The sequence below is a fragment of the Triturus cristatus genome, chromosome 12, assembly GCF_964204655.1.
Source record: "Triturus cristatus chromosome 12, aTriCri1.1, whole genome shotgun sequence".
NCBI lineage: Eukaryota > Metazoa > Chordata > Amphibia > Caudata > Salamandridae > Triturus > Triturus cristatus.
In genome coordinates this window covers 735,115,905-735,404,262 of record NC_140595.1, presented here as the reverse complement: position 1 = coordinate 735,404,262, position 288,358 = coordinate 735,115,905, and the positions used below count along the sequence as shown (strand labels likewise).

The window sequence follows — 288,358 nt, the reverse complement described above, 5'->3', positions numbered from 1 at the left end:
CTCGGTGAGGAGCCAAAATCACACAGCGGCAGGAAAGACAACTGTAAAGCAGTGTACAGAGCGACTTTTCAGCTCTTTTTTGGAGGCTGTAAGCGACCAATGCCCATTAAGCGATGTGAAATCACCACAGGACATCAGCAACAGCCTCAGCAACCCATTGTTATTTGGGGTGGGGAGGGAGTGTGGGAGGATTTGTATGAGACACGGTGCCTCTCAGGTAGCTCTAGACACAAGGCCCGCTCCTCCAATCCCCACCCCCCTCCTCACACCATGAATTTTTTTGTAGGTTGGTAAGTCTGCTGATGAAGTGAGGTTGGCTCTTCACAGTTAACTTTACGTTCCTGGAAAACAAAATTACATGTGAGTAGATTGTCTGTCCATCAAAGGCGAACCATGGATAGTGATGAACTAGATTAGTCAAAACCTGGGGCCACTATAAGATCAGGTAACACTTCAAACACGTAAATAGGAGTTTTCTGGCACTAATAGGTCTTTTTGATGGCGGTGACCAAGGCTCAGTCATTTAGTGAGTTTGCCACTCTCTTGCGCAGATAGGCAATATTGAAGATAAGCTGCCCTGATAATCATGCCCAAGGTTGGGGGAGTCATTGCTGATTTCCTCCTTTTACTCTAGCTATCAATGTGATAAAGATAAACACATTCAATCCTTAGATGTGAGAAAGGCGGTGTTAGAAGGTGGATTTTTAGTAGGATTAAGTATGAACCTACCACTAGCAATAAGGCAATCAACACAATATAAGGTCCAGACAAGGTCTCAATAAATTATACCTTTGCTCAACCCTTGGTAGCTGGCAATGAGCAGGCAGGCTTAGCATAGGAGACAGGCGTGTAAAGCATTTAAAAACACCAATAAATTAAATAAGTAAGACACAACACACAATAAAAAATTAACACCAATTTATAAAAATAGGAAATGTGTTTATCTTTAAAATGACACCAAAATGACAAAAATCCAATGTAGGGAACAGGAGATATTAATTTTTAAGAATAAATACTCTCAAGTGCTTAAAAACCAATAGGGCCAAATTGGGACATCTGGTCGCGCATGACTGGCACAAAGTCAAAGTTTGAGGCTGACCGCAATGGAGCCCTGGTCGGATACTCTAAGTGGGAGGCCTTGGTCTAAATTTGACCTTCCCACTTAGAAACGTTTCAGGAGTATTTTCTCTCAATGTGGATTGAACCTCTCCAGCAGGCTGGATTCCCGTCAGCTTGATTCCGCGGGAGCCCCTAGTCAACTCCTGGAAGTCTTGAGTCCTGGAGCTTCCAGTGGGACGAACCGGAGATCCAGGCTAAGTTGCGATAGTTGGCTTAACTCTCGACATCGGGTTGGTCACCTTATGGAGCTTTTTCTCAAAGTTGCTCCAAACTTCTGAAACTTCTTCCTGAAGTTCCTCTCGAGGGGTCAAAGTGTCCCAAACACAAATCCAAGGTTCCAGTGTCTCTGAGTTGCTCCTCAGAAGATGGTACTACAGTTCCCACAATGCACCTAGCCAAATCCTTTGGAGTCCATCTGTAGGCGGTCAGCTGGGTTCTGCTTGCTGGAGAGGATGCAGGTGGAGCTCTTTTAACCTGTTGCCTTCAGTTAGTCCACTCCTTTTTTTTTTTTAAACAAGGCAAAGTCTTTAGGGCTGTAGTTCCTTAGTGTGCAGCAGGCACAGTCATTCAGAGTGCAATCCTTTTGGTGCAGGCCAGGGATCCAACAGGGCAGTTCTTCTTCTTCTTGGAGTTTCAGGCAGCAGATGTGAGTTGCAATGCAGCTCTCACATATTTATCCAATGTACAGGGCGACACGTGGGGGGGGCACTCCTGTTCAATAGGTTGCAGGGTGTCACCCTAAAGCTAACAGCTTCCTCCAAAGTGTGGCATATTCTTGCCCTACTAAGCACTACACTTTAAAATTCAACATGGACAATGTTTCTCTGTGAAGTGAAGACCTGCCTAAGCCAAGCTACTGCTTTGGCTCATTTTCCCATAACACTCTCCCTTCCAGACCTTCGCAAATTCCATTCCTGGGGGTTCCATCTGGCTGGGGGGGTACATGACATGGGAGTAGGCCTGGCTTCCACTCTTACTGCCCTGCTCTCTTTGAAAATCAGTTTGATTGTCCAGTCCTGTTCCTGACCTATTCTATGCAGTTGCAGATCCCCCACCAGATAACCTCTGTCTCTATGCAGGCCACTTATCACCTCATCAATGCAGTTTGGCTAAGCTTGTTAAGGGCTGGCCAATCTGGAGAGGCTGCTAGAAAGTTGTATTGTGGCTCACAGAAAAGAAAGTTCTCGAACTTCTTTTCTGTACTAGTTATGATAAATTCAACAGTGACGAGTTGTTGGACTTATCATTATCAATAAATTAAGTCTTTGAAATATTATTTTAGCTCCCTCCTATCAATAGCTATTCTTTATTAAACTATTCCCAAGGTTGGCCTATGGGTCTAAAATTCTTCAATTTGGGGGAAAACAAAATTGGTAGTTTTTCCCTCACCATGACATAAAAAATATCTTTTAAAACGTACCTACTTATGTTTACATGGCATTCTGGCCACCTAGCGTATACATTAGAGGTGACTTAAATGCAAATATAAGGTCGTTTATTTCTTTGGGAGTGCCTATAAATCCAAAGCCGAATATGCATGGAATTTCAATTTAAAAGCAGCTTGCAAAGCAGGGCTGGCTTTTAAAATGACAACAGACAACACAACCGTGCACACTCCACTGCCTCAAAGCTGCTGGGCCTCTACACCTACATGCCCTACATGCCCTACCATAACCATATATCTTACAGGTAGGCTGTCAGTGCCAATTGTAATTATTGTCAGTGCCAATTGTAATTACACCGAATCACCATATACCTTTTTAATCAGTGCACTGGCCCTGGGCCAGGTGTGCAGTGCCCAGGGCATGGTCAGAGTCCATTACCACCAATAACAGTTAAAAATGGGGGGTGATCAGGGCAAAAAGGATGCCTTTCTCATAGGCAATGTTGACACAGTTGGAAATATCATCAACCTTTCTTGCATTGAATATTCTGATTTGAGTCATGATGGATGGGCCACCAAAACTCCAAACTGTTTCTCAGTATATGAATTCAAGCTACTACGTCTCTGGTGCCGTAGGTGGTGCACTTGCTGGTCCTAGAACGGATTAGGAGACAGGGGCATGCTGGGAAGAGTTGAAAAGTTTTGTAATAGTATGTTATTCAAGACTAAAAAGTGCTATATCTCGTACTTTTGGTCCAGATATACTGCAGGTGAGGGGGCAGCGCTTTCAGGTTTGTCCGTGGGCTCTGTGATCAGTGCTGAAGTGCATTCCTAGAAGGTTTGGCCAATACATTATTGGGTAAATTACAGTATGATGTGTTCCTTTGTGGAGATACTTTCTGCTTCAGTAACCCCACCATGTTTTCCCAGATTTCTGAAGCACTTTCACTGAATGTGCCCTGGGTCCCTGCTAATCAGGATCCCAGGACCGGTGTTCTTTCTCAAAACTGTACCTTTGTTTTCACAACTGGCACACCTCTGGCCCACATATAAGTAAGTCCCTTCTAAAAGGTGCCATTGGTACCAATCGCCTTGTGACCAGAGAGGGTCGCTAAGGTCTGCAGTATGTATTATGCCACCCTCAGAGACCCTTCACCAAGCACATGCCCACTGCCATTGCAGACTGTGTTTTAGTGCAGACAAAACTTAAGAGACGACATGTTGCACATCCCTGTGTTAATATGATATATTTCAAGTAAACATGTACCTGAATCCTAGTGCCCATAGAGAAATGTATTTAACTTACACATTTGACTTATGTTTACATTACATTTATTCAATAATACTGATATTTTGAGAAAACACAATTATTACTTGTTATATCATTCTTCTACTTTTCAGATGTATACCAAAAATTAATGCATTACAACAACAAAATAGTTCATCATAACATGAATTATTGTCCAAGTCATTTTTTAGCGGTGCATTCCATTACATAGTTATGTTGCCCTATGTATTTCGAGACATAAAAATCCCTTTCTCAGGGGCCTGTATAAAAAATCAAAACATCATCTCCAAGTGTGGTCAGTAGCCTGCTTCAGTGTTAAACGTGAGTATTTCCCCTATTTGATACATTTGTTAGTTTCACCAACGTGAACAACCCCGTAGGTGATATATCCATTTCTACCAACAACTCAAAAAGAGTTAAAAAGAATCAGTACCGTATTGGTAACTTCTAGAGTCAACCTATCCATACCTATGTCTAAAGCTGTTGAATATGCACATAATCTTAACATTCATTTTGATTACATGTATGAGCTTTTCTGCTTGTGTAAAAGGTTGTGTGGGGATTTCAGAGCCCTGTTTATAACCCCTCACATGCAACAGATATCCACTGCACAGAAAACCCTTCATGTGAGAGAAAAACAACAAATCTGTGTGTTTTAGACAGGGCTTCCCCAGATTCTACCTAGCTCATCTGTCCTCTAAGTGTGTGTGAGGTGACACAATTCATTTAAAGATGGTCTGCTGGCTGAGAGGCGCTGTGGGGCTTCCTCCTCTCTCTCCTACATGCATCTGTGGTTGCTTCTCTGTGGAGAGTGGACATGCTCACATGGAATGCAAAGGTGGCAGGGGTTAGCAGTTCAGGTAGTTTTAAAGGCAGCCAAGCAAGTGTGGATGCTGCTTCTGGCAGCATGTGTCTGATCTCTATATTGACCGTAATTCAAGAAGAGTTCATGTTCTGTTCATACTGCTTAACAGGGGTGCAGCTTCGGGGGAGGGATATTTAAGGTATTAACCCCCCCTTATAAATGATCAAAGAATTTTGTGATAAATAGTTGGGTACAGGTGCTTCCAGTCGGGTATAGTGAGGTGATTGTCGGATTTCACCTGGGACTTAAGCATGCACACACTAATAAAAAACACACGCTGTCTCTCATCTCTGTTTAAAAATTCCTACAAAATGGTGATTGGTACACATAATATTGTGTTTCTCTCTCATACTACTCATACCAATAAGCATTCCTGTCCTTTTCCCCTGCCCCTACGCCCCTCTCATGCACCCTGATAGTCGTATAATGTATTTTAACATTATATGCCAGCGTGATTGTCGGGAAATCTGGAGCTCACCCCCCTCCCAATCTTACTGACCAAGCTACACCCCTGCTGCTTGGTCTGTTTACCAAATATTGCCATGCAGAACCTCACAAATTCTCCATCACAGAGAGGATCCTGCCACTCCACAGCATCAAGATTGTTTCTAGGAGCATTTCACATTCACATGAGACGGAGGACAAGGAAGATCAAGACCTGGTACAATGCCTCAGTTGACATATTCCACCTATGAACACATCTGTGCATAACCTGAAGGTTTGAATTTCAGTCATTCCATTAAGAATATCACTCATCAGAGGTGAATAGGAGCAATACCTATGACTCGGGGATGAAACATGGTCCTGATATCCCCAAGAAGAATTTGCAGTTCTAATAAGGACACAGAGGCAAGAATTAGGCTGTGATATCTTTTTATTATAACAGCATTCATAAAATACCACCACCAATAAACGTCAGTATCTCATATTGTATTGTCTTTATTGTATAATTTCTTTAAAGACGTTTGTAAAATCCCTTTATGACAGTGTAAAGAAAGAGACATTTAAAACCAGAGGGAAGTTAGCCTAACCACATTAGCTGTTAATGTATTGCGAGAACATGCTATGTACAAAAATACAGTAGTGCACAAGATGTTGCAGAGCACAGCCAGCGATACAGCATTAAATGATAGAAAATAAATAATTTAAGATGTTATATTGTAAAACCAGACATCCAGAGGGGGCCAACCTGACCACATATGATGTTAATGAGCCTACAGAAACGTGTAGTGTTTGCCGAGAGCCATAGTGTGCAAGATTAGGCCATGCTCTATCACGCCAAGTATCGAGGAGTGAATGGTGTACTGAATCTTCGTGCGTAACTGGCCAAGCATGCGTGAGACCAGAAGGTGAAAGGTGGTCACCCGAGAAACCTGCAAGGCTGTGTCATGTTTGCATAAAGCCCTGGTGTGCAAGATTGGGCCATGCATCTATCGCACCGAATGTCGAGAAGGGAAAGGTATACTGTATTTTGATCATGCAACATGTTATAAGGCAAACTTCCCAAAAGAGGGCTTTGCCAATATTTTATCATTGTATGTGGAGTCGTCAAATGTTCATTCGACAAGAGTGCCTATAAGAAGCGTCATGCCCTCTTATTCTAATTTTACAGAATTAAATTCTTCGGCATCCGATCATGACCATAATCAGGCTTCACATTAAGTTCCTGTGGCTGTGCAAGATGTTTTTGCCCTCAGGTCATAAGTGGTGCTCAGGAGCTTTTCAGCTTCAGCATAGAACTTGAGGATCTGTACAAGTTCCATTGGAACTGCGGTGGTATAGATCAATGTTAGGGCCTCTTTGCAGATTCTCGTTCAATTTTGCAAGGAAAGCGTTCTGAGGTACAATCATCTTTGTTGTGACAAGGCAGGACAACAGCAGACAATGTGCGCAGCTGATTCTGTATGATATTGGCATAAGCTGCACTCTTTTTTACCTGAGGAGATGTTTTTCCAGTGCACCGTATAATCCCATATAGGAAGGGTTAAAAGCCTAGTCCGCAATATATTCTGGAGGGCTTGCCTTCCCAGTGTTGCATTCAGGTATGGTTGGCAAGTGGTAACTTCGTGTGATTGGACAAGTCCTTCTACCCTAGGAGTATCTCTAATCTGTTCAACGTCCTGCTCCCTTGAAGTAAATGTAAATGTACATGTACAGATATTTATATAGCGCAAATCACCAACCGGTCTCTAAGCGCTTGCTTAGGGAACCCGTCCTGGTATTCCCCTGTGAGATAACCCAGCAGGGCATCCACAAGGTGAAAGCCAGGCATCCCGCCGCGAGGGGCCATTGTGGAGATTAAGCAAGCTATGGCCCAGAGTCGCAGAGTGTGAACCCATGAATCGAGTATGCACTGGAGCGAGAATTATCAAGTCCATGGACAATTTATGGACTCAAGACCCAGCCGAGCAGGGAATTGAACCCTGGTCCCGGGCTGACCTCTGCTTCCAGGTCTGCCTACTCTAACCAGTGAGCCACACTTCTCTGCTTACTTTGTGCATTTAACAATCTTTTTAGGCTGTCCATTGTTAGTGATGAATCTGTTATGGTTTCTAAATGCAGGCTAAATGTTTCTCTGTCGCTAGTCAGGTACCTTGCCTAGCTACTTTCTGTATCTTGGAATGTCACCTTTAGTGCTTCCCTCATTGATTCTGATTCTGCTTTGGTCACACGATAGTAAAATTTGACCAGGTCTTTTTTACATTCGATGTCTATGGTTGTAATATTAAATTGAAGCCAGATCAATGTGCGCCTAGTTGCTTTTGGTATGTTGAATATCTTTCTAAAAGCAGCAGTGTGATGACACTCCAGAGTTTCAGTGAGCAGGCCAGAGAAAGCAAGATGTCCGTAGATTTATTATTGTTATTAATTTCGCCTTCAGAACTCGTCAGAGTCCTTCTGCAGAGTGACTTTGAAGCTTGTAATGTAACATATATATAGTGCATATGTGGTCTTAGCCGCCTTGACTGACAAAGCCTTGGCCTGCAGGGTTAGTTTGCCTGTGTCTGAAAATTGTATGCCCAGGTAATTGTATTGATTGGCAGTGCTTATCTTTAGTGAGCCAAGTTGCCATTCCAGCAGTTGCTTCTTAGGTTTATGGCCAAATACCAGGACCTTCGTTTTCATGGCGTTTGCCTGCAGAACGTTCTTTATGTTATACAGATGTAATGTATCCAGAGCCCTCTTCATGCCGATTCTGATTTGGTACAGTAGCACCAAGTCATCTGCATACTGCATAATGGGGAGTCAAAGAAGGCCTAGTTTAGGCGGGAAGATGTTTGCTTTTAGTAGTGCCTCTCCTAGATTAACGGTGTACAAGTCAAACAGAGTGGGAGCAATCATGCAACCCTGTTCTAGCCCCTTGTTCGTGTAGATCTTTGTGGTTGCATGCGTCTGCATAGGCTTGGTTCTGACCCATGTACCAGTGTACAGTGATCTGATGGCTGCGAGGAGTTTCCTCAGAACTCCCCACTATGCAAGTTTTGACTAGAGAGTGTTGGGGTCAATGTAATCAAAAGCAGCGCTATAGTCAATGAAACAAGCATAACGTGGCTGCGATGTAGCCTCTATGGCCTTAGTTGATCAGTAGAAAAAGGCAATAGCATTGTCGTGGTGAATGAATTGGGCCTATACCCTGTCTGATTTTGGGGTAAAATGTGGTTTTCATTTATCAAAGCATTAAGTTCCTTCAAGAGCACTTTCGCAAATGCCTTGCTGTCAACACCCAATAAGTTAATCAGCCTATAAATTTGCAGTCTAGGGGTGTCTCTCTTTTTATGTATGGGGTGCAGGATGGAGCCTTTCCATGAATCTGGTATGGCTGATGTGCTGTAGCATGAGTTGAACAGGCTGTGTATATGGGGGGCCCAAAACTCCTGATCTTTGTTGAAAATACTGCCCAGTAGGCCATTTGGTCCGGGGGATCTGTCATTCCGAATACCCTTCAGAATGCTTAGGGTTTCTTTTTTGGTTATAGTTGTTTGTAGCCCCTCCAGATCTTCAGGATAATTGCCCACTGCCTCCATGTTGGAACACAAGGTTTTATCTGAGTTGACGTAAAGCTTTGTTGCATAAGCCACCCATTTGTTAGCAGGTACAGCGTTCTTTTTATGGGTTCCACCATTGAGTCTATTAACATAGCCCCTAGATTTCCTTGCCTTATTGGGGGCTAGTAGGGAGTATATGTGTTTCCATTCATCCTCTATATGTTTTTGTTTCAGCTTCCATGGGGTTGTTTGTGTGATTTTCAGGTTGACCTTCTTCTTATGAGCCTGCTTTTGTGATTACCATGCTTGCATGCACATGAGGATTCAAATAGCTGTTCTATTATCACTGGCCAATTGGTCTTAATTCCTGATGTTTGTACAGTTAGCTTTCACCATAAATATTTGACCCAGCAAGCAGAACCCCATCTAATTCTTTTTACGGACGTGCCAGCATTTGTGGGCAGTGAGTTTATTCCTCACGCATTGCAGCACTTACATTCATCAGATATGATGATGGGTGGTGGTCACTCGCAGTGCTGTGTTGGACTTTGTAATTTACACACCTTCTTAGGAATTTCTTGCATAGGAAGATGTAGTCCAGTGTGAAGATGGTTTTAAAGGTGGGCTTTGTTTTACTCTTCACAGGTCCTATTTGATCAGCATATCCTAGTTCAAATTAATTAAAGCAGGTTTCCAGGATGTTCCGTCCGTGATTCCCGTGGCTTGGTTGGGGTGTTACAGATCTCTAATGTTGACCTCCCCGGGCACTATGCACTCATGCCCCGGAGGCTCGTGGATGTACTCTTTGATGAGGTCAGTGATTATCATGATGTTTGATGTTTTCGCCTTCCTATTTGGATTGACATAGAGATTTATCACTATGATTGCAGTTGGTGTTGCCTCTATTGCTATGCCTTTTATGCTATGGGTCTGTACATCATATGGGCAAGTGCGCCATTCCTTGACACGTACTTGCAGATTTAGAGCTTTGAAGATGGAAAGCCCACTCATAGGTCTTCCAAAACGATTCTTCTTATGGGTCAATGTGTGAACTGCCTGGAAGCCGGCGATGAAGCTGGGTGTTGTCAGCCATGTTTCCTTTAAACATAAGATGCTGCCTGTTTGTAAGAGTTCCATAGCTTCTTTATTGACTATTGCGGAGTTGAGCCCTGCCCTGTTCCAACTTATTATTCTGATCCTGGATCTTGCTGCCTTTTCCCATTTTTCCCCTTGTAAAAGGAGTTTGGCCTTCCCTTTAAATGCAAGACTGTGGGTATCCAGGCCCGATCAAGTTGTTACGGGAAAGCTTGAGTTAATAGTTCCTCCGTACAATGTCTTTCTCCGTAGCTCTTTGACATCTGGATTATGATCTTATTATCCTAAGGCTGGGGGATAACTGATTCAGTACCCCTTAGTTCCCTCTTTGAGGTTTGTTGCGGTCCTAAATGTTGTGATCTCTGTGATAATATATGGGGATATTTTTCCATTGCGCAGTTATCTATACGTATACCCCATTCCTTAAGTTGATCTTTCTCTGCAATGGTATTATGGGCATCTACCCTACTTGCCCACCCTTTTTGGCTAATCCAGGAAAAGTTCATGAAATGTATTTATGTTAGGTGCGCCGATGTTAGTGACGGTATACTCTTTAAAAGGAATAGAATGTTCGACTGGTTTAAAATATCACATGGGCCTCTTGTTTCGACTTCAGGGGTGAAAATCAGAGTGGCTGATATGCTTGCCTCCGGTTTTTCTTCATCTTTAGGTCTCGCACTTAGCGTTGCAGTGCGCAGCACTGGTCGCGCAGCGAGAGACCTCTTGTACGGGGTTCCGAAATCGAGCCAGGAATCGCACACGTTCGTGCGTGTGCTTTTCCTTTTGTGTCCCGCTATTGGCCTTTGCATGCGTCTTTTAAAGACAGCACGCAATTGGCCAAAGGCGGGCGCATTGCTCCACCCATGGACTATTGGTGTCTATTACGTGCACTAAAGGCCATGTGGTTTCAATTATCGTGCCCAGACACGGGCGCGATAATTGAAACCACATGTTTCATTGTGGCGCGCACCACTCGCAGGCGTGTTTTTTTTTACAATAGAGATCGCTTTCGCGATCGTTTTCACTGCCGCTTGTTTGAGTGTGAGGTCACTCTTTAGCGACTGGGTCATGCACCTTATGGTAGCGGTTTGAAGTATATTGCCAAGTCCGTGAGTTGGTTTGAATTGTTCATCAAGCCTTGTGTAGTTGCATGCACTTGACAAGGGTAAACGCACAGTTGAGTGTGCACAGGATTAAGGTGTGGGGAAGGGTTTATGCCGATGGTCCTGTTAATCTGTCATCGTTCTAGTTTTATGCATGTTGAAGTTTGCTATTAACAGGCAAAATATACCCTGAAAGTTAGCGCACCTTGCGGTTCAGACAAAGTTTAAGATAATCTCTGCACTCCGTTTCTACACGTTTCAACACAACTTCTTTTAGTGGAATAATTGAATCACGTGCTGTGTGTAGTCACCATTTTATGCAAAGAAAGGACCCGAGTGCCACATCTTCCACTACCAGAGGCTTTGCTGTGGGCGGGTTCTTATCAACCTCTTCTAACATCCCCCCTCCCGTCCCCCCCCCCCAACACCCCATAACCCCATTTCACTGGATTCCTCTTTTCTTCAGAATGTGGTGACTGGAACTGCAGGATGTTAAAGTGCGTCTACTTCATCCCTAACGCTCGACTAACACTCCGCTCTTATTGTACCAGGCCCTGTGTATCGATTGCTTGGAAGAATCGCAAACCATTGCGATTTCACCCCTGTGCGGTGAACGCTGGCCTGTGTGGGAACAGGTGTTCGCACCTCATTATTTGCCTTTGTAGCAGGGCCCGGAAAAGTTCCAGAACTTTATAGTACTTTACAACTCCACAGAATGTTTTGGGTTGGACTTGCGCTCTTTCTAGTGCACTAAAATGATTCAATCTTTTGTTAAAGGGCTGGGACTACACTCAGGCCTGTTTGGAAGCTGCCTCAAAATACCACTACAATCATTTGCACCAGAGGAACAGGTTGCAAAAATGGAGTAAAAGTTGGTCTTTATGATAGAGGAAAAGGAGCACATCATGTTGCCTGTGACTCCAAAATTATATACACCTGCAGCTGTTTTCTGTTTAGGGCCCGCCTGCTTTCTCGGAACGGTGGTGCAGAGAGGCGCGCGCTGTCAGCACGCGGACTTCCACCCGCACTCTGCCTGCAGCATGGAGAAAGGGCACACAGCTGAGCACTAACTCCTGCCCAGGTCCTGCCCTCAGAGGCTGCGCACCTTCAAAAACTAAACTGAAAAATACTTCAGACATGGGAGATGCCCCGGGCCCTTTGCCCTTTGTAAAGCCTCCAACAGTACATTCAGTTTTCTTAAAGGAAAAAAAGTGATGGAGTGTCGACGCAGGAATGACCGGAAGGACCCGGCAGCCACTTGCCAATCTGCGTGTAGGCCGGGCGACTGCAGGTGGGACGGAGGCGTGAATGGAAACCGGAGCAGAGGCTTAGTGACGCCACAGCGAGAGGGGGTGATCGGGGGTGGAGGCGACAACGAGATTCTCGAGATTTCTGTCCGAGTCCAGTTCGAATACAACGCGTTAAAATGTATAGATGTACTATTTGTTTTCTTTTATACAAACAGATATCAGCTGTGTCCCGGTGCTGCCTACCTTTCTCCCCTTCCGATAAATGTCTTTTATTTCTAACTTTCGAATTTCACTTTTCTGATACATGTATACCAAAACCACCCGACTTGTTCTTTTTATGTCTATATTTTCTTAAGAAATGTAATATTGTTCTATTTTTCCATGAAGTGAAGGGGCTTTGAAGGCTGATGGGAATCTTTAAGTACACAGGTGTGCAGATGTTTTAAACACTCTTTGAAGGCCATGTCTAATATATAAGATAATAGGTCTCGCATTATTAAGTTTGAGCTATTGGCATTGCTAAATAATGCAACACCAATAGCTCAAACTTTAATAATGCGAGACCTATTGCATTGCAAATGCTTGTTTCCATTGTCGTTATGGTGTGTGTACGCCATTCGTGGGTCCATGTCTGATGTTTTCTTGAGCATGGTACCGCTTGTGTTATCCCTGCTGTGCTTGTACTAATCCATTGAATGTTCCTCTGGTCAAGAGGTACTGTCTCCCTTGCTGTGATTGTTTGTTGGATATCTACATTATGCTTTTTGCGATATGCCTCCATTGGCGATGTTTGTTCCTTTGCTGCACCAGGGAGCAATTAATTTGCCAAAAGTTGATTGCCCGACTGCTCATACAATTGCGTTTCCGCCGGCCTGTTTATTTCAGCCTGTGCTGCCACTCCTCTGTTGGTCTGATGTGGCACTCTCATCCGTCCAGTGTGCTGCAAACCAACTTGCCCTTTGGAGAAACATTTACTGCTAGAGTTCAAACCTCTGAGTAAGATCTTTCCTGGGGGTTGTATGCTATGTGGGGTGTCTGGGTGGAGATTTGGGTGGAAAATTCCTTTTTTGAGCTTGTTGCTGGTTGCACACTCATGCTGGTGGGTCTGCTTTCAAGGTGGCAGATGAGGTTTTTTGTTTGCATTGCCTGGCTGGGAGGTCTTTGTTTTGCTTGAAAGATAGGATAGTTCCCCTATCCCTTTGGGCTGCTGTCTTTTCCAGGCTCTGCCTAGTTGTTCTCAATGTTTAATTCTGACGCTGTTATCACGGATTTTTTTGCATGGTATAGATCATTAGGGGTGGGCGGAATTTGTGCAATTCACTTTCGCAAATTATCGCACAAATGTTAAAAATCTCCGCAAACACGCGGAAATATCGCGAAGATGTGGAAGTTTTTTTCCCGCCCGTTTGCGGTATTTTCTACGTGGTCACGGCTCGCAAACTTACCCATGCGGTTGCTCGCGGGCGCGGCCATCTTGTTTTCACTTGTCTCGCGGTGCATGATCGCGAGAAGAAAGACGTGATCGCGCGACGCATGACGTTACTGCGGGCGCAAACTGTCGCGAGACAGCGCAAATGGCTACCAACAATCCAACATCTCGTGGAGAACGCGAACGGATCGGGAAAACTTGTCGGCGAACGCGGGGATTCAGGTAAGGCGATCGCGCGCACGCGAGAATGTATTATTTTACAGCGCGCGCAAGAAACAAATTATCGCTAAGCTGCGGAATGCGGAAATGTTGACATTTTCGCGCTTTCCGCGGAACGCAAAAATGCCACATTATCGCAATTTCCGCGAACGGAACGGAATTTTGGCCCAGGCCTATAGATCATGCTGTTTTTCGTTTTGGAGTTTTTTTCAGTGATTTCCATAGTTTTTTCTTCTGGCATCTGGGGAGATGCCCCACGACACTCGCTGTCATTTATTTTGGCTTCTTTGCTTGTCTTAGTTGCCCCTCTTCCATGCTTGTGACAGGGCTGCTATTTTTGTTGTTATTGCTGACCGTTTGAGTCCCTATGTTCTGGTGCTCTTGAGTTCTAGTGCCTGTTTGCTCTATAGTGCCTGTCATTTCTCCAGTTTTTTATTGTTGCTTCTTGTACGGGATTCATCCGTTTTGGGCATTTTCCTTATTTGTATATTACTTGTCCAAGCCTCCCTGCAGTGATCAATTGGGGTTGATAATAGTTGGGGTAATTTGGTTAATTTTTCGACGATACCTTCACTTGCGTTGCTTGCTTTGTTTGTGGTTGCTTCCACACCCTTGTCTTTATTTGGCCACTGATCTACCTTGGCAATGAGCCTTTCCAGCTTTTTTGTCAATTGTCAGGACACTCTGTGCCAGAATGTGAACTAACTTCACTTGTATTCCTAGTTTATAAGATTGCCATGTGAGTGCCTAAACAGTGACCAGCAGCGAAGAATATATCGTGTTTCAAACATAGTCAGGGTTCTCGCTATGAGGGGACATGACTTGGAGAGCGGTCTCTAAGATATGTGTCCATTGTTGCCCCATCCCAGAGTTCCTCTGACCTCAGCTGGATTTTACGGTCTGTTGCCGCTGACATAATTTCGAAGAGTTGTTGCCTGGAACCCTCCTAAGTTCCTGGTGTGTTAGGCTCTCTGTCTGGAGAGCAGAGTTCGCTAAGTTGTTCCCGTGGCGCCTTTCTGGTTTTATTCATGGGGGTAGAACAGTTCTCGCTAAACTTTAGGTCAGCTACATTTGTGGTGTCTTCAAGAGCGTCGTATTGCTGCTTGTTTGGAGATGTACAAGGGCCTCAATTTAATTCACACCTTTTTTGAGTAGTTCCTGATTTGGTCTTGCCCTGACCGTTATGCCCCTGCATCAGACAAGGCAATTCTTGTGTCATATTTTTGCCAAATATGTCACTTTCATTCGTTGTCGATGAGATCTCAATAACCTCGACTAGTTCCTTTGCTTCCTCTGGCATGCTGTCGATTGAGAAGTTGTAAAGACATTTTTAGAGGTTGCTGTTTTCCACTGCCGTGTCTGCAAGCTTCACCAGCTCTTCAATAATTGATTCCTCAAAGCTGGGGCGGGCTGTACAAACTTCAGTACCAATTGGCCTTAAGGAGAAACACATGGATACTAAAAACAATCCTTGAATAGAGTCTCTATATTTTGTAATTATCTTACCAAAGCAATCATTCTTATATGCTTGAAACATCAAAAGATGGAGGTTTCTGTTCAATCTCTACAATGAACAGCAAACAGTAATTCCATTAAAAACCAAGTAATCTACAAGCAACAATCGAGCAGAAAAAAAGAAAATTGAATGAACACAAGATGTGAAGACATAGCAAAAAATCCCAATTAACTACACATGTGAACCAGTGCAATGTCATATTATTTTCTTTTCTGGCTGGGCTAATCCTTACCTCTATGTCCTTAATGGAACAAAGCATTTGTATTGTAGGAAGTTGGCTTTGTATATACTATGACAAAGTAAGATTTAGTGCGCACAGAATCCAGTGGATCCTCAGAGGCTTACCGAGGCTTAAGTATATAAAACCAAAAGCTTTATTTGTGGTAGTGTGGTCGAGCAGTTAGGCTTCTCAGGGGGCTGTGTTAAGCATTTATTGTACACACATGGGCAAGAAATGATAGCACACACTCAAAGACTGAATCCAGGCCAATTGTTTTGTATAAAACATTATTATTTGTCTATTTTATTTTTAGATCCAGGCAATACTCAGTTGCAGGAAAATAACAGTTTTTAAAGTGGTAACACTTTTCAAAATGTAGTCGGAATAGTTTTGCAAGGCAGTAATAATTCGTTACAGTTTTGGAAATACTTTTGTATTGCCAATCAGAAACAGTACCACCAGGTACTTGAAAAAGATAGGCAGCTGTATGCAATAGATAGAATGCAATGCAATCCTAAGGAAGGACAACAGTGTTACGCATTAACAGGTAAGTACACCACTTACTTTTCCAGTCATTGGGCAAGGGTCAGTTTGAGGAAGGTACTGCACCATCAGCAGCACTTGGGCGGCAGGCTGCAGAGGTCACTGAGCCCAATGGTAGTCAATGGAGACTGGAGGTACCCAAAGAGGTGCAGGGTTCAGTATCTATGCTGCGGCAGTCGATAGTGGCAGTGATGTTTACCCTCTCAGTCAGCGGAGAGAAATGGAGATTAATGGTATTCAGTAGACTGTCAACACCGGTACCGTCAAGGTCATTGTCAGCAAGTCACTGTATATCAAAGGGAGGCACCGCGAGCCCAGCAGTCACTGTTGAGGTGATGGAGATGTGCAGGGGATGGAGGAGTTCCTCTGAAGATGGCCTGTCACAGGGCAGGAGAAGGCCAACAGGGCCACTTGCAGGACGCTACAGGCTCTCAGGAACAGACTGGGTAGCTGGGCCGAGAGATCCCTCTAGGTCGTGGAGGCTGTTCAGCTGCAGTGCCTTCTTCTTGCAGTGCAGAGTCGCATCAACAACTACAGCAGTTCTTGTACCAGTAGACACTGGGGACAAGAGTCTCTAGCACAAAGAGAGGTTCTTGGAAGTTGGGGGAAGACTGGAAGGTCATCAGGGTTTCTGGAAGGACAGCAGATCTAGCTGTCGAACCGGTTGCAGGTGGCGGGAGTTCTTGCCGAGTTCTGTCTGCAGCGGTTCAGATCCTGGTATAGTAGCAGTGTTCTCCCATCTTCTTCTTTGGTCTGTCAAATCTGAGGCTCAAGGTTCAGGGGACCACCTAAATACTGAATTTAGGGAGATTACAGGTACTAGCAGGTGGTATCCAATGGGCTACTTGACTTTAGGGTGACTATGCCCTTAGAATGTCCCTCCCTTTGGGTAGGAGGCATCCCCCTAACCCAGAGGTCTTCAATCTGTGGGGCGCGACCCCCAGGGGGGTCGTGGAGTCCTGGGAAGGGGGTCGCAGATTCCCAAGCTTCACTTGTCCCTGCAAAAAGACAGCTGTCCTGGGAAGGCTAATTTAGATTGTTATCAGCTGCTTGCCTGAATGAAAGGCAAATGTGCCTTTCAGTTAATCTGCAAGTGTAAACGATGTGTGGGAGCAGTTCTGGCTCTTTGTGATGAAAAAGATTAGTTTTTTTGAGTGGAAGTGCAAAGAGTTAACAACTGGGCTGGAAAGTTCTTGCTTTTAATTTTAACTGCATTTGCACAGCCCTTAGTGCCCCTAAAGAGGTGTTGAAGGGACAGTTATGTAAAAAATAAATTGCATTATATATGCTCTGGTATTATTAAAATCTATATTTTGAAAGCACCATTTTATGGTAAAACTATTTGTATGTTTTGCAGAATTCTTTTTTACCCTGTGTGTAATGCAAGTATAAAAAATTTACTTACATATTCGCAGTGCTTTCTGTCACAGGCTGTGACTTCGTAGTACTAAAAATGAACATCACTATTCTCCACTGCACCAATCAAGATTTAATTCTCTGGTTCTCTGGTTACACACAGACCTCTGCAGTGCATTAACTAATAGAGGTTTCATAATGTACTACAGTGTATTTCTCACTGAGCAATAACTTTTTGTATTTATTTTTCATTTACGCTGCCCATTATTTTATATGTTAATATCTGATGGTGAAAGGCCAAAAAACATACAGAATATTTTGGCCTTATTTATGAGAGGCTTGCGCCGCCAGAGCATCACTTTTTTTGATGCTCGGGCTGCGCAGGTGTACTATGAGGTGAAGCAAAGTCACCCTGCATGGCCTCATACATAAGGAGTAAGACATAGCAGCGCAAGTCACTGCGCTGCCTTACTCTGCGTCAAGGAGGTGTTCCATGGGCTTTGCGTGTGGTTCCCACGCAAAGCCCATGGATTTTGATGCTGCCCCATATTTACAACATCACGTAAACCTGGGGCAGCTCCAAAAACTGACGCCTCCGCAGTGGAGGTGTAACAGGGGAGAAATGTTTTCATGTCTCCTCGTTTTTTCCTCTTTCCATGTGTGCTGCATTCTGCAGCTCACATAGAAATAGGAAAACGCCCCTCAGGATTGTGTTGGTGAAGGAAGGTGTCCCTTCCCATACAAAAACAATCCTGCCTATGTTGGTGCTAGGCAGCAATTTGTGCGCCAACGCAAGGGAAAAGGACTGGAATGCACCATATTTCATAAATACAGTGCATTCCTGCCCTTTCACATTGGCATAGGGCAGCGCCACAAGAAGACTTGCGGCTCTGCCCTATGCCAATTCCTCATAAATGAGGCCCTTAGTTTTTAGCTACACCTTTGGCTACACCTGTACGCTCAATGACCTTTGGTTTGCTAAACACTGTTTAATATCATTTGGCCACCATAAAAATTATTTGCTGTGGTAATTGGGAGTTGTTAGAAATAGAAGTCTCTAGTTGGCAATGGTTTACACCTTTGTCCAAACAGGGACCCTTCCTTCTAGTCAGGATAAGAGGGATACACTACTGAAATAACCCCTCCTCACCCCTTTGGTAGCTTGGCAGGAGCAGTCAGGCTTATTTCAGAGGCAGTGTGTAAAGGATTTGCCTATAACCAACAGTAATACATTGAAAATACTACAAAAGGACACCACATCAGTGTAGAAAAATATCCAATACTTTATCTATTCAAAACAAGCCCAAAACGATAAAAATCCAAAATACAGTACTTAAAAATATGCATTATGCAAGAATAACGTTAAGAATGCAGTTTCTTGAAGTTGGTAGCTCTGTGCGGTGCTGAGAACAACAGATTCCAACAGTTCTACCTGACCACGTCAGTCGGGGTGTCCGCAGACTCGTAAACATTACCTTTTTGTTGCGGCCAATGACGTTGGTTTGAGCCGTTCGTGGCCACCATCATGGTTGTGGTGTGAAGTGGAGCGTTGCGGCGTGCAGTGCCCTCAAGTCACGGTGCAGGCAGCGGCTCCGTGATGGCCATCCAGCATCGGTGAGAACAGGGCTGCAGTGCGGAGTGAAGGCGGTGCTCGTTGCGGTGCTGAGAGATCACGGTGCAGGTGACAGTGCCGGTTGCGGGGAGCTGGCATTGGCCGGTCCGGACTGCATTATGGGACGGGACGGTGTGTCGCAAGACTTACGAGCAGTGCCCCCAAGCCACAGTGTGGTCACGTCGAAGTCAGCTACGGCGTCGGTGAGACCAGGGTGGGGAGTTCAAGCGAGGCGGTGCGGAGTGCGGTGCCCACAGGTCACGGTGCAAGCAGCAGCTCGCCGGCGGCGGTCGTCGTCAGTGAGACCAGGGTTGCGGTGCGAGATGCAGCGATGCCCTCTGCGGTGCCTTCAGGACAAGGAGCCAGTGACTGAGTCGTAGTTGGTTGCTTTCCCCCCTCTGTGGCAACTGAAACCACGGTTTCAGAGGTGGTACCAGACGTAGGTGAAGTCTTTGCGGTCCCTGAGACTTCAGAACAGGAGGCAAGCTCTACTTCAAGCCCTTGAAGATACTCAGCACAAGTAACGAAAGTTCAGGCCAGTTCTTTCACTGCCCAAGGCAGAAGCAGCAACTGCAGGCCAACCCAACAAAGCAACAACACAGCAAAGGGGCAGCACTCCTCTTGGCAGTTCTTCCAGCTCTTCTTCTTGGCAGGTTCCTTGAGTCCACCAAGTTCTAATGTTCTAGGGTTTGGGCCCCAATATTTATACTCCGTTTCTCTTTGTGCTTTTGGGCAGAATGCCTGTACCCAGCCCAAACCAGTTCCATCCTCTCTGGCCCAGCTTCCTGGCAGGAGATGGAGACAGCATTGTCCAAGGCAGACCAGCCCATTCAGGCACAGGGAAATCTTCTCCCATTACTCTAATTGCAGCCCAGGTCTATTCAGCTCATCCCTGACTCATCCAGGAAAGGCAGGGCACACCTCGACCCCCCAGTGGCTGTCCGATGAGAATACACATCACCAACCCCTGTCACTCCATGGTCAGACAGTCAATCGACAAACCCAGCAGAGGCACACAAGATGGCTAAGCAAGAAAATATCCTACTTTATGGTCTGTGGTATTTTCAAACACAGACCATAAAAATCATTTTTACTAAAAGATGCATTTTTATATTCTGAGTTCAGGCATACTAAACCCCATTTCTCCATCTTGTCCCAATGGGAAGATATACTTAAGAGAAGTTATAAGTAAACTTCCATGCTATCCTATGGGACAGATAGCCTTTCCATAGTGAAAAATGAAACACACTGTAATTCACAACCAGGACATGTCACACACACCAGTACATGTCCTACCTTTATTATACACGGCACCCTGCCCACAGGGGTACCTTGGGCCTACCTTAGGGGTGACTTACATGTAAAAAAAGTGAAGATTAGGGCCTGGCAAGTGAGTGCGCTTGCCAGGTCAACATGGTAGTTACAAACCGCATGCAGACACTGCAGTGGCAGGTCTGGTAACCCTTTTCAGGGCTGCTTGGGCGAGTGTCACATTCAGTACTGCAGGCCCGCCAGCAGCATTTGATTTACAGGCCCTGGCACCCTCAGTGCACTTTACTAGGGACTTACTAGTAAGTCAAACATGCCAATTATGGAAACACCCATCCATAATACAATTTACAATAGGAGCACTTGCACTTTAACACTGAACAGCAGTGAGATAGTGCGCAGAGACTCTAAACCAGAAAAAAAAAGAGTCAAAACTAGGAGCTCAGAAAGGAACAAAACAGGGAAAACTTGCCAAAAGATGCCAGGTCTAACGGACATTTATGGTTGTCGATAGATGTTGATGATGAGGAGTACCAGTTTCTAGAAAATTTTGTCAGAAGGGGGTCCTTATGCCTAAAAAGGTTTGGCAAGGGGGTCTCGGCATCAAAAAGTTTGAAGACCTCTTCCCTAACCTGACTGGGTCGGATCCTTCCATTCAAGATGGAGGATTTTATAAGGTCAGGGTCACCTCAGTACAGGGCACCTTAGGGATGGTCCTGGCAGAGGGGGGACACACCTCTCCTGACTACTAATCTTCCCGCTGTACTTGCTGCCAAAAGGGGGGCATGGTTAAGGGGGTGGGCATCTGCACTAGCTGGAGAGTCCCTGGAAAGCATATTAAAGGGCAGGAAGCCTTTGAGGCTCATCACCCTGAATGCTGTTCCTGCTTGGGGGTAGGTGTGAAGTATCTCCACCCCAAGCAGCCTTTATCTCTGACCCATGAGAGCACGAGGGCTCCCACCTCAGGGAGTCAGAAACATGTTTGTGTGTGGCAGGCTTGTGCAGACCAATTCGCTGGACACGAGCGAGTTGGTTGTTTTCCAGGGGGCATCTCTAATAAATCCAACACTGGCATCAGTGTGGGATTATTATGATGAGGAGTTTGATACCAAACTCCTCAGCATTCAGTAAAGCCATAATGGAGCTGTGGGGTTTGTAATGACAAACTCCCATGCTATGTACTCAATATGGCTCCACTGCACTTACAATGCCTGTGAATGGCACAGACACATTGCTCGTGCAGCTGTGGTCTCACCTGTGAGATAATGCACCCTGCCTTAGGGCAGTGAGGCCTGATAGAGCGGTGACTTATCTATGCCACAGACAGTGCTTGGTGGGCATGGCACACAGGGATGTGTGCCATGTTGACTCGTAAGTTTTTGTCTGCACCAAAACACAGCCGGCAATGGTAGTGTGTATGTGTTTGGTGAGGGGTCCTTCGGGGTGGCACAATACATGCTGCAGCCCTTGGAGAACCTCACTGGCTACAAGGTCCTTGGTACCACTTGTACCGTTTGAAAGGGTAAGTACATGGGAGCCAGAGGTATGCTAACTGTGGAAACAACGGTATTGGGAAAGAACACAGGTATTGGGAACCTGATTGGCAGGGATCAAGTGCACACTCAGTCAACGTGCATCAGATATCAGGCAAATATTGGGGGGTAACCATGTAAAAAGGGTCACTTTCCTACAGGCATTCTCAACAGCTGCACCATTTTTAAGTCTCGGCTAGACAGCACAAGTGCTGTCACATTGAGACATGTTGTTTTCAAACAATGGTCTTACAGCCTGACCATAAGTTGCCATTGATAAGCTTCAGCATCGCTCTCAATTGCGTTGTTGCCATTCGTCATGGCATACGGGGTTCATGTCCTCTTCTCGTGTTAGCCCTACTGTAGAGCACAGACCAAGTACTTGTCTCCTTCCACTGCTCCGTTTTTTTGGAGCTACTCTTTTATTTGTCTTCAAGCACTCCATACGAATGCTTGTGTTTTCAGGCTGTCTCCCCAACATGTGTTGCTTTCTCAAATTTGCCTCAAAATGCACCATTTGCCCATTCTTTTTTCAATTTCCCTGGTGCGGGAGGCCCCTCCTGAGCCACCCTTCTGATAGTCAGGCTTACGGGCCACAGGGCACTCATCCCAAACATTTACACCTCACTACTTTCAAATGTCACCAGTCGCCACTGCAATAATGATGCCCAAACAGGTACTTTTCAGGCGGGCTGCAGCACTGTAATGCATCAGGAGTCCTCTGCAGAGCTGCAGTAGTTTAAAGAGGGCTATGCCACACCTCTTTGCTGCTGGATCCCCTGTACTTTATGGAGTATTACTGAAGCTTCCACATTGGTAAAGCGTTGTACTTGTACTAGCTGTAAATATCTGCTCCTAGGGGGGCATGGCCAGCCAAGATGGCCGAACAGACATAATCCATGAGGGTTCTGCTGTAAAGGCGTCAAATGCGATGTAATAAGACTGTCTAGCACAATTTTTGGACTCTCTCCTCAGCGGTCCTGGGGCGGCCTCAAGTCAGACCAATGAAAGCCCCTAGAATTAGCTGGCTTGAGGAGGATGCAGCGAGATGCGGTGCGGGGGCCGACAAGCGGCCGGCGCCAAGTGTGATTGAGAGAAGCCCAGACTGAGCCGTTCCGGCTTCCCCAGGACCAAAAAAGTTAGCGCTGCAGGGAGAGAGGCAGCGATGTATAGGGACAGAGCAATGCCGGCGAGAGGAACCAAGTGATTAGATGAAGGATTCCGGGGCCTACGGGTTGCTGCCCTAAGTACCTCGGGAAGGGGACCGATGGACTGCTTGCCGGGCCATAAGTACGGAGGTGGGTGAAGCACTGATCTCGGATGTGGCACACACAGCTGGCGGACATGGTTGCCTGACCTTAAGATGGCGGCCCCGGGAAACAGCAATAAAGGGCTGGAGAAGACCCACTACCATTTCATGCACAGCGGCAGAGTATTAGATGCCCAAGTGAGCTGTAGGGCCTGTTTACATAGTGCAGCGCAGGCCAACAAATTGGAGAGGCAATAGTGAGCGCTCAAGCGTGTTTAGAGAACCAAGCCAGAGTTCTTTTTGTGTGTCACTGCTGCGCGGGAGACAGTTAGTCATGCACATACTCCACTGTTAGATGGCACTTATATGTCTCTTGGGGCAGTGCCCTACCACAGCTTCTGAAGAAACGGCGTCTATAGCGTCTAAGTGAACTGTTTAAGGACCAGCTTTCTCCATTTCTAACAGATAGCAATCTGAGTGTAGTGCAAGATCTTAGTGTCTACCATTGCTATATGCTGTTGTATCTTCCTCCCAAACTTTATGCCTCCCCACAAAAATCAAGTAAACAAAGTCTCGAACTACTTTACTCCCCCATGGGAAGTTCAGACAACAATATGGCCCTTACCAGGGAAAATCTCCTGATGCCCTTAAGGGAGTTTAAACGCGAACTGCGGGAAGATTTTAAGACAGACATGAACGCATCAGTGGAAAATCTGCGAACGGACCTCCAAAGCAAACTTACCTCCCGCAAACAGGATGCAAATGCAATGTACTAAGACAGTCTAGCACAATTTTATGAGTCTCTCCACAGCGGTCCTGGGGCGGCTCACATCCGGACCAACAAAAGTCCCAAGAATAAGTTGGCTTGAGGCAGATGCAGCGAGATGCGGCACGGGGGCCAACGAGCGGCCGGCGCCAGGTGTGATTGAGAGAAGCCCAGACTGAGCCGTTCCGGCCTCCCCTGCACCGAAGAAGTTAGCGCTGCAGGGCAAAAGGCAGCAATGTATAGGAGAGACAGAGCGAGGCAGCAAGAGGATCCGAGCAATTAGGTGAAGGATTCTGGGGCTGACAGAGTGCAAGTCCTCCTGCCGCTTGTGGCTACCGTCTGGGGTCCGAAACTGCTGCACGGACCTGAAGCGCCCAGAATCAAAGACACATCTGTGAGTACCTCTGGAAGGTGGCATATCTTTATAAACAAGGTACTATTGGTGGAGGTGACATTAGCATCGATTCGCCCAATTACGATTACGATTTCCAATCATGCCTCCGCCACTATTATATAATGGGACATTACGGACTTTTTCACCCTAAACTCAACCCTTGAGACTACTAATCCCCCAAACAATTGGAAAGCATTTGAGGCAGTCTTTAGGAGTCAATTTATAGTTAAAGTTACGGCTCTTAATAAGCAACAAACAAAAAATAGGTTAGAACTAGAAAAGGAGCTGGGAGAAGTAGACATAAGGCATATGAAACCCCAACACTAGCATTACAGAGGAAAGTAACAGAACTTAGAGGAAAGCTCAATGCCATTTATAGCAATAGGGCCTAGCTCACACTGTTGAAACTCAAACATACCACATACACACAAGGGAACAAAGTGGGATCACATCTGGCCAGGAAACTGAGGGTCAAATGACAGAAAGAATACATTGGAGAGATCCTCTCCAGTACGCGAGAGAGTCATCACAGACTCTAAAAAAGCTCAGGTGTTCGGCCACTTTTATAGACAGCTCTACACGAATGAGCCCACAAACGAAACTGCTCAACTTGATTACCAAGAAGGGGTTGATCTCCCACAAGCGGCCCAAGCTCAAAATGAACAACTGGGAGGGCCCATTATGGAAGATGAAATTCAGGAGGTGATAAAGGGGTTGTATCTTCACAAATCCCCAGGACCAGATGGTCGGACGGTCCAGTTCTATAAGACCTTTAGTTCGGAACTACTCCCACACCTAGTGCCCCTATTTAATTACATGACCAAAGGGGGAGGAATGTCCACTTCTATGAATGATCTCAGTTATTCCAAATCCAGGGAAGGATCTGCAGAGATGTGAATCTTATCGTCCGATAGCACTTCTCAACCTAGATGTTAAACTATATACAAAGATCACGTCTATGTCTATGTAGGGGTATTTGTAGAGCGCACTGTTACTCCCAAGAGTGTCCTGGCGCTATAGGCTGAAAGGAGAGCAGCAAGGAGGAGAAAATGAATAACAAGAATAAAGCCAGGTTTTCAGTTTCTTACGAAACAGAGCAGTCAATTCAATGTTTCTTAAGTGGAAGGGCATTTTGTTCCAGAGGACAGGACCTAGATAAGAGAGAGCCTTGCCCCCTGTCCTTGACTTTCTAAAACGGGGGATATATTTGCTAGCAGCAAGTCAGACGAACGGAGTGTTCTACGTGGGGTATAGAATGCGATTTTCCATTTGAGGTACTCTGGGCGGTCCTGTATGGGACCGCCCAGAGTACCTCAAATGGAACGAGTAAAGTCTTGAAAATTACTCTTTTGCTTACTAGGAGCCAATGAAGGCTCTTCAGAAGTTGGGACACATGTGCATTCCGGGGAAGCTCAAATATGGTACGGGCAGCTGCATTCTGGACAAGCTTAAGTCTATCCAGCAAATAGCTAGGCATGCCCAGATAAAGACCATTCCCGTAGTCCAACCGGGATATGATCAGGGCTTGGGCCATCTGTTGTTTGGCCACTCTAGATAAAAAAAAAAAACGCAAGAAACGTAACAAGAAAAAACAGGTGCTCACGACCACTTGGGTTCGGGAAAGCAGTTGGCTGTCCATTAAGAATCCCAGATGTTTCACCACCGCATTGTTCTTTGCCACGGGGGCTGGTGAGTCAGCTGGCCAAAAGACTTGCTGCGGTGTCTCAGCACCAATACCAAAGAAGAGTAGCTCTGTCTTCTCTGCGTTACATTTCAGCTGATTCGCAGTCAGCCACCCAAAAACTGCCGAAAGGCAGGCCCTGATAGACAACCCAGGACATGGATCGTTGTTCTTCCATGTAAACAACAGCTGAGTGTCATCGGGCATACAACACAATTTTAGCCCCCAGCGATTCCGCCAGCGTGGCAAGGGGTGTGAGGTAGATGTTAAACAGGGTCAGACTCAGAGCCGAACCCTGCGGGACCTCAATCTTCAGCCGGTGCGAGGCGGCCGAGTAAGGATGGCGCCAGACCTCTTGCCCCTCCCCTCAAGGAAGGAGGTCATCCATTTCCAGGCATGTTCCCTGATGCCAATCAAATAGAGCTGGGACAGAAGCATATGGTGTGAGACCGTGTCGAAAGCGGCTGATAGGTCTAACAAGACCAACAGCGCTCTTTCACCTGCCTCCAGGCTCAGTCGAATGGAGTCAGCCATCTCCAAACGGGCAGTTTCCGTACTATGGTTAGGTCGGAAACCATTCTGGCTTGAATGAAGTAGGCCATTTATTTCAAGAAAGGAGGATAGCTGCTGATTAACGTGTTTCTCCAAGATTTTAGAAAAGGCTGGGAGAAGGGAGATGGGTCTATAGTTGGCAGGATCCGAAGGATTAGCCTGCGGCTTTTTCAACAGTGGAATGACCTTTGCTTGTTTACATTTAAAAGGAACCGTGGCCGATGAAAGGGAGGAATTCATAACCCGGTGTCACAGCTGGATTTATGGGTTCTGCAACCAGGACTGGAATAGAAGCGGGGGCGGGGTCCACAGGAGAACCTGATTTATGGCCTTTTAAGGCCCCAAGAGAGTCTTCCAGGGCGATAGGATAAAAGAAGTTCAATAAGCAGGTCACTGGGATGGGGGTGTGCAGTAATAAGGAGTACCCTGATCATTGCCCCCTTCTGAAACAGGACCTGAAGTAATGTCTCCCAGCATAAGTGGAGGAAGGTTGGCCTAGATAGAAGCTATTTTTTCTTGGAAGAATGAGGCAAGCGTCTCGCACCATTGCTCAGAAGGTGGTAACTCGATGGAGCCCGCTTCGGGCGCGGAGAAAGATTTCACAATTTTAAACATTTCTTTCGAGTGACTACCTGCCTTTAGAATTTGGGCCTCAAAGTAGTTTTTTTAGCTAGCTCAATCTCTTTGCGGTAGCATCTAAGCACGGATTTATAATCAATTTTGGCCACTGGACAGAAGTTCATCCTTCATACTCTCTCTTTCTGTTTACATGCTAATTTAGATGCTTTCAGTGACGGAGGGGCCGATTCACAGAACTAACTTAAGACAAAATCCTAAACTTACTACTTTTGGTATTCACAGAAGTTAGGATTTTGTCTTAAGTTTGTCTTAAGACAAACTTAAGACAGACTTAAGACAGACTTAAGACAAACTTAAGACAGACTTAAGACGGACTTAAGACAGACTTAAGACAGAATTAAGACAGACTTAAGACAAAATCCTGACTTAAGTCTGTCTTAAGTCTGTCTTAAGTTTGTCTTAAGTCTGTCTTAAGTTTGTCTTAAGACAAACTTAAGACAAAATCCTAACTTCTGTGAATACCAAAAGTAGTAAGTTTAGGATTTTGTCTTAAGTTAGTTCTGTGAATCGGGCCTGATGTGAACCATGGGCTAGGCACTTTGGAACGCTGCTGTTTAATACTATTTTCCGGGGCCAACGCCAGACAGCTGGACTCAATCCAACCCTCAACCCGATCCACATCCTCGCTAATTGTGCCAGTTAAACAGGGTCTGGAGGCATTAAGCATGTCATTCAGTGCATTGGATTTGATTTTACTGAGGGCCCTAACTGTGCGGGGTAAGATGCACTACTTGATGGGGATGCTGCAAAGTTTAGGCCATCTAAACCTGAGCATGTATTGGTCAGACCAGACCAGAGGGAAAGGCGGGTCAGCATTGAGGGGGTCGAAGTAAAAATGTGGTCAAGTGTGTGCCGGGCCACATGTGTTGGGACCATGATGGTGGGTATAAGGCCCATGGCTGTGCAGCTCTCTGTGAGAGTATGGCTGCCCTTTAGCTTATCACAGTCCATGTGTAAGTTAAAATCCCCTAGAAGGATGCAGTGTTTGTACCTACGAGTCAGAGGGGAAATTGTTTCACAGAGTGCTGATACAAATCCTGCAGACGTGCCGGGGGGTCTGTATATAAGGCACCTGAAAATAAATTGTTTGGGGGATAGGGAGAGGAAAAACCCCAGAATCTCTGTCGCCTCCATAATCACTCGGGGCGATAGGGTCAAAATATATCTATCTTTAAAAATGATAGCTATCCCTCCACCTCTACCTCCAATCCTATCCTTTCGTACAATTGTTCGGACCCGAGGTATCGGTGAGACAGGTCTCGGTCAGAAACAGGGCGTCAAAGTCTTCTTCTCCTAACACGCCGTGGATATCCATTGCATGCATAGGGAGAGAGCGTGCATTAATCAATCCCTTTTTAAATGAAGGGAGCTTTTCACAGTGACCTCAGAGGACAAGTTCATTAATTTTAAGAGAGAAATTACAAGATGTACATAAGTCTCCCGAGGGACCACGAGTGTCCAGGTTCAAAGGAGTAGAACACGAGGAGGTGTTATAACTGAGGAGTTGTGCTGTGCTGTGCTGTACGTATAGCGAGACTTACCCACTGTGCTCAATTGGGTATAGAGGCAGGCACTGGGCACTTCCGGGACGCTGACAGGCGCAGACGGGCTTGCCTTTGGTGCGCGGGTGACATGTCCGCACAGCGGCCCGGTTTAAGTACATATGTTGTTTTGGAGAGCTAGAGCGCGCACTGACCCAGGATGGCCGCTCTAGCAGTCCCAGGAGGAAAAATGGCCACAGTCTCCACATAACACATGACGGGCGGTCAAAGCAACTCTGACTGCACCACACTGGCCGTCACGGCAGTCCCCCCATAAGGATTTTAGTCATAAAGGTTATTTAGCCATGCAATATGCAATCCCACATGTAATTTGGTAATTAGTATTATTGGTTTAATATACATGCAAACTCATTTAATAATATTATAATTAATAGATTATTCAATTAGTATTTTCATGCAGAATGGGGGAGGTATGTAACATTTTGTACTACCCGCTCCATCAATCCCCCCTTTGGTGATTTTATCACCACACCATTAAAATTTTGTATCAATTTGTCAAGAAAGTGAAATTAATTCTTTTAATTAGTTTACATCTGTTTCGCAAAATTTCTTCACTTCTTGCTGTTTTATACATCATCATCATCATAAATACTTTATTTCGGTTCTTTTATAGACCATAAAAGTACATATACAATTTAAAATACATATCACACATATGAACACATTTCAAGTAAAGTGCCATATAGTGAATACTTGCACGTTTTACCACAAAATACAACATTACTAAAGATAAAGGCATAGGATAGTGCAAATACGCGAAGAGTCATTACTGGTCCATACAAATTCTCAGTTTAACAGTTAGTTTTAAAAATTCCTTCATTTGGAGGATACAATCACTATGCAAGAGTTGTAGATACATTAGTGCCGGTCTGATTTGAATAAAATCAAGTTTTTTTAAAAGGGTCACCAGATAGCGCTTACGGGGGAACTCATAAAACTTACATACAAATATAAAATGCAGCATATCCTGTGGAGACTTTCCGTCGCAGCCGCAGGGTGCTGCCAATTTATTAAAAATGTCTGTTTTTGGTCTAATCAGCAGGTGATGAAAAAGGTTTAGCCTAAACCTTGTCAGCAAAAAATGTTCATGGGTGGTCAATGAGCCAGACAAGTACGGTTCTATTGTTTCACAAGTTTTCAACATGGCAAGTTTCCTCACACTTTGTTTCTCGAGCTCCACACCTTCCCTCCGGGACCTTCTATCCATAAGGAAGGCCCGTTTAATGAGCTCCAGATCCCCTTGTACAATTTTGCTCGGGTGTTTAAACAGTTCTAGTCGGCCTAACCTAGAAAAATTCGATTTCAGATATTTGATCCAAGGAGTACACAATATCTTGTCCCGGCCCAGAAAATCCCTCATGATCAAGTGCGTTAATGGTATATCCTGGTTTAACCATAGTTTAAGCTAACAGGTCAAGGGACGTAAGCAGAACAAGTTGCTTAAATATTGCGCCCCTAACTCTTCGTGCACAGCAAAATTAGATGTGCCTGTAGGGACACATAAAAGACGCTTCAAAAAAGAATTATCAGCAATCTGCAGCTGCTCACCATCAACAAAACCCCAAATTTCGCTGCCGTAAATTACAGTTGCCACTGACTTTGCGTTATACAGTTTAAGCATGGCACAAATGGGTTTTTTCCCAATTTTGCCAGCAAAGTTAAAAATTGAGGCATTAACCCTTGCAAATTCTTCTTTCTTTTTTACAAAATGAGGGGCCCAATTAAGTTTAGTATCGAAGACAAACCCAAGATAGGAGAATGTTTTTGTTAACGGAATTATAGCTTCATCAATTTTAAATGTAAAAGTCCTCCTTGATTGCTGCCCTACTTGCATTACAAATGATTTAGAGTTGTTAACCATAAGATCTCTATCTGTCATAAATGATTTAAAAGCATCTAAGAGAGATTAAAGGCCCTTCTCCGTTCTTGAAATTAGAACCGCATCATCTGCATACAGTAAAATGGGAATTCCCCGCCTGCCTACTCTAGGATAGTCAGCCTGAACATTCTGTAAAACGCTATCTAGCTCGTTAATATAAAAATTAAAAAGAAAGGGGGCCAAGATACATCCCTGGCGTACACCTTTTCTAATTTTAAAATTATTTGATACACACAATTCTTGAGAATATATCACATTAGCTCTGGTGTTGTTGCCAAAAGATCAACCACACCGCTATCCACCCCCTTCTCCCTCATGGACTGCCACAGCTTTCCCCTGTTTACACAGTCGAAAGCTGAGGACAGATCCATGAAGGCGAGGTGGATGGTGCCCTTCTGTGCTACAGTGTACTTGCTTAATATTAGAAAAAGATTAAGACACTGAGTTATTGTGGAACGACCTCTACAGAATCCATACTGTGAAATGGACATAATATTATTCTCCTCTGCCCAATCAGAAAGTCGCTGCAATAAGATTCTGCCCACAATTTTGACTCTATTAATGAAATAGGTCTATAACAGTGTGGGCTGCCTTTGTCCCCCTTCTTAAAAACCGGGACAATTGTAGAAACACCCCATGAATGTGGACACCCAGCTTTCACAGCAGCATTAGAAACAGATTCTAGTATGGGGGCCCAAAAATTAGGCTCAGACTTATACAGGTCCGGAGGGATCCCGTCTGGTCCTGGTGCCTTACCGGCTGTTAGCCCCACAATACCCTTGATAACTTCACCTCGATTAAAGGTAATTGTTTCACCCCTAACAGAGGTGACCGAACTAGGAGGCTCAAATACCGAGCTACAGTACAATTTCCCATAATGTGCCTCCCAGGCCTCCTTAGAAATATGACATTCCAGGCCATCACCTGGCTCCTGAGCCAAAAAAGGTTTCCTCATTGCTGCCCAGAATCTAGAGCTACATTGCAGAGTAAAAGGGTCAAGTAACTCACTCCATGCCTCTTCCCTAAGAAAGTCCTTATGTCGAGCAATAGCGGTTTTATATATCTTTCGACAAGCCTGGACTTCTACCGTTATCCTAGGTTTAGCTGCCAGCACTGTTTTAAAATTTCTAGCGGCTTTAGAACAGTCGTAATTAAACCATTTGGGTCCCTTGGTCTCCAGCTTCTTTGCTGGAGCTGACAACAGCTTTGAGACCTTGTCCGCTAAACTTTGGAAGGCATTAAGAACGTTATATGGCTGAGCACCATCTTGTATACAAGCCATGATTTCATCTGCACATGCAGCTTTAATCTCATTGGACAGTAAATCTGGGGTGATCTTAGACCATTTTAAACGACGTCTTCCATCTATCGTACTCACCCTACCTGAAGAGGTATTCATACCTTCTTTTACTAACCACGGACCCCTCATATGTATAGTGAGGGGGTTATGATCACTGAACTCGCTGGCTTCAATGGTAAAGGAATCCACAAATGACTGCATTAATGATGATATTAGTACAAAATCGATGAAAGTACCCCTCCCGTGCCCCTTAAAGGTCGGTATCTCAAAACACATAGTGGGGTCAGTCATAGCCATTGTCGCCATTAAGTCCAGGTCATGGAGTTACTTACAAAAACATTCAGTGCAGCTGTCTGACTATGAGCTAAGCAAGGATTAAAAGCATTATAAAAATTAACCAGACCGGCCAAACAATTTCCCCCCATTAAAGCTAAACCAATGAGACCAGTACTACTTGTTGAAATTCTACGTACTTTACAGGATAGTGCAACCGAGATGAATGTGACCATGCCCCCTTTAGGCCTGCCCCTTGCTGTTGCTAAGCGGGGACATAATAAGCCTTGTACCCTTCTAGAAAGTGATTACAATCAGTGGACCACGTCTCCTGCAAGCAAATGATTTGGTACTGCTTAATAAACCTAATCCAATTACTATCCTCCATCTTAGCACCCAAACCCGCAATGTTCCACGAAATAACATTGTTTTGACTACTTTTTGACCAAATTGGCTCAACACAGCTCATACTCCCATTTTCCTGACCCGCAAGTTCCTTGCGTCAATCACAAGATTCTAAACCTGAGAGGGTGTCAAATCTGTTATGTGTTACAATGTTGAACCCTGACCCACACTGTTTATCAGCATTGAGCAAGTATGCGCCATTAGTGAACGGTGGCTGAGTAGGAGTGGGGGGTCGAAAAGACCCAGAAAACGGCGGGGCTTTAATCAAATGGGTACACTTATACCATTCGCATTGTGGACTAAGGAAGCTGCTCTTAATAAAACTGTTGCAACATGCTGCGGATGCTTAAAATTGACTATAATACAGTCACCAGCTATTGATTTCCTGGATGTACCAATCCAGCTCACCCTCCTAGTTGACAGTATTTGGTCGGCAAATATAACTGGAAACCCACAATTTTTGTTCAACCATGATACAGTTCTATTTTTCAATGAATAATGGGATTCCTCAGTTGCCTGTTGAGAGAGACGCTCAATGGGGGGAACATTTATAAGAGCAGCCACATAAGGTGCGCAGTCTGGAGGAAGATTAACATGGCAATTTTTCTTTGCATGCATGAAAACTGGCGGGCCCTCAGAAGCTACTATGGCCTTTTTATGCTGAGTGGATATGGAAGTAGACGCTGGTGGGACTAACTCAATTACTTATATTGGTTGAGTAAGTTGCTGTGAATTTACTCTACCGGAGCCCTGTCCCTTAGCATCTAAACTCTTGTCCAGTACCTTAGATCTTTCTTCCACTGAGGCCTGGTATGTTACTAGAAGCCCACCCAGTCTCTCCACTTCTGATGCCACCGTGTCTAGTTTAGAAATCAGGGGTTTCATCAGCTCTGAAAATTTAGCCTCTATCTTAGCTTCTATGGAGCGAGTTAGAAAGGCAAATTGCTCCATATTTAAATTAAACTTTGTGCCTGCCATATTTATACTTTCCTGGCAATCTATAGTGGCCCCAGTACAGTTTGAGGCAGGGTGACTTTTGTCTACTCTTTTTTTACTAGTCTTCCCCCCGCGTTTAGTTTGTGCCTTTCTACATAGGCGCACTGGCCTGGGGGAAGTTGGTATCTCTTCTACAACTGAATCAATGCTTGTATCAGGTAGGGCATCATTAAAAACAGCGTGAACTTGTACTGCTGCCGCAAAAGTTCCCCTATCACCCCCCCCCCCCCCCAGAATATCAGATGCAGGCTGGGCCGGCAAAGGAAAAGGCACCTCCTCATGTATGACAGGATGATCGCCTTTACCTAGTGAAGCCCTGCGCTCATTATTAATTTGATTCACCTTTTTAACCAGGAAGTTATCCATAGATCCTAGCCCAGATACAGTTTTATCGATTTTAGATTTGGCCATGATCCAACTTGCCTATGTATCACAGAGCACAACTAATAACCAGCTTACATAAACACAGGCAAATTACTCTACTTACAAAAATAAGAAACTCACAGCACACATCAATTTGTCCACCAGTTCCAAAGTCTGTGGCCCAGCCCAGCCTCCTCTGGCCTCTGAGGGCCACAGAGGGCCCGCCCTTTGCCCGGGCTTAGCCCGGCGCGGCCCGCGCGCGGCCCGCGATGCGGGCCTCCCCCCTCCAATTTTTTTACACACGGTGGTGAGTTGAAGTGTCCTCAGCTGGTACTTATGCCCCGCGGACCTCTGGGGCATGTAGTTTGTCCTCTCCTCTGCCGACAATCCACGTAGCAGCCACAAACCGCAGGTGATGCGTCTCCCGCGATGCGGGTGGCGCGATGCATAGATATAGTCCCGGAGGTTAGTTGAAGTGTCCTCAGCTGGTACTTATGCCCCGCGGACCTCTGGGGCATGTAGTTTGTCCTCTCCTCTGCCGATAATCCACGTAGCAGCCACAAACCGCTGTTTTATACATACTTTCTTTCATTTCTTCTAATTCTATTTCTTCAAATTCCCTCTCTTGTCTCTTATTCTGTTTTCTTTTCAAATGTTCTCTTTTTAACTTTTTCTGTATTTTCTTCCTTTTATGACATAAACATCCTAGTCTTAAAATTAATACTATAAAAATCACACAAGTTAATGGAAATAAAATCCTACCTATAAAGGTACTACCTAAGTTTAACAGGAAATCTTTTATAGAAGAAAGTTTCTTCCCAATCTTTTCCCAAACACTTTCAACCTCTAGTGGTGTAATTTCTAGGCCTGGGCTAAAATTTCGTTCTGTTCGCAGAAATTGCGATAATTTGACATTTTCGCGTTCCGCGGAAAGCGCGAAAATTTCAAAATTTCTGCAATCCGCAGCTTGGCAATAATTTGTTTCTTGCTCGCGCTGTAAAATAATACATTCTCGCGTGCGCGCGATCGCCTTACCTGAATCCCTGCGTTCGCCGACAAGTTTTCTTGATCCGGTCGCGTTCTCCATGAGATGTATTGTTTTTAGCCATTTGCGCTGTCTCGCGACAGTTCGCGCCCGCAGTGACGTCATGCGTCGCGCGATCACGTCTTTCTTCTCGCGATCATGCACCGCGAACAACTGAAAACAAGATGGCCGCGCCCGCAAGCAACCACATGGGTAAGTTGGCAAGCCGCAACCATGCAGAAAATCTCGCGGACATGCGGGAAAAAAACTTCCGCATCTTCGCGATATTTCCGCGTGTTTGCAATAATTTTTAACATTTTCGCGATAATTTGCGAAAGTGGATTTCGCAAATTCCGCCCACCCCTAGTAATTTCCTCATGCAATTCAGTTATGTTTTTTATGTAGATTTTCAGATCTTTACTTTGTCAGGAATGTAAGTACAACAATGTTGAACTTTCAGCATTCCACAGACTCCACCCTCTTTTGCCAATAATATATCAAGGGCAAGTCGATTTTGCATTACCACAGCACACATGGCAACCATTTCAGTATTTACCAATAGAAATCCTCCAGCGGTGCTTGCTGACAAGCGATCCACTACTGTTGATAGTTTTCTAATTTTGTGTGCATTCAGAGATATTCCCACTGCTGGTATCAATGCTTCAAAAATGTCTCCTACAATTTCTGACCAAGATTCTCTCTTTCTACGTGCTATATGACTACCTAACTTATGTACACCATCTTCTCCGCTTCCCATGTGGAATATCTTTGGGAAAACCAGACCTACATAACATGAGCCATACCAATGGTCTGGCAACCGATAATATGCCTTGTTCCCGCAGATAAAATTTAACCCAGGAAAAACGGGATCATTTCCTCCTTTAAATCCCCATCCACCCATGATTCGGTATGTATCATGGCACTCACTGTTACCTACAAAGTAATTATCATATGCAGTTTGATCCCTTCTAATACACAACTTCCCTTTCTGCGGCCAATCTAAAGCCATAGTTGGACTAGCTTCTCCCTTCAAGTGTTTTTCCATTTCAACATCTCAGACTGTCTTTTCCTCCATTCTCTCAGATGCTTTCTTTTGGATTTTCAATCTCCTTTCTTCAACCATATCCAAAAACTTATTTTCTTCTTTCTTTAAACTACAAGTCAAATTATTCCTAAATATGTATTCTAATGTTAGTTCCTTAGTTTCTAAGAAAAATTCCACTAACACCTTTGCAGGCTTTACTTTATTCAACTTGTTAATTTCAGGTACTTGTGATCTGATAAATAATATTCTAATTTCCCTATTTGGTAAAACAGACTAGCTATTACACTACATGTTATTCTATATGTTACTGGGAGGTGATGGTAGGTCAGTCCCTCCGATACAGATGCAGGTAGCTGCATATAAACGTAGCAATCCCTCACATCCATTGTCTTTATATATTCGTATAAAAGTTTTGAAAACACATTGTTAGAGAAATCATTTATAGACCTGTCTTTATGTAGATAATTTCTATCTATTTTTGTCGGATATACTTTCTGAATCTTTTCTATATTAGTTTTATTTTCACTATTTCCTTCTATTGTGTCTATTGTAACCTTAAATGAAATCATCAAAGCTAACACACCCTATAAAAGCATTAGTAATCCTGTACAACAACAACACATTTTAAACCATTGTTTTAGAAATACACATTTAGCTTTTCTACTTTCTGTGTTTGCCATTTTCGCAAAATGATCAGTGTCTTTTGACTTAGCCTCTTCTACTTCACAACTAGTTTTGTCTAACCCAAGGCTCTAAGCACCTACTTGGTTCTATCGGTTATGTCTTTTCCAGTATTCTATTTTCTTTCCATTAGCAGCATTTTTGTCTTATTCAGTTTGGCATTTGATCGTCTTTTACTTTTCTCTCGTAATCTTGATACAGAACTTCCTGAACATCCGTTTCTTCTCCAATATCGGACAAGATAACTCTCAGGATTTCCGATTTTTCGTCTTCCTCAACCACTTCCGGTACAGTCACCTCTGGATTTTCTTGGCTATCCGCCTCTTCTTTTATTTCAGGCAGGGCCACATACGACCATTCTGGCGACTTATACTTCTGGTTGGGCTTTCTCGTTCTTTTCCTCTGCTGTAGTTATTTTCTCATTTTTCGACTTTTCTTGACTTGATACTTCATTCACCTGCTCTGCTCTTGGTGAATTCACTCTTGTCAGTCGATATCTTAATCTCTTTATCTTGTTTGGCCAGATTTCATCTCTTGCTGGTCTTTTCGATTTATTTCCTTTATCATTCTTTTCAGCTCTCCATGCTCTTTTTCTCAAGACTCGACCTTCTGGTATTTCTTCATCACTTTCCTCTGATTCTGTTTCAACTTGCTTTTTGCTTTCAGCTATTCTTTCCACCACTTCTTTTATTTTCCCTACTTCTGTCCCTCCTCGTGGTTCTTGCACACAATCTTCCTGCTGACTAATTGTCCCTTCCTCTAACTGGATGTTCGAATTCCCTACAACTCCTCGGGGGTCTTCCGCAAGAATCTTTCCCTCTCTTTCTGTATCTTGCACCTGTTCATCTACTTTTGTTATTTCAGGTGGAATTTCTCTCAGCTTTCCATCAGGAACTTCCTGATCAACAATTTCTTTAATTGTCTCTTCACTGCTTTTCTCTTTCCTCCAATGTACCTGTGCTTGTTCGGTCTCTGAGTCTGAGCTGGTATCTGAAATCTGTAATTTTCTTCTCTAGGGAATATTTTCTGGAGCAACGATCAAACTTGGTTCCGACTCCCCCCTTGCTGGATTTTCTCCTGTTCTTGTTTCTTCAGCATCCGATTCAGAACTAGTTTCTGACTCCTCAAAATATTCTCCTTCTTTGTTATCCACTGGATTTGGGATTCTCAGTGTGTGACTAGCATGAATCTAGTTCTTGATCCCAGCACACTTCACAGCTGTTGTTGTAGTCAAAATCACTTGTCGTGGTTTTCCCCAACGTGGGACCAGACAGTTCCTTTTTCTGTGTACTTTAATTCTCACCCAGTCTCCTGGGCTCAGATCATGAGCTTGCTTCTTTTCAAGGGTGGTGGCATCCGCTCCAACCTGATGAAATACAGAATGAACTGCGTCAGCCAGCCCCTTACAGTAATCCAACACCAAGTCATCAGATATAGGCAACAGCTTGTTGACTGGTATGAATATATGGCGCATTGCTCTTCCCATGATAATTTCATGAGGGCTCAAACCTGTGTTCCTATCTGGAATTGACCTAATAGTCATGAGTACCAGAGGCAAGACATCAGGCCATTTCAAACTTGTGGCTAAACACATTTTTCCCAATCGGTTTTTAATGGTGCCATTCATTTGTTCCACCACACCAGAAGCCTCTGGGCGATAGGCACAATGTAGTTTCTGTTGTACATTTAATGCTTCACAAATCAACTTCATGATCTCATTATGGAAATGCTTTCCTCTATCTGATTCAATTGTAACTGGGAACCCGAATCTAGGGATGAATTCCCTCAAAAGCAGTTTTGCTACTGTAATTCCATCACTTCTTCTTGTGGGATATGCTTCTACCCATCTGGAAAACAAGCAGACCATTACTAGAACATACCTCAACCTATTACAGGGTGGCATCTCAATGAAATCAATCTGCATTCTGTTCAAAGGCCCTCCTTCTCGACCTATCGTTCCTAGACTTACCACTGTTTTCCTTCCAGGATTGAACTGCTTACATATGAGGCATCTTTGACAAAGACTCTCAGCTACAAGTCTAAATTTAGCATTGTACCACGTTTGCTTGAAGGACCGAATCATCGCGTCCCTCCCATGCTATCAGGCATGACTGGTCTTCCATCTCGATAAACCCACACATGATCTGTTTCTCTTGGTGCACACCCTGCTTTTACCCACTGTCTCATCTCCTCATCTCCTGCTTCTTTCTGCAATTGCCTCACTTCTTCCCAAGTACCCATAATGTTAGTAAACAGTAGGGGGTACAAATTCATCTCTCTTTCTTTAGCCCTGTTGATCGAGTTCTGGTTTCGAGCACAATATTGGGCCATGCCGTTGGCATATCTGTTTCCAACCGCGATATAATCGGCGAGTTGCACATGAGCAGCACACTTCACAACGGCCAATTGCTTAGGCAGCTGTATCGCCTCAAGCAACTTCCCAACCACTTCAGCATTCTTTATCGGAGTTCCACTTGAAGTCAGATATCCTCTCTGCAGCCATATCTGGCTGAAATCATGCACAACACCAAAACCATACTGTCTATCAGTCATCACAGTCACTCTCACATTCTTTCCGATCTTGCATGCTCTAGTTAAGGCTACAAGTTCAGCAACCTGGCCTGATTTTACTCCCTTCAGGTAAGATGCTTCCATTACTGCTGCAACCGTACATACTGCATATGCAGCACTCAGATTTCCTTCCTCTGTTCTCAAGCATGACCTATCTACAAACATCACAAAGTCACTCTCAGACAAAGGTACATCTTTCATATCATTGGTTTGGTTTGGTACAAAAATCCTATACATCCAAACAATCATGATCCACTTCGTCCCTGACTTGAACATTCTCAGCATCAGGCAATAGTGTTGAAGGATTCACATTCAGGCATCTCACAAGGCTCACATTCGTTGCACCTAATATGACCTTCTCATACTTAGTCATCCGACTATGTGTCATGAATTGAGTGTGACTCCTTGAAAAAAGGATTGGCACATCATGAGGTACAAACACTCGCACAGGATATCCCATCACAATTCCCTCACTCTGTTCCAGACTCTTACAAGTAGCAGCTACTGCTTTCAAACAACCTGGCAGCGCTACAGCTACAGGGTCTAGCATTGCTGAAAAATATGCAATTGGTCTTCTCAATTTTCCATGTTTCTGTATTAATACAGAAAGTGCACATCCATTCCTCTCACTACAGTACAGCTCGAACTCCTTTTCATAGTCAGGCATTCCTAATGCTGGCGCTTCACACAAACTGTGTCTCAATTTCTTAAAAGCTGCTAGTTCTTCCCTACTTAAGTCAATGGGGTCTCTCACATCACTTCTCTTCAGGCGTACCAATGGTTTTGCGATCAGGGAAAAGTTACTTATCCACTGACGACAATATCCAACCATTCCAAGAAACATTCTCACTTCTCTTTGCGTCATTGGGGCTCTCATTCCTTTTATTATCTTGATCCTGTCTGTAGTTATCATTCTTAGTCCTTTTTCAATTTTATGACCTAAATATTGTACCTCTTTCTGCCAAAATTGCAATTTCGATGGGGATACCTTAAGTCCTCCATCTGCCAAATGATTTAACAATGCTATGGTGTCCATTACACAGGCTTCTCGAGTTTTCGACGCCACAAGCAGGTCGTCGATATATTGAACTAGCACTGAATTCTCGGGCATTTCTAAATCTTCCAAAGACTTTTTCAATATCTGATTAAATATCGAGGGGCTTTCCGTATACCCCTGTGGGATTCGGCACCAAGCCAAAATGCGTTCGCCAAAACGGAACGCAAAAATTTGCTGGCTATCATGGTGCAACGGGATGGAAAAGAAAGCGTGACATGAGTCAATTACTGTGTACCATTCTGCATCATGAGGAATATGATACAAAATCACAGATGGTTTTGGTACAATAGGACAGCACGACACAACAATTTTGTTTATCTTTCTCAAATCCTGCACTATCCTGAACTTTTTTGGTGAATTACAAGGACTACTCATTATTTCTCTAAAAATTCCTTGTTTAATCATTTTCTCAATTATTGGGGTAACTCCTTCAATTATCTCGGGTGTCAATTTATATTGAGGAACATTTGGGTAACTTACTCCTTCCTTCACTGTTACTTTTACGGGATCCCCATTTCTCATCAATCCTACATCTTCTCCTGTAAAATCCCAACCCTCTGCTTTCACTGTCAATTGCAATTCTTTTGGTAATTCATCAGGGTTAACTGCAGCATAGGCTTCAGTAATCTCAGTTTCCATATTAGCCACAGTCATTTTATACAGTACGTCTTCATCAGGGGTCTCAAATGCTATACCATCAGGGGTACAAAATATGGTGCAATTCATTTTGCACAACAGGTCTCTTCCTAAAAGGTTTACAGGACTTGAATTGCACACAACAAAGCGGTGCATTTCGAAACATTTCCCTATATTGACTTTTACTGGTTCTGTGAGATACGTTTTGATTTGTCTGTTGGATACTCCAACCACTTGGATTGTTTCATCCGAGAGAGGAAGATTTTTAACATCAGCTGACCTAACAGTTGATCGAGTAGCACCAGTATCTACCAGGAAAGTAATATTTTCGTCATTTACCTTTCCGTCTACAAAAGGTCCTGTCTGTCTGCGCCAAGTACGCACTCTTCTTCCTCCCTTCGGCACCGTCAATAACATTCTTCTGACTCACTCTCATCGCGTTGTAGCCAATACTGCGAAACAGCGCTAGCGCTCCGCAGCTTAGTTACCTGTTCTTCGTTGTAGAATCCTGTCTCATTACTGTATTTCTGTGAATTTATGCTCTGTGGAATAGGCGGTTTTGGCACCTGATTCTGTTGGGTAACAACCTGCTGCAGTCGCTGCGGTTGACCACTCACCTCTTTCTGCACCGGCGGATTCAATGATGCATTATCACCATTAGTATTCGGGGGAAATTTATACTCAGATTTCCAGGGCCCTATTCTTCTGCAATTATGACATGGCCATTTCTTTTTGGCTTCTTCAATATTGAATTGTCCCTTTCCTTTTCCAGTATTAAATCTAGGTTTTGGTCCTGCATTTTTTGCTTGTTCAATCTATTGTGCATCCTGTCTTTCTGCGACCTCTACTTGTGCCCACATTGCTTTTTCTTTAAATTTACGCTGTTTAGCTTCAATTTCATCACTAAATATTTTGCATGTCTTAGTACTTCATCTATTTTCTTGTTTTGCCAATCCACAGTATGCTGCTTAATCATTTCACTAATTTCTGGACGTAGGCCATAAACAAATCTATATACAAAATGACTCAAATCTTTCTCACAAAACTTCTCGTCACCACTAAACTGCTTAAAGGCAAGGATTAACCTTTCGTAGTATGCATGCACTGACTCCTTCGTTTCTTGATGAATTCGGTCAATTTTTACCCAATCAGTCTCTTTGGGAGGCACTTTGTTTTTCAAAAATGTGATTACTTGTTCATCTTTTCTCATCACCTCCGGATCAGGAGCACCTGTCTTTGGATCTCTAGGGTATTCTTTTGTAGGCCAGTCTATTACAATTTTGCACTCTGTCCATAAATCTGCTGGCACTATTATGTCAAATAGGCTATTCAAATCGATCCACAAGACTTTCGACAATTTTACAAATCTGTCCACTTGTCTATACCACTCGACTGGCTTTTCGCGTAGTCGAGGGAAATCATTTGTAGATGAGAAAATATCTTGCCTAGTCCAAGGAACATGTACATATCCTCCTCCTGGAATTTCCCTCATAGGGCATTCTGTCAGTATCTTTTCCTTTTCTCTTATGGGGAAAGCGGCAAATGTTTTCTCTGATGCATCATCTCGTTTTCTAAACCACCTACTTCTCCATTTATCCACATCTCCCCATTTTCTTAACAAAATGATTATGTCTTTAATCTGAATTATTCATCCTGTGGTGTTCAGATTTTCAATATCTTTCTCGGTAAAGTCTACTCGATATGGTTTTTGCAAAGCTTTTACCTTTTCCATGTCTATACCCATTTCATTTGCTATTTCCTCTAGTCTCTCGTGTAGACTTTTTGCTCTCCAAGTTATACTTTTGCACAAAAAGAGTAATTCTTCATCCTGATAGGTTTTTCATTTTTTTGTGGGGATAGTCCCTACTATTAATTCTTCCAAAACCATCCTTAGTTTGGCCACATCTATAGATTGAGATTCTCTGTCTTTTCTCTGTAAGCTCCTTAACCATTCACTTAATTCTTCTGAAGTAGGACCTACTGGTTTCTCCTCATTACCTCGTTCTGAGTCTCTTGGGGTTTCTGATATAGAATCTGTGGTCATTATCAGTCTCTCAACTAAACCTGGATTTGCTGTCAAATTTTTAGGCGTACTCTGTTCTAATGTACTTATTGTTTGTCTCCATGGTTTCTCTTCTGAATTTATCCTTGGCCTCTCTGTCTGTTTATTACTGTTATAAGGGACCGTTAAACAATGTTCATTATCCTTTTGTTTATCAAAAATAGGCATTACTGGACCTATGGTTACGGGAACAGTCACAGCTTCTAAGTTTTTAGTCAATTCCCTAATCTTTTCGGTTAACTCTAAAGTGGTTTTTGCTAATTCTGCTGAATTTTCACTACTTACCTTACTATCCCGTTTTCTCTCTACTTCTCTGAAATAATTATTTCTCCCTGACTCTTGGGGTACTGGTTCATTCTTAATGCTTCGCAAAGTCTCTCTCATTGGGCACTTGGTGTCAACATGTCAGAATCTGGTTGATACGGGGGTGGATTTTTATAAAACATGTTGTCAAGAACATCATCCTCCGATTCATTCACTCCATACCCTCCTGATTCTATATTATGTCTCTTCTCCGTACATTTTCTACCACTAACGTCTTCAACATGTCTCACAGGAAACAAACCATCAGTCATATTTGCACTTCGCCATCTTCTCATTCTGTCATCATGATTTTCTTGTCCATGTGATCTACCAAACATGTACCTGTACCTTCCGCCACTCCTCTGTCTTTCTCTGTCATGCATCTCATCTTCCCATTCCGTCAATGCTTCAAACTGTGTTGGTCTAGGTCTCGGTTCCAGATTCATCATTCTCTCTCTCAAATTTCTTAAAACCGCTAAATTAAATGAAACATGCTCTGGAAATGCCAAAACTCCATCATCTTTTGTATATTTTGCCCAATTGTCCAACCAAATACAAGTATGATATCCATATTTCAAAACCATAAAGGATGCGGGCGATTTTGGAGGAGGAAGCAACTGTCACTCTCTAGTCTTAATCGGTTTGTCCTTTTAAAATAAACTCTTGATTTTTCCAAACCAGGACTTTTTCTCTTTTTCTGGTTGATCGTAATACATCATTTTGTCTTCTGTGTATCGCTAGCTTTTCCCTACGACTATTCTGTTGTCTTAGCCAATCGTAGTGCAACTCACACTAACGCACCAATCCGGAGCGTCTACGTCACTTCTGCAACTCTCCAATCCCAGCACGACTCACACTTACATACCAATCCGGAGAGTCTATGTCACTCTGCAATTCTCCACTCCTAGCGCGGCGTTCACTAACGCACCAATCAGGAGCGTCTATGTTGCTTACTGATTAGCCAATCCCAGCGCAGTCTTTCTGACGTCAGCTTTTCTCGCTGTCGCAGCTCCTGCTGACCCCTCCTTTACAAAATTGTTATTGGTAAACTTTTCTTACGTTGCTTTTCACTTAAAATCTGTTAGTAACGACATAAAAACATCACCATTATCTGTTTCGCTAACCAAAGAACAGTAAATTACCTTTCTCACAAGAATTCCGTCTTTCCCGCGAGCAGCGCTTACCTCTGCCCTACTACGGAATCGTTACTTCCGTCGATAAAGTAGCACATCTCTCTACTTCACCCTATTAGCAAGCATCAGCTAACCGTTTCTCTAGAATGAAGACACCTAGTTGGAGACGTAATGCTCCTGAGAAATAAAACCAGAGTTTCCCAATGAACCTGAATGCCTTTTCATTCACGCACTTGTCACACAGAAAATGTAGTTCATTCACACAGAATTCTGTTTTTCCCCAGAACAGCGAACAGTCTGCCCTACTACAGAATTATTACACTCGTTAATAAAGTAGCGCTTCCCTCTACCTTATCCTTCTAGCAAGCTTAGGGAACACCTATTACCTTTCCAGTGATAAGCGTAATCAGAGTACCTTTTGGACTCCTGGTACCTAAGACCAAAATTTCACAGATGACCTTCGCTACCATACACTTCTCTCATACAGAAAATGTCCCTAATGGCAACACACGACGATGTTACCGAATCGAACCCAGACAATGCGTCATGCAACTCCAATCATCACACGTTTTTCCCCGTGTACCTACAGGGCAACAACAATTCTGTCTTTCCCGAGAGCAGCGCTTACCTCTGCTCTACTACGGAACCGTTACAAACTTCCGACTTCCTACATCCCAGAAGCCATCAAACAACATAGAACTCGACGTGACTCGGCATAGTGTTAATACATAAACCAATACAAATCAATAATCAATAAGCAATTTACAAGCAATAATCACCAAACCAAAACAATAAAAACCATAACTCTGCTACCAGAAAAACTGATGGAGCGCAAAAACCCTGGTAACGGGGAAAACAAACCCGTACCGGTATTCTCCCTGCGTCAGACCCGACGTCACACTAACTCATTCACACATGCAGTCATTGGTGGGGCCCATAACACCAACACTCACACTAACCATTCTCCGGTCTGCACGGAACGGGAGGGATGAGCGGTTCAAGCGCTCGACATGTGAGGGAAACACCTTATACCTATAGGGAAAGAAAAGTTATTTTACAACAATGTACATCAATACCACTTCCACCTACAGATCTCAATCCTAAACATCAAGGCACTCCTCCCACAATGATCAATGGATCATTTAGTTGGATTGGTTGATAGTGATTTAGAACCAGCTAAAACACATTCAAGATTTAGATCTTACCTTTCTCAATAAACCACAAACTCATTTCTTGTTAATCAATATCTGTTTATCTAAATTTCTTGAAGAGTTATGTTCACATTTGGAAAGTTTATATAAAATATAAGACGTGCAAGCATCTATCACTGCCCGTAGATCTAAGGAAAATTTGCAGTCATCGAGTAATTGGGCAGCATCTGGACTTTCTAGGATTCAGGAAAACGCAGCAATCATCGTTGATAAAATAGTAGTCGATGTTGGGAAACGGGGAAAAATAACGGCATCCCTCTCTATTCTACCGTGCACTTTTATAATAAAATCGAAACGAATAAGATACATTTTATAATTTAGCGCAGTCCTGATTGGCTGGTCGAGATCGTCCGATGCTAGGGTTTGGGTCCTTAGTACAGTTCAAGGGGTGAGGTAATCAAGTGAATGTAAAAGTCAGTCTGTTCCGGTTTTACTGTAAAATCAATTGTTTTCAGTCTTGGCCGTCTTCCCACAGTGTCCTTGCTTGTGTACATGGTGATCACAGTTCACGACGGGGTCTGGAAGTCTTTATCGCTTCTGCGCACTTCCCTCCACACCTCATGGGACAGTGGCCACTTCGTCGTGTAGCGTCAGCGGCCATTTTGAGTTTTAGGCCCAAACGCCAACTTAAGCGAAACAAACACAAAAGAGTAATTAATGCATAGAAATAATAAATCTAATGTTAACCTCTTACTAATCCCTCTATGTGCTTTTATTTATCTAGCGTATAGCGACATTTAAAGCAATTATATTCACCCTTTTGGTCCTCCTCCTGGGCAACATTACAAGACATTACAAAAGCAACATATATCATGCAGTATTCTATTTACTACATATACTACTGTTTGCATACGGATTTTAGTCATAAAGGTTATTTAGCCATGCAATATGCAATCCCACGTGTAATTTGGTAATTTGTATTTTTGGTTTAATATACATGCAAACTCATTTAATAATATTATAATTAATAGATTATTCAATTAGTATTTTCATGCAGAATGGGGCAGGTATACAAAATTTTCTACTACCCGCTCCATCACAGGTATAATGTGACACAGGGCTTTACAAGGTGACACAACTGCCTAGATGTGTCACATTGTAAATGGGCCGCACCGTGGCACATTGTTTACGCTGCCACAAAAAGTGACGCAACGGCAGTGAAAAGTGTTGAATGGGCATGTAAATCTGCCCCACAGTTTCTTGGCATTGTTTATAGCCACGCTGCTTCTCTCCTATCAGATTCATCGTTGGTAACCCACAGGTGAAAACCTTTGAAATGCATAAAATCACTTGCCACAGAATAATCCTCTTGTTAGGGGAGGTTCTGCTGAGGCTTGGCTGTTATGAGTGTGTTATGGGGTTAGAGTGAGAGGGGGACAGGGAAGTGTTATTTCTCCATGTTTACAATTTATTGCATTGCTGCAGAGCGAGCCAGCTGTTGCCACATATTATTGCGTGCTTTTCAGTTGCTGCCTGTTTGTGTTCATGTGTGTTATGTTGCAAAATAATCCTACTTAACTTGTCCTATATATACCATGGCGTTGTTAGATATTTTTCCTCTTGGTGGCATAGGGGCGCAGCTAAAACTGGTGAGGCCACCTACAACCGAACATTGTGAATAGTTTGTGCTCACACACAAACACAAGGGAGTGCACACTACCCTCTCCCCCACTTTGCCTTGTGGAACATGCAGTTTCAATGTTCACGTAACATCACGGAAGCTACAAGTCTCAGCAAGGAGCTAGATGTGGCCTTTGTCGTCCTTGTAACATTGGGGATGGCCTATTTGCAGCCAGGTAGTTATCATTTCCTAGATCTGAGCAAAACGTGCTGAATGCTCAAGCCAAAACGTTAGGCCTTTACTAGCCTAGCAGGTAAATCATTTTAATTGACCGAACAGCACAAGCACACCCCTCATTAATGTGACCAAATGAGTCCACACCACATAAGACTCAATGCTCCAGCCCTAGGTTTTTATTTTCAAAATATGAGACACATGTCATGCAAACCTCCGCAGCAACTTTGATGTGTGATGCTGTCATTATTTTTAGGTCTCGGCTAGACAACACATGCGCGGACTCTTCAAAACATGTTAGTTTCAATCAGTGGGCTTATAGCCCACCCATAAGCTTACCATTGGTAATCTTCAGCGTCACTCTTATTTGCTTTGTTTCCATTTATCATGGCATATGTGTGTTTAAAGAATAGTGCTAGGAAAGAGTAGCACTATGACGTGGCCAGCGCTGACTGTGTCACAGAGCTTTTTTCAATGACTTTCAGCCATGCTGCTATTCAACAGGGCTAAAGATATTGACACTAACGACAGCAATAGCTCTCAGATTGCAGAGATCTATGGGCTTTGCCAATGCTAGTTTATTCTGTGTTAGGGCTGTAGATGAGGGTTATGCTTGTTTAAAACATGTCAGTAACCAAAGAAGCCACACAAATTACAGGATTGAAACAACTCTTTGAATATTGATTTGTCCTACCAACCAGGGACTTCATATATATCTAATAAACTAGCTCCCAGATAGAAGGATTGCATGCCCTTGCATCACTTACTAAATGTGTGCCTAAATCAATGATGTCCATGCCCACCTCGGCCATTAACCACCAGATAAAACAGGATAATGTTAGCGTAGACAGGAGAAAAGCGTTTTCTAAAAGAATGTGGTTCTTTCATATATTTTTCACTTCTCTAGTGACTTCATACTTTTTCAAGTAACACATCACATAAAGCTGATGGCTGTGAGGGAAATGGAGGTAAACAACTGACCTTGTGCTGGACTTAGTTCTTCTAGCTAAAGTTAAAGAAACGCCTTCGGACCAAACAATGCCGGGAGCCTGGCAAAACATTGTGAATTAAAGATGCAAGCAATCCTTGGGGGTAGCCTTAGTAAAAGCTACTCAAACAATCACTGTCCTTAGGTCATTTTGATCAGTTTTCTCTCAAATTTCCAGTTTCTTGATGAGTTAGTTTCTCTTTTGGTGACTTGCTGCTCCTCTAAAGAGAACTGCTTAAGACAGATGGGTTTGATCAGAGTTCCATATACATTCTATATGAAAACCTTGACCTCTCTGCAGTATCCAGCATTAGGTGGCAATTGTGCAAGAAGTGGCTGTGTATGCCCCTAGATTTACTTAGAAAGAACTTTGTCAATCGTCAGGAGTTCCCACAGAAGTATTGCCACCCTGTTTAAGAGAAGGGTAGACAACACCAGTCCAGTCACCATGATTACATGAGCATTGGTATGTATTAGAACCTTGAAGTTGGAACTGACTGGTCCAGCACCCTGTGCCAGCCAGACCTGCCTAATTAAACACCAACATGAGAGATATAAGCCTTGTCCAGGGTAACAAATGTCCTTAATTCTTGTATGAAAGGATCCCCAAATATGGGACCCTCTCCTACCTGGCCTGCTTATGACATATAATATTGTATCTATTCTAAGTAAGGTAGATTGTCTCCTTTCTTTAGGAGATGATACAGTTAACATTTTCCATAAGTCAAATGCACAATTCCTGCCAAGATGCTCTGATCGATAGTCAAACTGTGAGGAGTACAGCGACGCGGTGGACCGTAAGTGGACAAAGGGTGGTGTTGGCCTGCAGTCCAAGCCGGAAACATCGAGCGGTCTAGTGCTAGACCAAAGAACCTGGGAGGGGCCCCTGATGTCATCGGGAGGAGATGGCCAAATAGGCATGGAGCCAGAGACCAGGAAGAACGAGAGGACGGAAGCAAAGAGATCGGGGACGAGTGGAGAGAGAAACCAAACGAGGACTGAAGAAGAAGACTAGCGAGAAGAGAGAACGAAGACCCAGGAAAGCGTAGTGTACACCGCCATCAAGCCCGGCGGTTCGCAGGAAGGAGAGGATGCCCCAGGTCCCAACGCCACGGCCCTGGACACGTGTCGTGGCTTAAGGTGAGTACCTCTAAGGGGTCGTTTTGGTGGGGTGGTGGAAAGGCACGGGGAGATAATGCACGCGTGTGTTGTTTTGCCTTTGCACTGCGTCCATTCCCTCATGCCTTTTTCCTCCCTCACATCCCGTCGTCCGGTGGTGGTTCACCTATCTAAAAGAATCCATAAAAAACCAGCGTTAATCCCTGGCATGTTATTTTTCCTTTCTTTTTCCTTCTCTTGATTCTCCCCTGCAACCTGGGCCGAGCAAGAAGCCACGTAAGAACAAAAGTTACTTACCTGTAAACTGTGGTTCTCCAGTATTGGTGTCTTTCATAGATTCACATGCTTGAATATTCCCCGTCGTCGAAGTGGGAGTCCCACGGTACATAACAAAGCAATGTAGTAATAACATAAGCCTATTAGGCCTACAGGAAAGAAAAAACCATAGAGTTTTCATGGATAGACAACTTGTCACCTTTGTAACATATCACTGTCGTTATGTTCTAGGTCAAATCCAGCCAATCAGGCGTCCGCACCCTCTAGAACCCTCTCCCCAGAGACTCAGGCTCTCAGATTTTCGTAGCACAAGAGTGACATAAAGTCAAATACAAGGAAGAGCCTCTGAGGGGAGGTGGGTGGGTCGCATGTGAATCTATGAAAGACACCAATACTGGAGAACCACAGTTTACAAGTAAGTAACTTTTGTTCTTCTCCAGTATTGGTGTGTCTTTCATAGATTCACATGCTTGAATAAGAGTAGTGAGCAGTAGTAGCAGAATAATACAAGGTACAGAAGAAGCCAGATAGTAGTATAGACAGTGCAAAGATTATATGCATAAAATCGATGTCTATCTATATATATTAGATATATATACATATATATATATTTATAACATCTTATACATAATTATATAAAGAAATAAAAGTACCTTGTATGCAGGAGGAGGGAAGCAACAGAGGCTCACCTTATTTAAAAAGATTACGAAGGACTGCCTGTCCCACAGCTGTATCCGTGTTGTCAGCAGCATCCAGACAGTAGTGTCTCGTAAAGGTGTGTCTGCTGGACCATGTCGCCGCTTTACAGATGGCTTGAAGAGGAACTCCAGCAAACAGCGCAGTGGAAGAAGAAACCTTCCTTGTGGAGTGCGCTTTCACAGCAGCAGCGAGAGGTTTTCCTGCTTGTTGATGGCAAAAGGCAAAAGCAGAGGATATCCAACGTGCTATAGATGGTTTGGTGACAGGATGACCTTGCCGCATGCGCCCGTAGGCGACAAAGAGTTGGTCAGTTTTTCGAATGGCGGCAGTTCTCTGCAGATAGAATTTGAGACATCTCTTGATATCTAAAGAATGAAGTGACTTTTCTGCAAACGTCTGAGGATTAGGAAAAAATGTTTTCAAAACAACCGGCTGATTGAGGTGGAAATCAGATGGCACCTTCGGGATATAGGCCGGATTGGTGCGAAGCAGAACAGAGTCTTTAGTAAATTGAAGAAAAGGAGGGCTAATGGTAAAGGCTTGCAAGTCACTGACCCGGCGAGAGGATGTAAGCGCCAGGAGAAGAGAAGTCTTCCAGGTGACATGTTTGAGGCTGGCCTTATGTATAGGCTCGAAAGGCGATTTCATCAGCTGCGCCAATACCATGTTTAGATGCCAAGGAGGAGGAGGCCGACGTATCGGAGGAAACATACGAAACAGTCCCTTGAAGAATTGTTTCATTACTCTTGACGAGTAAAGGGAGTTCGAGCCATCTTGGCGGAATCGTGAGATCGCTGCTAAAAAGACCTTAAGGGTAGCATATGACAGGCCTGATTTTGCGAGGTGCAAAAAGAAAGGTAGTAGTTGTTCAGGCTTGGAATGGATAGGATGAATTTTGACATCACTGCACCAGGAACAAAAGCGTTTCCATTTGAGTTTGTAAGTTTTTACAGTAGAGGGAGCTCTAGCCTTTGCTAATACTTCTCTGCATTCCACAGGGATGTCCATATTCACAAATTCAAAGTACTCAGGTTCCAAGCTGCTAAGTGTAGAGATGCAGGATCGGGATGGCAAATTTGACCGTGTTCCATGGTCAAGAGATTCGGAAGAGGACGAAGCATGATTGGGTCGCACTGAGACAGAAGCAGCAGCTCCGTGAACCATATTTGTCGAGGCCATCGGGGGGCTATTAAGATGAGCCGACAGGGTTCTCTCCTCATTTTCCGTAGGACCTTGGGGACTAGAGGTATCGGTGGAAAGGCGCAAGCATACATTTTGGACCAGTTCATCAAAAAGGCATTCCCGCATGACTTTGGTTGGGGAAGCCAACTTGCGTAGAACTGGCATTTCCGGTTCAGGTAGGTTGCGAAGAGATCCAGATTCGGGGGACCCCATAGCTGGAATATGCGATCCAGAATGGGTTGGTGTAATTCCCATTCGTGATTGGTCGTGGAGGATCTGCTTAGGGAATCCGCGAGTATGTTGGACGCTCCCGGAACATGGACTGCAGTGAGGGCGATGTGGTGTTGAATCGCCCAATTCCAAATCTTTTGGGTCTGAAGGGACAACAGAACGGACCTCGTGCCTCCTTGTTTGTTGATATAATGCATGCACGTTGTGTTGTCCGTTCTGATCAATACCGTGCTTCCATAAATTATGCTTCGGAAAGCTTTCAGAGCCAGAAAGATGGCCAGTAATTCTAACAGGTTGATGTGTCTTGTCTTTTGATGAACAGACCACCTGCCTTTCACAGTAAGACCCTGCAGGTGAGCGCCCCAACCTTCGAGAGAGGCGTCGGTGGTGAGGGTGAATTGTGGCGAGTCCGCCAGAAAAGGACGCCCCGAGGAGACATGTTCTTCGTGAGTCCACCATAGAAGAGCCTTTCTGAGGCGAGGAGTGATTCTGACTAGGTCGTTGAAACTGCCGGAGACCTGAGCCCATTGCTTGTCCAGTTCTTCTTGGACAGGTCTCATCTTCAGGCGACAGTGAGGGACTAGAGGAATGCAGGAGGACAACATCCCTAGGAATGACTTCAACAATCGGACAGAAACGAACTCTTTTAGATGGATAGAGGCCGCTAGATTGCGAAGACGTTGTCGTCGTTCGTGCGACACAAAAGCTTTCCCTAGAGTTGTATCCAAAATGGCTCCCAAGAACAGTCTGTTTTGAGCTGGGTGCAACTGAGATTTTTCCAAGTTCAGCGTGAGGCCCAGAGATTGGAACAGGGAACTGCACACCAGGGTTTGTGTTGACGCTAGTTCGAAGGACTTTGCCTTCAAAAGGCAGTCGTCTAGGTAGGGAAAGATTTGGACTCCCTGAAGGCGAAGGTAAGCTGCCACCGGTGCAAGGACTTTTGTGAACACTCGGGGAGCCGAACGAAGGCCGAACGGTAGGACTTTGAATTGAAAACCCCGTCCGGCCACCCTGAATCGGAGGAACTTTCTGTGTCTTGGCAAGATGGGAAGATGAAAGTAAGCATCTTGTAGATCTAGGGTTGTCATGAAATCTCCGTGAGAGAGAAGAGGAAGGACCTCTTGTAGGGACAACATACGAAAAGTTTGTGTCTTGATAAATTTGTTCAGGGCTCTCAAATCCAAAATGGGACGCCATTCTCCCGACTTCTTCTGAATAAGGAAAAACCTTGAGTAGAACCCCCTGCCCTTCTGTAGTTTTGGCACCACTTCGATCGCGCCCTTTCTCAATAAGATGTTTAGCTGAATCAAAAGCTCCTTCAAATGTGCAGGAGGGGGACCTCTTGGTGGAGTATATGGAGGAATCTTTATAAACTCCAAAGCGTGTCCCCTGCGCACAAGATCGAGAACCCATCGATCTGTGGTGATTTGCGACCATTTGCAGAAGAAGCGGGAGATTCGACCTCCAAGTTTTGGAGGAGTCCGTGAGTGAGGGTAAGGAGAGTCATTATTTCTTTGAGGAATCGTTTACGTTTACCTTCCTCTTTCAAACAAATGCCAAATCCAAAATCTTTGAGACTGGGCATTCCAGATCTAACATCTTGGCCAAATCTAACAGTTTGTCCTGACTGGTCTTTTATGAACAATCTATACTGTTTTTTGGGTTGCCCAAAAATGTGAGCATTTCTGTGGCCTATGCCTGGTGAAACTCTGACCTTGCCCTCTGAGGAAGGTCTAGGGCATTTAGCACAGAGGTACCTGTGGGTCTCCTTGCAGCACGACCTACGAAGACATGCCATTACATATGCAGCTACCTTGGGTCCAATTTATAGAGCGAAGGTGAAAGATGCCCCCGAAATGGAACATATTCAAATAGTCAGCATGGGTGCCAGGATCTTGGATTCCTCAAGGGCCCTCTTCACAGTCCAAGTACAGACCCCACTTGCTGATGGAGCTAAGGGTGCTGGTCCTCAGATTAATAAGCTTCCTGTGAGTGTTTCTGGTTAGAGTTTGATAAGAGCTGCACTTGCTGTCTTCTTGATAAGCGGTATATCTTTAGCCAGGGGTTGTGCAGACTCATACAAAGATTTTTTTTTGAAACTTCTTCTAGATAACCTGTGTTTAACCTTTAACAATCATCATGACAGACTGAATGGCCAGATTTGCTTTTGTCTTCAGTAGGGGTGGCTGAGAAGGCTTGCGTGGACAGAAGGACTTGAGGCCCTCTTCTCTCTGTTGGAGGAGTAACAGCATGGGAGGAACAGCCAGATTTATAATTTCCCCCAAGTGGGACTAACTAAAGCTGCCAACACCAAAGGCTGAATAGACTCTTGGACCGAGCAGACTACGGCTGCACACAGATTCCGGACAAGTATGCACGAGGTTACCTCCTCCTCCATGTACTCCACTCTTACCATTAAAGAGCCTCTGGAAGCCATGAGGACTGGAAGCCATGAGGACTGGAAGCTATGAGGACTGATTACCAGAGAGACTAGGGTTCCACTTACAGCTGTTGGACAGAAGAACAGCATTCAGCACAGGTATACAAATAAATATGCAACAGCATGAAGGGTAGCATAATTCTTTGGTTGTCACTATCAGTCATCTGATTTTATGAAGGGTCTGCTTGAATTGATGTAGTAGTGTTATTGTCAACAGGGGGATGGGGGCTAGGAGAGAAAGGGTGGCCCTGGGCAGTGGGGCTGTGTAAAGTTAATAGTTAAACCCCAGCATACATAATGGATGGCTGTGGCATAGCAGACTGTTCAAACAGACCAGAATGTGGTAAGCGAAAGGCTAGGAACAGACGCTGTGGCAGCAAAGATATCCTCTACACATGGGGATCAAAACAGCGGTGACACAGCTAATAAGAGATGATCTGTCCGCACCCATTATTCTGAGCCAGGAGCAGAAAGATAACTTGAATAGCCACCCTCAAGAGACAAAGAGTTCTATGCCAAAAAAAATCCCATGCATTGGGAGAAATTCCTAGAGAAAATATCTGGATGTGCACAAGACCTCTGCAACCCTGCTGATGTTGCTTTGGAGAGGATAAACCATCTAGGTCCTGGAAAAGAAAAACACCAGTAAAATAAACAAACAGAGAATATTGCATCATCCGAATGAGAGATATGAGAAAGTACAAAATGGCACCCATCTGAGGCAACTGAGCAACAAAAAAAGAGTGCTACGGTGAAATGACTTCACAATTTATGGTAACTGTTCAATTATTAGATCTTTACTTACCATGTGAATAGTAGATTTCTCCCTAGGTTTCATGGGTATTGAAGCTACACGTGCTTTACTTGTGATTATGTTTTATAGCTGCCTTTACAAAAAGTACAGAACAAGTAAATGCACACACCCTGTGCTTGTGTCATATTGTGTGTGGGAAAAATTATTTTGTCTCTGATGTTCTTTTCAAGCATAATCTTAATTCATCCAACCGCTACAGACAAAGAAAAAAGAGTACCATTGCATGTCAAAAACTCCCTGAGCTATCGCTAGAATGGTTTGGCGCTCATCTGTTCAGTGGGGACAGATGAAGGAAAGGAACATGTCCACCTCATTTTGTATGATGATCTTCCCAGGATGGATGTCATCGTTCAGATAGTGACAAGAGGTCATGTCCCACACATCCACTATGGCCACGGGTAGCTCGGAGAACATTTTCCTCAGGATCATGTCTAGCTGGAGGGACAGCCAGTCACTCCCATATATTGACTTATAGCCTGTGTTGGCAGTTTTGATGATCACTGTGGTCTTGGGGCTTCTCTGCAAGAGTTCTGTGATGGATCTTCGGATGTTTCTCACCCGACGGATGTACACCTCCACTGGGTAAGTAGTGAAATGAGCCCAGATGGTGAACACGATGACCACATCGGGCCCACCACCAATGTTACTGATGTCATTTGCCATGTAGTGAAGATCTGCCATCATGGTCTTATCTGTCCTCAATGGGCTCCCATGGGCTCTCCAGTGAAGCACTAAACCGTTGTCTGGGTCCACGGCCAAGAGTGGGCCTGACTTGTATCCCACGTGCAAGTCGATTTGCCTGATGGCTGTGGAATGAAAAATAAAGGAAATGTGAGAGGTCAGAGATGGAAAACCCGAGAGGGGGAGGTTGTGAGAAGTGGTGGAGATCAGAAAGCTAGGAAGTCAGCCAGCAGGGTTTAAAGTTGGTGATGTCAGAGTGGGATTGGGCAGAGGGTAAAAGCTGTGAGGGAGAGGTGATAATCAATGGAGGATAAAGTGTGAGATTGTCAGTCAATGGGGGAAGAGAGAGTACAGTTAAGTGTAGGTGTGCAGCAGGGTGGTCAATAAGGGAAAAATTCAAGAGATCGTGAGAAAGCAATGAGGGCACCACCAAGGAACACAGATGGAGAGAGTAAGTCACCAGAAGAGGTAGTCGGAGGTAGGCAGACAGAGTAAGGAAGTAAGACAAGGTGATTATCAATGAGAGAGGAAGCTTGTCAAAGATAGTAAAGGTAAATTAGGGATGAAGTCAGAAAAGGCAGAGGAGATCAAAGGAAGGAGGTCATCGAGAGATAGTCTGGGGCAGTGGAGAGAGGGTGTCTGTGAGACAAATAAGGCATTCAGAGAATTGATAGAGGTTTTATTAGTGATGACAGAGTGAGGAGTTCAGAAATGGAGGAAGAAATCAGAAGAATTCTGAGGGAATGGAGAGCCAGAGGGAGGGGGACACGGAAGAATGAGATCAAATGGGAAGGGCTCACAGAAGGTGAAGGTCCGGTGGCATGGAGCTTAAAAGAGGAGGATGTGGCGATGTGTACGAGGACTCACTGGGAACGACGTGCAAATAGGAGAACCAGATTCAGGGCAAATGGTGTCACAGGTGTGACGATATATTTATCAACATGGATTCCTTAGGGTAACTTAACTTGGTCATATTAAAATTCCACATTGCAGGTAAAAGCTCATTTTGAAGACATAAATGAACATCAGAATTTGTGTGTCAGGCACCTAAACGATGCTGTCAAGCAGCTTGGGTGCTAGAGACAGGCTTTGCGGAAGTCTAAAGAGAGAGAGAAGGGAGCACACATTTAGCACAAGGCAAGACCAGGTGCACGGCAGCAAGAAGCTCAACAGTGACCTGAAAAAGCAACAATTGTGTATCAGAGACAATAGACTGGCCAAACAGAGACAAGGGAGCAGCAATCAGGTCCTGGCACATCAGGGGCAGAAGAAAGTCGAAAGTGAGAAACATACAGGTAGTAAAGGAAAGGGTGAAGTGAATACAAAGCGCCCAAATTACAGTCCTCAGTAAGCATAGAGGTGAAGGAAGCAGCATACATCTCAGGAGATGACATGACCACTAGAACAAAGAGTCCAGAATAGAACCTCTATACGAGAGACTGCGGAAAAGAGGAGAACAAGCTAGTTCATTGTTTGTGAATTGAAGACTGAAATACGTTGGCATCCTCGAGAACATTTATTAGGTTACAGGTTTCTGATCCAGTTAAGAATATATGAGGAGAGCCTCACCACCAGCTACATAATGAGCTTGTTCCCCAGGTATAAGCTGAGCCTCAAGTACAGACAGAACAAAGATGACTTTGTAGACAGAACCTGACACATATATTTACATGCTTTTTGGCACAATGTGCCTTTTACATAATTAATAAGATAGATGCATAGAGGGTATTACAAGGAATAGGTAAAATTAGAAACCAAGGGGCACCTTAATAACAATTCAAAAATAAAAATCATATTGCAGCTTCCTGACTCATTCTTCAGTCACGTGCAAGTTGGCAAATGCCCGATTTATATTTCACCCAATGGTGACTTAAGTGGCACTACGCAAATTAATTCAATGCTAACATTTTTGGTAATTTGAAAATATGTCCTCACCCTTTGTGGTGTGTGAATAAGACCTAATCTGATATGGTTTTAATCAAAAATGCAAAAATATGGATGAAAAACCTTAGATATGTTTCCCTTGACATAAAAATAAAGTGCAACTGGGTAATTTGTCACGTGGTTGAACTTTATAAAACTAATCAATCATTTCATAGCCCCTTATAGTACGAAGGTGAAGCCGTTTTACGTCTCACTAAGGCAGCACTTGCCCTGTCTCTTTGAGACACTGTATTCTCTATATGGACATAAAGCTCCGCCCACTTTCTGTCCATCTTTTTAATTGGCTCCTGTCACTGTCCTTTGTAAATGGTAGCTTTTCATTGGTTAATAGGCTTAATAGTTCCTCCTAAGTACCTCGTATTCTCTTCTTATAACTTCCCATGAGGACCCCCCCTGTTACATATGTTGTTACACGGTAGGTTTTAATTACAGTCTCCGAGCACTATTTTCTTCAATAGTTTTCTCCTGCCTGCTGCTGCAGGCAGGACACGCTCTCCCACAACGCTTTTTTGTTTTTTATATGTACGCAGCGTGGCAGGAAAAATAGCAGCTGTGCCTTTCTTTTATTATTTGCGGTGCCGAACACAGCCACATGCCATTTTTCTGTTTATTTTACTTGTTTTTTTACAATGCCGGCACCAGCGCTTTAGCTTTATACATCTTAAGCTTCAAAAGTAAAGAAATAGGGAAAGAATTAGCATTTTTTGTTCTATTTCTTTACTTTTGAAGCGACAGCGACACCCGCGCTTTAGCTTAAGCTGTTTCTGCTCACATGACTGATGTTTCCCCTCTCACCCTTTAGCTGGTGCCCCTATGGAAGGACAAGAAGTGAAACAAGTCTTCCCTTAAATAATTTGATCTTTGATCCAGGCATATTCTTATAAATACAAACTTTGGGGAAGTTAAGATATAGTTAAACAGGGCTCAGATTAAATGAAAAAAATATATATAAAAAAAAGCAAACTCCATAAAAGGCTACAGTTAAAATAGTCTTATGGATATAAAGCAAACTCCCCAAACCACTGAAATTCCCCAGTCAGAGTTATCTACGCAAACTAGAACTCATGCCCCACCTTGGACCATTCACAACTTTATACAGCTGCACTAATGACTATTCAAATACCATCAGTGTCATCACAACTAGCATGACTGATGAGGTCACCTATTGTCAGCAATGAATACAATTTGGGGTGAACCTGATCCGAGAGATGCACCCTGCGCCCATTGCCCACTCTGCACAGCTAAAGAGTCAGGTATGTGGTCTCACAATTAGGGGGTTAATGACAAAACTGTGAGACAGCAACACACACTCAAGTCACCTGACAGGTGTGCGGCAATACGCGCAGCTGGATGAGTAGAAATGTGCAGGGCATTGCTACTGGGCACACTTTGCACCCATTCCCCTCTGTGTGTGCTGAAAAGTGTGAGCTTTTGGGTCAGTGAGATCTACATCAACCCCCTCCCCACCAAACCCTCAGTTTAATTGAATAAAGCGCACCATGGCCTTCTGCATTTATAAACCTCTTGCTCTCTCCCAAAGTGGCACCTTGGCACTGAAATATCAAAATGTTTGTTGCTTTCCAGCTCAGTTGCACTCATGTTTTTTGAGGATGGAGGGATTGCTAGGCTGAGTGAATCCTCTAGAATCCAAACTTATGACCCTACTATTACACACAGATCTCTGCTATGTGTGCTCTAGTTCACACTGATCGGGTTTAGCAGCTTACCCACCCTAGGGTCCATAAACGCACTATCCTCAAGAATGACGACACTCACCAAGATGTAGGACCTACCCGTGGTTGTCAGTAGCAGAACACGCTATGAGCATGGGCTCGTGCACAGTAGGGAGCCCAGGGGGTGGATTTAGAGAGGTCTTTGCCCCAGGGGTTAGCTGCCACGCGGAGAAGCCTACTCTGCCAGAAAGTCAAATGCTTTCAAGTCTGCTGTTCTGCTAGCCTCTGACAGTGCAGAGATTACAAGCATAAACTAATTCCGCTCACCAATAATCAGCTAAGCAAGCATTGGCAACGCTCACTGGTGTGGCCTTGGATGTCAGCCTTTTGGCTTTGATAGTGCTCGTTTTGCTTTTTATGATTTTTGCACAACGTTATTGATGGGAGTTAGCTGGGCCCTCGCTAATTGGAAAATAAACATTGGCTAAAATCAAAAGGCGTTTTTTCCCTCAAAAGCACACACTGCCGTAGTAGTCAGTAGTACTGAATGAACCTACTGTGGGTGTGCTCATTGGAAAAGAGCAGAATGGCGTCACCCACAGTGAAGTTAGCCAATGGCTGAAGTTACCTGACCCATTAACTCATGTTGTATGCAGCAATGGGTGGAAGAAATATGTGGATGATACACCAACAAGCCCCTGGAAGGAGAGGGCTGGCTGAAAGCACCCTGCAACAATATTACATATGTACACTTTTAGTGAATTCAAAAGGTCTTGGCTAATGCTAGTCCTAACAAGCATTTGCAATGCAATAGGTCTCCCATTTACGCGAGTTTAAGCAATTGGCATTGTAAATGACAATGCATTTTATTTATGTTTTAAAAACAAAATCAAAAATAAAAGGCTTTGTCATTTACAATGTCAATGGCTCAAAGTCGCGTAAACGCGAGACCTATTGCATTGCAAATGCTTGTTTTAGTTTGAAAGTTTTATTTGGCAGAATAAATTAGTTTATCAGCTTCTGGTACCATATACTAGGGTCTTACAAGGGGGAAAAGTCTTTGCCAATTTGGGATTACCAAGCTGAATATAACAGTTTTGGGAGAGAGCACAGGCCCTGGGGTCTGGGCAGCAAACTCAAGTGCACTGTCAGAGTCATAACCATCAGCATTTGGAGAAAAAAGTGGGAGATGGTGACCATACAAAAAAGACTCTTTCCTATACTCTCCTTTTAGTCCTGTCCAGCCATGGTCTGAATACATCAATACAGAGACCCCATATTTCATTTTCTAATTCCATTTGAAGTAGTGTTGGCGAATCCAGGTTGGTTCAGCATCTCTCGGCTTCATTTCGAGGGTGAAAGGAGGCAGTAATATATGCCTTGGGAAGTGCTTGTGTCTACTGAGGGCAAAACGTGTAAAATTTCGAGACATCCTTAGAGTTTACTGGAGTGTAGACGGGATCGAAAATCCTTTAGGTGGTTTTCCTGCATCTGCCAATCTGTATATAAACATTATATAGTTATACTTATAGATGTTGTTTGATCTCTAAATCCATGCCATAGTGAAAAGTATAACATCCAACTTTCCCTGCAAAGATGAGAGATTAGTTTCCTTCGTATCAACCTAACAAGGTCAAAGGTCCCAACTAGCTTGGATTACAGCAATATCACCTACCATCCACCTATGACATGGATGCAAGAACTGCAGAGGATCAACCATCAGTCAGCAAGGGAGTGCCTGGCCCGGAAACAGAATGCACACACCAGCTCTGCCTTCCATCGTTTGACCAGGCGACTGATGGATTTGGTCAAGCTGACACCGCTAGGTGCCTATAGGCAGCCCAAGATGCGGGTACACTGCTCGACTGTGTCAAAGACAGCCCGGGTGGAGGAGGCATGGTGGACAAACCCTCAAAATGCAGAAATCTCAGGAACACATGCCAGGAGGGATTCAGTGTCTAGATGGCCATCAAGTTTACACAAGTTAAAGGAAGACCTGGTAACTGATCTTCAAAGCTGCTTTTAAGCATGAAAGTCAGAAAAAAATCCTGCTCCACAGCTCTGAACCACCTCACCCGGGTGGAACCACTTCCATCTCACTCAGGAAGCCCTCAATGGACCCGAGGGCGCATTGCCATCTTGGAGACCTCCCCAGAAGGAGCCTCATGGTAGCAGTTCCCACCCTGTCCCGTTATCCATCGTCCAGCGCTGTGAAGTGGTCGGCAGGTGACTGGCATTGGCGCTATACAAGACCAATGAGTAATAAATCAAGTTCACAAGTGCCCTTTGTTGATGAAATTAAAATAAAAAGTTGGGAGAACTGCGATGAGGGGCAACCAAAAGGAAGCGGACTTTATTTTCAGGACAAACGGTTCCGAAACAAGGGGCATATTATCAAGGTCTGGCGTTAAAATTATATGCCACTTTATCGGCAGAAAACTGCCGCTAAAGCGGCGATAATGGGCTTGATAATATGCCGCAGAGAATTCCCATAGAAGCCCATGGTCACACCAGAAATGGGCTTTTATGTAGACCTGTGTTAGACTGCTACGGATCGCTACGCGTGCATGCAACATTTTATGCAGTTGGCGCCGATTCAGCTTTATATGAGCACCAGATCAAAAGACACAACTTGTAAAAATACAGAAAAAGGATTTACAGGCACGATGACACAACGGGAAATGGTATTTTGTTAGGAACGTTTTTTTTTTTTAAAGTACTTGCAATCATGCACAATTCTTCCCAAAGTTTTATTCTGCTTGGTACTGCAGTCCCTGCTATTCCCAGGAATGCTGTAGCGCTGCATGTAGAATTCTGCAGGGGTTCCGGAGGGTGGTCTCTCCGAGCCCTGTGTGCGGTGTCAGGGGCTGGGTTCATCACTGATCTGTATCAGATATACTGCGCGGCCGGCGGAGTCTGGTGAATATAACGTTACATTGGTAATTTCAGTAACTAGCAATGAGATCTTTGGACTTTAAGCCAGCCCCTCGCCTGGGAGCACAGAGTGCGGCAATTCCACCTTTAGTAGGCCTCGCCGGGCTCTCCAGCTCTGCCTGGGCCCCCGTGGTGGACACAACCCCCGCCCCTGCCACTGTCACCAACAGCACGCAGACCTACCCCACCCAGACAGGGGGCACCAGTGCGCACTAGCGCACCGAGCTGGCCAGTGGGACGGGACGGCCCTTTGTCTCTGGTGGGGTCCGGAGGGGCGCGGAGGAGGCTGAGCAGGAGAACAGCGCCCCGAAGCCCACTGCTGCCAAACCAGGTGAGAAAGGTTTGGAATCGCGCCTCGTAAACTGAGCTGTGCCACCCAACCCGCCGTGAGCAGCACTGGTCATGTCAAATGCACTGCCCAGCGTTCAATGCATGAAGGATGCACACAAGAGATGTTTTTGAAATATAGATATAGGCACAGACAGCGGGAGGAAGGTGGAGAGGCACAGCAAGTAAATAGTGCTCACAATTTCTAAATAAAACATACTGTGCAACACTCGAAGTAAAGGGGCCAGTAGCCATGGAAGGATACAAATGACAACATGGCTGTCATAAGGAGGGACTAACAAGCCTAAAACCAATCAGAAGGCAGCATTTAGGAACGACAAAGACACAAGCCAATGAAAAAGATGGGCCGAGAGTGGGAGGAGCTTCCACAAAGCTTCCACTCCATACTGAATACTACATGCCTCGCAAGGCGAGCAGTGCATGTGTGCAGCCGCTATAGGCTCGACCTAAAAAGGAATGGGTTCTGCGGGTTTTAGAACATCACGCAGGCATACACAGGAAAAACAGTCAGCTGTAGTTAAAAAACAAGAAGGTTTTTGTTTTTAAACAGACCCATGATATTGAATAAATAGGAGGGAGTATAAATAATATACTGGGTCTACAAATGGGTCAACCAAATTAATAGTTAGCCATGCTTACCGTTAAGGAGAAGTTGGATTTGTGACACATTGCTCGAGGCCACAACAGAGAAGTAGGCTGGCACAACCACTGTGCCAGGAACCAACCATCTTTCGGTGATTATTGCTTTTTCGAGCTCCAAAGTTCGATTTTATTCTGCAGGGGTTTCTAAACTTTTGATGTGATCCATATCCCTTTTCCAGCATGAAGCAACACCATAAAATACTACTGCATACCACGCCACATAGTACCACTACAAACCATGCCACATAATTCCACACAAAACATTGCCACAAAGGTCTGCACCACATAACATAATTACACTCCACATAATACCACTCAGCTCCATATAATTACAGTACACGTAATTACACTCTACTCAAAACAACATAAATACACCCCGCATAAATGCACTCTATGCCACATACCAGCAATCCACATAAATGCACTCCACACCATAACACATAATTCCAATATCATAGTTTCGCTCAATGCCACACAATTCAACTCCACACATTTCCAAAACACACTACATAATCCCACACAAAAACCACATATTTTAAATACACAACACATTTCCACAACACTACATACCTCCAAAACACACCACAAATTTACACATCATACCACAACTAATAATGCCAATACAACCTACATAATTCCACATGTAGGTTCTCTACACTCCAACCCAAAACACATAGGTAAAAGACATTGTCATTTACAATGCAAATAGCTCGACCTCTCGCAAATGAGAGACCTATTGCATTGCAATGCTTGCTGTTTAATGTAATCGGTAAATGGTAAGGTGTGGATTAAAGGTTTATCCCTTTATCCAGGCTTTTTTCAAGATATTGGGCAATCAGACTTATAGTAAAATAAAAGTTGTAGGAAAGTAAGTAGAACAGAGGTCCTTTTCAGTTTTTAAACACTCACGCTGTGGCCTTCTCTCTTACTAGAGCATACGATAGGTAGCTCAGGTGGAAATATGATGGGTCTTCTTTCAAACCCCGTTTACAGGTGTCTTTTGGGAAGAAGTTTCTCTTTTTCAGCAACAACCTTATCGACAGGGAGACTCACATCTTGCTTGGGCAAAGAGCCACCTTGCTCTAGGATTAGTTATCCTCATCGATTATGGTTGGACAAACTGTGCACATCAAATGAGCCCATTTGATCCTGGTGGTTCTGTCCACTGATGGCCTGCAGTCTACTTTCTTGACATCGGTGGGAAATGTTTTTCTTTATCATTGTGTACACAGCTTTTAGTCTTACCAATCATAGAGTGTGGTTGAAGGATCCAATCTTGAATCCTTGTTAGCGTAGGTCCAATTTACAGCCTTGCATGTATCTTGACTGGGTGCTCATGCTGGAGCAGGATTTTCTGATGAAAATCTATTGGGTTTTTAAGCTCTGGTTTGTCTATTTGTCATAATTAACATTAATAATCATTAATTATTAATTATTTGTTTTGTGTAAGTGTTTTTACTTATCAACATGTACGAATTAACAAGAGAGAATTACACGTGGGAACGCGTATGTGTTGCTTATTGACAATGTGCATGTTTTATTAAATAAACGTTGCTGAGTGCTGTTTATTTTAAAAGCACGAAACGCTTTTGAACTAATGCTTTCCTGTGTTGCAAAAGCTAGATAATTACATACACATAAGGGTATTAGTGGGGTTAACACTGTTTAATCATTATGTTGTGGTAACATTGTTTTTGTCTCTTTTAATTAAGATGGTCTATTTTGGCCTAACCTAAAATGGCTGCCGTTTGCAGCCTGGCCTTGAGTGAAAGATTTGTGATGAGAGGGCCTTGCTGAATATGGTCACGAGACATCTGACCACAGTCCTTGCCTGGTTAAAACTTTCCGTGAGAACAGCAGCAGTTCTGGGCGAGTTTCCAGATGTATCGGAACAGCCTTGGAGGACAAAGGAGCCATAAAGAAAGAACTCTGAGCTCATTGTGTCATCGCCGAGGAAATGTGGATGTTAAAAGTTACTTTTTTATTTTTGGTTCCTGTTCTGTCTTTTTATTTTTGTGATTTTCCTGAGCGGAGATTTTCCAAATGTAGCGATGCTACATCCTTTCCTGCTCGCTCTGCTCAGCGGTTCGGCGGACGTGTAGAACATTTAATGTTTCTTTAATATTGCAAGTTTCATTATAAATATTGTTAGCCTAGAGAGGGCAGGAGGCCACTTTGCCATTTCTTCCCAAACCTGCGTTGGTGAGGATCGATGCTGTGAGGACGATGACTCGGGAGATTTCTACTGAGAGACTTGTCCTGATGACCCATTCTGACATTTAGCTAGAATAGGTAATTATGAGAAAATGATTTATTCTGATTAATTTCTTTTGACTAATTTTAGATAAAGAATCATAATTTTAAATACGGTGTTGGTGATTATTTCTTGTCGATTATTGAGTACTCTATTTGATTATTGATGTATAGATTGTTTAGATTATGACAATTTCAATAACTAGGTCTTATCGACCTCAGTGTAGATGTGGGGTGTTTAGGAGTTTTCTTTCCATAGGTTCAATGCTGGTGGAGTATTTGAGTGTATGTTAGTGAAATGGGCCCTAGTGTATGGTGAGTGTATGTGCGTGTAACTGTGAAATTACTCTATCCGTGGAAGTAGGGAGATTTTGTACACCCCAATCTGCATCAAGTTCCTGGTAGCAGAGTGAGGATGGTTATTGATGATTGTCTTGATCTGATTAGATTGCTTGTACATTAGCTTATTGATTATTGATTATTGATTGATGTTGGTATATGTACTAATACTATATGTTGGAGTCGTCATGTTGAGTTATATGTAGTGCTTCTGGAACTTGGGAGCTAGTAGCAGTTCCGTAGTAGGGCAGAGGGAAGTATATGCTGCTCTCGGGAAAGACGGGATTGTTGGTCCTGTATGTATGCAGGAAAAAGAAAACGTGTGACAATCGAAGTTGTGCGTCACATTGTCTGGATTCGGAATTAGTGACATTGTCGTATGTTACTATTAGAGATATTTCTGGTATATAAGGAGTGCGTATGGTAGTGAAGGTTATCTGTGAAACTCTGGTTTTAAGTCCCAGGGATCCGTAAGGTTCGCCGTTAAAGCTTATCGCGGGAGAAGTAATAGGTATTCTCTGAGCTTGTTTGAGAAACTGGGTAGAGGTAAGCTGCTTGGTTAATGTGTGTTATAATTCTGTAGTGGAGCAGATTGTTCGCTGTTCTCGGGAAAAGCAGGATTCTGTGTGTATGTACTATATTTTCTTGTATGAATGTGCGTGAATGTTCATATATTTAGTTGATTGTAAGACTCTTTGGACAAGTCCTAGAGGAAACAATTAATGAATGTATGTTAGAAGGGCAGAGTAGAGGGATGTGCTACTGTGTCAACGGGATTCTTGTGAAATAGATTTTCTTTACTATTCTGTGGTTAGCGAAGCAGACAATGGAGATGTTTATATGTTGTAACTAATAGATTTTGTAGAAATTTGACACGGAGTCTACTGAGAAATTTTGTAAAGGAGGGGTAGACGAGTGACAAGAGACAGGAGACAGAAGCGACTGCAGCGACTGCTGACGTCAAACAGACCGCGCTCTGATTGGATATTAGATCAGAATAGTGCTCGCGCTGAGATTGGTGCGTTGGTGTGAGCCGCGCAAGGATTGGTAGAGCTATTCTAGTGACGTAAACGTTCCAGGATTGGTGCGTTAGTGTGAGTCGCGCTGTTATTGGTTGAAAAAATCATATTGTGCAGTTGTATTACGGAAGGGATTAGAAAGTTTTGGTAAGCGTTAAAATGTATTACCAAGAAGAGAAAAAGAAAAAATCTTTGTTCAGAAAGATTAAAAATTGGTTCGACAAGGATAAAGATGTTAAAACGAGAGAGGGTGAATTGTTACCTCCATCGAAAACGCCTGCATCCTTCATGGCTGCGAGATATGGGTATCATACCTGTATATGGTTGGAAAATTGGGTTAGGTATACCAAGGAAGATGGAGTTTTAGCATTTCCAGAACATGGTTCATTTAATCTGGCCGTGTTGAAAAATTTACGGGAAAAGATGTTATGTCTTGACCCAAGACCAAGGCCGACACAGTTCGAGGCTTTAGTGGAATGGGAAGAGGAAGTGCATGAGCGAGAGAACCAGAGGTCTGGAGGCAACTATAGGTATATGTTCGGGAGGAGACATGGTCGTGAAACTCATCATGATCAAATGACGAGATGGCGAGATGCTAGTATGTCAGAGGGATTATATCCTATGAGAACAGTTGAAGAGGGAACAGAAAGGGTTCCTGAGGCAGAAGTGAGAAGATATGGAGTTAATGAATATGAGGATGAGGTTTTGAACGACATGATTTACAAAAGACCACCTCCATATAGACCGGAACCAGAAGAGAGTACACCAGTTGTTTCTCCGATAAGAGATACAGTGCGTATCATTGAGACAGAAAATGTGACACCTGAGTTAAGAAGTGGTAATCCTTTCAGGGAAAGAGAGAATAGAAGCAGTGGCGAAAATACGAGAGAATTAGCCAGAACTACATCGGAGTTGACTGAAAAGATCAAAGAACTGACAAAGAATCTAGACGCTGTTACGGTACCCGTAACCATAGGTCCGGTTATGCCTGTTTTTGATAAGCAGAGGACGGGTGAGAATGGTTTGGTTATTCCATATGTTGGGAATAGATTGACAAGTTTGGCTGGTCCTTCAGGAGATTCAGGAAAAAGGGCAGGAAAATTTAGACATGACACATGTAGTGAAGGATTAGAGGTACAGTCTAATTCAGGACTGGATGCTGGTGAAGCTAGTTGTTCAGGGATGCCAATTTTAGAACCACAGAAGAAAGTGGTTCCAGTGAGAAAATCTACTGAAATAACAGCTGAAGATTTGAATGAATGGATGAAAGTTCTTCAAAAGAGGGATAAAGATTCACAAGCAATTGATGTTGCTAGGTTACGTGTAGAATTAGAAGAGCTTGTTGCAGGGACAGTTCCAACAGAAATTCTAAAAAATCATCATGATGGTGAATTATTGTTTATGTGTAAAAATATCACCTGGAGAGCGAGAAATACACATGACAGATTAAGAGCAATAGCAAATGAATATGGAGTTGACATTGATAAAGTGAAAGTTTTGCAGAAGTCTTACAGGATGGATTTCACAGATAAAGATATTGAAAATTTGAATGGTACTGGTAGAACAGGACAGATTAAAGAGATGATCGCTTTATTGCGAAAATGGGGTGATGTTGAGAAGTGGAAGGATAGGTGGTACAAAAAGAGAGAAGAATCAGGGGATAGGACTTATTCAGCATTTCCTGTGAGAGAAAAGGAAAAACCAGTGGATACTTATCCTATGAGAGAAATACCTGGAGGAGGATATGTACATGTTCCATGGACCAGACAGGATATTTTATAATTTACGAATGATTTCCCTCGATTGAGAGAAAAGCCCGTCGAGTGGTATAGGCAGGTAGACAGGTTTGTGAAATTGTCAAAAGTGCTGTGGATTGACCTGAATAGTCTGTTTGATATAATTGTTCCAGCAGACTTGTGGGCTGAGTGTAAAATAGTTGTGAGTTGGCCTACTGAGGAATATCCAAGAGATCAGAGAACAGGAGCACCAGATCCAGAAGTAATGAGAAAATATGAGCAGGTGATTGTATACCTGAAAAATAAAGTACCTCCAAAAGAAACAGACTGGGTTAAAATAGATCGAACACATCAGGAAGCAAAAGAATCAGTTCATGCTTTTTACGAGAGGCTGATACTGGCATTTAAACAATTCAGTGGAGATGAACACCTGGGTGACAAGGATTTGAGTCATTTTGTATACAGATTTGTATATGGCCTGAGACCTGAGATTAGTGAAAGAATTCGTGAGCATACTGTGGATTGGCAGAGTAAGAAAATAGATGAGATTCTGAGACATGCAAAATACTTCAGTGATGAGATTGAAGCAAAACAGAGAAAGCTGAAAGAGAAAGCAATGTGGGCACAAGTGAAAGTTGCGGAAAGACAGGAAGCACAGTTGGTGGAACAGGCGAATAATGCAGGAAATAATGCAGGGAATAGACCTAGGTATGCAGGGAAAGGAAAGGGGAATCTTGAGGAAGCTAAAAAAAAGTTCCCATGTCACAACGGTGGCCAACTGGGACATTGGAGATCTGAGTGTACCAATCCACCATTAGTGAATAATGAGGGAAAATCCTTAAATCAACAGGTGCAGAACGAGGGGAATAATCAACAGCAGCAACAGCAGAAAGTTGTGAGACAACAGAGTCAAGAGCCAAAACCGCCCTTGCCGCAGAATAGAGGATCACAAAAGTATAATCCGGATTCGGGATTCTACAATGATGAGCAGGTAAACAAACCAAGGCGTTCTAACCAGGTACAACAGTACTTGTTAAAGAATGAAGGGAGTGAGTCTGAGGGTGATTATTGACGGTGCCGAAGAGAGGAGGAAGAGTGCATACTTGGTGCAACTCTAGAAATAGACCAGGCAGGACCATTTGTGGATGGAAAAATAAATGAAGAAGGTGTTACTTTTTTAGTAGACACAGGTGCGACAAGATCAACTGTCAGGTCAACAGATATTAGAAATCTTCCTCTCTCGGATGAAGCAATCCAAGTAGTTGGTGTAGCCAATACACAAATCAGAACACGTCTTACTGAACCAGTAAGAGTACAAATAGGGAAATTTTCAGACATGCACAGATTTATCGTCTGTGACACAAGTCCAGTGAACCTGTTAGGTAGGGATCTACTTTGTAAAATGAATTGTACAATTTTTTGTACACCAGATGGAATAGCTTTTGAAACACCAGATGGGGATGTTTTGTACCGAATGACTCTAGAAAATAGAGAGAGTGAGTTAATTGGTGCATATGCTGTGTTTGATCCAGAGGATTTGCCTCAAGAGCTGAGAGACACAGTGAAAAGGACAGTTTGGGATTTTACTGGAGAGGATGTGGGATTGATGAATAATGTAGATCCTGTGAAAATTTCAGTGAACGAGGGAATTACTTATCCTAACATTCCTCAGTACAAAATGACACCAGAAATAATTGAAGGAATAACTCCTATAATTGAGAAAATGATTCAGCAGGGAGTTCTGAGAGAACTACTGAGTAGTCCGTGTAATTCACCGATAATGGGGCTAAAGAAGCCTAATGGGAAGTTCAGGATTGTACAGGATTTGAGAAAAGTTAATCAAATTGTGGTGGCATGTTGTCCTATTGTGCCAAATCCATCAGTGATTTTGTATCAGATTCCACATGATGCTGAGTGGTATACAGTGATTGATTTGTGTCATGCTTTCTTTTCAATTCCATTGCATCATGACAGCCAGCCGATTTTTGCATTTAGATTTGGCCAGCGTATTTTAGCATGGTGTCGTATCCCACAGGGGTATACAGAGAGTCCTTCAATATTCAATCAGTTATTGAAAAAGTCATTGGAGAGTTTGATCATGCCTGAAAACTCAGTACTAGTGCAGTATATTGATGACCTACTTGTGGCATCAAAGACACGTGAAGCTTGTGAAGTAGATACTATAGCTTTACTGAATCATCTGGCAGATGGAGGGTTAAAAGTATCTCCAGCCAAATTGCAATTTTGCAAGAAAGAGGTGCATTATCTTGGACACAATATTGAGAAAGGTCTGAGAAAAGTGACTGATGACAGGATCAAAATTATCAGGGAAATGAAGGCCCCAAAGACCCAGAGAGAGGTGAGAATGTTCCTGGGAATGGTGGGTTATTGTCGTCAGTGGAGAATTAATTTTTCGCTGATAGCAAAGCCACTGATTAAGCTGACAAAAAGTGAGATGACAGACCCATTGGAACTAGATGGAGAACAAATGGCAGCATTTGAAGAGTTAAAAAGCAGAATGTGTGAAGCCCCTGCTTTGGGTATGCCAGACTATGAAAAGGAATTTGAATTGTACTGCAGTGAGAGAAATGGATGTGCACTTTCAGTGTTAATTCAAAAGCATGGATTACTGAGAAGGCCTATTGCGTACTTCTCATCGACACTTGACCCTGTAGCTGTGGGTTTACCAGGTTGTCTGAAATCTGTGGCTGCAACATGCAGAAGCCTAGAACAGAGTGAGGGAATCATAATGGGATATCCTGTAAGGGTATTCGTACCTCATAATGTGGCAATTCTTTTGACAAGAAGCAGAACTCAGTACATGTCACATAGTCGGTTGACTAAATATGAGAAAGTCATTCTGGGAGCATCAAATGTGACTCTTGAGAGATGTGTGAATGTGAATCCAGCGACATTGTTGCCGGATATTGAAAATGTGGGTGTGAAAACAGAAGATGATCACAATTGTTTGGATGTGCTTGATTACTGTACAAAACCGAGACCAGACATAAGGGATCTTCCCTTGCATGAGAGTGATCATGTGTTGTTTGTGGATGGATCATGCTTGAGGAATGATGAGGGTGTGCTATGTGCAGCATATGCAGTGTGTAAGGTTTCAGAAGTAATGGAAGCATCATCATTGAAAGGAGTGAAATCTGCGCAAGTTGCTGAATTAGTGGCATTGACAAAAGCTTGTGAAATTGGGAAAGATTTGAGAACGACTGTGATGACTGATAGTCAGTATGGATTTGGAGTTGTGCATGACTTTGGCCAACTTTGGCTACAAAGAGGTTTCTTGACGTCGAGTGGGACTCCAAAAAAGAATGCTGAAGTGATTGGGAAATTACTTGAGGCGATACAGCTGCCTAAAGAATTAGCAGTTGTAAAATGTGCTGCTCATGGACAAGGAGATGATTTTGTGACAGTGGGCAACCGTTATGCAAATGACATTGCTCAATATTGCGCCAAGAATAACCAGTCCATTAATCGGGAACGAGAAGGTGAAATGTCTTTTTGTTCTGTGATGTTTACTAATGTCTTAGAGACGTGGGATGAAGTGAAACAGTTGCAGGATGAGGCAGAGGAGGAAGAAAAGAAAGATTGGATTAAGGCAGGTTGTGCCCCAAGAGAGACAGACCATGTTTGGGTCTATAGAGATGGCAGACCAGTAATGCCGAACTCCATGCTGTCAGCAATGGCAAGGATGTATCATGGCCAGGGACATTTGGGAAGGGATTCGATGATTAGGTCTTTTAAGCAAACCTGGTACAATGCAAAGTTCAGGACAATTGCGGAAAGTATCTGTCAAAGATGTTTGATTTGCCAGCAATTTAACACAGGGAAAAAGACAGTGGTGAGTCTGGGAACAATAGGCAGAGAAGGAGGTCCTTTTACAAGAATGCAGATTGATTTCATTGAAATGCCCCAAGTGAACAGACTGAGGTATGTACTAGTGGTAGTCTGTTTGTTTTCAAGATGGGTTGAGGCCTATCCGACTAGGAGAAATGATGGAGTAACAGTGGCAAAGTTACTGTTAAGAGAGTTGATTCCTAGGTACGGATTTCCGGTAACGATTGAGTCTGATAGAGGTGGACACTTCTATAATGAACTCATGAGTTTGATTTGTGAAGCATTGAGCATACAGCAGAAGCTACATTGTGCATACAGACCAGAGGCTTCTGGTGTTGTTGAGCAGATAAATGGCACAATCAAGAACAGGATTGGTAAGATGTGTTTAGCCACTGGTATGAAATGGCCGGATGTCTTTGCCTCTAGTGCTAATGACTATTAGATCTACTCCAGATAGAACTACTGGTTTAAGTCCGCATGAAATCATAATGGGACGTGCAATGCGACATGCATATGTACCTGTCAATAAGTTGATGACAATAACTGATGACATGATTTTGGATTACTGTAAAGGCCTGGCTGACGCAGTTCATTCTGTGTTTCACCAGATTGGAGAAGAAGCTACTACACTTGAGAAGAAGCAAGCTCATGATCTGAGTCCAGGAGACTGGGTGAGGATTAAAGTTCACAGAAGAAGAAATTGCTTGGTTCCGAGGTGGGGAAGACCAAGACAAGTCATTCTAACTACGACGACTGCAGTGAAGTGTGCTGGTGTGAAAAACTGGGTGCATGCGAGTCATACTCTGAGAGTTCCAAACCCAAAGGATGGGACTGGTAGAGAGTATTTTGAAGAGTCAGATTCCAGTGATGATGAAGACCCAGAACCAGTGACAAAAAATCAAAGTTCAGGAAAAGAAGCAGAAAAGGCTTCAAGAGAACCATTGAGAATCTCAGAAAGGAAATCAGATTCTGAAAGAGAGCCTGAAGTTTCAAAAAGCAGTGGAGAAAAAAGAAAAGAAAAGAGCAGTTCCACAGAAATTACTCCTGAATCAGAAGAGGAGGAGATTGAAGAACCACTTGAGATTATATCTGAAGAAGTAGGGTCAGAAGAAGATAGAGAGGGACAGATTGCGGAAGACCCCCGAGGAGGTGTAGGGAATATTCTTGACAAGCTAGGTGAAGGGACAAGTAGACAGCAAGAAGATTGCGTGTCAGAGACCCGAGGAGGGAAAGAAGTAGGGAAGTCTCAAATAGTGGTGAAAAAGACTGTGGAGCGAAAGAAAACTGCTGAAGAACAAGAGGCATTTGAAACAGAATCGGATGAAAGTGAGAATGGAAAATCAGAGGGTCGAGTTCTGAGAAAGAGAACTTGGATTGGAGAAAGAAATAATACAGAAACAAGACCGAAAAAGGTCGTAAGAGGAGATTTTTGGCCTAACAACAGAGTAAAGAGGCTGAGATACAGACTGATAAGAGGAAATACATCGAAAGCTGAACAAGTGAATGAAGTGTCGAGTCAAAACGAAGTAAAAAGGAAGGAGCAAAAGGAGTCAAGAGAACCTGAGGAAATAAAGAGAATTAGAAGACCCAACCAAAAGTACAGATCACCGGAATGGTCTTATGTGGCACTGTCTGAAGAAGGAGAAGAAGAAACAGTGAATCGAGACAATCCGGAGGGGATCTTGAGAAAAGTGGTTGAGGAAAAGGAAGAATCTGTTGGAATCTTAAAAGTTATCCTGACTGACATTGGAGAAGAGTCAGATGCACAGGATGTTGTTGATGATCTGATACAATTTGATGTTGCTGAAGAAGGAGGAGTGAAAAGCGATGAATATCCAAATTGAGTGAACTGAAGAAATCACTTGGAGAAAGTGAAAAGGAGAAAGTCTGAAATTCAGCTGTCTGAAGTAATCCAAAGTTTGAGAAATTACAGTAGTGGAGTAGTAGAGGCTAAGTCAAAAGACAAGGTCAAAGTAGTAAAATGGCTAACATAGAGAATAATCAAAGTAGATGTGCCTTCTGAAGAAGATGGTGTAGAATGTGCTGCTGCTGTACTGGATTATTAATGCTACTATGGGGTGTTTTAGCTTTATTAGTTACATTTAGAGTTTCAATAGGTACATTTGAAATACATACTGAGAATGAGACAAATGTAGAAAAGAATTCGCAAAAAGTAGTTCCAACTAGAATTAGTAATACTTACATGCATAAAGATAGGTCAATTAATGATTTTTCTAGTAATGTTTTATCAAAGTTGCTATACGAATATGTGAAAACAATGGAAGTTAGGGATTGCTACGTTTGTATGCAATTACCTGCATCTGTTTCAGAGGGTGTTACTTATCACCATTTACCAGCTACGTATGGAATTTCTTGTAGTGTATTAAGTAGTGTTTTTTATCTGTTAGGGAAAATAGATTATAAGATGTCTAACAAAGATAGTATTTTTGGGCACTTGCCAATGAACAAAGAGCTGAATCCAGCTAAAGAAGCTAACATTTTTGGTGAGATTTTTATTGAGAAAGAAGAATTAACATTAGATTACATTTTTAAGAATAATTTAACTTGTAGTTTGGAAGAAGAGGAGAAAGCTTTCCTGAACATGGTGGAGGAAAGGAGATTGAGTATGCATGAAAAGGCAGGGAAATATAAAGTGAGTGAGACAATTTGGGACATTGAGATGGGAAAAGAATTGAGAAATGGAGCTAGTCCAACTTTAGCTTTAGATGCACCACAGAAGGGTAAGCTGTGCATTACAAGAGGGAAATCCCAATATGATACATATTTTGTTGGGACTAGTGAATGTCATGATACATACTTCATTGCAACAGGATGGGGTTTCAGAGGTGGAGAAGATACAATTTTTCCAGGAGTGTATTATGTTTGTGGGAACAAGGCTTATTACAAGTTGCCTGACCATTGGTATGGCACGTGTTATGTGGGCCTGGTTTTCCAAAGATTTTTCATATAGATAGAATAGAAGATGTAGAACATATTAATTTACTAATGCGCTTCAAGAGGGAAACTTGGTCTGAAATAGTGGGTGACATTTTTGGAGCTTTAATTCCAGCAGTGGGAATTTCTTTAAATGCTTATGGGATTCGGAAACTGTCAACAGTGGTGGATCGCTTATCGACAAATACCGCTGGAGGGTTTCTTTTGGTGAATACGGAACTAATTGCCGTACGTGCCATGTCTATGCAAAATAGACTTGCTCTTGATATTCTATTGGCTAAGGAGGGTGGAGTTTGTGGAATGCTGAAAGTTCAACATTGTTGCACTTACATTCCAGACGAAAGCAAAGACCTGAAGGTTTAAATAAAAAATATTACTGATTTGCATGAAGAATTAGTACCACTTGAAGCTGAAAGTATCTGGACTAAATTAGCTAATAAGGTGATAGCTGTTAAGAGTTTTATTGCAAAAATAGGTAGTACTATTATAGGTAAGATATTGTTTCCTTTAACTTGTATAATTGTTGCTTTATTGATATTGAGATTGGTGTGTTTGTGTTGTAAAAACAGGGGAGGGAAAAAGAAATTAATTAAAAGAAATAATGAAAAGAGAAATAAAAGGTTGAAAAGAGAACCACAAGAAATTGAATTAGAAGAATTAAGGGAGAGTGTCTACTTAGAAACAAAGAGGGATGATGAAAGAGTGTCTGGTGTGTAGTGTTGTGTAAGGAGGAAAAAGACATTTCCAATTTCTCCTAAAATGGGACTACATTTCACAAAATTTTTTTTTTTTTGGGTTATTTGGTGATAAAATCACCAAAGGGGGGTTGCTGGAGCAGGATTTTCTGATGAAAATCTATTGGGGTTTTAAGCTCTGGTTTGTCTATTTGTCATAATTAACATTAATAATCATTAATTATTAATTATTTGTTTTGTGTAAGTGTTTTTACTTATCAACATGTACGAATTAACAAGAGAGAATTACACGTGGGAACGCGTATGTGTTGCTTATTGACAATGTGCATGTTTTATTAAATAAACGTTGCTGAGTGCTGTTTATTTTAAAAGCACGAAACGCTTTTGAACTAATGCTTTCCTGTGTTGCAAAAGCTAGATAATTACATACACATAAGGGTATTAGTGGGGTTAACACTGTTTAATCATTATGTTGTGGTAACGTTGTTTTTGTCTCTTTTAATTAAGATGGTCTATTTTGGCCTAACCTAAAATGGCTGCCGTTTGCAGCCTGGCCTCGAGTGAAAGATTTGTGATGAGAGGGCCTTGCTGAATATGGTCACGAGACATCTGACCACAGTCCTTGCCTGGTTAAAACTTTCCGTGAGGACAGCAGCAGTTCTGGGCGAGTTTCCAGATGTATCGGAACAGCCTTGGAGGACAAAGGAGCCATAAAGAAAGAACTCTGAGCTCATTGTGTCATCGCCGAGGAAATGTGGATGTTAAAAGTTACTTTTTTATTTTTGGTTCCTGTTCTGTCTTTTTATTTTTGTGATTTTCCTGAGCGGAGATTTTCCAAATGTAGCGATGCTACATCCTTTCCTGCTCGCTCTGCTCAGCGGTTCGGCGGACGTGTAGAACATTTAATGTTTCTTTAATATTGCAAGTTTCATTATAAATATTGTTAGCCTAGAGAGGGCAGGAGGCCACTTTGCCATTTCTTCCCAAACCTGCGTTGGTGAGGATCGATACTGTGAGGACGATGACTCGGGAGATTTCTACTGAGAGACTTGTCCTGATGACCCATTCTGACATTTAGCTAGAATAGGTAATTATGAGAAAATGATTTATTCTGATTAATTTCTTTTGACTAATTTTAGATAAAGAATCATAATTTTAAATACGGTGTTGGTGATTATTTCTTGTCGATTATTGAGTACTCTATTTGATTATTGATGTATAGATTGTTTAGATTATGACAATTTCAATAACTAGGTCTTATCGACCTCAGTGTAGATGTGGGGTGTTTAGGAGTTTTCTTTCCATAGGTTCAATGCTGGTGGAGTATTTGAGTGTATGTTAGTGAAATGGGCCCTAGTGTATGGTGAGTGTATGTGCCTGGAACTGTGAAATTACTCTATCCGTGGAAGTAGGGAGATTTTGTACACCCCAATCTGCATCACTCACATCTGAGTGCTCCTTCACATCTTGTGAACCAAACAACTGTCGGACAACATCAAAAGTGTGAAGGCATATTTTGCGGATGAAAGCTTACATCTTAGCTGGGTAGGGCTGTAGCTGACGTCAGTCTCCAGAGTAATAGTAGGAAACTTTCTCTGTATTGGAAGCACAGTCTTCCAGAACTTTCTTTCATGGGGGTTGATTTCGCACACACATTTGTCCAGCCCCCATACGTTTTCTGGCTTCCAACTTTGGCCTGCACCACCTTACCCATCTGCTGTGAAAGTTGGTTTCCCTGAGCATAGGCAAAACAAAGGATGGCTTTGAGGGATTGTTCTGGTCTTTCAGATGCCTTGTTTACATATTCCTTCAAATTAAAAAACAACTCGACGCACAAATGTACAAATATGAAGAGGTAAAGACTTTGTCCAGTGTTTCACCCAAGTACCAATTTCTTTGCCTGTCACTGATTTTTTTCTAAGGATCATTGCCTTTGATTTCTTCATGTTAATCTTTAGACCGATTATCTCACAGCAATGTTCCATGGCGTGTAATTGGGCCTGTGGCCCTTTTGGAGTCTTGCACACAAGATCTAGTCATCATTATCAAGAAAGGCAGGGACCCGGGATCCTTCTGGGGCTGGAACATCTAGTGCTACACACAGAACCTCAATCTGCACATCATTTGTGCATAGTCAAAACAGAACTGGAGAGCGTAGGCAACGCTGCTTGATTCCATCAGCAGTTGGCTGACTGTCCTGCTTGAATCATTCTCACTTGTGAGGTCACGGTGTACAATATTATGAGTGATAGAAGGGTTGTCTCAATACCCATACTGGTCATTTTTCTCCATAATATGGCCCTTAGACCTGATCAAAAGCAGCGGTGAAATCCTAAAAAGGCCAGTTATAGTGGTATTTTTTTTGCAGTACTATATCTGTGAATGATATGCAGAAAGACTAAAACTTGGTCAACAGTGGGTAGCTTTCACCTGAAACATCTCTGAATTAGGCTAGGTATTTTTTCCCCCCACCCAACTTTCCAGGCCCAGTGGGGTTAGCCTGGAATACAATTTGCAATTGTTGTCAATAAGACTTATGGGTCTCAACGGTTTTGGGTTGTTCTTACAGTCGTTTCCTTAGAATGGAATTAAAATGCTACTGGGCCATGATGACATGCCTACTGTAAAGAGATCTCTTTAAGATATATAACTACCCACCATTGTGATAGATGTGTGAAAGCTTCAGGGGCTATTATGTTTGGGATGGGTCTGCCCTGTGGTAATTCAAGGATTGACTTTAAAACATTTTCTTCAGCAATGATCTCTTCATACCTGGATCTTTCTTTCACGTCTCCACCTCTTTGGCATTGCTTTGAGGTCTCCATAAACTAGTTAGTTGATTTCTCGGCTTGTTGAATTAAACACTTCTGAAAAGAAACCCATTCAATTTTCCAAGGGAATGTTTGCTCCTGGAGTTGTGCTCCTGACGCTCAGTACTCCAGCTGTTTTTCTCCAGAATGCTTGCGTATCTCTCACCTCTGCTGTAGCCCCTTAAGCTTCTCATCTTTCCTGTACTCGTTTCCTCTTTTCCTTAATAAAGGGATTATTATTACTTTTTTGCACTCCTAATGCCCTCTGGATCTCCCCCTTTCAGTACGGTATTCATGAGATCTTCCATTTTCTGCTACCACTTCATAAAACCCCCCTACTGGATCGTTTTGTTACTTGGATTTCCTGTTACTAACAACTCTCAAAATGTGAGGAGCTTTCTGTCACAGTGTGCAATACCCTAAGTCATTATCAGATGCCGCATGGTCATAACGGTGCCCTTTTCAGCCAAACTAGCACCTCAGGGTGGTTGTAAGATATATGCATGCAGAGGGTTAGTTATGGTAGGTTAGGCATGGGAGATAGGCATGGTGGCTTAATTTTGGTAGGTATGTTTGGTTAGGTGTGATAGACTAGATATTGTGGGTTAATCATGATATGTTAGGTGTCGTAGGTTACTTATGGTAGCTAGGTAGGTACGGTATGACAGTAGGTAGGTATTATAGGTATGCTTGGTAGGATAGGTATGTTAGGTGGGTTGAAAGGTATGGTAGAGTAGGTATAGCCACTTAGGTAGGATAGGTAGGATAAGTTAGGTATGATACAGTAGGACAGTGCTTAATTTGAGCAGGTGGTTTCCAGTGTTTGTTACCAGTACTTTATTGTCAAGACCGGCAATAATAACATTCTGCCACATGGTGGTTCTGTTTGCCTAATTTTGTGATGATCCCAATCACAGCTGCTTAATAATTCAGTATACATATAAAATGCCTAATACCTGCCACCCAAAGCTATAAGAGTAACTTGGGCGGCAGGATTTAGTTATTTTTCATCTATATTAAAAGTCTGAATTGTCACACTTGTAGGAGTTTGATGGGCAGTGGTTGTGTTGGTACTGTCTTTGGCTGCACTGGCTGGGGCAATGGGTGGTGCAAGCTGCAGTGGCCCCCGGACAAGGGTCCTGGCACCTATTTATATATATTTTTTTTTTTACAGATTAAGCACTGAGTAGGACATAATATTTCGGCCTAATGTTTAAAAGTTTGAGCTAATAAAGCATTTTTTACACCTCTTGCTTACATATCATAGCACTATTAATGAGAAGTACAAACACACAGTGTTAAAAAGCCTGCTTTTTTTACTCACAAATTCGTTTATTTTTATATTTTACGCTGTTAATTGTTTATGGTTATTGCTTACAATTCACAGCATAAAAAATAAAAAAAACTATTTTAGTAGGAGAAGAAAAATAATTATTTATTAGTACAACCTCTTGTAGGTATTTTTGCTTAGTTTCAATAATAATAATAATAAATAATTAGCAATAATTGGCAAAGCTAATTGGTCTACCTTGCCAATGTTCAGAAAGCGACACAATGCCCTTTGCCATGCCTGATAGTCTATGTTAAATTATATAAAACACTCAAAACAATGCTTTCTATAATTTCAAGATGGCTGATGCATTGCGTGACGCAATGTACGTTGCATCATCACGTGATGTTGCAGCGTTAATCAACTTGTTATCAAGACAGCAAAGTAGAACAAATGAAAAGCCAGAGGCAATTAGTGAATAGCCCTGCTCTTTTATTTTATGACAGGTATAGCCCTCCAACGAGCAAACAGTAAAACCATAAATCAACAATTTAAATATTATTGTGCCAACAAAGTAAGTAAACAAAGATATAGTGGCCTTCAATTTCAAGCTACATATCCTGTTGCATCTGCAGCTTAACAAAAGTGCCAACCGGATGCCATCACCAAAATTTAAAGGGAACACAAATGGGACAACCATCTTCAAAATGCCATAGCCTTGACAGACAGCCCATAAAAGCAAAGGCAACCATTAAAAAACACATCAAAACCAATGGTTGAAGGGGGCTGACAAAAAGCCCCTCTCTCTCTCTCTCTGTCTCTCTCTCACTCTCTCACAACCCAATCACAGCTTAGGCACGTGGGCAGTAAAAGCACAAAACCCGGACACAAGCCCATTGCTCAACCCACCACAAACAGCACCTGCTGTTCAAGGCTCTAGCAGCACTCATCAGTTTCTGACATATGCATTCAAGTGCACTGACATCATCAAACTATGAAGGTCAGAAATGCACAGAACGGGCCACACAGCCATAACTTAGCGAACATACTCACTCAGAGACAAATCCACCCGGGCAACAAGTCTGTGTAAACAAGAACACAAGCAGTAAGAACGTGTTATGTTACAAACATAAAGTACATGGAGCCCTCCAATGCAGCAATGTGCATCATCAGCATTCACATCATGAAAAATGCAGAACGTGTGAAAAAAGCACACCATACACGAATAAGACATGAGCAAATTACAGACAGGCAAAAAAGGGAAATCCATGTCCTAGATAAGATCACCACATTTAATATACACAACAAATACACTTTTCCCACACAAATGTATTTCACTTTCCTTGACCTCTGCACATAGCATGGCATAAAATAGCCAACATTGACAAAATACCAGAATAACCCTCATTAGAAAGAAATATTTGAAATTTTTTCAATGATCAAAACTAATATTGCTCTCTACAGAAGAAGGACAACTATCCTCAAATACCGGTCTAGCGATAAACAGCACTGGCTGCACCAACAAGTGTGAAAAACTAAAGACTGTCACTGAAGTAAGTGTTATCATATACTGCATTTACCATAATGCACTGGGGCGAACCGAGTGCTGGGATGTGAGGCGGTGTGCTCCCACCTTCATTTGTTTGAAAAAACTAACATGCGATAGACAGACATCATGACACAGCAAATACATAATCCCTTCCAAGATGTTAAAATATTTGGGTCGTTTCACTTCGCCCGACCAAATAACAGGAGGGTGTAAACGTGTTTCCCGATTCCATCTCAGACTAATCTTCATTGGTACGCCTGTGAGCACAGCATTTCTGACTTAAATCTCCGTGTCCAAAAGTAGCGAGATCACAAGATGCAGTGATTGACAAGTAAACTACTGATACCTCTCCAGGTATAGGTACTCTTAGGATGACATGGATAGTTTCAACATGGAGGAAAACTGCCATTATGATAAAGAAGTTGAGTGCAGAGCTTGGGGTGATAGGTCTTACCTAGTAATGATAGTACGTCTTATTCCATAGCAAGCCTAAAAATGGATTTGCAACGGACACCTCAGAATATGGAAATAGGCATGGATCCCACAGCCATCCCAGCCCAAGGGCCGAAAAAATTGATCCATGAGCACCTTTTGAATGGATCTTTGGAAAAGAATAGGTTGGCCGATGAAGGTCTAGGAAGGTAGGAAGAACACACGTTATAATCTCAATCTTAAAAAAGTAGGAGCAAAAACCCCAGTCTAATCTCTTACAAAGGAACACATTAATGTTCCACAGGACAAGCAGCTCTGTACTTCCAGCAAGATCTTTCTTAAAACCAGATAGTTATTGGAATAAGTGCAAGAGGATTAGAGTGAGTCAAGGAACGAGGAATCTCTGTCTAAGAACTGATAACATCAAATTACCCAAGGGAATCCTTCACGCTTGAAAGAACAGTAATATTTCCAACCCACTGAGGAGCAATGGCCTCTAATGTCTTGGACTCTGAAGTCAATTCTGTATCTTTTGGGTGGTTGGAGCCAGAATCCTTTAGATGGTTTCTGGAACTCACCCTGAGAACCACTGATGAATTTGTGTTGATGGTCGTGCCAGCTTAAGAACCATGAGATTGTTTCCCCCTGCAGGATATGCAAATACTCTATAAAGATACTGACCAACTTCATTACAGACGTTTCCCTAGTTATTATTTTTAGTCTTCCAACCCGAACATAGCACAGGTGGCGCTCATACTGTAAGGTTCACGGATGGATGAGGAAAGTGGATGGCTGGGCCTAAATGGGGGCATGGGAAAAAGGAGGTGTCCTTTGCAGCCATATATCCCCAACCCTAAGACGGGTTCTTAAGATCTGTTTTACAAAAGACTCTTAGTTTTGCCTCAGGCCATCTCATAACCTGGGCAACAAAAAACAGGAATTACCTGGAGATAAGGATAGGTGGGGACTGAACTACAAAGGGACTGTGATTCCATCCAGGACCGGAACTTCATAAGTAGGAGACATGAACCCAGTGAATTCTCGAAGAGCAATACATAGCAAGGAAGTGGTCTAGTCCTATTACCAAGTGGCTCACAAGTAATATGCTAGAACTGATATCATCCTTTAGACTAGGAAATTTGTGAGATTATTGAAGATGTGGATCAGGAAACCATAACATTATCTGACGATGCACTGAGCTTGTTCTTGATCAAATGAGAATGGAACAGAGACAGCTTTGGGGACAATGGGACTATGATAAAGACATTCCCAGAATCGGATTATCAGGGAAACAATTTACTACTACGAAAAAGCATTGGCAAAGCCAACAGGTCTCACGTCACAATGATGTTACCAGACCGTTTAGCTTTATGTTATGTTATGTGAATTGAGTTGCAAAGCACATGGCTGCCCCAGCAACGTGGCATCCCAGCGCTAGGTCCAGAGACAGATAGCAGAGGGGAGAAGAGGGGCGGAGGATTAAACCGATAGAGCCAGGTTTTTATGGCCTTTCTAAAGGCCCGTGATTCTGAATGCTCTTGATGGTCACTAGGAGAGTTTTTCAAAGGGCCGACGACATCGCCTTGAAAGAGCGTCCTCCAGCTCTTGCTCTTTTAACTTGAGGAACACACGACAGGTGAAGGTCCGCAGAGGACAGCTTACAGCGCCATACATATGGCAAAATTAGGTCGGACAAGATGGAAGGTGCTAGAGAGGTGAGAATTTTGTGGGCGATGAAAAGGGACTTAAAGTGGATTCTCTTGTCCACAGGCAGCCAGTGTAATTTAGGAATGAGTTTAGACAGTGAACAAAATTTAGGGAGGGTAAAAAGTGTACGTGCTGCCGCATTTTGAACCCTCTGCAAACATTGTATCCCAGATTTATTAGCACCCAGATACAGAGAGTTACAATAATCCAATCTAGAAAGAATAATGGTTCAGATGATGATCTTGCGTGTTTGTGGGTGGAAGGCTTAAGAGGCTTAAGTCCATGTAGAAGTCCAAAACAGACTCCTGCCACAGCTTTCGTCTGTGCTTCAAAAGACTATGCACTGTCGACCCAGACGCCCCCATTTTTCACAGCCTCCTTGTGCGAGGGAGCAAACCCAAGCACAGCAGGCCACCACTGGTCGCCCCATCAGTGAGTATCTTTTCCTAGCAGTAGAATTTTGGATTTGCTGGCATTGAGCTGCAGACAGTTAGCCGACATCCAATCCGCTACAGCCAGCATATCCTCATGAAATTAGATCAAATTCTGGTTAGACTTGTTGGAAAAGGTGATTACCAGCTGAATGTCATCAGCATAGGATACTAATGACAGCCCTCTGTCTTTTGCTACCACCGAAAGGGGTTTTATATAGATATTAAAAAGTGTTGAGCTGAGCATCGATCCCTGAGGTACTCCATGATGGACGGCGTACTCCCGAGAGCAGTAAGAGGGAGCGATAACCTGAAAGGATCTGCCAGCCAGAAATGACGTAATCCAGGCTAGTACAGCGCCTCCGATACCTATCTCCTGTAGTCGCCGCAGCAGGATCTCATGAGACACTGTGTCAAACGCAGCGCTAAGGTCGGGTAGGATCAGGGCTGAGGTTTTTTCCCTCATCTGGGGCTCTCCACAGGTGTTCCGTAACCGCCAAGAGGGCGGATTTGGTGCTGTGACGTGGTCTGAAACCATTCTGGGAAGAATCCAGCAACTCATTGGATTCAACGTGTTTGGTTAGGATGGAGTTAACATAAGATTTAGTAGCTTTAACCAGGAAAGGGAGCAGACACATGGGGCAATAGTTTTCAGGCTTAGATACGTCCAAAGAAGGTTTCTTCAGAAGCGGGACAACTTTAGCATGCTTCCATGGAGCAGGTCCTGTTGCCGTAGCCAAGACACGTTAATCTACTCACAGTACACCGGCAAAAGGTGTTCTTGGAAATTCTGCCAGAGATAGTAGTGGGAAAGAGAGTAATGAGGGGCCCCTAGGGCTCATCTCTTTCTTACAACTTGCGTTGTCACTCGTGGTTGCAAAGTGTTTATAATGTTCTTTGCCAATGCTTTTGGCTAATGCCGATCCACATCACCCAAAAATCGAAATAAATAATTACAAAATTTACTTGGCAAAGTAAGACACCATGGGCAAAAAAAACAACCCAAAAAAGCAGCAGCGGTTGAAATATATGTGCTATGTCCACATTTATGTGCATGTTTTGTCGTGACATGGTGGACATTTTTTCCTTTATTTTTCCTTTTAATTTACTGTTCCAAGATGGTAGATGCCAATTATAGAGCAGTAAATTAGACAAACATGTGCAAATGTGCATTAAAGATAAAGGAGCATCCTAAAATCAAACTGTGGCTTTTGAAGGAGCAGAAGCCACAGCGGGTGGGGGAGGTTAAGGGTAAAAAAAGGCAGAATTTGGGGTGGGAGAAGCAAAGATGAGCAACATAGAGAGCGCTCAAGCATTCACATGGATGAGCTGCTGCACAGCGTTTTAAAAGGAAAAAGCGCTATGGCGCGCTCAAAGCTGTCCACGTCATAGACTTTTTGTTTACTTTCACCCATGTTGCACTCCTAGTGTTTAGCCAGCCCTCACGCTGTTTTTACATGTATTGCACAGGAGCATGAGCTGCTGTGCAATATGTCTTTAAAAAAAAGCGTTATGAAGGGGTAAACATTGGCTGAGTGTTAGACCTGTCAGCCCTTTGGGTGGTCCCTCCTCATCATTATTTATTTTGTCCCACTTTTTGCCTCAAACCCTGTTAGAATTTTTCCTTTTTGGGAACCACCAGACTTTTTAGTGTTGATGCAGATTCAGGGAGCCATTTTATCTACCCCTGGAACTTCTGTCTGAGGGCCTGGAGCACAAAATGGTGGCCACCTGTGACATCACCAGCACCCACTGGAACCTACTAGAACCTTCTGCAACATTCTGGAGCCCTGTGACAGTTGGAGGCGGTTTAGAATGTTGGGAAGCTAAGACAGAGAGTTGGCAGTTGGAGCTGGCAGTTGGCACCTGACTGGTGAAGAGTGAGCAGCAGAAACCTGAAGGAGGAAGGAGTGAGGCAGCAGGGGTGGAAACTTGTGCCTGGAGTGGGGTCCATAAACCCACCCTTGATACTAGTCCCTACTGACTGAGCCCAGCCTGGAGCCCTGTGTGGGAAGAAGCAAGAAAAACCATCTTAAGGACCTGGACAGCAGGAACAGGCCTTAGAATCCAAGGTGAGATGGAGACGAGTAGGTTCTAAGACGAGCCCACGTCTTTCTCAGGTACACCCGCTCAAGTGGTCGGGTCGTCTTCCCTCATCTCTGAGGCTCTACATCCTACCTTAAGGAGGAAGAATGCCTTAATGAGAACCCTAAATTGAGGATTTTATCTCTCAGAAAGGGAGCTCACCTCCCGTGACTGTTAACAAAGCGGTCATGTCATTCTGGTCCTGAAGAAGTGTTGCTTTACTTTGGAGCACCTGACACGAAACATGTTGACCTGACTTAGTCCACAAATGGCTACTTGAATACCTTTAATTATCACACGTAGTCTCACTGTTTTTAACAAAGTCCCATCCTTGAGCATTTAATAAAGTGAACCAACAAGGTTAGGGGCCTTTTTTAATAATCACAATCTACACCTTTACCAAACAATGTTTCTCCTATAGCCCCACACACCTCACTCACCAAACGGCGTTCACAGATCAAAAGATCTCCGACAAAGATGCCACCAGGCCCGTCGGACATTGCAGCGCCGGTCCGACGAGGAGCGCCCAATGATGAAGCATGACACCCTAACAGGTGTGTGAGGGCATTACGATCTGGATTTGCAGATCCCCCCCAGATACCATCTTTAATAGTGTAGTAAGTCATTGTAACTCTCTACTTAGGCCTATAGAGAGGAACTGTTTCCCCTTTTTGATATTAATACACCTGTGACATCACCAGCACCCACTGGAACCTACTAGAACCTTCTGCAACATTCTGGAGCCCTGTGACAGTTGGAGGCGGTTTAGAATGTTGGGAAGCTAAGACAGAGAGTTGGCAGTTGGAGCTGGCAGTTGGCACCTGACTGGTGAAGAGTGAGCAGCAGAAACCTGAAGGAGGAAGGAGTGAGGCAGCAGGGGTGGAAACTTGTGCCTGGAGTGGGGTCCATAAACCCACCCTTGATACTAGTCCCTACTGACTGAGCCCAGCCTGGAGCCCTGTGTGGGAAGAAGCAAGAAAAACCATCTTAAGGACCTGGACAGCAGGAACAGGCCTTAGAATCCAAGAACAGCAAGATCCTGACCTGGATACTGGTTTCCCTGGAGTCCGACGTCGAGAAGCCTGAGACCTGGAGCCCGAGGTGAAGAAGCGGCGCTGACTGGAAAAGCAGACGTCGTACCCGGAGCCGCCAGAGGTCGAGAGAGGGCGCCGACGGAGGTCGTGGAGAGTACCAGAGGTCGTGGAGGAAGTCACCCGAGGTCGAGTGAGCGGCGTCGACGGGGGAGTGAAGTCCGCCCTCCGGAGTCGCCGGAGACCGAGGTGAAGCGTGCCGGAGGTCGGGAGTGGAGATCGCACTCCGGAGTCGCCGGAACCTGAGGAGAGGAGCACCGGAGGTCGGGAGTGAGGTCGCACTCCGGAGTCGCCGGAACCCGAGGAGAGGAGCACCAGAGGTCGGGAGTGAGGATCGCACTCCGGAGCCGCCGGAAGTCGACATCGAGCCAAGGCCGGCCAACGTCATCGAAACTGAGGTCGCCATCGGACCGGAGCCGCCCGAAGTCGACATCGAGCCAAGACTGCCCGACGCCATCGAATCGGAGGTCGAGATCGAGCCGAGGCCGCCGACATCTAACCGGAAGCGCCTACCGGCGTCGTCAAGAACTGACATTGTGCCGAGGCCGCCGACATCGAACCGGAACCGCCTCACGGCGTCGAGACGACTCCAGCGGCGTTGGAGCTTCAGAAAAAGGGCAGTAAGAGGAATAGAGGGCGCCTAAGGCCCTGTGGAATCCTAAGAGACTACCCTAGGGGTTAGAGAGGTGCTGGAACCAGATTGACTGTGCCAGGGGTGAGCTGAGACTAATTCAGAGGGGTTGTGTAGAGTGAGAGAACCAGGTCTCTAGTATTCCCCCCTTGATCTACCTCAGTTTAGGCCTCAGCCTTGACCAAGCTAGGGAGCAGCCACCCTCAAGCCATCCACCTAACCACAAGCTGTGCCTGGGCCAAATCAGCCCATAGTAATCTCAAACGTGATCTGATTCTATAAGTGTCACTGTCAGCTTTTAATTATTTATTGAGAGCACTGTATTTATTGTATTTAACCTATTTATTGCTTCACTGTAATTATTGTTCCACAGTATTTATTGTCGCACAATATTTATTGGTTTGCAGTATTTATTGCCTCAGAATATTTAATTGCCTGTATGTAATGCACTTATATTTATGCCTTTATTATTTATGATCACCCCTATCTATTGAATCATTAAGACAGTATTTATTTGACCTGCACTATTTAGAAAGCCTTGTATATTGTGATTGTGTTATTATTTATTTAATCAGCAACTAAGAGAAAAAGAAGATAAACAGAGATATTTTCATAATTTTTACGGTGTAGAGTCGTTTTTGGAACGGATGCACGCATGGTTATTGTATGGGTATGTCGTATGCTTAGCACGGTGCCTGATTCCTGACCACTCGAGCCAAGCTACCACAGTGTGTCCTGGAAAGACCCCGTTACCACCACCCTTTCCGGTGTGGGAGTGGAGTATTTCCAACATTGAGTCAGAGAGCTTTTTAAAAAAACTTTAAGCCATGTTGCTCAGCACCTCATTCTGCCCATGTCTAAAAACAACTGACAAAACCAAAAGATTTCGCAAAGGCGAAACCTATTGGCTTTGCCAGCGCTTGTTAAATTTACTGTTCTAACATGGCAGATGGCCAGTAAAAAACAATGTGTGTAACAACGCCCAAAAAAAAAACAAGCAACTGGCCCGGTAGCACTTTGCAGCTGTAGGGCTGTGTAAAAAAAAAAATCATACACTTATTTGCCCATTCATCCATCCATACAAACATCAACCTCTTCATCAGTGGAAGAACATTTTAGACCTGTAGAGAGAATGGAACAGTAACATTGTATCCAGTGTTTTTAGCCATTTTTCTCTCCTTTTAAAAATGAGGATACATTCACCTATTCCTTTTAAACCAAGGTCAAGGTATCTTTAATTTCTGAGTTTGTGCATCTGGTTGGTGTCACAGAAGGGGGAAAGGACTCCATCCCTGTGATTTATAATAAATAAAAAACACAACAGGAGCCAATTTGTACCTTTGGGATCTCTACAGAATGGAATACACACGTTTTCTCTAAGAGAGGGAAACTGGATGCAGTCTTTTACCCTGAAATGCAGGACCTCCAGTGCCCCCATAATTCCCTGAGTGTGTGGAAAGTGCATGGTAAGGAAAGCTGAACATCAAGTGAAAGTGTGTAATTGAAAAAAAAATTGCACTATAGTGGTCTGCATTTTTACCACACATACTACGTTTACAAATATTAATTTTAGTAAATAGATAAACATATACATAAAGCCACACACGTGCTTCATTTTAATGCCAACATCAACATGATTGCCTCAAATGGTCATTCACACAGGTATCCACCACATATCAGGCTTGCTCTGCTTGGACAACCAACGTCCGCACTTCAAAGGCAGAAGACGGCTAGGCCTCAGAGGTTAAGCATCCTCCTCCCTGGGAGAATCAGGAGGCTGCAACGATTACTGCTGATTCCTGTGAGCAAGTGGATCATTAGTTGGGGTGGACGGTAGTCCACCACAAATAATAATGTCATTATTCTTATTAGGGCCAGTAAAGATTTCAGTAATCTAAATTTGAACTCGACCCCTGGAAGCTATGGCACACAGCAGACAAGCTTAACTTAAAAAACTGTGTAGGGCATTTAGAACTACCAAAACAGATAATAATAAAAAAAGACAACACTATAAAAATCTCACTTCAATTTATAAAAACAGAGAATATTTTACATACAAACAGAAGTTTTACCTCCTGATTTAATCTCTGAAGTGAAAGTCCAAAATCCTCAGCAGGGAAAGACAGCAGGCTGTGGCTGAGAAGGGCTCCACAAGGCTGCGCAGACTTTATGCAAGGACTTTTGTCCAGAAAACTCAGAGGGAGAGATTTAAAATTTGTGCCCAAGGAAGGTCACTCACCGGCCAGATATGTTTGGCACCTTTGCCCAGTGAAGATCTCTATGTGCAAACTTGGTCACTTTTTTGGAGCTCGGATTCCTCCAGCAGGGAACGGCTGCCAGCTGTAGCCGAACAGCATTCAACAAGGCCGGATACACTCTTTGAGACATTCGGCTTAAATGGATTCGCTGCTGCAGACAAGCTGTGGCACCCTGAATCGTTCGCCCAGCAGCTACAGACCTTCATCAGATTAACTTGGCAGATTTGTCCTGGTCCCCAGAGATCTTTGGATCCAATCTGTTTTTCAGGAAGTTAGGAGGAGTACACCTTCACACAGCCAAGGGTCTTAGGACCTCAGGAGAAGCACTTTGAGGGTCAAACTGGATCAAAAATGGAGCTGAGGGTTCCACACAGTGAAACACATTGAACCACATCAAAGGTGAATTACATGTTTCATTAAAAACCTGATACAGAACAGTTAAAGCCTGATTACCCTTGAACCAAATGCAGTGGGAATAGTGATTAAAGTATGCAGAAGTGTGTGGGCCCACCACATCTGAACTCTAATTTGTAATTTCCCCTCCAAACACTGTCTACACTTTGCACATCTATACAACCACATAATAAATACGTGATTTCAGCCTGCAAGCTCACATGAAAATATATTTGGGAAAAATCTAGCTTGGGCTCATTGCTGTTAAGGAGAAGTTAGGAAAGGGTTGATTCTTCCGGTACTCTGCAAGATACCCGTTGTGATGAGGATTCCATTGACCCAATCCAAACTTCTCGCTTGTAGTTAGGGAGGAAGGAAAAGATCAATTCCAGTATGAGTTTAAAAACACACACACACACACCCACACACACGCGCACACACACACTCACACTGCTGCATGGTATAGGAATATGAGGGTGGAATGTTTGCTGTCATCTGACTCTATCAACAGTTCTTCTCAGATATTGGCAGGGGAGATTTCGTTTCCCCACGTCATTCCCCTCGTTGCCTCCTTTCCAATAAGATGGGATAGGATCATTTTAGAGATAGTTGGGTGACTACACCAGAAGGTTTCTTCAGCAAAAGTGTAATGATGGCCTGTTCCAAGAGGCCAGGAGCGACTCGAAGGCGATAGGTCGCACTGGTAATGGAGGAGAGGGACACTTCAAGTGAGAGGGCGAATTGTTGTATGATCACACATGAGCAGGCAGCAATTGGCCGATCAAAGAATTGTGTTGTTTTCAGCCAAACTGTACAGCTTTTCCTTGGTGATAGAGTGAAAGATCATGGAAAAACATAAACGTGGAGGATAAGTGAGGGGGGAAAGATAAGGACATAGAGTTGGAGGAGATGGGATCCCGATTTTTTCAGACTTTGGACTCAGATAGATTTCGACAATCTCCATTATGTTTTTTGTGTCTTTTCTACTAAATTTTGCAGGATGTGCCCTTCTTGGCTTTCTTTAGGGCTCTGTGGCAGTGATTCTCTGGTCTCTGACAGTGGCCACTGCCTCTGTTCATCACAGCTTTGCACCTCTGTTCTTCAGAGGTTCAGCAAGTAAGCTTCAGCTCAGCCATTTGCTAACTGCACCACTTACTTTTTTATTTGATGCCAACATTGGTTTTCGGATTCTGTGTTGGGCCAGTGATAACATTATGGTACAGGTTTTTAAAGAAGACTTCAGGGTCAGATGCATTCATAGACATGGACCTAACTGTGCTGCCCATACCCAAACTCCTCAGCAAATATGTCTGTAGAACCTAACTGCATACGACAAGAGGTTGGTTTTTGGCCTGGGTAGTCCATCCATTGCACAGGTTTGAGAGATGTGTAGATGAGAAAACTTTCGGTCCAAAACTGTACTTACGCAGACCCTTGGAAAGTTTAATTATTGCGTATGAACACCAGGTCCGACCTATATGTATCAGGCGATGCACTGCATGATAAAGACCCAGGGGCTTTTTGTTTTCAAAAGAAGCCTGAATGTTTGTGTTGACTCTGGAATATCTGCCCACAGGAGAAGGTCACCCATAACCCAGGTCCCCTAGGCCATGGTCTGCAGCTGAAGGGCAAATTCTAGGAATTCAAAGGAATTCACCACACCCTCCTGTAAATGTATGGAGAATCTCTAGCAGCGTCTGTCAGTCAGTAAGGGTTCATGGTCACAATTTTTGGTAGAGGATTCCTCAGCTGATTTGGATCTTTGAAATGATTATGGGATCATTCAATAGAACATCGACCATTCTAATTTGCCCTTGAATCCCTTACTGACACTTCCTTCTGAGCCCCCTTCCAAATATTGAGAACTCCTTCACTATTTTCTAATCCACAGTATAATTTTTTTTTTTTTTTACTTTATTTATTTGAGGGGTTTTTGCATTCACTATATCAGCAGCTTTTTATCTATGATCTACAGAACTCTGGCTGGGAGTCTGCGGCGCTAACTCAGGGGATACACAACTATTTAGAAAATTAAATATTAGCAGACTAATAATGTACTGTAGTGAAGATCGTAATCTATATATGTACAATGCTAAGTTAGCACAACCGCGTTAGATGTTAGAAAGCCATCTTGCCGCTTTTGCTGCTTTTGCACACGACATTGTAGTCACATGTTATTAAATTGAGAAATGCTTGCTCGACTTTGCTTCACATGAGAACTGTCTGTTGTTCACATCCCAAACAGTGAGCAGCGATCTTGGTCTGTACACCGTGTAAAGAAACAGTCTGGGTCGCTAGACGGTGCATGTTGTTGGGTTTAGGTTGATCGGCCCACTATTTAGCCATAACACGCACGCAGCTGCAAATACCTGAAAGTCGGGTGCTTTTAATATTGCAGTGTTACATGTTTTCATTACATTCGGAAGAAGAGCTTTCCCAGGAGCAGAGCCTAGCTGATCCTGTAATGTGATCTCACTGAGCTGATCTTTACGGTATGGGGTTCCCCAGTCAAGCCCAGAGACCTTCTATTAGTCTAATAATAATAATATTAGTTTGTTAGTGAAAGGAAGGTTGCGGAGATCCACTGTCATTTTAGCATGATTACTCCTTTCATTCTCTATGGTAACGTAACTATGCTTATGGTTTTGATATTAATCATTTGTCTGCTTATGTTAGCCAAAGTACTGCATCTTAGGACACGAGGTTTATAAAATAAACTCTTTAAACTTTACCGTGTCTCTGTTTATTCTGTTGTGGACTGATATGAGAATAATTCCGCACAGGTATTTCTGATTCCCACCATTCATGAGAATACTCTAAGTCGCTTGTTCTGGGTTGTCTATACATTGGGACCGCCGAGATAATACTCGGATAACGAATGGGACACTGATGCTGGTCGGATAAGGGGTTCTGGGTTCTGAGGTGAGTTTTTGGTACACCACAATTCACTGAGGTCCTGGTTTTCTGTGCATAGTTCTGTGCATAAGCAGAATCCCTGCAACATGGCGCACCTAACATTTGGTCTATTGGTTTGAAACGCCTTAGTAGTGCTTATATTAGTCCACAACACCCTCACTCTGGTTTCCGGTTGACGGGAGTGACGGTTTAACCTACCTGTGTTTCGACTAATAGGTTCCTTTAAGCTTGATCATTAAAAAGGTTATTTTTACTGAACCCCAGTGCTACTGTTGATATCGTTGATACTCTTTAGTGTGTCCTAAATGGCGGTTGACATAGCCGCGCATAGCCGTGCACCTCTGCGACGTCATTTGACGCAGTATGGGGTGCCGGATGATGGGATGGCTGTTATTTCTGTGGTGAGCGCTGATGCGTCTTACCCGTATGAGTTGTTTTACTCTTGGGTGACTTTTCCGGCGGTGGACGACGATGATACGTTTCACACCTATACTGCCACACAGCTACCTGCGGTCTATACCCCGTATAGGACACAAGAAATTCCAATCTCTGCTTGGCAGCATACCATTTGGTTGAATGGCGCCCTTCCCCATGCGGTTGCACCGGCGAGAATGAGCCCGTTGTCTATTGCAGGGGCCACATGGCCGGTGCTAGCCGGATTTACGCCTCATCCCCGCTATCTCACGGTGGCGGTGGCTGAGTTGCGAGTGTTGCACACAGCCCTGATTACGGTTCATAGGGCTTTGGCGCAGTACGTTTCACGCAACGTGCAGGTGGGGGCACCTGCTGTTGCGGGACAATCAACGGACCACCACGCGGTGGTTATTAGTCCTGTTATGGTTAATTCGGTGGTCGGCAAGCGCCCCCAAAATAAGGATGAATTTCCTTATTGGCTTGCTGAGAAATTTGACCAACTGGAGGCGGTTTTTCCGCATACCACTCCTGTGGAGAAACACAGGATCCTCACCATTACTTTGCCGAAAGACCTGGTCCCGGATATGGCCGATTGTGACAACTGGGGCAAGGTCTTTGCCGCGACCTATTCGAAGTGCTATGGCACTCCGTCTATGTCTGTGCTACCGTCCGTTACCAAAAAGGTTCAAGAGAATCATGGTGCGGAGGGTGCTATTGAATTGGGAATGAGGCTTGTCGACAGCTTCGATGTGGTATGCTCCATGGTAATGGGCAACCTCAAAGGAGATGCCATGCAGTTCGAAGTTGCAAATATGATGGACCGCATGGATGACGCCGACAAGCCCAAGGAGTTCGCTAAAATAATTGCGAAGGCATACAGGACTGTGGGTTGTAGTGCCTTGGGTGTAAAACCGACTGTGATCATTCCTGATATAGTACAGCAAACTAAAGAGAGCTCGTCTACTAAAGACGAACGCCCCAATTTTCCTAAACAAAGTTGGAGAGCTACGAAACAGGGGAAGCAGCAACAGAAACAGGGGTCTCGTCCTGCCTCACCCGTACAGTCGTCTAACGAACGCACATATGATCTGCGCGATCAATCTCGTATTAAGTCACCTGATAGATTTCAGGTTTCTGAACAACGCTCTCCTCGTTCTTCACAGGAAACATCGGCTTCACAATCCGGTGGCGGAGACCGTGGGAAAGGAAGGGGTGCCCAAGGTCGTGAGCAACCCGCCAGACTGACGGCAAAGGCAAGCAGGACGAGTCTGCGCGTCAACGACCCCCGTTTCAGAAGAAGAAAGTTGCGGCACTAACAGCGAGGTATGCCACAGATAGTACGGACGCAGCTTCAGAACCTGACATGGGCACTAACGCTGCTCGACAGCGCGGTGGAAGTTACAGTAGTGCGACGAGCACTGCGTCCATATCTGGTGGCGACAGCAACTGATACATTCGTGAATATTGAAACTGCTGACACTCGGGTGGCTCCCCCTGACAGACTGTATAACATAGTCCTTTTAATTGAGGGTGACATACAACGAACAATTAAAGGTTTTTTTGGGGATAATCTGACCACTTCCTACGATATTCTATTGGCGGAGGCAGATTGGCCCCCGGCTTTCGTTTTAGATGCTCCAAGAGGGGAGGTGAAGATCCTCCCGTCTTTCGCGCACACAGTGCCGAAGGACCAGGCTAAAAAGTACGCCGAGGAGTGGGCTCAGGTGCTCGCACCTGTGTTATATCGTAATCAGGTTGGCTGGGATAAATTGTCTCCCAGCCATGAGATTCCGTTGCGGACTACGCCCCAGCCACAACCTCAATATCCCATGCGTCGCGAAGCAAGACCTTACGTCGCGTCTATCCTTGAACAATTGGAATATCAAGGAGTAATTGAAACATGTGTGTCACCAATGAATAATCCTTTGTTCACTGTGACGAAGCCTGACGGGTCGTACCGCCTAGTTTTGGATTACCGGCATTTAAACTCTCATTGCCGGACATGCGCGGTACAAAATACCCACAGTTCGGGCTCTCGTCGAAAGTCTTGTGAGAAACGGTTTAAAACCACACTTGACATTTCCAATGGCTTTTACAGCCATAACCTGTCCTCTCTTAGTAGTGAGTGGACGACATTCACCTCGGGTGGCAAACAAAAACATTTCAAAAGATTACTGATGGGCTATAAAAACAGCCCTGGTGTCTTTGCCGCTCGCGTGGTCTCTCTGTTAGAGAGCATAGACCCTGATGCGTACTCGTATGTGGATGATATTTATCTCACAGATGACGAGTTGGAACCGCATCTCCGTCACGTTGATCGCATTATTGTTTTGTTTGCGGACTTCGGTTACAAATTCAACTTTGCGAAGTCTCACATTGCGGAATATACAGTGTTGTTCTTGGGGTACGAACTCAACAATGAAGGTCACGGATTGGCTCCGCACTTCCAAGAGAAATGCGCATGCCTACGTGCTCCCACGACACTGAAGAAATTACAATCTCTGCTGGGTTTTCTGAATTTCGGTCGAATTTACATTCCAGATTATGCCTAGCGTATCAAGCCGCTTTATTCCCTGATACAACCTACTTTTTCCAAATCTTGTTGGCTGCCAGAGCATTCAGCTATATTGCAATCATTGAGCTGATCTTCTTGCCTCAAAATACTTAATGACGCGTGATAACCACACAAACCTGGTCATAAGAATTGTGCCAGGCGCAGTGGGTTTCACATACTTAACGTTCAATGAGGGCGACACCATCCCCGTTGCCTACAAATCACACTTGTACACTTCGGCTGAACTGTGATTTTCCGCTGTCGAGAAAGTTCTGACGGCAGTGCAGATGGCGATTCTGAAAGAACGAGCGCTTTCGCTAGGTAAACGCATGTTGGTGGTAACACCGTATCCTGCCCTTGAGGCGGTGACAAAAGCCAGTGTACCAAATTCTAAAGCTTTGCATCCCCGGTGGATACAAAGGGCCACTTCCTTGACATCGCCAGACGTCACATATATCTTTGACGCGGCACTTCAGACTCAGGAGTTTTTGCAGTATGAATTCGTTCATCCAGCTCCTCTGTCCTTGCGCCCGCTCGAGGATTACCATTGTGTCATTTACACTGATGGTTCGGCGCAACAGGCTATTGGATCGAAGCATGCCTATTCAGCGGCTTGCGCAATTGTTGTCGGTACTTTCGTAAATGGTGAATTCCAATCCGATGTCGTGCACACGCAGTCATTGGGTGATTGTACCGCACAGTTAGCGGAACTTCGTGCTCTGGTGCTTGCACTGGAGTTTGCTGATCCACGGGTCACTACTCTTATAGTAAGTGACTCCTTTTATTGTGTTCAATCTTACAACGACAATCTCCATTTTTGGTCTCAGAATGACTACCATGATTCCAAAGGTAGCACGATAAAGCATAAAACGCTTTGGGTTTGAGTGGCAGAACTTAAAGAACATCTGCCTCTCGTGAATGTTATTCACACTCTTGGTCACCAACGAGTTGGTGCCCATGCTGTCGGCAACAGCCTGGCTGATGAGGCAGCTAAAACAGCAGTGGCGACATACTTAGTAGCAGCAGTTACAAGATCCAAAAGTAAGATCGATGATGACATCTTGGCAGCTATTGCTGCTAAAGAGAAGGGAACGAAGTATCCTAGAGGTTTCCCTTCTCGTTACCATTATCGCTTCAGTCCTGATAACGTCCCGTTAGTGAGGATTAACGACGTTGGTGACAGATTGATTCCCAACACGGACTGCAGACCATCTTTGATATTAGCAGCTCACGAGGGTATGGCATCCGCGCATGCTGGCGTTGCAGCTACTGTATCTTTGTTACAACAACGTTACTGGTGGTGCGGTTTATATAAACAAGCCCGTGCTTTTGTTCTTAACTGTAACATTTGCCAACAGATCAAACCTTCATCTGCGGTGTGCCCACCACAGACTCAGTTGTACATATCTTATAAACCACTAGGTTGTGTTTATTTAGATCATTGCGGTCCATTTACATCTGATACTGCGTACAAATACATCTTGGTTGCAGTAGATTCGTGCACACGTTTTCTGTGGGTGTGGCCACAAAGGAGTGCTGATTCCCGTACTGTCATAAAGGATTTGCGTGTCTTTGTTGGAAGTTTTGCATGTGGTACCTTTCATTCTGATCAGGGCCCTGCGTTCGCCTTTAAGGCGTACAAAGAAGCCATGAGAAATTTGGGGGTCCAAGTCAAATTTTCGTCTCCATACCGACCTGAGGGTAATAGTGTAGTGGAGCGAATGAACCGTGACTTAAAGCAATCTTTGACAGCCACGGTTTTGGGTACTGGCCGGAACTGGCTAGCCCACTTATATGACGTGCAACGTGCACTTAATAATCTCCCTAGAAGGTCTCTGGGTGGGCGGACCCCATACATGATGCTCTTTGGCATACGAATGTTTGTCCCGGATCTTGATGGTCTAGACATGGTGGCGTCAGCCGCACCCTTTGACGTAGATGATCACTGTGCTGTATTGCAGAATCTTCAAGAAGCCAGAGACAGTCTAGCGAAGGAACACGTACCCTCCTCATCTGATGCTGCGCTTCAGGTTCCGGTAGTCGGCTGGCTACCTCGAGTTGGTGATCTGGTCTGTGAGAAGGTGGAGAACAAGAAGGAGTTCGGCCCCTCTTATCATGCACCAGTTCCAGTGCTTGGAGTACAGGGTACACGAACAGTCATTTTACCTCCACTTCCTGGTCGAAAGGATAACAGGTACATCTCTATTGACAATGTCAAGCTACAGCGAGTGGCCGATTCTTCTTAGTATGACACCGGCGGTTTCTTGCCCTTCGATGCTGAGAAATTCTGTTGTGGCCCGAGCTTCTAACACCGTGCCTGATGTTGCCGTCGAAATGCATACAGTTACTGGTCCTTTGTTGCCACCGACAGCTGGTGGTCTACCTGAAGATAATGAGTATGCTTATCCTGCGGATGTTACATTGCCTGTTTTACAATCCACCACAGTTGCCCACTCACGAGACTCTTTTGACACTAACTCAATGACTTCCATTGCCCCGTCCAAAGTTTCGATTTTTGTGGCCTGGTTCAAAAGACATTTTTTCATTCCCCCTTGGACTTACATTTGGCTGGTGCTCATATGTATTTTTTTATTTATGTCCATTGGCTTTGTGGTAGTGTTTTTTAGACTTATCAATGGACACTACCTGAAAGAAAGATCTACAATTCAACTAATTGATGGAACTTTGGCCCCCCCACTCCTCCTCGCATATCATGAAAAGGGACCAGACTTTTGTGAACATTACTGCCTGGCCTGTACATGATGGGATCGCTTGGGATGCTGTAAAATTTCAAATTCATGGCCCCACTGAAGTAATTAATGTGCCAAATTTATTTCGTGTTTCTATGGGTGATGTCGTTAAGCAGAACATCCACTCAGATGACTGGGATGTTCAAGCCATAGAAGCACTGTTTTCTGATTTGAAATATTATGCTGCATTTGATGCTGAGGATTTGTATTTAGACACTGCTAATTATGATGAGCAATTCTGCTATCAACATTATGGCACGCATTTCCTACACAAAGCGAATACGTTTAGATATTTTGTGAATACACAATGGGAACACTGTCCCGCCCCTAGGCTGGGCAGCTCCGGCACGTTAGTGGACAAATTCACGTATTTTTCTGATTTCAGTGTGTCAAATACGGCCTCCTTTTATTTTAAGTTTGCGGCTGAGTCTGCTTCTAAGGTTAGACTGACACACACCAAATTGTTGTATTCCAAGTCCTTTATGGACGAGTTGGCAATTGGAGGATATGATCTGTGGAAAGCTACTATCGATCTTAAATCGGTTTGGGGTTCTAAACCGTGGCAGGTACAGGGAACAGAAGCTTTGCATCGTGCCTGTCTTATCCCGAATCACATGTTATTTTTAAATTCGTCAATTTTTCAGACCACCTGTTTTGGATTGGCTACTACTAAAAAAATTAATTCTCCCTCCATTCTGGTTCTGGGTGCTTATCCTAATTGGGGTAATCATACAGATCTGTCCCTTGCTACGTTGCAGACATACGTTTCCAACACATCCTACAATATTTCTGAATTGAATCAAGAAGGGGGGTTGGTGTGGCAGATGAGTTCGGATTCCTGTCAACATCGGTTTCTTGGTTTGACACAGGGGTATACACAAGTTCGTGTGGACCCCGTTTTGAATCTTCTCACACTCTAACTACCTACTCTGTGGGGAAGTTATGCCAATCGTGGCTGCAACATTCCACTTTAGCATCTGTTAAACTTCATTTATCACGATTAAACGACAAAATAGATTTGAATGATTTTGTTAAGGGTCCTGCGGTTGGCAGGTCCAAGAGATGGGTGTATGCTATTTACAACGAAGTGCGGAAGCTTTCGCAGATTGAGGCTGCTTCTAGATTACGTGCTATTGATCAGGCCAATATGGAAAAGGTGTTGGCTGTCATAGATAATAGCATTAACACCCTGTCATCCAGAATTTATACCTTGGATAATATTGTTTCATCTGTAGTAGACATTGTGAAGGAGGATTTGTCTGTATTGTATCATGGTCAAAATCAATTGCGTTCTATTATGCAGTTTGCATGGACGTTGCAAATGTTAAAGGCTGGGAAAGTCCTTGGGATTACATGAACACATCCTCTTTGTTCCTTCCTTTTAATTTAACTGCAAAACAACAGTTCATGTCAATGAAAGATGCTACATATTCATTACTGCACATTGAAAAATTAGAACCTTTACCTTTCTCTGTTGCTGAATTAAATTCCGCTGTGTGGCTTATACATGAGTTGATCACATTACCGTTCTCTCTGTTTAAGTTCAGTTCGTGCATGAAACATTATGCCCTTGGCAGGTATGAACAACTTGGTACTGCCTTCCTGCACGAAGTTTGGTCACTCCCTTTCACGTATAGATGCGTGAGGGACAGAAAAGAGGTTTACTTAAAAGGTGAAGAGTGCACTTCCACTCCAGATCACTCTGTTGTGTGTAGGCACATTCAATTGCATGGTGCATGTAATGTGCACGCCCCTAATTTAGCTTGCGTCCTGAAAGGGATCCCTGTGCCAGTTATAACACTGTCGTTTACGCTGCTTGCGAACGGTAGTTATTTGCTATTGAATAATGAAGCTTACTGTGGGATGTTAGTGGGAATTCCCTACATTGTGACTGTATCACAGAGAGTAGTTTGCTGTAATAACGTCCTTTTCCCACCCCCGCATGGACGGCTCGATGTCTCCATCTAGCCTTCCATTCCAACCTTGAAAGCAGAGTTCAATTAGATGAGCAGAATAAGGGCTTTATTGTCTCAAAAAGAAGTCGCGTTGACTTCATCCCGGGAAACATTTGTCCTTCACGTAGCAAACACGCGCACTGAGGTGCAAGCGCTTTTGAATACTGATCTCCCACTTCATTTTGGGACCCTGATTCAGACTATCTTTAATGCCTCGTCAACAAGTGGCCTGGCTCATTTTTTTTAAATTGTGGGTTCCGGCCTCGTGACCCCCTTTCAAACTATTGTTGGTGTGATCCCGGCATTTTTTCATTCTATTTTTTCCAGCGTCTTCGGAGGTCTCCCTTTACTTCTCGCCCTCGTAGCTGGGGTACTTTTGTTGATCTGCGCACTACGCTATGGATGCACAACTTGCGTCTCACGACAGCATGTCCCGGCTGTTACATCTTCGTAACCAGATGCTTGAATACCATGGCACTTTACCACTGGCGACCTTAAGCATAGCCTATGGATTGTCCTTCCGGGTTCCCTACTTTACTTGTGTACAGCCCGTCTTTCATTGCCTAGATTGTCCATTCCAATGGGCTCTGGATATGTGTCTGTCGAACTCGGTGTCTCCTGCCCCGGATTATGATCGGCTGATGAGCCCCTTAGTGGCTCATGAGTTGGACTATTCTGGCGTTGGTATTATGGCCTGTGGAGCAGCACATAGAGTCCTTGGGAATTGGGACATCGGAACGGCTGCGACTGAATTCTTAGTGAGAAGTTATCTTGAAGAGCATGCCAGTTGTCCTCGAATGGTGCTGGAGGCTCCGGTGGTCGAGGAGCATGTATGTTCCTTCCCCGTGCTGAACTGGATGGCGGATAATTTTGCAGAACGTTCCAATGATTTCCTCTTGGAAGCTGTGCCACTTATTGTGCTTATACATTGAGGGTTTGACTATTTTGCACTTTCATTTCATCATACGTCCTTCGATGATGTTTTTTTTCTCCTTTAAATGTTTTTTTTCAATCCTTTTAAATTATTTTCTTTGTTTTTTCTCTTCGAACTTTTTCACTTACCTTATATGGACTTACAGTTCATGCCCTTGGTTCCGTTTTATCAAACTTGAACTCTGCGTTCTTGCATGTGTGTCCCTAGTGGTTAGTGGTCCGATCAAGGGGGGGTGTAGTGAAGATCGTTATCTATATATGTACAATGCTAAGTTAGCACAACCGCGTTAGATGTTAGAAAGCCATCTTGCCGCTTTTGCTGCTTTTGCACACGACACTGTAGTCACGTTATTAAATTGAGAAATGCTTGCTCGACTTTGCTTCACATGAGAACTGTCTGTTGTTCACATCCCAAACAGTGAGCAGCGTACTTGGTCTGTACACCGTGTAAAGAAACAGTCTGGGTCGCTAGACGGTGCATGTTGTTGGGTTCAGGTTGATCGGCCCACTATTTAGCCATAACACGCACGCAGCTGCAAATACCTGAAAGTCGGGTACTTTTAATATTGCAGTGTTACATGTTTTCATTACATTCGGAAGAAGAGCTTTCCCAGGAGCAGAGCCTAGCTGATCCTGTGATGTGATCTCACTGAGGTGATCTTTACGGTATGGGGTTCCCCAGTCAAGCCTAGAGACCTTCTATTAGTCTAATAATAATAATAATATTAGTTTGTTAGTGAAAGGAAGGTGGCTGAGATCCACTGTCATTTTAGCATGATTACTCCTTTCATTTTCTATGGTATTGTAACTATGCTGATAGTTTTGATATTAATCATTTGTCTGCTTATGTTAGCCAAAGTACTGCATCTTAGGACACGAGGTTTATAAAATAAAGTCTTTAAACTTTACCGTGTCTCTGTTTATTCTGTTGTGGACTGATATGAGAATAATTACGAACACGTATTTCTGATTCCCACCATTCCTGAGAATACTCTAAGTCGCTTGTTCTGGGTTGTCTATACATTGGGACCGCCGAGATAATACTCAGATAACGAATGGGACACTGATGCTGGTCGGATAAGGGGTTCTGGGTTCTGAGGTGAGTTTTTGGTACACCACAATTCACTGAGGTCCTGGTTTCCTGTGCATAGTTCTGTGCATAAGCAGAATCCCTGCAACAGTACATATAAGAAATTGAAAATTGTAAAATGTTCTGTAAATGTAATCAATAAGTAATTTGAGGCTAAGCTTTAAGTTGGTAATGTCAGCTTGATTCATGGGAGCAGTGCAAGTACAGCAAACAAAAGATAGTATGGATGTTGAGTGGTGTCATCTGAAGCACAAAAGAAACAAGCCAGCATCGGGGGCAAAGAAGGCTGAGTGATATTCTAGAGTATAATATTACTTAAATCTTTAAGAATTAAAAAACACATTTAAAAAAAACTATAACCTTTTTTTATAGCTGTTTGTTAATTAAATAAAATATTGAATGATTTGTCAATATGTATGGTTCAAATCGTATTGCTAAGGCCAGGGTCCCGGCTTCTAGTAATGACTCAGGGGAGCTTGGGAGGGGAAGAATCTACAGATTCGAGTAAGGACTCGGTGGGGGTCTACAGATTCCGGTGAAGACTCAGTGGGGGTCTCTACAGATTCCAGTAAAGATCCATTGGTGGTTACAGATACCAGTAACGACTCAGTGGGGGGTCTTCAGAGTCCAGTAATGACTAAGTGGGGGTCTACACATTCCAGTAAAGGCTCAGTTGGGGTCCACAGATTCCAGTAATGACTCAGTGGGGTCTACAGATTCCAGTAATAGCTCAGCGGGGGATCTACAGATTCTAGTAATAGCTCAGTAGGGGCCTGGGGATTCCAGTAATGGCTCAGTGTGGGTCACTGGTTTCCCGTTATGATTAGGTGGGGGTCCACAGAAGTCAAAACGTTACAAACCACTGCACTACATGATACTCTTTGCTACCTTAGAGGGCATTGGTTTGGGAGATGCCAGTTTTTTTTTAAACATGCACTTTGTCACGGGTGACGATACTTCTTATTAAGGGCAGCTTTGCGTTAGGGGAGAGTCGAGACTGTTCTTTGGCGCAAACACAGAAGATGAGGCAGAAAACAAAGGGTCTACCACTGTTGTCCACAGTGTCTGACTCTGACCCTCTTTGTTGAGGCCCAACCAGTGGCGTAACGAAAGATTAAGGGCCCCCCCTGCAGTGTACACAGAGGGGCCCATGCTCCAGCTTCAATACAGAGCGCTCAGGCCTTAGTACTGTGCTAAGGGGGCCTCCTGCAGCTCAGGGGGCCCCCCGCATTGTGGGGGATGCGGGGGCCTGCGTTACGCCCCTGGGCCCAGCTCACCTTCAGCCTGAACACCATCATGACTTCACATGATTTACCTTCACCATTCCTGCCAAGTTATGTACACCCCTTATAGATTTCCTGTTAAAGATTTCTAAAAAAAAAAAAAAAGAACTGTAAAGGAGTTCTGAAAGAAGCAATCCTGAGACAGAAAGCCAGAGAGAGAGGTTAATCATGAGAGGAAACTTGAATGTCTGAACATGAGCTGCTGTAAGGATCTGAGAAAGAGTTCTTGAAGGAATGACGTTTGGAAAAGAGAGGAAGCACCTGGGATAAGGATGGGTAGAGGCCTTAGAAGAAATGTAAGGGGGAAGAGGTGTGAGTCAGAGTTTAATTCAAGATCAGAAAATCAGTGTAATGCCTGCTGAGATGCTGTGGGATGCACAGCTTTTCTTACTAGGAATGAAGTGCAGGAGATATTCCCACCACTGCCTTAGGGTGGAGTCACCAAACATGTAGACGATCTTCCCCTTCAGACAGGCGCTGGCCTCAGGTGACGTGGGAAATCTCTTGTGAGAACAAGTCAGTGTCATCCACAAGTCATTATAATAGAATCCAGACGGTTGTGTGGCCCCCACTCCTGGAGAGCACGGTGGTAGTTTGTCTGTACCTGTAATTCCTGAAAACAAAATTGGGGGAATTACAACAAAAGGCATGACAAGTTTTCAACCAATCCGAACGACAGGCACAGCTACAACGACGTTGAGATACAAACACAGGCAGACATACAAAGAACAATTCAAACAAAATTGGCAAGCAAGCAAGCAGACAGACACAACCACAGGTAGGCACAGCCTGTCTGGCAGATGAAAGCTGAAAGCCATAGGCAGAAACAAGCTCAGGTAGACTCACATGACATATTTTACTCAGAGATGGATAGAAGCACAAAGACAGACACAGGCAGGCATAAACTGGCAAATACACCCAGTACAGCTGACCCTGGTACACACAAGGCAGATGCATGCGTAGCACCCACAAATCTACAACACAAAAGCAACAGTAAAGGAAGTACTTAATTATGCACCTATGTTTGTACAATGTAATATATGCATACAGGCGGGCTAGTACATTAAATATATATTAAAATGTAGGCTCGTCAAAATGTACTGAAATACGGCAATACATTTCTAGTCAGCTTGTCTTGTTGAACAAATACATGTTTGTGCGAAAATACAGCAGATACAATGATATTTGTTTAGGGAAAATAGATTTTGCCAATGAATTCCTCTAAATTGGGTAACCCATCAGACCACTGGACTCGGGTGTAACTATGGTACATAAGAAAAGTCACAGTGGAATAATGTTTCGCAAACCAAGTACATAGAACAAAATTTCCGGGCGGGTTACCAATCAACCTTGTCCTGGATACTTAGGTGCACTTCGGGCACCCACTACTTTCTCTTATTGGATTGTGGTTACTTACCATTTTGCAGAAATTGGAAGCCCTTTCTTTTCAAACACACAGCGAGATTCTTCGTGCTGGAATTAATTGGTGCTCCTACCCCCTCCCCTTTACTAGTTCCTAGAGTCCTGATGAAGACCCCCCAATAAGGATGAAGTCACCTTTATGAATATAGGGGTCGAAACGTCAACATATTTCAAATATGTATCAAACATAGGTGATAGAGACATGTTTATCTGTGCCTATCATGTTATGTTTCTGTTTATTTTCTTTTGCCAAGGCGGGATAGGTTCTAGAATGCTCGGATGTATTTGAACCACATTACCTTTCCATTCCTTTACACCATCACGAAGCCCGCCCTCAACACTCACCCCTTTCCCCTTTTTTCTGAGCACCAAATCTTATTACTATTGATTTATATCATGTGTATTTGTTTGATTAACTCAACGGTTAGTGATGTGAATTAAATCACAAGAACTCAACTTCTCATAGTGACGTTTGAATTATTTTATGTGTTTGAATTTGGTTCTATGTACGTGGTTTGGAAACATTATTCCACTGTGACTTTTCTTATGTACCATATGAATTCCTCTAGGCATGTGGATTTGAAGTGATTTCCTACCAGAGTGGAAGTAGAAGCGACCTGGACTGGCCCTAGTGGTGCATCTCTACTTACTCGGTCCAAGTAATGTAATGACCTTTGCAGGAAGGATGTTGTCAAGTCAACCTTGCCAGAAAAGACAGACAGGAGTATTTTTCAAAGTCAGAGGCAAATGTGCATGATTCAGAGCAATTTATAACTTTCCCCTGAAGAGGGGGTGGAGACCATATGCAGTGGTACTGCAAGCACATGAGAAGTGATCTGGTGTGCAGGAAATGTTATTCCCACTCATGGGGGGAGAGAGAAAGGGTGTGTGAGAGAGACAGAAACGCAGCGCACCAGAGAAAGAGTTGAACGCAGAGCAAGGCATACATGAGCGTGCAAGAAACATCTGAGGCTTATCAGCTGACAACGCAGGCCAATCAATATCAGAACTAGCTTGAGACCTGCAGTTCCTGCCTCTGAGAAATCTGATTTGATTGTGTGTTATTGTCAGTCACAGAGGAGCTGAAAGACACTTTCAGGAAGATAACTTAACTGTAGCAGAAGAGAAGAAGACTACCTAGTCTTTGCTGGATAAATTCTTATCTTCCTGATAGAGCACTGTGATGAGGATTGATCCGGCTTAATCTTGAATCTCTGGGACTGGTAAGCTGCTGGTAGTGCTATGTCGATAGCCTCTTGCTGACCAGCAACGAACAAAGAAGACCATGCCCTGTACTCAAGAGGGAGAGTGCAGAAGGCCTCATTGACAAATTAAGCGGTGTACACATTGAAGAGGTACCAGAGAGACAATGGCAAAAGTATCCAGCCCATGCAAACCTTTGCCCCCATCTTTGAAGAGTAGGGAATGCCCTACGGACAGCGAGAGTTGGAGCTACTCCAAAGGACACCCAGAAACAAGTTGTAACTGGTCATTTTGCTTTGGACATGACAAGGAGTGGTGGAGATCATTTCCACAACTTCAACCTATGGCATGGTATATAAGATAATTTCCCTCTTAGTATGGAGTCTTTTGGAGCAACAGGGAAGAAAAACTGAACATTTTCTTGAAGACTGTGATAAGCTGTCCAGTCTGCACAAAACGATTTAAGCATGTTTTCCTTATTCCAAGCTTTTGACCTAGACGTTTAAGGCCACTTTAAGACTTCAAAAATATTGCATCTGGAATCATTGGGTCATTCATCTACAGCTTGTAGCCTTGCCCCACTGAAGTTTCCAACCTTTAGAAAACAAATCCTGCATCTGATGTTAAAACGTTTGACCCAAAAAAAACACCATCCCCCGATTAACCATGCTCCTTTGCTGCTAGGCCACCGAGAATGCCTATGTTACCACGTTTAACCACGCTGAACCAACAGTTTGTATCCAAACATGCTGTAGGACCAGTCACCCTGGATGGTAACTAGATCCTGTAAACAGCACCCCATTGACTGACATTAATTTTGAGCTCCAATTGTTTCCCATAGCATTTTGTTTCATAACTCCTGATTCCAACTTCCAATTTTCTTCAATGAAGTATCATTTTAATGAATACATTTTAGTCTTTTTAACAAAATTGAATTGGAATTTTTAGGTCATTTATTTAATACATGTAATTTTGTTTTGATGTTGTACTTGCATTTGTCCAGTGACTGTTACTTGCCAGATTTAGGGTTAAACTTTTCATTGTCACATTTTTTAAAATTTTGATCGCATCATTTTATTTTGAATTCCTGATTAAGATCATTTTTCTTTTTTCTTGTCAATAGAGAAGGGATCATGGAGCTCGATCTGTCTGTTTCACCATGCCTGTCAACATTGCCAATATTCCACCTGTGCCTGGAAAAAAGGAACAAGCTGTGTAGAAAAGCACAGAAAGCTGAGCAGGAGAAGGCCCAAGGGAACTAGGTGCATTAGAACCAGACTTAAAGAATACCCACATCCCATCTATGTAGTAACATCGCTATAGCTGAAGCAGCACAGAGAGGTCGCTTTCTTTGGAGAAACTTTTTACTTTTTTCCAAAATCTGTCAAGAGGACCGAGGAGGCCCTAAGCTCTGATCTCATAAAGACAGGAAAAACTCACATTGGAGAAGCAACTCTCACCACTCGGAGATAAACCCATCCTGCAAAATTCCTTTAGCATGTGCTCCACAGCAACAGTCCGGGTACATGGAACCATGTGTGGAGACAACTTTTAGGCATCAACTGCTGGTCCTTGCATCATGCATCAACAGTTGTTCAGATCCTCCTCCTCACATGAAGTCTGTTGACTTCAGGTTTTCCTACTTCACGAATGGCTTCCACACAATACACTTGGGGCCAGATGTATGACCATTCACTTTTGCGAGTAGCAAATTGGTTCGAACTCGCAAAAGTGAATGTACAACAGTGTCTCAGACGCTGTTTGCGATTCCCAATGGGGTTGCAAATTGCATGCCTCATTCATATTCATGAGGCAAGCGCAATTTGCGACCACATTGGGAATGGCTAGCTCTCCCAGGTATGGTGGCCTGCTGGGGTCAGCAGACCACCATGCCGGTGACTCCTTTTTAAACAAAGTAGTTTTTTTTCCAATGCAGCTCGTTTTCCTTAAAAGAAAACAGGATGCATTTAAAAAAGAAATATGAAACTTATCAGTTCAATTAGGTCTCGCCAAGGCAGTGCATGCGCTGTCTCATTGAGACATGCAGTATACACTACAGTGTGGAAGCTTTGTGGAAGCTCCGCCCACTCTCCACCCATCATTTTCATTGGCTTGTGTCTTAAATGCTGCCTTCTGATTGGTTGTAGGCTTGTCATTTGTGTCCTTCCACGGCTACTGGCCCCTTTACTGCACAGACTACTTTCTTCCCGTGCAGTCCGCTGCCTTTTCGAACGGTGCCCGCCCCCCCCCCTTCGTGCCTTGTTGCTGTTCGTGCCTTGTACTACTTTCTTCTCGTGCAGTTCACTGCCTTCTCGAACGCCGCTCTCCCGTTCGTGCCTTGTTGTTGTTCGTGCCTTTTACTACTTTCTTCCCTTGCAGTTCGCTGCCTTCTCGAACGCCGCCCCCGTTCATGCCTTGTTGTTGTTCATGCCTTTCACTACTTTCTTCCCGTGCTGTCTGCTGCCTTCTGGAACACTGCCCGCCCGCCATTTGTGCCTTGTTGTTGTTCGTGCCTTTTTCAGCTTTTATTTGCATTTCAGCTCTCGCAGTCCTTGAACATAGGACAAGTATCAGAAACAAAAAGCAGTGACAAGGCCGCCACAGTAAATAATGCGTTCCTTGCACCACTTAGAAGGGGCTTATTTTATTTAGCTCTGGGAAATTAAAAACCTAAAAAAGACACATGTAACGCAATCTGGCTCTCTGGTAAAGCGCTCTACTGTCCTTGAGCAAAGTACGCGCTATATAAAAACAAACTGCAGAGTCAGGCGTCTCGTGAATTTTACTTACATTTTTTACTTACTGCCCGCCTCTCGACTTTGGTTTGCGAGGCTACAGTAAATAAAGTTGTAGTGTGAGCATTGCTTAATATATAACGTAGCCGTAGGATCGAAGAAGAGAGGGTGGTGAAAGGGTAGGGAGAGTGGCTGAATAGTGGCGAGCAGGGGGTGGATAGAAAGAGAGGAAAGACATGGGGAATAGGGTGAGTGGGTGGATGAGGGGGCAGATCTAGAAGTGTGGGGAGGGGTATTCGTAGATTGTTTTGAGCACCCTGGAGCTCCCCACCTGCAGGCAGTGAATGGGAGTACACAAAACCTGCACAGCTCTGCACGGCATGGACCGTTGTAATGTCGCGATACTGACGTGACACGCACAGGCGTGCGCGTCAGGTCACGTGTTTCTGAGCCCTTAATAAATGTGACGTCATGCGTGCACGTAGGGAGAACGGCCACGGCAGCATAGACGTAGTAACTAAGCCACAAGTGTCCCGAGTCTTCATTGCCACGTGTAGGGACTTAGGTGCCACGGGCCCAACAGCGGTAGCACCCCCAAGAACACCACAAAGTGGCGACGAGGGTGGGCGTGCCTTCGCTCGTGTTCATGCGTCCCGTAGGTGTGGCGGCCGGTGAGCGTATCTCGCTCGCGGTGCTCGTGCCCCTGCAGCGACGTGCAACCATCTCTTTGCCCCCTCCGGCAGCGTGGTGAAGTGGTGGGGAGCGCGAGCGCCTTAGCGCGCTCCCGACTTGAGGCGGAGAAGCGTAGGGACGACAGCTGCCTCGGCGCCCCCAGCGCGCTGCTGACCACGTGCGTGCTGCCTCTCCGGAATGCCCGTAGCGCGCGGAGCGCTTTGAATCTCCTGCCTCCCGGCTGAGGCCGGTCTCCTGGAGTGGCGCTGCCTCGTGGTTGCCTGGAAAGCTGCTGGACCCTCCACCTCTGTGCCAGTGAGTACTGTGGATGGCCCCGTGTGTGTGCTGCCTGAGGGGAAGTCACGAGGGACATGCCTGAAGAGCTCTGAAGGTCCTCGCATACCTGCCATACCCGGGGGAGCACTAGTGGGAAGGTCAAACCCAGCCTGAGAGGAAGGCCCCCGCCTACCACGTGGGAGAGGGGAAAGGATATTGAAAGCCATCACGGTCAAGGGCAGGAAGAGGTCTCGCCTGGCGCAAGCAGCGCACGCGCAACTTGGCAAATATTCCACCAATTGAGCCGTTCTCCGTAGAGGGGTCCCCATCGGCAGTGGCAGCCCGATGGAGAGACTGGGAAGATAGAGTGCGCATTTTCTTTGAGGCCACGAAGGTTCAGAGAGATCAAAAACGCGCGATGATAATCCACCTCGGAGGGAAGGAGATCCACAACATAGTTAAGACGCTCGCGGAAAACACTCCCAAAACGCACGCGACGTTGATAGCGGCGCTCAACGAGTACTTTGAACCAATGGCGAACCGCGATTATGAACGATTCATATTCCGCCAAGCACGCCAATTGCCCGAGGAGTCGCTTGACAAGTTATACGCTCGTCTCAAAAACCTGGCGGCCACCTGCGGGTTTCGGGATGAGACGGAGGAGATAAGAGGCCAGATAATACAAGGGTGCGCGTCAGTCAAGCTGAGGGAAAGGATCTTGGAGGAATCCGGCAAGCCCCTAACAGACATATTGACAATGGGTCGGACGAAAGAATTGTCAAAAGCGCGTGCTGCGCACATGGAAGCAGCCCTACAGGCGCCTGTGAAGACAGAGCCAGTTAACACTGTGGCAGTCAAACCAAAACAGAGATGGCCCAGAAGAGGAACAGGTCCGGCCGTTCAAGACCAACCCAAGTCCTGCGGGTACTGTGGTGGTTCGCCACACGCCGCGGCAGAGTGTCCAGCACGAGGGAGGAAGTGCATGGGATGTGGGCGCTTCAACCACTTTGAGAAAGTGTGCCGGTCGAAAAAATTCCGAAAGCCCCGCCAAGCAGTGAACACGGTAGAAGAAGGAGGCCCGGTGGCCAGCGACATGGATGATGATGAGGAGGAAGAGAAGGTGATACACCGAGTACACATGATAGGCACGGCGGTACGCAGGACTAGACGGTTGCCGCAATGCAGCGTCCGGGTAGGGTCGCAAGAAGTCACCACGGTAGTAGATACAGGGGCCAGCATTAATATCATGGCCGCTGCGATGCACAGTTCCATGCACCCAAAGCCAATACTACACCCATCGACGATAACGGTGTTCGCATATGGACAGGAGGAACCGCTAAAAGTGCGGGGAAAGTTCAGGACTATGATATCCCATGGAACACGGTCAATCACGTCAAATATCTATGTTACAGAAGACGGACAAGGCATGCTCCTAGGCTGCAGAGCTGCAGAAGATCTGGGAGTGGTAACGTTCGCATTTGGGGTACACCAAGAGTCGATACACCACACCCTGGAGGAGTTTGAGGAAATCTTTCATGGAATAGGCAAGTTCCGCGGCAAAGAAGTCCACTTACACATTGACCCCACTGTTCAGCCGATAGCCTTACGACATCGCCGCATAGCATTTCATCTCAGGCCACTGGTGGAAGCCGAGCTGAAGAAGCTAGAGGCTGCGGGAATCATCGAGAAGATGTCCGGGCCAACCCCGTGGGTGTCGCCTATCGTCGTGGCAAGGAAACCTAAACAACCAGGCGCTGTCAGAATATGTGTGGATATGCGGCTCCCCAACGCTGCCATCAAAAGGGAGCGCCATATCACTCCGACCATCGATGACATCATCGGAGAAATGGCGGGCGCCAAGTGGTTCTCAAAGTTGGACTTACGCTCTGGGTATCACCAACTAGTACTGGACGAAGCGTCCCGGAACATCACCACGTTCTCCACGCATGTGGGTCTAAGGCAGTATACGCGTTTGAGTTTTGGAGTGTCGAGCGCTGCTGAGGTGTTCCAGAACGTGATACAAGAGCTCATCGCTGGAATCCCCGGAGCGATTAATGTCAGTGATGACATCATGGTGCATGCCACGAACGTTGCGGAACACAATGAGAGGCTGGTGCAAATGCTACGACGCATACGAGACGCAGGCCTTACACTGCATCGTGAGAAGTGCGAATTTCTGTGTAAGAAGCTCCAATTCTTCGGTTACACCTTCTCGGCAGAAGGCGTCAATCCGGATCCGGACAAGGTGAAGGACATCAAGGAAGCGGCTGCTCCCACGAACATTACGGAGATACGAAGCTTCTTAGGGATGGTGAACTACTGCGGCAGGTTCATCAAGGACCTGGCGAACCTCACGGCGCCACTGAGAGAGCTCACTAAAGAATCCACCCCCTGGACATGGAGCAGCGAACAAGATCGAGCATTCGAGGAAATCAAACAAGCGCTTTCAGAAGCCACGACGTTGGCATTCTTCGATCCAGCCAAATTGACACTAATTGCCATCGACGCAGGTCCGGTCGGATTAGGCGCAGTCCTGCTACAAAGGAAAACAAGCGCAGAGGAATGGGCCCCGGTGGCATTCGCCAGCAGATCACTAACAGAGACTGAGCAAAGATATTCACAAATAGAAAAGGAAGCAATCGCCATTCACTGGGGTTGTCACCATTTCCACCTGTACGTGTATGGCAAGCCATTCGTTGTAGCCACGGACCACAAGCCGCTGGTATCCCTGTTTGCGGGCACATCCACGAAGCCGCCACCGAGAATCGAAAAGTGGATGTTGCAACTGCAAAATTATAACTGCAAGATCGAGTACCAACCGGGCGCACGGAACCCGGCAGACTACTTATCTCGCCACCCTCGCAAGGCAACCCCACAAGAGATGAATGAGGCGGCGGAAACAGAAGAGTACGTCCGATGTATCACTGCGCGATCGTGTCCCAGGCCAGTGTCCATGGCCAGCTTGTCGCGTGCCAGCAGTGAAGATGAATGCCTGCAAAGGGCTAGAGTGGCGGTCCAAAACAACAGCTGGAACAGGGCCAGAGAGGAGTGGAAAAGTTTGACACCTCGGGCGAAGCAAATAATGGATAGTCTGTACAATGTAAGAGACGAACTGACTGAAGATGACACTGGATGCTTGTTGAGGGGCCACAGACTGGTCATTCCAACGTCCCTAACCCAGAGAGTGGTGGACCTGGCCCACATTGGTCACCAAGGTATGGTCAAGACTAAGTCAAGGCTCCGCACTAAAGTGTGGTTCCCTCTCATGGACGAGTTAGTAGAAGTCACCGTTCGAGCATGCCATGCCTGTCAGGTAACGGGAGAAGTACCCCGGCCAGCCCCTGTTGTTATGGAGCCTCGACCCAGAAGGCCCTGGTCCAAGATAAGCGTAGACTTTGGCAGCCTGCCGGACGGAAGGCACACCCTTGTTGCCATAGATGATCACTCGAAGTATCCCGAAGTGGAGATACTAGCCGTTTTGAGTGCCCAGGAAGTGATCCCGAAACTAGAGAAAATCATGGCGACACATGGCATAGTAAAGGAAATCAGAACCGACAATGGGTCACCATTCCAGAGTCAAGACTTTGCAGCGTACCTGCAGGCTTTAGGTATTCATCACCGGCGAATCACCCCCCGGTGGCCTCAAGCAAACGGAGAGGCTGAACGCTTCATGAGGACACTCAACAAAGTGATAAGAATTGCTCACGAGAAAAGCCAGTCTGTGGAGCTCGCAATTTTCACATTTCTCCGAAGCTATCGCCAGACGCCCCACTCTACCACGGGAGTGGCACCTGCGCATCTGCTAATGGGACGGGTCGTCACCGACACAATACCACACCACCCAGAGTGGAGGCCCGAAACTCCTGATGACAGTGCTATTGATGAGCACCGACGTGGAGCTTTTGCTCATGTTGATGCCCGACGGCGGGCTGTGACCCCAAACCTGGCCCCAGGTGACAGGGTGCTGATCCGAAATCAGATGCCAGATAGCAAGTTTCGGTTGAATTTTGAACCGCAACCGTGGACTGTGGAAAAAGTCACGGGCACGTGCGTGACAGCAAGGAAAGGCGTAGAGAGGATAATGAGGAACATTTCATACTTCAAGAAAATTCCAGTGCCCCTTGGAACGGAAGACAGACATCAAGACATTCCCCAGAGGCGCACGCCACGAGAGGAGAGGTTCTTAGAACATGCTGAGCATATGGACTATGCGAGTGGAGGAGCTGATTCTCCGGATCATGGAGTTGTCGCACCGCAGCAAGGCCACCAGCCAGAGGTGGTGTCACCCGAGGAAGCTGGCGCGCCAGAGGTTTTAGACGGTGGCGCAAATGGTGAATCTGTGAGTAGGGGCATGGGTGTTGTGCCGGACCGTGGGGAATCGCGATATGATCTGAGGCCGCACCCTGAGCCCTCCCGTCGCTTAAAGGACTACGTCAAGTAAGACTGTTTTTGTTTCACTTGAGTTGATTAGTATTGCAAATGTCTGGAGCGGAGCTGACAACTACTAAGGTATCTGTGGTTCATGATTGTAATGCATTAATGTGTTTGGTTGTTTGTTTTAGTTTTCGCGTGTTGGGGAGGAATGTAATGTCGCGATACTGACGTGACACGCACAGGCGTGCGCGTCAGGTCACGTGTTTCTGAGCCCTTAATAAATGTGACGTCATGCGTGCACGTAGGGAGAACGGCCACGGCAGCATAGACGTAGTAACTAAGCCACAAGTGTCCCGAGTCTTCATTGCCACGTGTAGGGACTTAGGTGCCACGGGCCCAACAGCGGTAGCACCCCCAAGAACACCACAGACCGCCACCACTGCACCGCCCCAGTCCCCATCCGTGCCATGGCCAGCGCGGTCTGACACTATCAGTTCTAATTGATCTTCCTACGGGACGCCACAGTGGGGAAGACGTCACTGGTGCAGCGGTACACCAAGAAATCCTTCCTGGAGCAGGCGGTGTGCACTCTGGGCATGAAGTTCCATGTGAAGATGTTGACGCCCGGCGTGCGGGTCAAGCTGCAGATGTGGGACACTGCGAGGCAGGAGCGCTTCAGGTGAGGGACTCCCCCACCACCACAGCTGCAGTGATGGTTCACAAGGCGACCTGCAGTGCGCACACTTTCATCCCCACCCCACCACCATAGCAGCAAGGACAATTCAGTGGAGTGACTGACCTGCAGTGCATACTTGTACTGCAAAGTTACTGAATTCACTAATCCTGCGTGGCAGGAGCACTAGAGGCGAGTGTGACTCTCCCGACCCCACCACCATAGCAGCAGGGACAATTCAGTGGAGTGACCTGCAGTGCATGCTTGTACTGCAAGTAACTGGCAGAAGCTCTTGGGGAGTGGAGTTGATGGGAGTGGCGGGGGTTAGCACCCCTATTCCATGCGTGTTTCACGTATGGCCTCGCCTGCAACCCACACACACTATACATTGATTGTTTGAGTGAGGCTAGGTCCCTCAGAAGAATCTTACATTCATTTCTTTAATATAAACTGTTATTTTTGTGTTTGCCCGGGGAAGCTAATCTTGGACAGCATTCCCAGGACAAAAAACAACTTTATTTGCTTTTATAACCGTGCTTCTTTTTCTCTCCTGTCTCTCGAATATTGAAATGTAGTGGACTAAACATGGTTTCTAGTTTGATGGAGCTGATCGCTAAAAGAACCCTGTGTTTGGTCACCCAAAAGGATCTCTAGTTATTCATCTCACCCTGAAAATCCCTAAAGGGTTTGCTCACTAAAGCACCCTTGAGAGGGGTCACATCTATCCTCCCGCCCATTCACAAAAAGAAGTCCCTGTATCCCCTTAACCCATTCAGATTTCTCGAGCACCACTCCAAACGGAGGTAGAGTCATGTTAAAAACAGTGAGGGGGCATATCAACAATAGACGGCGATAAATATGGCAAAGTGCGCTTAGCGCTTTTTTATTTATCGGCGTCTATCGCTGGAATTTATCGCCCAGTTAGCGTGTTATTAACAATGCATTTCTCCAGGGCAATAAAATTCCAGCGATAGGGGGAAATGGCAAAAACATCGTTGGAAAACCAGCGTTGATCTCCTGAATACGGCGATAACCTTGCTGATACGACCCTGTGGTCGTATCACCATAATCCACACCCAATGTAAAACATACATAACTCATGATTTTTGCAGACGTCTGGAAGCAGCGTTAAGGGCAATTTAGCGCTGAAAAGAATATCGCTACGCTGGACGGGGCTGCGTTGTAAATATCGCGAAGCCCCGTTACGATATTTAACAATGAAGTTTCACGAGGCACACCCACCTTGCATCTCATTAGGAAAGCGAGGCGGCAAGAAACATGCGCTAACGTGTCCTTGTAGATAGAGCGATAAAATTATCGCCACTTTTCACCCCAAAACGGACGCTAAAGCAGCGATAATATTATCGCCAGCCCTTGCTAATATGCCCCGATATGACTTGTCCTAGTGATTTAAGTGTTTGTTGTTAGTCCCTCAATTTCTGCCTGAATGAAGAAGTTATTCGATCGTTCAGAATGCAGAACAATGTCATACATTCACCCCAGTACAGAGATCTGGGCCTGAATCCATCGTTTTTTTGCTCACCATGCCATTCCAGTTTGAACCCAGCCATATGCAAATCAGTCTTGACCCTGTGCCTCATGGGAACAGTCCAGCCCGAACTGCCAAGTCATGTCCTCCCTGGACTGGAAACAAGCATCCTAGGACCGGTTTTGGGGTTTCACTCCTCTTCAGCCAGGATAGCTTGATTCCAGTTGCATGGAGAGCACGGGACTCACGTCTGAGCATACCCGTCCCACTCGGGTGACAAATGCAAAAACAACAATTGATGGACAGAATGCAGAACAATGTTATACATTCACCCCAGTACAGAGATCTGGGCCTAAATCCATCGTTTTTTTGCTCACAATGCCATTCCAGTTTGAACCCAGTCATATGCAAATCAGTCTTGACCCTGTGCCTCATGGGAACAGTCCAGCCCGAACTGCCAAGTCAGATCCTCCCTGGACTGGAAACAAGCATCCTAGGACCGGTTTCGGGGTTTCACCCCTCTTCAGCCAGGATAGCTTGATTCCAGGGGCATGGAGAGCACGGGATTCACGTCTGAACATACCCGTCCCACTCAGGGTGACAAATGCAAAAACAACAATTGATGGACAGAATGCAGAACAATGTCATGCATTCACCCCAGTACAGAGATCTGGGCCTAAATCCATTGTTTCTTTGCTCACCATGCCATTCCAGTTTGAACCCAGCCATATGCAAATCAGTCTTGACTCTGTGCCTCATGGGAACAGTCTAGCATGAACTGCCAAGTCAGGTCCTCCCTGGACTGGAAACAAGCATCCTAGGACAGGTTTCGGGGTTTCACCCCTCTTCAGCCAGGACAGCTTGATTCCAGTGGCATGGAGAGCACGGGACTCACGTCTGAGCATACCCGTCCCACTCTGGCTGACAAATGCAAAAACAACAATTGATGGACAGAATGCATAACAATGTCATACATTCACCCCAGTACAGAGATCTGGGCCTAAATCCATTAGGGCTCATTTATGAGCCCCTGCGTCACTTTTGCGCCGCCGGTGCGTCACTTTTTGTGACGCACCAGTGGCGTAAAACATGTGCCATGTTGCGCCATATTTACAAAGTGACGCATCTAGGTAGATGCGTCACTTTGTAAACCCCTGCGCCACATTATACCTGCGCCAGGTATAATGTATGCAAGGGGGGCGTTTTGACGCAACAAAGGGTCGTAGAAGTGACGCAGTGAAATCTACGAGATTTCACTGCGCCACTTCTAGGGTGCAAATGCGTCAATTTCTTGCGCCTGCCTCAAGGCAGGCGAAAGACTGACGCAGGCCCTTTCACATGGGGCTTGCCCCATGTGAAAGGACACATTGCTGGAGTTGCGTCACTTTTGTGACACACTCCAGCGATGCGTCACTTTTGCGCCTACAGATACGTCAGAAATACTGACGTATCTGTGACTCCTTGCGACATGATGCGTCATACTGTAAATATGACGCATCACTGGAGTCGCAGGGAGGGCGCAGTGAAAAGTGGCGCATCACTGTTTTCACGCAGTGATGCGTCACTTTTCATAAATGAGGCCCATTGTTTTTTAGCTCACCATGCCATTCCAGTTTGAACCCAGCCATATGCAAATCAGTCTTGACCCTGTGCCTCATGGGAACAGTCCAGCCCGAACTGCCAAGTCAGGTCCTCCCTGGACTGGAAACAAGCATCCTAGGACCGGTTTCGGGGTTTCACCCCCCCTTCAGCCAGGATAGCTTGATTCCAGTGGCATGGAGAGCACGGGACTCACGTCTGAGCATACCCGTCCCACTCGGGGTGACAAATGCAAAAACAACAATTGATGGACAGAATGCAGAACAATGTCATACATTCACCCCAGTACAGAGATCTGGGCCTAAATCCATCGTTTTTTTGCTCACCATGCCATTCCAGTTTGAACCCAGCCATATGCAAATCAGTCTTGACCCTGTGCCTCATGGGAACAGTCCAGCCCGAACTGCCAAGTCAGGTCCTCCCTGGACTGGAAACAAGCATCCTAGGACCGGTTTCGGGGTTTCACTCCTCTTCAGCCAGGATAGCTTGATTCCAGTGGTGTGGAGAGCACGGGACCCACGTCTGAGCATACCCTTCCCACTCGGGGTGACAAATGCAAAAAGAACTATTGATGGACAGAACGCAGAACAATGTCATACATTCACCCCAGTACAGAGATCTGGGCCTAAATCCATTGGGACTGGTATGCTCAGACGTGAGATCTCTGTACTGTAGAAACACATGAACTTATTTACTCCCTTTTTAACCAGACGTTCCAATTCTTGTGGTTGGCTTTTTACTTGAGTACATTTGGACTCTTATTACCTTAATACATTGTGCCCTTTTCAATGCGTAGGTTATCTGTTTAATACATTTGTGTTTCAAGTGCTAGTACACCCTTATTCCAGCATGTCTCTGGGCATCATTTTTTGTACTGAGCCAAGGTATCAAGTAGTGGACTGGGTGATACCTTTTGGGGAAAGATTGGCTTATTCATTGAGGTTCCCTGACCAAGTTATTTGAGAGGTTAGTGAAAGACCATATTAAGACTTCATGATCTTTTAAACCAGGTTAAGAGAGATATCACAAACAAAGGAAGGGCATCTATTTTAATGGGTTATATGAACTCAGCTTAGACATGACCAGTCACCTGACATTAATAAATGCAGCCATAAACCATGAAGACACATAGCCATGCAGAAGTGTAACCACGAGTCACAGGTGGGAAGCAGCGTTTACATCGCATGCGGTACAACTCATGCGATTACAACGCGGTTGCTACAACCGCGTTGTTATAACACTAACCATTACAATGCAAGTCGTTTCTACGACTTGCTGTAGGGGGCGCTCTAAACTAAGGAATAGTATAATTTACTATTCCAACACCTTCCCTACTGTTGCGCACGCTGCAGTTGGAATACTAAATTATACTATTCCTAAATCCAGTGTCCTCCCCCCCCCACAGCATGTCGTAGAAACAACTTGTGATGTAATGGTATGCGTTGTAACAACGCTGTCGTTGTACCAACTGCGTTGTAATCGCATGCGTTGTACCGAATGCGATGTAACATTGCATATTCGTCAGAGGTATGCGAAGGACAGGTGCAGAAGTAAAGCAAAGAGTATGAATGCTCAGGCAGTACAGAACTGCAAGTACAATCAACATTGAAGAAACAGAAGAGATTTATCCGCAATGCACATCTGTAAATTGGTAAGAACAAGAGGAGATTCTACGCCAGAGGAATTCCAGTAGTCGTGGTCCAACGCTTGTTCTTCAGAGTAACCACAGGGACACAAATGTTGAAAACCTGAAGCTTGAGGAACCAAAGAGAAACTAAGCTAGTAAGTGAACTCCTAACAAATACACCACTGCTAAATGGTCACCACAGGCACACATAGGCAGAAAGACAGATGCTGGCAAATACAATCAATGCAGGCCGAGATGAACAAGCACAGACAATCAGTGCTACCTTCTTGTATTTTTGGAGGCCGAGATAGTGCAGAAAACTTGCCCTTTTGGTGACCAGTCCACTACCCTGCTATCTGGTCTATCCTGGTCTATCCTGCAGCGGCCTCTGCAACTGCAGATGCCACTTTGGACAGAACAGCATCATTGACACATTGATTTGCAGGTGAAAGACGCGCCCACTTACCAATGCCGTTGTTTCTTGAGATTACATGGACAGGTGGGATCTGTATTGGTAACTCCTTATTTGTTAGCTTTCTGTAAGGCACAAAGGAAGAAAGGTGAATAAATTGGGTGTAAAAACCCACTTTAAGCAAAGAGCATAGCTAATCTCCAATAAAGACGTCTGCTTGTTCTGACTTAGCCAGGTATATCGTTTCTCAGGTTTTTGCATTGGTTTGAGATACCCATTCCCCTGTCTGGATGTGAATTTCTGAAGCTGGGTTTTGGGGACTCACCATGCACTCACATAGCAATGCACTACACCCTTTCCAGTAGGTGAATACATTGTTAGAGCTTATCAGGAGAGTCCCACTACTGACATTATCCAAAAGCAGCGACGATGACCACAGTGCTTTTACAGATGGGTATGTATGGATTATATAATGTGAGGCTAGCTGGGAAGCAGCAGAGCCAGGCGCACATCAGCAACCTAAGCTCAGGGATCGGGCACAGAACTTCAATATCAGGGAAGGTAGATTGTTGTAGGACAGAAGTGCCTGTAGATTGAGGCTGTTAGGCTGCAGGCACTGTCTCTTACCAATGTGTCTTAATTAGGCAAATTGATTTATAGGGATCCTAGTGTGAAGAACCCATTTGTTTTTAAATGCATACATGCAAAAAAAGCTGCGTCTCTAGCAAACAGCTTATGCTATGCTGCATGGATTTTGTATGACAGTGTCACAACACGCATAAGGATTCCTATTTTCATATTGCAGATGGATCTCCTCTCTTTTTAAACACAAAACAGTCAACAGAGGAGAGGATGCCTGCTTTTGAAGAAAGAAGGGATTCTCTTTTCAATAAACTTAAGTATAATCATTCGTCCCCTTCGAAGTCCCAAAAAGGCCAGGCTAGATCTCATACTGACAACACGGACTTGGCACAGTGACAACGTTCATGAGGTTGCTTTGTGTAGATCCTTTTTTTCATGCAGAGCTGGTTCATTAGATAATGAGGTAGGCGTGTGATTAGGAGGGTGTAGAGGGTTCTAGTAGCGACACTGAGAACTGTATTGAGGGAGCCCTCAGAGTGCTGAGGGAGAGCTCTGAGTATACTTGTCTGTGTGGCAGGGCATTTTGTACAAAATGCATGCTACATACAAGCCAGGCCTGATCGCATGCCACCATGAGCACACGCGTACATCAGAGTATGAGTATATTGGGCTTCGGGCTTGGAAATCGGACTGTTTGAATGGTAATTCTCACTCAATTTTTGGTATTATTTTCCTAAAGGCAGAGAAAAGAATTTTCAGTTTCTCTGCTCTGCGTGATGTGTATACAGCTATGAAGCCACCTCCCACGTGTAGATTTATCTTGAAAGGAAGCAAAGCTGTTCCATTCGCTGTCTTCCAATCACTTCTACAGGAAGGCATTGTTGGCATACACAAGTAGCTACACATGAATGCAGCAGGAGAGCCCCTTCCACTGGTTGTTATGGGCCATTATATAATGTCACCGCCAGGGCCGTTTTTACCATTAGGCAAGACTAGGCGGCCGCCTAGGTCGGCAAAAGGGGGAGGGCGGCAAAAAACATGAGTTTAGGAATCCCCTTGAACGGCCTCCAACCTCGAAAGCGCATTGGGTAGCACCTTCTACAATTCAACGTGACGTCATGTACGGCGCATGGGTGGGGACCGTGCCCGCTAATTTCCAACTTCCAATTTGCTCTCGACCCGATCGGAGTCAGACCTCTGTCTGTGCTCACACGGTCACACCCTGTGCTGACCCCAAGGTGCCTGCCCACTTCTAGGAGCATCCGTTCTTCTGAGAGGTAATGGGGAATATGGGTGTAAATAATGTAACTTATCATTAAGGGTGCATTTGTAGCGACCAAAACAAACATTGTTTGTTTTATTTTTAGCAACCACCTCTTGAAGGACCACATGGACCAAAACGCATTGTGGCAAAATCATGGAGCTTACCTCACAATGACAATGGAAAATGTTCGCCATTGACCAGCACTGTATATAAGTTGATTTTGATTTGAATTTCATGTCGACAAAAGTTGAAGATTTCGTTAAAATATTTGAATATAGTGAATTTATATTTTGAATGAATTGGGCAATAATACATTTGCTTAAATTTTCATGAACTAATGACCTTGTGGTTCACAAATTCATGAAGTCTCTATTGTCGGACACCATGAGACTACTCCCAGCATAGGGAGCAGACATCATTTTCTTGTTGTGTGTACATAGACAGAGCACATTCCCTGGTTGTGCTAAAGTAAATTTCTAAGATTAACAGTTAATTTTAAAAGAGAATCGGAGTGTGTATTTGGAACAATATATGATTAAAACTTTGAAAAGTAGCACATTGGAGGTTAATTTCAATAGGCAATGTCCATCAGTGCTTAATCCAGGACTACCATTTCCAGCTGTTTAATTGCGAGATCTGGCCTGTTCCAGTCTGGCTATCCCACCCCCCTCCCCCCTGACCTTGTGGTGGCCCTGCTGCTCCCAGTATTGGATCTAAGTGGATCACTGTGCTCACTCAGACATGCCTGCCTGGATCAGTTGGTCTTTATTACGCATTGCACAGATTCCCGCCTAGGATGGGGATGAATGGTGCAATTGAGCTATTGTTGGTCAGATTGAAGTAGAAGCAGTGAGAGAAGTCTAATAAACAAAAGCGGTTACTCTCATGTCCTCTACACCCGTGGCAACATGTCCAGCATGAGCAGTAAAAATAAAGACCGCCATAAAGGAACACAGCTGATGGCCCATTTAGTTTATGGTGGCAACTGCCATCTTTGAAGACAGGATGTCCAGTGATCTCCTGACAAGCAGCAGTCTTATAAAAAAGCAGTAGATCTACATCAAGTTTCTTTGCATCAAGGTGGCAGGACAGACGTGCCTCTACTCATAAACTCACTTTTTCAAAGACACCTGATCTTCCTGATGCTGCACTGAACCTGTATGTGAGTGATAGCAGTCAAAAACTTGCTTTGGGGCTCCCAAACACCATCCCTTTTTTCCCCCGATGTTCAATGAAGTTGTCCTGTTTGCTTTTCCTATGTAGGTGCATACCAGAAGGGACTGTTGGGAAATTGCTCATTCAGCTTGCCAAATTAAATACAATGTCTTGGTTGGTTGCATCACTACATAAGCCCTTGCATTCTACCAGTTAGAGCCTGACAAAAGCTATATAGAATCTTAGGATGCAAGGATGACTAGTTTGTTCTGCTGTTTGGTAAACAAATACAAGTCTCTCTTTGGAAGAAGAATGGGTTAATTTGTTTGGCTGGGGCAGCGAGCGAAAAAGAAAGTGGGTGTGACTGGGTTGTGCCCATGGGTGGCAGTGTACTTGCCAACTAGATGTGAAGTGGAGGAAGTCTCTTTGCTAGAACAGGATGGTTATGGTGTAAATTCCCAGAGGCTTTGGGATTGAATGGGTTGTGACTGCAGACTGTATTGGGGTTGAGAATTTAGGGACTGGGCAAACTTGTATGGATTCTCGAGACACATCTTGAGGATGAAGCAGGAAGGTGACTTCAAGATCTGATGTCAATGGTTTTCTGGTAGTATACCACCATCGAGTCTTTCTTCCATCACACTATCATCGATGCTGCAAAAGCCTGCTGTGTATTTAGGATGATGAGTGAAGAACTGTAGGAATTCATTTTAAGAATGCTCTTTTATGAGAGATTACATTATCACTTTCCCACCTCATTGGATTGTGTCCAAGATTCTAGTATATGATGTTGTGACCCAAGGCATCACCTTAACGGGCGTTTGGTAATTGCTACCCAGGTGGTGGATAATGATCCAGTCTTGTATGCCTGACCAGTGACGGTGATGTTTCAGACTGGTTCTGTCTTTTTCTTTTTTTCTTTACCTGTGATGTTCTATTACTTGGCCAGGATGAGCGTTTATCATTGGTGGTGATGTCTGAAACCAGTCACAAGATTCTCCATACTCAAAAAGATTGAAGTGCATCTAGTGATTGTGTGTGACATGTGTATGTCTTCAGGCAAAACAATTTGTATGGTTACTCTAGATTCCCACCCTCTGTCCCAGCTATACAGATCACCTAGATGATAGTGGGCATTATGTGCTCTGCTTCGTTTGTTAGCTGTAGGTACCTGAGTGCGAGGCATTGGTGTTGCATCCTGAGAAATTTCAGGTCTCACGAAAGATCAGTTGGCCAATTGTCCATTCAGTGCTTGAAACAGTTCGTAGGTGGCCATAATTTTCTCTGGCTTGGGGATTATTTCATTGGCCGAGACTGGATGATGTATAACTAGTCTGTTATCTATTAGTTCAAGGAGGCTGCAGGAATTGGCACTGGTCCTTGCCCACCCGATGGTCGGGATGTGCTCTGGTGGCACCTGCTATCCCTTGCAGCACTTCCTGGATCTAGTTCTAGAAGACTTCAGCAACACTGGGGATGCAGAAACGTTGGCATTTGTATCACCTAATGGCAACTTGAGTTGAGAATATTGTCATGTACCAATAATCTAGATCTAGCAGAAGCTAGTGAGATCCAGCACTGAAGCAAATCTTTGAGAACTATCTCTACCTGTCGACTTTAGCCACAAGATCATCTACAGTGGTGGTGTTGCGGGTCTCCTTTTTTCATTGCTTGGTTAGCGAGGTTAATATCTAATGCATTAATTCTTCTAGCCTGCATGACAGAGAGAGAGAGTGATGGTGGTAAAAGGGAGGGGGCTGCATTTTTCAATTGTCACCTAGGGCGGCAAAACACCTAGAAATGGCCCTGGTCACCCCAAAACAATGAACCATACACATCTTGCTTTTAAACAAATCACTGTATAGCTTAGTCTGAACTGTAAACATGTAAACCTTCATAGCTTTCTTCTCTGCCAGAATCTGAGATAATCTCTTTTTTCCAGAAACACTGGAACTGTTAAATATGCATCCTTCAGATCTAATTAAGTCAACCAATCTTTCTTCCTCAACATATCTCACAATAGACAGATCTCATCCATCTTGAAATGGTGATATGATAAGTAAGTAAAAGTTTATATAGCGCGTGATTGCCCAGGGGCGTCTAGGTGCTGGCGTTTTAAAAAGAAAACTAACCAAGAGAAAGAATATCATTTAAAGCATGTGAAAGGCGCCATGTTTTTAACATTTTCCTGAACCGCTGTAGATTTGATTGATATCTAGGGACAGGGAGTCCCAAAGTTTGTCCTAGGGACAGCCTGTAGTTTGGCTGAACTAGATCTAAGCATACAGTCAGGTATATGTGTACCAGGCAGAGTGATTTAAAATCCTTTCACTGGATAACACCCAATCGTTCAAATTTTCAGATTAAAATCCGGCCTCATTCCCTTGTCTTATTTCTTCACCAGAAAAAATATGTCTCACAAACCCCTTTCAACCATAACTCACCAACTACATGGCATCTTTCGAAACAGGGCCTGCACCTCCTGATCTGCCATTTCCATTTCAACTGCACCAAACTGTAACTCCTCTGCATCTGCCATGGCTCAACAGCACTCTATTCAATCCCCCTGAACTGTCTCTACGACCCATACATCCAGAGATATCTCCTTCCACTGAACTACAAACTGGACAAGTCTGCTACTCAGTTTTATTGGGCTAGAAATGTAGATTTTTCCAGATTTTTCCAGATCATACCTGATGATCCTCTCATTTTAATCTCTCCTGTTGTACCTCTGCCTCTGAGGAAAAAGCCTGATACACATTGCTGAGCTCTAAAGGGTCTACCTCCTTATTGAATAGAACTGAAAGTGGCAACATATTTAACATGCCTTAGACAAAGTCTTCACCAAACAACAGGTCCACATATGAAACGCCTCTTGTTATCTAATTCTGCCAACTTTTGGACCTATTTTCATAAGAATGCTTTTCCTTCTTTTCATGCAGATTTACCTTTCCCAAAAGGCACACCAGTCTTAGAAGCCATTGGCACAATTCCCCACATCAATGTAGGCATTATTCAAGTATTGGGTTTTATTCCATCCTGGGACCACTCACGCTCAGCACTAGGAACCCACCCACACAACATTCCACACTCGCATACATGCTCCTCAACACGCATTCAGTCGCCAAATATGCCACAAAGATGTGGCACCTACTGCACAACAATGCCTCTGCCCTACTTTTGTTCACAGAAGCCTAGCTAAGTCCTGCATTAGCACCTGACATTGCCAGAGCCATCCCCCGACGACAAAATTGCCAGGCAAGACTGACTTCACAAGCACAGAGACAGAATTGTCATCATCGACAAGAACTCCATCAGCGGCACCACATCTTTAAACGTGTAAAACCTGTTGTTCAAGCTTCACGCCACAGCCAACTTCACCCATAGTGGCACTCTCATCTACAGACCACCGGGACCATGCACCAACTTTACTGGCACCAGCACAAACTTTATCGCAAAACTCGCCCACGATGCTAACAATTCCATCCTACTCAGAGACCTGCACTTCACCTGGAAGACCACACCAACCGCAACTCAAGAGCACTCATTGAAGGCCTTGGAAGCCTTGGCCTCACCCAAGGAGTAAAGGGACTTACCCACATCGTCGGACACCTCCTGGACCCTATTTTCACCAACATCAGCAACATCCAAGTTAACAAGCCCACACCAGATCCCTGGACAGACTATGCCCTCATTAAGTTAAGCATCCCCACCCCAGTCCAACGCACATGCACTACTGCCAGCCCAGCCCACTGAAACTGCAATAGCATGAAGGACTGAAACACTGCTCTCAACACCGACCGACCTGAACACAGTAGCAGCTTACCCAAAGCCATCAAGAATTTCAACAAATGGATTACCTCCTACGCCAACTCCTTAACTATCCTAAAACACAACAATACAACAAAATCCAAACCCCAGGCCAGTTGGTACATGGAGGAAATTAGACTGATGAAACGCCACTGTAAACAACTGGAGCGCAAATGGCGAATGAGCCAGGACAATGCAGACAGGAGCACGTTCAAAACCACCAAATGCACGTGGCAGACCGCATCAAAGTCAGCACCATCAGAAACAAATAAATCGTTGCCTTTGTGAAAGATTCCACCTCTCCATCAACCACCTCCAATTCGATCACTGCCTTGCAGAACCTATGCAACAATCTCTCTCAATTCTTCAGCAACAAAATCACCGCCATATACAGCAACTTCAGCCCCCAACTGAACCTGGCATACCGCGCCAAATGCCTCCTGATCTTATCCAAAGAACCAATACTAACCATATGGCCTGTCATCAACCCCAGAATAAACTGCTTCCACCATGAAATCCATCCACTTAGGGGCTCCATTGGACTCTTGCCTCCACCACTCCTACTCCAGAGGACTGAAAATCATCAGCATCGTGCTCACGCCCATTCTGAATGCCTCTACCTCTTCTGCAACCTTCCCAGATGTTTGGAAACACACAACTGTCCTCCCATTGTTGAAGAAACCCTCTTTGGATCCTTCAACACTTGCAACAAAAGACCAATCTCCCTTCTACCATTCTCAGCTAAGGTCTTTGAGAAAAATCATCAACAGACACTTCACTGAATACCTCAACACCACTCAGTCTGGTTTCAGACCCAACTACAGCATGAAAACTCCCCTCATTGCTGCTATGAATGATATTCGCATGACTCTGGAACAAGGGAACCCAGTGGCCTGCATCTTTCGGTACCTCTTCACAGGATTTGACACAGTTTCCCACTCCATCCTCATCCAATGCCTACACGACATCGGAATCGAAGAACATACACTTCGATGGACCTGCTCGTTCCTTACTGGAAGGGCCCAGCCAGTCAGCCTGGCACTGTACACCTTGGATACCCGCAAACTCATCTGCGGAGTTCCGCCAGGATCCTCCCTGCACCCAACCTTCTTTAAAGCATACATAATCTCTCTAGCTAGCATCATCCGCTTACACAATATCAACCTCCTCTCATATGTCGACAAAATGCAACTCATTCTCTCCCTCGCAGACAAGACACCCAGTACCACAATCACGTTCAGTGCCTGCATGACTGAAATTGCCTACTAGATAAGACCAACTAGACCGTAATCATGATATTTGGGAAGAGCACATCACTGTGAGATGCCACCTGGTGACCAACAGAGCTAGCACTGACATCCACCACCCACACCAAGAACAAGAGATCATCATTGACAGGAAACTCGACATGACCACCGTAGTCAATGCCTTTGTTGCCTCATGTCTTCCATAACCTGAAGTTGCTGAGGAATTTTTAAATAGCTCCCAATCAGCACCCAGAAAACCATCATGTTTGCCTTGGTCACAAGCAAGCTGGACTACGAGAACATGATCTATGCCGGGATCAACAAAAATCTCACCAAAAGGCTGCAGACAGTGCAGAACTCGGTGGCTAGAATCACTCTCAACATCCCACACCACATTCACATCACACTACACCTGAAGGAGCCCCACTGAGCACAATTCAAACTCTTCACACACATTTTCAAGGCACTACATAACACTGGCCCAGCATACCTTAACAATCGCATTGGCTTTCACAAACCTTCCAGACACTTCCAATCGTCCGAACTCCTACTTGCACAAATCCAAAGCATAAAGAAAACTGGATCCCATGGTCAAGCCTTCTCCTACAGGGATGCCATATATCGCCAATTCTCTTTGCGCTGACCATAGAACCATTGGCAATACCACTATGCACTAGTACAACATTGAAATGGGTCATCAATAGGGCAACCAATTAAAACTCCATGCAGATCACATGGTACTATTTTTAAGTACAGAATAAGTAAACTCACAAAAAGCAATTAATATGATTTCCGTTTTTACAGGCCTTGGAGGATACCAAACTAACATGTTAAAAACCGATATACAACTGCTTAGAGCGTAGGTCGAGACATTATCTCCACCTTTGGCATTCACTTATATAAACACTCCCAAAATTTACTTGGAGATCCGGATAACGAAAAAAATAATCCTTCATCTATGATTTAAATTACACACCACCCTTGAAGAAGGTGTCAATCTGATTAGAGAGATGCAACAGGTTATTCATTATATTAATTGGCAGGGTTGCCCTGCTGAAAATGAATATACTCCCTCTTTGTCTTTTTTAATTCAATACATTACCCTGTGTTTAGTACGAACATTTTTTCCAAAAACTGGTGCTCTGATTAGCTAATGTCTATGGGGGCATAAGCAACCTAGATAGAGTGGGAGGCATTCAAAGTAACAACCTTTACAACCTGGTTACTTGTGCATCTGGAAAAACTATATAAGACTTCACTGGAGACTGGCTGTCTCCTCCCCTTCAAATTGCAAGAGCTAGTTTCTTCCTTGCTTGAACCATGCCGCAACTCTGAATATATGTCCTCTTATAGACCTCTAGCCTTATTACAACTGAATACAAGATTTTGAGCAAAGTACTGGCGATGTGGATGCTCCCTATGCTATCAGCATTGATCCACGCTGACCAGAATGAATTTATTCTGTGCCACAACACCTCCTTAAATATCAGACGCCTATACCAGGTCATGGAGGTGGCTAAAGCCCATTACCCTGCAGTGGGCTGCCTCTATCTCAATCTTCAGCAGGCATCAGACACGCTGGGGTGGGAGAAAATGCTGGAGAACCTAACCAAATTTGGAATTCCCCCAACCTATATCAAATGAATAAAGCTTTTATATACTGACCCCACCACGAGAGTAAGGATGAGCTCAAACATTTCATATCGACAGCCACAGAGAACACCTTCCACCCCTCCCAAGAACTCTGCAACTCCCTCTCGGAATACTTCAACACCAAGATTGCCTCCATCTACAACAATTTTGACCCCCTACCCATGGCTCTCAGCTTTAACAACCTCAACCAACCAATGCACACTAGCTGATTATCACCACCTGATCCCCGCTCACCACTCTTACCACCACGGCCATCATGTCTTCCAACCACTCCGGTGAGCCCCCTGCCCCCAAAGACTCTTAAACCTCTGAACCATCCCGATCAGCACCAAACTCACCAGCATCATCAACACTTCCATCTTCACAGAAGCCTTCCCGGACAAATGGAAACATGCGGAGGTCAGACGCTTTCTGAGGAAACTCTCAGCTGACCCCATTGATTAAAAAAATTATTGACGATTTCCCTGCTACCCTATTCGGCCAAAGTACATCGACCAACAACTCAACAAATGCCTAGAACAAAACCACCTACTTGATGCCTCACAATCAGGATTCCATGCAAACCACAGCACTGAGACCGTGCTGATCACTGCCACAGACAACATCAGATCTCTCCTCAACCATGGATAAACAGTGGCCCTGATCCTCCTCGGCCTCTCTGCTGCGTTCGACACTGTGTCCCACCACACATACATCGACAGACTTTACAGAATCAGCATACAGCAAAACGCCCTCAAGTTAATCGCCACTTTCCTTACAGGTCGCACACAGAGCATCTAGCTACCTCCCTTCACCTCCAAATCCAAGAACATCATATGTGGTGTACTCCAAGGATCTTTTCTCAGCCCCATCCTGTTCAACACCTACTTGACCCCATTCGCAGACGTCATCAGATTTCACAAACTCAACATAATCTCCTACGCTGACGACACTCAACCAATCCTCTCGCTCACTGAGGACCTCTCCAACACCAAAACCAACTTCTGCGACGCTATGACCAACGTAGCTAACTAGATGAGAGACAACTGCCTCAAACTCAACTACGACAAGACATAAGTACTGATCTTTGGGAAGAGCACCTCTGTGTGGGACCATAGCTGGAGGCCAGCATAACTTGAACCAACACCCACACCTACAGACCATGCATGAAACCTTGGCATCTTTCCCGACAGTGAACTGACCATGAAACAACAAGTCAACGCAGTCCACACCCTTCACATGCTCTGCAGAATCTTCAAATGGATCACAGTCAACACCAGATAAACGTCACCCAGGCCCTCGTCACCAGCCCTATAGATTATGGCAACACTCTCTACACAGGCATCTCCTCCCAGCTCCTCAAAAGACTCCAGACCATTCAGAATGCGGTAGCCAGACTTATCCTGGACCTCCCCAAACGGACTCACATCACACCTGACCTCAGTAACCTCCGCTGGCTCCCCATCCAGAAGAGATGCCAGTTGAAAATCCTCACACACGCCTACAAAGCCCTAAACAATCAAGGACAGTCCTACATCAACCATCGACTGAACAACCTCACCATGGACTTTATGCCCATCGCCACCCTGTTTCACTTGTTTGGTGATCTTTCTGGTCTTCAGAACAACCGCACCAAGACCACACATTTCCATTATGGAGCGATTACTAGGGGATGCAATATTAATTGGTACACTTACTATTCTGGTAGCCTTACACACATTTCGCTATCTAGGTATACAAACCTATAGATCTACCACAGATCGATTGGATGGTAATTTAAATAAATATATCAATTCACTTCGCTCACAAATATTATTCTGAGTCACACTACCCCTCTCAGTGGCAGGGCGTCTTGCACTATCCAAATCTGTTATGCTACCCCGTTTATAATATTTGTGTGCTAATTTTCCTGTGGTATTTTCCGCTGTTTATTTTAGACTACTTCATTCATTATTATTGGATTTAATATGGGGCACAGGATAAACGGAGAGTGAACCTTCCGAAACTGCAGTTGTCACTGGAGAAGGGTGGAATGGGTGCACTAGACTTCAGGGCTTATTGCTTTGCAGGCCAGTTACAATGGTTGTCATATTGGTTAGCGGGCTTTCACTTAACTGAAATTAGCTTCACACCACGGATACTACGGCTAGGCAAACTACACACACTATTATTACAAGGTGCTGCACGCCACCCGCCTACCATTACCACTTGGCAATGCACTTAAATGGTGGGAACGTGCTCTAAAATATGCCAATGACCCCCCCCCCCCCAGATTACGCCCCTGACATACAAGGCCTACCAGCACCTGCAGGCCTACTCAGGTCAATTAGGTTGGAACCATGCCAATCTGCAGGAGGGGAACTGATGTTGCACCAGGATTTTATTCAGACTCACGTCTTATCCAACTCCCTCTTTCTGACCCATGCCAACATCTCCCGCTATGTTTGCACACACTGGGCTCAGACAGGGACAGAACAGGAGACACACTCCTTTATCAGGCGGTATATGAAACGGGCACTGGCAGACATCTGGTAAAATGGCTGTATAAAGGCTTATATACGCACCTGTAAACCTCATTAGCACCCCTTCGAGTCCACTGGGAGGAGGACCTGGGTCGTGCCCTACATGATATAGAATGGCGCTTCCTCATCAAATACGATATGATTCCCCATAATTCCCGGTTTAAATTTATTCAATTCTCACTACTGCACAGGGCCTATTTTCCGCCACTAAAATTCAACAAAATATTTTCAACAGCGTCTTCGAACTGCCCCAGATGCCAAGCAGACCCAGCAGACTTGTAACAGATGATTTGAGTGTGTCCCTACTCAATGTCCTACTGGGCAAATGTTCACACTGCACTAGTGATGTTTGCAGAGGCTACTCACTGGAATAGGGCAGAACACTGTCTTTTGGGCCAGTGCCCATACCCCTGAAGCTCTAAAACCATGAAGCACTGTGTGGGCCTAGTGCTCATCCTCACCAAACAGAGTACCAGATGCTGGAAATCCTTCCAGGCCCCCCTTATATCCAGCTGGCAGGGTGAGGTCATAGACTGGGGTATGGCCGAGGGATATGCATTACGGAGTAAGGAATATCACGGTCTCTAAAATTAGCCCATAGCTTTGGTTTTGGATGACTTACCAGAAACTTTAAAGTCCCAAACGGACGGTATCTAAAGAGCTATTATGGAATTGAAGGATCCACTCCCTATGTTTTACTACTGTTGCATGACCTTCCACATACACATTATATACTGAAATAGGTTCTTTCGTATTTGTGTTGCGCCTCATGTCGACCTCGCCTTTCAAGTCTTCCTCCCATCTCTCTCCATAGCTCCTTTTCAGTATTATCCTTCAAGTTACACACAGCAGATGAATAGTTGGGGTTAGGGTGGGGGCAGGGAATTGATAATATGTTTAATTTTATTTTTTCCCTTGAATATTTGGTTAAGAAGCCTATGTATACCTCCTATTTCGTCTGCTAATATTCATTATGCAGTTCATTGTCCTGAATGTTTTCAGTGAAAATGTACTACAAACGACCTCAAATACCTACAATGTATCAATATGGCAAAGGATATAATATATCTCTTATATTTCTTGCAATAAAAAAACTCAATAAAGTTTGTTAAATAAAACAAGGCATCATTATTGAGTCAGAAGAAGGATGGAGAATCAGTGTCAAACCATTAAGGGTATCATAATGGGAAAAGTGATAAAAATAAATTATGGACACCATGCTCACAAAAGTGCACCCACAGTTCTATGACGTTGCATTGGTGCAAATGTAAGACTTTCAGGAATTCAAAAGTTTACAAAAGAATGCCTAGAAATCATATCCCTACCTCACTTTTGTGAATTCCTTTTTGGGATGAGCAAATATACTCAAGTACATTTGCTCCTGCAAAAAACTGCAGACCAAGTGCAAAGTCACTTGTTATATTTTCTTTTTTCTCTGCAGAGGGGACACATTTTCCAGATGGAGACACTCCTTTCGTTATGCCTATTCTTGAAGGGGGCGGTACCGCCTCTGGCAAAATGCTTTACTCTTGCCCTTGTCAAGTGTAAGTTTTCAACCTTTTCAAGAGCAGGTTTCCAGCCTTTTGCAGGATGAGAACGGTTGGAGTGAAGTGGGTGAATGCTCTTGAACATTTACATATCAGGTATGCACAAACTCAAAGGAAATTCCAGCCTGGGACTTCCCACTTCCCACCAGCTTCCAGTCCCTGTGAGTAGTTTTGCACACACAACAATCTTCATGTGAGTAAACCCTTTTAGAAGTGCTAATCATACCCATAACCTTTTGACTAACAAGACCTGGCAGGACTTTGCCACTTACTCGATGTATTTGTGAGGGGTGGGAATATTGATTCACAGGTCAATTAGTTTCCGACATCTCTTCTCGTTCTCTGACCCGGAGGGTCGCTAGCTATTATATCAAGGGATGGTTGGCTCTGTACATCTTATTCTGGAGAACTCCTTCGCTCCCAAAGAAGATGTTCCGAATTTTTTCGCACGCATCGTGTCACATATTCATGATTTGAACACTCAGGCTGTACTTTGGGCAGAGACCATAATGCAGTTCTAGACCCATTCATAGATTGGTTTAGGGGTACTGCTCATACTCACAACAAGGCGTGGTTCCTTGGCTGACCTGCTCCATGCTAGATATGGTAGATGTAAGGAGGGCATTGCACCCCCTACACGTTTTACTCTTCAGTACATGCTCCTCCTCAGGTAGGATGCATGGTTTGGTACCAAAGACGTATTTGGTGGGTCCCATCTTGCACTCACATGTCACGCATGCTCTCAGACTACTCCCCGGTTTTGCTAGTCCCGGAGCTCACTGCGGAGGCTCATGTCACTAGTCTCTGGTGGCTTTGTCCAGAGAAATTGTTACACAGTGTGTTTTGGGAAGAGATCCAGCAGGCCACTAGCAATTACTTTTATCTAAAATAAGGGCATTGTATGCTCTGTATCGTCCCAGTGGGAGGCCTATAAGGTAGTAATTCAAGGGGAATTTATCAGTAAAAGCCGAGGTATCCTCAAATCCCGCAGGGGTGAACTGTGTCAGTTGAAAAGTGATATTACGTAAGACACTAGAGGAGGCATATGATCAGGAGGGGGTAACACATGTTTTAGACCCTCTGTAGGTCAAAATTCGGGAATATAAGGAAGTAGCTGATAGGGAGATTTGCTATTGTGGCAAGTATCAGGCGGCCCGTAGCTATGGGGACCGAGAACACCCGAGACACATGCTTGCGTCAATGATTCGGCCCAATTGGGCAGAGAATCATGTTACAGAACTTCCATGGTGTGTAGATGGCCCATGACACAAAAGCTAATCTGGAGTGCTACACCGCTTACTATACACAATTGTATTGCTCTCACACTGTGGATGCCATCCCAGATATACATGCGTTTTGGGGAGATGCACAGCTGGCATGGCTTTCTGCTTCTCACAGTGAGGCACTTTGTCAACCGATCAAAGTGGAGGAGATTAAGGAAGTTATTACCCAATTGAAAAATGGCAGTGCCCCAGAAGCCACGGTGTCCCGGCAGAGTTTTACAAAGCCTATGCCAAGGACCCAGCCCCGATTCTCCTTTCGGTGTATGAGGAGGCCTTTCAGACGGGTCGCCTTCCGTGTTCTATGGAGGAAGCGATCATCATTGGGCTACTAAAACCTGGTACATTCCAGACTCAATGTAGCTCCTACCCGCCCTCATCAATGTGAATGGTAAAATCCTTACTAAATTGCTGGCAAATTGGCTTTTATCGTTGATGCCTTCCTTGGTCTGGCCAGACCAGTCAGGGTCTAGACCTGGACGCTCTATGGCGGATACCTTGTGCACCCTTTTTACTATCACACACCAACTGGAACCCACATTGGGGTAGTTGCTACCTTTTTGGATGCCGCAAAAGTGTTTAATTCTATTAAATGACACTTTATGTACACTGTCCTTGAACGAATAGGGGTGGGTAAGGCCTTATTTGCAGCGGGTCAGGCTCCTTTATAGCACACCATGGGCTCTGTATCGGTTGACCTGTTGGGGTATCCGTTCTCTAATTAGTGGGGTACGAGGTGGGGTGCCCTTTATCACCCCTCCTCTTTGACACAATTATGGAGCCACTAGCCTGCCTTTTGTGGGAACGCCATCATCCTCGGGGTATAAGATTTGGCAGACGGAACGTCCTTTTATTTTATGTATGCAGACAACATCCTTCTCCTTGTTAAGAACCCTACTAACAATTTGCATCCCATTATCCGAGATATCATCACTTATCGGTGCTAGTCAGGGCTCCAAATTAATTGGAATACATCACTACTAGCCCCTCTCACAGCAGCCACCACCAGACCGGAGCTTGACTTACCCCTCTGCTGGACGACGGAGCCGATACGATATCCAGGCCACATGTTTCACAGGGATATAAATATGGTGCATACATTTCCTGGATTGCTGATTGGATACAGCAGTGGTGGATTAAACTGCCCTTATTGGTGGCTGGTAACATTGCCCTAATGGTAGTGCTGCCAAGCAATTGTATTTGTTTCAAAACATCCCTATTCCCCCTTCACAAGACATTTTTCTCCTAACTGTGCTGCCTTCTGATTACTTTAGCATGGGCCAGCAAACAACCAAGATTTAGCTGGGCTGCATTACATAACCCTTATGACAGGGATGAGTTTTGGGTGCCAAATTTTGAGCTATACTATCTAGTTGCCCAGGCTCAGTTTGCCCATCATTGGGTTCACGCTATCCGTTGGGCGTCTCGTGTGGATCTAGAATGCGGCCGTGCACAGCCGGTTCCTATTCAGGTTCATCTTCACTGCCGAACTCCTCATCCAGAGAGGGAGCTTCACACAGTTAAATGCTTGGGCTGTCTGCTGACTCGACTGGCGGAACTCAGTGGCGGTTCGCACCGGTTTGCGGCACAAGCTAAAATAGCTCATTATCTATATCCCCATACTGGTTCTCACTTGGCGCTAATTTCTGTGGTGAAAAGTAAAAAGCTAAAATATATGGGAGACAATCGTAAGCTTCCCCTATTGGAGCATTTTGTTGACTCAACTTCCTCCCCCATGGTAGACAGGCTCAGCTTTTACAACCTCAAACATGTCTTAAAACAGCTACTTCCCCACTTTCAGGACCCTACAGAGGCTTTGAAGCCTCTGTCTTTCCTGTTGATGAATCCCTCAACTCAGCCTATTGTCGTCCACATGTACACCATGCAGTGCCAGGCTTCCTCTGAGGTGGAATGGCATACCCGTGTGCTATGGTCTGCGGATCTGGGTTATGATATTACTGATAAACGATGGTCCTTTTGTTGCACTCTCATGAAAGATATCTCTCCAAACGAAAAAATATCAATTGATTCATTGCACTCCACATATTATGGTAAAGCACAGCATTTCGTCTGATCCTACCGGTCGCAGATGTGCTGCCCCCACTGCAGATTTTCTTCACCTTGCATGGTCATGTCCCAAAATTGCGGCCTTTTGGGCTTGTGTGATGTGGACTCTGGACATCATGATGGAAGGGGCGGCCCCCATTACTACTTCTATGGGGGGTGGGGGGGATGCTCCAAAGCACCATTGGAAGCTGTTAGCGATGGCATCCCTTTTGGGTCGAAGGCGGGCTGCATTGACACGGGGGAGCACAGGGTCTCCAAATTTCAAGAAGTGGTTGAAGGACAGGATTATGTGCAGTGAATTGGCTGAATCATATTCTGAATTACTTCCGCCTACCTCTCGGCCGAGAGATTTTTGGAGTCCTCTAGGAGCTTATGACGTAATGAAATAGTGCCTTGGTATGGTTTACTTTTTTGGCCCATTGGGTAGAAGGGATTTTGGGGGAAGGGGAGGCAAGCTGGGGCATATTTATGTAATGCTGTCATGATATCCTACTATTCTGTGGGGTTATTGCATGATGTAATGTGGTTGATTATTGTTGGATGGGATTCTTTTTGTGTTACTTCAATAAATTTACAATGAAAAAGCATTGGAAGAGGAAGGTGTTTCGTGTCTGTGCCTTAGCAAGAACAGACGCTGTTTGGAATTTCTTTAGCCTCTGACAGATTCCGCAGGAACTGGATGCTGTTTGCAATTTTTCTTTGCCTCAGAACAAATCCACACCGCATCCGACTCCATGGTGTGGCTGACACACATATCTGCGCCCTAGAGAGAATCCTGGATGCTGTTTGGACTTTTTCTTAGCCTGAGAAAATATCCAAACAGTGTCTGGCTCAATGCTGGGTTGCTGACTTACCTTCTCCAATGAATCACCAAGGAAGCCAGTGACCCCAGCCTAAGCAATGGCTACCATTTGAACATCAGTAGTATTACAAAAATATAGAAACAAGTATAAACCAAAAATAATAAACAAATCATAAAATATTTTCAATTCACAAACAGAAACATTAAAACATCAACATTTTAATGGGAAGATTGGAGGTTTTCAAAATTGTATTTTATTTATAAAGACGAATTGGTATGCTAGACTCTTTCTTGCTACTAATGAACGCTCCCATTATATCGGCGCACAGCAGTGCTTCAATTTAGGTCAACGACCGTCCATACTACATTCTTCTTCTGTTTTTTTAAACTTTTAATTTCAATTTCAAACATTAACAAGCTTTTTCTTCAGGGCAAAATATTTCTGGACAAGCATCCATGTTGTTGAGAAATAAATCACAAATCAGCGGGTGCATAGCTAAAGGTGGTGTACAGTAAGTGAGGTGTAGGTACATCATCACAGTATTTGCGGCAGGGGGAGTTCAGATGTAAGCAGCATATGCCTTATACTGTACAGGGAGTTAGCATTGTGCATCTGTGCTGATAACATAAGTGTGCTTTGGGCCCCGTATATTCCTGAGCTGGGATGTAGGCGGCAATCGGGCGCCATAGGTCTCAACCTTCTCACAACAGGTAGTGAGATCTTTCAACCAGTTGTCGCAGCTCAGAGCCCCTCCGCCCGTGTAATACATAGCAATGCTTTGTTTATACCCAACAATAATACTATGGCAACACATTTTCAAAAAGGCTTAGGTGCTCCATTTACATATCCCACAAAGAACACCAGAGGAGAGAGAATCAAGCCAGGAGTGGTCGTCAGTCACACTTTCCTCAGGAATTTCCACCTCTAGGCGTATATATCTGCAGGCCTGCCCACTCCATAGGAAAAAGGTCAGTGGGCCTGGTTTAGATCTTGGCAGATGGGTCACTCATCACAAAGGTGACTGATATCCCGTCCGCCAAATATAAATCCCATAGGTTATAATATTTATCCTTCAAATTCAATTTACTCCCATTTAAAATATTCACAATGCAGTGGTGAATGCGTGCCATCTATTTTGGGGGCTTGAGTTGATCACCAAAGTAAGCAGTCGTCATTCAAGCGGTTAATTCATAAAATGTCCATCAGTGAGTGTGGGAGGCCTTGATCCGTTCATAGGGATGGCTGAGGCACCATTTAGGCATTCAGTTAATCACATGAAGGGTTTATTAAGAAAAGGGCTACCTAACTTTTCTAATTTCTTATTGCTTAATAAATGGGGCAAGCTCATCAACATACTAATTGCAGTGCACAGTGGTTCACACTGATGTGTCCCACTGGGGTGTAGGCACACCAGGGTTGCCCGGTTCAAATACTCATGTATTTAACGTTTAGTAGGACTGATTTTAACTGTGTACAGTTCACTGTAGAAGTCAGTGAATTCTTTTAGTATGTGACATAGTTAGAATGTGCCTCTCCATTTGCAGCTTCCATCTTAATTATGTCAGAGGCCACCCAAGGTGAAAAAAACAGTCCGCCAATGTCTGGCCATTTCCTGTTTACCCAGGAATTCTACAACCCTATCTGCTGCCTCTCATAAATCAAGTTGTTTTAAAAATGTAATGCTGCCAATAGTCATGAAAGTCAATTCACTAAAATGCCAGGGGTAGCAGAGGTGATATCACACGCCATTTAACCTTTACTTTCACTCATACACGCATGCTTTCTCATAAACACACTTGTTCTCACATAAACAGACTCTCCCACGCTAGCGCACACACAACATACATTTAAAATCATTTTGTACTTACCTCAGCTGCAAGGGAGGGTCATATTCCAGCAAATTGTAATTCATTCCTTATTACACTAATTGTAAATAATTAAATATTATTCACTGTTAGTGTAATGCAGAACTGGAAACCAGGTCAGTTGAGCTGTCCTTGTGTGCCTGGCACTGATTTTGCCATTTCTGATGCCAGAATTCACAAGAGCAACCCCTAAATGATGTTAATTCCAATAGTGTTGGATTGGAGCATTTGCTAATGCTACGCTCCAAGGTCCAAAGTCTCATCCTCCAGCTTTGTAAGCTGGCTACTGAGTGTTTTAAGGATTCTGTGACCTTTTGACATACATTTCCCCTTTATCACTTTCTTAAACGCCTCCCATATTCTACCAAGTGTGGCTTCTGTACCTCAAAGTAGGATTGGATCGCCAAGCATTTTTGCCCTAAAGTCCAACTGTTGAGATGGCTGGAGCCTCCATAACCCATATGGGAATGCAACCACAGGGAACGTTCAGAGTTAGAATAACTGCTGAGTGGCCTGAGAGGGTTCTGGGTAAACAGGAAATGGACTTGATCCACCCCATCGCATCCCTAAAGCCCAGACAATAATCGATCCTACAGTGGGAGCAAGTACCGCTGAATAAATGGAGCAATCTCTGGTTGTGACATTTATTAACTGCTCTAACATTCCATCTCATTAATCTTATTCCGCGCAACCATCTAGAGTTGAACATTTGGGATGGGCATGAAGGATCACTCTCACACTTCTCCCAGTCATTCACAGCAGCTGATCTTTGTCATCATAATTAAAGTGTCTTGCGATTTGTGATCTGTTCGAAGCTGCCTGAACTACCCACCCCATCCACCCCCTCCCACATCAAACCACAACTCCTCGGTGAACAACCACATAATACTCCCTTGCTGAGTGAACATAATACTAACAGTTAAATCTCATGTATAACAATTACAACTAGTACATTCAGATCTCCGAAAGGCCAGATCAGCATCATGGAAAGCGTATTCCTGGGCATTCTAAACCTGTAAAATAATTGGATTATGTGAGAACGATTGAATACCATTTTTTGTTTTGTTTGTTTTTTTACAGAGTTTTATATAGGGCGAACTTGACCCCAATCGGGTATCAGAGTTCTTTATATAGCACCAGTTGCATTACAGGAGGTCACATTCATTAGGTCTCGCCTATGCAGCACGCATACGCTGCTTAGGGGGGACCTCTTGTAATCGGTTCGGTTTTTGACCCAAAAACGTGCATGCATTGCATTGCTTTCAATGGCAACACGTGCACGTTTGGCGATTCCCTTGCGGGAGCGAGCAGGAACCATCTGTTAATAATCACAAACAAATGTTTCCTGCTCGCTCCTGCAAGGGAAACAGGCACAGGCCCCCTCCTCTCTCCCCTCTCCCTGCTGCCTCCTCCTCTCCTTGTCCGTGCGCTTGATTTAAACTTTGTTTGGAGTGCTCTCGGGCTTTGAAGAGAGACATGCAAAACAAGAGAAGTCGCCAATTTCCCATGCACTGCGATGTTCTTTGCTGGAGATGCAGCGCTCAGGCCTGCTTGTCTTTCTTCCTGGTTTCATGCATGAGATAGCTGGATTAGTCTCCTGTTAAAGGTCTTAAATGGTGTCCGTAAAATAAATTAATATGCGCCGGCCAAGGGTCCCCATTTGTTGTCCGATGTTAAAAATCGTACAACATTGGTAACTTACACACTTGTAATTTGGTGCGTTGATTTTTGTTTTGTCTTGAACAAATTGGGTTATGAACTGTGCGGTGTGTAGTCATGTGACCATTGTTGAAAGAAATCTAGGCAAGAAGATGATGTTCATCGAAGCCGATTGAAAAAGAGTCACCCAAAAACCGGCTGTAGCTTAAATAATAGTGGGACACTTCAAGGCAGCGCATTTCCAAGGGGAGCAATAGAGACAAAAACTGCATGGTAGGGGATGTGAGAGTTTCAGAGCTGCTCGGTTAAATGCCTGGAAGCTGGGCCACTCAGGTGGAATACTTTGAGTGGGAAGCTCGTGAGTTGAACCGGATCCTTGCTGTAACTGGGAGCAGTGACAACTGTTTATCACCATGCAGATGAATTTATGTACCCATCAGCGATAACCAAATAGTATTTGGCAATTTTCTGAAGGGACAATATTATTAACAATCTCAGTGGTACACCTTTGTTTTTGAGCCTGGAAGCCTGATTCCGCCCGTGATTTGAATATGCGCACATTTTACTTATCTTTGAAAAGGTGACAGTCGCTATAGTCTACTGACCTGATGTATCACACAGTGTGCGGGGCACCATGCCGGGATTAGAGCTCAAGTTTCCCAATTCATCTGTCAAACAGTTTCTATCCGGCATCTGCTTCCAATGCCTACAGCCAGGCAGGAAAAGCGCCTAGTGAACCCCAGCAGTTTCTCATTAGGCTCAGCACAGAAAAAGGGTCCAAACAACGCCCACCTCTCTTATACCTGCACTACTCACCGATAATCCACTATGTGTCTAATCAGCATGGGCGCGCTAGAAGAGCTGCTGTTCCTCGGCAAAGAGGTTAAACAATGTGTCCAGTATCACACAGTGTGCGGGGCCCCATGCCGGGATTAGAGCTCACGTTTTCCAATTCATCTGTCAAACAGTCACTATCCGGCATCTGCTTCCAGTGCCTACTGCCAGCCAGGAAAAGCACCTAGTGAACCCCAGCCGTTTCCTACTAGGATCAGCACAGAAAAAGGCTCCAAACACCGCCCACCTCTCTTATAACTGCACTACTCACCGATAATCCACTATGTGTCTGCAAACTGCTCTTAACTTGAGGAAGTCAGTTTCATGTTAATGGAAAGAAGTCCCATATACCATAATATGAACTCTTATACAGCCAAAAATAAACCTATTTTTCTCTCAAAGCCGCTATATTCAAGTGCCAGCTCAAAGCGCTAACTGGTTAATGCCCTCCGTGAAAGTATTAACTGATCACCTTGACATTAGGACCCCTCCACTCCAAGCTGAAGAGGAGAACGCATAATATGGGAAAGGGCAATGAACAGTGATTAACACCCCACAGAATGTGAACAATGAGGCCATCAATGCCCGCCCCTACTCTCACCCAAACACAGTTGTACAAACAGGGAATTTGTCCTATCCGGTCGATACCCGACCTATATACTTTCATGGAACATAAAATCGCAGGCAAACAAGAATAGTAAGCGTCTTTCCACTAAAAGAGCAAAGTCCAGAATCACAGTTCTTTATGTTAAATAACACAACGTTCTCGATATTCCTGAATCAAAAGCTGTAACAGTTATTTTCGAGGTCCATTGCAAGTTCCCACAACAAGCCTAAATATCCGAAGATAAATCTCCACTGAGGGGGAACTAGGATTTAGTTCAGAATGTATCTCTCATGCTTTGGTTGTTTGCTCTTCCTTCACCAACCACTAGTGCAGACCTAAACGTGCCCCCCACCCCAACTTTCCACCTTACCGGAGTGCTGTTTTTTTCCCAGTTTGCCCAATAAAATTCTGCCTGGGCACCAGAATGCGGTACCTTATCCAAACTTCTGAAGAAGATGAACGAGGCCTGAAAGCACACAGTTAGAGAGCGGGGTGTCAGTAAACCCAAGCGGCCTTGATCTGTAGGAAGACCTAAACAGCACTCTGGAATCTAGAGAACCTCTTGGGTGTTTGGCTCCTCGATGTGGCACCTCCTTTCAATACCAAATATGATTTGCAAGCTCAGCTGAAAGGACACAACCTCTTTAAATAGAGGATGTCATCTCAGAAGGCGGTGCCTTCAAGCATGTTCCAGAATTGCACCTGCTGCCAAAGGGAAACAACAATAAAGTCATCAGAGTCAGCCAGCAAAAACAGATGAGTCATCAGGGTCAGCAGGTCATGTAAGCATGTTCCAGACAGACACCTACTGCTAAAGGGTAACAACAATGAAGTCAACAGAGTCCGCACAAATAAATGAGTCATCAGGTCATTTGATTATGTTCCAGAACTGACACCTGCTGCCAAAGGGAAAGAAGATATGAGTCAGAGTCAGCACAAGCAAATGTTTCACATAGTAAAGCCCCTTATTGGCATGAGTGTTAAAGCACACAAAACGATAAGAAGAAAGACATTACAGTAATACAACAAATCTTGTTGTTTAAGCATTGGAACATTATTGGTACAAACATGCTGATAACATAGACTTTTAATACTTATTTTAACCCATTTACCGCGGCCGAAAATCCGCCGCGGTGCGGCGCCTTTAAAGAGTGGGCGGGGCTGCGTTGGCCAACGGACGTGCGCAGCAGTACGGAGGTAGTGCTCGCGACGGTCGTTGGCCGACAGAAGCAGTGATCGGGTTAATATTTGCGGCACAGAGTCTGTGTCATCACTTACACCCAAAAGTCCATCAATAAAAGAGAAACAGAGACTCTCACTGGTGGTGGTGATCATGGAAGCAACGTAACAGGAGGGGAGCATGAATGGCAGTTGCGGGCTCCCACGAATCTTACTCAGGACAATACTCTTTCCAGGCAACAAGATAACACTGTTGACCATTGCACATTTCATGTCCTTGATAGCACTACCTTAGAAGTTAGTACTAACAAAGGGGGTAGTCAGGAGTGAGATTTGGCCACAACTGGTTTTAGCAAGGAAGTATGAAAAACAGGCTGAATCTTCATAGACCGAGGAAGTTTAACATTAAAGGTTACTGGATTAATCTGAGAGCGTACTTCAAATGGCCTAATAAAACGTGAGTGGAAACGATGGCGTTGTTTGAAGGTTACGTTTTTTTTATAGAGTGACACACTTTGTCTCCAAGCGAGTAAGAAGGACCAGGCTGTTGAGGACAGTCAGCGACCTGTTTGTACTGAGTACTGGTCTTCATGACATTGCAACACATTGTCTGTGCTAGCTGGGCCATGTGTTTGAGGTGTAGGGTGAGACAGGGAATGGAACTTTGACAAAAAGGTTGTAATAAAGATAGATACCTAGGGTGATATCCTTAGTTTGAGTAGAATGGTGACATGCGAAGGGCTGCATGATGCAAGCTGTTGTAAGTGAACTCCGCTTCACACAACAACTCTACCCATAAGGAATTAGACCTGACGGTGAAGCAACAAAGGTTTCTTCAACTCTTGGTTAACCCGCTCAATTTGGCCATCTGTTGCTACATGGAAATTTGTTGAAAGCGGCAATTTCTTTTTTGAGCAGTCTGATTTGGCTTGACTACAGATGTCACATTGCTAAACAAAGGTGAAAACATCTTGTCTTCAGTACGGCAACCAAAAATTGCAGTTTACTAATTCCGGGTTTCTGGTATGACCTGGGTGCTCAGCTAATGGATGGTCATGACACCAGTGAAGGATCTCTGCTTTTAAGGTCTTAACTGGTATATTAAGCTTATTTTTCTGGAAGTGTTGCTGATAGTAGATCTCAAAAGTTGAATCCTGAGATTTTTAGATTAAATGTTTTATTATAGGGATGTACTTGTTGTGGATAATCTTTGTGTTCGCTACTCCAATAATATGTTGCAATCATGGGTGGTGGTTGATTGATAGATTGATAGTTTCTGTCTCAAGGTATCAATAGGAAAAGGCATCCACTTTTTAGTTATCACTAGGGGGCAAAAGGTGATAATGACGTAGAATTTTGCAAAGAACAAGGTCCACCTTAGTTGTATGGTTGACAGGGCTCAGGCACACCTGCGAAACTGGAGGTAATGGCAGTAGGTAAAAACTAACAGGACATTTAGCCCCATACAAATAATGTCTCCTTTCCTTGGAAGCTTTTCAATTGCCAGCAATTCTTTTACAGCTATGGTGTAGTTTGTTTCAGCTGGTAACACATTTGTGGACAGTTAAGCAACATTCCGTAACTTGCCATTTTCAGAATCCTGCTGGGAAAGAATTGCTCCAGTTGCTCTATCAGAGGCAAATGACTCAACTATAAATGGTTTAGACAAGTCTGGATGATATAGATTTCGGGCACTAGTGAAGGCCTTTTTCAAGTCCTGAAACGCCTGGTGTTGCTCTTGAATCCAAGCAAATGATACCCTCTTTTTAAGCAGTTTAGTAATAGAGGGGACTTTAGAATTATAATGATCAATAAACCTCCTATACAAATTCACAAACCTCAAAAAGCATTGGACAATCTTTAAAATTTTGAGTTTAAGGCCAATCAGTAATGCTCTTAATCTTAAATTCAGCCATGAAGATACTTTGAGGAGATACAATTAATCCTAAGAATTCCACCTTGGTGGTGTGAACCAAACATTTGTGAGCTTACAATAAAAGCTATTTTGTCTTAAAGCTGTCAGGGTTGTTTTCACATGGATGATGTGCTCATTGTGGGACTGTGAATAGATAAGAATGTTGTTGACAAATGAAATAACAAACTTATTGAAACATTTGCATAATACATAGTTGGGCAAAATTGAAATGCAGCAGGAGCATTACATAGTCCAAACATCATCAAACAGTACTTAAACAGCCTGTAACATGCCCAAAAAGCAGTCTTCCATTTATCTCCAGGTCTAAAGTGGACCAAATGGTATGGCCAACATAGATCACGTTTAGTACAGAAGTTAACATGTTGAACTTGATCCAGCAGTACTGGAATGAGTGGAAGGGGGTACCGGTTCTTTACAGTGGTGTTATTAAGAGCTCTGTAATCCACGCAGGGCCAAAGCTCCCCACTGCTTTAATGAACAAAGAATAAGGGCTAGACTGCCTGAGATTTTGATGGTTGAAAGAATCTATTCTGGAGAAACTTATCTAAGTAACTCAGTAGGTATATGTTCTCTTGCTTTGTGATAGCACAAATCCGACTACATGGTATTTTTGGAGATCATGTGTCCAATGAGGAGATAAACTCTCTGCCAGATGTTCGCTGAAGACGCCATGAAAGTCTTCGTATTCCATAGGCAAGTTATTTCTTGCTGGTCAGCTGTTGAGATTAAATGTATGATCACTGGAAACCTAGCTGTCTTGTCAAAGGTACCAGTTTTTGACAAGATTGGTGACACCAATTTGAGGAAAAAGTCACGTTCCTTTTAGCCCAGTCTATGCTGGCATTATGAACTGCTAACCATGGCATTCCTAATATTATTCCAAACTGTGGTGCATCAATTAATTCAAAACTTAGTTCTGCCTCATGATTTTGACATTTATGGCCACAATAGTTGGGTCTGTTGGGTGAGTGGACTGTAAGTCCAATCACCCACCCATGTTAGAGCCATGACTGTTTCGGGTCTCTTTTTCTTTATGGTAGCGATCCCTCATTTCGAGCAATAGGTAGTATCCATGAAATTACCTGTGACCCCAGAGTTTAGCATGGCCACTACAGCCACTTCCTCTTGTGTGAAATTTAGGGTGGTTTTTAAAATGAGCGGTAATACTGAGCTCTGTAGAGTAAGGTGGGCGCAGTGCTCCGCTCCGCCCGCGGAGTGTGCGTAGTACTGCCCACTTCGCGCTTCGCAAAGTAGGCGTAGCAGGGGCAGACTACGCACACCCCGCGGTGGAGCAGAGTTGCCCGCCGCCCGCCTCCCTCCCGCCCTCATTTTACAATTACTTATAAACATTACATAAAGAAAATTACTTACCTGAGCTGCCGCGTCCCGGGGCTCCATCTTGCTGCTTAGTGGATAGCTTCTTCCTCACGAATGCGCATGCACGGGCTATATACAACACTCAATATTACATAAAGGAGGGTCCATAATGGCGTTGTAAGTGTGAAAAAGGCCGGTTTCATGGCCGAAACACGTCACAATGGCTGTTTTGCTTGCATATATATACACACACACACACACACATACACACACATGCACACACACACATATATGTATTCTGTAAAGCCCTAGGACAGGAAGAGGTTATCTTTGAAAATTATATACATATAGCTGACCTCATGGAAATTAAAAGAACTCAAATCACTTGCATGACAGTATTTATTTCTCCTGCATTTCCAACACTTTTCTATACTAGCCTTCAAGTCTCGGCTTGTAGTCAGAGACCGATATGTGTATATCTTACTGTGTACATTTATGTGAAGCACCCATTGCTCCACATAAAGTAACAGTACATGTTCCTCTTTCCATTGTGAAGTGCCTCTTTTCCATTTGAAATATTCATGGAGGCCATCACTGATATAATAGACTGCTGCCGTGCTTAGTCAGGTCATGGAAGCCTTTTTTGAGCCACAACCAAAATACAGCTTCTCTCTTGGAATTTGCCTTATTGGTGAGCTATTGTGTTTTGTAAGCAAAGAGTATAGGGTTTTTTGGCCTACAGATAGTTTCCATCAAAATTACGTGGTTTTGGATGCAAGAGTTAACTTTCAGCTGTTAAAATAAAATAAAAAATTACAGACGTTATGCTGGAAAAAAGGAAATAATTCAGTAAATTTTTTATAGCGGGCCATTCAGTGCCCAAAAAGTGTTAGGTGGAAATCCCTCTTTAGTAACCTTTCCATATAGAAAGAGGGCAGAGAAAACGCCAGTCTGTTTCTAATGCTAACAAATGACCAGGTACACATTTCTATGATTAATCCCCTTAACTGCTGGGCATGAGTAGGAAACATTTTCCTCTGTAACAACGTCGTTCTCATCCGTAACTTTTTGCCACAGTGGCCGATTTACAGGAGCAATATATCACTACGTCTCCTAGATACTTCTGGTTTGCAGGGATGCATAGGGTGTGTAGGTTCTCCAAGAACCCAAGAAACCCAGAACCAACAACTGAACTGCATCATACAATGGTTTTTTATTGTGTACCAAGTATAGACCAATTCCTATGGTGCAATATGTAAAAAATGGGTTTTGAGGAAACCTTTGGATTTCTGAAATGGGCACACGATATCGAGTTTAGGAGCTGTTGTTAATTGTACACCTCTGAATTTGTGGATACCCATATTAGCACATGATTTAGACAGCAGCGGTTCCAATATAGGAGCGTCGCCCCACCACACTGCTTTAGCATGAGTGGAAAATTAAAATGGTAATACATGATTTTATTAACATTTTATATTTCACTCTCTGCTGAACGGAGTGTGGGACAGGCCGTTGCATCATTGCTGCTGATTGTCTTAGACAGCTGGGTTGGAGAGCAGGCACAGTCCTTCAGTGTCTTTGGGAGAACTGAGACAACCTGCTCCAGCCAATCCAGACGCTTCACTCATGCTGTTTAACATTGTTAACAGTATGAAAGCAATGTCTGGATTGGATAAGGTAGTTGGCTAGTTGACGTCACTGCGCACTTGGAGGAGTCTGAAGCCAGGGACTGGAGGGCATCGAGGACGCGCTGCAGGATAAGCTAAGTGAAACTTTCAGTTTTTCCTTCTTGTAATTTTTATTGTAATGTAATTTTATATTTGTATACATGTTTGTTTGCTTTAATGTATGTAGTGCCTCACTGTTTTTTAATGTCACCAACTGCCACTCGATTTCTTTCTTACACGCTGGCTTATATTTGGAAAACACAAATGCAGCACATTCCAATTGGTAATAACAAATGTTCTACTGTTCTATGTTCCAACATGTCTCTCGATAAAAACAGTACTTCACTTGTGTGGGTAAGCACAGTGCCCTTGAAAGGTAATGGGCCAAAACGCAGCATGGATACATCACAGTTTCCCCTTGAAAACTGACCTTTTTCCGAATGTGGGTAGCTTTGGATTTTGGGCGCTAGCTCATCCGGCACCTAGGGAAACCTAGCAAATGTGTACATTTTTTAAATCTAGACACCAAGGGGAATTCAGAGTGGGGTTACATGCATGGTTCTCATCAGTTTTTTATACCCAGAATCCCTTCCAACCTCAAACTTTGACTATAAAACAAATGTCCTCACATTTCTGTGATGGAAAGTTCTGGACTCTGCGGGGAGCCGCAAACCTGCTTCCACCTAGCATTCCCCCAAGTCTACTGATAAAAAGTAGTACCTTATTGTTGTGGGTAGGTCTAGTGCCAGCAGGGGCCTAAATGCAACATAAACACATCACATTTTCCACAGAAAACAGGCCTTTTTTTGCAAGGCGCATAGCTGTGAATTTTGGGCCCTAGCAGCCAGCATTTATGGAAAGCTAACAAACATGCACTTTGTGAAAACTAGACACCTGACGAAATCCTGGGTGGGGTGATTTGCATGGCTCTCACTAGGTTTTTTCACCCAGAATCCATTGAAAACTTAAAATTTTGACTAAAAAACACATTTTCTTCACATTTCTGTGATGGAAAGTTCTTGAATCTGCGGGGAGTGAAAAACATCCTTCTACTCAGCATTCCCTAATACTCCCAATACAATTGGTACCTCTCTTGTGTGATTAGACCAAATGCCTGGACAGGAAATGGCCCAAAGCACAACATGAATACATCACATTTTTCAACTCAAAACTGACCTTTTTTTGCAAGGTGGTTAGCTGTGGATTTGGACCCTATCTCAGCATAGGGAATTCTAGCTAACTTGCATATTTTTGAAAACTAGACATCTAAGGGAATCCAGAGTCAGATGACTTGAATTTATTTGTTTTACCCAGAATCCCTTGCGAACCTCAAACTTGCAGGGAACCATAAACTTCCCTCCAGCCAGCATTCCCTAACGTCTCCTGATAAAAATGGCACTTCACTTGTGTGGGTAGCCCTAATGCCCATAGAAACGCATGGCTACATCACATTTTTTGGCATTGAAAACTGACCCTTATGTTTTCACAAGGTAGATGGCTGGGGATTTTGGACCCTAGCTCAGCTGGCTCCTAAGGAAACCTAGCAAATTTTCATATTTTTGAAAAACAGACACCTGGGGGAATCCAGAGTGAGGTAATTTACATGGCTGGTCCTAGGTTTGTTTTTACCTAGAATTCCGTGCAAACCTCAAACTTTGACTGAAAAAATACATATTTTCCAAATATTTCTGTGATGGAAAGTTCTGGAATCCGCAGGAAACCATAAACTTACTTCCACCTAGCATTCCCCTAAGTCTCCTGATAAAATTGGCACCTCACTTCTCTGGGAAGGTAGAGTGCCTGCAGGGGGAAAGGGCCCAAAACACTACATGGACACATCACATTTGTCCACAGAAAGCCAACTCTTTTTTGCTGTAAAACCAACTCTTTTTTTGCTGTGGATGTTGGACCCTAGCTCAGCCAGCACCCAGGGAACTTGCACATTTGTGAAAACTAGACACCTGAGGGAATCCAGGGTGGGCTAACTTGCATGGACGGGTCTGGTGGCTCAGTGGACTTATGCGTCCACTGCAGGGGCCTGTGCTTGACCTCATGGTCACAGGTACAAATCCCGAAGGGTCCCCTCAGCCTTTCATCCATCTGAGGTTGATAAAACGAGTACCATTGAGTAAGGTAACAATAAACATCTGTTATTCGGTGCCAAGATACCTATAGGTGAACGTGTGCTTAATAAATACACATGTTACGTTATGGCGATCACTGAGTTTTTTCACCCAGAATCGCTGTGTAACCTCAAACTGTGACTAAAAAACACATTTTCCTCACATTTCTGTGATGGAAAGTTTTTAAATCTGCAAGAGAATCTCCCCTTTCCAACAATACCTCTCCCAAGAGAATCAGTGCTCCAGGAGTTGAGATATGCCCAAGAGCACTGATTCAGTGAAAGTAAAGTGAGCCTGTTTTACTTTCGGAAGTATTGAATTCGCGCTGATTGTGATTAGAAAGAGAAAAAACACTCAGGGCCTTATTTAGATATCGACGGACGGGTTACTCCGTCACAACGGGGACGGATATCCCGTCCGCTGAAATCTAAATCCCATAGGATATTATGGGATTTATATTTCAGCGAACGGGATATCAGTCCCCATTGTGACAAAGCAACCCATTCGCCAATTTCTAAATCAGGCCCAGACTGCTTGGGAAGCTCTTTCCGAGGCGCTCAAGTTGCAGGGGAAATAAAGCACCAGAGGGGCCTTCCTAACCACCCACCGTGTATGTTTTTAAAATTTTGTTATCAATATTGTACCTAGCTGTTTGTTGGTGTAAACGCCACTGCGGTCATAGAACAGCAATTCACTTAGACGTTAATCCCTGTTAATCTAATTTATTTATTAGCGGTAAATTTATCCATTGACACTGACACACTGAATATGCTTTAAGTTTAAATATCACTTTACTTTCCATTTGATTGGCCAGTCTCTTACTAGGATTTTTTAGTGTTCCATACACGTGGGTTTCTTTGTTGCTGTCTATTTGAACTCATCTCTTTCTTTTTCTGTAATATGCTAGCGCTTCAACACACCCTGCGCTACTGTGCCTTTTGTTTCTATTTCTGACAGTTATCTAGCAGACCTAGCTATGAAGCAAGAGATTTGTGTACATTACGTGGGGTGTTGGAAGAAAATACAAGATATTGCACACAACGAGGGGATTACAGAAATCATTTTAACAATTTCAGGCACAGGGAGATATAGTGATTTGCCCATAATGACGCGAGCCTTGGTGCCCAGGCTCCAAAGTCAGTAGTTTTAGTCACATCACCCCCCAGTGCTAGCTTCTATAGCTTTTAAACACCATATGTATGCCTGTCTCTGAGCCCTAGTTCTGTCATAAGAAGGAAATACCTGTGCATTCTGTTCTTTCCCACCAAACGGATGCCCTGGAATCAGTTGCTTTACTTTACTTTGGCTAGAGCTTTAGCAAAGAAAGGTGGATTACTTTGAAAGCATGGAAATTGTGGTACTGATTTAGCAGAAGGAAAAGCAAGAAAAAAATACTATATTGAGTAGAGACACTAACACTATAAATAAGGTCAAGATAAAAAAACAGAGATATTACCCAGCCATTAGAGAGTCTTCTGTGTTGTTTGTGACCTTCCTATAGCCTCCTACACTGTGGTACACCAATGAGTCACAAGGAAGGTTCTTGGGTCGTACACAGACCCACGTCTCTCCATTCCTCTGGTCCCCATATTCGCACACTGGTCTTTCTGGGATTTCCAAGTTGCACTCAGTTATCTCCTCTTTCCCATTCCTCTGGAATCGTCCTTGAAAATAAACTTTGTCCGGCCGAAGGTCCCTTGCTTTCTTCAGAATCTGGACAACCTCACTGGAATGCACAAGACGGATGGAAATGTTCACATCCCCAGGCCAAGGCAGCAAAAAGGATATGGTGTATGTTCCATTTTGGTGGTCAGTTACCAAGCCCGTCACTCCGGCCTTTAGAGCAGGCGTATGGAGCTTAGCTCGGAAAAAGTCCCCACCATAAGTCTTGGGTCGCTTCCAGTGGTCTTGGGTAGTGAGGACCACCTCCAGGTACTCCCCAACTAAATAGGTGGCTTTTGGGTGCAAAATGTGGCACTCACAGGTAAATGGACTTGTCGATGATTTTAAGCTTATGATTCCATGTGGGTCAGGCCACATTAACAACTCCTTTAGCTCCCTCACTTCCTCATCTTCAAGGAATGAGCTTGTGAACGGGAACACAGTCCTTGAAGCGGGAAAAAAAACCTTTGGTGTCCACTCTTCTCTCCAGATTTTCACAGTTATCTGAGGGAAAAAATAATAAAGGTTCAGCAGAAACCAGAAACATTTTGCAGTCAAATTTGAAAACTGAACAAATCCTGCTTTTTCACAATAACCGCGTGTGGTAAGGTGACTGGTGTTGATATTGTAAGTTAGGGTGCTGTACATAACTTGCTTAAAAAAGGACCTCAAAGAGGAGGCTGCAAAAGATGAAACCTAAGCTCCATGGCTCATTGACATCGAACTTACTTTGGACCCTACCCAGGACTCAGGGTGGCAGAGTTCTTCGAAGTTCTTCCAGTTGGTCCTTGCCTACACACACCCCTGCAATGTAAGTGTACCAGTGTACCAGGAAGTCTCAAGAACATAGCCTTACTGAATTTAACGTGAGCACTGGGCAGGAAGCTGACTGTATTACTAAGTAACAAATTAGATGGACTTCTGCGAGAGATCTCCCTCTATGGTAGAATTCTAGAGACAGGCAGATGTCGCAGAAAAGGAGGAGTAATCAAAGAAGAGGAGCCGCTCAGCTGAAAAAAGCTTCACCACTGGACCTGCGCAGAACACCTTGGAAATGACAATCAATGTCGCAAATAGGGCGGGGGGGGGGGGGGAATTAGCTCAGTAGAAAACAGCGTCATAGTTGACCTGCCCGGAATGCCTTTAAAATGAAGGATACAACTGAAAATGCTGATGAAAGTGATGAAGTGGACTGCGACAATTCCAGTCTGAACTTAAAGCTGATAGTGGATAAAATACCACAGAAAGACACATATCCTGGTGATCCTTCTTGCATTGATGGGGCAAGAAAAGGGCACTCTTCGAGGAGTAATGACAAGTGGTGAGCACAGGTGTTGGTTGAGTGGAAAGATTTCTCAGGAAAATGCAGTTACCATACCAAGTGTGCAAGTCATCTTCAACAGGCATGTACCGAAACCCAGTGCACTTATGAAATCTCAAACAATTTCTTTTACATGTACAGGTTTATCAGATACTATAGAGAGGGGCAGCATGAAGGAGTAGCTGAAATCATTTATACCATTGCACTTTATTATTTTAAAGTGCTTAAGGGTTACAGGGTGGTACAGCACAGAGGAAACTATCTCAATGTCAGCCACCAGACCATCTCAAGGTCAAAGAGAAAGTAGTGAAAACATACTACTGTAGTTCCTATTTACCCTTATAGGCTCTGCTCATTGGAATAATATCCACTATAGTTTTTGCATAGGACTAAGGTCAGTATGCCTCTATCGAGTATATTAAACGTAATTACTTTGTGTGCCAGCTAACTCAGAGGTCACTAGAAACTTCTCGAATAAACAAGAAGGGAGTAGTTTCTGAGAACCGCATAAACATAACAACTTTGTTTCCGTTAGAATCGGAACGTGTCTCAGAATTATGGAAACAATAGATAACACTTTCACTCAGTCAATCGTGCATGCTTAGTTTCTCCAGAGTTGCACAGAAATAGGTAGACGGGCGTTTCAATAAAAGGATTTATTGAACAGTCTTGTTTCTCGTGTAAGAGATATGAGCTGTTACAATCATTAGACAGTAAGCAAGATATAATACACACAGCGTAAGCAGTAAGAAGAAATAATACTGCAATAGCATTGTCTTTAAGCTATGACATATATTCATATATACATACATAAATAACACACGCTCGAAATAGTTCTACCCCAGTGTACCTAACCTAAGTGTGGTACAAGGTAAGAAGTAGGTGCTGTTTTCTATAGTATGGTAAGCTATAGTTTGGTATGCCAAGAGTCCCTGTAGGTTCTAGCCAGCTCCATACCGTAGAATGAGAGAGGTGGGAATCTCTTTCCGAATCTCAAACTCTAACACCCCGCAAAGGGAGTCAGAACACTGGAAGCTGGAAGCTGGATTTTCTGCGAGCAGGGATGTCAGCGTCTGGTCAGTGCGTCAGGCGGGGACTCAAATTCCTTCCGAACTTGCAGTGGCGAGCCGTATCGAGCTGTGTTGCCGAGCCATGGTTTGCCATGGTAAGTGAAGGTATATTTATACCTGGAAGGTGTCTAGGAATGTTAGCATTGACGTAAAGTTGGGCAGAGGAAGACGTCATGAATGAACCCCTACGGAATAGTAGTTCATGCATAATAGATGAGTTCTCGGAGAAATCAATAATCCAAGCAGGGAAAGTCCCAACGGCTTAAGGGTCTTGTTTCTAAGAACTCGTTGTGACGTTGGATAAACGGATGTAGGTGACCATGCCTGTATTTGGATAGCACGGCAAATGCCTAAATAAGGACTGGGATTCTATGCCTAAATAAGGGCAATGTGAATTGTGCCTATATAAGGACGATTCAGGAAACCTATGTACGGGCATCTAAATCAAAACACAACAACACATCAGCTGAGTTATTTAAGAATTCCAGGAACATGTCTGTAAGAAATTAGGTTATTGGCTGAGGGGAGTGAAAACTATACTCAAGCAAAGACCACAATCCTTGTCAGAGTGAACGATAAAAGTCACTAAATTAACCTGTGTTTTGCCCACTGGTAGCTTGGCACAAAAGCAGTTGGGCTTAAGTTGGAGGTAATGTATAAAGTATTCAAGCAGCACACAAACTGTAATAAAGTAGAAACACAACACAAGAAAAACCCCAAACCAATTTAGAAAAATAGTGTAAAATGTAACAAATGACACCAAAACAAAATAAATTCTCTCAACCATATTTCAAGGCCAAGGATGTTGTCGTCAATGGTGAACCTGTCACCGTCGAGCCCGGTGAAGATTTTTAGATTCGGACCTAGACAACTTTGTGGAAGTTGAAAAACTACAGTGGGATGAAGTTGCAAGCTGTTGCCAAAGAGGGCTCTACGAAGCCAGATACTGTCGCTCGGAGGTCCCATTGAAAAGGATCTGCTGCTGCAGAGAAAAAATTAGCTAGAGGTACAGCAATAGCAGGCAAACCAGTGCTGCGCCTTGAACAGATCGACTAGTAGGTAGGTCCTGGTCTTCAGTTGATTCTTCTACCACCTTTTGGTGAAAATATTTCTAAGTCCTGTCCCAACTTTTAGGGTTAACACCGCTTTTAAAGACTAGAGGGGCACTACTTGGGTGTGGGGGAGGTGGGGGTATAAAATGCAGTACAGCAGTGACCAGGTGCAGGGTTCAAGGTCTCTGGAACTTGTTATGTCCCTGTAGCTCACACAGGATGCCAGTCAACTAGCTCTTTGAGATACTCTGGTAGTCCTGGGTTGAAGCAGCAAGGCAGGCCTCAAGCAGGAGGTCAGTCTTCTTGGGGGACAACACAGGCCTCAAGCAACAGGGCATTCCCCTGGGCGAAAAACTAAATCTAATCCACTTCGGAATAAAGACTCCTCTACTACGATGTTTAAAAGAAATACTCATTCTCTGGGAAAAGGAAAAGCCATCACAGCAGTAACTGAAATCAAATTTGGAGTCATGTGGGATGGTCAAATGGAAATGTGCGGCCAGGTGGGCCTGGCTCCAAGGGGGATAGTGCGACCTTGATGCAGCCGCAGAGGGCAATGTCAAGTTCAAGGCCTTGTGTGGTCTCCTCGGAAAAGGGTGTCTAAGAGCCACATGGGGATACTTCTCCTTCCCCCCCCTAGACGTCCTCTTTTCCCTCACCCCATTTCAGGGACTCCTTTGACAGTCTCTGGGGTGGTGGACGACCTTCAAGCCCTTCCCTGAAGCAGGCGGCTAGATCTCAGCTTTTTCACTGTCATTCTTCTCCTTAGGGGCTTCACGGTCCTATGGTCTCAGCCTCTCTCTTATAAACACTTTCTGAGTAGGTTAAAGTGCAAACCTAGATGGTACTGGAGTTTTAGAAGCCCAGGAGGGTTCTATGCTTTGTCAATCTGCTGTTTCTCCCAATTAGGGGTTTATTAGATTTCATGCGCTATCATAAATAACACACCCTACGTGAACACTCCTTCCACTCGGGCAGGCTTCACCGAGCCTGCCACTCAGGTGTGGATACCACTAGGCCGTCACGGGGCTGTTACAGAGTTATTACAAAAGGCAAATGGAAAGTTGCAACAGGCAGCTGACTGGAGATATCAATGGTAGCGCCTAGGGTGTAGCGGGGCAGCAAACCACACCACACCCTAAAAAGGCTGCTTCTGCCACACACAAACCGCAACCTCTGGCAGCGGTAGCCATACTGGCCACAGCAGCAGGTTGTTTGCTCACCTAAGGCTTGCTGAAAGTTTGCCTGTCCTAGTGCCACTCTTCGGCCTCTGACATCTGTCCTCTAATCTGTAGCCCACTCTGAGGTTGACACTCGCTGCCAACTCCAACTACTTGCCGTTGCTCCTGCAGCAGTACCTAAACATCGTAAAGGAAACAGAGGGAAGGGCAGGCAGGGGCAGGTTGCATGGCACACTGTTTGTCAGCAAGTTGCTAGACCCAAGGCGCAGGGGTATGCCACGAAAGACAGAGCGGGCTGGGCTGCCAGTTCGCTGGGTGGCTGAGGTGAGTACATACAATCAAGGGCTACGAAATAGTCAAAGTAGCAGCATGGGTTGGCGTGTTTCCAAAGGCCTCCAATAGCTTCGCCCTCTCACCAAACAACTGACCAGGTTCCCAGCTGCAGTGCCCAGCACAAAAGGCTGCTGCAGCAAACAAACAATCAAAGGCTCCCCATACACCAGGGGCCTAAACAGGCTTCAGAGAACCAGACAGGTGGTTGAGGGCACTGTGTAACACCCTAGGAAGCCCTTCGAGGTTCAGGGCATGAGCAAAGGGCTTAAACGTGGGCCCCAGGGGGCCACTGGGAGCACAGTAGCCTGGGTTCTAAGGGTGGAACACACTCACTTGCTCCCTTTGCTGGCGCTCCGCTGCCACACTACTCGGCCCAAAACCCTTGTGGCATGGACCTTGGACACGGAATGCGGGGCTGCTGCTAAACTGGTCCACGGGTCTCTGGGGGCCTCCGTGAGCCACAATCCATGGGCACCCTGCTTCTTCTCTCGCTGCCGCTTCCCCCTCCCCCCAGGGGCCACATGATAAAACCGGTTAAGTCCGGGCAGAACCCGGTCTCGCAGGGACTTCGGCCCACTCATGATTGAGCCTAGTGTCATGCCAGCAGCGTTGTGTAGCTCCATCAGTCCACCTCTCCGATTCTGAAGATAATTGTGTCCTGGGGCATTTTGTTTATGAAAGAAAAAGCATATGAATTATCATGATAGACTTGGAGGTCGGATAGGATCCTGAAAACAGATGGGGTGGAGGCAAAATGTTAGGGGGAAGACTACACTAAGGATGTCAGGTTAAACATGCTCCCACAGCTGAAAGTAGGGAGAACTACCCACCCACGTGGGAGTTCTCAACACAAAGGCAATAGGGCCTGGAGAGACCATTAGCACTGGATCCGTCCTAGGACAGTGTTCCACCATAAAGTTCATTGACTGTCTCTAGATTGTTAGACCTGTCAGCTTTAGGGTGGTATTCCCTTCAAATTATTGCCTTCATTCTTCCTATTTTTCTGAATTTATATGTGTTGGCCATAGGACTCTCTGTACCTTGTCAATGCTAGCCAGTGCTAACGTGCATGCGCTCACTCCCTAAAACATGGTAAAATTGGTTTACACCTGATAGGCATATGTGATTTACTTATATATTACTAATAAAGTGGTGTACCATTTACCCAGAACTGGCAAATTGAATGCTGCTAGTGAGCCTGCCGCACTTATTATGCCACCCACTTAAGTCGCCCCTTAAAACTTATTTCAGATTTGCCACTGCAGCCTATTGGCAGTTATAAACTGCTGATGCAACCTCCAGGTCAAGAGGATTGTGAGCTCTTGTTTTGGATCATCAAGTGCTTGAAAAAGATCTTTCCCTTCCTCCCGGAGGAGCTAAGAGTATTGGTGGTCATTGCGCTTATAACATCTTGCCTTGAGTATTGTAATGCTCTGTATTTGAACGCCAACCAGTATTCACTGAATAAACTTCAGGTTCTTCAGAATGCAGCAGCACGACTGGTCTTGGGCGTTCCCAAACATCAATCAGTGAGGGAGGGGCTGAGGGCTCTGCATTGGCTTCCAGTGAGGAAGAGATTGTCGTTCAAATCCCTGTGCTTGGTCTTTAATGCCCTAAATCATCAGAGCTCTGATTATGTAAGAACCATCTTTAACTGCCATCATTCCAGTAAACAGTTAAGAGTGGCTGGTCAGAGAAAAGTATTGGTCCCCCGCTTTAGGAAGGTGAGCTTGCATTCTCGGTGGCTGCTGCTAGGCTATGGAACACTCACCTGGGACATACTGCTAGTATTACATCATAATCTGCATTTCGCATGAATGTAAAAACTTGGCTTTTTTCACAATTATAATTACATGTTGGTCTCCCCTGTATGCTCTTGCTGGTTATAGATCTTTGATGCCGTTGGTTTAATACTTTCTATAAATATACATTCACATTTGACTTACATAACAACTCCCTTGCATAGCCTTAAACTCTCTTCTTTTTAGATATAAGTCAACCCTAAAGTAGGCCGAAGCCATCCCATAAGTTAGGGTGCATTGCAATGAAAAAGTTGGACATGTTCCTTTGAGTTTTACATGTCCTGATAGTGAAAAATTCACAAATTCCTTTTTAACTGCTATGAGGACTACCTCTCCCACAAGATAACGTTGGGTTACTTTATTGCATTTAATAAGTGATAACTTTTGATTGTGAGCAAGTAGGAAAGTATGGTTGGTGTCTGAGGAATTGTAATTTAAAATCCTCTTTAATGGTAAAGTCAGATTTTAATTCACAATTCTTAAAATGCCACTTTTAGAAAGTTACAAGAAAACACTATCCAGTGTAAATCTTTTAAATATCCGAAATATTAAATCAAATGTACCACATGAAACCAATTACAAATTTGTGAATCCAAAAATGTATCAATGAATCAAACAGAGTCCAAACGAAATCATATGTTGATTGTATCACAATTCTTCTTTACTTTCAAGGAAGATCAAAGTTCATGATTGATGAAGCAACAAACTGCATTTGATAGAAGATCAAAACAAACGTCTCAATTTTTGAGTTTCCCAATGCATTTCGGGCTGATAAAGCAAAGCCCTTCGTCAGGGGTATCTGTGAAACATAAATGACAACAGTCTACGTATTTGTCATAACAACGTATATATACATATAGAAATTTACATTCAGGCCCATATGTGGACAGGACTCACGACTTGCCAACAGTATGTAATAATGAGGAAGATGGAATGTGAAACGAAAATGGAGAAAAGAAAAAACAATAAAGTTTCAGTAAATAGGAAATCAGCTGTGAAACAGAATGATTCCACACACCACGAGTGCTAGTGAAAGAACAACACGAGTTGTGCTCGATAAACAACCCTCTCCCCACACCGTGCTTAATAGACTGCAACAGGTCTGAAATGTAATATCGTACCAAGAAACGGTCATGAACACGATTTCGGGTGAATACCAAACAGACGTATAACGAAGTGGGGGAACCTGAACGATAAATGAAATGAAATAGAGTGAGCGGAAACGCAGTATTTATATAAAATAACCATCACCATTTGTTATATTTGCATCTTACCACGTAGATTGATGCTAAGTACGACAGTGGCCCAAGATCAGACGATGTACTGCAAAATACGAAAAACGCGCGAAACGCGCCATCAACTAAGTGAATCAATAGGTTTTAACACCATAGACACTGATTGGTCAGAAATACGCTAAACGAAAGCCGTCTCTCGCTTACCCATCGCCATGAAACGAATAGTTATTCACCCACAGTGTCGACTCTCTCAGGAGGGAAGAGTGTGACGTTGTGTGAAACATGCGCGTCTAAGTAAGAGTCAGCAAAGTGAAAAGAGGACTACGTGAGCAAACTGCTGCAGCCATATTGAAAGATGCACCGTGCTAAAATGGGCATAAAAAGTGAAGAAATGGCAAATAAACGTGCTAAAATTGATCCAGTGATAAACACCATCATTTTAAATGCACAACAATATCATTGCGAGATATAATGACAATATATGACATTGTATGACAATATTCATGATTGGCAGAACAAAAGAAAATTACGAAATGAAATTTGTAAACAAGTTAACAATGACTAAAAAGTAATAGATACATAGTTTGCATTAGAGTACCAGGCAGAAAGATACTAAATAAGCATGATGATGACAATATGCTTAAAGTACTATAAAAAACATGATAATTCAAATTTATCATTCAGCCCCAACGGGGAAAGTGTTTGCAAAAACCATATCCAGTGAGACTCCCGTTGTGCTAACATTTTTGACATGTTTCTTCCCGGGATTGCCTCAATGATTTCGAGAACCCCAAATTTAAGCTGGGCTATGGTGTGTTTAGCATTTGCCCAATGTTGGGCAAGCGGAGAACTGATGGTCTTAGTTCGAATCCGACTCTTATGTTCGGTAATCCTAGTGCGAAGGGCACGTTCAGTCTTACCAACATAGCTTAAATCGCAAGGACATTTGATGATGTAAACTACATGATGGCTATTACAGTTCGCGTTGAAACGCAGATCAATTTTCTTCCCAGTCCGAGGATGGGGTAAACTTCTGCCTACCATTACATTATTACAGTGGGAACAATTCATGCATTTGGACATACCTTTATGTACCAAATTGGGTTTGATGTTAGTCTTATTCAAAATTTCTTTTAGGTTCCGAGATCTCTTGTACGCGAACAGTGGAACATCAACAAATAAGCCTTGAAGGTCAGGCTCACATTTGAGTAGGTCCCATCTCTGCAATATACTTTTTTTCAACAAGTGAGAATCAGTGGAGTAAGTAGAGACAAAGACCTCTCTTTTTTTGTCAGTAGGCGGTATTTTCTTTTTTAGTAAGTCTTCACGATTAGAGGATATGGCCCTTCGAGCTGCCTGATCAACAATGTGTGAGGGGTATCCTCTGTCAAGGAACTTGTTTTTGGAGGCTTCAATCGCCTGCATGCCAACCTCCGGATCGGACGTGATGCGTTTGATCCTGAGAAACTGTGAGTAGGGAAGGTGGCGTTTTAGCGGCCATGGATGGAAACTTTGGAACAACAAAGCATTGTTACGGTCCGTGGATTTAGTGAAAACAGTTGTCCGGATGGAAGAACCAGATAAAGTTAATTGTACATCCAGAAATGCTATGCTAGAAGGTTCAATCAGATGTGTGAATTGGATACGAGGATTGATCTGGTTGAGTGACAGAATCTGAGTTTCGAGGCTACTGCGTGACCCGTTCCAAATGATAAGTATATCGTCGATGTATCGGCGGTATACAATAAGATTTGAGGTCAATGCGATGTCAGTTAGGATATTTTCTGTTTCGAATTTGAACATGAAAATGTTCGCGAAGCTGGGGGCCCCAGAAAAACCCATCGATGTACCATTGGGTTGTAGAAAAAAGTGACCCTTCCACTGAAAATAGCTATGAAATAGACAAAAATTCAAAATTTCAACAAGAAAAACTTTATTCGCTCTGACGTCATCCTGACGCAGTAGGGCCCATTCAATGGCATCTATACCGTCCATATGAGGAATGGATGTGTACAAAGACACAACATCTATTGTGCATAACCAAAGTTGTTCACTCTCAGGGATATGAATGTCTCGGAGTATAGTCAGTAAATGAGTTGTGTCTTGAACATATGATGGACAACTCTGAACTATAGGTTGAAGGAAAGTGTCAAGATAATGACCAAGAGGGTCATGGATGGAGTCACATCCCGAGACGAAACTCAGATTCTGTCACTCAACCAGATCAATCCTCGTATCCAATTCACACATCTGATTGAACCTTCTAGCATAGCATTTCTGGATGTACAATTAACTTTATCTGGTTCTTCCATCCAGACAACTGTTTTCACTAAATCCACGGACCGTAACAATGCTTTGTTGTTCCAAAGTTTCCATCCATGGCCGCTAAAACGCCACCTGCACCCTACTCACAGTTTCTCAGGATCAAACGCATCACGTCCGATCCGGAGGTTGGCATGCAGGCGATTGAAGCCTCCAAAAACAAGTTCCTTGACAGAGGATACCCCTCACACATTGTTGATCAGGCAGCTCGAAGGGCCATATCCTCTAATCGTGAAGACTTACTAAAAAAGAAAATACCGCCTACTGACAAAAAGAGAGAGGTCTTTGTCTCTACTTACTCCACTGATTCTCACTTGTTGAAAAAAAGTATATTGCAGAGATGGGACCTACTCAAATGTGAGCCTGACCTTCAAGGCTTATTTGTTGATGTTCCACTGTTCGCGTACAAGAGATCTCGGAACGTAAAAGAAATTTTGAATAAGACTAACATCAAACCCAATTTGGTACATAAAGGTATGTCCAAATGCATGAATTGTTCCCACTGTAATAATGTAATGGTAGGCAGAAGTTTACCCCATCCTCGGACTGGGAAGAAAATTGATCTGCGTTTCAACGCGAACTGTAATAGCCATCATGTAGTTTACATCATCAAATGTCCTTGCGATTTAAGCTATGTTGGTAAGACTGAACGTGCCCTTCGCACTAGGATTACCGAACATAAGAGTCGGATTCGAACTAAGACCATCAGTTCTCCGCTTGCCCAACATTGGGCAAATGCTAAACACACCATAGCCCAGCTTAAATTTGGGGTTCTCGAAATCATTGAGGCAATCCCGGGAAGAAACATGTCAAAAATGTTAGCACAACGGGAGTCTCAAACTTAAGACAAACTTAAGACAAAATCCTAATTTCTGTGAACACCAAAAGTAGTAAGTTTAGGATTTTGTCTTAAGTTAGTTCTGTGAATCAGGCCCTTAGAATTTGGAAGAGTGTTCCTTTGCACTGTCAGGGACCTAATGAAATTAAATGAAATAATGTATTTAATAAAGCGCGCGGCCACTCAGACTAGAGTGTCCTGGCACATGACAGCGGGAGGAAAACATGCGTAAAAGACCCATCAGTTATTAAAAAGCCAGGTTTTTAAGTTCTTCCCGAAAGAGAGTAGGTCTGTGGTTAGTCTCAGAGACTCAGAATCTATTCCACAATTTTGCGCCTAGAAAGCAGAGGGATCTGCCTCCAGTGCGGGCACAGCATATTTTAGGCACGATGGCCAGGTAGGCATTGGAAGATCTTAGGGGTCTAGATGTTGTGCAGTGATTAACGCGGTTATTTAGGTAGCCGGCTCCTAAGCTGTGGAAAGCTTTAAAGAAGATGGTCATCGCTTTGAAGTTGATCCGTTCTTTTATGCGGAGCCAGTGTAGAGACTTAAGAATAGGGTTCATACTAGATCTAGGATTAGGTCTCAGGATGGCTCTGGTCGCGTTTTGTACTAATTGTAGGTGCTGGATAAGGGCTTTGGGAAGACAGAGGTACAAGCTGTTGACATAGTCAAGCTTTGATGTCACCAGAGCCTGCACCACGATCTTTCTACTCTCATGCGATAACAGTGGCAGGAATTTTTCTAGCATCCGCAGTATGCCAAAGCAAGCTTCAGTTAGATTTTGGGTTGGAAAGCGCATGGAGTGTGTCTGGTCTATGACAATTCCTACGTTTTTGACTTTCTCCTTTTCCGCGGGCGGGGGAAGCAGATCTTTTGGCCACCAAGAGCTCCAGTCAGGAGTTTCTGGATTACTAAAGAAAATAACTTCAGTTTTGTCAGGATTGCACTTCAGCTGATTGATCTTAAGCCAGTTAAAAACCTTTGTGAGGCAAGACCTAATCATTGCACCATCAAAGTCGGTTCCTTTTTCACATGTAAAAATCAGCTGAGTGTCATCAGCATAGGAACCAATTTTGACGCTCTGTTCCTCTACCAGAAATGCAAGGGGGGATAGATATATATTAAAAAAAGGCTAGGACTGAGAATGGAGCCCTGAGGGACACCTACAATCATGGCCGGAACCGGGGATGAGAAAGGTGGGAGCCAGATGTCCTGAGATCTATTTGCCAAGAAGGATGACATCCATGTTAAGGCGCCCCCCCAGGTCGATGTTAGCAAGTCTCTCCGGGAGCCTCTCATGTGGGACCGTATCGAAGGCCACCGACAGATCGAGCACTATCAGAACAGCCTTGCCTTCCTGGTCCAGCTTACCCTTGAGAAATTCAGTCACATCCAGGAGAGCGGACTCCGTACTGTAGTTAGCCCTAACACCGGTTTGGGACTCATGAAGGAGCTTCCCATCATCAATGTGTTTTTGGAGGGCCTTGTTTACATGCTTTTCTAATACTTTAGAGAGGGCAGGAAGAAGGGAGATTAGCCGGTAGTTGGCAGGGTCCATCAGTTTGGCGTTAGCCTTTTTTATCAGTGGAAGAATCTTAGCATTCTTCCATAATTTCGGCATGTTGCCTGAGGAGAGGGAAGCATTAAAGAGCTGGTTTACCGTGGGGTTTATGGTGGGAGCTAATAGGTTCAGGATATTCGCTGGACATGGGTCGGTAGGAGAGCCAGGCTTAATGCTTTGGGGAAGGGTCAGTGACTCTTCAAGCTGAAACTCAGGGAAAACTAGTAAAGATGGAGGATTCAAGAAGTGAAATTTGCTATTGGAACTAAGGTAGAAGGTCAGTTCTTCCTCTTAGATGTTACTGAAGGCTTGTTGGATCACGGAGATCTTTTTGTGGAAGAATTGAGCTATTTGCTTAGACCATTCTTCCGTACATGGCCCTTCCTTTGTGCCTGCTTTCGGGACGGTAAAGGATTTAACTATGCTAAAGATTTCCTTACTCTTATTTTGGGCATTTTCTATTTTGGTTTGAAAGAAGTTTTACTTGGCTGCCTTCACAAGAATGTAATGAGCTTTTAAGGTGTCTTTATACACCTTCCTGTCCTCAGTTAGATAGGATTTACGCCATTTCCGTTCCATTTTTCTACAATTTCTTTTGCTAGATCTGAGGGGACCGTTAAACCATGGAGCTGGCCGACCTCTTTTGAGGAGCGGGAAACAACCGGTACCACTGTACCAATGTTGGTACGGAGCCATGAATCTATTGAGAGGGCGTCCGAGTCGGGGCAGCCAGACAGCTCCGGTGAGGAACAACCGAGGGCATCTGCTAACATCGGGATGGATATTTTATGGAACATCATGTAATTAGGGACCCTCTGCCCTGTGTTAGCCCGAGGGGCTGTGGCAGAGTTGGGAATGACACATTTTAATAGGAAGTGGTCAGACCAGGTAATGGGAAGAGATAGGCTTTCTTATATGTCAAAGTTGTGAAAGATTTGGTCTAGGGTATGGCCCTTCTCATGGGTGGCCGAAGAAATAGATGGAAACATGTTGCAGGCCTGCAGCGTCCCCAACAAGGAAATTGTTTGAGGGTCTTTTCCATTGTCCATATACATATTGAAATCTCCCAGAATAAGGCAGTTGTTGTATTTTAAGGCCAGGGAGGTGGTGGCTGTATTAAGCGCAGTAATAACATTTCCAATTGCACCGAGAGGTCTGTAAATCAGAAAAACAGCTATGCTATGATGGGGGGATAAGGTACAGCAGAAGCCTAAGGACTCTGCACCTTCGATGTTTTCATTGGTATGGGAGAGCAGTCTAGTTTTTAATTATAAATTATGGTGACACCGCCCCCCTTCCCACTTTGTCGGTCTCTCCTAAAGATTTTATAACCCGTAGGGATGGCCAAGGTGATAGTAGGGTTGGAGGCTACAGACAGCCAGGTCTCAGTGAGAAATAAAAGAACAGGCTGATCGTCTAAAAGTCGGTCATATGTGTGGTTCATGCATTTGCATAGAATGACAATTTAAAAGGGTGTCCTTTAAGTCCTCTGTTTTCTTATTGTTTTTACACTTACTGTTGCGTGGTTGGATCTTGGGTGCGAGTTTCCTAGGCTGGAGGAGAGACCAGTTGCACTTATTAAATCGAAAGTCTACCTCCAAGCTCGGATCAGCGGCTGTCCACTGACATAATGGTAGCCGCCTAAGGCTAAGCAGTTTTTCCCTATTGTAATATAGTGGAAGAAACTCACCGGAGGAGAACTGGGCAGCATTGCCAGAGCCAGACGCCTCCGGGATGCTGACGGGCGCAGAGGGCCTTGCCTTTGGCACACCAGCGGCACGCAGGAGGCACGCGTCCGTTTGCATCGGGAATATATAGGCTAATGCCTTTGATGAAACTGGACCGCTAACGCAGCTGAGGAAGCAGAAACTACGTGGGCGGAAGTGAGGAGCCCGATAGTAGCCCCAGCCCTCCACACAATCGGCGTATCAGCCACGGCAGACCAGGACTGGAGAAAAAGCGAGATGCGAATCGGAGCAGCTAAGGAGGTGCAGGCAAGCAGAATCAGGTAAAGTGCAAGTGCGCGTAGGTAGAAGAAATTGTTAAAAAGCACAGAGTAGTTCAGCCACAATATACAATTTAAAAAGTATTAAAAAACCTAGTAGTGGGGCAGGAAACACTAAATCCTACTGCTGTCAGCTGCTCACGTCTGTTTGCATCAGGAATATATAGGCTAATGCCTATGATGCAAACTGGATCGCTAATGAAAATGAGGAAGCGGAAACTGCGTGGGAAACAGGGGCTCAAATTGGATCATAAATTCAAAGCAGTTCTGAACAGGGGCCCCCAAAATATGTTTGGCCCAGGGCCCCCAAAATCCTTAAGATGTCCCTGCCTACAACAACATTCCAGCCATTCTAACCTACGTTCCTTAAAGTAACATACCATTGAATACATTCTAAATGCTTGATACAGACAGAGATACACTTACACATATTACAGCCAGGCAGGTCTTTCAGTGCATAGTTCTATGGATAAGAAGCGGGCGGCGGGAGGATCTTGGTGTGGCCTTTTTCAACAAACTGCTTTTGAAAGATATTGTTCGCCTCACAGTGTTGTTCATAGTCTAAACGTTGCTAAGTTTACACATGTTTTGTGTGCAGCTGACGTCACACTTGCTTCAGCCCCTGTCAGAGATATGGTTGTATTAGCAACGATCTGAATGAGTTTCAATCAGTGCGCGTGCAGAGTGGTAGTGTATTTGCAAGTATCAGAGAGCTAAAAAACGGAACCAACGCTGCATCAATGTGTTAAACTCTCCATACAGACCTGACGCACGTTTTTCAGCACTTTTATTTTGTCGGTCCTGGGTCCAGCCCATTATAAGGGCCTGCATTGTTAAACTGCCTTAGCAGCACGTTTGCAGTAAATTCTCAGTTGATCCGGCCTCCCTGAGCCCTGGGACAGGTGTCAGTCTGCGTCAAAAGAACCGGAATACAGTGCCGCATTGATGGAGCCTTATTTTCCGTCACGCTACTTCCAGTGATTGACCCAGGCAGAGAGTTTTTGTTGTGCAGGTCTGGCTGCTGACCGTGTGACAAGGTGGATCCTTGCGACCCCTGTGCTCTGTGTGGCACAGGTACTCATGGTGGAGGGTGGAGGGCAGAGGGGGGGGGGGGGGGCTGTACATGATGTTTTCTTCAGCAACTCCCAGACATGGTTTCTTATCCCTCCAGCCAGCCCCTTCAGGACCCTGGAACTCCGGCTTTGACTGCTAGATGCTGTTGGTTTGAAAGTCCAGGGCGGCCTCATCTGCCGCCCTGCCTCGTGTGTGGTTTCCCTGTAGTCTGCTCCAGTCCTGGCAGCAAAGCTCACACTTTAAAAGAGCTAGTCAGCCTACCCTCAGCTGTCACATGTTCCCTCCCTTATCAGCACCTACAGCAGAATGACCGCATCCGCAGCGCTAGAAAACGGCCTGCAATGCTGCACTCATGGGAGCCCGATCGTCAAGGGCAGTACACAGACAGTTTACATCCCATGGCCTCTCAGCACGGGCCAAGTATCAATATTCTTCCTACTAGAAGAGTCTCAGTCTGCCATTGCAGCCACAGGTAAGTCCGGCAGCAGAGCCAGTGGTGGCCGGCATGGCTCGCGGGTGGAGAGGTGGGCGCGGGGGGAGGCGGGATGGCGGGGTTATGCGCAATATAAAATGCCGGGTACCGCTTCTCTGCTCCTGCTCTCCTTGTCTTGACTGGAGGAACAAGAAGCACTGCCAGGGTCCCCTGACCAATCACAACGATGCAATGCAGCGTTGTGATGGGTTAAGCACCCAGGCTACCCTGACCATTCATGACGCTGCAATGCATCATTGTGATTGGTCTGAGCATCCTGGTTTGACCCTCAACCAGGGAATTTGGGCTTGGGCATGTTCTCCACGGATGTATGTTCATACATCGTACACGATTCCTAGGCGTGCTTTTACCACGCGTGTAATACATCGCAAACACCGTTACACCCGCAATTTTCACAACGCACGGCGTTGCAACGTCAATGCAGTGTTTCCTATTGCCGAGTACATTACATCGCATAGTGCTAAAGCGCACGTCATTACAACGCATAATGTTCGTGTATACCCGTTCTTTGTGCATTGGCCGTCCTACATGTAGAAGCTCTTTACTTTTATGCAGTCTGTCGTTTTTACTGATATCGGTTCTGACGCCGGACCTGGAGTGGGGCTCCAGCTGACATCTTCAGTGTCTGGCACTTGGGGAGCAGTCCTCTCTCAATCCTTTCCGGTTTATTTCTTCAGTCTGTTAACCCAGCCAGTCCGGCTGTGCCGCCATTGTTCCAGGTTTGACATTTTTGTCTCTTAAGTGATCGGTGAGTCAGGAATTGTCCCTTTTGGATGGGGAATGCCTGGCGCAGGAAAGTGTATCTGCGTATGTTACCACTATCTAAAAGTTAACCTACTGCGTAAACCTTTGCTCTGGTCCACGCACCTGCACCCATTCACACCAGGGTGTCGATTCCGATCCAACAAAACCCGGGTACGAATGGTCGGACGGAGCGTTTTTTCCGTCCGACTCGTAACCGGGAAAAACACCTTACAAATTCGCAAGTACGATTCGCACAGAAACACCATTTCCGTACGAGTCGTACAAAACACAGACCGGCAATAAAACACATACAAATCTGAATCTGGACGGCGCATACGCGACGTCCGGACGGAGTCAGGCAGCGTTCTACGAACCAGCAAGTACGATTCGTGCCGACGTCACTCCGCACGCAGCAGTTTTTACGGGAGCCAAAAACTGCAGGGAAATTGAGGACGACGCGAACAAGGAGCACCGGTACGCGACGGACAGCCATGGACCCCAACCTACGCGTCATCCCGGCCCTCATAGCCTACCACCTCGTGTACAGAAACCGACGCAGACGCCGCAGAAGGTCAGAACAACCCCCAGGGGCAAAGGGGGGGTTGGGGTGCAAGGGGCAAGAAACATAACCCACACCCCACAAAATACAAATACAACCTGCACAATAATTACCTCCATGGCCTGGCCACTACGGGGGGCGTGTCCATCAATCCCACATCCCGCCACAACGGAAGTGGACGTGGACGCGTACCCGTCACCACCACAATGGTGGTACGGGACGTCCCCACGCCCCCCAGAGCGTGGGTGTTGGACCCGGCCTCGTGGCGTGGCCCATCCAGACCCGTAGCGACACCAGACTGACCTCTACACCCCACACGACCCTGATTAACGTAGCCTACCCGACCCAGTCCACACCTGGTCCCCCACAGAACCCGGGGCTACCCGCGTCCTTCCCTCAATCTTCCCGACACCGGGCACCCTTCCCCCTCGTGGCCTCCAGTGACCCGGCCCCGCACCCCAGATGGCCGCCCTCAACCCAAGCGCAACCCCGGCCTAGTCGCGCCATGCTGGCTGGGGGGAGAGAGAGTGTTGTAAATTGAAACCACGATGTGATTAAGCATTTACTAAAGACATGAATTCTCCTTCCTTAGAACATGTCTCTTTCGTTACGTTGACTAAAGTCTGGACTCCATTTTGTATTGTCATGTCTCCACGTGCTCAACACGAGAAGAGTCCTATCTTCGTGTTAGTTGCTCTTGTAATCTGCCTAGTAACAGTCTATAAATAGTTCCTTTGTCCGCCTGGCGCATGCCCAGGCTTGACCACATCTGTTATCAGTTAGTCCTTGCTTGACCATGTTTTCGCGGGCTCAAGGAGTATGTCAGCTCCGCCCACATATTGATCTTGTATCGAAAATGTCCATAAAAGGTAACATTCCTTGCCTCATGTTGTATCCACCCACTTATGAGCCCCTCTGTTGTGTATAAAAGGGGACCGTGTACGCAAGTTCTTTGTGCTACTCTATGCAATACTGAAGGGTGTTGTATGGATTGTAGGACCACCCTTAAGGGTTAATAAACTTTGTCTTTGTACTTTGCAGTTTCCGTGCCAACTTCCTTATAGATTCCATTGCAGGAGAGCGAACCCTTGTGTCCTGCGGGCCTAGCTGGGGCCTGTATTCATCAATTGGCGCCCGTCACGTGCGGCTCATCGGCGACTCGGATGCTCGAAGGATTGGTCGCGACGAAGGTGAGGAATTTAGCCGGGGATGTGATCACTGCCAGAGGCATTTAGTCCTGGCATCCCGAGGTTTTTCTTCCTTCCCTTCCGAGCTGACCATCTGGGTGGCGCCGGTCCTCGACTGAGACCTCTTCTGTCGGTCCTGCCGTGACAGCCGTTTGGGCGAATTTTGGAGCTTGGCAGTTGGAATCTGGACTCTTGATTGGTAAGAACCGTTGTACGGTACTTGCTCCGAGGTGTTTTTGAAGCCTGGTTTGGCTATTTGAGTTTGATTTGTGATGACCGGTCATATCTTGTATTGGCTATTGTGAGAATATATGCGTTGCAACACATATAGGCAGGTAATGTGGAGATATTTCTCCGGAACTGTGTAACTTTGAACGGCACAACGTTTAAGTGCCATTTTTGATAATACTGCATATTTTGCATTATTTTTGAGCATGCCTGCTTTTAGCGCACTCCGTAAGTGGTGCTGCTGCTTTGGAAACCGGTTAAACCTCGAGGAATCTGCTCCAGCCCCCCCTGAGGGGACTCCTAATAGGGATATGTATGTGAAGCATGGTCTTTCCTCCATAATGTACAGCACAGTATGGAGGAAATATACCAGAAAGGATCCTGAGTTACGGTGGCCGTTGTATGGGTCGTTTGATATGCGTAAGATTGAGTATGTGGAACAGTGTATGTGTAAGCGGCGTGCTCGTCAAGACATGTTTGAATGTGTGCGATTATGGGTGAAGGAAGTGCGTGAGCGAGAGAAACGTGAGAAAGCGCTGTTTGATAAAGAGCAACGGAAGAATGATCATGTGAGAGCACAGGAAGCAAAGCGTCGGGAGGAAAGAGAACAGACGGACAGGCAAGAGAAAGAGCGTAGGTTGCAAGTCTCGGGTCAATATGCTGTTCGTCAGTCACTTTATCCTGTCCTTAATAATCATGACGATGATTTTTATTTATTAGATCGTTCTCCGCCTCCTTATGTCGGCGCGTCTGCCCCGAGGCCACAAGATTCTGGATCGGGTTCGGGTAAGGTAGACACGCGGTCCATGTTATCGACTGAGCGAATGGGTGAGCTTCGGCAAGTTTCCTATCGTGCACTTAAGGGCAAGTTATCCCTTGCTGAGTTGTTGAATTCCTGGGAGTTGTGGCAGGATAGAGAAAAGTTGTATTTTTTGGGCCACTTTTCTGAGGAAGTGATTGCTGCTTTATAGAAATATTCCAGTGTCTTTGAGCCTGACGATGTGGAATTAGATGCTAAAGCATTGCGTAATGGTGTTTTCTCTCCCTCTAAGGCGCCTGATGCGGTTCGGCGGCTGTTTGCGTTGCGGGACGCGGTGAGGGACCTTAAAGAGAAAGCACGCCAACAAGCTGAGGAGGAGAAGCAGTCGGATTCGCATACCGGAGATGGCCACTCATCCACCTCTCAGTCAGATAAGAGCGACCTAGTGCATGCTAAACCAATGCGAGAGGCGGCGCCTTTGTATGTTCCTCCTAAAGGAGCGGGGACTAGCTCGGATATTACCTCCGCCGATGCTAAGGGATATTTTGTGTATAATTGGGTTTATACTCCCTGGCACAGGGCTGACGTCATGGCATTAAAGAATGAGTTGCCTGATCCCCGCAAGAATCCAGCGGCCTTTTACGAAGAAGTCGAGGGGGCCTTGAATTCTTGTACTATGACCTTAGCAGATATAGATTTGTTCTTTGGGCTTATTTTACCACCAGATATGTGGCGATCTGTGCGGAAGGTGGACGATGTTGCCGCTTTTAAGGCTCGGTGGTCTGAGCTTGAGGATGAGGATAGGGAGAGGAAGCCCGCGCAGAAACCACCTCAGCTTATTTTAGATCTCCCTGCTGCTATTCTGACTAAGTTGAAGACAATCATTCCCCCTAAAAAGATTGACTGGAATATGCTAGCCTCGTGTAAGCAGAAAGTTGATGAATCAGTTGCAGATTTCTTTACGCGCTTTGAGGAGACGTTTCATGATTTTAGTGGTCAGTCACTTACGGATGATACGGGTCGACACCTCTTTGCTGATAAATATGTGGCGAATTTACTACCGGCGATCGCAGCCCGCCTAAAAGCGAGTGAAAGTTCTTGGTCCACTGCGACCCCGACAGCCCTCCTGACTATAGCTCAGTACTATGAGCGCCAGGAGCAAGAAGCGAAGGGGCAGGAGGAGAAGAAATCGAAGGATTTAAAAACGAAGGTGATGTTAGCGCAAGTATATGGTCCGCCCCGCCGGGGTGTCAATAGAGGTAGGGGAGGATTTTATGGTCCTCCCTCGGGCCGATCTGATTTGAACAGGAACCAATGTGCGTATTGTAAGCAATCGGGACACTGGGCCAGAGATTGCCCGGCGTTGCATGCTTCGCGTCAGGGACACAATCAGGGTGGCCCGAGAGGTAGAGGGGGTTTCTTGAATCTTAGAGGGAATTCTAACGATCACGCTCGTTTTGACCCTGCCGGGCAGCAACGAGATAGGCCTAATGTTTTCGATCGACAAAACCAGTATCAAGTGTCGGGGATTGACCGTTCTGGGTACCATGATTCTCAGCATGCATAGGAATGCGTTGGATGGGGGTTAGAATCAGTTGAGGTGCCGGTTGATCAGAAGGGTCCTTACGTATCAGCTGAGGTTTTGGGTTCTACTGATCAGTTCCTAGTGGATACAGGAGCGACTCGTAGTGCGCTGTCTAAACAATTGGTTCCGAGGGCTCCCCCATCTGGCTTAATGGTTACATCGGTAGGGTTTGATGGTACACTCTCCCGAAGCCCTCTTTCGCGGCCCCTCACATTTCAGGTTGATTCTTTTTCTGCACCCTGTCCGTTTCTGCTTGCCCCGAACACGCCGGACAACATTATGGGCCTTGATATGTTAAAGCACTTCAGAGCTACGATCCGCTGCTCCCCTGCTGGAGTGCGGGTGATATTAAATGACAATTACCCCCGGTCTGAACGGATGTGTGTGGTTGCAGAAGATGCTGTGTTAGCTACCCTCCCTTGTGCTTTGTGGGCCACTTCGGATACTGATGTGGGACAGATGGTGATTCCGCCTGTTCACATTAGTGTCCAGGAGGGGGCGGTGTTACCACGCCTTCCACAGTATCGTATTTCGCAGGAGGGGGAGGAGGCTCTTATACAGATTGTGCAGGATTTGATTAAGGTGGGAGTAGTGGAGGAAGTTCCCTACAATATCTGTAATAGCCCGATTCTACCCATTTTGAAAAAGGATACGGATGCTAAAGTCTATCGGTTTATAATTGACTTGAGAGAAGTGAACAAGATCGTGATACCTCAGTACCCAGTGGTTTCTGATATCACGACGTTGCTTACTTTGGTCCCGCCTACGGCGACCACGTTTTCAGTTATTGATTTGAAAAATGCCTTCTTTTCAATTCCTATTCATCCCAATAGTCGATACCTTTTTGGTTTCACTCTAAATAATAGGTCTTACCGATTTTGTAGAATCCCTCAGGGCTACACGGAAAGCCCTAGCATTTACAGTCAAGCTTTGAAAAGACAATTGGACTCCTTTGTTCTGCCCGAGGGTGTCGCCCTCATTCAATATGTCGATGACATCTTGCTGGCGGCCGACACTCCGGAGTTGTGTGAAACGAGTACGTTGTCTTTGCTTTCCTTTTTGGCATCCCACAATCACAAAGTATCTCGGAAAAAGTTACAGTTCTGTAGACCAAAGGTGACTTATCTGGGTCACCTTTTGTCTAAGGAGGGGCGTGCACTCACACCAGATCGTGTCCAAGTAATTCTGGACACGCCGACGCCGTCCACGCAGAAGGACGTGCGTGCATTTTTGGGTCTTGTTTCGTTTTGTAGGCAATGGATACTAGGGTTTTCACACATAGCTAAGCCATTGTTAGCCCTTTTGACAAAAGACACACCTATTCCGCTTCCTTGGACGAATTAGTGTGACACTGCCTTCCAGAGATTGCGACAGGCCCTCTGTTCAGCACCAGTGTTAGGGACTCCTGATTATACCAAACCTTTTTCGCTGTATGTGCATGAGAAAGATGGATGTGCATTATCAGTTTTAGTGCAGATGCACGGCGACAAGCAGCGCCCTTGTGCATATTTTTCGGCTGTACTTGATCCTGTTGCCCGAGCATTGCCTGGTTGTTTTCGCTCGGTTGCGGCGACAGCTGTGTCAATACGCCAAAGCGAGGGAATTGTGTTATCTCATAAGCTGTTGGTATTAGTCCCCCATGCTGTTGATGCCCTGCTTAATCAGACAAAGACGCAGCATTTGACCAGTGCCCGTTTAACGGGATATGAGCTGACGCTTTTGGCTCCTCATATTACGTTAAAGAGGTGCGTAACGTTAAATCCGGCCACATTGTTGCCATACCCCGAGACTCAGTCTGAAGCACGGAAAGCAAATGATTGTATTCTTGTGACTGAGGAACAAACAAAGGGTCGTATTGATCTCCAGGATACGCCCTTTCCAGATGTAGATGGAGAACTGTGGGTGGACGGGTCATGCCTGAAGCTACCAGATGGTACGACTTCAGCAGCGTATGCAATTACCACATTGCAAACAATAGTGGAGACAGCACGCATACCACAGAAATCTGCTCAAGCAGCGGAACTGATAGCATTAACACGAGCATGTGAGCTCAGTACAGGATTGTGTGTGAATGTTTATACAGATAGCCGGTATGCCTTCGGAGTAGCGCACGATTTCGGCCTGCTCTGGAAGGAGAGAGGGTTTTTAACGTCACATGGAGTACAAATAATGCATGGGGAGTTAGTTCATAATCTTTTAACTGCATTGACATATCCGAAGAAAATTGCCATCGTTAAATGTAGCGCCCATAGGAAAGTAGTCGATAAAGTTGGAGAAGGGAATGCGTTAGCAGACCGGGTGGCACGGGAGACTGCGATGCAGCCCGGTGCTACTGCCATGTATGTAGTGAAGTCGCAAGTAGAAAGATGGCACGATGCGAAGGAAGAAGTGCGAGAAATACAGAGGACCGCTTCTGATAAAGAACGGGAGCAATGGTCCAGTGAGGGAGAATTGGATGATGAGGGTTGCTGGAGAAATAAGCAGATGGATAGATGGAAATTACCCACGGCTTTTGTACAACCTATGGTTCAGATGGCACATGGGCTAGCACATGTTGGAGCTTCCGCAATTGTAAAATTGCTTACCCAAGTCTGGGAGCATCCAGAGATTGCTAGCGCGGCAAAGAGAGTGGTGCAGACCTGTATGATCTGCCTGAGGTACAACCCAGGAAAGGGTACTCGAACTCCAGCAGGAGGATTTGTAACACCTACTGCACCCTTTGAGGTTTTGCAGATGGATTACATCCAGCTTGAGCGCTGTAACAATTTGAAGTATGTTCTAGTAGTGGTTTGTGCCTTTAGCAAATGGGTTGAGGCATACCCTACGAAAGACAATACTGCAATGACTACCGCCAAGATGCTGTTGAAGGAGTTCTTCCCTCGATATGGCGTTTGTAGACTTCTGTGGAGTGATAACGGACCCCACTTTATAGCGGATGTTATAAAGTATGTTTTGAAGGGTCTGGGCATCACCCAGAAGTTCCACGCAGTGTTTCACCCTCAATCTGCGGGACTAGTCGAGAAGTATAATGGTACACTGAAGCTCAAGATCGCTAAAATCCAAGCTTCGACGTCTTTGACTTGGCCAGATGCTTTACCGCTGGCGTTATTGTCAATTAGATCGGTACCGCACTCTCGAACCGGTCTTACACCGTACGAGATTGTCTTTGGACGCCCAATGAATATTTGGGGTCCACCAAAACCTAAGACTGTGTATGATGTACCTTGTGTAATGATGAATGATTATCTGGCGCAGTTAACGGATAACTTGGTTTCTATTCATCAACAGGTCCGGGAGGCGCTCCCTGATCGGTCCACCGGTGAAGGACATAGTCTCCGGCCTGGCGACTATGTCATGGTAAAAATCTTTGACAGGACGAACAGCTTGGAGCCGAGATGGGTTGGTCCTGAGCAGGTCCTACTTGCAACGAGGACGGCTGTGCGAGTTTCCAACAGAAAGAATTGGATCCATTCCCTGCACTGCCGCAAAGTACCGCCCGGATTGGTGGAGTCTGCTGTATTGACCGATCAACGAGAAATTCTGGCTGCAGAGAAAGGCCGTGCTGGGGAACCGAACGACACTGAGGAGCTCTTTCCGGACCACGCGACTCCTGGAGGAAAGCGATATCATCTCAGGCCAAGGAAGTGAATTCTTCAGTATCGGGACATGTTGTCAGAACGGCCCTTGGGTTAGTGAAACGGAGAGCCAATGAGGCAAGGGGGGGGATCAGCCCTGCATTAGTGTAGCGACACCCGTCTTGGCCTGTTGGTGAAGAAATCGACCGCTGCCTAAGGGGAAGAGTTCTGACAAACCTTTCAGTTTCAGGAAGATATTGATTCTTTATTCTGACATGGAGAAAAAGAAAATCCTTTGTGCAACAGGTTTTATGCTCACAGTAGCTATTGTTGGGATAACCACATGGTTTGTGGAGGATGTGACTCCTGCTCGAGAGTTACTTGTGTTGACCACTCCAGTGCCTGAGGAGCACTACTTCTATACCCTTCCGTATCAAGAATTGAAGCATCGTCAGTCTTATTTGAATAACACTTTCATCCAGATGTTGCATCATACCCACGTTGCCACGAATGCTACGAACTGTTGGATATGTGGTATGATGCCAGCTCATCAGAAGAAAGGAGGAACGCCATTCATACCTCTTCCTTTCTCTCATAATGGCTCTTGTAGAGCATGGTACACTTTGCTTTTTGCCACCCGGAAACCCACAGTGGGACGATTACTCTTCAGACTCAATAAAGAATGTCATCAGGATAAAGATGGATATCCGCAAGCGAATGGGACAATTTGGGAATGGGAAGAGTATCGACCAGACAATGAATCGATTCCTTATATTTTCACGAACACCAGAGACACTGTGGGAAAAGACAGATTTGTGATTCAAGTGGCACAAGCTCAAGCGGACCTGTGTGTCCAGAGTGTGGGTTATATTCCTGTTGGTGTTAGTGATTGCATTACCATATTAAACATCGACGGGTTGAATAACAGTACTTTCTTAGCATCCCATAATACATACTTCGTATGTGGAAATAAAGGTTATTACCGTTTGCCAGCCGGTTGGTCTGGAGTATGTTATGTAGCATTTCTATTGCCTCCTGTATTTTTGGCACCTGCATCCTATCATAAGGATTTGAAGTTGTTAAATAATGTGACTGTAAATAGGTATAAACGTACTCTATCAATTGATGATGTGGATCAGACTGACACCAGTCTGCAGCAGTATATTGATTTTAATTTAGGATTGTTTTTCTTCGTTGGAGCTGCCCTAAATAGTAGGAAAGTTCAAAGGTTAACAAGAGTGGTAGAGGCTGTGACGAACCAAACCGCTGCTGCTCTTGGGAATCTTACGGAAGAATTGCAGATTACTAGAATTGTTGCATTGCAGAATCGTATGGTGTTAGATGTTATGTTAGCTGACCGAGGTGGAGCTTGTAAAATTATCGGAAGTAGTTGCTGTGTGTTTATCCCTGAACACACGCCGTCAGTCTATAATGCTATCAACAGGTTGCATGAAATTGCAGCTGAAATCCATACAGAAAACGGCACTTGGTCCTTTTCTGGATGGTTTTGGGCATTGATCACTGCTTGGGGTTGGAAGGTTTTAACTGGTCTCTGTATAATTGTAGCAGTTCTGTTTTCTTGTTGCATCTGTGTCCAATGTGGTCCCTTGCTCTGTTCCTTATGTGTATCATTCTGTATTCCCGATAAGAAAGCTATTGCCAATGTCACTTATCAGAAACGTTTAGCGAAAGAAGTAGAAGAAATGATGACAATTGACATATACGATGATTATCCTAACAAACCGGATGTCTTCAGTAAATGCTGAAAGGGCCGTCTGTTGTAAATTGAAACCACGATGTGATTAAGCATTTACTAAAGACATGAATTCTCCTTCCTTAGAACATGTCTCTTTCGTTACGTTGACTAAAGTCTGGACTCCATTTTGTATTGTCATGTCTCCACGTGCTCAACACGAGAAGAGTCCTATCTTCATGTTAGTTGCTCTTGTAATCTGCCTAGTAACAGTCTATAAATAGTTCCTTTGTCCGCCTGGCGCATGCCCAGGCTTGACCACATCTGTTATCAGTTAGTCCTTGCTTGACCATGTTTTCGCGGGCTCAAGGAGTATGTCAGCTCCGCCCACATATTGATCTTGTATCGAAAATGTCCATAAAAGGTAACATTCCTTGCCTCATGTTGTATCCACCCACTTATGAGCCCCTCTGTTGTGTATAAAAGGGGACCGTGTACGCAAGTTCTTTGTGCTACTCTATGCAATACTGAAGGGTGTTGTATGGATTGTAGGACCACCCTTAAGGGTTAATAAACTTTGTCTTTGTACTTTGCAGTTTCCGTGCCAACTTCCTTATAGATTCCATTGCAGGAGAGCGAACCCTTGTGTCCTGCGGGCCTAGCTGGGGCCTGTATTCATCAAGAGCTCCTGGTGAGCAGGAGAGGGAGGAGTAGTTTCACTCACACCTGGCCTCCTCTCAAGAGAATAGTTTCGATCGCCCCTCCGGCCACCCTGATGGCTGGCTCCATGCCTGCTGCGTGTCTGGGTTCCCTCCCGACCCCGCTTTGAAAGGATCAAAGGCCCGCGTGGCAGGAACCCCCAACAAACGACCCCCAGGCGCTAAGACCCCTGCCCGTGAGGACTCCGGACATCAAAGGGGAGTCGACCTATAACAAGGGGCGCTCTGGGACCCTCGGCAGTTGAATCCTGGAACGAAACAAGCCCTGCTGACGTGGTCGCGGCTGAAAGAACATCCTCCCAAAATCCGACGGAACTCTTGGAACCTCGGTGAGCCCTGCAGACAGCGTCGCGGCTCCACCTGGCAGAGACGGACTTCTGCCTAAAAACATCCGAGCCCTGCTGACGTGGTCGCGGCTCCCCTTGCACCCTTGAGAACTCTGAGCCCTGCTGACCGACTCGCGGCTCCTTGAAGATTGTCCGACCTCCAACACCCTTACTCGAGCCCTGCAGATTTGGTCGCCACTCAAGAGACATTCCGGTCCGGCTGGACCCCAAAGATCGTATCGTATCCCCCGGCTCGAGGATTGAGAGCCGTGCACCGGATACGCACCCGCATTGACCCAGATCCTAAGACTGTCCCGCTACCCCTACCCCAACCGAGACTTTGTGAGCCCTTGCTCTACTTGTACATACGCCTCTGCGGATCATAAAGGTCCTGATATTTCTAGATAAAGAATACGTACTTCAGAATCTACGGTGTGGTGTCTCTGTGTTGCATGGTGCTAAATCAGCGTGTACGATCTTAGGTACGGGACCCAGCCCTGAGGGGGTCTCCTGCCAGTGCTCGGCTACCTCTCCCGGGAAAGGTGGGTCGCAGGGTGGTCAGGTACATATTCTGTCCTTCCCTGAGGCCGGCCCTTCTAACATTGGTGGCAAGCGACGGGATCCAAGCCCGCAATCCAGAGATCGTACAGTGAACGGCTGACGCACTACCGAACAAAGATGGCAGATGAAACCACCATGAGCACCACTGAAACCGACGCGAGTGCTATGTTTTGTGTACAGCGGTTAGAAGAATACACACACAAGGAGCTGAAACAATTTTGCAGACAACGGAAGATCGCTACCACTGGTCTGAACACCAAGGAAGACATGCAACAAGCCCTGAAAGCCTGGGTGGAGTCCGGAGCCTCCCTTCCCCGACTGGACGAAGTCGGTGAGGAGACAGAGCGGCCGGACGAGCTCAGGAACTTCACGAGAACAAGCAATAACCCCCAGGCACAAAGCAACGCAGCGGATGGGGACTGGTCCCCGGAAGACGTCACAGACAGGGAAAGGGACCGAAGTCATGAACTGGAAATGGCCAAACTGAAAATAGAAGGCGAGATAAGGCTAGCCGAAAAAAGGCTAGCGGTGGAACAACTCCGAGTACAAGGAGAGCTAGAAGAAAAGAAGTTGCAACGGGAGCACGAGGAAAAAAAACTTCAGCTGGAGCATGAGCGCAGCTTGAAAGAAATAGAGCTCCGAGCAAGGAGCAAAGAAGCTCGACCCCCGGGGGGCTAAGAACCCACACCCCTGGGAGAGCCGAAAGGCCACATCGCCAAGGATGTGGTCAAAGAGTACTATCGAAATGATGACATCCAGCAGTGGTTCAAAGCCTACAAGGTAGCCATGACCTCCCACCGCGTCCCACAGAAGGACTGGGGGGCCGGGTTGTGGGGGCGATTCCTGAGCGAAGGATGGGACACCCTCCTCGACCTACCGGCCTCTGTGCAAACATCCTACAGCCACATGAAGGAGGCCCTCCTCACGAAATACGGCCTCACCCCCGAAATGTATCGGCAGCGGTTCCGGGACTGCCGAAAGATCCCAGGCACCACCTGGGTGGAATACGTGAACTTTTACAGCCGAGCGCTGGAAGGGTGGATCAAGGGCAGCAAGGTAACCACCTTCGAAGAACTGACCGACCTCATTGCCTGGGAACACTTGTCCACAAACTGTTTTGTAGAACTGCGCCAGCACCTGTTCGACAGCAAGCTCGCAGACCCGCCGGAGCTGACCGTCGAAGCAGATCGCTGGGTGAACACCCGGGTCCCCCGGAACCCCGTAGGAGACTACCCCCGCAGCCATCAAGGACCTCCCCGTCAGAGAGGGGGGGGAATCAAGGGAAACAGAGGGAGTTCCCATCCAGGCCCCCGCGTAGCCCCCGAGAAACCCACCCCCGGGGTTCCCAGCTCCTCCGCCAGGCAGTACCGCCCCCCCAGGTAGACAAGGACCCCGGGTGAATATCACATGTTTCCGCTGCCAACGGCTAGGGCATTACGCCAGCGACCCTCAGTGCCCCATGGCCCAGAAAACCCCCACGACAGCTCCTCCAGCCCGACACATGGCCACCGTAACCCTAGGGGAGGAGTTTGAGGACCCCGAGGGATGGGAACCTGCAGCCATGGCCCTAGTCTCTCTAGGAGATCGAGATATGATTCCCAGGGCACCCCTACCCGCAAACACCAAGAAGTACCGCCAGCTCGTAAAGGTTAACGGCCACCCGGTGGAGGCCCTTCGTGACTCCGGGGCGAGCATCACTGGTGTCCTCAGCCACTTAGTCCAGGCGGACCAGATCATCCCAAATGTCTTTTGCCCTGTGATAGCTTCCGACAACACTGAGAGTTTGTGTAAGGTGGCCTTGGTACCATTCGAATGGGGGGGAGTAACCGGAACATTGCGGGTGGCTGTCCGAACCGCACAACCTGTAGACTGCCTCCTGGGAAACGACCTGGAAAGTTCCCCCTGGAGACAGGTCGAGCGCAAGACCCACCTCGGGATGATGGGTCTACCAGAATGGGTGTGCGCAACCACCCGATCCATGGCGGCCCGACTACCCCCCCCGTGGGGGAGTCGAGGACGAAGCCCCCAGCACCACCTCCCTTGACAAAGCCAGAGACGACCCCGTTGAACCTCACGACCTATCCCCAGGGGGAGAGCCCCTCGCCGACGACGGACCGGTCCAGCCCGACCACGCGCAGATCACGGAGTTAGGTGATCTGCCCGAGTTGGCCCAGTGGCGCCACGAAGGGGGCCCCTCCCGAGAGGAGTTCTGCCAAGAACAAGCGACCTGTCCTTCCCTGGTCGGACCCCGGCAGAAGGCCGAAGCCCAAGCCGCGGGCGACCAAACGGGAACCCACTTATTATATTGGGAGAATGACCTCCTGTACAGCGAACAGCGGTCTGCCGAGCTAGGGTCAGCCCGGGTGCTGGTGGTACCCCTACGCTTTCGAGACTTCCTCCTGGGCTTGGCCCATGATGTACCCCTGGCTGGCCACTTAGGCCAGGACAAGACCTACCACTGCCTAGTAACGCACTTTTATTGGCCCAAAATGCGAGCCCACGTAGAGGCCCACTGCAAGTCCTGCCCCACGTGCCAGGCCAGTGGAAAAAGTGGAGGGAAGCGCAAGGCTCCCCTCCAACCCTTCCCAGTCGTCAGTACTCCCTTCGAGCGGGTCGGAATTGTCATCGTGGGGCCCCTGGATCCCAAGACCGCCCAGGGTCACCGCTTTATCCTCGTCCTAGTGGACCATGCCACACGATACCCGGAGGCCATCCCCCTCCGCACTGTCACGGACCCCGTGGTGGGCCGGGCCTAAATGGGGATCTTCTCCCGGGTAGGGTTCCCCCGAGAGGTCGTGAGCGACCGAGGCACCAATTGTATCTCAAAATATATGAGATCCCTGTGGCAACAATGTGGAGTATCTTATAAATTCACTACCCCTTACCATCCCCAAGGCAATGGCCTAGTGGAACGGTTTAACCGGACTCTGAAGGGAATGATCATGGGTCTCGAGGAGCTCCTGCGGCGTAAAGGGGACGTCCTTCTCCCCTGCCTCCTGTTCGCCTACAGCGAAGTCCCCCAGAAGTCCTTGGGGTTCAGCCCGTTTGAATTACTGTATGGGCACCCAGTCAGAGGTCCCCTGAGCCTGGTCAAAGAGGGATGGGAGACGGCACCCCGGGACCCACCGCAGGATGTGTTCCGATACCTGTTGACCCTCAGGAACCAGACTCAGAAATTCCGAGAGCTGGCCGAGGCCAACCTCGAGGCGAGCCAAGAAGAAATGAAGCGCTGGTACGACCAGAATGCCACTCTGGTCGAGTTTCAGCCTGACCAGCAGGTCTGGGTGATGGCCCCAGTGAAGACGTGCGCCGTCCAAGACAAATGGACCGGGCCCTTCAAAGTGGTAGAACGAAAATGTCAGGTGACATACGTGGTGGACGTCCAGTCCCCTCGGAACCCCCTTCGGGTCCTCCACGTGAACCGCCTCAAGCCTCACTTCGTGCGGACGGAGTTGAGCTTGCTCCTGGCCACAGACGACGGGGGGGAAGAGGAAACGGAGCCTCTCCCTGACCTCCTGCGGGCCAAAGAAAAGGACGGCTCCGTGGAGGGGGTGATCCTCTCCCCCTCCCTCACACCCCAACAACACGAGGACTGCCGCCGGCTCTTGGGCCAGTTCTCCGACCTGTTCTCCCTCGTCCCCAAGGTCACCGACTGGTGCGTCAACAACGTGGACACCGGAGACAGCCCACCGGTATGGCACCGAGCCTACCGTGTCCCTGACCGAGTCCGGGCCTGCATCCAGGCGGAGGTCTCGAAGATGTTATCTCTAGGGGTGATCGAGCCCACAGACAGTCCTTGGGCCAGCCCGGTGGTACTAGTCCCGAAAGCAGCTGCCCCTGGTGTTGCCCCCGAACGACGGTTCTGCGTAGACTACCGGGGGCTCAATGTGGTCACCCGAGCCGACGCTCACCCGATCCCCCACGCAGATGAGCTCATTGACCGCCTTGGGTCTGCTCATTTTCTCAGCACCTTCGATTTGACCTGTGGATACTGGCAAATTGCGCTCACAGAAGGCGCCAAGGAGCGGTCCACCTTCTCCACCCCGGATGGGCACTATCGCTTCAGAGTGATGCCCTTCGGGATGAAAAATGCCCTGGCCACCTTTCAGAGACTGGTGAATAGAGTCCTGGCCGGGCTGGAAGAGTTCAGCGCTGCCTATCTGGACGATATTGCGGTATTCAGTTCCGAATGGGGTGAGCACCTCCGGCACCTCCGGAGGGTCTTGAGGGCCCTGCGCCAAGCCGGCCTCACAGTGAAAGCCAGTAAATGCCAGATTGGACAAGGATCGGTGGTCTACCTGGGGCACCAGGTAGGCAGCCGGCAGGTCGCCCCCCTCCAACCTAAGATTGACGCCATCCTGGCCTGGGAACCACCAACCACCCAAACCGAAGTCCGCGCCTTTCTGGGCCTCACTGGTTACTACCGGAGGTTCATCCAAGGTTACGGCAGCCTCGTAGGACCCCTCATGGAGCTCACGTCCAAAAGACAACCTAAAAAGGTGCAGTGGACCCCTGCCTGCCAGGAGGCGTTCGACGCACTGAAACTCGCCATGTGTACAGCCCCTGTGCTCCAAGCCCCCGATTACTCCAAAGAGTTTGTGGTGCAAACAGATGCTTCCGAGCATGGCATTGGAGCCGCACTATCCCAGCTCAATGAGAAGGGCCTGGATCAGCCCGTGGCCTTCATTAGCCGAAGGTTACTGCCCCGAGAGCAACGATGGAGCACCATTGAACGCGAGGCGTTCGCCGTAGTCTGGGCTCTAAAGAAACTGCGACCCTACCTTTTCGGAACCCACTTCCGAGTCCAGACGGATCATCGACCTTTACGGTGGCTCATGCAGATGAGGGGAGAGAACCCCAAATTGCTACGATGGTCCATCTCCCTCCAGGGGATGGACTTCACAGTAGAGCATCGCCCTGGCAGCGACCACGCCAACGCTGACGGCCTCTCCAGATTCTTCCACCTCAGTGAAGAGAACCCCCAAGAGGATGGGTAGTTCTCTCCGGCCTTCAGCTGGGGGGGACGCATGTTGGACCCGGCCTCGTGGTGTGGCCCATTCAGACCCGTAGCGACACCAGACTAACCTCTACACCCCACACGACCCTGACTAACGTAGCCTACCGACCCAGAACCCGGGGTCACCCCCGTCCTCCCCTCCATCTTCCCGACACCGGGCACCCTTCCCCTTCCATCGGCCTCGCGGCCTCCAGTGACCCGGCCCAATACCCCAGATGGCCGCCCTCGATCCAAGCGCAACCCCGGCCTAGCCGCGCCATACCGGCTGGGGGGGGAGAGAGAGCTCCTGGTGAGTAGGAAAGGGAGGAGTAGTTTCATTCACACCTGTCCTCTTCCCAAGAGATAGTTTTGATCGCCCCTCCGGCCACCCTGAGGGCTGGCTCCACGCCTGCTGTGTGTCTGGGATCCCTCCCGACCCCGCTTTGAAAGGATCAAAGGGCCGCGGGGCAAGGATCCCCAACAACCGACCCCCAGGCGCTAAGACCCCTGCCCGTGAGGACTCCGGACATCAAAGAGGAGTCGACCTATAACAAGGGGCACCCTGAGACCATTGGCAGTTGAATCCTGGAACAGAACAAGCCCTGCTGACGTGGTCGCGGCTGAAGAACATCCTCCCAAAATCCGATGGAACTCTTGGAACCTCAGTGAGCCCTGCAGACAGCGTCGCGGCTCCCCCTGGCAGAGACGGACTTCTGCCTAAAAACATCCGAGTCCTGCTGACGTGGTCGCGGCTCACCTTGCACCCTAGAGAACTCTGAGCCCTGCTGAGTGACTCGCGGCTCCTGAAAGATTGTCCGACCTCCGACAACACGGGGGTACGACACGTATTTTAGTGAACTTTATGTGCTTGGGCTTCAGAACAAAATTGAAATCATTGTTGTTGTTATTATAACAATTGCTGTTAAGTGGCACTATTTCTGTTTCTGTTGGAGTGACATCGGTAGGACTTTTATTGAAATAATTTTGGGTGATGGGCAACGTCCTACCGATGTCACTCCAACAGAAACAGAAATAGTGCCACTTAACAGCAATTGTTATAATAACAACAACAATGATTTCAATTTTGTTCTGAAGCCCAAGCACATAAAGTTCACTAAAATATCAATGTTGTTTTTAAATCCTGCATACGCAATGTGCATTATTAACAGGACCACTGGAATTATGCTATAGTGTGGCCACTGTGATTTTTGAATGGTTTCGGATTTGCAGCATTTGCCACATAATCCATCATCCGCAGCATAATCTGCAGATGTTAACAAACAAAATGTGTCTCTAGCGCCAATGGCACAAAAGTTATTAAACACCCACCAACATGAATTATCAGATGGTGGAAGCCCTTTAGCAAAGGTTGACTGGTTACCTTCTATTGCTTATTACTATATTTGGGTGATTAACTGGTAGTAATGAGGTGCAACTTAATCCCAGACACTGTTAGCAAATGTAAAAATGTCAAAATAATGAAGTCACAAAATTTATCACAAAATCACAAAATCACAAAATTTGCCGCCTTCTGCTGCATATTTCGCCTTTTCTTGCCACATAATTTAGTTAATCCTGCCACATAATTTGGCCCTCCCCTGCCGCAAAATTCCAGTGGCCCGGATTATAAAATGCAACATTTGTTGCAAATTCCTGCAAAATTCCTTTGAAAAGAATGACCATATTATCTACATTGGTTGTCCCTAAATGTCTTCTCTAATTATATGGATTCGCCTGCCCTGTGTAGAGAAAGGGACAACCAATAATAGAACTCAAGAGAGAAACAAGGCAGACAGCATAGTTATTAGTTTTTCATTGTAGCACTGGAACAAGTAGTGCACAAAGCAGTGTTTTAGTTGAGAAGTCATTTTGCTTTTTAAAAAAAAAAAATTATTTGAAATTTAAACAAAATAATACAGAGGTATGGCAAAAAAAAAAGAGAAGTCATTTTGTGTTGGTAATCCATTATACCCAATGTCAGCGCTGGATACTTTTAACAGACCTAGACTTAGTTTGACCCATAATTTGGTTTCACAAGTATTTTGCAGTTAAATTACACTAGTTTGAAGAGGCAGACAACAATGCTACACATTAGGAGTACTTGGGCATCTGCATAAACACCATACTGGAGAAAAAAAAACATGCAAGGCAAATATTGATGTAAAAAATATCGAATAAAATGCACACGAATATCGACTCCCATACCTAATAGGTAAGTACAAAAATATTGAACCAAAAATATTGATGTAACAAATATAGATGTAAAACATATCGAATTAAATATATATAAAATAAAATAATATATAATAAATATTATTATTAATTTTAACAAAATAAATAACATTTAATATACATTTTAACAAAATATAACAAATAAACCTAATTTAAAGAAAAACAAACACAAACATAATAATTTATACATATTTATGTATTTACTTCAAAATAATTAATAAACTATTATCTTTAATTTAAAAGTTTAAAATGATATAAAAATAATATGTATATATCTCAATAATGTAAAATATAAAAAGAATTCTACAAAAATATAAGATATTAAACTATTAAAAAAAATATAAGGGTAGGACATACAATAAATACATATATGTATTAATTAATTTATTTGTTTGTAAATATTTTCTAGTTTGAAAGAATTTTATTTGATACATTTATTTATTAATTTATATTATATATTATTTGTAGGTTTTTATATGTAATTAATATTATAATATTTTTAATTTTTATATATTTACTATATTTGATTTATCATTTCTAAATATTGTTTTTTAAAGATTTTTTATAATTTTTTATGTTTTCTAGTTTTCATTTTAACTGTTTGAGTTTGAAAAGTAATTTTTACCTCTCCGCTATCCAACACTTTCCCTACTGTTACATCCACTAGAGTGGGAATCATTTTTTTTACCTCTCTGCTATCCAACAGTTATTCTACTGTTGCATTCAGTGGAGTGGGAATAGTAATTTTTACCCCTCCGCATGTCCAACACTTTCCCTACTGTTGCACTCTTTGGAGTGGGAATAATAATTTTTACCCCTCTGGTACCCAACAATTCCCCTACTGTTGCGCTCACTAGAGTAGGAAAAGTAATTTTTACCTCTCCGCTATCCAACACTTTCCCTACTGTTGCACTCTTTGGAGGGGGAATAGCAAGTTTTACTCCTCCGCTATCCAATACTTTCCCTACTGTTGCATTCTTTGGAGTGGGAATAGTAATTTTTTCCCCTCCGCTATCCAACACTTTCCTTACTTACAGTAGGGAAAGTGTTGGATAGCGGAGGGGAAAAAATTACTATTCCCAGTCGAGTGAATGCAACAGAAGGGAATGTGTTGGATAGCGGAGAGGTAAAAATTACTATTCCTACTCCAGTGAGCGCAACAGTAGGGAAAGTGTTGGATAGCGGAGGGGTAAAAATTACTATTCCCACTCCAGTTTGAGTAGCAGTAGGGGAAGTGTTGGATAGCAGAGGGAAAAGAATTACTATTCCCACTCCAAAGAGTGCAACGGCAGGGAAAGTGTTGGATAGCCGAGGGGTAAAAAGTACTATTTCCACTCCACTGAATGCAAAAGTTGAATAGCAGAGAGGTAAAAAAAAAGTGTATTCCCACTCCAGTGAATGCAACAGTAGGGAAAGTGTTGGATAGCGGAGAGGTAAAAATTACTATTCAAACTCAAACACTTAAAACGAAAACTAAAAAACATTAAAAATTATAAAAAATCATTACAAAAACAATAATTAGAAATTGAAAATATAGTAAATATATAAAAAAATTATAATATTAATTACATATAAAAACGTACAAATAATATATAATATAAAATAATAAATAAATGTATAAAATAAATTTATTTTCAAATAGAAAATATTTACAAACAAATAATTTAATTAGTACATACATTTATTTATTATATTTCATACCCTAAAACACCACACCAATGACAAACCACAACATTTCTAATTCATTTTTCCAAAATTAACACAATTAATAATCAATTAAAAAACAATGTATTAATAAAAAAATAAACATTAATTGACCACACACACTTTAACACTGATACCCACAACACAAACCTAAGTTACGCTCTAAAATATTAAAACACAATTAAAACTTATTTATAAATGAAAAGCTATTACTATTCACAACTAATAATAAAGTTATTAAAATGTTTTTAATACCCACCCTTTACCCCTTTAAAAGTAAAAACAACAGACAAAAAATTCAACAATTACCCAAAATACATATTAAATAATTAACATTAATTAACAACTATGGTGCCGATTCCGATCCGGGTCAGAAAGCACACCGACCGAGCCGGATCCGGAGTGTTTTCCGACTGAGCCAGAGTCCTGCAGTCTGACCGAGCGAGTGCGATGCGGCCGTAGCTGCCGGACTCGGTTCGGTAGGACTCCCATTGAAGTCAATGGGAGCCGGTCGTGCGACGCATACATGGGCTCCCATTGACTGAATGGGTACCCCCTACAGTGTGTACGCGCCGATGCCATCTTCATCGTACATGCCTGTGTTGGGGGGACCCATGGGTCTCCCCCTGTGTCTGAGTCATAGGGCTGCGGGTGTCAGGGGGTCCAACGCGGACCCCCAAAGACGTTTTGCCAGCCGGACACTCCGGCTCGCACAGGCTGCCCGACGCGTGAATCGTACTGGCTCGGTCATAAATTGCATCCATTGCACGCCACGGTTGGCTTACGATCGAGACGTACGTAGCGGTTCGGACCCGGAAACGACTCGCTCGGTGAATTTCACGTAGCTCGCATCGTCCTTGCTCGCTCGTACAGTTGTACGAGTCGGGCGGAAAACACGCATACGGCTCGTAGTTTTTCCGGCAGGATCGGAATCGGCCCCTTAAAGACACCACCATGACAGCCAATGGATTTACCCACTGCCACAATGGACATGTAACACAACAAGACCAATACATTGCCGAAGAATCACCCAAGCCACAAATGGACATGTCAAAGACTCAGGAGAACATATCAATCTGTCCCCCGCAACATACCCATACACAAGTGAACATTGAGGAAAATGCTAGGCACATACAACTACCTGGAGGAACAGTGCCAACTTGAATGTGTATGAAACATGCATGTTGCATGAAACAGCATTAACATTGTCTGTCTCTCACACACAGGGCAACGTGATGAACATCTCCCCAACAATGGGGGTGAATAATCACAGTCACAGGCTCGGGAGGAACCGGATCCCACCAGCAGCGACGCCTCTCAACACTCCGCGGATGACCCCGACCAACCTGGACCCTCTGGTGTCCAAGCCCCTGCAGCACCTGGTTCCGGAACATCTGTGCCAACCACCACCCCCATTCCTGCCACATCACAGGAGACAACCAGGATCCCTGCCCGCAGTGAACAGAGCCAGTCTGACCAGGAGGGACAAGGTGCGGCGGGCACCCAGGAGGAGGCAGACAACACCGCCACTGCCATCCCTCAGGGGTCCCGTCGACCCGATGTGCCCACAACGGCAGGCCAGGCTTGTGTGGGCAGGGGTGGCGGGAGTGGAGGCAGGCGGAGGCGAGAACCTGACCAGCCAGCTGAAGGGACCGGTATGTCACACATCCGCAACATAATGGAGGCATACCGGCGTGACACCAGGGAGATCAGCCAGGTAGTGGTGACCCTCACAGAGATCAAAAACCAGCAGGCTGAGCAACACGCCAGTCAACAACAACACCAAGGACGGATGGAGGCAAGACTGGCTGAGCTCCTGGCGTTGCAAAGGGACAAAAGCCATTCACTCCGTCGGATCACCGACAACATGGGAAACCCTCCCTGTGACACCAGGCGCAGACCAGCACCAGCCACAGGGAGGGAGGAGGAGGAGGATTCGTCCGACGGAGCGTCCCAAACATCGTCAAGGCCTGCATCTGAGGGTCCCCGGAGGAAGGTTGATCGTCCACGGAAAAGACCGTGAGAGGCAGCGGGCCATCCACATCTCCCAGGTCACCTGGCCTGGCACCAGGCCTTCATGTGCGACAGCATCACCTCATTGATTGACATCATCTGCCACATGGACTTGCTGGTCACAGTCTGACCAATGATGCCAAACACTGTGGGCTGGACTCTGATGACTTCAAATGGCAAGGATCCCATCTCCCCCTGTGAACTTTGGATTCTATGGTCCCTGCATTTCCCCATTTTCTGTGCACAAATCACGCCCCAGAGCTAGAAATTAAAAAATTAATAATTGAAATTTCATGTTGCAGTCATTTAGCATGAGTCCACAACATACGTGTGGGGATATGTCAAAGTATGCCTGAGTGTGGAACTAACTCCAGCCATCCATACACTTGGATCTGAGTCCGGTCGAGGACACACATGGCTCACAATGAATCACAAAATACAGACATGTAGCCCAACACTCCCCCGTGATGGCCTCAAGCCTCTGAGGGGGGGCTTGCTATATTGCTCTGACAGACCAATTTGGAAGAGTTACATGAAGGTGTAGAGGTCATGTTGATGTGCCCGGGGAGGGAGTCCCAGGTCTGTTTTGCGAGGTGCATGCAGATTTTATGTGAATGTCATGAATGGTGGCCAGGGCAAGGTGGGCTGCATGGAGTAGGGCCAACGGGGTGTTGGATGACACACGTCCAAGGTCGGTTTGGGTCTGGGGTTGTGGACTGCCTCCTGAGTGTGGTTGAGGAGTCTGAAGGTGATCCTGCAGCACACAGTGAGCCATTCTACCTCTCTCAGGTGGACGGTGATGTGGCTGGGGCGGGGGATGTTGCAGATGAGGTGTGCAGATGCACCCTGGATGTGGATAAGTTCTCCTGCATGTTTGCTGTTGTCCTCTGTAGAGGCCGGTGCTGTATTTGAGCCGGCTGGTGTCCTGGACCAGGGGGACGGTCTGTTTTGCCTTGGAGTGGATCTATCTGGGGGTCATCAGCAGCATGTGGAGGGTGTTGCAGCATGAGGTACAGATGTTGGTGAGTTGCATGTTAATTGTGAGCGATGGGTCCATGATGAACACCAGCTTGCCTGCATGGCCACTGGGTGTTGGTGTGGTGCACAGACCAGTGGGACGCGAGGAGTTGACCCAGCCGTAAGGGGACAATCCTCAGATGATGACCTCTGTCCTGTCCAAGTCCTGCCTCAGATGGCTGATGTTCAGCCATTCATCAACGGATCTCATGCCTTCTTGAAGTTTGGATCTGGCAATGGCTGGCTCTTTGGGAGTTTGAGGAGCAGCTGGGTGTCAATGGCATACCAGATGATGATGAGGTTGTGTGCGCATGTGATGGTGGAGAGGGGGGTCATGGAGACATTGAAGATCGTCACGCTGAGAGAAGAGACCTGGGGCATGGGCCAGATGACCCCAGTGTACTACATGTTGCAGGGTGGAGGCAGACTCCCTGGGCCTTGCTGGTGAGCTACTTCCTGATTGAATCCTGGGCCCTCCTCTGGATACCAGTGTTGGAGATGTGTGAGCTGACAGTGTGGTAGCACATGGTGTAAAATGCCGTTGAGAGGTCAAGGGTGGTGGCCTCACCATTGTTGAGCAGGGCAAAGTAGTCGTTGGTGGTGGCAATGATGACGGTTGCAGTGGCGTGATTACTGTGTAAAACGGTCTGGTGCTGGTTGGCTGGAGCTGGTTGCATGTAGGAAATTGGTCAGTTGCTTGTTGAGTGTCTTCCTGGTGACATTTGCTGGGTAGGGAAGTAGAGTGATGTACCAGGAGATCCTGCGGTACTGCCGTCCGTTGTTTAAGAAGGGCCTGGGGCTCTGCATGCCTCCTGCAGCCATGGAATGTGGCTAACTCAAAGGAGACATTCATGACGTGCAGGACGTGGGCTTCAAGGATGGTGAATGATGTGGTTGAGATGTTGTGTGGGAAGGGGCCTGATGGAGAGCCACAGGGGATGGTGCACATGATCCTGGTTGTGTACTTGCTGCTGATGGGAGTCCATGACCTGAGGGGGGTTTGTCCAGCGGACAATAGTGCTGTCTGCCTCTGTGTGCTGTTGTGTATGGCCATGAGCTTGCAGTGGTACAAAGTTGCAAGGGATGGGATCTGCCTTGCAAGGGTGGGGTGTCTTGGATGGAGATCTGCTGTCGTGAGTTTGGGAGTCTCGGCACTATCTGAAGTATCTCCACTTGTCCTTACTGATGATATGGTGATGGCTGTGTGTGGTGTTTTCCAGGGCTGTAAGGAAAATGATGTCTCTTTGTGTTGCAAGGTTTGAACAAGAGTCCGGCTAGGTCTGTTGGAGTCCAGTAGGTCTGCCTTGTCCCAGGTGCCTTAACTGTTGTGCTTCACAGGAAAGTCCGTCAATGTGGCAAGATTGTTGGAGCAGTTGCTTATCCAGTGTCTGAGTTTGCAGGGTGTGGCGGTGGTGTTGTTTTGAGTGTCCCACACAGCTTGTCTGTGGCGACTTACATCAAGCATCTTTGAGGGATCGGTAGCTGGGTGTGTGGCACTGTGTTGCTTGTTGGAGACGTGGATTCAAATGTTGATGGACCAATGATGGATGGTGGTGTGTGTCCCCTCCAGCAAGAAGTTACTGGCCCAAGCCACATGTGGCCTGTGGAGGTGAGGGCCTGCGTGCAGATGTACGTGTTGATGGCTTAGCGGAATTGTGGATGTAGGCCTGCAGATCTGTAGATGAGTGTTACTCCGAGGGTTGATAGGGAGTTACTGCAAACCCGGACTTGTGACTCTGAGGGTGTACTTGTGAATAATTAGCAATTCAGCCCCCGGGATTGGTGTTGGCGTCCCTGCGGATGATCTTGGATCCGTCGGAGATGGCAATGAAGATGTCATGTGCTGAGGATGCTTTTGTCCAGGGTACTGTCATGAAGGTGATGTGTGGGGCTGTAGTGTTGAGGAGGTAACAGAGTCCAATGGCGTGCTGGTGGATGGAGCGGGTGTGGAGTAGGAGGCACATAACCTGGTTGTACTGACAGGGTCTGGTAGGCTGGGCAGCGCTGTGTAGGCAGTTGGAGTAGCACACTCAGCATGCGAAGGTGTCGTGTGTGTGCTTAGGGGTTGCCTGATGGCAGGAGGATGATTGTCACGAGGACATTGCTTGGAGAGTGGCTGTAGCATGAGCCTGTTGTGTGACGTGGGTCATGCAAAGACTAGAGGGTCGTGCACTGTGCATGTTGCAGGCGCAGACGGTCCGGCCTTTTCCACGGCGCTGGGGCTACAGTGGCACAGAAAAGCTGCTGGCTGCATTTCAAATGGGTGGAGGTGGAAGGGCTGAGCATTTTTGAGGCGTGGGGTTTGCAGAATCAGGGCACTCGGAGTGGCGGGCCGCAGGTGAGGTAGCAGCAGGCGGAAGGGGTTAGAAATCATGCAAAAATCAACACACAAGGACAAGGAGGTCTGCAAGGCACAGTGCAACAGGTGTATGTCAAGGAAGGAGTTCCAGCTCACTCATGGGTCACTCCCAGAAAGTGTATGATCAATCACCATAAATTACAGCCACTGTGTCAGGCAACAAAATGCGGAGATGCGCAAAGGAGACACACCATCAGCAGGCATTCACGTCCCGTTGTGGGCAGCAACCTGCACAAATACATACACAACCAGGTACTTCATGCACAATAGAGATCATTAGCCATGAAGCACTGCATGCATGTTGCCAAAGTACACATACACTCATATGCTCAATCTTTGTCAATTATGCCATAGATGACGCATGCAAACTGGTAAGAGATCTGCAGTGACCGAGATGAGGCACTTTGGACTGTGCTAAACACCTTTATTCCACATACACACACAAAGGGATATGCCTCCATATTAACAGACTCACAGGTCAGTTGACAGAACATGTGGGACATACGCTGGACCCCCCTTCACAACACGGATGATGTCAATCCCAATGAACTGGCACACAAGGTAAGGGGATGAGCAAAAGACATTCTGCTGCACACGGAGAGGCTGCAATTCCCCATAGTGCATGTTGTTGTGATGTCCCCCACTATGTCCACCCGTAGCATCTGCAATGTTTCAGAGCCAAGGTTCACACACATTGATGCCTTCATCAGACGCCATATTCCACTACAGATAACTGTCAAGAAGGCTGACTATCATGTCATGGGAGTGATGCTACATGTCATATGCTCCATGGTGAGAAGACATGTATGCATGGTACCACAACATGCACAGAAGCAGTCACCACATATTCCCAACCTGTACCACCACCAAAAAGCCTTGCTGCAATACTTACCCAAACTGACATTTCCACATTTCCGTGCATGGAACGCTGATTAAGCACACGTTGCAATCCTCACGAGGAATAGCAGGAGGACAACGATGACACGACCAGACAACAGGTGCAAAATACCTGGGAATGACAGACACACGAGAAGTCACCTAAAAACAATTTCAACGCACACATGGAAGTGTACAAAACATGAACATTGTTGGACACATGTAAATTGCCAATCAAGTCTCTCCGCAAAACTGTGTTGCATGACATCATCACTCAAGTGACACATCAGAACACACATCCAAGTCACTTTGAATTCAGTCAGCTGGACACACACATTGCAACACATGACAATCAATGCTACAAGCTTGCACACTCATAGCCAGTGACTCACCATTATGAGAAGAAGTTGTGTATGAGCTGACTCCGGATATCATCCCCCTCCTCCTCCTCCTCCTCATCACTAGCCTCGTGACCAAGCCCTTGATCCTCCACGGGTGGATGCTCCTGCTCATCTGGATCCAGGATGAGTGGCACTGCATTCTCAACTGCCATGTTGTGCAGCATGCAGCACACAATGAAGATTTTGCAGACCTTCTCCGGGGCATAAGGGAGGGACCCGCCTGTCTTGTCCAGGCCCCGGAATCGGCTCTTCAGGAGTCCAAACGTCCTCTCAATCACTCGCCTGGTCTGGCCGTGTGCATCGTTGTACCGGTGATCTGTAGCTTTTCTTGGGTTGCGGAGAGGTGTCAGCAGCCATGGCATGTTGGGATAGCCAGAGTCCCCTACATGGAAACATCATGTAAATAAGTGGGTCACGAGATGCCGTAAGAGACAAAGATACCACAACACATAGGACAAAAAGACTATACCCACCAACAAGACATGCTTGTTCGTTGTGCAGCCGCAGCATCATTTGTGGCACCCTGCTACGCCTTATGATGTAGGCATCATGTGCTGATCCTGGAAAACATGCACAGACATGGGAAATCAGCATGTTAGCAAGACACACCACAAGGGCATTTATCGAGTGGTAATGTTTGCGGTTGCGATAGGCTTGTTGCTGTGCCTGTGGCGGTACAAAAGCCACATGTGTACCATCAATGGACCCAATTACATGGGGCATCCCACCCAGGGCATAGAAATCCCCCTTGATATCCCTCAACCCCTCTGGAGTCGGAAATTTGATGAATTCATCAAGGTGCTCCAACATGGCTGCTAAAACATCACGCAGGACACGGCTGAACACCCACATCAGTTATGGTCAATTGAAACGTACCTGTGGCAAAAAAATGTAAGGCTGCCATCACCTTCATCTTGGGGGTCAGCGCAGTAGAATACCCGTGTTGCGGTTGTAGGTGTGGTGCCAGCTTGTTTGTCAGGTCCTCAATCAACTGTTGAGTGAATCTGTAACGGCGGATGCAGGCACGTTACCTCATGGCACCCAAGTCTGGCATTAGTCTTGGGGCAGATGGTGCCCTGCAAAACATAGTTTTGAAGAATGAAGATTGAGAGTCAGCAAACATCAATGTCAATGAACATAGCACATGCTACACTGCTAATACACATCAGGTAACTATGGAGTTGGGTGTGTGCAATACATCCAAGACACAGATGCCAGCTTGCTGGCACTCCTACAAAAATCCTGATACACCTGTTGATTGTCAAGTCTACATGACATGCCCTGAAATGATTTGGGGGCCAGTCTGAGTGAAGAGCCACATATATGACCGGAGTGACACACAACCACATAGCTGCATTTGAAGGATGTCATCTCATCCAGACATCTGACTGCAAGGCACACGCACAGGTCACATGGAATGTCAAATGTACATATCAAACAAAGTGCGATGAAGGGGTACATGTGACAACACAAAGACACAGACATTGAGACAACAAACACATGTATGACTGAAAATATATGATGTCCCATGCACACAGACCCTACAGCCTTGGGAATCCACATGTGGCATGGTGTGCGTAGATGTGTTACATGCCCATCTCCACACAGACCCCTGTTGGATGCACCAACAGCAGATGCCGTTGACGGGACACTGACATGAAGCTCATGGGAACACATGACACACACCTGACATAGTCCCAAAGGGGCACGCTGATCGTGACAGGTCAGTCGATAAAGTGTCCCTGGCATCAGGAGACAGGTGCGGGTGTTGGTGACTGTGCCACCCATTGCTGTTATGCATGACACAGTTGGACTACAGACACACATGTGGCAAGTGTCAAGGTGATGTGTGCCATATCGTGCCCCATTACACATGACATGTGTCCACGGGTCAGAACACATCAATTGTGCAACTAGATGAGAGGACCTGTGTAATATCACTCGCTAACACACCTAGGGCCTGCACATGAAAGTATGCAATGAAAAGTACTTGATGGACATCCATGTGCGACTCGTAGCCCTCCATTCCTGGCATGTGTAAGGCTGTATTACCATTGTAAGCGTGTGAAATGCGTACCCGTACGTGTACGCACTGGTAGTACACGTACGTGTACTACGGTAGTACATGTACGTGTACAACTACTGCGTACTGAAGAAACTCAAAACTCCTTCTCAGGATTAAAGTAACAAAAAAGAAGTTGGCACAGAAACTGAAATATAAAAAAACATCTTTATTAAACTCAAAATGAGTGTGACTACGTCACCCAGAAGCCGCAGCAACTGAATGAGGCAGTCCAAAGAATACAGTACACTGGGGTCTTATATATGTGAGGGTTACAAACTCAGCATAAAAGTAAAGGGCCGTCCTAGATCATGCAAGCATGCAAAATGCCTAATATGGACATGCAAGATCTGCCAAATATTAGCCAAAAGGAAAACATTCAAAACAAGGCATCATGTAACCAGAACATCCCCATTGAGTCGTTTTTTTGCCCAGTCCCATAAGTCAATCAATGACAGCACCCATAGGTCAATCAGCAATGGCAGAACATGTTTGTGTGCTTTAAAGGAAAGGTTGGGGAATAGGAAAACACAGGGAGAGAATAGCGAAGGCCAAAAGATAAGATACGGCACGAGAAGAATACTAAAGGCTAACAGATAGTTGATATAGAGATTAGGTAGTCCAGACAAGGATTAGTTTAGGCCGACTTGTGTCTGAGATGGGTTTCAAGACAAGGACGGAGGGGGTTTTTGACACGTTGCAGTCCAAGGGGCAGAGACACTTCGTGAATCGAGCAGCCTGTGTAAAGGCAACACAAAATGGCGGTGAATGTAAAATGGAGTCAAAATTAAAGAACCTCAGACCCTCATTTTGCCATTACGCAGGCAAATCCTAATTCATTGCTAGGTGAAATGGGAATATCCTTTATCAGAGTACAGACAGAACACTACTTCAAGACCATTTTGGATGAACATATCCAACACCCACTTCATACAGTGGCACTGGAAACACTTGTGCAACCACAACTATACCCAAAGTCCGTTCTAAGCCTCTCTGGTAGGCTTCTATCGTCCATCAAATCTGCTTCCATTGTCGCATTGGGCCTCTTGATTCAGGCCTTCCATGAAAATAGTGCTTCTCAGTACCCGTTGGAGTGCCCTCCTGGCAAACACTCACAGCTCACTCGAAAGTCTCAATGTCTCAATACAGTGCACCAGTGTCTCTCCTCTGCGGCAGACACTACAGATATTGTGCTCTACATTGGTCGTAGGCACAGATCATCTCATGCAGACCCAAGTACTATTAATCGGGAAAGAGCAACAGACTTTCACACTCAGCAACACTTTCAGGCTCCAACACTCGCTATTCAGTGTCAGAGGATGTTTGGGCTGCTCTTTCATTTAATTTTCCCTTTCATCATGGGTACCACAATGTAGTGCCTTTTGCCAATCTTGGATCCTCCGGAGCACTGCCCTTTCGTTGGAGCAAAGAAAAGAGGGGGGGGGTGGCCAAAACTCAGGCCAAGGGGCTCAAGGGACTGCACACTGTCAGAGGTTACCAGCACATGACAGGTAGAAAACTGAAGCCTCAAACCAGCTCTGCCATCAACAACAGGAATCCTTCTCTTTCGCTCTTTTACACTGAAACTCTGGTTTTGTGATGTCCAACGCCGTCTGATGGAGCAAGTACGATACCATGCGCTGGCGATCGCTGTCCAGCTTTGCTACTTTCTGGGTGCTGAGACTGTAGGACAAAGACGTCCGTCTTTCATCTGTAGCTGTCACTGATGGGAATTAGGCTTAAATCAATGTTCTGCAGGTTATTATGACTTGATACCCGCAGAATCTAGTGACGTAGGAAATGTGACACAGTTGTTAGTTTCCTTCAATTTAGTACAAAAACAGTTCATTGTATTTTACAATGGGACTGCAAGCAGGTGGCCTGCAAACTGCGAGGGAGTGACCATACGCCATGGGACAACTCTGGTCTAGAATACACTATCATTCTCAAAGGCAGTACTTCTAGTCTCTTCAATTTGGGTACCCTTCATTATCCTCTGCCATCTAAGGGTAGATAGTTACATGGGAATTCTATCATGTTCAAAAAAATAAATGTAAAATATCTCCTATTGAGGTGGAAAACTTGTCTTACTATAGTATTGAGTCAGTTAACCAGTCCATCACTACCCTGACAGTCAGACTGGAAAACATCGAAGTAGGCCTAAAGAAAATTCTTAAAAACCAGTCTGGTCATACAAAAAGGGAATTTATACATAATATGGGGGTACATTACTACAGTCTGGAAATGTGAACCTGAACAATACACCAATAATAATAAAAGGGCTGACTGGTGAAAGGAATTCGAAAAAGAGAAATGGGACTAGGACATAGCTAAAATCCCCAATAACTAGGCACAATGCAACATCAATCAGGGGACAAGTGGCAAAAGAAAAATCTATAGGAAGAACAAGAAATTACTCGGGTGATAGTCAAGTTTGTGACACAATACCAAGAGTATAGGTGATACACAAAAGTCAAAATAGTACACAAATTTTAACTCTACCGCTGACCGCTACACCATATACGGTAATCTCAGCTAATGTTCCAGTTCCTTCTGCAGGAAAAAATGAAACCTGGTTTCCTTTAAGGAACAAAGCCATACACTACTTAGGAAGCAGAACAAAACTGACTAATGTAATATAGAAATTAGGGCACCATGTACAAGAGTCGCAGATCTATAATTTATCCTTACGTCCAATCAGGATACATAAATCTAGGGCTGCCTGTTTCTTAAGGGAAGGGGGCAGTAACGTGACTAACTGCAGGTGACACACTTTGATCCTGTATATCTCTTTTTATTTTCCTTCAATACCATTATAGCCAAATAGGCATGCACTGGTGAAGTGTTGTCTCTCATGTTCACAGCATGAAATATCATTATCTGTGAAATTTAGTAACCAGAACAAGTCCAACCAACTGTTGCGTAGCGATGGGCATCGTCATGACCATCCCCTCACAACACAGGGGAGCTTGTAATAGTATCAAAAGCAAAAGTGTAAAAACAATGCAAAAACAAAAAAACGTGCATAAAATAAAAACACACATGCCAAGCCATCAGGTATACTTGCTGTATTCCAAGCACAGAAAGCATAGACAAATTTCAATATCAAGTGTAAATGAGCAGTGACGCACAACACTATGTCATGCACTTTATGCACAATGAACCTTCAGCCCAAAACCCAATATTCGGGCCTGCTTAATTTGTCGGGCTTAAAATGAAAATTACACTTTTTTTAAACTTTCCTAACCCTGGTTACCAGTTAGTGGTGACCGGCTGTCAAATATAATTTACTGTGTCGCTTCTGACACACAGGACCAGCAGGAACAATTCATAGCAAGACAATATGCACAAAAACAAAGAAGTTATGCAACAACACATCTGTTTCAACACACAGCTGACAGCACCCTCCTTCTTGCAATTTGCACATTGATTAGGTCCCACAGGTACATATGGAACACTCGTTCCACCACCTCATGATATGGACCATCGCTGTTGCGTTTGCTGTTGACCCCTGCTTTTTCACTACTCCTCCACACCTACTGTAACATTCTCAATCCGTTCTAGTCTTCTCGCACCCTGATTTCCTGCCTATAGCCATTCAGGCCGCTCATTTCACCATTATCCCTTCACAACTATGACGTCTTCGTCAAACCAACTCACGTGTCCAACTGTAGTCTTGTCAGCCCTAGAACCACCCAGAACAAACACTTCACATAACACACAAAAATATCAACTGTAACTTTTAATTAGGAGACAAAACATAACACACATTAACAAAACACAAAATAGAAAATACAACCCTAGTGGTACTTAACTGTAACCATCTTGTCAATTTTGCAATGACTAAAACATGTAAGCATGTTATGCCACCTTAATTTTAACTGTCTAAAAGGAAAACAGTTTCACAGACACTTTGTGTTCCCTTGCGCCACAATTCCTCCTGTGAAAAATGAATCTTAATTTGCTGATCGTTTTAACCTAGGCATGTAGCCCACAAAATTCTAAGAAAGAGCTTCATCTTACTTTTTGTCTAAGGCTAATGCCACATTTCTTTTTTTTTAAATGAAGGCAACTACGTGGACATTATTTTTTAAAAGCAGAAATATGAATGTATCATTGTCTTCACAGCACCCTTTTTAGGTCTTGCCTGATCCAGCGCTTGCGCTGATCTGGCCGAGACATTTTGTATACAGGCTTTTCAAAGTGCTGCCGTGGCCTAAAGCTTCAGTGCACGTGAACGTGCACGCGCGCAGCGCCATGTGTCTTTCCTCCGTAGCACGCGATCGTAATCGCGATCACTTTCACTTTCGCGGCCGCGTGTATGTTAATGCTTTTGTTATTTTCCTTCCACCCAGCTCCATTTCTTGCTCTCCCCACTTGCTTTTATTTAGCACTTCACATCAAACCTCTGACGCTTCTGATATGGCAATGAACAGGAGTTTCTAGTACACAACTAAACCAACGTACAGTAGTGCTCAATTATACTGAATATCCGGCACCAGGACTTCAGGATTTGAACTCCAGCACAATGCATCTGCCAGCAACGTACGTCCAGCTCACCAAGACACCCTACCTTTTTAACACAACGTATTCAAATCCTCTATGAAAAGCCTGTTTTTGAAAGCAATTTGATCACTCTCCGGCAGCCTTAATGCGCAATACTTTCTCAATAATATTTCTGATGAAACATAAAACTGTAACTTTAGGCGTGCTCTGCTCAGATCTGCTTATGCTGGGCTTGTTACAGCATTAGTAAATTCCTCGGACGACTGCATCGTATTTGAGCTGATCTTTTTTTAGAACAAGTGAGGTTATCCACAAATGTCACATTTTGAAATCATGCCAGCACACGGGCTTATGAAACATGACCTACAAAGCGTCCGCATGCGGCTGTGTAAGTGGTAACATTGCAGGCTCTCTCGCCTGTCGCCCAGACCATTTCAGAGAGCTGCGAGTGTGACGAAAGAGAGGGGGCGGTGGCTGCCTTCGGAAATCCCTTTCACAGGCACTGGGTTAGCAACACAGGAAATTAATTTGGTAAAACATCTCTACTATGCATCCCGAAGTGCTGTTCTCAACACTCCTGGGACCTGTGAAAACAAGGTGGCTTTACTGGGAAATGCGCACTGATCCGAGTTGTCAGCCATATCACTTTTCGACAAGTGCGTTCGCTTCCTCACCTCTGTCTTCCTGTAGGAAGATTGCTGAATTGCATTACCCTAGATTAGCATTTGGTTTAGCAAACACTTTAATTCACAAGGCCAACCCTTTAGCAGCTAAACAGAATTGCACACATTCCTTCAACTTATGGTGAACAGTGAGACAGCACTTCAAACTCCTACTAAGATGGCAGCCGTGCCGAGTCATTCTATAACTGTAAATACAATCTATTTTTTCCACACACTTGGGGTTTTTCAATTTGGCTAGTAAGGGCGGTTTGTGTTTTGTCCTTCTAACACATTGCTGGTGCGTAGACCCCCAGTTCTACTTCAGACTCATGCATCAAGCTTCTGTGAAATGCTGTAAGTAATTGCACCATCTTTCCATAATGGGTTACACAATTGGAACAGTATGTCTCTAAGTCTATAAACATTGTTTAATTCTATGGGCTTGTGACAGGTAGCAGGCACTCAGCACAATAAATGGTCTTATAGGTTCACTTGAAAACAGCAAGAAATAGTATGCCTCCTTCATGTCAGTGTCACTAATCTGTGCTGTGTTCCGATCATTGATTGGTCCATGTAAATTTTGAATGTTGGTTCAGTGGTGCGGATATCTGGCTCATTCCAAGTCATGTAGTGCATCCTGACCTTCTGATAGGTCATTGGCTGTACACCCAAGGAGTTGTCCATACATGGAGCTGTCCACACATGGAGTTGTGCACCTCATAAGACATCAGAAGTTCGCAATCCGCTTGCTCATTAGAAGTCGGCATCCGGGAGAAATTGTAAATTTTCAAATAAATCCAGTTGTGATGAAAGCATTTCATTAAAAGCGACAACAGTGCTTTGTGCTAGTGACATATATCGTGTGAAACTTAGTTAAACCATCCAAAGTTTCTTTACCAGTTTAATTGTTGAAATGCCATGAATTTCTTGATGTTTCAATAGTTTTGATTAATCAGAGTATCTAAAATGTCAACTGCAAAGTCTATACTTTCCTCAATACATGCTTGAACACCACAGAAATTAGCTTAACTTGTCCATTGGACAGCTGTCCAAATATTTTAATTCTGGGGCTAACTGTGGGAAATATTTTCACAGTAATAACTTCCCAATGGAGACCAGCGGCCAATTCAGAAAATGTCTCATAGTTCAAATGCTTTCGAGACAGAAATACGTCTTTTTTGTTTCTCAGAAATGTTTAAGTATAAAGTCTTTGATTAGTTCTCCTGTAATTCGGGCAGTAATCGAGACCACAAATAGTAGGAGGTATGATTGGAAAATAGATGTTCACTATGAAGTTGTAACATTGATGGAACTAGTTAAATAAATGATAACCAGGAGATGAAGAAGTTTAGATGTGCTGATAAATGAAATGGAATAGAGAATCACAATTTAGATCATTTATCATATTTTTTCTTCTCAGTTCATCTGAAATTTATTTAACCTCTTTTTGATGCTCGTGGGTAATGTAGGGTTAGCCTTATTACTACTAATGCTAATAATACCTACATTTATATATCGCCTAATACGCTCAGGTTTTTAGGCGCCATGTACATAACACAAGGAATGGGTCGTATGTTTGTTAAACGTATCTTTTAAACATTTGTTTCTAATGGTAATGGCTGCAGTCTCCATTTACCACCCAGGGTCACTCAGCCCATGTTTAAACTTGAACCCATGGATACTTATTGTATGCCCTTTTCCTTGACTTTGTTTCATTCACAGGAACAGAGAGCGCTGCAGTTCCAGAGCAGTGTGCTCACTCCGGTTTCACTTCATACCTGTCAAAGACCCTTTACTGAAAGTTTGAGCTATTGCTGTTGCAAATAATAATGCAACGCCAATAGCTTAAACTTTTAGTAATGCGAGACCTATTGCATTGCAAATGCTTGTTTAATTTGTCTTGAACAATATTGGAACAGACAGGGCTCCGTAAGTTTCGATTCTCGGCCATCCTATCTTATCAGAAAAGCTAAAAATAGCATCTCAGCATGGAACTTTCTGGGCTGTTAGCCAACCACTGCGAGCACTCCTGGCCCCCACCTCTTTCCAAAGCTCACCTGCTGCAAGCGTTACACATTTTCATGTCAGAGAAGCTTTCTAAGCAGTGATTTCTCCATCTGTTTACACTCACTCCTAACTCCTACCTTACTGACCTTGAGGTCAAAATCTGCCTTGTATGTCTCTCTTTCCTCACCCTGAAGCTGTCAAAGACAAAAAGCCTTCCTAACTCTTTTTAACCTGCAATAATTAACCCTATTTAAAAATACATGTTATATATATTACTTCTGTTAGAGGCTACAATTTGTTTCTACTCTTAAATTATTAAAACATTTACGGTGAATAACTCATAGAACATAATAACATAACATACTAGCTTTAGAACAAATGTTTGTTATTACCCTATGCAACGGTACTCAGTTCATCAACCTTAAATTAATGAACGTCTCAGTAGGTCCAGCTAGAGTTAGAACCTTCAACCCTGATATTAAACTCAAACCTCTGCACCGGGCACATTGGCTCACTGAGCCATTAAAAGCAACCCCAAATGGGAACAACTTGCAAATTTGTATTATACCTAAATGTATGCATTTACTGAAGCCTAAGGCACTTTAAAGCTATTGTAAAGGGCAAGAATGCTGTTAAATAGTCTATTTTACCCAATTTTCGACTTTGATATTTGGGGCACTTAAAAATAAATATCCTATAATTGTGCTACATATTAATCATCCTCAGAATGTACTTTAAAGATTGCAGATATTGGATATTAAATATATCTCTTGCAAATCCTTTAAGCCTGCGCCAAGTGAAAGTCCATATACAAATGTCCTCACTATGCAGTACAACACAACTTAAATTAAATTATAATGCTAGGAGGTCACAGTATGAGTATTAAAGCTTTATAAATAGTAAAAAACGAATTTAGATGCACTTATTTTTAATAATTATTTTTCATAATTAATAATTATTTTTGATAAATCCAATCATTTTTGATAATTTCACATATAAAAGCAAGCTGCATCCCTTGCCTATCATTTTAGATGCATTCATTTCTAAGTTTAAGCACAGAAGCGTAACTTTGAAACATGACACATTTTTGCGCCACTTTTATATATATATATTTTTTTTAAAGGACAATTATTATTTAGCAACAGAACCAAGAATATGCTTACAAAAATGCTTAAAGAGAGGAAAACCCTTAATTGAAATGTCTACCTGTAATACAAAGTAATGAACCTTAGTTTTGGAACCTTTTTTTAAAACAACATTTTGAAATGCAAAGTTTCACCCGTGTTCAACTGAGGGCGAAGTCCTGGCTGAGTAAACATTCCTGTCTATTAGAGCTGCTTGCTTAGCGACAATAAAAGCTTGTCTCTCAGTGTTGTAACAGGAACACGGTGTCAGTCTTTTTCAAACTAAGGCACATCAATGCGTGTCGCGTTTAAAATTTACTTCAGCTGAAGTGTTTGCCTGTTAATATCTAATACAATGTATGTAAGTAAAAAATACTATAAGTTTATTTTTCTACAAAACACACAATTTCGTTTTTGAGGCCATTGTATTCCTAGTGAATGTGATTTTTTTTTTTAAGCAATTAACAGTTTGTACATGTGCATAGTTGCTTACTCTATAAATTATATAGCAACATATAGCTATTTAGCATATCACATTGTTTATTTCTGGATTTTTATTTAATTTCTACTTAATATTAATTAACTGACTTTTTGCTTAACAGACTGAAAACATCAAGAAACCACAAACACACATTGAGCTCATTTCAGACATAAACAGAAAGGGGTCAAACACTCAGGACACATATATTTAACCCACAGAAACACACATTTAACCCACAAATCAACACTTAGGACAGAAACAAAGGACAGCCCACAGACTGTACTTAAACCAAACCATTTGTAAATACTAGTTGTAAGTCATATTTACAAGAAACGCTTCTCAATAGTGTTCCAAAAGACTGCAAAAACAGCCCAACAGATTGCTATATGTCCAAGAAGCCAAAATACACTCCATTCATTAGATTGCACAGAACAAAGGATCCTTGTATGTATTATGTCCATATTTTAATTCCCTGGGGATACAGAATCACCAAGGAAGAAATATGTTTTTAAACCTAAACCTATTTAGGTATTCCCTCTAGGGGAGCCGGCTAATTTACTTTATTACACTATGGTACCTCCAAAGAAAAAGCAACACATTCTTCGATGTGAGCTTGAAACAGGCATGCCAAAAATACTGCAGAATATGCAAGTATTTATAATTAAAGTAGTGCTTAAGGTACTCTCCGTACGTTGCACCGTTCAACAAAATCAGATAGAGAAAAATCTCCTCATTACCTGCCTACACAAATTGCAATTTGCATATCAAATCCAATACAAATCCAAAGTTGGCCAACACAAAATCCTAAATTCCAAAGCTACAGTAAGCGTTACTAAACTACCTTACTCTTACCAATCAAAAGGTTGTCCAAATTCTAACTGCCAAGTTCTGAATGACCTAACGGTCTTTTTTTTAGAATACTCACACCAAAAAAGAAGTTCTCAGTCAGGAGTGATATCATGTGGAGGATCAAAATCAGGAAGATCAGAAATATGCTGGGCTGCAGAGACAAAGAATCCCCAGAATCTCTGTGCACAGAGTACCTTCTTAGTAGAGTCCTGTCCTGTCCTCCTCAGTAGATTTCAGTCTCCTGACAAGATCGCTCCCTCAGATAGCCACCCCTGATGATCCCAGGTTTCGGCACCAATTGAAGAAACACAAAACTCCTTCTCAGGATTAAACTAACAAAAAAGAAGTTGGCACAGAAAGTGAAATATAAAAGAACATATTTATTAAACTCAAAATGAGTGTGACTACGTCACCCAGAAGCCGCAGCAACTGAATGAGGCAGTCCAAAGAGTACAGTACACTGGGGTCTTATATATGTGAGGGTTACAAACTCAGCATAAAAGTAAAGGGCAGTCCTAGCTCATGCAAGCATGCAAAATGCCTAATATGGACATGCAAGATCTGCCAAATATTAGCCAAAAGGAAAACATTCAAAACAAGGCATCATGTAACCAGAACGTCCCCCTTGAGTCGTGTTTTTGCCCAGTCCCATAAGTCAATCAATGACAGCACCCATAGGTCAATCAGCAATGGCAGAACATGTTTGTGTGCTTCAAAGGAAAGGTTGTGGAATAGGAAAACACAGGGAGAGAATAGCGAAGGACAAAAGATAAGATACGGCACGAGAAGAATACTAAAGGCTAACAGATAGTTGATATAGAGATTAGGTAGTCCAGACAAGGATTAGTTTAGGCCGGCTGGTGTCTGAGATGGGTTTCAAGACAAGGACGGAGGGGATTTTTGACACGTTGCAGTCCAAGGGGCAGAGACACTTCGTGAATCGAGCAGCCTGTGTAAAGGCAACACAAAATGGCGGTGAATGTAAAATGGAGTCAAAATTAAAGAACCTTAGTACACGTACTTGGACACGTACGTGTACTAAGGTAGTACACGTACGTGTACAACTACTGCATACACGTACTTGTACACATATGTGTAGGCACTGGTAGTACACGTACGTGTACTACCAGTGCCTACACGTACGTGTATAAGTACGTGTACGCACTAGTTGTACACGTACGTGTACTACCAGTGCCTACACGTACGTGTACAAGTACGTGTACGCACTGGTTGTACACATATGTGTACTACCAGTGCGTACACGTACGTGTACAACTAGTGCATACACTGACTTGTAGACGTACGTGTAGGCACTGGTGGTACACGTACGTGTACAACTACTGCATACACGTACTTATACACATATGTGTAGGCACTGGTAGTACACGTACGTGTACTACCAGTGCCTACACATACGTGTAAAAGTACGTGTACGCACTAGTTGTACACGTACGTGTACTACCAGTGCCTACACGTACGTGTACAAGTACGTGTACGCACTGGTTGTACACATACGTGTACTACCAGTGCGTACACGTACGTGTACAACTAGTGCATACACTGACTTGTAGACGTACGTGTAGGCACTGGTAGTACACGTACGTGTACAACTAGTGCATACACGTACTTGTACACGTACGTGTAGGCACTGGTACTACACGTATGTGTACAACTAGTGCGTACACGTACTTGTAGACGTACGTGTAGGCACTGGTAGTGCTGGAAGTTGTAACAGCTTCATTGAGATGGTTGGGAGTCCATATATTTCCATATTTGGATGACTGATCAGTGAAGGTGTAGTCCCTGGCACTTGTTGCTAAAACACTGAAGCAGAACCCATTTCTGAAACAAAATAATCAATTAAAATGTCCTAGTTCCCCAAAGTAACGCCCTGATTTATATCATGGTGGTATGGATAATCTGTCACAACGATGAAGGAGTATCCATACCGCTAAGACTGTGGACCGCGATTTAAATGCAGAAAGACCATAAGTTTGATCAAGGCAGAGACTTCTGCCATGAGTAAACCTCTCTGACAGCCTGAAAGACTAAGGGCCATCAGAGGTTGACCTCTAATTCCACCCACCTAATTTAGATGGGCGGCATTACAGGTCAGTTGTCATTGCGCCTCACCACCATGAAAACCCTGGGGGTAATAAGCAGTAAAAACTGCTAAATGCTCCCCTTGCCATAGGAGGTAAAGAAGAGGAAGAGAAGACAGCACACACTGGCAATTAGAAGTCAGCAAATAAGAGTGATAAGGAAGCCAACGAATGTGAAGCAATGGGCGGGCTGCAATTCCCTTGTTGTTTGCAACAAATCTAACAATGCGCTGTCTTAGGCGAGACCTGAAAAATAACAATTAAAAGCCAATGGTTGAAAGGAGATGTCCCAAAGCCTTTGAAGAATTGGTGACAGGATGTTCATACACAGCTAAAACTGACTGCAGCCAGACCTAGCTAATTTACGTTTGTGCAGATTGGCAAATTAGCAGATGTGCTATTTGTACCCAATTATGAACTTGTGTACTCCCCCAGTTTATGCCAGGTTTTTCACCTGCTGAAAATCACAACAGCAAAGACTGTAGTCCCTTTTTGAGCAGTAGCTTGTTTATAATATGTTGTTGCACTTGTATATAATGAGGTGATTTGAAGCTGCTATTGCAGACACTGGGTGGTGTTTGCAATGAAAATGGGCTGGCTGGCTGCAGCGGTAACGTTTTGAAAGTTAAGAACTGGTACTTCTGAGGTCCCAGTAGTACTAACCACAGGAAACAATCACCAACTCCAGCGGAATACATTTAGCTGGACCTCGCCGAGCTCACAACAGCACCTCATGCTTCACAAACAATATAAAAATCCACAACACATAATATACTTACTAAACCATTACCCAAATATAAGCCTTGTCAAAGGCATACGCTGGACCCCATTATGACACCATTACCTCAGACACATACCTCAAGCAGGGCAGTGCACATACCGTACTTTACCAAGGTGGTATGTACCCGAATTGGTAAAAAACTGCAGGCATACACATCGAACACTCATACCGACAGTACCTACTTATTAAAGGCATTGGTAGTACTAGCAGTAAACAATTTGAATTAGGACTCAAATCAAAATCTCCTTTTATAAACCCCCTGTGTCATGAGCCTCAAAAGAGTTACCCACTGCAACACATCTCAATATAAGGATCTTTTTACTCCCAGCTAGAAAATGGTGGCTTCTTATCACCAAAGGTAAACAGTACTCAACCTTCCACCTTACAATACAATGAAAAAACTAAATCTTACAAAAAAGTATTGTAAATGATGTCAACAAACTCAAGGGGTTGATTTACAATAGCATTATTTTTCAAACGTGAGGGCATTTGCCTCAGGCCTTCTGGTTCTGATCAAAAACATACTGCTTTTGTATGTTGAAAGCAAAATAAGGGTTTATTGAGCCCTGAAACATCACACTGTCACGCAGATCCGCCCATTGTTAAGTAATGTCCTGCTTTTCCAAGTGTATGCTTTACAGGTCCGAAGGGTGGACTGAGGAAACAGAGCTCTAGATTAGGAGGAAGAATACACCTGATGCCTGGCACAATTGTTAGATTAAGATAACACCTCACGTCTAGTGCACATGTTAGATTAAGAATACGCTTGATGCCTGGCACACATGTTACATTAAGAAAACACCTCATGCCTGGAGCAAAGGTTAGATTAAGAACACACCTGATGTCTGGCGCAAATGTTAGATTAAGGACACACCTGATGCCTGGTGCAAATGTTAGATTAAGAACACACTCCACACCTACCACAAATGTTAGAGTAAGAACACACTGGATGGAGGCTCGCGAGCGCGCTTAACAAGATGGCCACCATCAGATACTTTTCCTCTTCAAGCCCACATTTTAGCCATTTCCAGCTTTTCTTACCTTTTTAAAAAGGCACAACTTTGGGGATCATTACGATGGCGGAAACAGTGGCGGTCCTTCTGCCACTGCACCGTGATTTTCCCCCCGCCACATTACGATGGCGGGGGATCTAGACTGCGACTGTGGTGCACGCAAAGGCCTTCCGCCATGGAACTGCCACAGGCAAATATCCCGATTGCCTGTCGGAGTGGTCTGCATCCATAAAATGGTGGCGGTAACTAGCAGGTACTGTCTGCCAAATTAGGATGCTGTCTTCAGCCAGCCTTTCCGTGGCGGGTAAACCGCCATTGAAAGGCTGGTGGAGATTGGCTTTGGGGGCCAGTTGCCGGCCCCCCTTGTGTCTGGGGGTGGTGTTTATGCACTGAGGGTGTACCCATGGTACCCCCCTACATTTCACTGCACCAAGTAGCAGGCACAGTGTGCTGCCTGCCACATAGTGCAGTGAAATACACAACATGCATTTTGAACATTGCGGCGGGTGCTGCAGTCAGCACTACCTGCGGCAATGTTAAAGTGCAAAATGCGACTGCCATGGTGGCGGTTGCATCCTAATTGGGTGTGCGGGACCGCCGCATGTAGTGCGGACGGTCCCGGTCACCACCACGATGGCCAACGGATTCCAGTCAGTCTGCCATCGAAATTGATCCCTTTGTTTCTGTGGCCAGCGCCTCCTGGAAACGTCGTTTTTGTGACATTTTGAGCATTTTGAAAGGCTTTTGGTCATTCTGTGCCTTTCCACCGAGCTGTCCTGTGGAGTGCTGCTGGAGTTTCCTGTCAGGAGTACGGAAACATATTAACGAAAGGGCGAGACTGTGGCTTAACCACACCCACAGCTGGTTCTAGCTGCTGCACAGTCTCCTGCTTTGGTGATAACTTATTTAATGTTATTTTCTTTGCGATTGAAGTGAGTTTGAATTCATTGTATATTTGGCAAGGAAGTTATTAATATGGGAGGAAAAAAAATTGCATATTACAACCGACAAAAGTAAACAAACAATTTCTCTCACCAGTAAAGTCAAAAATTGTGGATTCCAATGAGCCTTCGTTAGTTATTGTATTGGAAGAGTTACAAGCAGTGCGTTCTAATACTGACAACATTGTTGGAGAACTTAAAAATATTTTCAAAGACATGGCTAGCCTGTCAATGAAAGTCTCCAACAATACAATAAAAATTCAGGATAATAAGGCAAAAGTTGACAGCATGTTGCCTCTCACAACAAAAATTGAGCCTATGAATACTCTATTACTTGAATTGGAAAATTGTAATAGACAGTATTTTTAATTTACGGGAGGGTGTTGAAGGTAACGACTGTAGGCAATACTTGGAAACCTTGATACCTGGTATTTTACATTTAAAATTCCCAGAAAAATTTGAAATTGACAAGCCACATAGAATACCTTCTCATTGTAATCCAAGCAATGTCAAACTGCGTCAGGTGATTTTTAAAGTCTTGCGTTACCATCATCAGGTTTTGATCCGGAAAGCAGCTAGAGAGATCCCAACTCTAATGGTTAATGGAAATAAAAGTTTTATACATCAAGACATCGCCAAGGAAACTGTTAAAATTCGCAGGGAATCCACTGAGATTATATCTCGACTAAAAAGCTGTGGTTTTAAATATGGCCTTTTTGATCCATCTATTATGAGAATATAGAAGGATGGTTTCTTAAAATCTTTTCAACGCCCTGATGATCTTCGTGTTTTTTTCGATCAGCATTCTCTGCTCTTCATGGATACGAGTGACACTTCTACTTAAATGTATGCATTTGAATGTGATTATTCTAAGCCTGCTTGTCGATTTTTCTATGAGGGCATTGTTTAGGCAGGTCATCTTGCATATGTGTGTGAGCGGTTCTGAGTCTCTATTTATGTTTCTATGTTGTCTTTTTTATGTCTGTCCTTGTCTTTTCTTTTTCCCCTATCTTCTTTCTCCAGAGCTACTCTTTAATCTCTTGAGATATATTCTTTCTTTCTCTTTTCTATATTCTTTCTTTGTTGATTATGGATAATATTATTAGAATTAAAGTTGTTTCATTTAATGTTAAAGGTTTTTAAGACACCCTGTTAAAAGAAGTAAAGTTTTAGATTATTTAGCCAGGCATAAGGCAGACATTTGTCTACTTCAAGAAATTCATATTGATGATACAGTTTTATCATACATGAATAGACGTTGGGTTGGTAATATTATTTCTTCTCCTACAGTCAATAAAAAGAATGGTGTTGCTATTCTTTTTACAAAAAAGTTAAATATTCAAATACTAACCAAATATACTGATACAGAAGGCAGATATTTCATAGCAAAAATAAAATTTGATACCACCATATTTCATATAATTAACATTTATGGTCCAACAAATGACAATTCTAAATTTTACTTCTGAGGTAATTAAAATTGGGAAGGTTCCCCTTATTACTGGTGGTGAATTTAACTTAATATGTGACCCGCTATTGGATAGACATTCTCAGACTAAATATTGTCCCCCAAAAGCTTATTTCACTTTAAAATCCTTTTTTAAATCGACCAAATTAGTAGATATTTGCATCTGCATCAACCAAAAGAGAAACAGTTTACATTTTTCTCTAACCCTCATAATTCGTACTCTCGAATTGACTACTTGTTAATTTCTCGCTCATTAATTCAATCATTTTCTGATCCTATAATTCATAATATTGATATTTCGGATCATGCACTAATTTCAGGTGTTTTACAAATTACTTCCATTCAACAATCCCACATTCGCTGGCATATAAATACAAATAATGTTCTTAATGAAAATAATAAATCCAAACTTTTGTCAGCAATTCATGATTATTTTTCTTTCAATCTAGAAAGATCTACTTCACTTGTAAATCGTTGGGATGCATTTAAGGCATATGTCTGAGGGGCAACAATATCAATTATGGCACATGATAATAAAGCTTTTAAAGCTAAACTTAAAAAATTAGATAAACACATAGCAAAATATGAACAGTTCTTTATTTCGTCGAATGACAATATAAACAAAATGCAGATGCAGAAATTTAGATATGAGTTAAACTCATTGTTAAGTAGAAAAGCTGGTATACAAATTTGAAATAATAAGGCTAAATTTAATTTCAAAGTTAATAGATCAGGACGGCTTTTGGCAAATTATTTATGTATTAAAAAATATAAACTCCAAAATAATGCAATCCATGGCTCCAATGGTAAATTGGCATTATTTCATAATTAAATTGTTAATTATTTTTTTATTTATTATTCACATTGATACAGTAATCCCCTAGCTTCAGATATGTCCAGAATGATAATGTATTGCAATGCTGTGGCTTGCCTAAAATTACTCAGTCCGTACCAAGCAAGCTTCTTACATTTCTGGCTCCACCTGACGCCATTCCAACCGCACACCGCTGTGGAAGCGGATCTGGCTGCCCCTTGGCCGCGCCACACTGCTCTCTTCCTGCCCTATAAAAATCCCTGAAAGAAGATTAACAGGATTGAATGTCTACGCTGGGCCTGGGAAGGACTCCATAAATAATGTGGCACTGACACCCTCTACTCCCTATCTATGCATTTGGCCGCAAATCCTGCCTTCCCTCCGCTAAAAAAGTCCCGACATGGTGCGCCGTGCAAAAGCGCTCGGTGTCAGCATAAATGCAGATTTGTACCCCGATGGCAGCTTTCTCCCCTCCCTGAGCGCACTGCTACTGGTCGCCCACCATAGTGGACAGCCTACTATTCCATCACATGCGAGCGACATGCAAAAGTACTAACAGGTCATTCCTGGCGCAACCTCCCACTAATGCCGCTTTGGAATACATCCACACAGCTACCACACATAGTAAGTTGATCACTAGAATATATACACTATCCATGTCGGCTACATCTACTAACACCGAACTGGCATGAGAGGCCTGGTGGGCGGGCTTGTTAGACAGCCCTTCACCCAAGCAATGGAAATACTGCTACATGCGAACCGAAAAACTTTCCCCTAACTACAGACTCTGAGAAATACACTTCACGTTCCTCCATAGAATGTACCTCACCCCAACTGCGCTGCGCAGAATGGGCCTTATCACGGATGCATGCTGCCTGCGCAGTGCGGCTCCGATGCCTCATTTATGCACTTGCCGTGGGTCTGTCCCCAGGTGGAGGCCTATTGGCTGGAGATGTGTTCTTTTATTAGTGCCATCACATCGACTACTCTCGCACCTAATCCTCTTCTTTGCCTGCTCGGCTACGTCCAAGAGGTGCCTGATGCCTGTAGATGGCTTGTGGCGATGCTTCTGGTCCTCGCCAGGTGCAGAGTGGCAATGCACTTGGGTGACACTCAAACTTTGGCTCACCGATGCAGCATTTTATCAGACACAATTGTCAGGATTCTGGAATCTAATGCCAAGCACCAGCAGGCCACATGATATTTGGGGACTCTTGGTGACATATCTACATAGCCTAGCAGAAGATACCGCGATCCACGATGCCCCTGTAAATAATCCTGAGGCTAGTCTGTGGCGGATGTCAGATGCCTAGAGTGTATAAGGGGAGGGAAACCCGCATATCTGTGTGTCATGGTGCCACTACTTGCCTCATCATAATCACTGCCTTTGTTGTATGTGCCTCATCTCATTCCGTGATACATTATCACATCATTTCTACCCTGCTAAATTGCCAGTGTACCATATGTATGTCTTAACCCGTCTTTTTTTCCGGATTTACAACAATATTGTAATGTCTGTACAATTTTGCTTTGTTGAAGCCTCAATAAAAAACGTTTAAAAAAAATAAAAATAAAATGACTCAGTCCGTTAAAAAGAAAAATTGGATGTACCAATTTCATTAGAAGAAATTAATGTAGCTATTACATCTCTTAAAGTGGGTAAATCACCTGGACAAGATAGTATTCATGCTGAACTTTATAAAGAATGTTCTCCTTACATACTACCTCATTTACTTTATTTTCTCACTTTACTAATTCAGGATCTACTTCAGGATCCTTTACTGACGCTTTTATTATAGTACTTACAAAACCTAATAAAGACCACACTATTGTTTCAAAGCACCACCCTATTTCTTTAATTAACCAAGATTGTAAACTTTATGCAAATATTCTTGCAATCAGATTGGCTTCTGTGCTTGATGCTATTGTTCACATTGATCAAACTGGTATCATGGAATATAGACATTCTGTAAATTACACTAGATTATCATATCATGTTATCGAAGCTGTGTCATCTTTGCATCTTCCCACTGGTGTCCTTGCATTAGATGCTGAAAAAGTGCTTGACAAAGTACATTGGCAGTATCTTTTCCGTACTTCATCTGCATTTAATTTTGGCCAATCCTTTATTCGATGATTTCTGCTCTTTATTCTGGTCCATCTGCTAGTCTTTCATTAATGGTCAACTGTATAAAAATGTTTTCCTTTTTAGAGACACTCGTCAAGGTTGTCTCTTGTCACTTTTACTCTTTCTCCTTGCTATTGAATATTTACTCATGGCCATCAGACACTGCATAGAAATAAAAGGTATTGCTATCAATTATGTTACTGTAAAAACCTCAGATTATGCTGATGATGTATTATTATATATCAGTAATCCTGATTCTTCCATTCCTCCCCTATTAAATCTAATTCAAGCATATTCCCAGATCTCCGGTTATACTCTAAATACTAAAAAGACTGAATTTCTTCCCTTAAATGTGCTTTGTACCACTGATATGGTCCCCAATAAGGGTATCATTTGTCAAAAGGACAAACTTAAATATCTTGGTATCCTATTCTCTCATACCATTAAACAATCAATTACATTGAATTCTGAATAAATTCTTAACCATATTAATGACAAAATTCATAAGTGGAATGCTTTACACTTATCTTGGTGGGGGGAAATTGACTCTGTTAATATGGTTATTGCTCGAAAAATATTTTATCTTTTATCGATGATACCTACTCAATTTCCACTTAAGTTCTATAAATCTTTAGACAGTCTAATATCGAAATTAATTTGGAATAATAAAACACACCATATAACCTATAAAAAATTGAAAATTGCTAAATGTAATGGTGGTTTTGGTTTACCAGATTTTTAATTACCATAAAGCGTTTATTTTAAAACAAAGCGCCTTTTAGATCACTAATACAAAGTTTAACAATACACCTTCATGGCTTTTTGTTGAAAAAAGTTTGATTTCACTGTTTCCGTTGCCTATGTTAATTACCATGTCTTCTTCTAACTCTTTAATACAAAGATCCACAAAGCTAAAATCTATAAAATTAACATTGCAGGACTTAGATTCTCTTTTTCAAACACATATTTCTCATACCTTAAATATATCCTTATGGTATAGTACTGTTATTAAACTTAATCAAAACATACACAATTTTGGCAATCTTGGATAAAAGCAGGCATTTTTTACTTAAAAGTTATATATTGTAAAACATTTTTATCTTTTGAAGAACTGCAACAAAAATGTATCCTACTTCCAACAGATATTTGTAAATACAAACTTTTATGTAATTCTAATCTTGATTTATTTCTCAGCAATTTTCCAATGGAAAATGTATCGGATTTCGAGAAGTATATTCAAACAACAGCTACTTCCTCTCACGTTGCGTCATTGTATTATGAAAAATTGAATGATTTTGACAAAAATATCATTAATTGTATCTCTTCTTTTTGGAATAATGAACTATAAATATTGCCCCCCCAAAGCTTATTTCACTTTAAAATCCTGTTTCAAATTGACCACATTGGTAGATATCTGGCGTCTGCATCAACCAAAAGAGAAACAGTTTAAATTTTTCTCTAACCCTCATATCTTACTCACGAATTGACAATTATTTAATTTCTGGCTCATTAATTTAATCATTTTCTGATCCTATAATTCATAATATTGATATTTCAGATTATGTAATAATTTCAGGTGTTTTACAAATTACTGTCATTCAACAATCCCACTCTCGCTGGCGTATGAATATAATCAATGTTCTTAATAAAAATTATAAATCCAAACTTTTGTCAGCAATTATTATTCAATCCAGAAAGATCTAATTCACTTGTAAATTGTTGGGATGCATTTAAGGCATATGTCTAACGGGCAACAAAATTAATTATGGCACATGATAATAAAGCTTTTAACTCTAAAATTAAAGAATTAGATAAACACATAGCAAAATATGAACGGCTCTTTATTTAGTCGAATGACAATAAATACAAAATGCAGTTGCAGAAATTTAGATATGAGCTAAACTCATTGTTAAGTAGAAAAGCTGGTATACAAATTTAAAATAATAGGGCTAAATTTCATTTCAAAGTTAATAGATCGGGACGTCTTTTGGCAGATTATTTACGTATTTAAAAACTCCAAATTAATGCAATCCATGGCTCCAATGGTAAATTGGCATTTTCTCATAATGAATTTGTTAATGAATTTTTTATTTAATTTTCAAATTTATACAGTAATCCCCCAGCTTCAGATTTGTCCAGTTTTAAAAATTTTATTGCAATTCTGTGTCTTGTCTAAAAATTCTCAGTCCATTAAAAAGAATTATTGGATGTACCAATTTTATTGGAAGAAATTAACTTAGCTATTAAATCTCTTAAAGTGGGTAAATCACCTGAACCAGAGAGTATTCCTGCTGAATTTGATAAAGAATGTTCTCCTTACATACTACCTCATTTACGTAAATTATTTTCTCACTTTAGTAATTCAGGATCTACTTCAGGATCCTTTATTGACGCTTTGATTATAGTACTTCCAAAACCTAATAAAGACCATACTGTTGTTTCAAATTCAAGGGCATGGAATTTAATAATATATCCACTTGTCCATAGGGCAGGTTGGTTCATAAATCTACTTGTCCTGTAACAAAATCCACTTGTCCCTTTGGTGCCATGAAGTACGGCGACAAATTATGGCCGCAATCTCATTATATAAGAGCTCTGGTATAGCCTCTCTGATTATGCCAGCGCTCATACCATAGAAGCGTTTAAATACTTGCAATCCCCTTATGTTGCCACATTTCTGCAGATCTACATACTGGGGCTGAAGGTAGTGGCAAGCAATAGTAACAGGGTTAGAATGCTCTTTCGAGTCTGTGCAAAACTACTAACTTGCATGTTTTAAGGGTTTTCAGCAACTCTCCGCTAATCTTTTCCCATACTAAGAAATGTTGGAAATTTACCCCTGACAATGGCAGACGTAAACCTTCCTCCAGAGTTGGGAAAAAAGTGGTTGGAGGGAAAGTGAACTTGCAAACACTCAGATTTTCGCATGAGCAAATCTACACATGCAAATTGCTCATGCTAAAATGCAGTTCACAAAAATTTTCTAGGAGTACTATTTCTTATACCACTTTTGTAAATTCTTCAGAATTCATGAAAGCCGTATGCAAGGACATATACCATGTGTGCACTTTTGAGGCTTTCTTTAATAATTTAACCCCAAATTTGGTCTGGCATTGACCATGACCTTTTGCATTTATTAAAATTCTGTCTCTCTCTCTGTATCGGTTGGCTTCACTGTGAGTGACAGCATTCTGCTCTTTCAAAAGGAACATATCGCACACAAAGTAGTTTTGTGCAGTGCCAGTAACTACTGTGGCAGTGTGTGCTTTTTGAGACCAAAACCAATTTTTGCTTTTGACAATGTGTGTCATAATGGTGAGGGCCCGTCATCTTCCACACCAATAAGGTTTTACAAACACCATGCCAAAACAATTCACACATTGACAAAACTAAAAAATGCACAAAAACCCGGTGGACCCTCCATTTCGGACCATTGTGGCTGGTTGCGGTTCAATCCATGAAACCATTGGCAAATATCTGGATTTTCATCTTCAACCACTGGTTCAGACGTGGAGAACCTATGTCAAAGACACCACAGACTGTCTCAATAAACTTGAACGTTTACGTCCTGTATTCAGCGAGAACATATGGCTATACACGATCGATGTAGTAGCACTATATACATCGATTCCCCATGGAGAAGGCATGGAGGCCATAGAATGGAGGTTACTAAACAATCCACGGGATGAGGTCAATAGTGTATTTCTTTTACAACTACTGGAGTTTTCTCTATACCATAGTTATTTCACATGGAAAGGCAACTATTGTTTGCAACGTACAGGAACATCCATGGGCTTTCCCGAGCTTGCTCATATGCTAACACATATGTCTTTGAAGACATGTTCATTCTTCACAATGAACGGTGGCAGAAGAACATGGTTACCTATATGTGCTTTATTGATGACATTCTGGTGATTTGGAAAGGGGATCGTGGTGAACTGGAAGATAACATTCACACACTCAATTCACGAAATCCAAGTATCCAATTCACGTACAATATACAGAAACACAAGATCAATTTTTAGACGTGCTCATCCAGAATACAGGCACAGGGCTGTTAACATCAGTTTACGAGAAGCCCACTGATAAGAATAACGCACTTCATTATGAAAGTTTCCACCCTCCTGCTTTAAAAAGACATTTGCCTGTATCACAATTCATAAGGATTAAAAGAATCTCATCCGACGACCAACAGACTGAAACACTCATTGAAGAACAATCCACCAGATATGTTAAAAGGGGATATCCACGTGACATTTTACAAAAAGCACGTCAATGTGTCAACTCCAAACAACGGCAGGAGCTACTATCCAGCAGCCCAAAAGACAGTTGTAAACAGGAAGTTTTTGCATTAAAATATTGATATCGAGCTACCCAAATCAAAAAGACCATTATGAAAAGAAGGTAGATCATTGAGCAAGAGACAGATTTTAAAATGGTTTTTCCTAACAAACCATTATTTGCTCATACCTGATCCAGGAATATGAAGGAAATATTGAAGACAACAGCAGAAGAACATCACAAACATTCAAAGGCATGACTAAATGTTGGAATTAAGGACAATGTGGAAACGTGATGTTCGGTAACACAGAAGGAGTCATATATGCTATTTTATGTCCATGTGGTCTCACGTATATAGGTAGAACAGCGCGGAAAATTAAAACAAGGATAGTGAAACACAAAAGCATGATTTTGCACTAGAAACGGTAACTCACGTTTAGCTGCACACTGGATAGAGACACATCACACAATCCCCCAATTAAAATTTACAGTGTTAGAGAAAATAACGAGCAAACCAGGGCTTTCTCTTTAAACTTTACTTGCCCAGAGAGAAACTTTTTGGATAAAGTATTTGGGTACTCTCATTCCGAAATGTTTGAACGACCATTGTGAAATGTCATGTATTCTGTTAACATTTATGCCTTTATCTATAACATCTGGATTATTGTATTGTACACTGATTGATTTCCATGTGCTTCAGTAATTTGTGAATCTGTGTCCGTGATGATCGTGGCATCACTGCTCGTTTTTAGCAGATACTCAATTTTTGGGGGCATATAGAGGCACTACCAGTTTCACAAGCACCAGCAGGACCTCCCCTTTTTATTTTATATCTTGCACGGGCGTTTACTCTCTGCGTATTAATATTGCTTGCGTATGACTTTGGCATTTATATATATATTGGCTGCAAATAGGTATGATGGGCACTCGACGATTAGTAAATTTCTTGATCAGGAATCGCACTCGAACTTGAACTCACGCAGGTTATTTATAGATTTCACTTTCTATGAGCCGTGCTTGTTGTTATGCCCTTGCGCAATTAAAGTTTAATATGTTTCAACACTCCCCCCTACGGGCGGAGCTTATGGACGTGTGGTAAATATTTAAATTACCTGTACTATTTTTTATGCGGTAAAGTCTAGTAAGAATAACTCAGTCAAAATAAGAGGCAGAATCCGTGGTATTAGAGGTTCTGAAAAGGACTTTATTCCTTACAAAGGAATTATGGTTCGAACCAGGCAATCATATTCCATCACCACGAAGGTTCAGGAAGGGATAGGCAATACATTATTGACAAGTAACGATATATATATGAAAAGCATTACATTAAGACAGATGCAGGAGGCGTAACAGCTGATAATACAGATAAGAATACACATACGTAATGAAAATAGGCGTAATAATAGGCGTATACTAGAAACGTCATTTAAAATGATGTCACAAGTGGGTGGATCCATAAGAGAATCCTGCAGTGTCCGCAGAAATATTTGGCAGAGATGCGCGCGCAGCCGCATGACGTGTGATTGACGTGCAACTAGAGGGTGAAGGGGAATTGACATTTAGCTCTACATGTGGAGACAGAAGTCTGGGGGGTCAGGTCAACCTAATCCCAAATCGTATCTAATATCTTTGTTTAAGGAACTGTTTTATCCAAAAGGAAAGGTCTCTCGGACGGAATCTATTCTATACTGACTGTTAGTGCATGTACAAGCGTCTATGTGTCTACATGAGATGCGAGGGGGCAGGAATCTTCCATGGTAACAGGGGCTATGAATTACTTGCATAAAGACAGCGAGGCCGGGCCCTTTGCTCGGTAGCTGGAAAGATGTTTACCTAAACTACTAGACAGGAATGCATTGGATGAGGAGCGGAGCAGATAACTTGAAGGCTGAATACAGTTTTTGGCAGGCAACAGGCCGCGTCAGGCACCGTTAGCCGCGCAGGGAGTAGGACAAAGTTCATGGATACGATGCAGGTCCAGGCTGGAGCATTTCAGAGGCAGAAGCAGGAAAAGGCTTGATGGCAGAATTCAGGGCCTACTCGCCTGAACTGTAAAACGTGAAAAGTGAACCATATAAAGTCGGTGGCCAATCATACTTAGGAATGGAATATTCGACCCATTCATGGCGGATCTGAAAGAGGACATGTTGACGTTGGACGCACATGTATTTGTGTCTTCATAGCTGGAACTGGAGGGAACATACATGTACTTGTAGCATGTACATGGAGCCGTTGGGGTCTAAGATAGGGGACACAATTGACCATAAAAATTCATATTTCCTCATTCCCTCCTTGTCCCCTACGGACCCTCATGAAATATCCATCTTCATCAATCCATCAATCTGTTCATATAGCATCATTTGTTCTTCTTTCTTCTTCCGGGATCTTGAATGAAAATTTGAAGGCGGGATACACGATGTGGCACACAGACCACAAATCGCTGGCCCACATTGTAGACACAAGCAGCAACTGAATAGTATGAGAAAGCCAATACCTAGGAAGGATAGGATCCTCCATCCCCAGGCTGACAACACGCTCCAGAACCAACCGGACCAAGTCCAGGTGCCTGGATTCTGGTGTATCTGGCTTACGATTTTATGAAGTCGAGTTATGGCTTTATATACTGACGGCGCGTTTTCTGGTATGAAAACACAGCAACTTGATCCGATGACCCTACAAGCTCCGCACCTATCGGCCAGAATGACGTCAAGGACAAGACGATTTTGAAGAACAACAATCCGCATCGCAGACTGCTCCTCTGTTAAGTTGCCTAAGGCGGAAGTAGTTTCATTCACTACTGCTTCAAGGGTTCTAGTTAATCTACGTATCAGCTTACTATTAGTGACTGTACCTATGTAGGGAAAGAAACCTTTATTGAAATCTGTGTATTGCTCCCATGCTGTTTCAGTGTAGTCGACAATCGGGAGATCTCTCTGCTGTCTATTGTGTACTAAATGGGTATTCCTATGGTAATCAGGCGGGGCTAGGAAAACAGGTGGCAGAAGGAATGCAATGTAACAGGTACCATCCCAATCTAGGGGTAGGCGTATGTATGCGGTGTGACCACAGATGAAGTAGGAGTGACGAGAAGCTCTAAATGTAGACTTGCCTTTATCACTGAATTCTATTACAGTGGTACATTTACTATGGCCCATGTGTATTGAACCATTCTTTCTTACACATAATTCGCCTCTAACTGGAAATACTGACATAGCGGGCAAGATTGGTGTAGCTTCGGATTCAACATTCAGGATCATGAGGTTAAGTGTAAAGTTACCTAATCCATATACTTCATTTTCTAGATCAGTTCCTGTTCTTTTGGGAAGTCCCTCCTTGTTAGGGTAGCAGACTTTAAGTAAAACTAGGTTCAGGTTTCCCCAAACCCAGTTGTCTTGATAAACTACTGAATTTGAATCTAGGGAATTAATCAAACTAAACCATGCTCCACAGGAGCCATTGTGTGTGAATGGATACGGAAAGAGGGGCAGAACTCCCTTGTATTTCTGATAGGGAGGGAGTCGGCCACATATCCAACAATTTGTAGCATTGCTGGTCTGATGAGAATGATGTAACATACTAATGAATGTGTTGTTGCGCAGCGCAAATCTATAGGACAACTCATGCGGGGGTAATTCGCTAAAAGGATGTTCGGCAGTAGCATTGAAAGCACGCTTGGAAATAGGGTAATACATGTGTAGTAATATACTGGCAATAATAATCAGAAGACTTAGAAAAAACATAATTAACAATGTCACTATGCAGTGACTACGAAGTGATTTACAGAACGCATGTTTCTTGAGCTGTTTCTGTCTATTTCTCTCTCTATTTCGGTCTAGAGGATACATGTCAGAGACAAATTCAACCGATTCACCTTGGAGAGGACTTAAACAATCAAATTGTCTGACTTGCTAGACCTTAGTTTCAGTTTATAGTTTTCTTTTTCTGGCTTATCAACCAGGGGGAGTTTTGAGTCAGTCTGTGAGGGAATGCAGGGCTGAAAGTTCAAGTCAGAGGGTAGTCCATGAAATTTTTTGATATGGCTCGAGTGCAACCACCCTTTGCGTCCCTCAATCTTCACAGCTGTCCTTGTGGTCAATAAGACGAGCTTAGGCGACTGCCAGCGAGGCTCCAGCGGGTTCCTTCTGTCGAAGTTCCTTATAAGCACAAGGTCCCCCGGAACCACGTCATGGGGCTTCACCTCAGTGTTATCGGGAAAAGCTGCAGCTACCTGTGAACGACAAGATTGTAGTGCAGACATCAAGGAAGCCAGGTAATCTGTCAGCATATTACAATCAACATCAGTGATTTTACGAGGTATAGGCGTCCCCCACATATTTGGTGGTCTACCGAAGATCACCTCATACGGGGATAGCCCTGTTCGAGAGTGTGCTACCATTCTCATGTAAAAGAGCGCAACTGGTAAAGCTACTATCCAGTCGACACCTTTTTCTCTACATACTTTGGACAGTCTAATTTTCAAAGTTTGATTATGCCGCTCCACGAGACCTGCTGCCTCGGGATGTCGGACACAGTGGAATTTCCATTGATAGCCTAACAGAAGTGAAACATGTTTCATTAGCTCGGATGAGAATGGCTGGCCATTATCTGAGTACACGACACGGGGCAAACCATACCGTGGGAAGAATTCTCGAACTAACTGTTTGGCAGTAGTCGGGGCAGTGTAATCTGAGACGGGATACGCCTCTGTCCACCGGGAAAGAGCGCATACAACTACGAGGACATATTTGAATCCTCGACATCGTTCCATCTGGATATAATCCATCTGGAGGACTTCAAAAGGGTGATCGGGGGGTTGAAATCCACCCTGTTCTACAGGTACGCCTTTTCCTGGATTGAACTGACAACAAATCATACAGGTACGTACTTTCTGTTTAGCTGCTGCTCGCAAGTGTTTATTGAACCAAATGTGTTGAATACTGTCTAGCATAGCTTTCTCTCCTAGGTGCGCTGGACTATGTATTGTGTTAATGATGACTTGAACCATGGAGTCAGGAAGAAACCATATAGATTTTCCCTTCGTCATCCATCCTTGATCCGTTTGGATCCCTCCTAATTCAGTCCATCTCTTTATTTCTTCTGGTGTAGCATGTGTCTGGATGTCAATTACATCAAGGGCGGGATCCTTAACTGTCATGCAGTGTGTTGGTGTCGGAACTATTGTCTTTGTCGTGTCAGTTGTATGAGTCTGATTCTGAGCAGTCTGTTTAGCTGTTCTGTCAGCTAGGTCGTTACCCTGAGAAATAATGTCAGTCACTTTCGTATGGGCCTTGCATTTCATAATCGATATTGCAGTAGGCAGATGTATTGCATCTAACAGAGCTTGAATAAGGGGACCGTGCTGGATGTGGGCACCGTGAGAAGTTAAATAACCTCTCTCTCGCCAAAGCACGCCGAAGTCATGGACGACTCCGAATGCATAACGTGAATCTGTGTATATGTTGACTTTCTTATTTTTGGCTTGAATACAGGCTTGTGTCAGAGCGATGAGCTCTGCTGCTTGAGCTGACAAGGTATCGATACAATTTGTTTCAATAACTTCAGTGTCTGTTGTGACTGCATAAGCGGCCACTAACTCTCCTGTATTTGTTCTCATGCATGAACCATCTACATACAATGTCAGGTCTGGATCTGATAATGGAATATCTGTCAAGTCTTGTCTGGGTTTCGTCGTAATAGTAATAACTTCAATACAATCATGTGCCAATGGGTCTGTTCCACTTAATGGCAAAATTGTGGCAGGATTTAATGTACTACAACGTCTGATTTCTATGTGTGGCTGGAACAATGTTAATTCATAACCCGTCAGTCTTGCTATAGTCAAGTGTTGTGTTTGGGTCCGGTTCAAGAGAACCTCTACTGCGTGTGGTACTTGTACTGTCAATTGATGTCCTAACACTATGGCATCGCTTTGTCTGATTGCTAAAGCTGTTGCTGCGACTGATTTCAGGCACGCAGGAAGAGCCTGAGCTACGGGATCTAATGTACTAGAAAAATAAGCACATGGCTTGTGTGATCCTGCTTGTTCCTGCGTGAGTACTGACAAAGCAGTACCTTCACGTTCTGTAACAAAGAGTGTAAAACGTTTGCTGTAACATGGTGTTGCTAAAACAGGTGCTTGACATAAAGCTTTCTTTAAGCTTTCAAAAGCTTGTGTATGTTCCTGAGTCCAAGGGAGGACAGTCGATGTCGCTGCCTCCTGTGTTGTCAACTGAATGAGTGGTTTCGCTAGAAATGCATATTGAGGGATCCACTGCCTACAGTACGAAGTGAGGCCTATGAATGCCCGTACCTCCTTTTGTGTCTTGGGTGGCGGCATGTTAACAATTAACTGGATACGGTCGGGTGTAAGCTGTCTTCCCCCCTTGGACAGCAAGTGCCCAAGGTACACAACTTGCTGGACACAGAATTGCAGCTTCGAAGGGGGACACTTTGTGCCCCTTGTCGGCTAGGAATTGTAAAACCGTCAGTGATGCTTTTTCACATTCAGGTTCGCTTCGGGCGGTGATCAGCAGATCATCGACATATTGAAGCAGGGCAGTGTTAGCTGGCATGTGGATACTGTCAAGTTCTCTTTTCAGTGCTTGGCTATAGATGCTGGGGCTTTCTGTGAATCCTTGAGGTGCGCGTGTGAATTTAAAACTTCGTCCATTTAAACTGAATCCGAACAAATATTGGCTTTCCGGATCGATTGGGACGCTAAAGAAAGCGTTCTTGAGGTCAATTACAGTAAAGAACGTTGCTTCTGAATCTATGGCTGTTAGCAATGAAGAGATATCTGGGACCACGGGGTATTGTGGTACAATGCATTTATTTAATTCTCGCAGATCCATAACTAATCGATATACTGGTGGTGCTTTTGGATCAGTTCGTTTAAGAATCGGAATTATCGGGGAATTACATACATTGGAGTCCGTTTCTACAACCACTCCTTGTGCAATGAGCTCGTCAATGATTTGCAGTAAAGCCACTACAGCATCTGGCGGTAATTTGTATTGTCGTATTCGTGGTAGTACCACTCCTGTTTTGAGTGTGACTCGATATGGTGTAATGTGCATACAACCTACATCAGTGGGGCCTTGTGCCCATAAATGTGCAGGTAGATTCTGTAACCGGTGATCCATGTCTCTAGACACGTAGTGACCTTTAAAGTCACGCAAAAATAGTCGTACTCCTTCCGGAGAACAACATATTACAGCTCCTAGAGCCTTCAATGTTTTTATACCTAACAAGTTTTCTGGACATGATTTTGTAAGCAATAGATCTGTAGTCCGTGTTAACGGACCGACTGTGAATGCAAGTGGTTGCGATACTTCGTTAATAGTGGGTTTTCCTGAGAATCCAAGGGAAATATTTTGTGAGCCTGAGAGGGGTGCCCCTGGGACTTCGCTGTGACTGATAGTTGTTCTGCTTGCCCCTGTGTCGAGTAGGAACTTTCGGTCTTTCCCTAATACTTGACTCTGTACATAAGGACCCTCTTGATCTACAGGAACCTCAATAAGGGGTAAGCCAACTTCCCTCTCTAGGCTATTTCATGTGTAGCGCTGATACTCTGGATAGTCATTTTGTGCATACTGGTACATCTGTTGTGTCGTGTTTTGTGTTGCAGCAATAGGCTGTGGCTGTTGTTGTGGTTGTTGTTGTGGTTGTGGTGCGGTCTGTTGTGGACTGGCATAGGTTGCGCATGCTGAGGGACTTGTTGTTGGATCTGATCCTGTCTAGGCGGACGTGGTCTCTCCTTCGTTATACCCGTAGAGATATTATGTTTCAGAACTGCGCAATCGTGTATATAATGACCTGGCTGTTTACAATAGTTGCATGTCCCTCTAACAGGACCCGCTGAATCATTGGACTGCGTCGTACCCTTTTTATGACCGTCAGCTGGAACGGACTGAGCAACAAGCATTTTCATTTTCGTGTCTTTCATACGTCTTTGTTCATGTTCTTGTTCTTCTCTAATTCTATTGTGATGATATTGTAACATTTGTAACATCTGTGACGGTGTGTTACCTTGCCAAGTACTCTCGAATTTTAATACTCTATTCTTAACTTGGGGCAGGGAATTTTCAACTAATTTTGTCACAAACAGATGTGGATACGACTCACTATTTGCTTTTATGCCACTATTAATACCAAAACATTTTTCAAATCGGGAATAGAAATCACTAGTGTCTTCATCTTGTTTTTGTTTACAGGCTGAAATTGCACCCCAGTCTTCCTTTTTCGTAGTCAATAAACGTGGTAGTACCTGCACTAATAATCCTGGTAATGCTGTAGTCTTTTCCCCAAGCCCTGAACCGGCAGCTCGGGCCTTTTCTTCGTTTTCTAATGCTGTCCAATCTATCTTTTGGTCTCCCACCTCCCATTCCTTTTCTTTGAGTTTCTCGTAAATACCGGCAGGTAATAAGACTTTTAATATTTTCATAATGTCAGGATAAGTATACTCTCCCATGAGTAACATGTCTTTTATCTCACGGTGGAAACCTGCTGGGTCCTTGTCATGGCTAGGTACTACTTTCTTCATTTCTAATAATTCAATTTTAGTTATGGGAGTGTACACAAACACGCGTTTAAAAGTATTGTCATCACCTCTGATTGGGTGCACTTCGCGTAAGGGATTCTGTCTGTCTATGTGATACGTTTTTCTTTCCTTGGGGGGAACTGAAACATGTTCTGGGCATACGAAGACAATGTACTGGTGCCGATATTCTAGAATTTCTTTAATTAAATCAGTACCTGAACCTCTCCATTTGTTCGTGAGTAATTCTATCAGTATATCAGGTAGGGGACCAGGATCGGAGTGTTGGCTTCTATATAATATAAGGAGGTGTTGTATCATGTATATACCAGCTAAACGCTGTTCGTCTGGGGTAAGGTTCAAAAACATGTGTGCTAGCGCATCATCACTGTATTTTTCAGAACTGTCAGCCCATTGTACTGCTGACCTGGCTAATTCTTGTTCATCCATGGAATCGAGCATGTGATACCCCCTTCGGTCTCGGAGTAATTTATCAGCAGCCTGGAATAAGTGTTCAGGGGACTTCGTATTTAGCATAGAGGCTTGAAAATGTCTGTTACATTCTGGACGTATCGGACGTATCGGATCAGTAAAGTATCTGGTATTGTTACAAGGTCTTCCCCTACCTACATAAGCTATCGTTTCTAATTGTCCTGTGGGCATTTCTGATTCTTCCTCTTCCTCTCCCTCTGATTCAGTTTTGTCTGCCTCCAATCTGGCTTTATGTATTCGTTCTATTTCTTTGCGGATCTTTCGGCACATAGCTACTATACACGTCTGTTTATCATGTTTTCCCTCTGATATATTCTGACCCCATCTGGTAAGTACTTGCATTTCATCCTGATCTACCCCAGGCCTATCTCTGTCTCTGATCAAGCAGTTTATGAAGAAGCGTAACAGTAATCTCTGTATATCCACTTTCTGATAATCCATGGCTTCGTCAATACTTTCAGGGCCTTGCCCTGTTTGGACAAAGCGATATATATTGTCTAGATGATTAACCATAACTGGTAGTGTCGTTAAATATAGTGAAGCTCGTCGTATACGTAGTGATGATAGCAGCATTCTGTAATTTTTTCCGGGCACTGGATCATATCTACAATCCACAAGATGTTCCTTAAACATGTCGGACGTTGCTATTTGGGGTGTACGTTGGTTTGCTAAATCTCTAAGAGACGATTTGCTTCGTGACGGTGGCGTGGCAAAAATTGCTGTCGTACCTCCTGTCGCACCTTCTGAGGTGCTAGGCACGAAAGGATTTGTGGGATGTAAGGTAGAAACTGTGGATGCAGGAAAAGCGGTGGAAACAGATGGACCTGTTGGATTGTGCGGAGGAGTTTGTTGTTGCGGAGGTGGGGGCGGATGATCTCGGGGTTGAGCACCATCGACAGGTGGCGTGTGTGGTGGAACATTAACATATTCGGGAGCTACATCGTCTAAATAGGAGGAAAGGAAAATATCCTTTGCGGTCTTGGGATGTGCTTTAATCGGGAGTAATGGGGGTGGCAAATCTTTCGGTATTTCCGGGGTGGCCTTAGGTAAACCTTCAGCCAAAAGAGGATACATACCATTCATAAGAGTATTTCGTTGTCTGTCTACTTGTTCTGTTTTTACTCGGATACCTTCCTCAACTAATACGTTTTCTCGGGCTTTATTTGAGTTCTCCCTACTTTTCTCTTCCTGTCTGAGCGCTTTCTCTGTGCGCCTATGCGATTCTTTACGCCATAACTCAATGGCATCTTTCTGTGACTGTCTGGCTTTCTTTTTCCATAATTCTTCTTCTACTCTCATGATGCAATCTGCATCCCATGTCCCAGCTGCGGGCCACCTCTGACTTTCTGCTAGATCCTTGGTGTAGTCCACCCATAAGTCAAGATATAATACGGCATCTAGGCCATGTTTATGATACATAAAGTACCCTGGAGTGTCCCTAGGTGGAATGGGAACAGCTTCTTCGAGTACTCCTTTTCTAGTTTTGATCTGTCTTAATTTTTAAAAGAACGGCATCTTTAAATCTTGCTACTTGATTCTTACTCAAACTGGACTTGAACACAATTAATACGATAAACACAATAATGAACACTCATTCATACCACAATTTTTAAACACAGTAAAACATTTAACATTTAACATTTAACATTTAACGAACAATGATAATTAGAAGAAAACTAGTTACTGACATAATACTAATACTAGATAATACTGAATTATATACATGAACATACTGGATATACTGCTAAACAGTACAGATACACTGCTGAAACAGTGCAGACCGGATCTGTGTACCCAAACCCGTCATGACCGGCACAAATTAATGTGCACGTCTAAATGCCTCCCCAGCAATGGTACTCACCGGGTAGCACGGAACGGAAGGCCTCGGAACTGAACTGAACTGGACCGGACTGGATTCGACTCGACTCGGAACTTCGGAACCTGGTGGGCCTCTGTATACCTCAGATCTTGCTCTCTCAGCTAGGCTCTGGTCGGGATACTTCGCACTTCTCACCGCCTCGTCTGGGTGTTGATCGCAGCCTCAGTCACCCCTGCTTGGCCGGAGGGAGATACAGGAAATCCTGCGGGTACGCGTTTTTGTCCGTCCAGCTGTGGCAGGAGACCGGGCCTGCAACGCACCTCCGGCGCGTGAGATGAGAAAGTGTCCCTGTTCGGGCGCCAATTTATGTGGTAAATATTTAAATTACCTGTACTATTTTTTATGCGGTAAAGTCTAGTAAGAATAACTCAGTCAAAATAAGAGGCAGAATCCGTGGTATTAGAGGTTCTGAAAAGGACTTTATTCCTTACAAAGGAATTATGGTTCGAACCAGGCAATCATATTCCATCACCACGAAGGTTCAGGAAGGGATAGGCAATACATTATTGACAAGTAACGATATATATATGAAAAGCATTACATTAAGACAGATGCAGGAGGCGTAACAGCTGATAATACAGATAAGAATACACATACGTAATGAAAATAGGCGTAATAATAGGCGTATACTAGAAACGTCATTTAAAATGATGTCACAAGTGGGTGGATCCATAAGAGAATCCTGCAGTGTCAGCAGAAATATTTGGCAGAGATGCGCGCGCAGCCGCATGACGTGTGATTGACGTGCAACTAGAGGGTGAAGGGGAATTGACATTTAGCTCTACATGTGGAGACAGAAGTCTGGGGGGTCAGGTCAACCTAATCCCAAATCGTATCTAATATCTTTGTTTAAGGAACTGTTTTATCCAAAAGGAAAGGTCTCTCGGACGGAATCTATTCTATACTGACTGTTAGTGCATGTACAAGCGTCTATGTGTCTACATGAGATGCGAGGGGGCAGGAATCTTCCATGGTAACAGGGGCTATGAATTACTTGCATAAAGACAGCGAGGCCGGGCCCTTTGCTCGGTAGCTGGAAAGATGTTTACCTAAACTACTAGACAGGAATGCATTGGATGAGGAGCGGAGCAGATAACTTGAAGGCTGAATACAGTTTTTGGCAGTCAACAGGCCGCGTCAGGCACCGTTAGCCGCGCAGGGAGTAGGACAAAGTTCATGGATACGATGCAGGTCCAGGCTGGAGCATTTCAGAGGCAGAAGCAGGAAAAGGCTTGATGGCAGAATTCAGGGCCTACTCGCCTGAACTGTAAAACGTGAAAAGTGAACCATATAAAGTCGGTGGCCAATCATACTTAGGAATGGAATATTCGACCCATTCATGGCGGATCTGAAAGAGGACATGTTGACATTGGACGCACATGTATTTGCGTCTTCATAGCTGGAACTGGAGGGAACATACATGTACTTGTAGCATGTACATGGAGCCGTTGGGGTCTAAGATAGGGGACACAATTGACCATAAAAATTCATATTTCCTCAGACGGACCGTCGAGTTAAAAATCATGTTACGCCATGAGGTCATCACGGCACTAGGAAGTGATGACCACCGTTTTTTCGGCACCCCGGTGAGTCGAGCGGAATATGAGAGTGGGGAACTGGGACTGTTCCTTTCACACCCGGTACTTTGATATTGAATTTTGACTTAATCTTACCTCTCTGCAAATGCCGTGCCTGAGTCACTTTCCTCCGGTATGAGTCACTTTCCTCCTGCATGAGTCCGGTAAGACTCCTTGACTGTTTTCGATGTCTGGCGCACACACAGCAGCAGGCAGTGGCCTGACAGCTATAGAGGTCTCGCGGGTACTTTTTCATTTGAACGCATTTGTATATATATTATTTACAGATTTACCCAGCTACGCGATTGTCAGATCGATCATCGGGGTAAGACTCTCGGTTGTACCAGCACGGTTCACTATGGGTGATTCAGGTAGTAACTTTATATGTATTAATGTTCTTGTGGTGTTATTTTTCGTGTAGATTGCCACTTCTGATTCTTGCGACGACCACGATTGACGCTGCTGGCACATTGAGCACTTAAGGTATTCATTAGCATGTCTACGAATCTTCTCCTCCGGTTTGCGGGGCTTATGCACTTTGTACATTGGAAACACATTTCCTATATTCTTTTTCCACTTGGCACTTTCCATCCGGTTGCACATACATTAGGTAATCTATGATTACTACGATGATGGCCAGCATGTGGCATCAGTGTACTTGTAAGGTTTTCAAAATCTAATGGATTTGGGTACACCTGAGCTCATGGCCATCACGAACACAGATAAAAAGTTCATTTTTATGTTTAAACATTTATGATAAGATTTGCAATTCCTTTTAATATTGTTATGTTCCGATAGGAGGCTCTTGGAACGCACAAGAGACCGTCAAGCATGATATGCATTACGTTTTTTTACCCCTGAAGAAGGGTTATTTAAACCCGAAATGCATTTGGGTTTGCTGGGATTGTTAAGAATTCAATATAATGTTAGCACTTGATGTTATGAGCAAAACTACAGAATTGTAGTATTAATGTACAATATGTTTTGTCACTAAAATTCATTGTCTTTGAAAAATGCTTAGTAACTTGGTGATATTTTGTTTAAACCAATGAAATGAGAATTGATTCAACGTATTTGGAGTACAGTTTTTAATTTTTGATCAAATATTTAAAAAATTTCCTAAAATAACTCACAGAAACCTTAGGGACTGTAACTGTGCGCTGTGAAGCGGACAGATTCACTCTGTCTCTGCAGTTGACAATTTCAATAGGTGGGGTCGGTGGCAGGCCCTCATCACAGAAGCACGCATGGTTTAATTGAGCACTCAGTAATATTTTTGGTGTACACATACAAGTACGGAGTGCAGGTTGATAACCCATTCATAGTAAACTAAAAAACTAACTACCAATGTCAGACCTACTGGCTTTGCCAATGCATGTCTATTTTTGTTTCCCATAATCTTATTGAAATTGGTTACAATGATTTTCCATTATGGATATTGTTGGGAAATACTAGCACGCATCAACACAACTAAATGATGCTGCGAAGAAATGGTATCTGAAAGTTTACAGTAGTTTAGCAAAATGTTTTTTTTCCTGCATTCATTCTTTTAATGAAAAGCGAAGAATTATCAATCTTGCTCTCAAGCTTCTTCAAATATTCACGTCAAATCAGAGAGCATTCTGGGAGCATTATACATAGCCTCATATTGCAAACCTTTGAAAAGGTGTGTACACATTTTTATACTGGAACCATTGTCAGTAGTGCAGTCAGAGCTTACAACATTTACTAAGAGCGCTCACCCTAATAATAAAGGTTTTCGAATAATTAACCATAAATACAAGATTGAACAGCCTAAACATGTGGACAGAAATATGACCTTAACCGCAGACAGTGCCCTTCCCTGATCTATAATGAGGTACTGCAAACTAGCAGCCAAAGTGTTTGTGCTGCAGGGGGGTCGGCCTACTTGTCCCAAGGACAAAATACACATGAAAACTTGGTGCCCTAGACCCCAAACAATATGTCCTGGGCGTTGGGCTATAGGAACTCTACATATCTGCAAAATACTGCCCTATTTCTTTAATTAACCAAGATTGTAAACTTTATGCAAATATTCTTGTAATCAGATTGGCTTCTGTGCTTGATGCTATTGTTCACATTGATCAAACTGGTTTCATGGAATATAGACATTCTGTAAATAACACTAGATCATCATTTCATGTTATTGAAGTTGTGTCATCTTTGCATCTTCCTGCTGGTGTCCTTGCATTAGATGCTGGAAAAGTGCTTCACAAAGTACATTGCAGTATCTTTTTTGTACTTTATCTGCATTTACTTTTGGCCATTCCTTTATTCAACGATCTCTGGTCTTTATTCTGGTTAATCTGCTACACTGTCTAGAAAAAAATTATTTTTAGAGACACTCGCCAAGGTTGTCCCTTGTAACCTTTACTCTTTTCCTTGCTATTGAACCTTTACGCATGGCCATCAGACACTGCATAGATATGAAAGGTATTACTATCAATGATGTTACTATAACAAACCTCAGCTTATGCTGATAATGTATTATTATATATTAGTAATCCTGATTCTTCCATTCCTCCCCTATTAAGGGGCCGATTCCGATACGGGTCGGAAGGGCACCGAACGCGATCCGGCCGGAAAAACTACGAGCCGTATGCGTGTTTTCCGTCCGACCCGTACAGCTGTACGAGCGAGCAAGTACGATGCGAGCTACATGAGATTCACCGACCGAGTCGTTTCCGGGTCCGAACCGCTCCGTACGTCTCGGTTGCGAGCAAACCGTGGCGTGCAATGGATGCGATTCACGACCGAACCAGTACGATGCACGCGTCGGACAGCCTGTGCGAGCCGGAGTGTCCGGCTCGCAAAAGCTCCCGGAGTCGGATTTCGGGGGTCCGCGTCGGACCCCCTGACACCCGCAGCCCTACGACTCGGACACAGCGGGGAGACCTATGGGTCTCCCCATCCCAACACAGGCATGTACGATGCGGATGGCACCAACGCGTACCCACTGTAGGGGGCGCACTTGTTCGAGACGTACCCATTCAGTCAATGGGAGCCCATGCACGCGTTGTACAACTGGCTCCCATTGACTTCTATGGGAGTCCGACCGAACCGAGTCCGACAGCATACGTGCGCATCTTACTCGCTCGGTCGGACTGTAGGGGTCCGACTCAGTCGGAAAACACTTTGGGTCCGAGTCGGTCAGAGTGCTTTCCGACCCGGATCGGAATCGGCCCCTAAATCTAATTCAAGCATATTCCTAGATCTCCGGTTTTACTCTAAATACTAACAAGACTGAATTGTTTCCCTTACATGTGCTTTGTACCCCTGGTATGCTCCCCAATAACGATATAATTTGGCAAAAGGACAAACTTAAATATCTTGGTATCCTATTCTCTCATACCATTAAACAATCGATTACATTGAATTGTGAATAAATTCTTAACCATAATAATGACAAAATTCATAAGTGGTCTGTTTTACACTTATCTTGGTGGGGGGAAATTGACTCTGTTAAAATGGTTATTGCTTCAAAAATATTTCATCTGTTATCTATGATACCTACTCAATTTCCACTTAAGTGCTATAAATCTTTAGACACTCTAATATTGAAATTCATTTGGAACGATAAAACACACCATATAAGCTATAAAAAATTGAAAATTGCAAAATGTAATGGTGTTTTTGGTTTACCAGATTTTCTTAATTATCATAAAGTATTTATTTTAAAACAAAGCGCCTTTTGGTTCACTATTACAGAGTTTAACAATACACATTCATGGCTTCTCATTAAAAAAAGTTTGATTTCACCATTTCCGTTGCCTACGTTAATTACCATGTCTTCTTCTAACTCTATAATATGAAGATCTACAATTCTAAAATCTACAAACTTAATATTACGGTATTTAAATTCTCTTTTTCAAACACCTATTTCTCATACCTTAAATATATCCTTATGTTATAGTCCTGTTATTAAACGTAATCAAAATATACAATTTTGACAATCTTGGATAAAAGCAGGTATTTTTTACTTAAAAGATATATATTGTAATAATAATTTTTTATCTTTTGAAGAACTGCAACAAAAATGTATCCTTCTTTCATCAGATATTTCTAAATACAAACTTTAATGTAATTCTATTCCTAAATAATTTATCTGCAATTTTCCAATGGAAAACGTATCGGATTTCGAGATGTATATTCAAACAGAAGCTACTTCCTCTTACGCCGTGTCATTGTATTATAAAAAAAATGAATAATTTTGACAAAAATAACATTAATTTTATATCTTCTTTTTGGAATAATGAACTTAATTTACCTTTTTCTCAAGACATATGGGGGTAAATATGGTTAAATAGTGTCTCTGGATTGTTACCCATGTCCTTATATCAAACTGATTCTTTCATACTATTCAATTGTTTATGGACTCCGTTAAAAATGTATAATGCAAAACTATTAAATTTGCATAATTGTTGGCACTGTAAATTGGTTACAGGTTCATTAAAACATATGCTTTTCAAATGTAATACAGTCTTTAAATTTTGGAATGAGGTTTGGGATGTTATTATAAAAAAATGTCATTTATCAGATAAACTCATATAATATGTTGATTTGTAAAGCAATTTTGCTTTCAACAAAACTGTCAGAATCAAATTATAAGCTCTTTGACTTCTTAATATCTGCTGCTCTAAAATCAGTTACTGCCAATTGGAAAACACTTCATTATTGTCACTTTATATGTGATGCTCATGGATAATTTTTACCAAAAAAGGAGCTGATTTGAATATGTTGGGTGTTGTTCACAACACATCTACTTACCAGTTATTATGGAAACCAATTGACAATTATATAGCATTATATCATTAATGTTTTATAATATATATAAAGTAAAGTCTGTTAGATTTTATTATGTAGCTCTGTTATATTATACTTTCTAAAATAACAGATGTCCCTCACCCCTCTTATTTTTCATTTTAGTTTCTATTACATTGCAGTTATCAATGTATAGATACAATGCATTATATTTATGAAATATTGTAAATTTCTATGCACCCTATTGGTGCTCTTTTTTGTTTGGTCTATTGCTTTATCATAAATTCAAAAAAATATTTTGAACCGAAAAGAACACACTGGATGCCCGCTGCAAATTGTTAGATTAAGACATTCCACGCCTGGCACAAATGTTCGATTAAGAAAACACCTCAAATTGTTTCAGGAATGTATATATGTGCCTTAAATGTATTCTCATACATGTTCTGTGTGTCTGGTTGCATCCAGATCTACTTTGCACTACGTACTGTGATCACTAGTATCATTATTATGTACTCAGAGAAAATGGCCCACGTTGAGCTTGCCTGTATTGCTTTTCTTTCACTATTGTTTTTTTAAAAATAAAAACATATTTAAAAAAAGAGAACACCACACCGGATGCCTGCCACAAATGGTAGATTAGGAACACTGGATGCCTGCCACAAATGTCAGATTAAGAACATACCCCACGCTTGACACAAATGTAAGATTAAGAACACACCCCATGCCTGTCACAAATCTTATCTTAAGAGCACAACCCATTCTTTTAAAAAATCTTAGATTAAGAGCACACACCATGGCTTCCACAAATCTTATTTTAAGAGAACACACCATGCCTGACAGAGACCTTAGATTAAAACACACCTCATGCCTGTGGCAAATGTTAGATGTGCAGGTGAGTTTTGAGTGAAGTAACACTGGGGCCTAAATCACAGCTCAGGTATTTGTCCTTGTAAGCCTTTCCACCATGTCTGTCCTGGGACTCCAAAAAGGTGTTGAGAGTTGGCTGGGGAGCCGTTTGCTTTTCTGCGCCCTCCCTCCTTAGGCCTGTAGGGTGAGCACACTTCCAGCACCAGCCCTATTGATTTCTACCAGTGTTCCAATAGGACCAACAAGGGTGAAAATCTATATAATTTATGTGTTGGGGTCAGTGCTTAATCTGACCCGGTGGTTTCCAGTGCTCGGCACGGCACTTAAATGTCAACACCGGCACTTATGGCCGCAGTTACATGGTGGCGCTGTCTGTGTAATTTGGAGATGAGCAGAACAACAATAGTTTATTATTCAATATACATTAAAAAAACAACTAATACCTGCCATCCAAGTCATTCTTATAGCTTTAGGGGCCTCAAACAGTGCAATTTGCCACACTTGTAGCAGTGTCATGATTAGTAGTTGTGTAGGTACTGTCCTTGGCAGTGCTTGTAGTGGCAATAGGTGGAGTAAGCTGCGGCGTCCCCCTGGCAAGTGCCCTGGCACTTATTTTTTAACAAATTAAGCACTGGTTGGGGCATACCTTCCTCCAAAAAACTAGATAGCAACGAAAACAACACTCAACAGTAGGTAATAACAGAATGGTGAAAAACAGCATTGGATGTGAAGAGGCAAAGGGTGTGGTCTTACTACTCAAAAAATGGAAGGGGAAAATGACATGCAAGGGGGAGGGAGAGGAGATTTTTTACAAAGCTGCCTGAATACTAACTACTGATAGATATGGAGAAGATGGACTTGTTTCCCGAGCAAGCATGAGGAGCAAAGTATCAAATAACTTTATTTTAATAGAAGCGCCCCAACTTTTATACAGGCAAGAGGGTGAACTGTTTAAATTACAAATAATCAGGAAAACTCTAATTAATCCTGTCGGTTTCTTAAATGAAAACACAGTAACAATGCTATAAGATTTCCACTGCTTGAATTATAAACAAAAGGACTGGGTAAGCACATAATAGTGCTTAGACAGAATATTGGAAACAAAAATATAGTGGGACAAAATATCATGCAATAATATCGAGGACAAAAAGATTGAGAAGGTAAATTTCTATAGGTAAGCAAAGTTTCAATATATATAACAGTACATACATGTACCTTTTAAACTGGTATTAATAAGGTGCGCTTTTGGTGTTAATATGGGTAACAATGACAAAATAGTTAAGCACGCCTGCTTCAAAATGTTGTGCATTATGCTGCATAATTAGCTTTTTATTGCAGCGTAATATAGTCAATGCTGCCACCTAATTTGGTCCACGGAATGCATTAGGTTGTCACTTGAAAATCCAGGAGTGGTAACATTGATTGTAGCAAAAAAGTGTAGTTACGGACATATATTTGGTGCAGAGCAGAGGCCTTATGGGCTGCTTAACCTGAGGAGGGCTCCCCCTTGAAGTATAGAGCCTCCCAAGAAACTGATCCACCGAGGTAATGAGCCTAGAGAAGATTGAACAACCCAGAGATAGGCAAGCCACTGAAAGCTTGACACAGATGTGTGGCTTGGCTGCGCGTGAGGTTCTCTTGAATCCTTGAGCCGAGCTGTCATATGGGTTCTGCCTGCCACCCATACTCTAACCTCATGCACAAGGAATTAAAGACAAATTAACTCTTCGTCCCTCTCGCTTATCTCCATTATGCAATGAGGCCTCTGTGCCTCGTAGACACACCCCCTACCAATATAAAAATGCCCGCCCCCTCCACAACTCTTGTTCTTTTGTGTCTGCATTTCTTCTTTTGTGAATGTGGGTGGTTGTGGTCTGTTTCTTTGGACTGCTGCAAGGGTTCAAGTTCCACCAGTGGAGGCACAGTGTTGTAAGGTCGATGCTATTGTGTCAGAAGGTTCCTGTTCTGCCCGCTCTGGCCTGCCCCTGCGTTACCGCGTGGGTATGTTGGCCTTCCTAGTGCGCTGTTGCCTCTTCTTGTGCCGGTCTGTTTTCTGGGGCCCGTGGGACATCTGCATGCGATGTGATTTTTCATTTTTTTACAGGGATGCTTTCTTTTTCTCCCGGTCAGAGGTCTGCAGTGCATTCTTCAGGCGGGGTGGGCGTGGCCTGTGGCGGGCCTGAGTTCGCCCATCCAGAGGTTTGCTGTGCCTTCCTCTGGCCGGCTTGTGTGTGGGGTTGTATTGTTGCTTGTTGCGCGGCAGGCTCTGTAGTGTACTTCTGGAGTCTCCGGGGCTGTTCTGCCACTGTGGTTCATGGCTCAGTGTCCACTTTACAGGGTATGCGAGCCGGGTGCAGTTTCCTTTAAAGCCCTGTAAAGTACTTGTTGTTCTGGTACACCTTTGTGCCTGCTTGCAGTGTGGCTGTGCAGGCAGTGCAGTTTTGGTGTCTCCCGGGCTGTTGGGTGCCGGTGGTGGACGCAAAGGGGGAATATCTATGCCTGCTTTGACCGTATCTGTCTGGCCTTGCATGTGGGCTGGGAGCAGCTATCTTAGGGTCCGCTCGGCTCTGTTCTACATGTTTCTTTGCCTGGTGAGAAAATGGTCACTGGCCGTGTCTGGTCCTCTTCCCCGCCACGTTTCTGTGGTTGGTAGTGCCTCTTTGTGTTTGGGGATCCTGTTTTCACTCTGCCGCACTTTGTGGTTAGTGCCTGTGCTCCGATATTGGTTGTTACCCTTCGGCTGTTGGGCAGTTGGTTGGCTTCCTAATGCATGCTGCAGGGCCTGGGGTTTTTCCTGCTTGCGGCACGGCAGGATCAACTGCATGCTTTTGGTTTCCCTCTGGCTGCTATGCCCCTGTGGGGGTCGAAATGGTGGGACCTGGTGTCATTGCCGCGCTTCCGCGTTTTCTGCCTGGCTTGTGCTGCTGTGTGAAAGGCTAGCAGTCGGTGTCCCAGTGAGTAGTTTGCACCTGCTGCAGTCGCTTTTGTATGCGCCATTCCCAGGTCGTGCAGGGCTGTAAGATCTCTTGTGGTGCTCCTAGCATTTTGGTGTGTATTCATGCAGCCTAGGGCTTGAGCTCAATGGTGCGGGTGCCTGTCTGTGGTTTTGGCATCTGCTTTCAGCCTGAATTGCTTTCCTGTGTTTGAGCCTTGTTCTTCTTGCTTTGCCTGGCCAGAGGTCTGATCTGCCTTTCTCTAGCCATGGGGCATGTGTGCGGTTGCCGTGGCTCCCCGCTGTTCTCCTGGCACTGTTACTCAGGGTCGTTGTCGTTGTTCTCTGGTGTTGCAGTCCCTGCTCTGGCATGATTCGTTTCGTTACTATCGATCTCATACATCTTGCTCCTGGGATGTGGACTGGTGGTCGGGCTGCGGACTTTGGGACTCAGGGGTATAGTCTTTTGGCCTTTCTCTGCTGATTCTGTGAGCGCTGCTTGTGTCCAGCCAGCAGTCTGAGCTGCCTTCCTCCAGCTGGGGTGGGTGCATCTGGGGTGCCTGTGTGGCGGTGTCTCCTCGGCTGCCAGTTGTTTGACCTGCGGGGCTCTGTGTTGCACCTCTTCAGTTGGTCTGTTGGCTGTAGCCTGTCCGAGCTGTGTGCGGTTTTGTTCTGTCTTCAATGGGCCTGACTCCGGTGGAATCTTTGGACTGCAAAAATCCCGGGGCTTGTTGGGGCACTTCAGGGCGGTGCTCTGACAGTCGCTCTAAGAGGAAGGGCGTTCTACGACAGCGTGAAGCTGCACTCTTTCAGCCATTGGTTTAAGCGTGCTGGGCCTCTCGGAGAATGCAGTGAGTAACAGCCTGAGAGGGATGCAGTGCTGCTTGCTGGTGGCAAAACGGTTGCAGACAGATGTTCATGTGGGGGGCTTCCTTGCACCTGGATTATCTCCAGTGGGTTGTGTGGTATACCTCTCACCATCCCATGTCCGGTTATGTTCGGTCTTGTTGTGCGTGGGCCTCCATTTATGCCCTTCTATTATGTTGTTCTCTGTTTGCTCCTGGTGTACATTTTTTCGTGGCTTTCTCTGGTTCAGTTGGACTTTACCCTCTTTGTGGGTGGTGGTCTCCATCTCTTGATTTTCCAGTACATTGGTGATAGAGGTGACGCTGCTACCACATTTCTTCTGCTTGGTTCCTTCTTGGCCCCTCTTGTTGACAAAGCTTCATTCATTCATTTATTGAGGTTTGGGCTTTCAGTTCCTGTGGTTCACAGGGTGGATGGGGGCCTGACGGAGTATTCGGGTCTCTAGTTTGGTGCTACGGGCTGTATTATATGCAGCTTTGACGGTGATGTCCTTGGTGAGGGATTTTGACCTCTGGCAGAGGCTATTCCAGAGGTGGAGAGTGTGTTGGATGTCCGGGTTCGAATGGTTCAACATATTGCCTTCCTGGCTGTTGAGTCGGCAGTTCTTTTTAATGGCATCTGTGGCTTACTCTTCTGCAGTCATGGCCTGATGGTTCCTCTGGTTGCAGGCCTGGTATGCAGCTATGGCTGTCACTTCTTCCTTTCTTAGGGCGCGGTTGGGGGTGCCTGGCTGTGTGGTGAACAATTGTTTGGTTTACCTGGCTGTCTGGTGTAGATTGGTTGCACGTCAGGTCCTGATGGTCTTCTCCGAGTGCTTTTTTCGCTCGGCTGCCTGGGTGCGAAGGGCTTTTTCATGTGTGGGTCCCCATTCCTATTCCTCCTGTAGAGGTGGTTTCAGCCCAAGTGGGGTTTGAGGCAGGTTATCCTCCCAGATGCGGGTCCCTCTGGATGGGCTCCTGGCTTGGATTGTCGGTGGGCGCATGACCTATGGATGGTAAATTGCGGTGTTTCTTCCTGCATGGGTGCTTGCCTTTCCATCTAGTTGGTGCGGTGGTTCGTTCGGAGATGTCTTCTCATCAACTTTGTCATCCTTCCTCATGTTACAGGGTGCCACCCTGCTCCCATCCCAAGGCGGGTCATCCCAGTTCTGCTGATTTGGGTCAGGGGCGGGTGTTTGCTTTATACTGACAGTCTCTGGGAGTTTCAGGCAGTGTTGGATCTGTAGTGCCTAATCTCTTGGGTGGCATTCATTCCATTCAACTGCTATATCCAGCTACTACTTCCCCTGGGTTCTCCTGAAGTCTTTTGGCTGTGATCTATTTGCATTTTGCGTTCTTAAACGTCCCCGTTTGTCCATGTCTTCAGCAGTTTCTGGGGTTCGCTGTGGGGTCACGGCCTTTTCAAAACCTGCTGTTGGGGCTGTGGGCAATCTACTTTGGTTGCCTGGGTATCGGTTACTCCGATAGCTGTTCTGGCCCACCCATTGCGCTATTCATCGATTTTGTTTCCGTGGGAGGTTCAGTTTGGGGGTGGATGCCCTGCTGATTCTTTGGCTTGTGGGCCTATTGTTTGCTTCCCTCCGTTTGCCTTGCTCCAGGGGCTTCTGATTCAAATTCAGGGGCGGGGCCCACTGGTTGTTCTGGTGACTTCGGCATGGCCTGGTCTATTGGTTTCCTATGTTGTTGAAGATGTTGGCGGTTATGGCGTGACAGGTTCCATTAGTTACTTCTGCCCTGTGTTTTTTAATCTCTTTGTGCCCTCTCTGGCGTTTCCCGAGTCGGCAGGATGGCTTCCTGTTGCATAATCTCTCTGTTTCTGTCACCTCTTCTGTGCTAGAACCCGGTGGGGGTCTGCCTGGTCTTCTTATGCTCGGCATTGGCTGTTGTTTGGGGCTTGATGTGATTGTGCACATGTGGTTCAGTTATCTATTTCTCTGCCTCAGGTGCTAATGATCCTCCAGGATGGCCTTTTGAGGCTTTGCGGTCCCCTTGATGGGGTCTGATGGTCGGTCTGGGCCTGATCTCCAGGTCCTTTGAGTGGTGGTCCATTATCCATTCCTTCCCTCAGGTGTTGAATCCCTCTTGGGCTTTCCATCTGGTTTTGTGGACTCACCGGTGTTCTCCATTTGTCTCTCGGTCGTCTGTGGGGGTTACGCCTTCTGGCTTTGCATGGATTTTTTTTCTGGTGGTAGTAATGTCGGCTCGCGGGCTGGGGGACCTCGACTCATCTTGTCTGCCTCCTCTCTTTCCTGTGTTTGGGGCTGGTTTTGGCTCTGTGTTTCTGTTCGCTATGTTTGAGCTGGATTGTCTTTCCTGTTTGTTTGACCATAACTATGCATCTTGTTTGGGTGTTTCTAGGCTGATGCTTGGACAGTTGACCTGGTCTTTTTTTGGCTTGGTATGTTTCATTGCGTAATGGAGATAAGCCAGAGGGATGAGGAGGCAATGTTTCTATTACTTTCCGGTAATTACATTACTCCAAGTCCTACTTTTGCTTATCTCCAGGAGGGCCCTCCCTCCCGGTTTTCAGGCCAACTGTATCTACAGTGGCTTGGTACTGTACAGGAGTTGTGGAGGGGCTGTGCCTTTTTATAATGGTTAGGGCTGTGTTTACGAGGCACTGGGGCCTCATTGCGTAATGGAAATAAGCGAGAGTTGGACTTGGAATAATGTAATTACCCATAAGTAATGGAAACAGCATTAAATAAACCAGGAGATACCATTCCATTCCATTTGCAGGCTTTATTTCTGCTATTATAGACCATAAAAGCAGAGGGTAAAATACATACATCACAGAGCAATAAGAACATCAATGAGCATTTCCAAATATAATCATGTACAAATGAGTTGGTCAAATTTCATGGCAGTTTAAAAAAAGATGTTAATATTTGAGAAATATAAAAACAATAATTTCATATGTTAACAATGTTAAAACAGTAGGCGATAAAATAGGGACATTTGTCAAGTGCGGGGGGAGTTTAAAAACTTGCGGCGCCTGTGTCACATGGAGTTGATAAAACGGGACAAAGCAAAGACAATTGGAGGGTGAGTGTCGGTTCTCAAAACTCTAAAGGCCTCCAGGCACTGCATGTACCCCAAGTTCCTGCATAATGGTAGAAGCCAATGTCTCCTGGGTGCAATATAGCCAGGACAAAAGAAGAAAACATGGATGGCTGACTCTTCTTGACTATTACAATAGGAGAAGCTTTTGACCATCTGCTTGTAAATGCGTGGACCGGCAGGCAGCCCAATCTGAACTGAATGTAGAGTTTCCTAGCCATGAAAGGATGAACAACATCAAGGAAGGCCTCAAATAAATACTGCTCTTTAAAATTCAGGAAATCAGAAGTTAGACGGCCTAATTTTGTACTCACTTGGGTTTCGGCCAATCTAAGCAGTCCATAAGCTTTGACTAGTTCAATCTGCAATATTGTCAGCACAGTTCTTTTATCTGTACAAACCAGGATAGTTTTCCCATCCCTGGGAGCCCCAAAATCGCCTTGAGTTCAGACTGGTAAGCTGCGAGGTCGGGGGTTGCCCATAGTCTACGCCAAAAGGTCAGGAGGCACAGTCCAATCTCCTCCTCTATGGGTCTAATCCCAAGGTCCATACGTAAGGTGATGAGAAGGGTGCTTAGCGGTAGACCCAAGAGCTGCCTCATAAACTTATTCTCTGATTCAACCAGTCCACCTGTTGGAAGATGACCCCAGAGTTCAGCCCCATACATTAGAGCGCTCCTGAGTTGGACTTTGTAAATCTCAGTCAGCAGACCCGATTGTCTAGATGTTGTGTTCCTGTATAGTTTTACTATTCCCTCGGCAATCTGTGCTAGCCTTAAACCTGCCTTTTCTTGCTGCGGGCCCCAACCAAAAGTTTCCGTCAGCTTGACACCCAGGTAGTCAAAGACAGCTACCCTCTCTAGCAGAATACCATCTAGAGAGGGGTTTGGGCGAGATGTTTTGTTGGGATTAAAAACCATATACTTAGCTTTTAATGCGTTAATCTCCAGTGCTCTGTCTTTGCAGAATAGAGAAAAGCTGTCAAGGATCCTTTGGATGCCCATGGGTGACTTGGATAGTAACAAGGTGTCATCTGCAAACATCAATGCTGGCACCTTGTCATGGGCCAGCTTGGGGGCATCAATGTTGGGTACCTCATTTAATCGGTCCACCAAAGCATTAATAACAAGCATTTGCAATGCAAATAGGTCTCGCATTTGTGAGTTAGAGCTATTGACGTTGTAAATGGCAATGTTTTTTACCTACACGTTTTCTTTTTGGAGTGAATGTGTGTAGTGTGCAAAATCCCTTGGAAAGGTCCTGCACTTCGTGATAAATATATTGAAAAAGACGCAAAGTGGGGTCGAAATTGTCCCCTACGCACAAGCAATGGTGTCGAGACATGGACCTCGCGATGGTGACAGAGAAATCTGTTTACATACATAGAGGCTTCCCCCAAAAATGGACAAGGGTATGGGGAAAGTGGAATCATTATCGGGGCGATATTTGCGAACCCCCCCCCCCCCCCACCAGAACAGGTATCAGACGACAGTAACTAATCTAAACAGAATGACAGAGCAGGGACTGCCACAGTATATGTCAACCGAGGGACATGGAGGGGTAGATGAAGCTCATACTCTAGTATGTTATACTATGCCACGCTTTAAGGACTCAAGATTGTTGTCGATGCATGCCAAAAAAAAAAAAGACGCAAAGTGTGTATTGTGTCAACAATTGCTTGGAACGTACCTCATGGGTGAAGTGTCGCCACATATGCACACCGTGCTGCTTTACTAATGCGAAATGTATTAATAAAAGATGGGCTTACAGACTAACCAACGCGATCGGGATCGGAGCATGGGACCGAATCCTGGTTTCTCTTTCATTTTCTAGACTGTTTGACTCACTCTCCTGCGTCTTGGTTATCCACCAAACACTGGGAGGCAATGAAGTTTGGCGGGGGTAGGGGGGCTTCGGGGGTACATGAAAATATATTCATTGCCTAGTTGTCTAAGGTCGCCCGGTGCTGTTAAGTAAAAGTGTGCAGATTTCATTAAGAGTACTTTACTCGCATCTATGAGAAAATCAACATTAACTAAACAAAATGCCAGAATGCGTGTCAGTTTTCACAGTGTTTTAGACAGTACTGGTTGCTTAGTTTCATTGCATTGATTTTTGTATTTACTCATTTACACAGCATCGAAAGTAGGTTACCTAACTCCAAAGCCCTGAGTTGTTAAGTGACCCATAGAAGCGAGTGTTTTACAGTTGAGCAAATGTGTCCAAATGTAATTTTGGTGGTGCCATGGAATGATCAGCGAATGAGGTACTCGATGAGCAGATATTTAACTACACGTTCAAAATGTACGGTATTGTGGCTGTTGTTTGTTTGTACACAACCACCTCTCTGAATGTGTTTATTAACACTGAGCTCCATCTACCAGACAGTGCTCACAGAGGGGCGACTAAAGCACAGAACAAAATGTATTCATTTATCCTGAGTGTGAAGGCACCCGGAAGGCTTAGGTGCCCGCCCGGAGACGCTAGGGATCCCATCGCTTCTACAGACTCTGCCGTGCTCCTCTGCACCAGCAGGGCACAGCTCAGAATCTGCTGCTTCTGCTAAGAATAGGTGAGGGGGATAAGGTTGGGGCATGCGGCAGTTGCCGGCAGATTTCCAGGTTATTGAAAGTGATGATTCTGACGTGAGGCAATGGAGACTGACTTTGACTGTTTGTCTGCACCAGTCTATTTCTCTACCATCTACCGGGCTCACTGTCATGTATCCATTCATCTCTCTTTGTTAGAGGTGCACGAGCCAATATACTAATTAGCAGGTAGAGCCAGCCGGAGACGAGCCAAGCGTATACGAGCCAGTGGGTGAGCCGTGAAAATGATCAGCATGTTAATCATACAGTAAACATGATGTATATGTGCGATAATGTCTCTTCAGAATTCAAAAAAGTGCATTTCTTTAACGCGTCACCTCAGTACACAAGACTATAGCACTGAATTGAGAGGAAGTTATTAAAAGTACTTGTTTTAAGCTTGAGTTAAAACACTGCCGCTCCTCCCGCCCGACAACAATGCATTTGTGAACTAAGAGGCATCAGTTGCCATGCATACCCCGAATGTTGCCTAGAGTCTTATTATATTTAGAGTAACATTAAAATCTAGTTAATTAAACACGAGACGTTTTTGTACAGCACGCATCTTGAACTCGCTTATTTCAAGGTGGCAATAATAAAGATGAAAACGGAAGGGCCGGTAGGCAAGAAAACACGAATGAGAGTGGGGGGGGGGGAAGGGTGAGAAGTCACAGACTGAGGAAGGGACGGTGGGGTGGGCAGACAGGGAAGAAAATTGTGTTAGGAGTAAAGGAGTCAATAGCCGTGGAAGGATACAAATGATGAATGAGAAGGGACTAACAAACCTCAAACCAATAGGAAGGCAGCATTTAAGACAAAAGCCAATGGGCAGAGAGTGGTCGGAGCTTCCACAAAGCTTCCACACTACAGTATATACTGCATGCCTCGCAAAGTGATGGCAGCGCATTTGCACTGCAACGCTAGGCGAGACCTAAAAGAAAATAGTGTTAGGAGTAAAGGGGCGAATAGCCGTGGAAGGATACACATGATGAATGAGGAGGGACTAACAACCCTCAAACAATCAGAAGGCAGCATTTTAGACAAAAGCCAATGGGCAGAGAGTGGGCGGAGCTTCCACGAAGCTTCCACACTACAGTATATACTGCATGCCTCGTGAAGCGATGGCAGTGCATTCGCGCTGCAACGCTAGGCGAGACCTAAAAAGGCACAACAGTGTGGGGGCCAAAACACACCCCTGCCTTACACCTCTGTTCACTGGGAAACGTGGGGTTAGTTCCCCATACTTCCCATATCTCACCTGAGCAAAATTTCCGGTGTGCAGGCGCTTAATCAAAGACAGCAAGTAGGGCGGAATGCCAATTTGCTCTAAAACAGCCCAGAGTTTGTCATGAGGTACCAAATCAAAGGCTGATTTAAGGTCAACGAAGATCAAATAGAGGCTCCCACCCTCTATTGTCACGGTCTTCCAATATAGAAGTTGGAGCCTGAAGATTTGGTCGATTGTAGGAATAGTGTTACGGAAACTAGCCTGATACGCACTCAGAATCTCGCGCTCGTCCACCCAGGCCTGGAGACGCTCCAGAACAATCCTGGCAAACAGCTTCTGGGTTATGTCAATCAGGCTGATTGGTCTGTAATTAATGGGCAGGAGGGGGGAGCCCTTCTTAAATACTGGAAAGATTTCTGCCCCTAGCCAAGTGTCCGGGATTTTCATGCCGTTTAATATGGCATTAAATATTACACATGGATAAAGGCCCCAGATGTTAGGTTGTTCCCGAAATAAATCACCCGGAATCTTGTCTAGCCCAGGGGCCTTTCCAAAGAAATTGCGCAAAACACTTCGGTCAAGGTGAACCATTCATCATCTTCAAGGGGATTCCCAGGAACAGTTGGCAAAGTTCCCTCAATGAGTTCTATAGTGTCCTGTGTGGAGTACAGCGATTGGAAATGAAGTTTCCAAGTGTCTGCAGCAATGTTCGGCTCAATAGGTGAGTTCTCTAGGGAGCCAACTGTACGAACTAGGATCCAAAACACCCTCATATCCCTGTTGGTTAGAGCCTGTTTGATCGCATCCCATCTTTCGCACTCCCAGTCCTTTTTAGCTAGCTTTAGACTATCACTATATAGGGCCCTCCTTGTTTTTATCAAGGATCTGTCATTGGATTTTATGGCATCAATGAGGGCACCCTTTGCCATTTGGCAGGTATTATTGTACCAAGTGAGTTTAGGGCTCCTCTTGCCTTTAGAGTGAATCAAGGGATTAAAGATGTTAGTCATGCTAGTGGTCAGATCCGCATGGATGGCCATAAATTGGGCGATGGCATCAGGAGAATTAAGAGTTTGGCCAGCCTTCTCCGTTGCCTCTAAGGGCGAGATAATTAGGGAATACAGGGCAGCAGCATTGCCTGTTGAGTGCTTCATGGTTTCCCATCTAATTCCCCTCCTGTTATCGACTAGTGTTAAGTACCAGGGGGGGAGCTAGTAGTTGGGGGATCATGAATTTCTGGAAGCTTGAGGTCGAGTACTAAAGCATTATGGTCACTGTTGTGTCTTGGCAAGACAACGAAGTCAACTACCCAGTGCCATATGCTTGCTTCCATTAGAATATAATCCAATAGGGATGATTGCCCTGGTCTATTGAATGTAGGCTTCCCTGGTTGATCTGACTTGGTACGACCATTGCATGCCCTTAGTGCATAGGTTAGTGTTAGTGCTCTAATCTGGAGTACCAAAGGACTCCATGCCTTTACCGGAAGAATTTGCGGTTCAGGGATTAACCAAAGGGAATCCTCCTCAGTGACCAAAGAATCAGTAGGAAGGGCTAGGGGCTCGAATTGACAATTAAAATCTCCTCCTATCACCAACCAAGTGTTTGGGGGAATTAGCTCAATAAATGTGGTAAGCATGTCTATGGTCGGGGATTCTTGTGCAAAGGTTACCAGGCGTGAATAGATGTTGATAAAGGCAATATTAGACCTAGCAGAGAAAGAAAGGAGTGTACACTGGATATCATCTGATGAGGTGTTCAGCTGTTCAACAGTACAGTCCAAATGTGTAGCGACCCACGTGGCTAAGCCTCCCGATGGTCTGCCTCTTCCCCCCCCCCAGGTGCTAGCACATTAAAAGTTGCAAAGACCCTCATGGCGGTGTCTTCTCTAGCCAAGGTGTCCTGACACATACACACGTCAAAATTTTGTATAAATTGTGTCCACTCAGGATTTTGGAGTTTATTTTTAATACCAGCAACAGTCCACGTCAAGACCCCCAGTTTGAAACCTATGTTCAAGGTGGCATTGTGTGCTTTGGGACCAGAGGGGTACAGGATTTGTGTAGTCACTGGCCCGGTCCCGGGGACTAGTAGTCCCTCTTCTCTAAGGAACTATTCCTAGCCCTGCTTGAGGTTATGAATTCAGGGGTAAGAGGGACTAGATTTTTCGATACCTCTAAGGTAACCGTCGTAGTTATGAGGTCCCTGATGAGATACAGGAAGGGACTCCCATGGGGCATCTACTATTACACCAGCAATACTTTGGGGCTGTATCCCAGTGATTTTCGGTGTGGGCTCTCTATTGCCCCCCCCCCAAACCCCTGGCTAAGTGTGGAATCAGATGTTATGTTATTGTGGGTCAATCCACCTCTTCAAGGGCCCCAAACCTGTTTGCTACTGCAACATTATACTGTGCTCTAGAGGTTAGATCAGGTGTTTGATGGGATTGGAACTAGTGTCTTGGGGCTCTGGTGCATGGGGTCCAGGGTGATGGATAATTACAGGAATAGAAAAAGTCCAAGGTGTATGGTTGGATCCCTGTAGGCAGTGCATAGGAGCAGGAGAGGTGATCAACCAAGATTTGGACTGTCCGGGGGTTACTAAAATTAATAACTATACAGTCTCCTTTAATTGATTTGGAATTCTTACCAACCCATGCCCCTCTTCGAACTAGCAATATCTCACCTGCTCTATCATAGGGAAACTGTCCATGCCTGGTAAGCCAAAAAAGACTCTTGTTCCTCAGTTACAGCTGCGATTCTCTCTGGCCTGGTTGACTTTCCATGGACACCAGTTAAGACTATCAAATAGGGGAGTGAGGCTGGAGGTAGATCTATTATTGGCATGGCCGATAGAACTAGGCCTGGTTTCTCAGTATCTGTGGGAATTGGCACTTTCCTGTCTATCCTCTGGTCGAAATGGGCGAGTCTGCTTCTACGTAGGCCTACATTGTTGGGAGCATGTTGGAAACTCACGTTCTGCATGATGGGACCCCTAGGACGAGAAGTAACCCTGCGATCTTGGACCTGGTGTGAGCCGGGTTCTTCTCAAGGGGGATGAGTGTTTCCCTCTCGTGTGGCGCTACAAGCCCCTGTATTGCCAGCACTCATTAGAGATGGGCAAGATGGAGCACTAGAAGGGCCACATCCAGCTAGAGGAGGTTGCCCTACTCTATCCATCTGTGTGCTACAATCTTTCTTCTCCACTGCAGCCGGAAAAAAAATAACCAGAGGATTGGCCTGTGCGCTCAAAGCGGGCATTTGGCCACTAACTCTACTCCCAAGGTGGAATGCAAGTTTCTCCTTGACAATGGCTCTCATCTGGTCTGTACCTCTAGTTTCACTATCAAGTTCCTCACCCATGAAGGGCAGTCAGGTTCTTTATAAGAGTTGGAGGGGGGTTCTGCCACTCCCCCCTCTCTGTCTGGTTCACCCTCAGTAGGACTAATTACTAGACTAGTCCTTTTCTTGGATCCTGTCCCGTTACCCGTTCTTCGCCTAACAGCTTTGGATAAAGCAGTAGTCATTTTGCTTTTATGGGTTTGTGGTTTGGATAGAGAAGGTTGTAGGGGTGATGGCAAGGTCTCACTCGGTCCAGGAAGGGATTCTAGAGGGCCAGAAATAGGTGCAGGGGAAGATGGTTCAGAATTTGGTAGCTGAGAAGACTGAAGGAAAATATCTGGGGTTAGGGATAACCGCCTCTCTGTAAGTTCGATTTCATTTGAGACTACCCCTATAGCTCTCTAGAGCATCCTGTTAATTGAGGTTTGGGGGAGTGGGGCCGGTATTGGCACCGAAGGATGTTTTTTTGGTACACAGCCACGCTTTCCCATGTCCAAAAAGAAAGAATACCAGTGTCAGGTTATACCAGGAGAAAATCCGGCAAAATCAGACAGCCCCAAGAAGCACGATCATACAATAATACAAAAAAAACTAGGTTAGTACAGTCCCAAGAGTCAGATTAATAGGTAGCTGGTCAGCTGAATATCAGAGTTAATCAAAACAAGCATTGGCATTGCCAATAGGTCTCGCTTTTGGAACCTTATAAGTATTTAGTTATGCAGCACAATATCCTTGGTGCAACAACATTAACTGTTGCATGGCTAAACACTTTTAGGGTCCCAAAGGCGAGACCTATTGGCTTTGCCAACGCTTTTTTTTTTTTTGATCACAGGTGCAAAGTTTTTTTTGTTGTTTTTTTTTAAACAAGCTTTGGTTCTTCTTTCATTTCCCAGCTTGGTATCCATTCCAATGAAGCATTGAAATAGTTCTGAGAGCAGCCCTGCCTTGACTGATGCCATGCAGGTTCTGGCAGTGCTAACCAGTGCAGTGGTAGCGGTGCCCAATGGCATCTGATCAAGGAGGAGCAGCAAATATTCCACATGTTTTGGCGGGTCCTGGTCATTACACCCTGTGCCATCTTGAGCATAGTGTCACCATGGTTCACATATTTTACAGGACTGACCCTTATTTTAGACTGTTTGCTGCCCTGCATCTAGCTTTTGTAGGACACCGTGACTTTGCTGTGTATGTGCCTTTTTTGTGCCACCTGTAAAAATTAGCATCCGTGACACTAATGCAAACGCTGGAATCCTGAGTAACCAAAAGAAAGGATGCAGCACCTAAGTTTCTCAAGAGGTCTTAGAGTGATAGGTACCACAGTGTTGCACTCTGTTTGTCCTCTATTGCAACTGGTACCTTTCGGTCCCTTAGCAGCACCTGCATGTTGTTTTCTCACTGAAGTCATGGCTGCCTATATGATTTTTTTTCTTTGCCAGTTATTGCTACTTGTGAAAGTGTGGTGGGAGTGGAGCGTTGGGAGTGCAGGCTATGGACCACATGAAATTGCTCCCGAATCTCGCTCATATTTACCAGTCTGTATAGAGATTGCGTATCAGATTGTTACAAAATGGCCTTTAACCCCTTGGCTGCGGCAGGAATTCCGCCGCAGCGCTGGGGGGGGGGTTTGGGGGCAGCGCGGTGGCGCTGTGCTCATGACGGAGCCACTCCGTCATGAGTCACGGTTGAGCTGTGCTCATGACGGAGTGGTTCCGTCATGACTCCGCCCACTGCGCTAATCGCCCGCACAGGCGGGAATTAGCGCCGCGTGGGAGGAGCGGCCGCCAACGGCCGCGGCATGACGGAACCACTCCGTCATGAGCACACGGCACCCGTGGCTCATGACGGAGTGGTTCCGTCATGAGCAGGGAAGGGGTTAAGAATGTTCATGCAGTATCCGAATCAAGCCTACTCAATTAAAATACAAGTTCATGTGGAGTGTCAACAATACCAACACCACTAGCCTTAAAACTATGGTGCAAATCCGTCTTTATAAAATGTAGATACCTATGACAAAAACAAGTGAAGCAAACCATTGTTTCAGAATTTAAACAATCCTTTCTCAAAAAACATTTTGACCTGATAAATATTCAGTATATGGCCAATCATTTGATTAGAGAATATGCCTTCAAACAGGATTCTGTAAGATGATCACTGATGTACGTTACTACCTTTAATTGCGAGAAAGAGAAAAGCAATTCCTTTCTCCGGTACAAGCAAAATTGTTAGCATAAGATTTTATGAATAGCCTTTAAATCTAAACTTTTTTATAGTATATGTAAAATCATCAGTGAATCAAATTGCTCTTGTTTCTGCAAAATAGAATATACATGTGTTAAAATTGAGCAACCCCAATGTGATTCACTCTGTAGCAGATTCACTCTTTAGCAGATTCACAGAACTTTACGAGCAGTTGTCTTTTCCTTCCTTGTTTTAGTCGGTGGACGCAAACATGTATCTCCATGGTTTTTATCTTTATTAACCTAATCCCCAAATGCAGACAAAGGGATTCCTTGTGCATTATTTAGATAACAATGTTTTTGTCTGAAATAAATGGACTTCCAAGTTTGCTGAAGTTGACTTGAAAGTCCATCATAAATTATTGTTGCCATATAAAGCAATAGGTACCACCCGACACTCCTTGTGTGCTGCGATTTAAAGGTTTGCAAAGTCCTCTGTAACCTCAGTTGATTAGTGGCAATGCAACCAGTGCAGCTGTTGTATTCCTTGCAGGCATGGCACAGTGTATGTAAGTGGATGCAAGAAAAGTAGGCTTAATTATATTCTTGGACCACAGCTATGAGTTCTTCCCCCAACGTCTGTGATTTGGAAATGTGTCTTCTTCAAAATTGACAATCCTGATCTTGAATACATTGACAACCAATGTGTTCTCCTCACAGAAGTAATTCAAACCTCCATTTGGGGTTGGAGACCAAGAGGTATCTGATCCAGGACTTCATGGTCATGTGAGAAGGCCCTTAATATGGAGGCTTAGTACCTTTGGGAGTGAGGGGTACCCCCAAGCCTCTGATCGTGGTTTGGGGAGATTTCATGGATATAATATCAATAACACCCGCTTATTAGCACAGTTTGATGTGGGTGGCAGGTTGAAATTTTCTGTAACTGATTTGATAAAATGTCATTAAACTTTGTCAAACTCCTTTTCGATGTCTAGCATGATGACGTTGGTAGAGTTTACAGCTTCTACGATACGTGAAAGAAAATTACTATTAACTGTCAAGAGTCAATTTTCTAGTTGCAGAGATATTGCTTTCTGAATTCAGGGGTTAACCTGAAAAAGGTTATGTACTGGGTTTTTTAAGGTGTTCGTTTTTGTGGACTGTATTCTACAACTAATAAGTCTATGGCTTCTCTGGGTAGTACATTTTAGCACATAAGTGTTACAGAGATTCAATGATGCCATTCTCTTTGGTCAAATCTTCCTCATTCGGGCCTCCATTAGAAGTGACCAGATATTTTTCCTCTAATTCTCAGGTAATTAGACAAGAGCATACCCACTTAATTTGAATTGCAAAAGAGACTGAGAAGAATTATCTATGTTATTATGTCGAGGATTTGAGTTTCCTTCACTTGCTTTACTACAGCAATGCCTGTACACATCTTTCTCTACTTCTCTGCCAATATACACCTAATGCTGGTTTTCTACCTCTCCACTTTAGTTATTCCTACTCTATCCTCTGCCCCAAACCCCTTCCTTTTAATCAGCAGAGAAGGTGGTACTTCTCCGGTTAGAGAAATGTATCTGGAGGGGAGAGGGGCATGGTGGTGGCACAAGGGGAATGAAATTCTTTAGTATATTGTCCAGAAACCAGATGGCATGGCGGAAATCACCAGGTGTTCGCTGCTGCAAGAAGACAGTTGACAAGAGTTTTATTTGTGAGTTTTCTAAATCAGTCGCTCATATCCACAACCCAGAGACATGTGTCCCAATGTGCCATTGTACACTTAGAAGTACATCTTTTCACTAATTCCTGGCCAAGTCTTCTGTATCTTGTCTTTGGTCAATGGGAAGAAGCAGGTTAGCATGGAATCCATGTCAAGCATTTTGTGGACACCAATAGTCTGTCAGAGGACGTAATAATGTGTTAATGCTCGTTTTTCATGTGGAAAATGAATCGACTCTTCGTTGTCTGCTTCTACTAGTGACAGCTCACATAATCCATAGATAGTTGAAGTAGGGATCATTTATCTGCCTCATGCAATTGAGGAGGTTTACATAGTTTTATATGACACCCCCCTAACCAAATGGTAAACGGCCCTAAGATGTGGTTGCATTTAATTAAAAATAGGGCGGTCTGACAGAATATAACAGGACCAGTCTTTTAGATTTTCGAGCAGTTATAGTAAAATAAAATGGTTACACTTTGCAATTTAATTCCCATTGTCTGATTGCACTATCTTCAAACAGAATATATTATTTTGAAATAAGCTGCTCCTTTGTAGTCCCAGTTGATTTGCAAGGTCTAAGGCACCAAGAGTATTTATCATTTGCATATCACTAAGTAAAGTGTTATGATTTGTTTTCATTCTATTAAAATAATTTGTTTCCATCGCACGGATTTACATAGAATGTGCTTTCCTAACTATTTAAATATATTTTGTAATATTTGAACAGTGCGATTTTTTAGCTATTTACATGTTTTAAAAAAATTATACGGCCTTTCATTTCACACTGCACAATTGTCAGATAGTTCACTTTTCAAAATCCTGTAAGGTTGCTGTACGAGAAAGAAAAGTAAACACCAAGCTAACATTTGACTTCTGTCTTTGAACACAGAGCAAATGTGACAAGATAAAAACATGATTTAAAGGCATCTTTATTGCTCATTTAACTCTGTGAACAAGTCACCTGGTTGTCAGCTCGCTGCGCCGGGCCAGTAGGGCCTAATTAAGATCGTCCTGATAAAATCTGACTTGCCATAGCGAAAAGGGGGGTTGGATTTCTTCTGGCCTGAAATTACATGTGGCTCCATTTAAAGCTAGACTCATAATGACTGTATCAACAGGGTAGTGAACTGCCGAGCGGTAAGACTAGATTAAGTGGCATATCATGCTTTTATTTCCTTTAAACAAAATGGTAACATAATTCTCCATGCAGAATCGTTTGTTTGGTACAAAATAATAGTAAAATAGATCATTCTCCCACCTCGCCGCCAAGACATGGAACACCCTCCCCATCCGCCTGCGGCAGACCGAAGACCTTCTGACCTTCAGAAGACTTCTCAAGACCTGGCTCTTCAAACAGTAGCAGATTCCCCCCCTTCCCTCCCCCCCAGCGCCTTGAGACCCTCGCGGGTATGTAGTGCGCTCTATAAATGCCATGATTGATTGATTGATTGATGGATTGATAAAAAAACTTGGAAGCGGGGAGATTTCTAACTACCATTCTATGTAAATATCGAGTTAAAAATGTCAGCTTATTAAAAGGAAAAACCGGTTTCTCCCGAAGGCTGGTACCAAGTCTGAAAAATAATTTTGGCAGTTATGTTGGTCTGCCTGCCTGCCAGCAGAGCTCCTCGGGAGTCTGCCTAACAAACATCACATTTCTCGGACACAACCCAGACTTGCATTGACTTCCAGGTTGAAGAAAGTCCGATTTAATTCATATGTCTCCATGGGTGATGGTTCAGATATCCCGTAAATTGTTTGGTACTCACTGGTAGAGTGGTTATATCTGGCAATTAAGGACCTAAATAGGAGTAGCTATGGGTAGAAAAACGATGGCAGTATTTGGTGCAAAGCTGCAAGGCATCCTGCCAAGTCACCTTTGATTTGACTCGAACTTGTTACTCTTTGGCAAACAAACAAAAAGCTGGCTGCTAGAGTCCTTAAAAGGAGAATCATTCAGCTTGGTAACAATATTAATTTGTGCCAGGTTAACTATTCTAGTGCTGAATGCGTCTTGTGGTAAGCCGTACCTTTTTGTATTATGACTTGCGTTTGGCACACCTTCAAGACTTCAGTGTTTCAGTATTCTGGACACATTAGGAGCTATCCACGGTGTTGAATTTAATTAGGAAAATATTGAAGTATTGTTTTCTGTGTAAGTCATTCCCCGGAAGCAACCCTTAACAGAAACTCAGACGGGTCTGCAAACCTCAAACCAGCCTCGAACACTTGAATATATCATGGATGTTAAGAACGATAAACTTGTGGTTATTTCATTTGATATGTGGTAACAATAGGAGGTGTGGTGGAGGTATCCAGTGGGGTGGGGAAACCCTCTTACATAGGGTGACCAGACGTCCCGGATTTCCCCGTGTCCGGACACTTTTCTCCAAATTGTACAAATGTCCCGGTTTTTTGGTAGTGCCAGGGTTATGTCCCGGTTTTTAAGGGAGGGTCGGGTGAACCTGCACATTAATTACAGTGTTGTGCAAACTCACATTTCGACCTGCTCTTAGAAACGGGGACATAAGTTAAATTCTTTAAACTCTCCTGCTGTGCTGCTTTGCCTCACTTAAGCAGCGCAGCAGGATTTAATGAGGTGTGAATGAGGGCTGCAGAGGCCATAGGGTAAGGCCAGGCCCACCAGCAGCCGGACCCTGGAGCTCTTCCCAGAACGAAGTAATGAAGTGAAGTGATTTTTTTCTTAAAGAACACAAATATATATATATATATATTTATAAATATATATGTATATATATATATATTATCTACTGGCGGTCGCCAGTAGATAGTTATAGTTAGAACCGTGTTTCCATAGGAAATCTGATAATTCTATTTTGAATAACTTTGGCGCCGGATGACGGATCCTTGCGAAATTTTCAAAACTAATGGGGCGCTCCGCTCAGCTCCTACCCTGGAAGTCTCGGGGTGATTCGTCAAGCGGGGGCTGAGAAAAAAGGGGGATCCCAAACACGTTTTCCCCATGCATTTTCCCATAGGACCTTTAGTCGAAGGTACAGCCCGAACGGCTGAACAGAATTACTTGAAACTTGGCAAAGAGGTAGTCCTCAGGTCAGGGATGTGCCTTTTGCATATATGGTGTCAATCTGTTCAGTAGTTCCTGAGAAAATTGCAGTTAAAAGTACATAAATATCTATAGGCGCTCACCGTGCGCACACGGTGCCGTGCGCGAGCGTAATTTTGATTGGTGGTTACATGTCAGTCAACATTCGAATCGGTCAAAATCAGGAAGTGTTGTCCGCCATTTTGTGTGTGAGAGTGAAAAAGAAAGGTGGAGAACGTGAAAAGGGGGCAGTGTACAGAGTTCCTGACCCCCTAGCATTTGTCAGGGGGTCCCTGAAGGACCATGAAGGGTGAAAAAAAACCTTTTTTTTTTTTTTAATCGCGGTGTGCGCGCACCGTGCGCGTACCATCGCGAGGTTCGCGCACGGCGGAAAAAAAAATCATTAAAAAAAATAGAATTAAAAATCAAATTTAAAGTGTTTAGATGTTAGGTGGCTCTAAAAAGAGCCGTTGTGTTAATTGAGGAACAGAGGAACAAAAAAATGACAAAAATTATACGGTGCCGCACGTGTGCTGCTGTATCTTGCTCTCTATTAGGGGAATGCTGGTGTCCCCTTAAGAGAGAAGAGCATTGCACGCATTGCACCGTATATGCACCCTCTTAAACAGAGGGTGTATATCCAGAGGAACAGAAGCAGGTGAAGCTGCCGCCGCAGATGAAGTGCTCGGCTGAGCTGCCGATGATGTGCTCGGCTGAGCTGCTACGGATGTGCTCGGCTGAGCTGCTGGAGGGTTTTCTCTAGCAGCTCGAGCATAAGCCACAGGATGTACATCTCTAATGTGCCTGATCATAGTGAAGATACTAAAAGAGTATTTCTTTTTAGGATCTCCTCTTGATAAGACACAACCACAAAGAGTGCAGGTGACTTTTGGAGCATTCACCTTCTTCTGCCCCTCTGGAAAAGTGAAAAATTGCCATATAAAAGAGTTTTTCTGTTTCCTCTGTCTCTGTGGCACAAAGGTCTCCTGCTCACTCCCAGAAGTACTGGGAAAGCTGCTCAGCTCCTTCTCCCAGGGAATCAGAAGTCATAATGAGGGGAGTGGGTGTGGTGTTGGAAGTTTCTGGAACTGAAACTACTATAAACCAATGAAAAGTGTTGTTTCTTAATCACATGACCTGAAACTGCTATAAACCAATGAAAAGTGTTGTTTCTAAATCACATGACTTGCCGTGCGCGCACGGAGCACGCACGCATGCGCGTAAGGAGCACGCGCATGCGCACGGAGCACGCACGCATGCGCGTACGGAGCACGCGCGCATGTGCGTACGGAGCACGCGCATACGGAGCACGCGCGCATGTGCGTACGGAGCACGCGCATACGGAGCACGCACGACGTACGCATGCGCACGTGGAGCACGTACACATGCGCACACGGAGCACGTACGCATGCGTCCGGTCAAAAACACTTAAAAAAAAAAAACATTAAAAGTGTTTATAAGTTTATAGAAGATATTAACTATGCTGTTCAACTCTATCCAAATAAAAAAAAACTGAGCCATTCCATATTACAGGATAAAGTTAATCTATAACTATATATATAGGTAGCTTATTGTAAAATAAATATTTAAAAAATATAATAATACATTCATAAATTAGCATTTAAAAAACCTTGCAAATTCACTAAAATAACCATAGGTTTCACACACGTTATAGTTAGGAATTAGCATTTAAAAAACCTTGCAAATTCACTGAAAAAACCATAGCTTTCACACACGTTATAGTTAGGAATTAGCATTTAAAAAACCTTGCAAATTCACTGAAAAAACCATAGGTTTCACACATGTTATAGTTAGCTGGACATTTCACTCGTAAAAAACCAATGAAATTCCCCCGTTATAGTTAGTTCAGCTAACTATAACTCGCGCGCCTGCAATCCACTGCTGATGACGTCACATATTACATCACTCATGACATGGTCAGTGACATCACTCATGACATCACTGATGACATCTCAAATGACATCACTGATGACATCACTGATGACGTCATCCATGTGATAAATTACCACATTTTCTCACACCCTAATATAACCTTTGATACACCGACTCAAAATTTAAGAGTTCCATTCTCAAAACCATACATACTGCAATGCCAATAACTACATACCCACTTATTAACTCTTAGGTCTACATACACCTCCACTCATTCACCTGTACAGTCACTCATACTTACAGTCACTCCATACAAAACTATCATATGCATTTATACACCTATATAGACACTCACACACTACCAATCATCCATAGAGGTACTCTCACACCTACTCAGTCATGCAAATAATCACACTCCCATTTACTCACCTATGCGGTTATACACACTCAAGTTCACTTACTCATAAAAATAGTATCACATTCTTATAGAATCATTGATACAAGCACACACTCATCCATACATTCACTCTCACAATCACACACTCTCACATCTACCCACTGATATACTCTTACACGCATATATACTGTTTTTCACATATGTAGTTAGTCACAAATGTACCACTGAGATATACATTCAATCCCTAACACACCCATACATACACTCACTCAACCATACAGTCCATCACAGATGCACTCTTAAAACCATGCACCCATAGAATCACCCACTCACACATCTATGCATAGAGTCACACAAACCCTACCCACACAAACACTCAGGAACCCATACAGATACTGAGACAAGCAATCAATAACTCATATAGACACTTATATAGGTATTCACAAAACCATGCCGCCACTTATACACCAACATACAGACACATACAAACATTTACACAGTTTAGTCACTAGTCTGCAGTAAGATACATTTAATGACTCACTTATAGAGTCAGTTACGCACCACAGAAAATCATTCATTTACACACTTGTACACCCACTCATTCTTCAACAGGCCTTTCGCTATATATATTGAACATATTAAAATTGTTCAGAAACACATACTCAATGGATGATGTCATCAGTGATGTCATTTGAGATGTCATCCGTGATGTCATGAGTGATGTCACTGACCATGTCATGAGTGATGTAATATGTGACGTCATCAGCAGTGGATTGCGGGCGCGCGAGTTATAGTTAGCTGAACTAACTATAACGGGGGAATTTCATTGTTTTTTTATGAGTGAAATGTCCAGCTAACTATAACACGTGTGAAACCTATGGTCTTTTCAGTGAATATATATATATATATATATTCACAGAAAAAACCATAGGTTTCAGGCACGTTATAGTTAGGAATTAGCATTTAAAAAACCTCAGAAATTCACTGAAAAAACCATAGGTTTCAGGGGTGTTATAGTTAGCTGGACTTTTCACTTGTACAAAACCATTGAAATTCCCCCGTTATGGTTAGTTCAGCTAACTATAACTCGCGCGCCCGCAATGCACTGCTGATAACGTCACATATTACATCACTCATGACATGGTCAGTGACATCACTCATGACATCACTGATGACATCTCAAATGACATCACTGATGACATCACTGATTACATCATCCAGTGAATGTGTGTTTTTCTGAAAATTAAATATGTTTTATATATGTATATCTCAAGGTCGATGGAAGAATAAATGGGTATATAAGTGTCTAAATGGATGATTTGTTTTTGAAAAATTGATTGTGTAACTGACTGATTAAGTGTATCATAGTGAATACATGGCTTAGTGAGTAATGTTTAAATATGTAAATATCTGTATCAGTCTCTCACTTTGTGTATAAGTGGCTGCATGGGTTGGTGAGTAGCTACATGGGTGTCTATATAGGTTATTAGTTGGTTTTTTGAGTATCAGTCTGAGTGTCTGCATGGTTCGGTGGGGGGTATTACGTAGTGCATAGGTGCATGAATGAGTGATTCACTCTTTGTATGTGTTGAACACAGCATGTGTGCAGGACTGTATGGGTGGATGAGTGTGTGTATGGGTGTGTTAGTGAGTGAATGACTGTCTCAATAGTGTCTTTATGAGTAACTACATATGTTTTAAACTAGTATATGTGACTATTGGTGTATATATGTGAGTATATGTGAGAGTGAGAGATTGAAAGAGTTCCTGTATGAATAAGTATGTGTTTCTATAAGTGATTGTTTAAAAGACTAAGTATGTGTAAGTTTCCGTAGAAGTAAGTGTGGTGGTGTGTGTATAACTGTATATGCAAGTAAATGTATGTTTGATTCTTTATTAGCATGAGTGACTATGTGTGTGAGTAACTCTATGGATGAGTGGCATTGTGTAACAGGATGTATAGGTGCATGAGTACATATGATGAGTGAGTACATGTATGAGTGACTGTATAGGACTGTTGGTGAATGAGTGGATGTGTATGTGGATCTTAGAATTACTGAAGAGGTTGTTGTAACTGGTATTGGTATGTCCATTGTTTTGAAAAGTTTAGTCTCTATTTTTGAATGTGTGTATCAAAGGTTATATTAGGGTGAGAGGAGGTCTGCCACTCTATCACAAGGATGATGTCATCAGTGATGTCATCAGTGATGTCATTTGAGATGTCATCAGTGATGTCATGAGTGATGTCACTGACCATGTCATGAGTGATGTAATATGTGACGTCATCAGCAGTGCATTGCGGGCGCGCGAGTTATAGTTAGCTGAACTAACTATAACGGGGGAATTTCAATGGTTTTGTACAAGTGAAAAGTCCAGCTAACTATAACACCCCTGAAACCTATGGTTTTTTCAGTGAATTTCTGAGGTTTTTTAAATGCTAATTCCTAACTATAACGTGCCTGAAACCTATGGTTTTTTCTGTGAATTTCAAAGGTTTTTTAAATGCTAATTTCTAACTATGCCTACAGAGATAGGACATGTGAAGAAAGAAGAAAAAATGCACAGAAAGAAACAAAAGAAGTGCAGAAAGAAGCAACAGAAGTCCTCAAATACGAAGATAAGTGCAGGAAGAAGGATAACGTGCAGAAAGAACAAAAAGAAGAGCAGAAAGAAGCCTTGTTGCAAAATCATCCTGTACCCTCAACTTTTTCAGACGGATACTGGTGGTAACTGAGTCTGACTAGCCAGTCCTAGAGCCAGTGCTATGTTAAAAGACACTTAGAATACAGTGAAAACACCTACATACACTAGGGAACATTATGCGTTGGGGTCCCCCTGTGATTAGCATGACCTCCTCTGTAAGCCCCTAGTACATAATAGGGCATGGGGATTAAAACTACCTCTTAAAACAGGCCACAGGGCGTTTTTGCACACGTTAACTCAGGCCCCGTCCCCTCCCTTCACCACTGTGTAAACACGCCCTGTGTTCATTTTTAGTTGGGAGATTAAGTTCATTTGAATCCTGAGGGTCCCTAGGGTCCAACTAGCCCACTAGGTACCTCCAGTAAATGCCACAGAGCTGTGTTGCAGAGAGGTGTAAAAAGTGGCACGGCCTGGACCACCTCCTTGCAATGCAGCTCAGTGGCGCTTACTGGAAGCACTTGGTGGGCTAGTTAGCCCCCAGGGGCCCTCAGTATTGAAGGGAAATTATATCCCCAATTTAAAACGTGCCATAGTGCGTGTTTGCACACGTCACCTCAGGCCCCGTCCCCTCCCTTCACCACTGTGTAAACGCGCCCTGTGGCTGTTCTAAGTTGAGAGATTAAGTCCCCTTGAATCCTAAGGGTCCCTAGGGTCAAACTAGACCACTAGGTACCTCCAGTAAGCGCCACAGAGCTGCGTTGCAGAGAGGTGTAAAAAGGGGCTTGGCCTCAGAACACCTGTCTGCAGCGCAGCTCCCTGGCGCATACTGGAGATGCCTGTTGGGGGCGCGTTTGCAGAGTGCTGCACGGAGGGGGCATGGCCTCCGGCACGATGCCAGTCTTTTATTTATTTTAATTTTTTAAGAAGGGGGGCTGTGTGGTTCCCCTTCTTATTCTAATTTATTGGCCCTGATGACCCCATCCCCCAGGGCCTGTCTCCTAATTATATTTTTTTGAGCCCAATCCCTAGGGCCGGCCACTGTTTTTTATTATTTTAAAAAAATATTTATTTATAGACACACCTAGGACATGCTGGACAAACCGTACGTACCTATCACCATGACGATTTGCGGGATATTCATTAAAAGGCGACTATGCATGCAATGAATCCACGTGGAATGTATTTACACTACTAGTGAAGCTCTGACATGTCTGATGCCCTACCGTGCCTAATCCCGGTAGACACCCTTGTCGTTTATTTATACAAACATGGGTAGCTATTGACGGGCACATTTAATACACATGCACACCAAGCCATTCAAAGGGGATTCGACAAAAATTCGACCAAAACTATGCAAGAAACCCCCCTCACGGTTAATAAAACACACATCCACTGCCGGATGTGTAATACTTTTTATTTTACTCTCTGGAAAGGGGACGAACATCACTTGAGAGTCACAGCGCGCTCCTGACAGAGCCCAATGCTGTGTTACACCCACCATTGCCTGCCGAGTGCCACACACCTCTGTGTTGTATTCCACTAGCTAGTGCATATGCTATGACACTCTCTAGCCCATGTGCACTGTAACACCACCCCGTGAATATGTCATAACACACTTGTCTTCGCACGGGTTATATTGCCCCATCTAACGTGCCTTCCTCGATGCCTATGTTATAACGCACAGTGCTATGCCATACATATTACAATCTGCGATCCATATCTGTGTCACAGTGCATATGCAACGTTACACTCCCCAGCACATATTTTATATTACAACTTTAGAGACTAGTTAGGTTACACAACACTGCCCTGTGCATATTACACTCCAAGGCACATATCGCATAGTACGCGCTAGTGCCTGTGCTATCTCGCGCTCTCCAATGAATCTGTCATTGCGCACAATGTATTGCATATTATATTTCACGCCCGGTTCATCTTATATCACACTTTTTGGTGCATAGTTTATACCATACACTATATCTAGTTTTCATTTTCAATCGTGCTCTCAGGACTATGTTCTATATAACACTGTGTTCACCTACCCTTTTCACGGGCATTACATTTTGCGATAGGGGGTGGAGGGTCAGGCGGTGTTTCTGCCAAGTGAGCCCGGAGTCACAGTCACAAACGCCCTCTTCTTCCTGAATAAAAGTGAGATTATGCTGCATACTTGTTCATATTTTAAGTAGTTCGCACAGACTCAATGTTTTAAAAACAATAAAGTTCCTAATACCCGCCTTCTCTGAACAGTTAGCTTGCTGCCCCATCCCCCTCCTCCCTATCCTCTGTTGTGTGAATCCATGGAATAGCCTCCTCCCTCCTGCCATGCATGGTCTGATGTGCTGCCACTGCCCTCAATTTAGTATGATGTACCAGTCCACTCCTCCTGCCCTCCATTGCCCAATTCTATGCCCCATCATTGACCTCCTGCTTAAACTCTGTGCTTAGCTTGCTGCCCCTATTCTCCTTCCCCCTGCCCTCCGATGTCTTTGTGCATGCCCCTGCTCCATCCTTTTTGCCCACCATGTCCCATGGACCTGCCACTCCTATCTACTCTGAGTGTTCTGTTGAGCTGCCACTCCCCTCCCACCTGCCTAGCATTGTCAGATGACTGTAACCTGTCCCTGCCACCTCCACCCTGCCTGTCCACATGCCATGCCCCTATCCTCTTCCTCCTGTCCTACATGGTCCATTGTACTGCCACACCCTTCTGCCCTCCCTAGTCTGTTGTGCTGCAACTGCTCCTCCTGCCTGCCCCGTGTGGTCTGTTGTGAGGTCCCTTCCCCTGAACTTTCTTGTCTGTGCACAGGTCCTGACCCTCCCTTCTATCCTCCATCGTCCTTTGTGCATGCCCCTGCACCCTCCTTCTTGCCCATCATAGCCATTGGTCTTCTGTGCTGCCATGGCCCCTCCCACCTTCCCTGTGTGGTCAGTTAGCTGCCCCTGACCCCCTCCCACCTTCCCTCCATGGTCTGTGTGTATGCCATCACAGTCTCACTGTTGCTCTTCATGGTGTGTCTTGCTTCTAGTGCCCATCCTGCCTGACCTCCATGGCTATCTTGCTGCTCCTGCCCTGCCCCCTTGCCCCCAGCCCTCTGTTTACATGTGAAGACCCCTACTCCCTCCCTCCTGGCTTGTCTGTTCCATTGTAATGCCCCTGATCCGTCCCTACTGCCCTTTATGGTCTGTAATGCTGCAGCTTTCTCTCCTGTCTGTCCATTATGGTCAGCTAGCTACCATTGCCTCTTGCCCCTCTGTTCTCTGTTGTCCATGTGCATGGTCCTGTCCCCTCCCTCTTGCTTTCTATGGATTGTTGTGCTGCACTCCCGTCCTGCATGCCCTGTGTAGTGTATTGTGCTGCTGCAAACCCTGATGCCTGCCCTGCAGGGTCAGTTTGGTGCACCTCTCCATGTCCCTCTTGTCCTCTGTTATCCAAGTCCATGTCCCTATCCCATTTCCTTCCATGATCCAATGTACCATACTTGCGAACATTTTGAACTTGGTAAGAGGGAGATTTTGAAAAAAAACTGGGGTATTGATTTTCCCCTTTGAGTTACATTGAAAAAGAGGATATTGTAGACAGGAGACAGATCAAATAAAGCCCATTTGAGCTTAAAAACATTGGACGTTTCCTGGCTGAATCGGGTCTGTTGGCATGTATGGTTGTACTACCATTGCCTCTTCCTTCTGCCCACAATGGTCTATTACATTGCCACAGCCTTGAAGGAGGGTAGATTTTGTATCACAGGGGGCCCCTGGCCCGTTCTGTCCACACCTGAAGTATGAGACCCTTGTCCTTGCCCTGCCAGCCGCATTTGTAGGCCGTATTAAATTGACCAGCGGGTCCTGTGTTGCTATATAATTATCCTGAGACATCCTTACCACTCAGCCAGCATAAAACCCCTGTGTAGGCCCTTCTGTTCAATATGTAGGCCTCTTTGTTAAATTGACCATAGCTCTGCAATTTTAGTGTATAGCAGTCTGAAGGCGGGTCTGCGAGGCCTTCTGCTCCAAACTAGTAGCCCCCACCCTACCCGAGTGCTCCGTGCTCGGTATCAAAGTTCAACATCCCACTGAAGCTGTCGACATACAGTAGGCTGCATCCTGGACTGGTACTTGCTTCCTGGGCAGGTTTCCCGCTTTTAAGGAAGTGGCAACCGCAGAGCGTCAAGTTAGGAGAACTGAGGAGATTTTGTACATGAATATATTGAATTCCCGTACAATACCCATTATTTTCTGCTTGCTCTATGGAACTTACGATAAGCGATTGGCCTGAGAGACTGACCTTTTCACCCAGTCCATTGTCAGCATTAAGTGGGTAAATGACGAAATGTCTGGTAAAATCTGCAGACGAAGCTTTTGGGTAGCATACGTAGGTAGATGTAGCGTGCAAAGGAGCCCACAAAATGATATAAAAAGGGAGCACCCACAGATATCGACGGACTACCTCGCCGTCTGTATGTAGGTTAACAGGCTGTGCAGGTTTTCCCCAAGAGCTGGGAGCTCTTGTCTTCCTTTGCTTAAAATGTCTTGCTCTGCTTTGCTTGAAGTATCTTATTCTATTTTACCTATATGAAATGTCATGTTATGTTTAACCATTGTTCTCTTTACTTTTGCATTTAAAAGATTTTGTATTGTAATTGCAGGAATGCTTGCTCTAAGAGTAAACGTGAGTGTTCCTAGGTAACATTTTCCTTGGTGTAACTTGTTTCTCATGATGCATTTATAGATGTGTTTTCTCTCTCTCTCTGTCAGTACATTAATTGAGATACAGAGAATATCATGACAGCTGTATGATTATCTGGATTCTGTATTTTGTACTTTATGTCTCTATTCTGCGGTTTCTTTGAAGTTGTATCTTCTCATTAAACTGCCATTGTATTCTGCCACCAATTCCATGTCTCATATGTCTGTTTTCTTCATTTTTGGAGCAAGCGTTCCTAGGCACCCCGGCTCAAATTAAGGTGCCCCTTTTGTCCCTGACTCACTCTCCTGCTCAGTTCTGTGGTGGCTCCCGGGGCTCTGGGGACCGCCTCTAGCTTCCTTGACCCGTAATAGATCTTCCCTCCAACAGCCTCTCTTGCAAGTCCTGTATTGTTGGTTTGTTGCCCCTGCCCCCCTTTCCACTGCCCTCCATAGTCTGTTGTGCTTCCACGGCCCTTCCTGCCTGCTCAGTGTGGTTAAATTGTTGCCTTTTCACTCTCCTACCTGCCTTCAATTTTCAGAGTCCGTGCCCCTGGCCTTTGCCTCTCAACAGTATCCCAATGAACAACTAGATTGCTAACATTCTATATTTATTACAAAAGTGTGGAACGCCTGACATCATCTTGATGTAATCAAAACTGTAATACCTAGAGCATTTCCTTTAGAAATTACATATATGAGAGGGTCTTATTGGCATCAAAATTATGGTTAGTGCTCTAAAAGACTAAAATAAGGACATTTTGTCTGAGTTTTCAAATAGCGACAAAGCACTTTTAAATTATTTGTTATCTTTATGTTTTTTTATCCAGTTGACCACTTGATTAAATGTTGCACTTAGGGGAGAGGATGTGGTGTTACTTCCAGAACTGCAGACTTTGCAACTGGGGAACCAGGTTGAAGTTTCTGCTTCAGCTCGACATTCTGTGATTCTGGTCAAATCACTTAGTCTCCCCATGTCTACAACCAAAATGAATATGTGCTTGTGTGATGTAACCAATGCTCATGTAAAGCACTCCAATACCTGACAAGTCTGCACTATATAACACTGCAAAAACACTAAATAATAAGTGTTTTGCACACTTCTGTCATTGGGCTATATTTGGGCTACATCTGGGTGATTTTGGGCTACATTTGGGCTCTTTTGTCTCCGGTGGCCATCTTGGGAGATTTATTTGTTATGAAGTTTCCTAATTTCCTCATGTACTGCAGTCTCCTCAGTAGGAAATGCTTTCAGTTTTTTACGTTGATTCCATCATGAAGGTATTCAGATATGTCACACATTTGCCATAAATTCTGAATGTTAGCACTCTAGTTGCTCATTAGATCACTGTAGTAAAACTACTGTTCACCATGGAAGTCTGCTCCTGGTATTAAAAGTGCATGTTTCAGTCTGCATGTCAGAATTTTTTAATGAAATAGAAGAGGATTTGAGAAGTCACTCAAAATGTGCCCTCATTTTCTTTCTTCAGCATTAATGATAATTTCTATGGCAAAATGAACCCCCTCATTGTGTTCCTTTTTAAATTAAATGTTTTAAGTGTTACCAGTTTATTCCAATCAAGATGGCTTCAGGTGTGCCATACTTTTGTCATAATGAAGACAGTAAGCGCTCTAGTTGTTTTTAGGAACATTCTGGGACATTCTGTCATTGGGCTATACTTGGGCTACATCTGGGTGATATTTGGGCTACATTTGGGCTCTTTTGTCTCTGGTGGCCATCTTGGGAGACTTATTTGTTATGAAGTTTCCTAATTTCCTCATTTACTGCAGTCTCCTCAGTAGGAAATACTTTCAGTTTTTTACTTTGATTCCATCAAGAAGGCATTCAGATGTGTCACACATTTGCCATAAATTCAGAATGTTAGCACTCCTTTTGCTCATTAGATCACTGTAGTAAAGCTACTGCTCACCAGGGAAAACTGCTGCTGGTATTGAAAGTTCATGTTTCAGTCTGCATGTCAGAATTTTTTAATGAAATAGAAGAGGATTTGAGAAGTCACTCAGAATGTGCCCTAATTTTTCTTTCTGCAGCACTAATCATACTTTTTATGGAAAAATGAACCCCCTCATTTTGTTCCTTTTGAAATTAAATGTTTTAAGAGTTACCACTTTATTCCAAGCAAGATGGCTTCAGGTGTGCCATACGTTTATCATAGGTAGGACTGTTAGCGCTCTAGTAGTTCTTTGGAACACTCTGGGAAGCTGCAGTAGAACACAAAGGAATCAACTGACAGTCTCTGCCCTTGTTGGATGTACATGTTTTACTGAGAATGTCAGACTTCATTCTCACATGACTGAGAAAGATAATGTGAATTTACAGAAAATAAGCTCTCAGTTTAGCTTATAGATCACCTTCCAAACCTCTGTGGTAAAAGCATGAGAAAATATTTTTCTCTCAATCATGATATCCCAGCAGAAGGCTTTTTCACATGGTGAAATCACCTTAGAACATATTACAATTCCTAAAATGAGTATGGTACCATCAACAAATGATTTATAATGTAACTAAAGTCTTAAAACCTTCTATTAACTGCAATGCTTTTTAATGAGGTGCTATCATGTATATTGGTCCCAAGATGGCTGCCAACACTTCTTGGATGAAGTGCTGACAGCCAATCAGATCTCAGGATGAGATGTGTGGTTAGGCTCCGCCCACATATATATATGCTTTTAAATGCTATTTTCTCAGGAAATACTGAACAGATTTACACCAGACCTGCAAAAGGCACTTCCTTGACCTGAGGACTACCTCTCTGCCAAATTTCAAGTAAATCTGTTCAGCCGTTCGGGCTGTAGCCCTGTCTAAAGGTCCTATGGAAAAATGCATGGGAAAAACACGTTTTGGGACCCCCCTTTTATCTCAGCCCCCGCTTGACGAATCCCCCCGAGACTTTCAGGGTAGGAGCGGAGCGTAGCGCCCCACCTATTTTGAAAAATTCGCGAGGATTCGTCGACCGGCGCCAAAGTTATTCAAAATAGAATGTTGCGGATTTCCTATGGAAAAGGGGTCCTAACTATAACTACCTACTGGCGACCGCCAGTAGGTAATATATATATATATATATATATTCAAAAACTCTCCAAATGTGCAGTCGCGCACAAAGACAGGAACTGACAACTTAGATTGCCGGTGCTCGAAATTAGAATTTATTAAATCAAGATAAGTGCACAGCTCATTTATATATATATATATATATTGTAATCCAATCCTGGCAGCGGCGAACAGAAGCCGCATATTGTTGCCTATGTCAGTATCTAGATCGCGCAAAGGGTAGATGGGCATGAATAAAAGTATGCTGTATGTACAGCGAGACTAAATGTGCACGTTGGCCATAAAAAGACGCAAAATAAACAATAGTGCCCAAGTGGGCTATGATTGCGTAAGGCTCAACTCCCTCTTTGTCAGGAATTAAAGTAACTACTAAGGCAAGTAGGCACTATACGTAGCAATAGAGAACATGATGTCACAATGGTGGAATGCTCTTATTTGAGTGGAAAAAGGGTGACAAGAAAATAAGTAAAAGGAAAATAAAATGTGAATGTGACCTAACGTTACAGAGTCTGGACTAGGAGCGGGACAGGCAGCAGGCAACATGTTATAAATGTACAGTTAGTGCTTCATTCGCATTCATTCCATTAGGAATTTTGGAATAGTAGAGGGTGATGTAATGGGATTCCAGCCTTCAAAGGGTGAGTTGTCTGTTATCTCCCCTGGGGTTTTTGGGGACGGTGTCCACCACATAGAATGAAAGATCTTGCGCCTTACCACTATGGGCAGTGTTGATATGTCGGGCGACAGGGTAGGCAGGGTCATTGTTGGTGATTGCCCTGAGGTTTTGCAAAATGCGGACATGGACTGGGTGGATGGTGCTACCCACGTATACCTTCCCACATGTGCATGACAGGACGTACACCGCAAAATCTGATTTACATGTATAGCTACCTCTGATGACATAAGGGGATTGTCTGAAAGGCAGTTGAACCTCCTTGGTGGTATATATGAAGCCCTAAGACGTAATAGGACATTTAGTCCTATTTCTATTTCTGTGACCGTGTCCCGGTGTTTCATTCTAAAAATCTGGTCACCCTATCTTACATCACCATGTGACCTCTGCAATGCAAAAGAACGGCCAGTCAAGTTCAATAGTTCTGTTTCTCTTTTCCCTTCCCCTAATTTGCTGTTGACTACTTATTGCCATTGTGGCGGCTGCCATTGAGGAAACTGACTGATCCACACTATGCTTTGAGATGCAATGCTGGTGTGATTGTTACCATGCATTTTCCTTGTATGTTATGATAATATTGAAGAGTAAAACTAATAAAAATATATTTTTGAAAAACACAGTAGCGCTGTGTGTGAGAGGTACTATATCTGAACAACCTTTACACACCTACGCTAGACCTAATATAACTAAACTATCCAGGGAAGTTTCCATCTCCAATCAAAAATCCAAAATCCGGGAAGAAGGGACAACATACAGTCTTGCCGTTGACTGTGTAAATATTACCTAGCAGAAATCTGGGTAAATGCCAACACTGCCTGCAAGCACAATTGCCAGCTCTCATTTTTGGTGCTATTTCACTTGTTTTTGTTTGTCAATATACAGGTGAAAGCTTGGTCTCCTGTCGAACTCGATATCAGCGGAGTCTCCCATCCTCACCCTCTAGGTCTCTTCAGACTCTCCAATATCCCCTCCTTTTCATAGAGCTTTGAAACGACCTTAGTGTAACATAAGCCCAGACAAGCAACCAGCATGACCTATGAGATCACCTTTCTCGATTATCGGTTTTGTTAAATCCTTCTCTTATTTCTGCTGCTGCTGCACTCAATAGATGTTCTGGGGTAGGTGATTTGTTAAACAAACCCACTGGGACATATCTTTCCCAAAGTTGTACACTGCTTCAAGTCGCTGTCTAGTCTATTCCTGCTGGTTCAGGTCCACTTGAAAGCTTTGCAGGGAGCATGACCGGGACAGATGTGTTCATGGACCTGATTTTATATGTCCAAACCTCAGTTGGCCTTCTCAGCTTTTCTTTTAATGTCGAAAAAAGGTGTTCTCCATTATATTATAAATATCACGAAATTCTGTAAATGACTGAATACGTCCCATTTAAAAGTTGTTGTATAATTAGATATAAAAAATATCGTAACTCATTCGTTGAGTGCTTTCTATGGAGGGCACATCATTTGTTTTCAAAGATTGGCCCTCCACTGTTCTCATTCCGCTCTAAATCTTGGCTTGTCAGTAATTTTCCACGAGTCAGTTGTGTCTGGTGGCGTCGGTGCCCTACCCTTTGTGTCTGTGTAACATTCCCCTGGGTGAGAGTCCTGCGAAAGGGCTGCATGTGTTTTCCAATTGCGGTGGATTTCTCTGATCGCTAGTGATGCTGTCTGCTGCCCAGGGGTGTTCACCATGTTTTATCGCTGCTTCTTGTCTGGAGGCTACCACCCAGCCCACCGTCCTCGCGTGGCCGAGGCTGATGCGCTGTGAAGTCATTGAGAGGTCAGAACATGGGCGGGAGGAGGAGATATAAATAGATAGTATCTGTCTGTTACATAATGTCGGCCTTTGAAGAGCCGTGCTCCGGTCACGCAGTATGTGCAGACCTGACCCTTTGTGCACACTCATAGGACTACGTTATCTCCCAAATGCTGGCCTCTGGAGGCGAAGAGGCTAGGCCACCATCTCACGGCTTTCTAGGCCTCATAGCCCACTCCTGTGCTTACGATAGATAGCAAGTAGAGCAAACAGTAACTTCCTGTGTATGCAAATGCACTCGAGTCTGTATTAAAAGACCTGTCCCGAGTGGGTGAATCATCGCTTTAGAGGAGTGAAGATGGAGTTTCACAAATGGAAAAAACCCCTGTTGGTAAACGAAATTAATTAAGCAAGACTCTGATGCGTAAAAATGAAGAAAACAAAACGAGGAAGTAGCAATCTTTGAGTCCACCTCTTTACCCTACTATTATATAGGTGGGGTACAACTGGGACATCAAATCGGAGCATGAAGATAACTGCCGCTAAGGTGCGGGACAGGCAGTTTTCTTGGTAGTGTCTGAAACAAGAGTGCTAAAAAGAAGGGAAACAAGAGGGAGATGGGTAAAGAGAAAGACAAGCACGCGCACTGAAAGTTTAAAACAAGCTGCGAGACGCGCTCCGTGGTAGGGGAGGGGGAGGGGCATTGAAGCGAGGCACGCGCGTTTGGCCGAGCGAGAGAACAGCCAATGGCGCCTCTGCTCGTGCCTGTGCGTGTAACCGCACACTGCATGCCACACAAAGCTGTGGTCGGACTTTGAAAACTCCACTCCTAAATGTCTCGCCAGAACAGCACATGCGCTGGCTCAGGCGAGACCTAAAAAACAACCACAGATAGTTCCAGGTAGATCACCAGTTTGCATTAACCCCGGTTCCACAAGTTTCTCCCAATACAGTTAGAGAGTTCCCAGAAAGTCCTGCCGGTTTTGTTGGTCTCTACGATCGGACGCTAAAGTGCCACAGAGCTTAAAGGTACGACTATAGCCTACAGGCCCCTACCCCCTAATAACTACATAAGGAAAGATAAAAACAAAGAATAACCACAATAACCAACACTCCATCCAAGTCCGCCAGAAAAATTGTTAATGTTTTTGCATCCTCAATGGGCAACGCAAGAAGAAAACAGTACCTTAGGTTTCAGACCGATAATCTCATGGCCATATCATCAGATCCTCTCTCAAGTCTTGGATGAAAGAGGGGTGGCCCTGCCCTGCCTCTTTCTGGCAATGACGGGCAAGAACGGGCCCACCCTTGGCCCGGGCACCACCCGCGTTTGTCCCGCGCCGCGAGTGATGAGACTCGCTTTTGAGTCCCCAGCAGCAAACAACAGAGTCTGAGTCCCCTGAGAGAGATACCTGTCTAATGGCTGAACAGCACAATGTGAAATCAGCAAACCTGGGATCAATAGTGACTTTCCCACTTGACCAAATAGCGGAATTCTAGGCAATGGCATTGTCATCAGGGTGGGAGGGGATTGTGGAGAGGGCACAGGTGCTTCTAAATTCATGTTAAAAAACTATCACTTCTAATAAATGCCAGTCAATGCAGTAATATAACGAAATTGACGTAGAAGGGTGAAATACTGCATGTTAAACGTACACATTGCTTTCCGAATTTCCGAGTCGTTATCATATTCGTATGCGCTGTTTGATGCATGGTTTACATTCATGCCAAACAGTTGCACGGTTCGGCTCGGCTCGTGCTCGATCGTGGAGCCAAGCCATTGCCCTTGCTCAAGCTACAGCTGTTAATGTATTGGCTCCCCCACCTCTATAACACCCCTTTTGTTTTTGCAAAAACAATTTTTATTGCATTTTTCAGGTACAATTACCTTTCGTTAATTACCATCATGCCAAGGGACATATCCGACTTCCAGAAATCAATGTGGTATATGATCTAAGTCGCTGCCATCCAGATATTCTTTACCCATCAGCACTCCTATATGCATATAACCTCTATAACACCCCTACCCAAAGAAGAGGGCAGGAAACTTCCCGCCCACACGCCCCCTCGCCAGATATACAGCCCCCTTGAGCGCAGAACCGAATCCACAGAGCCGGTGGGACACAGAGCACCCTGAAGAGATGATGAAGAGGAAGATGGCCGCCTGGGGCACAAGCACCTGAGATATGTACTTTGTACATACAGGCCAACATTTCAGAAGAGCGAAGTGGGAGATATTTTGTTAGAAAAAATCGGGAGAATGGGGCCTTGAATCGGGTTACTGTCATGTGTGGGCTTTGGAAGTGTGCTGCTGCAGGATCGGACATTTGAAACACAAATACACAATTTTGTCTTACTTTTCAGAAGCATGGAGCGAGATGGCAGGCAGAGAGAGGGTGATGCAAGTGTTGGGCCCTGACCTGGCAGGTTGCTGGCAGTGCATACACCAACCCCCACCCCCTTCCCCCTGTGTGTGGCAGCCCAGGCTGAAACAGCTTCCCGGGCACGCACACAGCCGCCCCCGAGTACTTCACAGGTCTTTAAAAGACCATTCTCTTGTTAATGAGGCTTTGTTGGTTTTTCACCCCTTCTAGAGCCCCCGCATCGCATCGCCACTGACTATTGCTGGAAGAATTAGCACCTTACACAATACCAAGCCCTGTCAGCTAATAACGGCCGCACTGCGCCCATTCCAGGAACCGTACCATATTTGTGCATCTGCATTACTAGAAAAACAGCCAACAATCGTCGTATGTGGTGGTAATTGTTGGCCGCAGTTTTTATTACATAATCACACTTGTACAACTCCCCCTGACACCCCTTGGAGGCCGGGGTCATAAATCGTTGTCACACATTATTACACATGTGATGTCACGCATTGTCAGCTGGACATCATAAATCATGGGCCATAAATCATTATGCATCATAAATCATTCTGCCACAATTGGCCCTTACTTTGTTGCCATAAATCACTCTGCCTGATCCCCATAAATCAGCAGCCCTACATCATGGGTCGTAAATCATTGGTCATAAATCATTCTGTCACAAGCCATCATAATTTCGTTGTCATAAATCATTTTGCCTGCACATCATAAATCATGGGTCATAAATCATGGGTCATAAATCACCGGTAGGCCATAAATCATTCTGTCACAATCTGTCATCATTCGGCTGTCATAAATCATTCTGCATGAGCATCATAAATCATCAGCCATAAATCATCGGTTGGCCATAAATCACTGGTTTGTCTTTATGCTCATTTGCAACTCCTAGGGTCGTAAATCACCCTGACAGCTCATAGATTGTTCTTTGTTGTTTACCACGCCCCTTTGCGTGTGGGGGGTAGCCTTTTCCCTGGAGTTAGGCCCCCAACTCGCTACCTTGTTAGTCTCTTTTGTGCCCCACCTTCTGGCGGGGGCTGGGCTGCGAGCGCCGTCTCCGTTTGCTACCCCGATTTCGTCAGGCGCACTCACCCTGCCGTGCAGCATCCCAAAGTGAGTGGCCCTCCTTCTACACACCGCCCTGTTGGTGTGCTCCCATACAATACCAATACACTTGTTGTTTCCGCAGTTTAGATTTGCAATCTCTGTGCGCTCTTGTTGCGCGGGGGCAGTTCCTCACCCGGAGTTAGGCCTCAACTCGCTACCTTGTTAAGACTGTTTTGTGCCCTGCCACCTGGCAGGGGCTGGGCTGCGAGCGCCGTCTCCGTTACCTGCCCCAGTTGTTGGCCAACTCACCCTGCCGTGCGGCATCCCAAAGTGAGTGGCCCTATTCACACACACCGTCTATCGGTGTGTCTCCATATCCAACCCTTGTACCCGTAGTTCCTTTGGTTTTCGTCAGCACTGCGACGCTGCTGCTCCCTAGGTGTGGGTGGGTGGGATTCGAAAGTCGTTGGCGCCGCTCCCCCAGCTCCCATGATATGCAAGTGGGCTGCCACAGGGGGGAGCGTCGTCTTATATCTTCCCTTCCTATTGTTCTTGGAAGGGAGAGGGCGGGGGCCTCAGGGCATTCCGCCCTGCGGCGCTTCCCGCTGTTGAGAACCAGTTCCTGTTCCTTGTCGGGCTCTGGCGGCCATTATGGCGCCGGCCATCGAGCCCCCTGCGGGGGCGGCCTCTGCAATAACGGCCGCACTGCGCCCATTCCAGGAACCGTACCATATTTGTGCATCTGCATTACTAGAAAAACAGCCAACAATCGTCGTATGTGGTGGTAATTGTTGGCCGCAGTTTTTATTACATAATCACACTTGTACAACTCCCCCTGACACCCCTTGGAGGCCGGGGTCATAAATCGTTGTCACACATTATTACACATGTGATGTCACGCATTGTCAGCTGGACATCATAAATCATGGGCCATAAATCATTATGCATCATAAATCATTCTGCCACAATTGGCCCTTACTTTGTTGCCATAAATCACTCTGCCTGATCCCCATAAATCAGCAGCCCTACATCATGGGTCGTAAATCATTGGTCATAAATCATTCTGTCACAAGCCATCATAATTTCGTTGTCATAAATCATTTTGCCTGCACATCATAAATCATGGGTCATAAATCATGGGTCATAAATCACCGGTAGGCCATAATTCATTCTGTCACAATCTGTCATCATTCGGCTGTCATAAATCATTCTGCATGAGCATCATAAATCATCAGCCATAAATCATCGGTTGGCCATAAATCACTGGTTTGTCTTTTTGCTCCTTTGCAACTCCTAGGGTCATAAATCACCCTGACAGCTCATAGATTGTTCTTTGTTGTTTACCACGCCCCTTTGCGTGTGGGGGGCAGCCTTTTCCCTGGAGTTAGGCCCCCAACTCGCTACCTTGTTAGTCTCTTTTGTGCCCTACCTTCTGGCGGGGGCTGGGCTGCGAGCACCGTCTCCGTTTGCTACCCCGATTTCGTCAGGCGCACTCACCCTGCCGTGCGGCATCCCAAAGTGAGTGGCCCTCCTTCTACACACCGCCCTGTTGGTGTGCTCCCATACAATACCAATACACTTGTTGTTTCCGCCACGCCGCCAGGGAGGCTTACGTCTTCCTGCGGCTCCCCCCACATCTGGTCAGCTCCGACGGCAATCTTCCCACAAACGCAATGATGCGCTCTGCTCCGTCTTTGCCGTTAGTGCCCTGGCACACTTGCATCTTACTTCGATGTCTGACAGTGCTGTCTCCACCCGCAATGGGTCATACCTCTCGTGGCTGACGTCCGGTAGGCTCTGATGGCAATCTTCAATCCACACGCCATGGTGCTCTGCTCCTTCCTCGCCATTTTTGAGGCGGGACGCTTGCGTCCTGTTCGGAGTCTTACAGCGCTGTCTCCTCTCACCATGGGCCAATCATGAAAACAAAATTGGGAGACAGTCAGCTACAGTTTGTGGTGGCATGATACAATATACATTGCTCACATCCCATCCTCTACTTCACCCCTGCTCCTGGCAGGCTCTTCCGGTAAGCACCTCTACACCATGACCTCTACCTCTCCCAGGCTCCGCTACTTCGGTTTACGGTGACTACTGGATGGGTCGGTTTACGGTACTCTGGATGGGTCGGGGGGGGGGCCTCAGTGGAATCTCCAAGAGGAGTTTTGTAATCTTTTACTCAGCTGACTTCTGCTGTACCGCTAGGTCACCGCTCACCCCCGTGTAATGTACTTACTATTCAGCTGGTCCTCTGGGTATAGACCACCGCGCTGTTACACCTGAAGTGTAATGTGTTACCCGCACTAAACTGTTTCCGCGGCACCGCCTTTGTGTTCTGCGCTAAAGTACTGCGACTAAACTTGCGAGGCTATGCCGCAATACACCGGTGTATTACTGCTTTCCATGTTTGGACTAGCCAATCTCTCCCAAGGAGACACAATCCCTTTCGGTAAACACAGGACCTATTACTCCTGCTCTGAATTTTTTTTTTTTTTTTTTTTAAACAACCCGGACACTTGCCAGAAATGTGGAGCACAAATACCAATATGAATGACAATTCGGTAATTCCGTGCACTACACCTTAACTTCGCACTTGGCTGTCTTCATTAATATCCAGTCAACAGGATTGGATCAAATGTGAAGAGCGTGTATGCTGCTTGCTCATGTCCACACAACCATCCGGTAATTCATTGTTGTGTGGTCTTTGCAGCAGGCATGCTAACCCGAGGCGCTGCGTGCCGTGACTCAAAACAAACTGATCTTATTCCTTGGGGGTGAAATCACGAGTTGACATCCCACTGTTTTTTGGGTTTTTTTGTTTTGTCCCCGTGAACCAGGTTATTAACAGAAGGTTGCCTTTGTCAAGCTCAACTGGTTTACCGCTAACCCTTCCTTCTTCCTAAATTTTTTATTGGATATTTTTGGCTTAAACTTAGTATGCGCGCCCAATTTAATGCAATGTTTTCCAAACATTATCCATGTCACATTCTTGAAGTGCATTTGCTTCTTTAAATTACCGGATTCCACTTTACAACACAACTGTGTATTATGTTGTGGTACTTTCACGTCGGACATTTTCTTTACATCCAGTCCACTGAACTGTGGGAGGATGAAATACCGAGTAGGCCCTGCCAGGGGGTGCAGGGAACATAACCTTCGTATTTCTATGAGCTCCTCAATGCGGTACAATGGGCGACCTTTGCGCAACGTGCCAGACCACCCTGGGCACTACTTAGCTTGCAGATGGCCCTACCCAAAGGCGGCAATCGGTAGATCGTGCTCCTCGAACCTAAGAACGTGCTAATGCCACTTACCCAAGGGAAGTCATTCTTTATATTATGAAATAAAGCCTGCTTTTTCAACCCCCATCCACTACAAGCCCATTTTCAGAGCGCTTACGGGGGCACCAGTTGCGTTAAAGGCAGACACTTTCATTTTTTGTTTGACACAAGTGATTTAATTGCATTTCCAGAATAAATACATGGCGATCCTAAAAAGCTAGGAATGGTATATCAAGTCACTGCCGGGATTTGAACCCCTGACCATCAAGTGTGTCGCACAGGTCTTAGCAGCAGGCGTTTTAACCAAATCAAGCCACTGCTGGGATAACCATTTGAGCTAACTGTTAAGGTCCTCCCATATTAAATTTAATAACGCAAACGATATAATAAATATTTCCCCGCTAGAATATTTGGACCTATACGCCCTTACTCCATTATTCCATTATTGTGGCCTTTGCCTCGATACTTCCGAGGGCACGAATCGCAGTTCACCGGAGCACCCAACTACCTTCCACCAGGGCATGTCCGTTTCGTTTTTTTTGTTTTTTTTTATATCACAGGTCACACGGACCTGTTTTCTCGGCTCCGATTTGGGTTAAGGGCTTCATCCCGGAAAGGCTGTTGAGCCGCCACGCGCCCTCTTTCTCCTTGGCCGTTTTTTTTTTGTTTTTTTTTAAAGCGACCGGCCCTCACTGTCTTTCTTCGAAGACCGGATGTGCATCCGGCGCTGGGACTTGAACCTGGGTCCCCCGTTTCAAAGCAGAAACTTGCGCGGGTGTTTTTAAGCTTGCAACTTTGTGCTTGTTTTCATTTTAAATGTAGAGAGTTAACCTTGATCGCTACTCGGTACTTAATACGATGGTACATCACAGATAGCTCTATTACTTATGACAAATTAGGAACATGTATCGGGCCGGAGCATAATATATATATATTTTTTTTTTTTTAAAGTTGTAAGGGTATCAGATGTGTTGGTCGCCCCCCGACCCTACCCCCGCCGGGATGCGCTGTACCTACCCCCTTCAGCAACCTTGATGACAGGCCCGCCATGCCTGCGTCCCGGCGCCCGGAATGCACTTGATGGGGGGGGATGTTGAAGTGAAGACACAGGCCCGATCACCGAGCAACACAACAGTTGTGCTCCGCTAATTGCAGTAGCAACCATCCGAGCGCACTCATTCACCGCTATACACTAGACTCTGGGCGCATATCTAGCGCTCTGGAGGGCATGCCTTTCCTTTTGCCACAAAGCGGCTCAAGCCGCCAGCGAAAACCGGAGATAGAAACTCTTCTGCGTTTTTTTTTTTTTTTTTTGTGGCTATTTGTATAGCGTGACTCGACCTGACGGTATCGGCGCGCGTTACATAGCACCGTATTTACATTACACATTCCGGCACATTTACATTACACATTCCGGCACGGGTAGAATAAGTGATTTGCCGAGGATCACCAGGTGAGGACGCGACCTCGGGGCTCGAATTCTGCCATCTTAGCAGCGGCAGCGCCGCTGGCGGGTCGCACCCTCTCCTCGCTTTGATTCCCCTCCAGTCCTACTCCTGCTATGCAGTCGGGATGCGCCTACCCGCACGTCTTTGGCACTCATCCCTGCCAGCGGTGGGTAAAGGGGGGGGGGATTGGTAAACCTGCAATGCATCGTTTGTTCTATTTCTAGGCTACCTTAAAGTGAGGAAGGGGCACCCGCTGCGGTGGCGGCGTTTGTGGAGCACATAACAGCCCTCCGCTCGCTGAGCCACCATCCTATAGTAACGCCACATTTGCCTACACTTACATAGCTCGCACATCGCCATTGCGCTATAAAAAAAAAAAAAAAAAAGGCAGGGCAGGACAACTTATTACAACATTGCCATGGTGACCGGCAGAGACGCCGCCACTCCTCACGAGCCCTTACCCTGCCATCGCTTCCGGCGCTGCAAGCCTCGTCATACTGCCTGGGGAGCTGGGGGCTGTGCCCGCGTGTCTCGGCTTCGGTCCATTCCGACCCGACCTTCTGTGCCCCGGCAGGGGTGGGGACACTTCGGGCATGTCGTCCTCCGACACCTGGCACCTCCTGTGGCGGCTGGGTTCACTGTTCTCTCCTGCTGGTTTGAATCCTTCATCGCCTGGGTCCTGATGGTGGATACCGCAGCTGCTCCTACAATCCCAAGGCCGAGTTGAAATCTTCCCATCGAAAGTCGTTGGCGCCACTCCCCCAGCTCCCATGATATGCAAGTGGGCTGCCACAGGGGGGAGCGTCGTCTTATATCTCCCCTTCTTATTGTTCTTGGAGGGGAGAGGGCGGGGGCCTCAGGGCATTCCGCCCTGCGGCGCTTCCCGCTGGTGAGAACCAGTTCCTGTTCCTTGTCGGGCTCTGGCGGCCATTATGGCGCCGGCCCTCGAGCCCCCTGCGGGGGCGGCCTCTGCAAAACCCCGAGGAATCGGGATTCTAGATGCGTGAATCGGGAGGTGGGAGACTAGCCTTGAAATAGGTAGTCTCCTGCCTGAATCGGGAGGGTTGGCATCAGGCGCGCAACACCCATTGGACTCAAAAGGCTTCAGCACCCCCCTCCCCCCCCTCGTGTGTGGCAGCCCGGGATGAGACACCTTCCCGGGCAAAAAAGCAGCCGCACCCGAGCACTTCACAGGTCTTTAAAAGACCATTTGCATGTTAATGAGGCCTCGCTGTTGTTTCACCCCTTGTAAGAGCCCCTGCAGCTCCACTCTGCCTATTGCTTAAAGTTCAGCCCCCCGAAATTTTTGCTCAGCCCCCCCCGAAATTTGGCTCTAGTTGCGCCTCTGGTTGGCATGTCTGTTTGTATGCTTTTGTAACCTGCACACAACATGTCACTTTTTCCTTTTGTAAAGTATCGTTTGCTACCTCTTGTATTTTGCTTGCTCTTGATACTTGCACAATTGTCACTATTGCCTCATGTAAGGTAACGTTTGCTTTTGTAACATGTTCACTTGTAATTTTCTCCTCATGTATCATTACTGTTCCTGTTGTGAAGCGCACTGACACTATCGGGTAAAGTCCGCGCTATATAAAAACGCATAAAATAAATAAATACAAATAAATATATGGTCCACGGGTACCCACATAGGACACAAAGTGGACGGTTGAAAGGAACCTTCCCCCCTCCCCCCCCCCCCCTCCCGTGGGGCATGGAGCGTCACAGAGCAGCAGCGAGGAGCCGCAGAACCACTTAAGCACAGGGAGCCCCCGCTGAAACGCCCACGAGGGTCTGTTGTATAAATATTCACAGGAAAATGAATAATTAAGTTTCTTTTTTATTAAGCACCTGTATCCGCCCCTCCCTGATGTATAGAGTTCAACTGTCATACGGGCAACTTCCTGAGGTAGGAAGCCAGTGTGCCTCATGGTTCTTTCCGGCTGGGAGGCTGTAGGGAGCAATGAACGGGGGGGCAAGGGTGTGGGGAGCTCTGGCGACTGGACTCACCGGCAGCAGGAAGCAGAACGCCATCCACAGGACGAGGTACCAGGGGGTCGCTTTGAAGAGGCGAGCCATGCTGGGCGCGCGAGCGGCGAGTGAGGGTGACGGTGACACCAAAGATAAACAGCTGCGCGCGCCACGGTCAGACACCCCGCGCGGCTGCCTCCCGGAACAAGACTGGCAGCGCCTCGAGGTGTGAGACACGGAGATAAGTGTCATTGCTGCCTCGACACCAAGTGTCGCTCGCAGCCCTGACTGCAGGGAACTAAAGCCAACACCGCACCCATTGAAGAAGAGAACTCACGGCACAGCCCCCATTAAAAGTGCAGCAGCCCTGCAGACAAGTGCAACCCCGGCTACCATTAAAAGCGGAGTAGCCCGCACAGAGCCCCCAGTCCTGCCCCCGTTAATAGTAAAGCAGTCCCGCTGAGAAGAGTCACTTTTGCCCCCGTTAAAAAATGTTTCAGCTCTTCTGAGTACTCTCAGTACAGCCGCATTAAAACTGTAGCAATTCTTATTATACCCTTGAGCCGACAAGCTGAGCCCCCCCCACCCCTTAAGTATGGAAAACAAGCCCCCCCTCCCGCACCACAGGAGCTGCGGGGGTGTCCTTTACCCCAGTGCCCTGAAAGTGCAGCTACAGTGCAGTGTCCATGCTGAGAAGGGAGAGCCCCGCAGCTCTGCAGAGTTCGCAGTTTCCCCAGTTCCACGTAACTCCTCAAGTGCCGTTTTTTTCTATGCATTCTGGAATTTGTTGTTCTGCTTATCCTATTACAAAATAAGGATTATAAAGCGTCGAATATGAATAAACTATTTGTACTGACCTGGGGAAAAAGGAGCCCTCTGAGAAATGCCAGGCTCGCTGCTCTGAGCTTTCATGAGTTTAGAATGTTGCATCCTCCTGTTCAAGTTTTTGTCCACACGAGTTCTCGTAGTCCTGAGAATATGAG

The 288,358-nt window shown here is 44.5% G+C and overlaps 1 protein-coding gene across 1 annotated transcript; it reads right to left on the bottom strand.

The window, feature by feature from the left end:
- Window positions 1–55,051: 55,051 nt before the first annotated feature.
- On the bottom strand, window positions 55,052–287,649 carry LOC146782623 (NXPE family member 3-like). Its single transcript, XM_085640078.1, has 5 exons — window positions 287,415–287,649; window positions 153,767–154,476; window positions 121,269–121,339; window positions 105,124–105,345; window positions 55,052–55,918 (listed from the first exon to the last, which is right to left on the bottom strand). The coding sequence occupies exons 1-5, from the start codon at window positions 287,625–287,627 to the stop codon at window positions 55,386–55,388; spliced, it is 1,749 nt and encodes a 582-aa protein (XP_085496204.1). The 5' UTR covers window positions 287,628–287,649; the 3' UTR covers window positions 55,052–55,385.
- Between the last annotated feature and the right edge of the window lie 709 nt (window positions 287,650–288,358).

Excerpts from the sequence above, each read along its gene's own strand:
- LOC146782623 (XM_085640078.1), bottom strand. The coding sequence starts at position 287,627 with ATGACACTTATCTCCGTGTCTCACACCTCGAGGCGCTGCCAGTCTTGT. Across the intron at positions 154,477-287,414 it reads CGTTCTGCTTCCTGCTGCCG|ATAACTGTGAAAATCTGGAG; the intron begins GTGAGTCCAGTC and ends TTTTTCCCTCAG. Across the intron at positions 55,919-105,123 it reads TCTCCTGCACTTCATTCCTA|CCATCAGGCAAATCGACTTG; the intron begins GTAAGAAAAGCT and ends TTCATTCCACAG.